The sequence below is a fragment of the Engystomops pustulosus genome, chromosome 3, assembly GCF_040894005.1.
Source record: "Engystomops pustulosus chromosome 3, aEngPut4.maternal, whole genome shotgun sequence".
Taxonomy (NCBI): Eukaryota; Metazoa; Chordata; class Amphibia; order Anura; family Leptodactylidae; genus Engystomops; species Engystomops pustulosus.
This window is the reverse complement of record NC_092413.1, coordinates 154,773,376-155,061,733: the sequence shown is the minus strand read 5'-3', so window position 1 is coordinate 155,061,733 and position 288,358 is coordinate 154,773,376. Positions and strand designations below refer to the sequence as shown.

The following is a 288,358-nucleotide window of genomic DNA, read 5'->3' as shown; positions in this document are numbered from 1 at the left end:
CCCAAACTGCCCTGTATGACACATGTCTGTGGCCACATATATTCTGCCCCTGGTCCAGTTCTCCTGTCACTGTGCCATGCTGCCAGTGACCCTGGGGTGCGCTATACTGCCCTCACTGACAGCATGGCACAGGTGCCCAGAGCTCCAGACCAAGGGCAGTGTATATATATGTATATATGTATGTGTGTGTGGCCACAGACATGTGTCATATGTGGTGATTTGATGGTAAATTCACCTGCCTGATTGCATGTAGATTTGCTGTTCAGGGCACCCACCCTACAACATACACATTACCCTACACACCCCCTGCCGAATTCAAAAATCCTTCATATTGCCACTGGATGGGGGTAGTGATCCTCACTGGATGGGGGTAGTGATCCTCACTGGATGGGGGTAGTGTTCCTCACTGGATGGGGGTAGTGTTCCTCACTGGATGGGGGTAGTGTTCATCACTGGATGGGGGTAGTGTTCCTCACTGGATGGGGGTAGTGATCCTCACTGGATGGGGGTAGTGTCCCTCACTGGGTGGGGGTAGTGTCCCTCCCTGGGTGGGGGTAGTGATCCTCACTGGATGGGGGTAGTGATCCTCACTGGATGGGGGTAGTGATCCTCACTGGATGGGGGTAGTGTTCCTCACTGGATGGGGGTAGTGTTCCTCACTGGGTGGGGGTAGTGTCCCTCACTGGGTGGGGGTAGTGTTCCCCACTGTATGGCAGTAGTGTTCCTCACTGGATGGGGGTAGTGTTCCTCACTGGATGGGGGTAGTGTTCCCTGCTGTACTTGCTCCTGCTTTGTGATATAATTGGTGATGTTGGACTTTCTTTAGTGGTCTGTTCATTATCAGTATGGTGGTATTTATCTTGTTGTGCTGGTAATGGTCATCATGTAGCAGTATTATATGTCCCTTATAGAGTGGTATGGTATGATTTTAGGCTAAATAGACGTGTTGGCACTTTGCGATGATTACATGGACTTTGGTTTGGAGTTTGGGCACTCGGTCTCTAAAAGGTACGCCATCACTGTTCTAGCACAAAAATAAATGTGTGTTCCAATTTTCCCTGATTGAAATTCTGAAATGTAACCTCCAACATGTGTATGACCTAGCCGGATGCATTAGAAAATCCTCAGGATTGAAACTGTTTTATCATCCCTATGTAGGAAATAATATAAGGGTATAATCGCATATATTTGTCACAAGAATTTGCTGCATTTTTTGCATTTTTCTTTGTGTGGTTTTGCCTTCTTTACAAGGTAGCTAAGAGGCAATGTCTTCCTTATCCCATCCTGGGAAACATATTTGCCTATTTCCTAGTATCTTCAATGTCCTGTGAAAATCAATTTGTAACTGTCATCATCACTATACCTTTCCTAATATATCTTATGGATAAATATGGAAGTCTAAAGGTCTGTTTAGTGTATGACAGGACTCATATAAAAATAGCATGCCTGCAGTAAAGTCTCTGCTAAGATGTCACTGAAATGTGAACTCAAAACACTGTGTGACTGAGACTTGCATATATATATATACAGGCAGTCCCCTACTTAAGAACACCCGACTTACAGACGACCCCTAGTTACAAACGGATCTCTGGTAATTGGTAATTTACTTTTATTTAGTCCTAGGCTACAATAATCAACTGTAACAGTTATCAAAGGTGTCTGTAATGAAGCTTTATTGTTAATCCTGATTCTTATGACAACCCAACACTTTAAAAATCCAATTGTCACAGAGACCAAAAAAAATTTGTCTAGGGTTACAATTATAAAATATACAGTTCCAACTTACATACAAATTCAACTTAAGAACAAACCTACAGAACCTATCTTGTATGTAACCCGGGTACTGCCTGTATATATCATAAAGAGCAGGGGTCCCCAAACTTTTTTCATGCCCCTCTCAGACCGCTGGACTAAAGTTTAAAAATGAATAGCGGTACATGTGACCACATCCGTAATACACTGGATCACCCCCTCCTTTAATTATTTAATATACTTCACCCCCTTGTGAAATATTTTATGTATTGGCCCAAATAATTAATTTATGTGCTTGTTGCCTGTCGTTAGCACTGGTTTCCTAGTCTCCCCTTAACAGTTGTTGTAGAGATGTGTCTGCTGCTAGAACTCTGTGTGGCAGTGACCTGGTCTCTAATCTGAGCTGCTGTTTTCCTGCGATTTCCGAGGCTGGTGACTCAGATTAACTTATCCTCCGCAGCAGAGGTGACTCTTGTGCTTCCTTTCTTAGGGCGCTCCTCATGTTAGCCAGTTTCTTTCTAGCGCTTGTTGTTTTTTGCAACTGCAGTTGGGGACACTTTCAAAGTTTCCGGACTGACTGATCTTCATTTCTTAAAGTAATGATGGACACTCTTTTTTTTTTTTTTTTACTTAGCTGCTTTTTTCAAGACAGCAGTCTATTCAGATGGATTAGCAGTTGTGCATCCACTTGACCTCTGCACAACACATCTGATAGTGCCAACCCCATTTATAAGGCTTATTTAACCTGACAGGGCACCTGTGATGTGAAAACCTTTTCTGGTGACTACCTCCTGAAGATCATCAAGAGAATGCAAAACAGTAATCAAAGCAAAAGGTGGCTACTTTGAAGAATGTAGAATATAAAACATATTTTTAGTTGTTCACACTTTTTTGTTAAGTATATAATTCCACATGCGTTAATTCATTTCAGTTTTGATGCCCTTAGTGTGAATCTACTATTTTTATAGTCATGAAAATACTGAAAACTCTTTGAATGAGAAGGTGTGTCCAAACGTTTGGTGTGTACTGTGTATATATTTATTGTATATAAAACTTGAAGCTTTCATAGCTACCACTATGTTCTCACAATAATCTGACACTTCCTTTTCCTGTGACAACCACAGCCATATGCACATGGAAAAAACTCTGTACAGCTGTTATGTCCTTTATAGGACAAGTATGTGGATGCATATGACCTTCAACACGGGTCAGCATTGGTGCAAAATTCCCCCCATCAGCTTTCAAATTGTGCTTTGCAATCTGTGAGTAATAACTGACAAGAAGCGCAACTAACTCATGTAATAATAATAATAATTATTATTACTATAACTCCTTCAGGACTATAAGTGATTATAGTTTTTGACCACTGTAACATATCCAGTGGGTTTTGAGATTGTTTTCTTGTGACTCATTTTGCTTAAAATAAGTTTAAAAATTTGTATGATATCTTTTGTGTTTACTTATGAAAAAAAAATGAAATTTGACAAAAATTTTAAAAGATTCTCTATTTTTCAAGTTCTGAATCCTCTACTCTTCAGGAAGATACTCATACCACCCAAATCAATTCATAACATACATGTCTGCTTTATGTTGGCATTTTTTTAATGAATCCACTCATTTTTCTAGAATGTTATGAGACTTAAAATTTGGGTGCAAGTTTTCACATTTTTTGGAAAATCAGCAAAACATATATGTAGAGGCACCTGCTCAGCTTTCAAGTGATTGAGTGGCCTATATAATAGTAAAAGCCCATAAATATCCCCATTGTAGAAACTAAACCCCTAAACACTGACCGAGGAAGCGGTCTGGCTGCAGTTCTGATCGGGCAGCTCCGTGGCACTTGGCAGACCTCGGGATTGCCCTGAAGAGGATCGAAACCACTGGTTTAACACCTGTGCTCGGAGATAGCTTCGTTCATGGTTGTCAACTGTAACGGTACATCTGTTTGCACGGACGTACTACTACATCCAGATGCGCATAGGGTTTAAAACACATAAAATCCACTTAAAGGAATTGCCCAAACATTAGAAAAAAGTATTAAGAGGCGGGCTGTGGAGAGCTTTTTATAAAAAAAATATAGCTTTAGGGTGCATTCACACATTTAAATTTTCAGATGCAGTTTTTGAAGCTAAAAGCAGGTGTGGATCATAATGGGTGAGAACATATCTTTGAGAGATTTTTCTCTTCCTTGAATGCGTGAACGCACCCTGACTCACCTCCTATGGCGCTTCCCATGTCCCACACTACAGTCTTTTTGTTTACCGGCAACAGCGCCACCCTTCTGAATACTTCTGGCGGCCTGGCAGGCCCACCCGTCTTCTGACCTAGCGTCTGATACAGGAAGGGACGGTGTGCAAAGTGCCTGGAAGATGACGGAGTGAAGCTGCCGTGCTGCTGTAAACGGGGCACGGCTCTGACTGGCATGGGATCTCTGTTGGAGGTATAAATATCTAAACATTAGCATAACAAAGAACCAGTAAATAAACAGCTGCGCATAAACAAAAGGCAAAATAGCATCATATGACTCTAGTGTACACACGAGTACCTACATAATAAAGCACACTTACGTAATAAAGACAGCTTGTCTGGCGTCCACCCCATTGAAAGTTTAAGTCGTACAGATTTCCTCAAGAGTAAAGCTTTTCCAGGAGACAGGGGTAGTGGACTCACTGGACCACCGCGGATGATGAAGAAAGCCGACACCTGGGACCGGAATGTAAGTCCAGGGTTACAACAGGAAATCGCAATATCAGCACAGGGCATAGGTAAGAAGCTTTCTCAAAGGCAATGAGGCACAAAGATCCAGAAGGGGTGAAAGGAAGAAGCAGGACATTTATAGATCAGTGGATGGCCAGAGCCAATTAGCGCCTTAGGAGGCGGGGATACGTGCAGCGGAACACAAGAACCATTGCAGAATCGCGGGAAGGTGTGTCAGCCCACTGTGGCCGTACCAAGGCACAGCGAGGTACACGGGTGAACCTGCGACCTGGGACGTAGGTCCCAGGAGCACCCGTGACAAACTTTATTTTTTAAGCCCTCCCCAGCCTGCCTGCTAAAAGTCGGACAACCCCTTTGAAATGAATGTTCACAAAAAGAAGTTTTTTCCACCAGCAAGCATTTTTGACTGTATTCGCAAAAATTTTTAGTTGAATCCACATGGATTTCATTCTTTATACAGGGCATGTTGCTTCAAGCAGTACTATCCTGCCAGCCTGTAATTTGAATTAGACGCAAATGCGGATAAGTTAGCACAAATAGTATCAAGATTGTTCATGAGTACCATTTATTTTCATATTTAGGCAACATTTCAGTTTTGTCTGTGAGTTTTTAAAATGACTGAATGTATCTATTGACATCTGAGATCCACAATGTTAAATTAAACCAATTCGAAAGCATATGCAACAACCCTGCCAATGCTAATGTGGGTAGTAGTTGCGAATAGCACCCTCTCCATGTTAGGAGCTGTCTAGGGAGACTGATCACCTCTCTAGGAGGTCTCCAAAAGTGGAAACTTTGTAGTTGCAGCTTGGACCACTGCCTGCGAGGGTAAGAGTTAAAATATCTATTGCCTCTAACCAATGATATGTTGTGTTCTTTACTGTAAAGCAAGGTGGAAGCTGGTTCCACAGGTGCTGCCACCTCACTAGGGTAGCATAAAACCCTTTGTAGGTGGGGGCACAGGGTGCAGACTGAGTCAGTCAGTGAGAGGACGTCAGAGTTGGAGAGATGGAGAAAATACAAGTGCACACATGCATGTGCTGTCAGAAGTCAGTGTTCCATACCAGGAAGCAGAGGTGTCTCAGGCCTGCTGTCTGACACCTTGGGCAGTCAGGAAACTCAGCCCCAGAGCAGAGGTCCACCATCAGGACTCGGCTCCATCTTTACCAGCCCAGCCTGACGCAATTAACCAGGCCTTGAGCACATCTTCCTGTAGGCGTGCACTCCCCGCTTTCCAACCTGCTGAATTCGCTGCTGATGTTAGGCCATGCTGCCTGCTGTTGAAATTCCAATAAATGTTCGCTGGATCAGGCTGTTCATCATCACAGGCTCCCCATCCTTCATCACCCAGGGATTGCTATCTACACCTCAGGGGTTGCCCCAGAGACAAACTAATTCCATCAGTTTCTCCCTAGATTTTTTTTGCACACACCACCTGCTAGAAACCTGCCAGGCTGTAGACCAGTTCTCCAGTCCCAATACCCAGCACTGTGACCATAGCGTGCCCAAGGCCACATCAGCCAGCCACTCCGGTATTCTGGAATTCTCACATTTCAAACCCCTAATGATATCTACACAATAATGATAATTTTTAACCCTTTACTTCACAATTTGACTCCATTTTATTTCTGTTTAGCTCCTATAAAAATTGCAAAATTTCAGGGACTCTTTTAGCAGACACATTATGATCCATCTAGTTATGTGAGCTGACAGTGTGGTTAGATAATCAAGGTACAGGGGTTATATACACTTTTATCTGGCTTCTGAACATTGTATTAGTATCTGATACATAGAAAGAGAGATGAGACTGATCAGAGATGATGAGATGCCACACAATGACAGTCATCTCTCCTACATCTCTGCTATTGCTGTCAGGAAGTCAGTGTCTGTGTATCAGTGTGAGCCCTGTCCTGGACTTCAGGGGGCGGGGCTAGAGTGCAGGGAGCAGAGAGAGAGAGAGAGAAACTCAGCTCCATGGCTGTCATGCAGAAATCATAGATGGCTTCCCTGACCCCAAGTCAGAAGTTACAGGGTCGTGTCTTGCGGCAACTGAAATTGTGTACACCAGGGCTGATAGAGACTAGTTGAAATTATATCTATAAAATGCTCTATTTTTGTTAATAACAGTGAATTAGAGAATGTGCTATTTTGTTTTCCTGAGTACATTTAAGAAACTTGCCTTTGTGGGAATACCCCTTTAACTAAAGTCCTATACTTATTAGACAATTTGTTATCTAACAGTTTTCTATACAATATTTACATCTGATAGATCTTCTCTTCTCATTGTCTGAGGCTAACTGCACATGAGCACATGCAGTCTGTGGAAACGGACTGTAAGGCTGCATTCCCACGTCTGAGATAATCCAATACACCATGGAGAAGTAAAATGGAGAAATATTTATCTAAACCTGCTTTGGACTTAAAGGGTTTTTTTCCAGATTTACGAAAGAGACCAAATTTTCCATTATACTTTCTGTAGCAATTCCTCACAGTCTTCTAGATCTCTGCTTGCTGTCATTCTATAGAAAGCTTCTATGTTTACTTCCAGTGGATAGAAATCTGTCCCTGGTCATGTGGTGTCACGCAGGTGCACGGCTCATTATTAACATAGAGAGTAATCGGAGCTGTGTGCACCTGTGTGACATCACATGACTAGGGACAGATTTCTATCCACTGAAAGGAGACTGATATGTAAAATATATTGGAAAATTGTTTAATTTTTTATTATACAAAAAATAAAATTTATTGGACAACCTCTTTAAAATATTATATATCTGAGGCAACGCTGCTCCACATCTGTGTAGTGCAAATACCACTAGACTATTAGACCAATGGCCGCTCCATGTGAGGGGCAGAGATGGCTTGGTACAGTGTATGTGTGAGCAGGACAGGAGCTCCGGTACTAGTGACTCTCTCCTGTGGGAGCTGTACTCCCCGCTGCACCCCGCCCTGTCCTTTCCCAGGCCTCCCGTCCTCCCCTCCCTGGGGTGACTCATCCCACTTTCCTGTTGTACTTGGTAACCAGGCGCGCCCTCTGCTGGACAGCGCTCCGCCCCGGCCGCCTCACCATTAGCTGGCGCAGCTGTCACTCACAGTGAGGTGGGCGGGGAGAAGCGGGGCCGCCGCTGACTGTACTGGGGAGTAGGGAAGCGGCTGTGCGGATTGCAGGGACAGGGGACATGTGCAGCAGCGCCACATAGCGGCCTCCGTTATCTTCTTCCTGTCCGGCTCTGCTTGACTCTGACCGCGGCCCGGGAGCCTCCTCTTACCTCACGTAGACCGTAGAGCGCCAGGCCGGGGACATGAAGGTGACGGTGGATTTCGAGGAGTGTCTGAAGGACTCGCCCCGGTTTAGGTAACATTGTGTGTCTATGTAGCGCTGGGTGCGGATAGGACTCTGAAACTGGCTGAAAGTATCCTGAGGTCACATGCAGGGGCTCCTAGCGGGGTCACCTGACCTGTGTGCCGTGTCCGGGTAGCCTGCCGCTTGTAGTGTCTGTGTGAGGAAGTGTCTGCTGACTGTACAATACACATGGTGTCAGCAGAATGGCCACAGGCTCACTGCTCTCTATGGAGGAGGGGGAGAAGAGCAGGGACTGGGTCCAGGTACAGGCTCACTGCTGTCTATGGAGGAGGGGGAGAAGAGCAGGGACTGGGTCCAGGTACAGGCTCACTGCTGTCTATGGAGGAGGGGGAGAAGAGCGGGGACTGGGACCAGGTACAGGCTCACTGCTGTCTATGGAGGAGGGGGAGAAGAGCGGGGACTGGGTCCAGGTACAGGCTCACTGCTCTCTATGGAGGAGGGGGAGAAGAGCGGGGACTGGGTCCAGGTACAGGCTCACTGCTCTCTATGGAGGAGGGGGAGAAGAGCAGGGACTGGGACCAGGTACAGGCTCACTGCTGTCTATGGAGGAGGGGGAGAAGAGCAGGGACTGGGTCCAGGTACAGGCTCACTGCTCTCTATGGAGGAGGGGGAGAAGAGCAGGGACTGGGTCCAGGTACAGGCTCACTGCTCTCTATGGAGGAGGGGGAGAAGAGCAGGGACTGGGACCAGGTACAGGCTCACTGATCTCTATGGAGGAGGGGGAGAAGAACGGGGACTGGGTGCAGGTACAGGCTCACTGCTCTCTATGGAGGAGGGGAAGAAGAGCGGGGACTGGGTCCAGGTACAGGCTCACTGCTCTCTATGGAGGAGGGGGAGAAGAGCGGGGACTGGGTCCAGGTACAGGCTCACTGCTCTCTATGGAGGAGGGGGAGAAGAGCAGGGACTGGGTCCAGGTACAGGCTCACTGCTCTCTATGGAGGAGGGGGAGAAGAGCAGGGACTGGGTCCAGGTACAGGCTCACTGCTCTCTATGGAGGAGGGGGAGAAGAGCAGGGACTGGGTCCAGGTACAGGCTCACTGCTCTCTATGGAGGAGGGGGAGAAGAGCAGGGACTGGGTCCAGGTACAGGCTCACTGCTCTCTATGGAGGAGGGGGAGAAGAGCAGGGACTGGGTCCAGGTACAGGCTCACTGCTCTCTATGGAGGAGGGGGAGAAGAGCAGTGACTGGGTCCAGGTACAGGCTCACTGCTCTCTATGGAGGAGGGGGAGAAGAGCAGGGACTGGGTCCAGGTACAGGCTCACTGCTCTCTATGGAGGAGGGGGAGAAGAGCAGGGACTGGGTCCAGGTACAGGCTCACTGCTCTCTATGGAGGAGGGGGAGAAGAGCAGGGACTGGGTCCAGGTACAGGCTCACTGCTCTCTATGGAGGAGGGGGAGAAGAGCAGGGACTGGGTCCAGGTACAGGCTCACTGCTCTCTATGGAGGAGGGGGAGAAGAGCAGGGACTGGGTCCAGGTACAGGCTCACTGCTCTCTATGGAGGAGGGGAAGAAGAGCAGGGACTGGGTCCAGGTACAGGCTCACTGCTCTCTATGGAGGAGGGGGAGAAGAGCAGGGACTGGGTCCAGGTACAGGCTCACTGCTCTCTATGGAGGAGGGGGAGAAGAGCAGGGACTGGGTCCAGGTACAGGCTCACTGCTCTCTATGGAGGAGGGGGAGAAGAGCAGGGACTGGGTCCAGGTACAGGCTCACTGCTCTCTATGGAGGAGGGGGAGAAGAGCAGGGACTGGGTCCAGGTACAGGCTCACTGCTCTCTATGGATGAGACAGAATTAAGATCAGGTACAGGTACACTGCTGTCTATGGAATTTGACTTCAGTAATATAACTGGAGTCTTGTGATTGTTCTATGGTCTCATCTGTAGTCTATCACCAGGTCAAGAATTCACTGGGCCCCAATCACAGCAGGTCTGATCCACTGACTTTCTGCAGCAGTGAATGTTATGCTTTTTCTTGTAGAGTTGTTGTCCAGTGGCCTCGGGTTTTTCTCATTGTACCAATTGTATATATTAAAGGTTGAAAACATAAAATGTTACACTGCCTATTTAAGACCAGCACTGCAGCTGAATTTATGGTGCAGTGTAGGGATGCAAGTTTTTCTAAATCTCATACACTTTGCTGCAATTCTGTGGCTGATAATCCACAATCTATCTCACATTTTTTTTCCGTGTTTGCATTTTCATCACTCGCTTTCCATACCCTTTTTTTCTTTTCTGTTTATAGAGCTGTATAAGGGCCTATTATATGCCATATGAATGAATACTTCCTGGTGGCACTACTGGTATTATATTCTGTACAATCTGCTGGGAAGCATAAATTCAAAATGTGGTGCAATTGACCAAATCAAATCCCAGATGCACCTTTTTCTTGCGTGCTTTGTTTTACAGATTTCGTACAGGTAGCCCAGACACCTTTCTTCTACTTTTTTTTGATCAGAAAAATCACAGAAATTTCTATAGATTTGTAGGTATCTTAATACTAAATAAAAATATCACCACGGAGTTGGTGCTGCGATTGCATTACCGTTGGGAGTTCATTCATATAAAATGACAATGTGACATACTAAAACATTAAGGGGTGTGTATATATATCTCATATCATAGTAAAATGTCATGATATTATCAGCTGTCATGTGACGCATCTCATGTAACCAACTCAGCTCTGCAGTGTTTTTTTATGTTACTTTTACTTGTCTTTGTATTTGTTAGTGCTGTATAAAGGAAAAAGGGAAACTCTTCAAAGATGCTTATCTAATAAAGGAAGGAAACAAGTCTGTGTATATGTTTCATAGGTGGTCCAGCCCAGACTGCGTCATAAGGTGACTGTGTATACTAACATGGCTGTGTGTTTTGTAGTATCCTGCACGGTATAGTCCTGGACTTGGACATCTGGTCTGTATGGTGGCTATAAGTTACACTTCCCAGTTTCAGAATAGTTAGTTTTCTTCACCTTTCTAGAAAGTTATACTGACTCTATATTTGCTGATTAGATAATTTTTTTGGAATTGCTGACGGGAAGGGAAGTGTAAAAACTACTGTATTAGAAAAAGTGACACAGTGTTCTTAGGAAAAGCCGTGTTACTTAGTGAAGTGCAGATCTGAGGCTTGTATTTATTTCTCAGCTGTTTTCTTATGATATTGTGTGTGCAAAAGGAAGAATTTGAACCACAGGCCTGAGGTTTCTGTAACAGACTTGTGGCTGTCTGATCTGCTCAGAATTGTGTATCCCACCAAAGTCATCCCGTAAGGAAGTAAAACTTCTCAGTATTCTACAGATACAGGCTGGATCTCATATGTTTTTGTTTCTTTGGGAGTCGGGGTCATCTTGGAGTGATATATAAACTGACCTCACGGTGTATGTAAAGTAACACAGGTGATCATCAAAGCATTGTCAGCACAAAGCAGGGAACAATTTGAGAAAATGATTAGACTGCAGAATGAGTTTGCTATCAGAACTACAACCAAAAAGTAATTTACATAACAATGTTTCATAATTTTTGGCTGTTCAGTTTTACCAAAATCATATGCGTTATCCTGTATTTATTTTTCTCCAGCACAGTCCGCTCATACGGTGGGTCGTGGAATCCACAACCATGTGTGAGACCATAGAATTACATGGGAGCGCATACTGGTTGTGAAAACAACTGCTGGCAAATGTCCATAGTATCAGAAATGTGTTACATGAAGGCCTATTGCCCACGAGCAAGTTTGAACGCTCAGAAACCGGAACTGAACTAAGCTTGTCAATTCGGTCCCGGTTTATGAGTATTCGGGTCGGACTGTCCTGCAAGCACATAATACGAGTTATACGCATCGAACTCACTCTTGGGCTATAGGCCTAAAGGACAAATGCTTACATGACTTGATCCTTTTTTTTTTTCTTGGATGCAGAATTGTATAAACCACTGGTTTTATTTTCACTTCCTGATTGACCTTTAGTTGATATTTACCTTATATACTCGAGTATAAGCCTAGTTTTTCAGCACAAAAAAATGTGCTGAAAACCCAAACTCTGCTTATACTCGAGTAAAAAATATATATGTTTTACCAGGTTTTTGTGGTAAAATTAGGGGCCTCGGCTTATACTTGGGTCGGCTTATACTCGAGTATATACGGTAGTTGTTTTTATATTTATTGCAATGTTTAAAGTAGTCAAAGGAGGCCTTCATAATAATCATCATCATCATAATACTGATGAAGCTATCTGCATCTTTTTAATTATATTTCTTTATGCCATGGCATGTATTTATTTAAATTTAATTTGTGGATAGCTGCTTACACACTTTTGTTTAGTATTTTATTTAACCTTTAAAATGCCTCTAAGGTATGTGAATGTTTAAATGATTCCTGATTTCTAACAGTTCCTGTTGTGAGCATTTGACCTCTGTGGTTTGGTGAATTTTTGAACTTGCTTGAAATATTCAATGTAGCCAATAAGGGCAAATGTCACAATGCAGTACTATAAGGTTTATCCTTTTTATCCTTACAGTATATTCGTATTGAAGGTCTTTTGTGTTGGGTGGTGGTCAAAAGGAAACAAAAAACTGAATAAAAAAGGCTATTTATAGCAGCATAGATGGTGCTTGCGCCGGTACACAAATTAGTTTTTGACACATTGTCCCACATGTATTAACCCCTTCATAACGCAGCCATTTTGTAGCTTAAGGCTCAGCCCCATTTTTTGGTAATCTGACATGCGTTGCTTTATATGGTTATAACTTTTGAACTCTGTTACTTATCAAAGCGATTCTGAGATTTTGTTTGTTTTTTTTCCCTCACATGTTATACTTTATTTTAGTTTGTACATTTTGACTGATAAGTTTTGTGTTTCAAATTTGCCATTTTCAAAATCATCGCTCTTTCAGGGATATAGATTGGCTATCTAAATTAGTTGCTGTAAAACATTTCCCATATGTCCACTTTACATTTTCATCATATTTGAAATGTCTTGATAATTTATTTTGATGTCATGTGACTTACAAATCGAATATCGTTTTTTCTGTATTTTTAGAATCTACTATTTTGTGGATACTTACTGTTTTTAATGAAATTTTTATATATATCACATTAAAACTCCCTATATATCAACCCATTTTTGAATCTGTATCCCTCAGACTATCAGAAACCGCTTTTAGGAAGATGGTTAACCCCTTGAGCCTTTCTTAGTAGGTGAAAGGAGGTGAAATTTAGAATGGTCAAATTGTGTCGATTAAATGTTCAATTAGCTCTAAGAGAAAACCCATCTTAAAAATTTGTTACGCAATTTCTCCCGAGTATTGAAACAACCCTCCACGTGTGGTAGTTACTTGTTTTATGGGCGAAGAGCGTGACGCAGAAGAGAAGGGACCTGCAGCTGCAGGATTTTAGTTTCCTCATTGGCCCCTTTTGTAGGCTATAATTTTTTTTTTTTTAACTTTTTTTTTTTTATTGCAGAATCCGAATAACAAATGGCAGGCTATAAAATTTTAGCTTTTTTGTTATTGGGGCCATACGACAGCATTTTTTTTGAGGGGTGGGGAGGAGAGTTGCATTTTCCAGTGTTACCATTTTGGGGTTGGTATCCACTATTGTTGAAAATTTATGAGGATTCACCATATAACCTATTATATCTTTATTCTATGGGTCAATACGATAACTGGGATACCATACTTAGATATTTTTTCTTACAGTTTACTAAATTTGCCAAATAAAACCCTAATGTGGGGAAAAATCTATCATTTTTGCATTGAAGTCTGGCATAACACTTTTAGTTTCAGCAATATGATTCTGTAGTGCTTATGTTTTTTGATCACTTTTTATTGCATTTTTTTGTGGGATGAAGTTGGTAAAAATCTAAATTTTATTTTCTACAGTGTTCATCAAGCGAGTTCAATAATGGTCTTTTTTAAATCTTTTGATTGTTATGGATGCGGTGATTCTATCTTTATACGTGGGGTTTGTGTTATGATTTAGACTTTTTTTGCGTTATGTCTCTTTATATGTTTATGGGGCTTAATGGCAGTTAAGTTTTTAAATAAAAATAAATATTTTATTAATTTGTTTCACCATGGGACATGAACAAGCAATCACCTTATTGCTTGTTCATAAAAATACCCTGCAATATGATCATGGGGAAAAGACCCCTGTCAGGTGAGTTAAATTCCACGGTTGCTCTGACCACAGCTTTTCACGGGTTAAACATCCGCGATCAGAGCTCACTCTGACCACAGGTGTTACTCTGTGATGTCAGCTGTTAGTTACAGCTGACGCCCAATGTATTCTGATGCTGGCTCAGCTCCGATCTCAAGCTAAGCCGGCATCCGCTCTGTGCCCGATATATCGGACGCTGAGCGCTAAGTCACTGTGCTCGGCGCCTGATATATATCGGACGCAGAGCATGAACCGGTTAATGTAGGCCAATGTGTGCACCTAAAGGGGCATTCCAGTGCGTATTTGCACCAGCCACCACATTTAGGTCAGCACGTTTGACATAATTGTGGAGAACAATTAAACTGTTAAACTGAGTACATTAGTGAGGCTAATTGCACGTATTGTAGTTTGCCTCACTAATGGTAAATGTGGGCCATTGTCTTACCATATGTTTGCAGGATTTGCCAATCCGAACATGGAATTGCTGAACTGAACTCTGCATTAAAGCTCAGATGAGCAATTCTTTGTTCTGTCTGATAACTCCCACCACAATATACACTCTTGTGTGCAACCGCATGTAAACACAACCCATCCAAGTGCTGCATAAATATTTAGGTGCAGATCTGGCTTCCTGAGCTTGGGACATTATTTCCCACTCATCATGTTAATGATACTGATTTGCAGTACAGAGTACATTCATGTGTGGCCCATAGGAATCCATATTTAGAACATAATTATCCACCTTGCTATTCAATGTCTTTGATACACTTAAAGGAAACCTGTTGGCAGAAATGGACCGAAAAAAAAAAAAAACACTGCCAGTATTAGGGTTGCACCAGTTTTGATTCCAATACGATACCCAGAAAAGTATCATGATACTCGATACCGATCTGATACTTTCAAGAAAAAAAAAATAACAAAAAAATTATTATCTCAATGTTTAGGGTGCGGTCACACGGGGCGTTTACATTATGTTTAGAAATGCAATGCAAACGTCTGGGGACGGGGCTCAGTCTGATCTCATACGTATTTCCTTGATCCGCATGCGATCAGTAACGGTCAATCAGTGATGTGCCAGGAGAGTTTGGTTTTGACAGTGTTGGATATGTGATGTAAAGGTTGTCCTAGTAATGTTAATATAAAATACTACTAAATAATATAATTTAGGGTTTATTTAAATGGGCGTTTTTAAAGTGTCCATATGCTATCTATTTTGGGTGGATGGCAAACGGATCGATTGTTTCCTATGTCACATAGAAAAAAATTAGCAGCATGCATTATTTTGTCCTGAACGCGTACATCCATAGAAGTCAATGGATCTGCAAAAAAAAATATGGATGGCACATCTGTCGTGTTGTTAGGCAACCAACGGAGTAGGGCAAGAAGTAGATTAGAATGCATCATTTTTTTTTCCCCCATATGTGAAAAAAACTGATACTGTATGGAGGTGACAAAAACGGATACAAACACAGGCAGCAAGTCGAGAATAAAATTGGCCTCTACATTTTGAGGTTTTTAATATTTCTTGTCAGTAGATTAAACTTGACTTTTAATTTTCCTTACCATGTGATACACATAGATACAGATGAGTAATGTGCTCATAGTGTTGAATGGAGCAGCAAGACTAATGCTATACCTGCCACTCCATCAATGAATGAGACTGGGACCTTCATCCTCTGGATTCCTGGTGTTTGCATGTTGTTCTCCACTATCTCATGGATAGGGGATGACATGCAAACTTAGCACAATACTTAAAACATATCAATCTCTATTCAACCATCCACAGTCTGAATGAATCTGCATCAACAGAGCATAAAATACTCTCTACTGGCAGAATGTCTATTGGGTTCTGTCAGAATGTGATATATGCGCTACCAAGATTTTCACATTAGGGGCTCATGTGGCAATGTAGTTTTCTACATCTGTAACCAATGACCATAAAAGTGTTGTCATCCCCCTGTACCAGTTATTTTTTGTATGAAATGTCATTTTGTTTTACTTGGCAGGATACAGTGGAAAAAGTATTAATGAAAGGATGAAAAAATGTAATATATAAAGCATTTATGAAACATCTGTATTCAATTTTGTGGGGTTCTTTTACTTTCAAATCGGATCATACACTTGAAAAGGTGAACAGTCTTTGTTCACCAGAAAAGAAAACTTAGTGATATAAGAAAGGCTGCATTGTGTTTCAGCAATGTTCTCTCAAAATTCTGATAAAAAAAATACAAAGTACCGAGGACGGTGTGGGATGTATAGCAAAGAAAAAGCCATTATGATGTCTAGGAAAAGCACTTAGACCCCTTTACATTTTTCACTCGTTAACGTACACTCTACACCCCACCTTGACAGATATTTTTGCTTAATTATTAAACAAGAAAAACTGAAATATCACATGGTCATAAGTATTCAGATCCTTTGCTCGGTATTGATTATAGAAGCTCCTTTTGAGCAGGGACACTTGCTCATAGATCCAGGCACTGGGACTGTAATTTTGCTAGCCATGCCTCCTTCCTTTTAAAAATCAACTTGCCAGAAGGGCTCCTGGAGGTTTTACCAGAGCCCCTGCTGCATATTCACAGGCTGTTACACTGTGCAGGAGATCTTGCCCCCTCCTGTGTTTTGAAACTTACTCTGCTACAATGAGATTGCAGCATGCAGATGAAGGGGGAGTACTGTGGGAGCAGGGGGAGCGTGAGACTGTGTAAAAGCCTGTGGATCTGCTTCTTGGAGGGGTTCTGGGAACTGCCCCAGTAGCCTTCCAGGCTTGTTGGCATAATTTTAAAGGTTGATTTTAGAAGGAAAGAGACCATGAATAATATATAGAAGAAGATTTTAGTCACAGTGCCTGGATCTATGAGTGTCACTGGTTTATCATGCTTGATTTTAATGGTAGATTTTCTTTGAATGTGACAACCAGTTAGACTCTACCCTTTTATAATGGTTTGTTCTGGTTTTGTGGAGGGTGGGGGGAACTGCTCCTTTCCAGCCCCTCCCATTTGGCAACTGCCTAGTCACACAGCATATGCTAATGAAAGGTACAATATAACATATCTTTTTTTTCTGTAAAACCAATTTTTAATACAAAAACACTTTGGCAGTGTATGTACTATGCTCTGTTGGGACTGGGGGAGTGCTAAAAATGGGTCTCCTGGTGACAGGTTCCCTTTAAGCTATAAACTGGCTGCGTCCTTAAGGGGTTAACATCTTTTTCAAAACATAATATAACATGCAGACAGATCCATCAGATACGTTACATCCAACAGAGTTAATAGGATTTTTAGTTGTTTGCTTGGAAAACCATGTTTTTTTTCCCTTGTAATTAAAAATAAACTTCACATGAGATGTTAAGAATTCCAAGCCCATTACAACAATAGCAGCCGACCCTCTCTTGTCTTCTCATTATGCAGAGATAATTAACATTTTATAAGCTTTTTACCATATACTACTGTGGTATTTACATAACACTTGTCATTGTATGTAATGTGTATGTATATAAATGTAGTGAAAATAGTGATCTCATGCAGCCTCAATAGATACACCCTGTGCAGACTGGAATATGCATTTTTATGGAAGGGAGTACTGACCGTTCCGCTTCTTATGTCTAACTTGCGTTTTATCTTCAGAGGACCATCACCCTAGAAGGCTAATTTGAAAAAACAAAATTGGATGGTCATTCATTGGAGGTTATATATCAATGGTTATGATTGGGTTTTTTGGTGTAACACAGTTGTTGTTTTCTCATCATCACATCAGCACCCACCTGAGAGAGTGATCCGCCCCCTAGGGACAGGAAACCTGAGACCTCCCTCCTAGCCTCAGTGGTGTCCTGTCCCTGACAAGACTTGAGTGTGCCTAGCAGGCTTGGAGGATTGCTACCTGTCTTAGGGCAGGTACTGTGGTCTGCAGTGCTGTTGAGGCTTGATGCCACAAGATCATTCCCAGCCATTGAGCTGAGGAGCGATCACCCAGTACTCTGGTTTTAGATCTGGTCTAAGGCAGCATGAGTGGGGTTGCTGTGTGTCTTGGCTAATTGTGGTATGTCAACAGTAATGACAGCTGCAGTGCTGTTTAACCAAACCCCTGAAGTATGGGTCGGGGCAGGGAGAGTGCCTTTTCCGGTTCCTGTGACACACGGCCGTCCTCGGTGTGGAAGCAGATGTGCAGGGAGATGGGTCCTGCACGTGCAGCAACGCCTCCTCTCCAGGCGCACCTCGCTAGTTGTAAGTGGTTTGGTGCCGGCAGGATGGAACTTTTGGCGCAGCAGGTCTTCTGGCCATGTTGGCGTCCCTCACAGAACATTTACGCGTCGGCGCACTGGAGAGGAGGAGGGATGATTACTGCTCACCCCTTCCCTCTCCATAGAGCACTGCAGGACCGGCTCCGTAACACGTCTTGTATTCTGTAATATTCTGTCGTGCACGGTCACGGTGTGGTGCTTACCACACAGTGCCCGGGTGCCACAGCAAATGGTGTGGCTGCAGAACGGTTCCCATTATGTTTGTGTGAATGACCCCTTACATTGAGCTCAGGGGGCTAAGAGGTGCTACATAAATTATGTTGGGCGTACTGCACAATTCACTGCACCAGAACATAAAAGCTCTAAGAAAGATATCAGCTAGCGCAGATTTATTTACTGCGACTTTTAAAATTCGCAAAAATCGCCCTAGTCACCTCCTGTTGTATATGAAGCACATGCAACTTTTAATGCTACTTTTTGTCAAAAAGTCACAAAAGCATCCAGCAATGCAGGAGAACCCTGCTGAGAGGCCAAAGCCCTTCATAGCACTGTCCCAAATAGTCGCCTCCCTGCACTGTGTCTATGTGCTTGACATTTAATTAGAATGTGATGTCTGACATCCATACATTATCCTCGTGTAATGTAGACTGATGGCATATTTTTAATTGTACCTTGTAACTATTAAGGATAAGTTTGTTTAGAAATGCACTGTGATATAAAAATATAAGGCTTAGTTCTGCAAATTTTTAAGAGACCTCAGTGATGAGATTCTGCAATAAACCTGTTGGTGGCCAGAGTTTTATCATGGCAGGGTTTTTTTATTTTTGTTTAAGATAGATAAAATAGGATCTGTTTGCAAAAACCATGAAGAGATGCCTGTTATGAGCACCCCTTGGTGTGAGCCTAGACTCTAAATGATTTTAAGGACTAATCAAACCTCAATATATCTATAGTTTGATTGGAGGGTTTACTATTAAACCACATATTTATAGGTTTCCATGAAAATAACATCATAAAAACGTGTTCTTGTGTTGTGGAGCATGGAATTGTCTAATTATGGGCTTAGCTTAGGAGAACAAAAATAGATGCAGTGACTATAGCAAGAACGGCTGTGGAGGAGCAATAAGCAGGCATAAGGATGATCCTCGCCTCTGTGCCAATATGATCTGTGTCATTCTACTTATGGCATTGGTTGTTAAGCGGGCCGTAAATGCACAGATCAACCAATAGCATTAGGCTTCATGTACACGACTGTTTATTTTGGCTATGAGCTAGACAATTTTTCCCGCTGTCTCGGTATGGTACACACAGTCATTTTCAATTGAAATCACTTGTGGCACGCACAATGCTCATGTCTGTAGGAGACCTTAGGGTGCTGTCACACGTTGCGCTTTGAGTTGCAAGCGTTCCTCGGCATGCCCCCTTGAGGCCCCCTTTGGTAACCTGTCTTAAAAATATGAAGAATGCATGCCTTGTTTTCGCAGTTTGTCCTTGGTTTAAAATTTTAATAACATTTTAATAACATTTTTGTCTCATTCCTGCAGAGCAGCCCTTGAAGATGTAGAAGCGGATGTAACAGAACTAGAGCAGAAGCTTGACAAGGTAAAACATTTTACCAAATTTACACATACATTTCTAGATAAACTGTTATGGATATGGTGTTTGGAGGCGTAGTATGCAACTACTTCTGTTCATATCCTATGTCTCCTGTTTATTTCTATGCTGTCCTATTCCAGGATGCCAGTAACATTTATTTCTGTTGAAATCCAAATGAAAGAGGCCATTTACTTCCTCTTGTTGATCTCTTCTATTCAGTGCCTGAAATATGGCACATTAGTGCCAAAACTATGAACCAACTAATAGGTTTGCTCATCAGCACCAAGTAAAGCTACTAAATGCAGCATCTTTTGGCTGACCCCTATGCTTAAGTGAATCAACATCCAGTCACAGCAATTTCTCAAAATTACTTTTCCACTTTACATGGTGAAAAAGTGGAATTAAACAGTTGACTCAGCACATACAGAGTCTTATCTGAACTGATAAACATTGTACTTTCTTCCTCCCAGCTGGTGAAACTCTGCATTGGAATGATCGATGCGGGAAAAGCTTTCTGTGCTGCCAACAAACAATTTATGAATGGAATCCGGGACCTGGCCCAATATTCTAGCAAGGATGAAGTGATTGAAGTAAGCATCGTCTGATCCAAAGAAAGGGAACTGCAGATATCTATGACCTTCAGTGCAGATAGATAACAGACCAATGTAACAGAAGGCTCTCTGTTTGTACAATCTGTATGTGTAATGAGAACAGTGTTATTATCATGCATTTTTTTATATTTACGGTAAAGCATCTTTGTATTCAATGTTCTTGTGGTCTGAGATTATCAAAATTTGTACCCAATTTTTATATCAGAATCCCTAAATATCTCTCATTAGAAATGACGTCTTTCTGTTGCGGCACTGTACCACGTAGTGAAAGTGTGTATAGCTTCCACAGACTTCATGTCTAGTACAATTATTGGATGTGTAATTGTCAACTTAGGCAGTCGTTTCTAAAAAATCAAATACAGGTGGTCCCCTACTTAAGGACACTCTACTTTTAGACGACCCCTAGTTAAAGACGGACCCCTCTGAGCACTGTGACCTCTGGTGAAGCTCTCTGGATGCTTTACTTTAGTCCCAGGCTGCAGTGATCAGCTATAAGGTGTCTGTAATGAAGCTTTATTGATGATCCTTGGTCCCATTACAGCAAAAAAAAATTTAAAATCCAATTGTCGCTGGGACAAAATAATTTGTCAGGAGCTACAATTATAAAATATACAGTTCTAACTTGCATACAAATTCAACTTAAGTACAAACCCTCAGAACTTATCCTGTACGTAACCCGAAGACTGCCTGTAATGAAATGTATTGGTAGTAATATAATTCACTTCAGTGTGTTTTTATGTTTTGAGTATCTTCTATATTGTAACTTAAACAAATTGTTTAGTTCTTATAATATTCTGGATTTTCCTGCCTTCTTCATGCTCTTCTTATTGCAATGATTTCCAGTGGGAAAGCAATAAAGTGCTATAGCTACAATATGGGCTAAGGTAGTTGTACGGAAAAACTGTTTTCGATTGAAGCCCCAAATGGAAATGATCTTCAATGGGCTGTATAAGAATAATAAAATGGCCTTACAAACTTTCAAATAGGAACCTCTGTTAGATAACCGCTGTTATCCAAGTTGAAACTCCTTTTCCTTTCTCAGTTTCCACTTAGCCTATTTGATCTTTAATATGATATAGGCCTTGCCTCTTGGTGAATATAAGTACACATTACCAATGTGTATTTCTGTACAATAAGTTATGTTTTGTTTTCTTACATGTTTGTTCCATTCTACAGCGGAGCTTGACAAAGTTTTCTGAAAGCCTGCAAGAGATGATCAATTATCACAATGTGAGTCAAACTTTTATTTTAGTACTTTTGGACAGTTCCTTTAAATTCCCTTTTTGAAGGCACCAATTAGACAAAATAACTCCAAAGCATTTAACTTGTGTTTTTCTTTTTAAATGTTCACACCATTATTTTTCTTGACTTCAGCACTGTAGACTTTAAAGTACACCTAAAACACTCAGAAAGGAAAATATTCTATTGGGGGACTGCACTAAAATGTTTTAACACCTTTATTTTAGATGATTAATAGTCAGCCTGAAAATGAGTATAAACACCCATTTAGGAGAAGACCAATAAGCAACATACACTAATCCATTAAGCTACTGCAATTAGGCGGGGAGTATGAGAATCTATATGAGGTCTATAGAGGAGAGAAAAATCTGTACTTTTAATAAACACCTATTATGTATTATCCCTGAGGAGTTATACATAGCCTGTAAAGCAGACTTCGTAGAGTTGCCTTACAGTTTTGTACACTTGTTTTTGCATTGTGCATGCAAATATTAGGTTAACGTTAAGCTCAAGATTATTACAATGATTTATTAGATTGTCTGTCTGTCTGTCTGTCTGCTGAGCAAATTCCTGTTTGACTTGATAATGCATAAGGAAAAAGGATATCCTCCTTGAACTTAAGAAAAGGAAACTTGTATCTTATCTGCTTGTATGTAGTAAATTTATGTATCTTGTAAACAGGGGCATAACTAGAAGAGGCTGGGCCCCATAGCAGACTTTGTATCTGTCCCAGTAACTGCAGACCACATGGGGGAAGTAGATGGAAGGAAGCTAGAGATGAGACATTTTTAGTCCTAACATTTTTTTGTGTTCTGTATGCTCATCTGTGTACTGTAGAAGATTTTACTGTTCTATACATATTGATTTACAATGTGCAGCATAATATGTATATAATGGTTTGCATTCGCCATTCTTTAGTGTGTTGGGTCAGATGCCGTGGCCCCCTGAGACTGCGGGCCCCATAGCAGCCTCTATGACTGCTTCCACTATAGTCATGCCCCTGCTTGTACACAGGGACTAGCTACTTAATTTTAAAATGGCAGTATGTATATAAATAAACCAAATCTGTAGTTTTCTATGAAGCCTCATGCACTCTGTTTTTTTTTTTTTTTTGGCCGTTTTAAAAGCTGCATAAAGTACAGCTATTTCATTGCCCCATTGACTTGATTGGGCAGGTTTATGGTGGTGTGGGAGGCATGGTGCATGCGCTGTACCTCAGCACACCGCAAAGGAGCAGATTGAACGCACCTTGAAATATAGAGCAGGTCCTATTCCTTCATGGATTTGAGGCACAGTTGGCCTTATTCAATGGCATAGTGACTTGAGTGGTACAGTAATTACCAAACTTTACTATAGGTCAGTTCCTTCAATGACTATCATAAAAGTACCACATCAAACACAAGTGGCACCCAATGGATTTCCTTGATTTATGAGGTGGTCCATATACCGGTAATTACTGGTATGGCAAAATGTAGCAATCTACAATATTTTCTCTAGCATTTTTTACTGGATTACTGTAGTGATGGAGACTAACACAGCTTAAATGGATATTACTATCAGTGTGTGGGTTGGTGGGAGGAGGGAGTGGGAGTGACAAATAAATTAAAGGGTCTCTTAATAAATCAGAAGCAATAACTTTTTAGAACTTTTTGTCATTTTAGATTCTTTTTGACCAAGCCCAAAGATCTATCAAAACACAGCTCCAGATGTTTGTCAAAGAGTAAGTTGCTTGCATAGTACATATTTTTATCTTGTTGATAAATTTGTGAATAATATGTATCAATATAAGTTTAGTAGAGAATGTGAAAAGTATACTAAACCAGCAAAGACCTACTAAGCATTCTAGAGATGTTGAAGTCAGTTGCTGCCCTCTCATGAAGTAAGGTGATAACTGAACTAGTTGACAAACTGGTTGTTTTTTCATATATAATGCAGTGATTTTGAATTTCTAGTTTTTTTTAATACCATAATTACTATTACAACAGAGGTGCAGTACGTCTTATTTCCAGTCTGACTTTATTATAACAATACAATAGGAATTCCAGTATAATAATAAATTCTTATGCTTTCTTTTATAGCGATCTTAGAAAGTTCAAAGATGCCAAAAAACAATTTGATAAAGTTAGTGAGGAGAAAGAAAATGCCCTTGCAAAAAATGCCCAGGTGCCAAGAACTAAACAACATGAAGTTGAGGAAGCTACAAACATACTGACAGCAACTCGAAAATGCTTCCGGCATATAGCTCTGGACTATGTCTTACAGGTAATGGGCTCAAAGTGATGAGCATTACCCCTTTTCTCTTTGAGTTTTGGTGACAATGTAATAACTAGCCTTGCACTCATGGCTTTTTAAACTTTACTTTATAGATAAATGTGCTTCAGTCAAAAAGAAGGTCTGAAATTTTAAAATCTGTAAGTATTGAAGAAATCAGCATAATTATGTTATGTTGGTGATTACGAGTATGTCAAAAGAAGAGTCCCTCTTTCTCCCCTTATCAGACTCCTTCCCTTTTTGCCCATTGCACTGATCACATACTGTTCACTGGCATAATCTGTCTTTTAGAGATGCAGAGGTTATCATCTTACTGAGAGATGAGGCTGCTGTTCACGTTTATAAGGAAGGGAACTGGAGGAGGGAGCATTGGCAGAGAGAAAAAAGACGAGGCAAATGTACACTGTGCAAAGGCACTGCTGTGTCTAGTGTTTTTATTCTTCTTGCAGTGTCGGATTGACAAATTGGTAGTGCTGTATAATGTCCTCCATGCTGCTGCCTTTTGGTGTGGAATGAGGGAACAGGGTTTTCTCTTCTCTGTATTCTGTATTTGGGTGTCTTCTTTTTACCCTCATTGGTCGGTCAACTTCCTCTCCTCTTAGAAACAGTTAGGGACAGCCCAGCGGCATGGAAGTGCCATACTGCTACAGGGACCTGGATGCAGTGACAGTTGGGCGATGCTTAGCAGATTGAACAGTTGGTGTAAGTAAACTTATAACCAAGGGGGTGTCCTAGACAACCATTTAACCTTTAAATTTAAGAGTCATTGGAGAGCTAAATTGTTACATATAATAGCGACTCTGGTGTGGGAGCAATGACTCCACCATCCTGTAAAAGTTACTGGATGTATTTTAATTGCTTAGACCGTGGAGATAATTTACCACCTTCTTATATAACTTGTCTTATTAATGCATGAGTGACACTGTGTATATCATACACCTTTATCTTCCCAGTGTTTGTACCACCACTTCACTACTTGCAGACAAGAAAAGTAAACAAGATGTGTGAACTGGTGATGTGGAAAGGCATAGGCACACAAAGGCACTGCAGTGTCTAGTGCTTTCAACGTTCTCACAAATGTCGTGTTGACTAATTAGTGGTGCTCTAGAATGTCCTCCATGCTGCTGCATTGCCATAAGGACCTGTGGGTGATTTAGAGTCCCAATTTCCTTGATTTAAGATTTTCACACATATTGCAGAAATAATATTCAATTAAGTTATTTAAAAAAAAAATTAATTGCAGTAATACTTTACCTTTGCAAAGTTCACTGCTAAACTGCATCAGATTCATTTAATAGGACATGAATAGGCTAGCACTGGGGGTGTAACACCTGGCTGCAATGAGAGCAGTGCTTGGTACACTAGAAACAAAGCAATCTGCTTTCTGCTGTGTCTGTAGTGTAGAGACAGCCAATCAATCCCCTATTAGTAACCTGTTCTTTGGTTCAGTCATTAAAGGTTTAATTGCAGCAAATGCCTTTTACGTTTTCCATTCCTTATGAATTTACCTCTAGCTTTATGTACATGAACAGCTTGCCACCGTTGCCCACTAAACAGTGTTAATTTAGGTCTTCCACATGCATTTTATTATTATTCTTCTATTCAGACAGTGTGCCATCCCCTCGTTGTGTTTCGGTAGCTCTGCTAGAGCCCATTAGTTTTACTCCCCTTGGTGACTGTTCTGCTTTATTTATTCTATACCTGATTTGTTAATGCAATGCTTTTTCTTATACAATATTTTATCAGATGATAACCTAAATAGTTGGAAATTCACTAGTAGGAAATAGAATATAGGAATGCATTGCTATTTATCTGTTTCAGATCAGGTGACTTGTATTGACAAGTGCGTCATATTGTTTATAGGATTTTAAATATTGTAGCATAATACTGTTACAAACAGTCTTGTATTGGCCTGCCTTCATTACATCATTGCGTTCATTTCTGACAACATTAATGCCCTTGGATATACAGATGAGTCTGCACAATCTGCACATTTGCTTTTTCTGATTCAGGGGAGGCATATTGATCTCTGGACATTCCTCTTCTATCTGCAGGATAGGTCTGAGCTACTGTGTCTCCGTAGTTTTCCTTTATGAGCTGCTGCAGGGATGATTCAAGCTGCTTGCATTTTCCCCACTTGTAATACATAGATCTATAACTTGTTCTTTGCTGTTGCCCTTTTTATTAAAATATTAGCAGGAAGAAACATCACATGAAGGAAATTATAGATATTGTGAAACGTGTTCTTTTTTAGACGGGAGAATGGGTTTGTACTTGATTTTGCTGACTCACTGAATGCATGGTTCCCATTTCAGCTGTGCAGACCAAGTGCTGCATAACTAGAGGATATCTGAAAATGTGCATGCTTCTTTTACATAAAATAATTCCTGTGGGCGTGTTGCAAAGCAACGCCAAAATCTGTGCAAACAAGTTATGTTTACGTTCTTTTGCACATGTTTTTTCTTGCCTAATATTCCCTTTTGTCTGCTTACAGATGCTGTCTTTTATGTATGCCCATCTGGCTTTCTTCCATCAAGGATATGACCTTTTCAGTGAACTGGAGCCCTACATGAAGGATTTAGGTGCACAGGTATATATACTCGTATTCTTTTTCTTTATTCAGATTTAAAAAAATCCAGAAAGATGGGTGGTCTTGTGTTTCCTGTCCTGAAGGAGTTATATCCTTTTGAACATTTTTATAAAACATGGACATGCTACGGTTTTATTTTATATGGCTGTGTTATGCAACTTAATGGCCTGCGACACTAAGACTTTGGGGGATATTTATTTTCATTCTGGAAATGTGTGTCTAGTTTTTGGGTCTTATTGTAAGATTTTGGGCTTGCCTGATTTATCTTAATGGTTGATAAATGAGGCGTGTTGACTTTTTGAGATCTTTAAACAACATCTTGTCTACACCTGCTGTGGACTGGGTTTTATTTGCAAACATGGCAAACTTTGTGAAATGGCAGAAAAGTTCCAAATAAGGCGCAAAATTCTTTAAAAGCCAAAAAGAAAGAAACAAAACAAAGAAAGTTTGATAAATTTCCACCTCTGCATCCAAATCTAGCCACACTGATGTTTTCTCAAACACTATGCCACCTCCACAGCAAGTGGGCGGGGTGGGGACAGCCCATTAATTACATCCTGGTGCAGGTTACACAGCAAATCTGCACCTGGCAGGACCTTCTATAGTATATCTGGTGCATGATCGCAGTCCAGAAGCTAAGAGGCCGGGACAACGTGCATTGCAGGGGGACACACCATGCACCAGCTGCAAAAAAAAAAAATTTAGCTTACAGAAGTATATAAAAAATGTTTAAGTTGTTGATGCCTGAAGCATGGGAGTGTAGCATACATCACCCTATTGACTCGTGGGTCAAGGGGGAGTAGTGGGTGTTTGTTCAGGTTATCTGACTGGCGTTGTTTTAGTGGGTCCTGTAAGTTATAAAGCCATACAGTGTTATTTTGAAGTAGACTTGCTCTAAGGTGCTAGAACTTTTATTTGGGCTATAGTATATTCCTTTTTCCAACTAATTTCACATCCCAGAGTACACTCCATTGACTTTTTACAATGTAATAGGAAGTAAAGCTGTTTTGGAAGAGGTTCTTTTTTTCACAGCACTTAACCTCCATGGTCACATGTCCATGACCATATGTACTAAAACCTTGCAATTGCATTGTAGGAATTTCGCAAATTGTAGGAGAGCTTGAGGCTTGTTATATGGACTCTGAAGGTAGCTGGAGTATGTTTTATGATAATAATAATCATACTTATATAGTGTCATCATATTCTGTAGTGCTTAACAAATCATGGGGGACGTAACAAAATAAAATAAGACAAAACAATCAAAACATAGTCGCATGGAAACAATAGAATTGAGGCCCCAGCCTTACAGTCTGAGGGGGAAGGAGTTGACACAGAGGTATATATGTGTTATGTTGCACTGCTAAAAAGGACGACCTGTTTTGATGGCATATAGACAACAGGGCTTGTTGTCTGGATACTTAACAGAAGAAATGTAAAACTGTTTACATGCAATACAAAAACCCCCCAGCATTTATTTCCTAACCCCTTGCCCCACCATGAAGTTCCCCAACTTCATGGTGTGGCAGTTGCACCAATCGCAAGTGTAAAGTCTGCAAGGGGTATTGTGATTTGACACATTTAACTCCGTAGGTTTTGCACTTTATCAATAGTAATGGTCCTTCACAGATCACGTTCTATCATATGTGCGAAATGTAACAATGTAGTTGTTTCACTATATATAACATCTTGTCTGTAAGCTGAGGGATTATCTACGTTGGAAATCAACTTGTGGTGGCAGATGTAGTAGATTTGCAGAAAAATCTGTAGTTGAAAATTTGGACACTATTATTTATCCCTTCTACTCCATACAATATATTACTGAAAATATTAGGAGTCACCTCAGAGTTCCTTGACATATCCAAATGCACTCGGACTTCAGTGTCTTTTGCTGTACCTATTTTGATTAAACTTGTAGGCACAGGCAGTGGCTGAGATCACCAGTCACGCTTTGTGTTCAGTTTTTGAAACTCAACGGTAATTGAAGGATGTAATTCTATGCATTTGTTAAAAGCCACTGGTGTATGTCCAGTATAAGTGCACTGAAGTTTAATGTATCCTGGTCTGTTTAGCAGGTGGTCATCAAACGCAATCTTTAGAAGATGATTAGAGTAAATATATATATTATTTTGGAATAAAAGTGTTGCCTCAGCATTGCATACTATGTAACGCTGGGTTCACGTCACGTAAATTTGCTTTATGTAGTAAAGACACATCAGGAGGAATCCGACGTGTCCCTACAACGTATGGCACAGACGTATCCCACTGTATACCTAGGGGAACAGTGTCCATCGACAGCAGCTGGGGATTGGCTGCCGATGAATGGGATGTTCCCCCAATGATGTCACTGTCCTTATATGGACTGGGTCCACCCTCCTGTCTAGTGATGTATGCACTCAGCGAGGCTGTGAGGAGGGATGCAATACAGGCAGTCCCTGGGTTACATACAAGATAGGGTCCGTAGGTTTGTTCTTAAGTCGAATTTGTATGCAAGTGGAACTGTATATTTTATCATTGTAGAGCCACACAAAAATTAGTTTTACTTCAGTGACAATTGGAGTTTAAACATTTTTTTGCTGTAATGGGACCAAGGATTATCAATAAAGCTTCATTACAGACACCTTACAGCTGATCACTGCAGTCTGGGACTATAGTAAAGCATCCAGAGAGTTTCACCAGAGGACACAGTGGGCAGAGGGGTCCCTCTTTTAACTAGGGGTTGTTTGTAAGTCGAGTGTCCTTAAGTAGGGGACCGCCTGTACACTGTATCCGCTCCACATAGCCATCCATTGCCTCCGCTATGGGCATACATTGTTCCGGAGGAGGCTGCAGTATGAAGTATGGAAAGCTTGCTACGTCTTTCCATCCTGAATTTTTTAACGGAGAGAATGTTTAGTGGCCAGACAACGAGGCAACAACTATGCCTCCGGCTTCTACTATTTGTCAATGTATACGCTAAGTATTTCGGATGCTTTCCCCATGTATATGTTTAGCATATAAAAATAACATGATGTGAACCCACCCTAACTAGGTCTTTCACTTTTCCTCTGTTGTTACAGCTAGATAACCTTGTTGTTGATGCCGCTAAAGAAAAAAGAGAAATGGAGCTGAAACATTCAACTATTCAGCAAAAGGTAAGTGGTAAGGACTTAGCAATAAAGTCTATATATTGTCAAGATACAACATACAAGATATGCTGAATATTAGTATGTGAGTAAGCGATTGTCTCTTCTCTGTGTCTGATCTCCAATCAAGGTCACGGCAGCAGTGAAATAGATCCTCCGGTGAATTATTTATCTTGTGCCAGTACCTAGCTCATAGTACTGAATAATTACAATATGCCATTAATTGACCTTCAGGGAAGTATTTATTACGATATATCATATTAATTGTGCATTCACATGAATGTATGTCCGCCAAGCCATAGCCGTGCGGACATACGTCCGGCAACAGGATGAGGAGGAGGGTTACGGCGCCGTAAACCTGGAAAAGATAGGACATGTCCTATCTTTTCCCTGTGTACGTAGCGGTACGGTGCCGCACGTGCACTACACCGTACCGCTCTGTGTGCCCAATGTTGGCCCACGTGGGGGGGGCATATATATGCTTGTGGCTGTATATATACGTCCCCCCAACGGTCGTGTCAATGCAGCCTAAGAAAGTGAAGACCCTATATACTAAACAAATGTAGAAATTAAACAATACATATCCAATATGCAAATAACCGCATGAAAGGATACAGGAGATATTTCAGCGAGACTTCGATGCCATGATTAAATGTGATGAATGTGACAGAGTGTTGTGGCTTCCATTATAAATTTGTATGTGCATCCTAACACACTGATCTTACGAACCATCTCTAACTTCGACTGCTTTCACACAGCACGTATGGGGACGTATATCTGATATGTATGTCCCCATAGACGGCTATGGCATCCCAGTGGCAGTACAGTGTGGCACCGTACCGTGCACAAGGAAAGGATATAGCATGCTCTATCTTTCCACATGTTTACATCCAGGCGCCGTGGATCCCTCTGGAGAGGGGAGGAGTGAGCATGCTCCGGCCATGTTTAATGTAAAAACCCCCAAGATCAATCCTTTTAAATCATACAAAATCCTGTACAAGATTTCACATATGTTTGTGTCTGTGGCTGGGCCGTTGCTCCATATAACCGTGTTATTGCTCTATAATTTTATTTGTATATGTCCCCATGATCTGTAATGTTGGCACTATGTAAATATTTCTTCTATTTCTTTCATATCCATCCTTTTTCTGCCATCCTTTTAGGGTTTATCTGCTGATGACTCCAATTTAGAATGCAATGTTGATGCAGAAAATGGTATTGTTATGGAAGGATACTTGTTTAAGCGGGCCAGCAATGCTTTCAAAACCTGGAACAGGTAATGGCATGAGCACAGGGCGCACTAGGGTGGATTTTCTGTTCAGAGAGAATATACTTGGCTTTGGTGCAGTACAGACACTGGCTGAGAGGAAGCATTAGCACACAATTGTAAAATGCCACATGCTTTGGTTTTTATTTTGTATGGCTGTAGCTGCAATCTTATTTTCTGATTTCATGTCATGCTGCTGCTCTTATTTTGCATTTTCACTCCTTCTCCTCCTTTCTAGTATGTTTTAATCCTGCCCCATTTTTTCACACGACAGGAAAAAGCCAGACCACAACAGGTATCAACCAGCCTCTTGTTCCCCCTTCATGTATTCCATGTGGCACGTACCTTTCACTGTGAACCCTGTACGTAGATTACCTGCAATGGATGGACCTCACATTTAGAAATGCATATTTGGTACTTTGGGAGCGATAATTTACAGCCCATTACCTCATTTTTGTCATTTGAAACTAGGACCCAAACATTAGCTCTACTGAGAATATTGGGTGTATTTCCGTAATGTAGTAGTTGTTTGAGATATCACCACTATTGGACTCTCTTAAGCACACAAGTTTTTTGTATATCTGCATAATTGACCCCTTTTATCCAAATTTGCTACAATTTTGCATGAATAACTTTTTGACGAGTTCACAAAGATGTTCTCTCCGGAAAGCTTGTCTGATAGTCTCCATTGCATGTTGTCTTCCTCACAGGGTTGCATATTCAGCTTGTGCTTGCAGCAAATACTTGTTGTTTTTTGTTTTTTTTTTTTTGCTTTTATTTTTACTAATAAGTTTATCACTTCTTTAAATATTTACTACCAAGTTGCCAACACTTTTTTTTTTTTAAACTCTTGCATGTCTCCAGTTGTACATTATTTTACATGTTTGGTGCAGCAATAATTAAGGCATTTTGCTTATACATTATCCAAAATGATTATGTTTATGCTTTAGCCATAATCTGAATGTAATACATAATAGAGTTTAAGCAAAACCGCTATTCTCAACAGATCTGGGAGGATAAGAATTCTAGATTATCATATTTTTCTGGATGGATAATATTGTCAATCAGAAAAACACCTTCTAGATCATGTTTCTTTCATTGTCAAGCGTAGTGTTATCATCCAGAACATCAGCTTTAGAGTGATATGTAGATTGATTGGATAAATTCACAAAGGCAGAGAGTTTAGCACTGAAGTCAAGCTCCCGCCTCTGCATACCCCCTCTGCTGTGAATGACGACATGACCTAGACTTTAGGAGATGTGGTTAGTGTTTTCTCTGGACACAAGAGAGTCACTTACAGTGAAGGGTATGTTCTGAGACCGGGAGAGCTTGACTTCAGAGCTCCAACTCTCCACCTTTGTGACAACCAAGTTACATCTCACTGCAAAGTATATTCTTTTGGATGATAACACATTGTCGCACCATGAAGTAAACATGTGTTTAGCTACTTGACAATGCACTGGTAGTGGTGTGTTAACTGGTTCCCTTTTATCAGAGCTCAAAGAAATATTTAAACTCCTCGTGTACAATATTGTACTGAATACAATTCTCAAAATGCTCTAGACAAAGGTTTTTGAAGGAACACTAAGCCTAGAAATAAATGAAACCAGCACTATAGTTGCACTCAGTTTGTCAATCTTCATATCTCCAACTGGTGACTAGTTAGACAGGATCCGGGCACAAAAGTGGGCCTGATTTTGTGCTGTTTTATTGTGTCTTTACTGCAGACCAGGTAGAGAGAGAGGATGTTCTGTGGCCTGTTTGTTGCAAGATATATAGTAATATGAAAAAAAAATTGGACCATGCGAAATTTGAAGCTAAAGGGATTTTTTTCAAAGGGGGGGGGGGGGAGATTTTCTCTTTTTACTGTTCCTTCAATTGCTTTGGTATGTAGTATTATGGGTGCTTCCTTATTTGGGGATATTGTCTACTACCTTTGTCTACTATTAATCCATCCACTAACAGAACTCTGTATCTCTGTGCTTGAGTTTGGTTTCCTCTTTTCTCCCATGCCGCTGTTTTCCTACTCGCCTGCTCCTGTGTTCTCTATTTTCCATGTGTGTTGTAGCTTTCCATTTCCTCTATCCTGCTTTAGTATTTCCTCTTTTACTTCTACCAGAGAATTATAGGAATATAACCAGATTGCTGCCTTTTAGTTTTAATGCCAAAACATTGTTCCGATCTATTTTTGAGTTTGTGCATAACAAATAGTTACTCCGTTTCAATTTAAATATTAAAGGGGTATTCTCGTCTGGGCATTCACATTCAGTTTGATTAATCTGCCATATATAAACATTTCTTCAATTAGATGCTATTAAAATTTTTTTTACCTGTGTGAAGATAATTTCTCATAAATGTAGTCGTCTGGTCCCTTAGAAACAAGACTGTGTCCTTGGATATAGCCACCTCTGCTGGAGGGATTGCACAAAGAAACAAAAGGTTTTTGTATATGAAATGTCTTGAAGTTACTGCATGTCCCAAAGCTGTTCTGTGGTGTAATGATTGCTGAAGCCAGGTGGTCAGACAGGGCTCAATAGTGCATGTCTGGCCATCACTGCCAAATGTGAGGTGGTCGTATCCGAGGAATCTATCTTGTTTCTAAGGGACAACATAACTACATTTATGAGAAATTATCTTCACACAGGAACATTTTTTTTTTTTAATATTATCCAATTGAAGAATTGTTTACATATGGCAAATGAATTAAATCAAATGTAAATGCCAATATGGGAATACCCCTTTAAGCATTTTATATACCATGTGTTTTTATGTGTATGGGTAAGCACATGTTTGTTTATGCAACTTCCCCTCCACCACCACCGCTGGACACCTCACTATATTTTTTCTAACTCTCGGACATCCCATTTCATCAGTCAAAACAACTTCTTGTACCAGAGTTCTGGTGTGCAGAGAAAGGTAGATTCTCTTTTAGCAAAAGTTTCTAAGGTGCTTATATCTCTGGCCAGCAAAATGGTTACTCCCATAATCGTATAAAGAACACTCAAGAAATATAAGAAAATGTCTCTTTTATTAGTAAAGACTCATGCACGCAGACAAATTTCTTACTATGGGCCCATACACACGGCTGCTGTTTCTCTGGCCCTGTGTGTGAGCCGACAGCTCAGGGCTCTAATCTCAGAGCAGGTCCTATTCCTGGGTGTGTTTGTGGCTTGGCCATGTGAGTATACCACAGATCTATTTGCCGTCCATGATGTGCACACATTTGTGTGAATGAGGTTTTAGAAATAGAAGGCACAGTTTTACCCTTCATTTTTTCAGAAATGTAACATTTTCACTGAATTGATAATTTTTAATAACATGAGTAGAATGTAAACCACAGTGCACTGTCTCTTCAATGCTATTTTTCAATGATTAGTTAGACCGCTCCTGTTTGTCCACTCTCGGCCATTCCCATTTCTTTGTGTGCAAGTTCTCAAATTACACTGCTGTCGTCCAGTTGATGGTTAACGGTGTACTAATTGTTTGCAATAAATTTTCATGTTATACTGGTGAGGGATATGTAATGAAGATGTATTAAAATATCAATCTGTGCCTTTTAATCTCCTTATATGTAGGCGCTGGTTTTCCATACAAAATAATCAACTTGTATATCAGAAGAAGTTTAAGGTGAGTTATATTTTACTTATTATGCTGATTTGAAGAGATTACACACAGTGTATGGGGGAATTTATGAAAAACAACCTCGGCAAATTTGGTTGTATATGCTGTACTGTTTATACAGGCAGTCCCAGGGTTACATACAAGATCGGTTCTTTTTTTGTATGCAAGTTGGAACTGTATATTTTATAATTGTAACCCCAGGCAAATTTTTTTGGTCTCTGTGATTTTAAAAATGTTGGGTTGCTATAAGAATCAGGATGAACAATAAAACTTAATTGCAGATACCTTTGATAACTGTTACAGCTGTTTTTTTTTTAGCCCAAGGCTAAAGTACAGTAAATTACCAACATCCAGAGGGCCGTTTGCGTTCTTAAGTAGGGCACCGCCTGTATATTTTTTTTTATTTTCCTCCAGGGAATTTTCTAGTAATTTTATACAATTGTTCAACTTCTCTCATTGCAGGATAATCCCACAGTTGTTGTTGAAGACTTGCGTCTCTGCACAGTAAAACACTGTGAAGATATTGAGAGACGCTTCTGTTTTGAAGTGGTTTCTCCCACTAAGTAAGCTTTCGTTATTTAAAAGTATTATTCTATAGATGAGGCTTTATACCAGGGGTCCCCAAACTTTTTACTTAGTTGGCCAATTCACTGTCCCTCAGACCATTGGAGGGCTGGACTATAAAAAAAAAAAAAACTATGAACCAATCCCCATGCGTTGCTGCGTCTTAAAAGAAATCTACAACCAGACTCGGGTGATTTGACCTGAGAACACCTCCCTCTGGGCTTTGTACTACTGATGCCAGCACATAGTTTGGTTAGGGACAAAAATCTTTAGTTTAGTTAAAAAAAAAGGTATTTTTTTATGATATACTGAAATGAGGCTCCACTTACGTCACCAGGCCGATTTCAGTGCATTTAATATACAAAAACTACTACAATACCTCCTTCGAAAAAGGAGTCCCCCGCCACTGAAAAGTCCCAAGATCCTTTAGTTCTCAGTAGCTCCTTCTACATCTTATGTTCTGATCCCAGTGATGATCTAACAGGTTTTGTAGCTCTTTTACCATAGTAATGACCAACTAATTACATATTTACCGTATATACTTGTGTATAAGCCGAGTTTTTCAGCACAAAAAATGTGCTGAAAAACGTCCCCTCGGCTTATACACGAGTCAATACTTGTAAAAAATAATTAAAAATGGACTAAAAAAAAATAAACGTATTTACTCACCCTCCGGTGGCCCCGATGCGCAGCGCTGCTCCCCCGATGTCATCGCGGCTCCTCTTCTGGCTTCCGCGCCGTCTTCTTTAACATCGTGCTGGGCGCCACCATTGTTCTTCTCCAGTGCGGCGCCTAGTATGACGTCAGCAGCGGCGCGTCATACTAGGCGCCGCACGGGAGAGAATATACATTCCTGGAATACCCCTTCAAATAATGCACACTTGTTTTTGCTGACACAAACATAAAATCTGGCCCGACTTCTAGACTAGGGAGGGGAAGAGACCAACCTGCCGAGCGGGAATCTCCCCGGTGGCTTACACAGCCAGTCTGCCCCTGATCACCATCACTCATGAAGCACTCGGGGGCCGGATAATTGGCCCCAGGTGCCCCTGCCGTCTTCCCGTGCTCACTTTGTAGGAGCCCCTGCCGCCTCCCCACGCTCACTTTGTAGGAGCCCCTGCCGCCTCCCCACGCTCACTTTGTAGGAGCCCCTGCCACCTCCCCACGCTCACTTTGTAGGAGCCCCTGCCGCCTCCCCACGCTCACTTTGTAGGAGCCCCTGCCGCCTCCCCACGCTCACTTTGTAGGAGCCCCTGCCGCCTCCCCACGCTCACTTTGTAGGAGCCCCTGCCGCCTCCCCGCGCTCACTTTGTAGGAGCCCCTGCCGCCTCCCCGCGCTCACTTTGTAGGATTATGTAGTCCTAAGCAATGTTAACTGTGCTGAGAACTTGAAATGTATTTTTTAAAAACCCACAAACTGCTAGAAACTGTAAGAAGCTGAGTGTGTGTTTTTTATTCTAACTGAAACTTTTTGCAGGAGCTGTATGCTGCAGGCGGACTCTGAGAAGCTGCGCCAGGCATGGATTAAAGCTGTCCAGACTAGTATTGCTAGTGCGTACAGAGAGGAGGCCGAGGTTAGCTGATATTCATATGTACACACCTTGCATAGGCATGTACTGATTAATGATTAGTTGATTTATTTTTAACAAAATTTTATGTATTATACAGAAAATGGACAAGAAGCCGTCCATGTCTAACTCTAGCCCAGTGTCTGAATCAAAAGAGAAGCTGGTTAAAGGGGAAAGTGCCCTGCAGCGAGTGCTGTGTATCCCTGGTAATACAAAGTGCTGTGATTGTGGCTTAGCAGATCCTCGCTGGGCCAGTATTAACCTTGGCATCACATTATGCATTGAATGCTCAGGAATTCACAGGTATGACATTATTACTCTGCTCACATCCTTTTTTTGGTGGTTGACGTTATTAATAAAATCATGTGTGAATAGTAAAAAAAATACTTATGCCTCATTCACAGGATAGGAGATAAGTTTCAGATCGGAGTCTTCCCTGTGTTCAGCACTGGTGGGCTAATGCATGGCTAATGCTCTAGTCATCTCTTTGTGGCTATGATCAGAGCCTCATACAAGTGAATGGATTGTCAGTCACACATGCACACATGAGAGGATTCTAGGGGGCTTTCAGACCCAGTAATCTGTCACTTATACCTTATCCATAGGGTAGAGTATAGGTCTTTCATGGGACAATCCCTTTAAGCCCTCTCAGTTAAAAATCCACAGTTACACAAAATACACTCACCGGCCACTTTATTAGGTACACCTGTCCAACTGCTCGTTAATACTTAATTTCTAATCAACCAATCACATGGCGGCAACTCAGTGCATTTAGGCATGTAGACATGTCAAGCCAATCTCCTGCAGTTCAAACCGAGCATCAGTATGGGGAAGAAAGGTGATTTGAGTGCATTTGAATGTGGCATGGTTGTTGGTGCCAGAAGGGCTGGTCTGAGTATTTCAGAAACTGCTGATCTACTGGTATTTTCACGCACAACCATCTCTAGGGTTTACTGAGAATGGTCCGAAAAAGAAAAAACATCCAGTGAGCGGCAGTTCTGTGGGCGGAAATGCCTTGTTGATGCCAGAGGTCAGAGGAGAATGGGCAGACTGGTTCGAGCTGATAGAAAGGCAACAGTGACTCAAATCGCCACCCGTTACAACCAAGGTAGGCAGAAGAGCATCTCTGAACGTACAGTAGGTCGAACTTTGAGGCAGATGGGCTACAGCAGCAGAAGACCACACCGGGTGCCACTCCTTTCAGCTAAGAACAGGAAACTGAGGCTACAATTTGCACAAGCTCATCGAAATTGGAGAGTAGAAGATTGGAAAAACGTTGCCTGGTCTGATGAGTCTCGATTTCTGCCGCGACATTCGGATGGTAGGGTCAGAATTTGGCGTCAACAACATGAAAGCATGGATCCATCCTGCCTTGTATCAACGGTTCAGGCTGGTGGTGGTGGTGTCATGGTGTGGGGAATATTTTCTTGGCACTCTTTGGGCCCCTTGGTACCAATTGAGCATCGTTGCAACGCCACAGCCTACCTGAGTATTGTTGCTGACCATGTCCATCCCTTTATGACCACAATGTACCCAACATCTGATGGCTACTTTCAGCAGGATAATGCGCCATGTCATAAAGCTGGAATCATCTCAGACTGGTTTCTTGAACATGACAATGAGTTCACTGTACTCAAATGGCCTCCACAGTCACCAGATCTCAATCCAATAGAGCATCTTTGGGATGTGGTGGAACGGGAGATTCGCATCATGGATGTGCAGCCGACAAATCTGCGGCAACTGTGTGATGCCATCATGTCAATATGGACCAAAATCTCTGAGGAATGCTTCCAGCACCTTGTTGAATCTATGCCACGAAGAATTGAGGCAGTTCTGAAGGCAAAAGGGGGTCCAACCCGTTACTAGCATGGTGTACCTAATAAAGTGGCCAGTGAGTGTATAATAAACATTTAACTGGTTACTTGGTGGAAATTGTCATACACGGCGAAAACCACTTAAATGCTATGTTCGCATTGGGTATTTCTTATATTTTGAAATAACCATTGTTTTTCTGTGTTAGGAGTCTTGGTGTTCATTTTTCCAAAGTTCGATCTTTAACTCTTGACACATGGGAGCCTGAATTGTTGAAGGTACAGATTGACATAAACATATGTTTGTTCGTTCATTCATTCATAACTATACCTTGTATTCTTGTATTTGTATATAGTTATTTAAATATAGATTTTTTTTTTAAAAACTTGTTTTGTGTTTTTTATGTGTTTGAATTCAGCAGCTGTGACCTCTTCACAATAATTTTTAAAGATATATAAACTCAAAAATGTATATCTTTGGATTTTATCACGTGGGCATTCAGATTTGATTTAATTAATCTGCCATATATAAATATTTACGCTATTTCATGTTATTTTAAATAAATGTTCCTCTGTGAAGACCATTTTCCATAAATGTAGCCATTTTGTTCCTTGGAAAAATGAGAGCTGTCCTTGGATTCAACCACCTTCACATTTCCGAAGCGGTAGACACTCATGCCATATTGAGACGCCCAACCCCCTGGATTCTTCATTCATTATCAAAGGTTGGCTGTGGGACATGCAGTAACTCCTGGCCATGTCATATGCGAAAATTATTTGAGTTTTTTTGTGCAAACACTCTGGCATTGGTGGTCGTATTGAAAAACAACAATCTTGTTTTAAGGGAAAACATGGCTACATATGTGGGCAATTATCTTCACATATAGGTATATTTTTTAATAACATCAAATTGAAGAAATGTATGTATATGACAGATAAATTACAATACATGTGAATTTTCAGACAAAATTCCTTACAATATGTAGTGAATATTTATTGTATCAATTTTTCTCTTATTTTAACAGCTGATGTGTGAATTGGGGAATGATGTGATAAATGGTATATATGAAGCACGAGTTGATACCTTAGGCATGAAAAAGCCTCAAAATGGATGTCAGCGGTAAGTTTCAATACAACAATGTGCTCACTGTCTATGACGCTATCTTTATCCAGATCTATACTTTGTTAATATATATTATCTATTTTACCCTTGAGAAAACAGGTAGTTAAAATTTGCAAACGTAATTGTTGGCGGGAATTCTGTTTATAGTGTAACTGTAAAAAAATAGTTCTAGCACAGGTGGAGAGACTTTTACAACAATTCCAATGATAACTATAGATGAACACATGGCAACACTTCAATGTGTGTGTGTAATATATATATTAGACACACACATTGAGGTGTTGCCATGTGTTCATCTATAGTTATCATTGGAATTGTTGTAAAAGTATATATATATATCTAATCTATATCACACATTGAAACCTCTGCAGAATACCACCTCTGAGAGGACTTCTCCCTAAAAGACTGCTTTTTTAATTCAATGTCTGACTGCAGAGGTTTCACTAATATATATACAGGCGGTCCCCTACTTAAGGACACCCGACTTACAGACAACCCATAGTTACAGACGGACCCCTCTGCCCACTGTGACCTCTGGTGAAGCTCTCTGGATGCTTTAAAATAGTCCCAGATTGCAATAATCAGCTTAAAATTGTCTGCAATGAAGCTTTATTGATAATGCTTGGTCCTATTACAGCAAAAAAATTTGAAACTCCAATTGTCACTGGGGCAAAAAAAAAAATTGTCGGGAACTACAATGATAAAATATACAGTTTCGACTTACATACAAATTCAACTTAAGAACAAACCTACAGTCCCTATCTTGTATGTAACCCGGGGACTGCCTGTATATATATATATATATATATATATATATATATATATATATATATATATATATATATAATTCTGCTATGTGTGTGAAGGATCTGATAGCTATTTATTAGAATAGATGGGGAGCCTGAGCTCAGTCTTTATGCATTCAAAATTCCACACATACACAATTGCTCTGCTACATACTAGTTATGTGTCGTTTGTGAATGACAGCCGGTTCTTTTATGCATTATGTTATAATTGGCTTTCTTTCAGTTCGTTTGGCAAAAGTGTGTACTGTTGTTGGTTTTATTATTGCCCTTTACCACTGGAGGTGTATTGGATTTAAAGGAAACCTACCAGTTAAAATGGTGGGTGTAAGCTGTAAATACCGAGCACCAGGTCAGGGTGAGCTGGTGCCGGAGCTTACTTGGTGCGCATGATCGAAGCAGCTTCAGCTATAAACATTAAAAAGTGTTTAAACCGCGGTACAGCGGTTTATAACACTAACGAAAGTAAGCTCCGGCACAGCTCACCCTGACCTGGTGCTCGGTATTTACAGCTTACACCTGCCATTTGAACTGGTAGGTTTCCTTTAATATTATCCTTAAAGGGATATTCCCACAAAGACAAGTTTATTAAATGTACTCAGGATAACAAAATAACACATTCTCTAATTCAACGTTATTAACAAAAATACAACATTTCAAATATATAATTACAACTTGTCTCTATCAGTCCTGGGGAACACAATTTTGGTTGCTCCTGGACCCAACCCTGGTCTGTTGTACCCCCATTGCACATGAGATGACCGTGCATGCGCTGGTTGTTCCTTTCATCACTATGGAGCAGATGTAGATAGACTTGTGCGGGGCACAGCTTTATCAGCCATAAAGATGAACAGAGCAGCTGGCGCATGTCCGTCTGGCTGCAGATCCGCGTCCTCATGTTCCGTGTTCCCATCACTGAGACCGCCACAATCGTTAAGTTAGGCCCTAACCACAGAATAACTTATTATCACCAGAGAACCCCTTTAACTCTCTGGTGAGTGTCACTGTAAGTTCTGGAGACACTGTTGTAACACACATTTATAATGATATCCTTTATTATCACAGGCAAGAGAAAGAGACCTACATCAAAGCAAAGTATGTTGAGAAGAAGTTTGTGGATAAAAGTGGTGAATCCATGCTAATGGCAAGAAAAAGAACATTCTCCAGGAAGGGCAGTGAGAACCGACTAGGCTCTACAGAGAAAAGCCTTGGTGTTGAGGAGCACAGCAGAGCTACATCCAGAGCCTCAGGTAAAAACTAGTGCAATTCAGAAATGGATCACATCATTGGAGCGAATATTATTTTTATATATGATACATGTTATGGATAAGTACTGAACAGATATCTAGAATTGTAACTGGTTTGTTAAAATCAAGAATGGAGGCTTATGCTTTTTAAAGGGGTTGTCCAGTGACAAAAAGTAAGCCATTATCCACTGGATAGGGGCCTACATGCTGATTGGTTGAAGTCTCACTGTTGGAACCTTACAGATCACAAGAACGGGGGCCTTTGTACTCCGATTGTAGTCTAGAAGTCCAGAGCTACTGGTCATGTATGCACACTGCTTTTCTATACTTCTCTATGGTGCTATGCTCGGCTATCTCCATCAGTTCCATAGACAGTGAATGGATTGACAGCATTTATGTGCAAACTGGGTGCTCTATTCTTTTGGGGTGCATTTGGGGTACAAAGGAGTGGATAGTGATTAACTTGTTCTCTCTGCACAACACCTTTAATTTAGTTAAACAGTATGTGAGCTGTTAAAGGTATCATACCAAGTTTACATATTATACCAGGTTATGACCTGAGTGGAGATGAGTGGAACATGATTGTACTTGTGGTAGCCCCAGCAGTTGGACAGCAGGGGATTATAAAGTTGGCACAACTCCTTTATTGGAGAACATGGGAAGAAATGTAGTAATTTAATAATTTACTGATTGTTTTTTTTTCTGAACTTAATTTGTTCCAGTTTAGAAAACACAAATTTTAAGATTTTAACGCACTGATCCACATTTAACCCGTTTACTTCTCCAATCTGTATATCCTAACTAACTATGCTCCACACACCCAGGGAGTAAATCTACACTCCTCCTGTTAATTGATTGCAATATCCAGTCTAGTACACGCACTGCTCTGCTATACCCATTCTCATACATGCAGTGTTCTGCTATATCCAGTCACATACACGCACTGCTCTGCCACATGCAGTCACATACACGCACTGCTCTGCTACATCTAGTCACTCTCTAACACGCGCAAAGCTCTGCCACATCCCGCCGCTCTCTCTCAGGCGCGCAAAGCTCTGCCACATCCCGCCGCGCTCTCTCAGGCGCGCAAAGCTCTGCCACATCCCGCCGCTCTCTCTCAGGCACGCAAAGCTCTGCCACATCCCGCCGCTCTCGCTCAGGCGTGCAAATCTCTGCCACATCCCGCCGCTCTCTCTCAGGCACGCAAAGCTCTGCCACATCCCGCCGCTCTCTCTCAGGCGCGCAAAGCTCTGCCACATCCCGCCGCGCTCTCTCAGGCGCGCAGAGCTCTGCCACATCCCGCCGCGCTCTCTCAGGCGCGCAGAGCTCTGCCACATCCCGACGCGCTCTCTCAGGCGCGCAGAGCTCTGCCACATCCCGCCGCGCTCTCTCAGGCGCGCAGAGCTCTGCCACATCCCGCCGCGCTCTCTCAGGCGCGCAGAGCTCTGCCACATCCCGCCTCGCTCTCTCAGGCGCGCAGAGCTCTGCCACATCCCGCCGCGCTCTCTCAGGCGCGCAGAGTTCTGCCACATCCCGCCGCGCTCTCTCAGGCACGCAAAGCTCTGCCACATCCCGCCGCGCTCTCTGCCACGCAAAGCTCTGCCACATCCCGCCGCATTCTCTCACACACGCAAAGTTCTACCACATCCCGTGGCTCTCTATCACACATGCAAAGCTCTGCCACATCCCTAGTCCCAGTGGCAGTATAAAGAAAACCTTTTCTTCCATCCCCTGGCTCCATCCTGACTGACCGCATGAAAATATTTACAGACCTTACAGTGATGGAGCATGTGATCAAAGTCCTTAAAAGGTACATGTTATGAGGTTGTAGGCCCAAAAGCCTCCACCCACCTGTTATCCAAAACAGCCTCAGGATCACAAGACTGTCCTTCTACATTTGGGAAAGTCAGCATTATGCTGAAAATAAACTTTGCATGCTTCACACAAAGGACCTAAGGGGAAGGCTTACACTAGCCTGAACCCCCCTGGCTTGTCCCGTAATCTAGGTATATCATCACATCAATTAAACCATGAGAGGACATCCTAGCATGACTCTTCTTCATCCCTGTACTCCTTACTGATTGTTCAAAGAGCTACTTCTGTGTAATTCTCAATCTGGAACATAGGACATCATTGTATACTTGACACTGTCCTGGATAACAGGTTGGTTATTGTTAGTGGGACTAAATCCTCATCACAGGTTCCCTTTAACCTCATCAATAGTCAGAACTGACAGGGAGAGGTGGAGGGTGGTACAGGCTGGAGGGTGTGAGTATTGTTCCTATAAGCCTTCACATGTTGTCTGTAAACAGCAGACAGATAAGGACATGAGGCTAAATAAACGCTCTACATGTCAAGAGAATTTTTTGATTCCGCTTTCAAAGTATTTAAGACTATCCAAGGACTGTCTGTAAAGAGTTAAAGGGAAAAGTGTTAGAAGTTTTAACCTGCAGACAGTGTTGGGTATCGGCACTGGATATCTGTATATTCATACCTCTGTGTTATTAGCATTAGCAGGACTGTGAAAAATGCATTTATAACTGGATATGGGACACTCTTGTGACTGAGTAACTGCTGTCGTTTTCAAACAGAAGCCGACTACAGCTATAACAGTGGGTAAAGGCTCTAAGATTTCAGGCACCACAAAGTGTATACCTCAAAGTCTAGCTACAATCATCTATTCACTACATACACCGACTTTGAGGTATACACTTTGTGGTGCCTGAAATCTTCCAGCCGTTACCCACTGTTATAGCTGTAGTCGGCTTCTGTTTGAAAACTCAAAGGTACGCAGCTCTCCAGGACTGCTACCTCAGTGTCTGCATCTTTGTATGGTTAAAACTTTATCGGGCTTCTTATCTTATCAGTTTCTACATTTATCAGGAACATTGTCTATTTTCTTATGAGCTATCACAGTGAGTACTGGAGAAATGCAGATTTACACTTATTGCTAAAAGCAGGTTAAAGGCCAAATAGGACATAAGAACATGTTTCTTTAAAAAATTATATTATAAGATTAACATATTTCCCATCTCTTTATCAGTCTGGATTAGAAATCTACAATCCGATTCATACCTTTTACAAAGCAGTATCACGGACTGAAACCACTTTGCATCCTGATGTAGGATCTGGCCATTTTAATAGTTTTTTATGGTTGTCTTTTTAGTAAAAATGTTTTAAAAATATGCTAATGAGCTGCGGGTGCCCTGGATAGAGCCCCATCTTCAATTTGGTAGATAGATTTGCCATAGCAACACAGAATAAACCTTGTAGTTAGTGGGCACTTTGCAGCCTGTTTTTTTTTTTTTTTTTTTTTTTTTTTTTTTTTTTTATTAAACAACCTTGCACTAGAATGTGAGGGGGACTGATATTCGGCCGCAAATTGTGCCCATAAACGGTCACGGTGCGTTGCACACGATTGCCATCCGCATCCATACAATATCAACAATCTTCTGAAATGACGGGCACTTGTTAAAGCTGTGATTCATCAGCAGTGTTTTTCTGAGTGGAGATCAACTAACAAAGCATGTTTCTTTCTAGCAGGCAGGGACTGGCTAGGAGTTTTTTAAGCATTCGTGTTATAACCATTCTTGAAATGTACCACCGGCTACAACCTTGCCCTTATTTCTGCTGGGCTTTCTGAATCCACACTCGCAGCTATTAATGAAACAACCACCAAAAATCAACTGATGTAACGTTAATGGTGTTAATAACTCTTACAATGATGGGCCAACTAATGTCATGGATTTGTGGCTATTGCATTGTGTAATGGCACTTATCTGCTCTACTGGAGGGCTTCAACAGATTTGTACATTAAATAGGAAATGTTGTGCAGGTGTTATAGCAGTTGTAGCATTTTCATAGCAAATTTTCCATCATTCATTGAAGGCAGATAATTGTTCCTCATACTATACTTGGTGTCGTATAACCATTACATTGTATAATCGTCTTCTGGTAGAGGCTGTCTGTTGGACGTTCTGCATGGAATATTTGATGTTGCATGCTAATTTATGGCATTACAGAATCAATGTGTATTCCACTCTTTGTAGAACATTTTGGTATTGTCTTTTATTGCTAATTAAAAAACCTGGAAGAATCGTGTATACATGAAGATGCTTATAATCTCTCTCTTGCCAGATAGCTGTCTGGTTTATTTGACCCTCTTTCCTCTTTTACTGCCTGCTTAATGCTTTGCTAACCTGCATGTCGCCAGCGGTTGCTGTTAGCAGTGATGAAGCAAGGCGGGAGTCTCTCTTCTGTCCTGATGAGCTAGACTCACTCTTCTCCTACTTTGATACTTCCTCAAAGCTTCGTAGTAGTAAGTAACCTCTCTTATACAGTGTGTAGTCTTGGCTGTGTAGGTCCTGTCTAGTTGTCTCCATTTTCTACATATTGTAAATGTTAACACCTGTCTTCCTCTACTATGAAAATGCTATATTTCCAAATTTTCCTTATGCTGAAGACACATACTATGCAAACGGCTGAGTGCAACTATTAGTCATGATCTAGAGATAAGGTTGAAGTGGGGTTCTCTTTTTCGCTCTTTTTTGGCGCTATAGTTTTTTCAAGAGTTTGTTTTCTTATTAGTTAATAAAAACACTAGAAAAATTGTTGTATCTACAGTGAAATAGTGGGAAAATGTTTTTTTAGATCAGTGATTCTTTTACTGAATTGTTCAACCTTTACATCTTGTTTCTCACGATTCACCCAGTTGTAGCTTTGCCGACATTATCCATAGAGAGAAGCGCTGAATTTAAGCGTAAGGGTGCAGTCACACGTCGGGCATGGCACGGACATCACATATGCTTTTCTATGGAAATGCATGCAATTGGTAACCAGCAGGCTGTGTCTTATATTGTTTAAGTACAAAACACTGGGTGCTGGTCACCGATTGCACGTGTTTCCATAGGAACACATATGCATTCGGCCAATGGCCCCCATGCGCTCTGAATCAATTTCTAAACGAAGTCAAAGCGGTATGTGTCACTGCAACCTAATGGGCTTATGAGTTAACATAATGGGGCACATTTACTTACCTGTCCATGTTGTGATCCCCAATCCGAAATGTCTTGACGAACATGGAATGCGTCCAATATCCTGCATGTGTCGCTCCCCACTCAGGTCCGCCGGAGTTCAGATGCAGACCTGAGCGGGGAGCATGATGCCTAGTGCAGCAAACGTGGCACTTCTTAAATACCTATGCAAGCAGTTTGCACTAAAAAGAATGTGCAAAGTCTGACAGAAAACTGGTGCACAGCCCTGAATAAATGTGACCTATTGTGTTAACATTCTGCTACTATTCTCTTAACACTGCTTTCACGCAGTGTTGAATGTACAAAAATGCAACGTTACAAATTGTCATGCGACTGGGATGCAAACACGATGAAAACGTGAGTGCAGTGTAAACGCAAACACATTGTAAACGCACATACCATGTAAATGTAAACACAAACGTCATGTAAATGCAAACATCACGCAGACTTAAATGCAACATAAATGACCTATGAATGCGAATGCAAATGCCACATAAATGCAAATACAAATGAACACAGATGCCATATAAATACAATAAACACCACATAAAAGTAAACCTGATGCAAATGAAACATAAACGCAGGTGCCATGTAAATGTAAGGGTAACGCAATGCAAACGTGATAAACAAAAACGTCATGTAAACTTAAGTGTAAACGAGACAAAAATACAAACTCCACATAAGTGTAAACAAGATGCAAACGTCACATAAGCACGTCGCAAATTCTGCAGTGTAACGTGTAAATGCTACATAAAAGCAGACACTGTGTAAGTGTAAACGTGATGCAAATACGGTATAAACACAAATGCCACATTAGCGCAGATTTAGCGTAAATGGCACATAACCCCTATGCAAATGCCATGCAAAACACAAATGCAACATAAATGCGATGCAAACACTACACACAGACTGTGTAAACACGACACAAGCGCCACATAAGCACAACACAACCACCACTTAATTGTAAACACAATGTAAATATGATGCAAACGCCTTGTAAACGCAACTGTAACTTATGGCTCTCGAGCCACATGTGGGTCTTTTGATGGCCGCATCTGCCTTGGCCATGGCTCCTGTCCAGGGGGATAATGGTGGAAAAATAAAAAAAACAGGTATTAAACTTTCCGTCGCTTCCCCGGGCAGGCTGGCTGCACACAGGGGGAGGGGCAGGCTGGCTGCACACAGGGGGAGGGGCAGGCTGGCTGCACACAGGGGGAGGGGCAGGCTGGCTATATACTGTGTGAACATATTGTACGGCTCTCGCAGACTTGTATTTTAAAATATGTGGAGCTTATGGCTCTCTCAGCCAAAAAGGTTCCTGACCCCTGCTCTAGATGAACATAAAAAAAAACACTGCTCACTACTGTTCATAGTAGCTTCAGCTACTCCATCCCCAGCTCCTCCTCTCTGACCAAACACAGATTATAATGGTCATGTGCAGGCAGTCCCCCAGATTATATACAAGATAGGGTACATAGGTTTGTTCTTAAGTTAAATTTGTATGCAAGTCGAAACTGTATATTTTATAAATGTAGTTCTAGACAATTTTTTTTGCCCCAGTGACGTTTGGGTTTCATTGCTGTAATGAGGCCGAGGATTATCAATAAACATTCATTACAGACACCTTACAGCTGATTATTGCAATCTAGGACTATAGTAAAGCATCCAGAGAGCTTCACCAGAGGTCATAGGGGGCAGAGGGGTCCGTCTTTTACTAGGGGTCGTCTGTTAGTCGGGTGTCCTTAAGTAGGGGACAGTCTGTACTGGGAATCTCCACAACAGTGGGGGGTGAGAAAGAAAATTCAAAGTTGCCCTGAATCCGTGTAGCAGACACTATAGAATGGTGTGCTAATCTCCTCTTTAAGTAGTTTAGCAGTAAATCCAGTGAGATTCCGACCAGTAAATTCACTGAACACTGGATCTACATAGTGACTAGCCTGGCAGCTTTCATCAAATGGAGGAGCATGCAGCGTGTAATAAGTAGTAGAAACCAGTGTGTAGTCTGTGCTGCGAGTTAGCACTAAGGGATAATAGCTTCTCTGATGTGTAGAAAGTGTGGGAGAGCAGATGGTTGGAGAGTGGACTGCAGAGGAGTGTCTGACCACTTGAGATGGAGAGAAACTACAGGAGAATCGGACTAGGATGGGGGGACGGATGATGAAAAGGGGAGATCTTTTACCTCACTATTCCCTGTAGGAGACTTATTCATCCACAGCGCTAAACATACTCCACTCTCCCGCTCCTCCAATATAATGTTACCTCCCCCCTCCTCCCTTCACAGGGAGCAGCAGATCCTTATCTCTCTGACTGTATCTATAAACAACTCTCCACAGGAGAAATGAGGAGACACCGTGACTGCAGAGCCAGGCTAAATTGAGAATGATCGCAAAGAAACTGCAGCACATAGGTTATCAAGCTAAAAGGCAAAATTGTTTCTTGGGGGGACTCTTCTTTCTATGTCAGGAGACCAGGGCTCCTGCACTGCTCCATCTATCGGTATTTCTCTAAATATTTCAAACAGTTTTTTAAAATATATATTTGCTTAAACCTAGGATTTCTAATGTCATAAGTAGTTACATGCTTATTTCTTAGAAGAGGACATTCACATTAGCAATGTCCATCTTTATTGGTGTAAAGCACTTGCATTTACTGATATATTGCTGAGCACTGACTATTCAAAGACCTAAATGCTATAGAGTTGTGATTGTAGCTATAAAGACTATTATTCAGGCTGAAACTCTAGGATGGTTTGAGATATTTTACAGTATTAATTTGCATAAGGATTCAGTGCATGGGGAAGATAATATCATATGCATGATTGTCATACATGTTTTAATGGTGATATCTTTGCTATTTCTAATGTCCCTGTAGAGAAGTATTTGGATGTCTTGAAATTTAGGGGAGGTTGGGGAGCTGCAGTACAGTGATTACACTGACCCTTGTTAGACTCACATTGCTGAATAAAATATGGTTATACTTGTTCCAGTGTTCTGGCAGAATATTTATTACATACTGGTAGTTACGATTCATAGGGAATTTTGTATTATAATTTTTTTTATCCTTTAAGGTTAACACATACAGTGAATAGAGTTTCTGTGTTTTTAGCTATTAATCTTGATCCATGTCATTTGATTTTATTAGTGAGAAGTAATGACAGTGGAATCCAGTTTAGTGCAGACGGAAGTCGGGAACTATTGGCGTCTACAGCATCTTCCAACAGTTTGTATGATGCAGGTCAGCGGCGTTTTTCATATTTTTCACATTCTGTAGAGTTATATTGATTGTGAGAGGATCATATCTCCTCGTATGAAAATCTTCTTGCAGGTTTTCTCAAACTGATGGTTCTTTGTAGCTTTGAAAATTGTTCCTGTTATAATAATAATTACTGTTCTCAACCTACATTTCACTGATACATACAGGGAAGGGTAGTTTTACAATAACGTGTGCTCCACTTCTGTTGCGTTTTGTCTCCACGTTCACTGCAGGTTTAACATAACATAACACCTAGTTTCGACCTCATCCATGCTTTTAGCAGGCTTAACGTTTCAACAGTTTTTTTTTTTCGTGGACCCATAGACTTCTATTGCCTTATGTGAGCTGCATCCGTAAAAATCAATGGACATGCTTCTAAATATTTTTCCATGGACAATGGATCCCTGAAATTATAAGCCAAACACTAATTGAAAACAATAGATGAATATAGGAATTGCCCACCACTTTACCACTGCCATACACTGTGTTCTCTGTACAGATTGTGTCAATACCGGGCTTTGTTCCAATAAGTTAATTTCTGTTCTTTTTTCAATATCCCAGAGCTGGAAAAGAAGCCTGAAAAAAGGGATTCTGCAGTATTTCAAGACTCTGTAGGCACTAAAAGATTAATCCCTGGACTTCAGCTGTACCAGGCAGCTTTTCAGCAAAACCTCCCTGCAATGGCTGAGGCATTAGCTCATGGGGCGGAAGTCAACTGGGTTAATACAAAAGAAAACAATGCAACTCCTTTAATTCAGGCGGTGCTTGGGGTAGGATCTATTTATATATGTATATACTGTGTTGTTAACAAATTGTTGTGCCTAAACGGGTTACGCTGGAAATGATAAAATATGCATAAAACAGTTATACATAGGGGCATAGCATAAAAAGTTATAATTCCTTTTCTCCAATTTCTAATTTTGGTCTCTGCTTCTTATTGTTTCTTGACCAAGAAAATAAATGCATGTTAATCCTTTCCTGCAGTTGTTCAGTCACTGGGCATCTCAAGACATTTTCCTTGGTTGTTGAGATGCAGGGAAACAGGGCAATGTCAGAAGTGGACTGGTGGGATATTGACGAGTATCACTTTGTTAGATGTAAAAAAAGGAAATTGGACCTTAGACGGTCCCCTACTTAAGAACACCTGATTTAGAGACTACCCCTAGTTACAAACGGACCTCTGGATGTTGGCAATTTACTGTACTATAAACAGCTATAACAGTTATTAAAGCTGTCTGTAATTGAGCTGTATTGTTAATCCTGGTTTTTATGACAATACAACATTTTTAAAATTGTCACAGAGACCAAAAAAAAAATTGTCTTACAGTTACAATTATAAAGTATGTAGTTCCGACTTGCAAAAAAATTCAACAACTGAAGAACAAATCTATAGAACCTATCTTGTACGTAACCCGGGCACTGCTTGTATATTGTATTTTTAACCTTTACATGGCATTCAGTATTACGTTTTTACTGCACATTTTCTATAATTTTAATTTCCTTATAAAATTTTCTTCCAGGGCTCGTTGGTGACCTGTGAGTTTTTACTTCAAAATGGGGCCAATGTTAACCATCGTGATGTCAAAGGAAGGGGACCATTACATCATGCAACTGTGCTAGGGCACACAGGGTAATGTTTACATCTTTTAGATGGAAGGTACATAATATTAGAATTATAAATGAAGAAGCCAAAAAGGCCCCTGGGAACTTCAAACGGATTCAGTTGTGAAATTAACAAAAATAAGGCTCCACTCTACCAGTGCATCAATGTGGATGTCATATCTGTATAGTGTTGCTCTACATTTAAAGGACATCTACCACCACATTTAGGGGTGATAGACTGTCACCAAATGCATGCTCATTACCTTAGGGGTGATGGGGGAGTTCTCCTGGGTGGAGTAGCAATGAGGGGCATGCATAAATTATTCTCCGATGGAGCTAGGAGGCGCTCGGCTATCAGAGAGGTGAGCGTCTCCAGCACCTTTGCATAAAGTTATAAAGTGTATTTTTCAGATTAGCAGCCGTACCAGAACATGGCAGGAGGACTCCCTCTTCACCCCTAAGCGTGCATTTGGTGACAGTCTACCACCACATGTGGTGGTAGATGTCCTTTAATGTTCTGTAACCCCAGGATAAAAAAGTTTCCTCCTTTTTTTCCCTTTGAGTAATATGATGATAGTCTAGCCAAATATATTTATGTCACTATATCTTAAATATAACAATACTAGGGTCATGTACCCATAAAGTGTTAGGCTTTGTTTATGTCTCTGTGGTCATTGTTTTAGTGTTTTGGTCCATAATTAAAAAAAGAGTATTAGAAGGACTCAAGCGGTTACATGACATGCACCACTTTCACCATATAAAGGAGCACATCATGCTGCTCCACTACAGGAATTTATTTAGGGTTTCCATTCGAGAGGTGAACAAAGCCTTATGAACCTTGTATGAATGTATGATAAACTGTTGTAATTAGATTTAGTCTGGACTAACATTGATTTTTTTTTTTTTTTTAGCATCACTGTTTATAATGTTTTTCTTTCAGACAAGTCTGCTTATTTTTGAAGCGTGGGGCCAATCAACATGCCACTGATGAAGATGGAAAAGATCCTCTAAGCATTGCGGTAGAAGCTGCTAATGCTGATATAGTAACACTGTAAGTAGCATGGCATTGTATATGCAGTTTTATTATTATCCTTTATTAGTAGAAGATGTTTTACAACCATCTCTGCCTTACAGAAATATGTTGCTGATTTCTTTCATAAATATTTATGCAACTCTGTTAAAAGGGTTTCTCCAATAAACAAGTTAGGCTTTTATCCACAGGATAGGGCCTAACTTGCTGATCAGTGGGGGGCCTCAATGATGGGACTCCTACCATCATTGGACCTGACAAGTCCTCTTGCAGTCCTTGCATAGTCATAGTCACAGTCAAGTAACTAATACATATTTGCAGTAAACCGCTTACTCAGATTTAATTGCCTTTTCCACCTCTCCTCTGTAGATTGCGTTTGGCACGTATGAATGAAGAGATGCGGGAATCTGAAGGTCTTTACGGACAACCAGGTCAATATTCCACAAACAGCCATACAGAAATGCAATATAGAAAGTGCATGCAGGAGTTTATTAGCTTACAGCTTGGCCATTCTGAGGCTTTATTGAGGAAGATGAAAAACAACTCCTCCAATTAATATGTGAACTGTTGTTTATATGCACAGAACATGTTTGCTGCTATTAGGAAGTACTGTTATTTTTTTTCTTACAAACTGGACTGAAATAATTATTTTGTTTAAGAATTACAAATCGTGTATATATGTCTTCCTTGGGTAACTTTTCTATGATTGTGGGAAGTGTGGACTTACAGGGATGGTCTCTTAGGCTATATACATATTAGATGATTTACATAAAGTTTGATCAACGTTACTTATGCACTTGTTTGCTTTGAATAATTAGGATGAGGTTTTATAGAATTGCTATACAGTTGCAATTGCAATAAGCCCTTCAAAGTTTCAACTCTTTAATCGGTTGTGGTTTTACAGAACGGCAGTGTTTTAGGATCTTCATTTCAGTTTCAGGGCTTCTTCTGTTTCTTCTGGTTGGTTTACTATAACTAGAGTTTCCGTTTACACCTCCATTTACAATTCTGTGGCTAGGCAGACTCATATTTCCCAGTTTTGTGCATTCAATGGGGTTGTTTTATCTATCTGTTTTACAAGAAAATTCTGTCGTGATTTTCACCGCTTTTATTAAGGGTTTTAGGCAGTATTCAGACTCTTTTACAACTAGTATGACAAAAGTCACAAAAATCATACTATTGCGTCCGAATTTTGTTGACCTCAGTTTTCTGATGCAAACTAAGCCAATAGGAATTGCAAAGTATGGCTAGTATGGACTTGTAGAATAACATGGGGGAAATGCTTATGTGAAAAGTAGAGCTTAAAATAAATAATAGTGAACAAGAAAATAAACGCTGTATATGCCAGATTAATCAAATATTGTGAGCCAATTGAACAAATTGGCCCAATTTTTAGTCAGCTGAAACTTATCCTATCACTAGCTACAGGCCATTGTGTATTTTATAGACTGATGCAGAAGTTTTTTGTGCAGGGAATATTGGCTGCTTTTTGTAGCAGTCAGCACAGTAATTACACTGTCTTCACTATAATATAATACTGTAACTTAGAAACCTAAAATGTGAGGTTAGATAACCATTAAGTATGATCTGGCAGCTCTCCTGATACATATTTATAAATACTTGCACTCTCCATGAAACATCTTTTTGTAACACTGCTGTTTGCTGCACCTCTGTTAGCCATTCTGTGAATGCATTAGATTTTACCATGCCATGTGGACATGCCCCTTATCAATGTATCACTTTCACATCTGACATTCAGTGACCTTATTGACAAAGGAAAATGGTTAGTTTATCTAACAAAAACAGGAACATTACAAATGAGAGTCCTAGGAAATAATCATTTTCCATATTTTGTTAAACACAGATGGTAGGAAAACTGACAGGTCCTTCTCTAGGAGAATTCATGTTCCAGTTTACGCAATGGAGAATATTATGGAGATGGGGGAGCAATGCTCTTTATTATTTAAGGGACTTTGACCATAAAAAGCTGTGGACAGTGTAAGATAGCAGCTTGAAGTAAGCTTAGCATCAGGCTGTGAAAAATGCATTTATATCCCAGGATTGTCGCTGGACTTATAATCCCTATACGACACGCCAGATTTACTAAGAGGTACTGGCCTCCCAGTGAATCCTGTGTGAAGCACAAGAGTGTTGGGAGGAAATCAATGCCACGTCTTGCCTGGCATAGATTTCCGCTGTCATCTTCCCTGCAAAGCAGAAAACCATAAAAAAGCGAGTGCTTGACACTGGAACAGGAATTGTGAATTTTCATGCCTTGTACAACAGAAAAATACTGAACAAGGTATGGCAAATGCTATCTGTTGAGTCCTATTCATTATATTACATAACAAACAGTGTCCTGCTAAATGCCTCTGTGTCTAGTCATGGAGGAAAACCATCAGTGGAAGATGCAGACATCTGTTCATTTATCAGAAACCTCAGTGCAAGGTGAAATACCCTGTCATAATGGCCATAAGTCTCGCCCCCAAAAGTTATACCACATGTGTTTCTGCTGGCAGTTTTGTCTTGTTTTGGAGACGAGCCTATTTATAAAATGGAAAGCACATAGCATCAGGGCAAGGCCATGTTAACTGGTGAGCATGAGGGTTTTTGGGGGTCAGAACTACATAGCAATTCATCATCCTTGATTGACAGCGGTGGATCAGATGGAGAGTCACCATTTGGCGTGACAGTGGCTTATTGTCTGTTACTTTAGCATCTGCTTTAATTTACCATCACCCTTTTTTTTTTTTTTTTTTTTTTTGCCTGTTGAGCAAGTAGTTGCACTTGATTCATTTAAATATGGGATCCTCTACTTTTTTTTCTCTCTCCTGTCATCTGTCTGGATTCATGGAGTCTTCATGCAGGTATAGATCTTTGTATGTAATTTCAGCTTCTGCATGCAAAAGGTCTATAAAATAATGTAATATTTACCTTTGTTTTTATAATAATTTGTAATAATGCACATGCAATGTTCAACACATCTTCATATATAAATTGGCCAATAATGTATTAGCATTGTATATTTTTCATTGTTTTAGGTCTTCTTCATAACTATAATTTGCTTTTTGTCTTTTTATATAGGTGATGAAACCTACCAAGATATCTTCAGAGATTTTTCCCATATGGCATCCAACAATCCTGAAAAACTGAATCGTTTTCAGCAGCCAGATTCCCAGAAGTCTTGAATTGCTTAAAATTTGAGCTTTACTTCACCTTTAAAATGGCATAACTTTTTATTAGCTCAGTCTATAAACATGTAAACCAGTGTTTTAGCTGCTCTCGGTGGGAGGATTTAGCATTCCACCAGAGAAGGGATTACAGCTCTGAGCTCTGGGTAAACCACTAGTCTACTGCTTATGTCACATATCATTTAGCAGAATGGTGATTATAGCTTTCTTTCTCAAAATGTTATGGGTGTTTTTCTTTGTGTTGAGCACATGAACAAATGAATTTAGCCTGTTTTATAGTTAATGCTATATAGTTCAAAGGCTGTGCTGACACATTGTCTAGTTTCTATGTGAAGAGGACCAATAGGCACAGCCATACGCTCTAAAGAATTGTGCACCTTCTTAGACAGCATTGCACTAATTTATTGGACCTGTCAGACATGGATGAAGGTTTCTAAATATAGAAATACACATGAAGTCATAATGTATACAAAAAGAAAACATCACTATTATTATGCTCGCCAAAGAGAACCTGCTGTTTCTTTTGGTTAATATCCTTTACCCATGAATACCCATGTTTTGCTAATGGGTAGTATATGACCAACACTATAGGTGCTATAAAGTCACCCTCATTTTTCAACAGTTCATATAGTAAATGAAAAACAATGCTACCATATGACAAAATATTTTTTATCAGTATTTTGCTGATTTTAGTAAACATTTACTTTGTCTTTGCTACCTTTTTAATACTGTCATTGTTGTACAAATCTGCCATCTATCTGAATTCTCCATTGTCTTACAGGGGTTAAGGGGTTGTCCACTCATACAAAACTTTACATGGGTAAGTATAAGACCCTAGTAGAGTCGCCCATATTTTACTTACCCTGGTGAAGTTTGTTGCTATGAGCAGGTCCCCCTCTTTTCCTCTCTGAGAAAGGGCTTCTTGCGGTGCAATATTAGTGGTTGGAGGGGTGTGCCAAGACCATGAGTAATACATGCACAGACCCTTCCATCTTTCGGAAAGCCAGCAGCACACAGGACGTCGCAGAAAGTCCTTCTTATGGGTAAATTTTAAAGCTTTTCAATCTGTGGTAAAGCCATATTGTATATCGTATTTTATATAGATAGTTGAGACAGAAAGTTGTACATAGAATTTTATCTCTCTTTTAAATGTATTGTAAATGTATTCTACAAGGACAGTTAACAAGTAGTCAAAGGGACCTATTGGTAGTGACAGTATTTGATATGATGAAGTGTTTTCTCTGACACATTAGCTGAAGAATCTTCTCCAGATCAGTGGAGATGCTCTTCTCTGGGAGGTAGAAGTTATAAAATGAGGCAAGAGGGATTCTGATGGCTGGTTCTGTATAGCAGATGGATGGCAAATGCTATAAGATTTGGTATGCTAAAAAAGGTGATCCGAATAATAGCTGAATAGTTCACCAATGTATCCCACTGGCCAACAGATTAACAAAACTCAAATCGGACTTTTTTCACCTGAATGAAAGATGAAACTTCTTCTAAAAGGCTGATTTGATAATGGAGGGCACAACAATTTGTTAAAAGGTTAATTTGCTAGAACAGAAGGATAAAGTTGTTTGTGACCGTTCTTTAAAGGGAGTTGTCCATGGAAGAAACTACTCAAATACACAATAAAGATCATTGTAACCCCTTACTTTACAATTTTACTCAGTTTTATTAATGTTTTAGCTCCCATCACTAAGTGATGGTCAGTGTAAGATTCCAGAGTGTGGGCAGGGCCTCTCTAAGCAGACTCTTTATGATCGCGCTGTGCTATGAGATGGTGTGTGCTGACAATGTGCTTAGATTATCAGGGTACAGGTTTATTTACACTTTTATTTAGCTTCTGATCATTCTACTACTATCTGACACACAGAAAAAGAGAGAAGAGAAAGATAAGAGATAATGAGATCCATGAGATGGATATAACACACAGATACTTGAAGCTCTGCTAACTCACCTATGACACACATAGTCAGCTTTGCTATGTGTCTCCCTCATATAAAGACCGTATCTTTCCTTTAGCTAGTAAAGTAAGTCTCCGCACGCTACTTCTTGTGGGAAGGAAGTGCCTGTGTCTGAGCTGGTCTTGTAATGCATGGGGAGAGGGGCAGGAGGCAGAGAGCACTGCAGTGTGCAGACCAGAGAGGCTATTCATGAGAAGCATCCGGCCATGGTTAGAAGATTTATTGTCGTATCCAGGGGCAACCAAAATTGTAAACACCCGGACTGATAGACAGGATGGAATTATATCTGTGAAATGCTGTATCTTTGTTAATAACAGTCAATTAGAGAAATGTGTTATGCTATTTTGTTCTCCTGAGTATATTTAAGAATCTTGTCTTTGTGGGAATACCCCTTTAGTGATCTTTACTATCAATTCTTGCAGGTCACAATATAATAGAAAGCAACAAGGCTAATTACACACTATTATTACAACAAACATTCGTTTTACCACTTCTGCATCATAATTAGAAAAAAACACCCACAATATATGGTGCACTCTAAAAACTGGCGATCAGAGATCTCTCCATACTGCACATTTTTCCCCCATTCTTCTCGAACTTTTGCTCTTAAACTATATTCTCTCATGCGCCTTGATGCCAGTTTGCACAGTTCCCAAATGTATGGAGGGGAGAGAACAATCCCATTTTTTTTTTTTTTATTTAGCACACAGCCATCTGGCCAAAAAACAATAGTTGCAGCAATAATATACATTTTTGTTGAATTAAATCTGGAGGTCCAGATTGGAACCTAGAACAGCATAGAGGGCACTGAGGGAAAACTGAATCATTTCTCCTCTATATCCTGTAAATCCTCCCTCTGGCTGCACCGCCATCACATGTGCCCCCACCTTAGGAACACTGATTGAGTCTTCCTTTTGCTTGATTGTATGTAATAGCTTATATACTGCAAAAGCGTAGACTTCTCCTTTACAGTTCACTTTTGCATGTTAGAAGAAAAATGCCTCACAATGCAGTCAGAATACTAAGACTTCAATGCTTCTTGTAAAGAGTCCAATTCAAGGGGATTTTTAAAAATATATTAATAATATCTGCTGGTGAATTAGCCTTATGTGACATACACTTCTGATAGTAAATAGGATTGCACAAAGTCCTTAAGTTTCCAGGGTATAGCTTTGGTGTGTTTTTGCCCAAATTATTGCATTCGTACTCATTGGCTTGCATTATCCTCTAGAATGTATGTGATCTAAAGCCTCCTACCCACATAACCATAGTGAAAATCAAACAAGTTTGGTCAGTGTGTTCAGCATTCAGTCCAAGTGTATGCAACAATCTTAGTGTGGTCAATTTTTTATTTTCTTGTACCCATAGCATTTTTTCCCCTCAGACTCGCATCAAAGTAGGACATGCTCTACTTTTGACGTAGAAGCACAGTGTTAAAAAAAAAAAAAAAAAAGCATGTCTGAATAAAACAATATACCAGCTATGTGTCAGTTAAACTAGTTGAGTCCATTAAGAAGTATTGTATTCAGTGCAGCCATGTTCTGCTATCCTTTCAAAGAAAGTCACATGGCTGTTTTTCATTGTCGTGTGCAGATGCCTTTAGTATTAGGATTAAGTACAATTTTTTTAATGTAAACATTAAAAAAAAAATCTGGAAATGCATTCCCTTTAAGGGTACATTCAGATGCCCGACTATGAGGACGTATATGCGGCTGCAATACATCCCCATAGACGGCAATGGTGGCCCGGCACCGTTCCGCGCTGTGCATTGGGAAAAGATAGAGCCCGCTTTTTGCAAGTGTGTGGCCGTGCGCTTCTGTTTCTTACCGCCGTGTGAATGCATCCTAGAACAGATTATAATTCCAATTAGAACAATGATAAGAGCTGTAGGCTAATCTGTCTTTTTAATACTGGAATAAAACGTTTGTCTTTCATGGGAAAGTAAGCAGGCTAATAAAGAGAAATGGAGTGTAAATTTTGAACGGACTCTGATTCAAAAACAAATTTATCTAAATCTTTTAAAAAATTAAAACATTAGAACATGTCAAACTATATTCTGCTCTCACAGATAAGGTTTAGTGAAATAATGATTTTCTATTTAGTTCTTGAAGTCACATGGAGAGAGGAGTCACTAATCGGGGGCAGTGCTTGCAGTATACAGTTGATGATAGGTTACCTTTAAATGTAATAATAAAAAGAAAAAAGGTGACAGATGCTTCTAAAGAACTAATCATATGGGACCACAATTCCTGCAATGAATAGTTTGTATAGAATATTATATATGCCCTTATGTGAGTTACAGTCAATTTAAGACAAGTGAATGTCTGTTGTAGATCCAAGAAGCACAAGTTTTAATATCATGTCATATAATTTTTGTTGGTATTGGTGACAATTTTACTTTGAGTGTTGAAAAAGTAGTCACTGGTAGTAGTTGTCATGACAAGGCTGCTATTGTTATGCCCTTTCCATAGGCCATCACCAGCACTCTCATAGGCAGTGACAATTAACACTTCCATAGCTTTGAATGACAGGACACTTGCTCAACCTCCTTCTCTTTTAATTACTGAGAACAGGATCTGAGTTAACGTGATGAGTGGGTGTCCCAGCCATCAGACCCCAGCAATCAGATTGTTATCCTCGATTTTGTGGATAGGAAAAAACAATAGAACTTCATATTTTGAAGAAAGAAATACTAATAACACGCCCAAATAAATACTCATCACTCCCCACCCCCACAAACATATCTGCAAGAGAGAATGGAGCAGGAAGAAGATAGTTTTGTATCCAGGCAGCTTGGCTCTCATTCATTTCAATAGTATCTCCTCTGCAGTCTCCTGATCTGAGAATAGAGCAGTCTTCTTCCTGTTGTATTTAGCTGATGTACGTGGGAAGGTTTTGGTAATTTTGGTTTGGAATTTTACAGTAACTAAAGTACTATTTATATTAAAAATGTTCCTTAGATGAGCCTTTTCATGCTAAACCTGCAGTGTCTGCCCTAAAATAAAACCTAGGATTCACAAGCAGAACCTTCACCATTGACTGTTGATGAGATATGTCCCACCCCCGAGTATGGTTCGGTGCTGTTACTCAGCAGGGACTCCTTGCATCATATATCACTATGATGCTTGGGGGTACCGTCCCCTGTACTGTGGTTGGTCTGTAAAACTGCACTGTCTGTGATTAAGGGACCAACCACAGTCAACAAAAACTGCACTTGGGGTACATTCACACAAACACCAGCGTGCTGCTCACCCCTCCCCTCTCCATAGAGCAGCACAGGGCCGGCGTTGTATCATGGCGAATTATACGACTTATACTATATTTCGCAGTGCATGTTCGCAGTGCGGTGAGACAACCTGTGCTCACTGCATAGTGACCGGGTGCCAATGGGGACTGGTATCTGGCCACAAATGGTACAGCTGGATATTGGTCCCCATTACGTTTGTGTAACTGTACCCTTACTGTGAGTAATGCTAAATATATCCTCCTGGATCAGTAATCCGAACAACCAGAATAAGTAAAGGTTCTACAATGTTTCCTTTTTACTGTTTATCATCACTATTAAATGTGTCCTTCATATATTTACTATGTTTTAAGTGCAATATTTTTCACAAGGATAAATCATGTGCTTTTTGATTGGTGGACATAGTTTTATGCATTGCAATATTTCTTCCAGATAATGTGCTATGATGAATGCCAGACATATCTAGTTTTATGGTAATCATTTTTTCTAAGTTAAACTTGAATGTAGCTTTATTTTTTAAGATACTTAAAATATAGAGAAGTCAATACAATTGTGTAAATGTACATTATGTAACAATTGTAAATACTCAATCAAATAATTTGTACACTGCAAAATCAAAACAATATACAATTTCAATAAAAGAAAAAAGTAAAAGAAACACTTGTGTCTCTCAGTAACATAACATGCAGGATGCTGCATTTAGACCAAAACTGCCATCAAGAAAGTGTGAGAACAAAGATGTAAGTGATTGAATTACAGTAGAAAAAAGTAGGTTCAGTCTTGCACCACTTCCTGCGCATGTGCAGTGTGCCGGTTATCTCAGCTCCGGCCCTGTGTGTACCCAGACTGAGAAATGGGCGCACTGCGTATGCTCCGCTGTTCCCCCACGTTGGGATTGTGTCACAAAGAAGTGCAGATAGCTAGCTCAGACGCGACGGCAATGTGCGGGAATAGGGGCACATGTGCAGTGCCAGACCGGAGATGAGTGGTCCCAAATGCCACCCTTTATTCTTTGGGTTGGTAAATGCCACCCTTTATTCTTTGGGTTGGTACGATCACAGAGATACGCAATTACGTAGGATTTTATTATACAATTTTGCCACATCCTCAAATTTATATGAATATGGGACCTATATGACATTTGAACAAATTCCTGATAGAGAAGATCAGAGATTTGGAATTTATGGTCTAGACCTGTTAAAGATCAATATATTTACTCAATTTGCATTTCTGCAAGCAAAGGTCTTTAGACCAAATTGAAGAAATAGAAAAATTAATAAAATTTAACGTTTATTGTATTCATTTAAAAAAAAAAAACTGAATAAAGTCTGTATCTATCACTTTTCTGGGGTATATGTGCTAAACCGAACAATCTAAAAGTTTTTGTGGTGGTAGTGGGTTAGTTATGATAGGTATTATGACACTTTATGGGGAGGACGTACTGTGCTATACCGATAGAATGTGTGTTAGTGACCACTCTTTTGCCTCTACCAGGGAGGAGAGACGCCTCTCCGACTCTGGTTGTGGGTGCTGCTGGGCTAATATGGACCTCTATAATTGTCCCCAAGGGCTCTAATTGTGGGCACTGCCGGGCTAGTTTGGACCTCCAAGATTGTCCCAAAATTCAATGGTGTCCACAAAAGGGACCACTAGTTGAGACGTATGACTTGTCCTCTCTATAGTTAGCAGTCACGCTGTTGGTGGTACATATTGCTCAAAAGCTCCATGGCTCACAGTCACACGTGCTCAACTGCTGGAGGTGGTTCAGAGTTCACATACACACATTGGTATACTTGCTAGCAATTAGCTAACTTCAATCCTACTACTATTATTATCCCTAATATAGGGATATAGGTCTAGGGATCTAGCACTACGTCTCCTAAAGTGTTCAGCTGACTGTGTAAGTTCTAAGTCATAGACTGGCGTCCTCAGGGGGTATCAGGGCTGAACTGATACCCCCTGAGGACACCAGTCTATGGCGAAACATGTCGGGGGGGCTGATTGAGCGACTTATTTTTTAAGACAATTGTGTTGTTAAGTAGTGGGAAGCCTAATGGTCCAAATGTGTCGGACTGCAGCGACATAGTTTAGGATATGACTTAGAACTTACACAGTCAGCTGAACACTTTAGGAGACGTAGTGCTAGATCCCTAGACCTATATCCCGTACCAATTAGGGATAATAATAGTAGTAGGATTGAAGTTAGCTAATTGCTAGCAAGTATACCAATGTGTGTATGTGAACTCTGAACCACCTCCAGCAGTTGAGCACGTGTGACTGTGAGCCATGGAGCTTTTGAGCAATATGTACCACCAACAGCGTGACTGCTAACTATAGAGAGGACAAGTCATACATCTCAACTAGTGGTCCCTTTTGTGGACACCATTGAATTTTGGGACAATCTTGGAGGTCCAAACTAGCCCGGCAGTGCCCACAATTAGAGCCCTTGGGGACAATTATAGAGGTCCATATTAGCCCAGCAGCACCCACAACCAGAGTCGGAGAGGCGTCTCTCCTCCCTGGTAGAGGCAAAAGTGGTCACTAACACACATTCTATCGGTATAGCACAGTACGTCCTCCCCATAAAGTGTCATAATACCTATCATAACTAACCCACTACCACCACAAAAACTTTTAGATTGTTCGGTTTAGCACATATACCCCAGAAAAGTGATAGATACAGACTTTATTCAGTTTTTTTTTTTTAAAATGAATACAATAAACGTTAAATTTTATTAATTTTTCTATTTCTTCAATTTGGTCTAAAGACCTTTGCTTGCAGAAATGCAAATTGAGTAAATATATGACATTTGAGAACTTCTTCTGAAAGTGAAAGAAACTGATTCTGACATTTGGGCACTATTTTCCATTACAGTATAGGATAATTTGTTTATACACTCACCGGCCACTTTATTAGGTACACCTGTCCAACTGCTCGTTAACACTTAATTTCTAATCAGCCAATCACATGGCGGCAACTCAGTGCATTTAGGCATGTAGACATGGTCAAGACAATCTCCTGCAGTTCAAACCGAGCATCAGTATGGGGAAGAAAGGTGATTTGAGTGCCTTTGAACGTGGCATGGTTGTTGGTGCCAGAAGGGCTGGTCTGAGTATTTCAGAAACTGCTGATCTACTGGGATTTTCACGCACAACCATCTCTAGGGTTTATAGAGAATGGTCCGAAAAAGAAAAAACATCCAGTGAGCAGCATTTCTGTGGGCGGAAATGCCTTGTTGATGCCAGAGGTCAGAGGAGAATGGGCAGACTGGTTCGAGCTGATAGAAAGGCAACAGTGACTCAAATCGCCACCCGTTACAACCAAGGTAGGAAGAAGAGCATCTCTGAACGTCGAACTTTGAGGCAGATGGGCTACAGCAGGAAATTAAGTGATAGATTTGCTTTAACACACTCTAAGATAAGTCAACAAGCCCAACACTATAACCCTGAGCCAGTGGCTCATTGTAATGAATCATATGCAAAAACTCCATATACTGCAATACAGTTGTATTGTAGTATATGGTAGGAATGATCTGACTATCTAGGATTAATGTACCCTAGAGGGTCTAAGAAATTGTGAAAAAAGAAAAAATTACCTCCAACGGATAATGGCGCCCAAATGTCCGAAACGAAACTTTTACACCTTTTATACATGACATAAAAAATTTAATGAAAAGTGATCAAAATGCCGCACAGTCCTCAAAATGGTAGCAATAAAAAGGTCGCCTCATTTTGCAAAAAATACACTGAAGTATGAAAAAGTTATTAGCGTCATTGGCAAATTTTTTTTTTCTTTTTCCGTACACATTCGTATAATTTTTGAAAATGTATTAAAACGCAATAAAACCTGTATAAATTTGGTATCACCGCGATCACACTGTAGAGGTGTTATTTAGAGCGCAGAGTGAAAGTCGTAAAAACTGAGCCCACGAGAACGTGATGCACATGTGGTTTTTTTTTTAAATTTTTCCACGTTTGGAATTTTTTTCCTGCTTCCCAGTACAAGTCATGGAAGAATACATAACATCATGGGAAAGTAAAATTGGTTACGCACAAAATAAGCCCTTACACAGAAAAAAGTTATGAATTTTTGAAGGTGGAGAGTGAGAAATGAGCGAAAAAACCCTGCGTCCTTAAGGGGTTAAAAATACCTTTGTCAGCATTGTCAATCATTCCAGTAGTTTATTTTCTGTTATCTGGCTCCCTGCAAGCAGCATGTGGTGAGTCCTGGGGAAGGAGTCGAGGCGGCAGACTATGTCTCCTCATGTATTCTTCCTCTCCTCCACACCTTCCCCCTCCCTCCCCTGTCTGCTCAATGCACATGTCAGGAAATGGGGAGGAGCATGAGTGTGACAAGAGTAGACACAGGCTGCAGCTGCTCCCCCCAGGACTCAGCACACACTGCTAGCAGGGAGCCAGGTAATGTGAAACCATTCAGAATGCTGCCAAAGGAAATGATAAATCGGCACAGCATTGGCTATTGGAACCTGTCACCAGATAAAAATGACATTCCTGGTGACAGGTTCTCTTTAAAATGACCCCAATGTATTCTTAGTAGTGTATTCCAGAGTAATGGCTTTATATAAGGTCTGTGCAGCTTCCTGCAGTGCCATCTCTGTGGGATAGTTCCTAGCAGACAACTTCCTCCCCTAGAATAGGTTATCACCATTCATCAATAACCGCTGTGTGTGATAGAAGACATGTCCGTCCCATCCCTGCGGAAGAAGCGCGAAGAGAATCTCTCCCCCTCACAGAGGAGCTGTCAGTCCCGGCCCTCACACAGCAGCCAATACAATCCTGTAGCCTCAGCAGGAAGGAGGCGGGCTCGCCGCTGATTGGCCGCTGGTGTTTTCTATCATGTGATGTCCCTGCACATCCAGCATGGCTTCCCCCTGTTGCTCGGTAGTGTTGTGGCGCGCGATGTGATGAGTGACGTCCATCTGGCCGGCAGGATCGTCACTATGAGGTCCTACCAGGCGGTGCTGCTGCTGCTCGCCGCCCTGGCTGTGTTCGCCTTCTATTACCTGGGCTCCGGGAGGGAGAATTTCTCCAGCACCACCCGCAGGATGAAGGAGAGCGGCGCGGTGCACAGTGTGATGCCGGACCTGGACCTGCTGCCGGCTTCTTCTTCAGAGCTGAAGCTCGGGGAGGGGAAGAGCAAGAGCCTGGAGAGCCGGGGCGTGCAGGACTTCCACCTGCTCATGATGTTCACCAAGGTGGACCGCAGCCCGGGGCTCAGGGACAAGTTCCAGCTGGCGCTGCGCTCCATGCTCAGGTACGGCAAGCTGGAGAGTACAGAAGTGCTCAACCTGCACTTTGTCACTGACGAGCCCAGCAAAGAGATCGGCAAGAGCGTGCTCCGGGACCTGCTCCAGGGGGCCAGCTTTAAGTATAAGGTGGGTGCCCTCCATGGCTCTGCTAGGCTGTATATATTGTATACGTACAGGCACTGCTATGTACATGGCGTACAGGTACCATGGTCAGACCCTTATTCACACTTCTATGACGCGACTCATGGTGGTCTGTAGGGGTACGGTCAGTCTTCTCTCCCATACGCCGTGTTTTTTTCCCCTAATATTGTTGGAGTTAAAGGGGGTCTGACTGTATTAAAAACTTGGGCTAGGGAGGGCTGTTAAAAAGAAAAATCCTGTACTCCCCTCCTCATTGCACCCTGTCTCCCACATCGTAGCCGTGCCATTGTTTGTTTACAGGGGCATGGCACCCGCTCTGACAGCTTTCCGGTGGCCTGGCATATCCAGCCTTCCCCTGTCTCTGCACTGTTTCAGGCACTGGGACCGGAGATGGATGGGCGTGCTAAAAATTGCCCTACAAAGGCCATTCTGCCCTAGCTGTATGCATGCACACAGGGTCTCAGTGGCCCAGGCTGGCCACCAGTAGACCTAGTAATCTAGTGAGCCATTCCCACAGTTATCTAACATACTGGCACGGATGGCACCTTCGTTACCTCTCGCTATAAACAGGTGTCTTGGGGGGAGGGTTAGTTATCACTGCTCTTACACCAGTTTTCTGGCATATAAGTAGTATAATAAAAGCAATTCTTTCGCACTGCAAGAAGTTGTGATTACAATAGCGACCAAGCCACCTCCACTTCTGGTCGGACCTGATGCTGTTTTGCTTTGCGGCCGCCGGCTACATCAAGAGGCCTAAGCTGTGGTGCAATTATAGGTTTATGATAAATCTCCTCCTTGATGTCTATTTTACTGAAGGTTCAAGCACTGTTAGAGCCATAATCCAAAAGTGGGAAGAGAATAATTTTGCCATAGACCAGCCTTGACAAGGTGCTACCCACAGAGGAGACGACACAGGAGAACTCCAGAAAGATCTGAATAACCAGGTACATGCCAGTAATGTACTTGACCTCCATGACCTGTATGTCCACTCGCCACACACAAAAAAAAATAACATGCCAGCACTGATATCAAGGGTTACGCCCCTTACGTGCTGTGAGCATGATTTTAAATTTGTGTGTAAGGGGCCTTAGTGAAGTGTCTGATAATGCAGCAGGCAACCACCATGTATGGAGAGGGCTCAGCCCTTTCTGTACACCCCTAACAATGGTGTGAATAACTATTTGTCATTTGTTGTTGAGGGCTTAAATCTTTGGATGCCATTATGTTTACCGGCCAAAAGGCACGGCATCTCAAAAACACAATTTGGAGGTGGGAACATCCTAATGTGTGTCTTTTTTTCAGCATGTGACACTGGGGAACTTTGTAATTGAAGGAAAGGACAGACATACCAAGACATTCTTAAAAGGAAATTCTGCTGTAATCTACCAGGATGGACGGAAGGACATTTCTGTAAGATAATGATCCCAAATACACAACCAAAGCAACTCTATTGGTTTCAGAGAAAGAATATGAAACTGCTAGGATGGCTCCGCCAATTACCTGCCAGAATTCCATAGGGAATCTAGGGACGGAGGTAAAGCTCAGAGTTTAATGAAGGATACTACATAGCATTCAGGATTTGTAAGGGTTTGTTTGGAAGAAAGGGCCAAAATTACACCTCAGCAATGCATACGACTTTTTACTACATACAGAAGGCATCTTGAAGTTGCCATTACCAAATACGAAATTTGTACAAATTATTAACATCTGACCGACATGTGAGGTAATAGTATGTCACGTGTCTGCTACGGTTGTATGGAGAAGGCTCACGGGCTAACTACACTGTAGGGAATATTAAATACTGTCATTATGAATTTGTTTCTGTTACGTAGAAAACAAGCCACACACTGTTCTTTACATGGAAAAATAAAAAAAGTTTTATAGATTTATAAAGGTGGGAAGGAAAAATTGAAAACGAAAAAGGGTCTCGCTGTTAAGGGGTTAAACAAATTTCGGTAAGTGATTAGTACTTGAGTTGTTTCTTATAAGGCTAAGTTCATATCTAGTTTTTACAATCCATTGCAAGTTTATGTTGGGAGGATTGCAACCAAGGAGGTCTGTAATTTTTATTGAAAGTTACCGTATATACTCAAGTATAAGCAGAGACCCCTAATTTCACCACCAAAAACTGGGAAAACCTATTGACTTGAGTATAAGCTGAGGGTGGCAAATGAATTGGTCACAGACCCCCCTGTAGTATACAGCACTGCCCAGCCTGCCTCCAGTAGTATACAGCACTTCCCAGCTTGCCCCCAGTAGTATACAGCCCAGCCCAGCATTAAAAAATATAATAAACTTATATACTCACCCTCCGGTGGCCCCGATCTGCAGCGCTGCTCCCTCGATGTCCGCGCGGGTCCTCTTCTGGCTTCCGCGCCCGTTTTCTGTACATTGCGCTGGGCGCCGCAATTGCTGTCTCCCGGGCGGCGCCCAGCGCGATGTACAGAAGGCAGAAGAGGCGCCATGAATCCAGAAGAGGACATCGGGGGAGCAGCGCTGCAGATCGGGGCCACCGAAGGGTGAGTATATAATTTATTATTTTTTAAGTATTTTTTGACTCGTGTATAAGCCGATGGGACATTTTTCAGCAAGTTTTTTGTGCTGAAAAACTCTGCTTATACACGAGTATATACGGTACATGTCATGTCTTCAATGTATGTAAATGTAAAACAAATCAATAAAATAACATTGTATGATTTTTAAATAATTCACGTGAATTTTATGGCATGATATAAATACCGTATATACTCGAGTATAAGCCGACCCAAGTATAAGCCAAGGCCCCTTATTTTGCCACAAAAACCTGGTAAAACCCATATATTTTTTTACTTGAGTATAAGCAGAGTTTGCGTTTTCAGCACATTTTTTTGGGGCTGAAAAACTAGGCTTATACTCGAGTATATATATGTTCACTTACCAACCAACGAGAATTCTGACTCTAGTAGACCTGTTATTTTTTTTCTTTAAGAAGCTCCCTCTACTCTGCACTCCTAACCTCTGTTAATTGTACCTGTTTGAACTTGTAACATGTATCTAATACACCTGTCCAGACTCAAACGTCTATAGATTAATTTTCCTGGAGCTCCATGCAAGATCTCGCCTTGTGGGGAAAGAGCAATTCAGAGGTTGGGAATCGGGCCTAGAACTACACAAAAGGACCTGAAGTGAGCTGGTATCACACTTTTAAATATTATCATTAGTAACCCACTAAGCCTTAATAGATTAAAATCCTGCAGGGCACACATGGTCCACCTCTTATACCAGCACATGTCTGTTTGAATTTTAAAAATGGCCATCTGGAATATCCAGCTGAGGTGTTGGGAGAAGATCATGTGGTTAGATGAAACCAAAATAGAACTTTTTGGTTTCCACTGCACTTGCTGTATTTAGAGGAAAAGGAACAACCCAAATAACACCCTTGCATATGTGAAGTATGGGGAGGGGGAGCCTCATACTTTGGGGGGGGGTGAATGGATGGGGCCTTGGCTAACAACCTTCTTCCCTTCAGTAAGAACATTTGAAGATGGGTCATGGCTGGACCTTCTATCATGACAATGATCTGAAACATACAGCCTGAGCAACTAAGGAGTGGCTACACAAGAAGCATTTCAAGGTCATGGAGTAGCCTAACCACTCTTCAGACCTGAACCCAAGGAAAACCTTTAGAGGAAGTTGAAATTCAGGTTTGCCCAACAAAAGATGTGGAAGGAGAAGTGGGCCAAAATCCCTGTTGATTACTTCCTTGTCAAAGCCTAGTGGGAAGGGTGGTCTGCAGAGAAGGCTTATGGATGCACCCCAGCAGTTTCCAGTGTAGTTTCAAGTGCTACGGCTGCTTTTACTGCTATTGGGTGGTGGCTGCACATGGGGAGAAGTGTATATTCAGCTACTGTGGGAAGGTGAATTCTGAGAAAGTTGATTGGCAGACTGTAGACAGAAGAGAACAGTCATACATCTCAGCTCATGGCTTCCTATTACTACAGGGAAGAGGCTTGGGAGTGAACACATTGCATAGTCTGGCCTCTTCATCTGCTTACACTGGAGATTGCCCTGTTATCTCCCGTTTCACAGCATAGATTCATCATAACAACCGGAGTGTAGGTTTAAAGAGAGCGGGGCTGAGTCTGGCAGAAAGGAGAGTGTCATCAGGTAAACAATCGCAATAAGTTAAAGGGGTTTTCCCACAAAGGCAAGTTGGGCCCTATCCAGGGGATGGGGCCTAACTTGCTGATCAGTGGGGGTCTCGGTGTTGTAACCCCCGCAGATCGCGAAAATGAGGGGTCCGACCGACTCTTCGCCGCTTCTCAGACTAATGGAGCAGATGGCCGTGCATGACGTTCTTCTCCATTAGTCTGTAGCTGACGGAGATCGGTGAGCGTGGCGCTTTGACAATTTCCGTCAGCTCCATAGAGATTAATGGAGCAGAATGGTCATGCGCGGTTGTCTGCTCCATTAGTCTGAGGAATTCATAACCGGCAACTTGCAGCTGATCATTGACGCAGGGGACTAAACCAAAGCATCTAAAGAGCCTAACCAGAGGTCATAGTGGGGTAAGAGGTCTGTCTGTAAGTCAGGTTTCAAAGTCGGAGTCTGCCTCTAGTCTGCTGCAGGTTCTAGTTGAAATCTATGACATCGATTTCATTCCAGCACACAAGTGCTGCGCCAGAATTACTTAAAGGAAACCTACCACTTGGAAGTGGCAGGTTTCAGATGGAAATACCGGGCACCAGCTCAGGGTGAGCTGGTGCCGGAGCTTATTTTTGTTAGTGTTTTAAATCGCGGTTTAAAACACTTTTTAAACTTTATAGCCGGCGCAGGGAGGTACGCGCTCGGCGCTTACCATGCGCGCGGCTCTCCTTCACTTCCTATGTAGCCGCGCGCACGATAAGCGCTGAGCGCGTACCTGCCTGTGCCGGCTATAAAGTTTAAATAGTGTTTTAAACCGCGATACCGCGGTTTAAAATACTAACAAAAATAAGCTCCATCAGAAACCTGCCACTACAAGTGGTAGGTTTCCTTTAACCGGAAGCTCCAGCATGTCTCGCACCAGTACAGTGATTAATAAGACTGGCACACGATGCATATGAAATGTCGGAAGAGCACTTATGATTATGCTGCACTTTGTTTTTTTTTATAAAAAAAATACATATCTACTTTTTTTTTCAGTCTTGTTTGCTAAAATAATTCTGGAATGAAAGAATAAACTGTGCTGAAGTCTTCAGATGTAAACATGCATCTCTTGCCACTAGATGTCCCCATTGCTCCAAAAAATATTTGGAATTGTTAGTTGATAAAGTGTAAGAAATCATCCGGAGGCCACTTTCAGGCGATAATGTGTGTGTGTGTTAATTATGGCTCACAATACAGCTTTACCACAAGAGAAGACCCAAGTAACTTCAACAGCTATAATCAGCCTGATTGTAGTGAGCAAGTTTAACTGATGGTGTAATACTTTGTTTTTCCCAAGTTTACACATTCATGTCAAAATAATGGATCTCTATTGTCTTAGTCATTTAAAAAATAGATGACATACGTATATTATAGCGCACATTTACTTACCTTGTCCCCGAAGTTCACCGAAAGTGCATTGCCCGATATTATGAATGTGTCGCTTCTTCGATCGGGTCTGACAGAGTTCGCCATCTTTTGAGCAGTGCTGTAAGTGCTTGAGCTTGCGTCACAATTTGAAAGTTAAGTCCCATGATCACGTGCGCCAAAATCCCAGCACAGACATCTGTTAAGTACCTGTGCAAGCCATGTAATCCCCAAAAAAGGCGCACAGTCCGAAAATGAGTGGTCCGACCCTTAGTAAATGGGCCCCTATATGTTTAGTCACAAAATATTCCCCAAAAGGAAAGTTCCTTGTGCCTTCAGGACTGCATACAATGTTACATTTTGCATGTGTTCTTTAATTGCAAAAGCTTCAATTGTTTTGCCAAACAGTGAGATTTATGCAGTGGGGGTTTTTCAGCTAGAAGTACCATATATACTCGAGTATAAGCCTAGTTTTCTGCACAAAAAAATGTGTTGAAAACCTAAACTCTGCTTTTACGTGAGTAAAAATTAAATGTATCAAAACTGACCTTTCCGGCTTCCCCCGCTGCTGGCTATATACTGGGGCAGGGGGCTGGCTATATATTGGTGGATATGGGCTGGCAGGCTATATACTGGGGGGCAGGTGCTGGCTATATACTATGGGGCAGGGTCCGGCAGGCTATATACTGGGGAGACTGTGACCAATACATTTCCCACCCTTGGCTTATACTCGAGTCAATAGGTTTTTTTTTTTCTTTTTAAATCAAAATTTAGACTTTTAAATCAAATTGTAGAATTAAAAACCTATAACATAGGAAGTTTTTTTTTTTTTTGACTGCAACAAAATTTTACCCTAAAACAGATATTCTAGTGTTGATATTTTATCTGTGTTAGGATAACTGGGTGACGATAGTGACTTGAGGGGCAACTAATTTTGGGTACATTTTTTAAAATGTATTATTACCATATATACTAGAGTATAAGCCAACCTGAGTATAAGCTGAGGAAACTGGGAAAACCTAGTTAGCCAGGCCCCTTCCCTCCAGTGTATATCTAGCAGCCCCTGCACTGACGTCGGCTCATTGAGGTCTATGAAGTGTAGATGTTCTGTGCTGTGACCTTCTCTTCTGTCAGTAGTGGTGCATTGATGGTTTTCAAGGTGTACAATGATACGACTGCTGCATGGAAAATCCCAAGGCAATTGGTCTATTGATAAGTGTCAGTCTACTAATAAGTTTGGATACGACTTATCCTATCAGAAGCAGTTTACCTGCAGAATAGCAATAAGTTGGTGCAAACATGCAGTCTGTACCAATAACACACTGCGTTCCCTTCTTACAGATGGCTGTGGAAGGTCAGTCATTTTGTTCAGCAATTAGAAGGTAGGTTCCCTTTTTAAATCTTGATTTCCTACAATAAAGATAAACGGCATTACATGATTCTGAAGCTATCCTACATAACCGGTAGGTGGCGGTTCGTGGGCCTAAATGATCAGGACAAGTCCCTTTTAGACCTATATTTAAATGAGTAAATTATGTTCCAATAGACTGATCATCAGGAGGAACCAGATGTTCTGTTCTAGGAGAGTAAATCTTCAGCGTACAGCTACGTAGCGGTGGCCTGGGAGGGGGCCGGATGTCGGTACAAGCACAGGAGATGAGGAAAGGAAGCCAGTGACACCTTCTCTGGCCACAAATTCTAAAATCACAGTATGATTAAATGTGTTTTGTATTCATTGTATTGTGTTTTCATCAAAGTGGTTCATTTATTTTATCAGAATAGTACGCAGTGCCCAAAATTTGACAGTGCAGGGCATTTTTCCTGTTTGGTTAACTAGTTTCCGATTCCTGCTGATACATACTGTAATGTTGGCAGACTACTGTCTGTGCCTAGGAAGACACAGATGTGCAAAGTGAATAAAGGGGACCGCAGACAGGTGGGTATTTTATTGATCTGGCCCAGATTGCAACAATACATAAACCATTTTGATAATTTAAAATTATTTGTACATAAACAATTTGCCTGTGGGGCCACAGTAGACTCACATGGTACACAGTCCCACAAGGTACAGTTGAAGCAGAATATCAAAATCGAATTTATCAAGATTTGATATACATTACCGCTCCTTTATGTCCTCTGTCCTGTGATTGGCACTTCAACATCAGTGGAGCCCCATGGCGTGTAACTCTCCAGTAAGGCAGGGAATGAAAGTGAGGTCACTTGATGGTCGCAGGGGTGAGGCTTGAGTCTTCAAGCCTGTGATGTGTAAATCTTATAGTCCACTGGATAGCTTTTGAACTCAATTAGTTGTCCACAATCATAAGAAGCTTAAAAAAGAGGGGTTCCTGACATAGGTGGTTACATACCAGTATGTCAGTTTGCTTGGCTTACAATCCTTCATCCTGGCAATATCAGATTTGGGATAAGCACATAAACCGAACTTCTGTTTCTTCCTCAGCAGTTTATGGTACATCTAGTACTCTGGGTTTAAATATCGTCTAGATGGTGACGGATAAACTGGTTATTGTGGTTCCAATATCCTATGTCTGGAACCACAATAACCACATGCAACAAGTGGTGTGTCTTGAGGGAGAGAGGGGCAGCTGCAGCCTGTCTGTGTCAGTCTCCTCTCCTCCACACTATCCCCTTGCATGAGTTTGGAGGAGAGGAAGAATGCCTGAGGAAACACAGGCACATACAAGCTGCCCCCCATCCCCGGGATCCACCACACACCCCTGGCAGGGAGCCAGGTCATGTAAATCAAACTATAATAATGTACTGAAATTATTCAGAATAATGACAAAGATATTTTCAAAATAAGTAACATGTTGCCAGCTAAAAATCACATTCCAGGTGGTGCATTTTATGTAAAGATAGACAATGTTTAGGGCAGCAGAGTGGCTTAGTGGTTAGCATTACTGCTTTGCAGCGCTGGGGACTTGGGTTCAAGTACCAGGGTGAACATCTACAAAGAGTTTGTATGTTCTCTTCGTGTTTGTGTGGGTTTCCTCTGAGTCCTCCAGTTTCCTCCCACTCTCCAAAACGGACTGCTAGGTTGATTAGATTGTGAGCCCCTTTGGGGACAGGGACCGAATTGACAAACTCTGTGCAGCGCTGTGTAATCGGTGTGCTCTATATAAATAAAGGAATTATTATTATGTTTCTCAAAACCACTTATTCTGTATATGTTCCATCATTTTTCTTTTCAAAGGTCTACAAGTTCGACCAATATATTGTTTTTTTGCGAGAACATTAAACAATCTATAAATCACTACTATAGAATAACATGTCAAGGTTTCTTTAACCCCTTAAGGACGCAGGGTTTCTCGGCTCATTTCTCGCTCTCCAACTTCAAAAATCCATAACTTTTTCATTTTTCCGTTTACAGACCTGTGTGAGGGCTTATTTTGTGCGTAACAAATTTTACTTTCCCGTACTGTTATTTATTTTAACATGCCGTGTACTGCGAAGCTGAAAAAAAATTCCAAATGTGGAAAAATTGAAAAAAAACTGCATGTGCGTCATGTTCTTGTGGGCTCAGTTTTTACGACTTTCACTCTGAGCTCCAAATAACACCTCTACTTTATTCTTTGGTTCGGTGCGATCGCGGTGATACCAAATTTATATAGGTTTTATTGTGTTTTAATACATTTTTTTACATTTTTTTACATTTACATACTTTGGCGCACGGAGATGTGTGAGGTGTCATTTTTTGCGAAATGAGGCGACGTTTTCATTGCTACCATTTTGAGGTCTGTGCGACATTTTGATCATTTTTTATTTCATTTTTTAAGTTATGTAAAAAGGTGTAAAAGTCGCATTTCGGACATTTGGGCGCCATTTCCCGTCTCGGAGGTCACCGCCGGCCGTAACCGTTTTTATATTTTGATAGATCGGGCATTTTGGGACACGGCGATACCTAATATGTTTGTGATTTTTACTGTGTATTATGTTTTATATCCGTTCTAGGGAAAGGGGGGTGATTTGAACTTTTAATATTTTATTAATTTTTTTTATTTTTTAAACTTTTTTTTTCTTTTTTTTTTTTTTTTCACTATTTTTTAGACCATCTAGGGTACATTAACCCTAGATAGTCAGATCGCTCCTACCATATACTGCAATACTTCTGTATTGCAATATATGGCATTTTTGCAGCACATTCATTACAATGAGCCACTGGCTCATTGTAACGAATCTGCAGCTGCCAGATAGCCTCGTGTCAAAAGAAGACACAAGGCTACCATGGCAACCGATCGATGGCGATCGAAAAAAAGATGGCGGCGCCCGAGCGCCGCCGTCTTTTAAATGCCGCCGGCGACTTTGCCGGCGGCAACGGGGGGGGGGAATAATAGCCGCGATCGGTGCTAGCACCGACCGCGGTTATTAGCGGTGGGGGTTTTATGCATTATGCAAAAACCCCCACCTTTGTATGAAGAGGACTCAGCCCGTGAGCCCTCTTCATACATCCCTTATACCTCTGCGCCGTAGAGCTACGGCGCAGAGCGTTAAGGGGTTAAAGGGGCATTCCCACTCAGGATAACAAAATAACATATTCTCTAATTCACTGTTAACAAAAATAAATCATTTCACAATTATTATAATTCCAACTTGTCTCCTATCAAGTCTAAGGGTATACAATTTTGGTTGCCCCTAGATATGACCGTAAATCCTCTGACTGCTCTGATTCTTCTTGTGAATAGTTTCTCTTGTGTGCACACTGCAGTTCTCTGTGCCTCCTACCCATGCCCTCTGCATTACAAGACCAGTTCAGACACAAGCACTTCCTGCCTGCTGGCAAGCAGCAGTGTGCAGAGGCATACTCTACTAGCCATAGACAGATAAGATCTTTATCTGGGATGGAGGCATATAGCAGAGCTGGCTCTGTGTGTGTTATAGGTGTACCCTGATAATCTAAGCACCTTGTCAGCACACTGACCATCACTGAGTTAACGGAGCTAAAACGGCAATGAAACTGAGTAAAATTGTAAAGTAAGGGGGTAAAAATGTTTATTGTGAAAACCTCACTAAGGGATTAAAATTTAAGAAGTTTCTTTCATGGACATGCCACTTTTATCTCATGTTGGAATGTATTTGTTCTTAAATGTATATTTACAGGCTCCACATCTGTAAAAGTCAGGCATAGATGGCCAAGAAGCAAAAGTAGAACTATTTGGGAATTTCTTTGATTTATGGGTAGGGGCTATTTGACTACTCAAATTAGGTTCTCTAGTGTATACAATAGGGGGTCTACGGGTTGTTGTTCTCCAATGACTTTTTCTTCCTAAGATCCTTTCTACAAATGTATACTGCTTTGTGGAATGTTCTGTTTTCCAAGTGCCCATCTGTAACTTGAATCTTTAAGTCTTCTTTCACTTTACTAATATTAGGGGGAAATGTTAAGTGATAAACGACTTGTTCAGCTGACATACAAGTTCTTTAAAACTATCCTCTGTACCTTTCCAAACTAGCAATATGTAGTCTATATAATGCCACCATAGCATATAATGTAGTCTCTACTACGTGGGCGCCACAGAAAACTTGTTTATGTATATATTATTCTGAGACAACTCAAATTTTAAATTATTCAATTGCGAAATTGAACTATGCTCAGTCCCCTGCGATTGTTTCAACACATAGGGGCAGATTTACTTACCCGGTCCATTCGCGGTCCAGCGGCGCGCTCTCTGCGGTGGATTCGGGTCTTCCGGCGATTCACTAAGGTAGTTCCTCCGACGTCCACCAGGTGTCGCTGCTGCGTTGAAGAGCATCGGAACGCACTGGAGTTCACCGAGCCATCGTGGGTGAAGGTAAGCGCGAGTCCAGCAACATTTTTTTTTTTTTTTTTTTAAATGCGGTGGTTTTTCCGAATCCTTCGGGTATTCGTTCGGCCACGCCCCCCGATTTCCTTCGCGTGCATGCTGGCGCCGATGTGCCACAATCCAATCGCGTGCACCAAAAATCCGGGCCAATACAGGGAAAATCGTCGCAAATCGGAAATATTCGGGTAACACTTTGGAAAAAAAGGGAATCAGGCCCTTAGTAAATGACCCCCATAATTTTGTTCAGGGGGCCTTAGATTGTAAAAACTTACTAGCAGTATAAATAAATGTTGTTCAGTCTAGCAGTTTGCTTTCCTAGAAAAGGAGAATGGTATATATAGTGAGATAAGTTCTAGCATACTTCAGTGTAAATGCAACCTCCCCAATTCTTGTAGATCCTCGTATGCGGAGGGTTTCCATGCACTGCTCAGCTGCTCCTGCTGCCAAACTATCTATAAGGAATGTGTGGACAATGTTTATACAAGCTTGTAAACTCTACAGTATATACATTTCACGCTTTCCTTCTGTTCTGTTAGCGCTCACATGGCAGAGACTCGGATCTACGGCATTTTTAGAGGACCATTGGCACTGGATGATCCAATAACGCAGTAAAACAGCTGTTTGTTTTTTTTTAACACTTTCTTCATTTATACATGGAATTTTACTGTAATCAAAACCACAATATGACATTGGAGACCAACATTAGGAAAGTAGAATTATTGTCATTGATTTTGCTACCCATTTGAACTAAGGGGAGAATTCTATTGTCATGGGTCACTATTGCACTTTAGTTTTCTATTCCTCCGGTTTTGTTACACCTTCCCCATTGTTTTGTTCCGGTAGGTAATATTGAGTTTCCAGTTGAATAAAATACAAGTGTGGATTATAATGTTATATTACAAGTTACTATAACTAGTTTTGTATCCCATGTTTTGTACTACAATAAATGGGGGTTTGTTGACATGTAGCACACTGTAACTTTTGATTACATTTTGTGTACATAGGTGTGAGCACCAGTGGGTGTCAGTAGAGCTTCATGGTCCCACGATAAGGCAGATGTTATTGGTAGACTCTTCCATGTAACGGGTTGCTCTAGTGACTGAGCAATATCATCCCTCTTCACTTGTTTGGTTGTTCTAGTTCAGGCATTTTCCCCTTAACTTGTTCCACTGCCTGGTCACTATGGTGATGCCCTATTTCTCATGTTCTCTATCCTATTCTCAGATTTATTTTACAGACATTATTTCTAAAAGTGACTGAGGTTCAAGAAAAAAAAAACTGTTCCCAGGACTTCTAGAGTTAAACTCATAAAAACATGAAATGTATTATCGTTAAGATTTCAGCTCCGCTGTTGTTTCCTTGTTAGGAGTCGCATACGTAGTGACTGTGGGCCTGGCGCTGTTGGTTTATAGCTTTTTGAGCTCTATTCACTTTGCACAGAACTTACTTTGCCTGTGAATCATGAGTCTGATACTGCATGAAGCTTTGGGCAGCTTTGATTTGTGCTAAAATTCACGGAATGAGTTAGGTTGTTGAATAAATAATTCAATATTTTCAGATAGCGATGTAAATATAAAAGCTGCTGAGTAATCTCTTGTATAAACAGTGTTGTTGAAATTTAAAGGAACCAATCATACAAACGACTCTGAAACCATTCTTTTCAATGGGCTTTTTCACACTTCAGTTTTTTCCATTGATTTAATAATGTCTGCGCAACACAAAAAGGACGAGGTCTAAATATTTTTCCACTTTCAGTGGAGAAAAACTGAATGTGAACAAGTCTATTAAAAAAAAATGGTTCAGTAAGGCATCAGTGAAAAATCACTGAAGACAGGAAGTGAAATCTGATGTAAAACAAATGTCAGTGTGAAATGGCCTTAAAGGGGTATTCCGGGAATATGAACGTCTGACACAAAAACCCATGATGATATAAATAAATGAATATAATAATACTCAATGTCATTAGTCACAAAATGGAGCTTCAATAGTTTGATTTTCTGATTTAAAAATGTATGGCCTCTCTAAAGTAGGTGGAGTTATCACTAAGATGGCCGCCACTGGAAACTACAAGTTCCATGATCCTTTAGTTCTCAGTAACTCCTCCTCCTCCCTCTTATGCTCTGCTCCCAGTGATGATATAACAGACTTTCTTGCTCTGTTACCATAGTAATGATGTATAACTGCCATCACCACAACACTGACCATACTGGATGCACTGCAACCAACAGACTACAGCCAAACGTAGTGGTGATCACATGAACGGCCCATGCAGGTGCAGGACATGTGATGTGGACATGTGACCAGTGGCCATCTTCTGTTCTGTGTATGCTCTGCAACGGACCGCGCGGAGGAAATCTACGGACTGATTAAAGGGCCAGTAGCATTTTAATTCTTCATTACAGTCTATGTCACCAGCATTTTCTGCTAAGGGGAGCAAAATTTTTAATAACTAATTACATATTAGCTTACATTTTAAGCACCCATTTGTATATGAATTATGCTGATTCCTGGAATGCCCCTTTAATTCACAAATTCACATCTTTTCCTATAAAACTGTATATTGATCAGCTCAGCTTCTCCCACTCTTTACTACTCTCCTTCAGATTCGACCCCATGTTAAATGTCACAGGTTACCTATAAAATGTGTACTAATTCTTTATTATATTCCCTAGTAGTTTTCTACCAAATACATCTTAAAAGTTGAAAGTTGTTGACTTGAATGAAGTAAATTCTCAGAAAGCGATGTTGTTTTTAGAACCCTACTGAGAAAGTCTGTGACATTCAGGCAACAATGAGAGCGCATGGGACAGCAAATAGCTTATACTGGATGTGTTCTACAGAAATAATAGGAAGAATACAATTGGAAAATAAATGTGTGGACTGAGAACTCCAATTTTTATTTTTTTTACTTTAACTTGAGAAGAATTATTTCTGTCCCTGGAAGGAAAATATTTGAGTAGAAAGAGAAGGTGTATGAGGAAAGGGGGAAGTGGATGGAGCTTGCTTGGATTCTGTCTGGATTGGAGTCTGATTTTGTAACTAACCCCCCCCCCCCATTTCCGTTGCATGGAAGACAGCACAGCTGCGCCACAGTCCGATCGCGTGCAACACAATACCTGTCAAAGCTGTGCAAATCCCAAAAACCGTGAACAGTCCGATGAAAGTGCGATCCGCAACCCTTAGTAAATAAGCCCTATTATGTTGGTGTGGACGCAGGCCAGTGTGGTCCCGTTTGCAGGAATGGACTTTCATTATATATGTCTGCACCATATATGCAATGATACAGTACCACATATGTTATTCCATTAGTATTGCTGATGGTGGTCAAGGTAAGAGGTCAGGATTATCAATAATGCATCACTGTCGACTGACATTTACAATTGGTTCTTACCAGTAATTTGGTTTATAGAAATCTGACATCATCCATACAGGAGGTAAAGCAAATGGGCACATGTATCATTTGTTTTCATATGTGACCTTTTATAGTTGACTGAAATCGGAATACTTTAGCAGTGCTATATCTCTTTCTACATTTGCCTTTTTTTTTTTTTTTGTCTCTGATTTGATTGTTCCCCCCCACCCCCCACCCCGACTGTTTAGGTGCATTTAATGGAATTATACTTCGTTTGGCACCTAAAAAGTTGCTATTTTTCCAAAGAAAACCTCTGTCTTGGAAAGATACATTTGGGAACACTGCAATAGACACTAACTTAATACGGGCGCTTACCAGGGAAGGAGGGGGATCCATGGCTCCGATGGCAGCCCCAGGGTTTGCCAGTGCCCCATGTCTGCGCAATGTTTTCTGCGAGCCGGGTCCTCACATTCAAAAATGACAATACAAATCTTCTCTGAAAGGCGCAGCTTCCCTTCAATGCCCTGGCGTGTGTTTATACAGCAGGTTACTACCACATAACTTTGTGGAGTGTTTTGGTATTTTATCCACTGAGAATGTGTACCTTTTTTTTTTTTTTTGAAAAACACATTCATTTATCCAAAAAAAATTTTTACAAGATTTTGACTGGAGTTATAATTATAAAATATACAGGTCCTATTTACATACAAATTCAACTTAAAGATTTTGACCACCCCGAGTAGCAATGTCTGCTGATAAAGGGTTACAAGTCCTCCCCATATCACCTAAAATGAACTGCCAGTGGGGAACTGTACCTTTTTTAATTGCAGATGTTTTCTGAAATGCAAATTAGATTTTGTGTCTCATGTCTGGTATCTGTGACTCTCCTCTCTCTGAGGCTGGCAGTGAGCCACACCCCATTATTGTGACTGACAGCTCTGTGTCTCTTCAAATCACTGCTCTGCCTCATTGTACTTAGGAGCCATCTGCTAATATTCAACTACAGACATCTAAATCTCTATGTACAGATGGGAAATATTGTGTCAATGTTTTTACATGGTGCCTTGTGTTATATTCATGACATGTGACCAGTGACTTCATCGCAGGTCATTTAGACTTCTAAGAATAGCAAACCGTACACTATGTATGTGATTACATGAAATCACAGCGGCCTCCATGGAGGATGGAGAAGTGTAGCCTCCATGGAGGCTGCTGTGATGTGGTCAGATGTATGCATGGGGTATAGTTTGCTATTATCAAGGCTCTAAGGACCTGGGATGATGTCACCTGACATGAACTGTGACCAGTAAGAAGGCATGGGGAGGATTAGATGGGAGGGGCCGGCCGAGCAGGACACCCCCCCCCCCCTCTGATGCCAGGTAATATAAGATAAAAAGTGATTTATGTGGATGTAAGCAAATCAATTTTTAGTTAAATAAGTTGGTCAATTAATATAGTTCTATAGGAACCTGTATATGTGCAAATATGGTGACAGGTTACCTTTTTCTGGCTCTCCCATGTCCCCATAGAGAATAGCGTGCACACTGCCAAAGAGTTTTACTTATTTGTATGCAGATATGTTAGCTAGTCCCCTGAGAGTGGCCAGTGAGGAGTGGTCCCATCCCATCCTTGGGAAACCACTCCTCATGCATGGATTTAAAAAAAAAAAAAACTCTCATGCCCCCAATATCACTTACCCCCTCAGGACGTCATACATATCCCACACTTCTAACTGACCACTCCCATAGGACTAGGGACACAGCACTGTATACAGAAAGGTAAACTTTCATCTAAATTATATTTTTTTTTCAGAAAGACTCTTTTAATAAAAGAACTCTTTAGTAATATGTACAATATTCTCTATGGGGACCTGGGGTAGCCAGAAAGAACAAATCTAAGGAACCTGTCTTGTTCATAACCCAGGGACTACCTATGCACTATTAATGGTAATACACCAATCCTTAAAGGTACTGTCAAGGATGAGCCATAAAAAGTTTATAATTGAGTAATACAATTCACAAATGGTCTATTTTTTGACTCCAGAACTTTTCTACAGACATACAAAAAATTAGATTCTTCTTCTTCCTTCAAATCTGTGTTTTTTTTTTTTTGTTTTTTTTTTGACAAACCTTTGGCAGAATGATTGAAATTGGTTATATATATATATATATATATATATAAAACACAAAATTATTTCCAGACTAGATCCTTTTTTCCTACCACAAAGGTCATTTGTTATTTAGAGTGCAGCACTGCAAGAGGTGAAGGTCCACAACATCTGCGGTCATAAAAGGGTTAAGGGCATTCGAGGTTCAGTGTAAGTTACCAGAAGATGAATTGCCCTGTTATTCATTTTTGACACTACAAAAAAAGCTACAAAAATAAAAGTAGTAGTGCATTGACAGGAAATTCCTGTTTCCCTTTTCCATTCTTTTCATAGTTTTTCAGATTATTGATATCTAGAAGAGTGTCCACAATATATAACCCCTCATGATTGTCAAGATCCAGAGAAGAGAGCTTCAACAATATAACTCCTAGCGATTGTTATACTAATATTAATAAATGAGGGTGTCCACAGTATGATTCTTATACAAAGATCCAGAAATTAAAGTTTCCACAATATATACGGTATCCTAGTTGTTGAGGATATGCAAACGGGATGCAAACCAAGGTCCACAGAACCATTGCCTGCCTCCGGCATACCTGCACTTGATTTTGAAATCTACTGTAAAAATCAAGCATAGGGACTCTGACTGTGATAATCTTATATTTGTTATCGGTGGTTTCTTTCTAAAATAAACTTTTAAAATTATGCTAATAAGCATGAAGGGCTCTGCTGGGTTTTACCAGAGTCCCTGTGCAGTAGCTTCACAGGCTGTTACAACGAGTAGAGCAGGTCTCCCCTCCCTCTGCACTTCTTGCTGTAGCTAGATCACATAGGGGGTTGGGTGAGACATGTTCTCTGATTATAACTTCCTGTGAATCTGCAGCCTGATTGCAGATCGCAGCCTCATTGTAACAGCCTGTGAATCTGCAGCAGTCGTTTGGGCTCATTAGCATAAATGTAAAAGTAAATTTTTTTGAAGGGAGGAAGTCATGAATAACAAATGAGGGTTACCACCTTTACGGTGCCTAGATCTATGAGTAAGATGTAAGTGTCCCTGGTTTATCATCCTGGATTTTGATGGCAGATATTTTTTTTTAATTGATGTGTTTGCATTGTAGTCTTAAGTTTTTGACACTTGCGTACTAGGGGTCTTCAGTGTGACAAGGGTTTTTGGGCGTCTTATTAGGCCCGACCTCTGGCAAGGCCTTATTAGAAACAGTCATAGTGGCTATTTTTGGGCTCTCTGCTGCCATAGCCAGATGTGTATTGAAACCCCATAGATGCCACAATTGCTATTCCCCACAACTTCTTAGGCCAAAATGTGATCATTTATTTTTAGTTGCTGAAGTCACTGCATATGCATAGCCTAATATAGACCACTCCTCATTGAGATACATATAGTAGATTTTATTTGTTGTGTCTGTATTTGGTGAAATAAAGTCAAGTCCATCTTTGCTCACACATTTTTACGTTCCATGGCAGGTAATTTTCCATGATGTCAGCACCCTGACGGAGAAGTTGTTTCCAATAGTAGAAGCCATGCAGAAGCTCTTCAGTGCCGGCACTGGGACTTACTACAGTGATTCAATCTTCTTCCTCTCTGTTGCTCTACACCAGATAATGCCAAAAGGTAATGTGGTTGGGTGGTATACTCATACACTTTACCCTAAAGTCTTTTTTTTTGGGGGGGGGGGCTGTATTAGTTATAGTGACATACTGTATGTACTCAAGTATAAGCCGGCCCGAGTATAAGCTGAGGCCAATAATTTACCACATAAATCCAGGAAAACCTATTGACTCGAGTATAAGCCGAGGGTGGGAAATGCATTGGTCACAGCCTCCCCAGTATATAGCCTGCCAGCCCTTGCCCCAGTGTATATAGTATGCAGCCTACCTTCTCGTCTTCTCGTAGCAACTCTGCTTATTTGTTTGGGCTGAAAAGTTGTACAAAATTCAGTCAAGGAACGGAGTAGATTTGTGCTTAAATTTGTCATAAATCCGGCGTGAACTGGGTTATCCCAACATAAAATATAATCACCCACTTCCCTCCACTCATCTCCAGGTATTTAATTTGAAATGATCTGTTAATTAGAAGGGTAGAACCTTTTTTTATTTCACGGATTACTTGCAAACTTTTAGTTTGAGGATCTCTGAAAAAAGATGCCACTGAATTGGCTATGAAAAACTGATGTTAAGATCCATTCTAGAATGTCACTTTAATATCTCTGGATTCAGGTATCTAAAGTTGTAGCCCTCTGACGTGTGCACATGCTGGGGTTGCACAGAGCAGCTTCCCAAAGCTCGCAGATCAATATTTCTTTTATCTTTTGCAAAATTTTGGAAAGTACACCAAAAGGCTTGGAAAAGATACAAATAGAAAACACTAATAAAATGATATACTTTATTGAAACAGAATATAATAACAAAAAAGAACAATAATGTTGGACCACAATGGACTTAAAGGGGTTATCCGGGACCATAAAAATTCTCCAGATGCTCCCAGTATTCATAGTTCAAGATCCTAATGACCATACCTTACCTTGATTCAAACTTTGAATCCTCCCCGCATATACAGTTACACATCAGCCTGCAAATGTTTACAATCTCAGCTTCCTGTATAGAGGTTTTTGTACTGCAGAAACTACGTTCCCCACAGTGCATTGTGCTGTAAACACAGCAGGGAGTGTATCCACCCATTCCAGCCTACACGGTGCTGGCAACCCCGCCCACTACACCTTCCAGGCTTTGCTGCATCCCGCCTACTACACCTTCCTGTTTCCTGCCTAGTGCACAGATAATGAAAACATTATAAAACCTATATAAATGTGTTATCCCCGTGATCGTACTGACCCAAAGAATAAAGGAGACATGTCATTTGGGGCGTGAAGTGAAAGCTGTAAAATGCAAGCCCACAAGAAAACGTCTCAAATGCAGTTTTTAACAGTTCTCACTGCATTCAGATTTTTTTTTTCCCCGCTTCCCAGTACACGGCATGGAATATTAAATACTCTCACTGTGAAGTGCAATTTGTTACGCAAAACAAGCCCCCACACTGCGGGGCTTGGAGACAAATTTTTTTTTAAGCTCATTTCAAATAAATAAAAGCTGGTTGTTGTGGTGTGTATGTGATTGGGGGATGCTCACATATGTTATGGGGGGTGTCTAAGATGTGATCATATGTGACCACCTCCCTGCAACAACTGCGGACATCCCACAAGCTCATTTGCCATAATAGGGGATCATTATATTTGTCTTAAGCTATGGGTGGTCACATATGTAGTGGAGAGGATGGTCAAATATGAGGACCTCATATGTGACAAACATACCCCCCCACCACCACCACTTATGTGTCAGCACATAGGAAGCTTATTTATGACCATTCCCCCACGACATATGTGAACACAAAGATATATGCATGCACAGTGACTTTCTCGTCCAGGACCAGGGACCTGCAGAGTTTATGCTGGGAAGGCAGGCCTGCGCAGTAGACGGAGCGAAGTGTCGCCCCGACTGCACGTGCGTCATGAAGAATCGACACCGCCGGCCCACAGACTCTGAAGAGGGCCAAAACCCTGCCTATCCGACCCGCAGGAGATGTGAGCGATGTGGTCGTGACGTCGGCGGAAGTGGAGAGAGGAGAAGATGCGGCGTCACGTGACCAACTCCGGAGCCGCGGAAAGAAGACACTTCTGACGAGGTAAGTATATTAGAAAGTTAGTTAGATTGCAGGTAGATGTAGAATAGTTAGGGAAAGTTTAGTCCTGGACAACCCCTTTAAAGCGTGTGTACAATGTGACAGCCTGTGGGTAGAAGGTAGGTGAACAGTCAATTAAAAAGTACAGTCACTTTGGAAATAAATAAGTACATAGCAGCAATGAATCAAATGAGGGGGACCCGATGGGGACACCAATACAGCACCACATCAAAGACTACAATACCATACCAGTAAACAGGACTACACGCAACAAACCCTGACATGTGTTTCGCTGTCTCTTCATCCCCTTGGAAAAAAGAGTAAAGAGTAATGGAAAATGTTTGTTCACTGTTCATTTTCCACATAAGTTTTTATCTGACAATAAGACAAGAATCTTGGTGCCAGGACCGGAATAGCTTGCTATATATTTCACAACCGGGTGTTACACTATGCAGATGTGACCGGCTGCCAATAGTGTCATTCATTTTTTTTTTTTTTTTTAACCTTGTGGTTCCAGCGGGTATTTTTAGGACATAATTGTTATGCATTTTCTTGTGGTATTTAATGAGTATTGTTTTGCTTTCACAGCATAAAAGAAAGTGAACGTAAAGTAGGCTTGCAGATACCACAGTATGATCCATACTTTTATAAGTTTTTTTTATGCTTGACTGACTGCATGGAACATATTTGTGTAACCACACTGTTATTAACTTCCTATTTTAGCTTTAGTTGACATAATAGGAATGGAATATTGAAATTGCACAGAGCATAGTTTTATCATGTTCCTTGTTTTGTCTTTTGACATTATCACTTTAATGCATGCAATGCTATTGGCTGGATCAAGCTATTAGTCCCCTGGCACAGCTGCCACCAATGTCCCTACTGGGGACCTCGCTCTTGTTGTGCGATGTATAAGTTCAGCAGAGGCTGGGGGACGGATGCAATACATGGCAGGAGGGAGCAGGATGAAAAAAGATACTTGCTGCATCTCTCCATCTTGTGTTTTCCACAGTATATCATGTAAACTGAGCAAACAAAGGCAAAAGGAGGCCCCCATCGGCTAGTATATGTCTGTGTATAAGCTGAGCGCTTTTCTGGCACATAGTTGAGTGTATTTATATAAAATGAATAAAGCCTTAAATAAAATGTTTTTCTTTATCAGATTGAGTGAAGAGGTGATCATTGTGACCAAACATCAAGAGATAAATTTACAGGTCAAAGAGTGAGCAGTGTTCATTGTGTGTCCGGGGGTTTATTGAATGAAAGAGGATTAAAGAAACTAATTAATCTACTTGTGTTATATGGAGCTCATGCTCTTTCCTTCATTGCCAGTGCACAAGAAAAGAAGGTCTTTGTATGAACTGACAATATAACTATTAACAGCTCGCTAAAGACACAAAAGGCACTGAGCTGTCGTGTGGGGAAGGGAGGTTACATAAACAGACACTGTAGTACACACTGCGTAGTATTGTTTCCTTAAAGAAGAGACGGTCAAAATTGAGTGATCTAATTAGTCCTCTGTCAACCTGAAATGATTTAGCCTTTATGACTTTTTTACTGTCTAATAATCTCATACAGTTGTAAAACTGTAATAACTGTGGCCAGAGGCCGCATTAATGCCTGTACAAACGTCTGTGATGCCGTGTGCATCTTCTCTGCATGTCTGTATACACATCACTATAAACGGGGATCCTGTGGGATGTTACCTTAAAATCACTGTTATTTTTGAGCTGTATAAAAGAACAGTACATAAAATTACATATAAATTACAAAAATACAACTTTAGTAAAAAAGGAAAAATTTAAAGCATTCTGCTTCCCCTTCCCCATTCACATACAAATATATATTATTTTAAAAAGCAACACGACAACCATCTGGGTTCTGCAGCAATAGTGTGGTCCAGGGCGGTTGCCGACCTCAGCCGCAATCTGGTCTGGAGAGGTCAGGGTTTGTGGAGTCTGTGACAATTTTGATGGAGTACCGTATATACTTGAGTATAAGCCGACCCGAGTATAAGCTGAGACCCCTAATTTTACCACCAAAAACTGGGAAAACCTATTGACTCGAGTATAAGCCGAGGGTGGGAAATGCATTGGTCACAGACCCCCACAGTATATAGCCAGCCCGACCCCAGTAGTATACCTCAGCGTTCCCCCAGTAGCATAAAGCCCGCCCAGCATTAAACAGGTATGACGCGGCCGCTGCTGACGAGAAAAACATGACGCCGCCCGGCACAATGATAGAGAAGAAAGAAGACAGGCGCGGAAGCCAGAAGAGGACCTGCGCAGACATCAGTGGAGCCGCGTTGCACATCGGGGCCACTGGAGGGTGAGTATATAAGTTTATTATTTTTTAAGTGCATTGACATTGTGTATTGACTCGTGTATCATAGTATCATAGTATATAAGGCTGGAAGGAGACGCAAGTCCATCAAGTCCAACCTTCAAGAATTAAATAAATGTTTTATCCACATAACCTGTGATATTTTTTCTCTCCAGAAAGTCATCCAGGCCTCTCTTGAACATGTACATAGAGTCCGCCAAAACAACCTCCTGCGGCAGAGAGTTCCATAGTCTCACTGCTCTTACAGTAAAGAACCTTTGTCTATGGTGATGGTAGAATCGTCTCTCCTCTAGGCGTAGAGGATGCCCCCTTGTCCCTGGTCACAGGCCTAGGTATAAAAAGATCTTTGGAGAGATCCTTGTACTGTCCGTTCAGGTATTTGTACATTGTAATGAGGTCTCCCCTCAGTCGTCTTTTTTCTAAACTGAATAATCCCAAATTTTGTAATCTGTCATTGTATTCTAGTCCCCCCATTCCCCTAATAATCCTGGTTGCTCTCCTCTGCACCCGTTCCAGCTCTACTATATCCTTTTTATATACTGGTGCCCAAAACTGTACACAATATTCCATGTGTGGTCTGACCAGGGATTTGTATAAGGGCAGAACTATGTCTTTAACCCCTAGTAATATTTTATTATTCTTTTTCCCTCCTCTTATCTCCACCCATAGGGACTCCACATTTGCGTTACTGATGTCATCTCGCAGGACGGGCTTGAGGCAAGAATTCACATATAAACAAACCCCTCCCCCTTTTTTATTTATACGATCCTTTCTAAAAAGACTATAACCATCTATAGTAACAGCCCAGTCATAGCTACTGTCCAGCCATGTCTCGCTGATACCCACTATATCATATTTCCGTTCCAACATCAAGAGTTCCAGTTCCTCCATTTTGTTTGTGAGGCTTCTGGCATTTGTGTACATACACTTTATATGGTTTTCCCTGTCCGTATTCCTTTTGTCCTTATTCCCCAATCTCATTCCAGCCCCCCTTCCTCCCCCATGGACTATGGCTCTTCCCAGCTCTCTATGTACACCGTCTATTTGCCCTGCACAAGTGTAGTTGCCCTCCCCCCAGGTCTCTAGTTTAAACACTCCTCCAACCTTCTAGCCATTTTTTCCCCTAAAACAGCAGCCCCCTCCCCATTGAGGTGCAGCCCATCCCTACTGTAGAGCCTGTAGCCCACAGAAAAGTCAGCCCAGTTCTCCATGAACCCAAACCCCTCCTTCCTACACCAACTTTTGAGCCACTTATTTACCTCCTTGATCTCCCGCTGCCTTTCTGGTGTGGCACGTGGTACAGGCAGTATCTCGGAGAAAATTACCTTTGAGGTCCTTGCCCTGAGCTTATGGCCTAAATCTCTGAAATCATTTTTAAGGACCTTCCACCTACCTGTTACTTTGTCATTAGTGCCAATGTGGACCATGACCGCTGGTTCCTCACCAGCCCCTCCCAGTAATCCATCAACCCGATCCGCAACATGCCGAACCCGAGCACCCGGCAAACAACACACTGTTCGGTATGCACGGTCTTTGTGACAGATTGCCCTGTGTGTTCCCCTAATAATCGAATCTCCCACTACCAGCACCTGTCTGACCTTGCCTCTGCTCCCATTACCCTTCTTACTGGAGCACACATTCCCCTGGTTGCTAGCGGCCACATCTTTCTGCAGCATTGCTACCCCAGAGCTGATATCCCCCTCATCCGCCAGCCTGGCAAACTTATTGGGGTGCACCAGATCAGGACTAGACTCTCTACAACTCTTCCCTCTACCCCGCCTTCTACATGTTACCCAACTAGCTGCCCCTTCACTCTGCACCTCCATACTTCCCTCCCCACAACCATCTTCCCCAGAGAGTTTGTGCTCCAGGAGCAGCAAACTTCGTTCCATATTATCAATTGCCCGCAGCCTTGAAACTTGCTCATTTAGATCCAGAATCTGGGCTTCCAGGTGAGCAATTTTCACACACCCCACACAGCAGTATTCCCCCTCGAACGGCTGTTCAAGGAAAGCATACATGGCACAGGATGTACACCGTGTAGCAATGCCACTTATGGAGTCCATTGTTCTAATGGGGATTACAATAGAATTATGCACAGAAAGAAGAATTTACAGTCAAACACAGAACACAGCAGTTACCTGCTAAAGCCCCTCAAACTTAAGTCCCTTAAACGTAAGTCACACTTAAGATCAATGCACACTCGCCGCCAAGCTCATACACTCGCTTTGCTAATGCTTTTTTAAAAGTTATCTGCCACAAAAATCTGCAGAGCTCACTGCACAAGATCTGGCTGCAAACCACCAAACAAACTGACCACAGAAGTATATAAAGGCTGCTAATTAGATAGCCACACCCCACTATTAATTAGGCAGCACCTGTGACTATACTGTCTAGATAAGCAAGGTGACTGCCTCCCTATACCCCCCACACAATATACAGATTATGCAAGTAAAATACCTTCAGATCTACTTGGTTGCAATAAAAATCACACAATGAATATCAGGAAATAAAAAATGTAGATGTATAAGCCGAGGGGACGTTTTTCAGCACGTTTTTTGTGCTGGAAAACTCTGCTTATACACGAGTATATACGGTAGTAGAAATTTCCATTTAAATGTCTGTTCTATTCCTGATCTAAGTTTTTAGACCGCATCAGTAACCGGTAACCTAGATGCACCAACAACCATAGTACAGCATAAAATGCCACCACTAAAATTATTAATACCATAGTAAAGCAATAAATGCCACCTTAGCAACCAAATACAGCATTCAGTGCAGACCCCATGGCTGATAATAATACTGGCAATACCACATGGCAGGCTTAAATTCTGCAGACTTTTTAACATTTCAAATGCACCTCATATTGAAAAAATAAGCCCATATTTGGCCAAATCATGTAGGTTTGGTAATATTGAATTTAGGGGTATTCTATGCCTTTTTTTCTCCATATTCCTTCTTTTGTCATCTGCATAGCAATTTATGGTACTTCATTCTTGCCTGTACCTAAATCATATGTGCTCCGGAGTAAGATGTAAGCTACACCCCTCTTAGGAGGCTTGGGCCTCCTGGTGTATCCAGCGAATGGTAGCGCCGGCACTTAAAACTACGCCAGCTAGTAGTAGTTTCGCACAAAAACCATGCAAATGTTCAAGGTGAGCATTCGCATGGTCTAGGTAGTGTGCAGGCGCCGGTTGTGCCCCTCTGAGATTATCTGCTTTATGCAAGCTCCACATAACTGTCTTTTCTTAAAAGAATTATCTAAGTTTGTCATAATACAGAGTAGCACATAGTATAGGTTGTATGGGTGCAGAAATAGCACCGTATTTTAGCGGAGTGACATTAACTGGGTGTATACCCATACTCTCCTTAAAGGGAACCTGTCCCCAAATTTGCATTTAAAAAGTGATTGACTTGTACCAATAGAGCTCTATTAACTGACTAATACCGTTCTTTTAGCTAAAAATTGTTTTGCTTACATGCACATAAATCACCTTTTATCTTATATTCCCTGGCATCAGAGGGGGCATGTCCTGCTCAACCGGCCCCTCCCATCTACTCCTCCCCATGCCTTATGCTTCCTTACAGGTCACAGTTCATGTCATGTGACCAGAGTGACTTCCTCTCAGGTCTTCTTAAAGAGGACCTGTCACCTAAATTTTCGGCACTAGGAGCTGCTTACTAAAGTAAGCAGCTCCTAGTGCTTGATCAAACGCCGCAGTGTTAGAGTGATAGCGTTACCGGAAACCTCCGGTAACGCTATCAAGCACTGCGGCGGGGTACAGTGTAATCATCGGACAGCTTGCAAAGTTGTCCGATGTATTCATGAGGGGGCGGTCCGAGGTGTTGCCTCTTCCCCGGACTGCCCCGCTCGCTCCATAGGCCGGCAGTGACTGCCGCGCGCTAGCCACGCCCCCTCATGAATATGTCGGACAGCTTTGCGAGCTGTCCGACAATTACATTGTGCCCCGCCGCAGTGTTTGATAGCATTACCGGAGGTTTCCGGTAACGCTATCACTCTAACACTGCGGCGTTTGATAAAGCACTAGGAGCTGCTTACTTTAGTAAGCAGCTCCTAGTGCCGATAAATTAGGTGACAGGTCCTCTTTAATAATAATAATAATATCTAACTGTACCTCATGCATGTATTTGACCGCATAAAGTCACAGCTGCTGCGATTGTATGTAATCACATACATGATGTACAGTTTGATATTGTTAGAATTCTGAGAGACCTGGGATGATGTCACTGGTCTCATGTCATGAATGTAACATAAGGCACTGTGTAAAAAGATTTACACAATGGGGCACATTTAATTACCCGTCCCTGTGTGTTCCCCGAGATGCGTTCCCCAACGAGAATGAACACTACGCCCGATATCCTTATGTTAAATAATTCTATGGCGGGGAGAAGCAAGAGTGAGGTTGGACTCACATTGGTGTTATTTTCAAATCGGTGTTTTTTTTTGTTTTTTTTTGTTTTTTTTTACTAAACCCATTTTGGCTTATGGACACATAGGGGCTTATTTACTAAGGGTTGCACTGCATTTCACAGTGATTCACTTACATGACATGTCTACTTTATTCTTTGGGTCGGTGCGAACACGGGATACCAAATTTACTTTTTCATACTGCTTTTTCATACTGCGGTGTACGGAGTTGTGGGTGGTGTAATTTTTTGCGACTTTTGATGAAGTTTTCAATGATACCATTTTTAGGGTTGTATGACCTTTTGATCACACTTTATTGAATTTTTTATATTCTTCAAAATAGAAAAAAATGCCATTTTGGACTTTGGCTGCTATTTTCCATTACTGGGTTAAACATATTTTTTCATCGGGCATTTTCAGACCTGGCTATACCTAATTAGCTTATGGTTTTTAATGCTTATGTATATTGTTTCTAGGGAAAAGGGAGTGGTTTGATTTTTTGGGGTTTTTTAATAATTTTTTTTAACTTTTTTATTTTTTTTTATTTTTACTTTTTCGAGGTTTTTTTTTTTTTTTCCAGAACCCCTGGGGTACTTGAACACTTGGTATACTACTGTATGGCAGTATATGGGGATTTTCATCCTCATACATTACATTGTGCAATTAGCATGTAGTAATGAATGAGTTAAATCCAGACAGAATCCTCACGGGGAGCAACGATCTCCAACAAGATGGCGGCGCCTCCGGCAGCTTTGCCATTGCTGGTGGGACGCAATGAAAGAGACTCCCCTGAAATCGAGGACAGCTTATCCTTGTCTCTGGGAAACGTGTCCCACATGAGCCACAACATGCTCCAGTGCTTGGCGCAAAAAACGCTAAGTTGCTTCCATTGTCACAATTACCGATTTCTGGTTGGCTTACCTGTTGGATCCACGCTGTAAACAACAGCTGTAGCACAACATCCTTTATTCCACCAGTTGAGCATGGTTTAGAAATTGAAGCGCACTCTGAGGGCAGAAGTGAAGGAGTTCCCATTTGACATTGTGGGCTCTGAGGCTGCACAAGGCTGAGGAGGCGGTGGAAGTCACCAAGCAATATATGACATAACGTACCCCTTAAGCATGTGCAAGGTCAGTTAACTACTAACTACTGAGACCCCTTGAACATAGGGGTTCCGAGAGGCACAGCAAGAGAAAGAGTTGTAATAGGGTCAGGGTTCTGATTTCATTGGATCCAAGACCAGACTTCCTGGCTATATACTACTGGGGGGCGGGCTGGCTATATACTGGGAGGCTATGACCAATGCATTTTTCAGCGTGGACTTATATTTGAGTCAATAGGTTTTGCTGGTAAAATTTGGTGCTTTGGCTTATACTTGGCTTGGCTTGGCTTATACTCGAGTATATACGGTATTTTTTTATGTCATCACAGGTGTATATGTGCTGGATGGAAAGTATTAGCAGATGACAGCATCTTGTGACAGCTGTGTGCTATGACATGCATACATGGCCTCTCTCTATTGTGTCTATACATTCCACCAAACAGCAAACATTAGCGCTGTTCTTTAAGCCTACACTTTGTGTGGAGGGAAATAGTCTAAAGAAATAATGTCTGCATGTACTGGCTGGGTGCTCTCTTGATCTTCAATAATAATAATAAATGTTGTAATACATCATGTGGCTGCACCTGTTCTGCGGGATGTGTGTGTGGTCCGTCTTCTTTATTCCAGGTTTCAGCCATAACCCCCAGCTAGATGTCACCATATAAAAATACTTTTCCAGCTGATACAGGCTTATTGTTGCATTTGTTTTTTCTCTTTCATTTAGTAAATAATTAGCATGGCATAGTTGTTTACCAGCTGTCCTGTATTCCAGTCTACACACTAGTAGTATGAAGATCTCCTGCAGCTCTGTAACTTGGATTTCTCTCTTATTCTCGGAATCATTACTGCTGTGCTAAAGCCAATATTGTGTTTGCCTTGGGGTTGTCATAGTAGTGTCAACAAATTTCCTTTGCGTGGACATCCTGTCATGTGACTTCCACTCTTATTAATGATTTCATGTTGTGAAGGTCACAAAGGGTGAACATTTTTGTGTGGAGAAACCAAACTTTTCAGCTCTGTATAGATAAATATGGCAATTACTTTTTGGAGGTGACCAAAAATGCTATTCTAGTGACCAAGCTGGGGACAGAGCATTGACAGTATGTACTATAAAGAAATGGTAAACCTAATATCCACACTTAATACCCAACACTCTGCAAATAAAAGTGCAGAAAAAAAATGAAGGGGGAATGAAAAGGGATGTATAGGCAGTACCTGGGTTACCTACAAGATAAGTTCCATAGGTTTGTTCTTAAGTTTAATTTGTATGTAAGTCTAAATTGTATATTTTATAATTGTAGCTTCAAACAAATATTTTTTTTCCATCAGTGACAATTGGAGTTTCAAATTTTTTTTACTGTAATTGGACCAAGGATTATCAATAAATCTTCATTACAGACACATTACAGCTGATTATTGCAGCCTGGGACTAAAGTAAAGCATCCAGAGAGTTTCACCAGAGGTCACAGTGGGCAGAGAGGTGTGTCTGTAACTAGGGGTTGCCTGTAAGTAGTGTGTCCTTTAAGTAGGAAACCTCCTGTAGAGGGGACTTTAAGGCGACCCTCTACCACCAAACTAATAGACACCACTCACAGCTATTCTAATAGATTTTTATATCCAGAAGAACATATAAAGATAACCCATTGATGCAAAATGTGGAAGAACCTCTCATCTGTGTCGTATGCTACAGTGAAAGGCTCCTTGTCTATATTGGCTCTGCCCATTGCGGTGGGAAGATCTTTAGTTTCCCACACAGCCCTCACTGCTATATACACCATGCAGTGGACAGCATTTTGGTAAGGACTGGTAGAGGACTTCCTGTTTGCTCAGGCTGAGATATAAAGAGACACTGAGCTGTCAATCATAATAAGGAGGTGTGGTTAACCGACAGCCAGTAGAAATGCTTCAGAATTTGAATCTTTTGTCTACTTATTTGCATATGAGGAAAATGGCCGTAATTAAGGTACAATGCCTTATTGGCAGACACATCTTAGGTAATTTGCTGCAGACTTTTAACCCTTTACCATCAGGTATTACTGGTGTGGTTCAGCAGGTAATTCTGGTGACAGGTCTTCTTTGAGGCCTGGGGATACTGGATGCTGGCAAGGTAATATATTGGTAAAACCTTTACAGCAAGATTTTCAGTGGAGGAGGGCTGTAATCTAAACACAAAGCTTAGAGCGGTGGTATGCAGTGTATTCTATGTTTCATCAGTTTAATGAGGGTTTATTGAGTTCATGTGATCAGGCTAGACAGACGTGTTCCATACTGACGTATACTGGATTTTCATACAGCGGATACCCACAACAATGCACTGTGATTATAGATAGCCAAGGGTTTGTGTCAGCTTCAATTACTTCTATTATACACTCCCCTCTGTGCTATTGATTATGCTGTGTGCCAGATCTGTCAAACACAGGCAAGCAATGTGCACGTATATTGGAACAGCGGGGTGTGGATACTGACCTAGAGGAGGCCTGCTGACACAGTTTCTCTATTTCTTTCTAATACTTCAATAAGCTAGGCTTTTAAAGGAAGCAGATCAACACCTCAATGGCTACTTTGGTCCCCAAGGATGCTGAAATATATATATCATTGCCCGATCCTTGGAGCTGTAACTCCTTGACTCTGTGATGTAGTACAAGATGGCTGCAGATTTCCATTACCGAACTTCAGTGTTATTATTTTTAGTCTCCTTTGGACATAGCGTTACACTGCCCAAAACCCTTTTGGAATCTGTGGCAAAATTTCAAAAGTTGGACAGAAACCATGAAAAACTGGGCTTGCTTGAGCATCCTGTGATTGATTTTGTAGTGGTGCTGATGAGAAACGCAATGCAAATTGTAGTGGGTGGGGCTTGGCTCAGTAGCGCATAGGTTTCCATTGAAATGCATGCGATCAGTAACGAACACTTGCAGAACACCAGGCGCTCGTTACTGATTAAAAGACAACTCATATGTGATCGGGTTGAGCGCCACCCACTTGCATTTGCTTTGCGTTTCTAAAAGCCATGCAAATGGAGCATGCAAATACAGTCCCAAAGAGGGAGCAACAGGCAGGCATTTACAGACCGTGTTTATTAGTTGCACATGGGGATCTGGTAAGTATAGCTTACTGGCAGTCAAATACCCCTTTCAGGGTCACGTCACTTTAAAAGGGTTGTGCAGTTTCTGTAAATCGGTGTTATATTTTGTATTATTAGTTATACGATTTACAATATATTTTCTGTAACCATTCCTCATAGCTTGCTGTCATTCTATAGAAATATATATAGAAACATAGATTTTTATCCAGTGGTAGGAAACATAAAAGCTGTCTCTGGTCCTGTGATGTCACACAGGTCTACATTATATCACACAACTCTAATTGCTCTACAATACTAATGAGCAATGCACTTGTGACCAGCTACTAGTAACCTTATATGAAAAGACTATAGCAAAACCTGCACAAGAGCATGTAAGGACAATTGATGAGGCTAGGCATAAAACATACACAAAAGTAAATCCTTTATTTAACAAAAACAGAACAAAAATGTTAAACTGTTTTTAAAGAGTAAAGAAATTTATATCCTTAAAGCGTAACTGTGACGTTGTAATGACTTTACCAAATTCTCATGTGTGATTCCCCCTTTAAAAACAAACAAATGGGTGCCTACTTTGTGCCTCTTCCCCTTTTCTATCCAAAGTTATGGCATTTTTTGTTCTGAAAGTGATTGACAAAAATCTTTCTCACTAGAGGTGATGTGGGCAGAGACTAAGATCTTCCTGTATATACCCTGAAGCCAAGTCCAATTTTGATTTGCCCACAGGCATCTATGATGCCTTGTGTTTTCTCTCAAAGTCATTTTGCATTAAATCCATTTAGATTCCCACAAGTAAAATACATTGCACAGTACACATACACAATATACTGTATATATGGTGAATCGCCTGGCAGCTTCCATCACATGGCGGAGCTGGGAACATGTAATAAGTGGTAGAAATAAATACTCAGTCTATAGCCTGTGCTGTGTGAGCACTAAGGGTTAATAGCTTCTCTGCACAGAGCTTAAAGTGCTGAGCACAAGGTGGGGAGGGGGTGTAGCATGAGATTGAGAGAGACGGGACTGAATACACAGGGGCACATTTACTTACCTGTCCAAGTCGCGATCCCCGAGGTATGTTCCCTGACGATTCTGCACTGTGCCCCGATCCACGTAGATCCTTCGCCCGATATCCTGCATGTGTCGCTTCCTCGCTCAGGTCCGCCGGAGTTCACCTTCTTCTTCCCAGTGTATGTAAGTGCTTGGCTTGCGACACAAATTTGAATGTTAAACCCCGCACTTAGTTCGACTATGTCGAATTGCCCGACGGCCCGCTCCCCATTTTCTGTTGCATGAAAGCCGGCGCCGATGCACCAATATCCGATTGCCGAAAAAAACCCTTCTAAATGCACCGCCCATCGGAAATTGTCGGATATTCCAACGACCGTGTGATCCGCAGACCCTTGGTAAATGAGCCCCACTGAGCGCTGCTACATACACCGGCTGATTCACAGGGTTTGTCAGCACAGGAAGAGGAAGGAGCTACTTCAGCACTGAGATAATCTGAGGGGTATAGCAAAGAAACTGCTGGATATTGGTTCCAAATATTATGGGCAAAATTGTTGTACATACCAAGACCTATTGATTTGTGTGGGGGGAGGAGGACTTTACAGTTCTTTAAAGAATATGTACCATTTGGTGGCTTACCCGCCTCAACTCTCTCAAAAAATATTTTAATATAAAGACACAAAAATGTTCATAAATAAATAGCAGTTCATTGATAGTCCACAAAACCTCCAATTTGGCTCAGCACTCAACCACAACCATGAACAACAGTCTTTTGCTCTCCTGAAGGGTATCTTCACCTGGTGTTTGCATTGAGTTTACTAAACGCCCTGGGAGTGGGCTTGACCTGTTTGCATGTGAGTTGACCATCTTGTTGGAGATCGTGACATCATTGGGGAGCGGCAATCGGTTGCCATGCATTTAACCCATTCATTACTATGTGCTAAAAGCACATTGTAATGTATGAGGATGAAAATCACCATATACTGCCATATTATAGTATGGCAGTATATGATAGGATCAATCAGACAACCTAGGGAGTCTAAAAATTCAAATCGCCCCTCTTTCTTAAGAACTGATAAATAAATAGAAACCGTAAAAATCACAAAACATTAGGTATCGCCACATGTCAAAATGCCGAATATCAAATATAGTAACTTTTTTTTTCACTGTTAAACCCCATAATGGAAAATGGCGCCCAAAGTTGAAAATTGCACTTTTTTGTCATTTTGAAAAATATAAAAAAAACTATAAAAAGTGATCAAAAGGTCATACAGTCCTAAAAATGATAGCATTGAAAACTTCATCAAAAGTCACAAAAAAGACACCACCCACAGATCTCTACACTGCAGTATAAAAAAAAAAAGTTTAAGCGCCAGAAGATGGAAAAATTAAAAAAAAAAAAAAATTCTACACAAGTTTTTCATTTTTGTAAATGTATGAACATATAAAATCTATACAAATTTTGTATCCCCGTAATTGCACGGACCCAAAGAATAAAGTAGACATGTCATTTGGGGCGCACAGTGAAATCTTTAAATTCCAAGCCCACAAGAAAATGCCATGAATGCGTTTTTTTTTAACAATTTCACTGCATTTGGAATTTTTTTTCCTGCTTCCCAATACATGGCATGGGATATTCAATACCATCACTATGAAGTGCAATTTGCCATCACAGAGCTCTTTATGTGTAAAAAAAAAAAAAAAGTTATAGATTTTCGATTGTAGGGAGTGAAAAATGAAAAAACAAAAAAGGGCGAGGTCCTTAAAAGGTTAACATTGGAACACATGTGATTTGGCAACAAGCATCCACTATTTTGCATGTACTCAACACTGTTGTTCTGCCACCAACTCTCGTTGGATATAAATCTGTCCGGAACTGGATTATATCTGGCCAGAAGTCAGCCCAGGTAGTGTATATATTACCAAGACACACAGACATAGGAATTTGTGGATCGAGATAGAAGAGCAATGCAGGTTAAATTAAATCTTCTTTTTAAATCTAGCATGATAAGAGGCATTTACTAATAGACTCGTGCACTGTGACACTGGTAATCTTTTTATATTTCTGTAAAACAGTCTGTAAATCCGGAGGGTAGCCCCTCGTGCTCATTAGCATAATTTTAAGTATAACTTGAGGTGCAATCACAAGTGGTGTTTGCGAAGCTTTTTTAAACGCATTGCTGAAACGCAAGTGTTTTTACATTTTAAATGCGTTTAGCTGTTTTGAAAGAGTTGCTGGAAGTGTAAGCATCTGTAATAATGTTAACACAGCTGCCTTCGCTTCCAGCAGTGAAGTCAAACCTTTTCAAACCAGCCAAACACATTGTAACATGTAAAACGTGCGTTTCTGTAGTGCATTTTGAAAGGAAGGCAGCCATGTATAACAAATATAAGAAGATTACAGGTTATCATGCTAGATTTTGATGGTAGACCATACAATACGCACAAGAGAATATATATACATCAGATGGTGTACTCCACTTGTAAATTGTACACAAAGTATAAACAATCAAAAGTCCGCTACTGTCTGCTGCTACAATGGGGAAGGCTAGTTAGCAGTTCCAGATTCTTCCTTTTTTTTGATGCTGGAATAATTTCCACAGAAAAAGAACAATGGGGGCCATCCTCATTCCTAGTTGGGCACCAGAACACCTCCGACCTGTGTCCGCTCCAGAACATCAGATGAATTTTATCATCACATGCTCTATATTCATCACTGGTCAACATGGTATGGGGGGATGCAGGGGATGGATTGTAGGTTTTCCCGTACAAGCTCTTACATTATGAAAAGCAACTGAAGAACAAAACCTATTTTCCATTGTACATATACTGTATCAACAACCACAGACAAAACACATTGATTTCTTTCTATAAATAGATGTTTACATGCAAGCTGAATATATTCAACTCCAAGTACATTTTTATATGCTACTTATGGGAAGTCCTTGTAGTCAGTGTCAGTCATTCTAGACAGTGAAGGTCTTTCAAGCTGTAATGCTCAGTTATATATATCAAGGATCCTGTCGTTGTCATCTATCTATATTCCAATAATATATTCAAAAGAAGAAAGAAGTATGCTGTAAGACCCAAATTCAAAATATAAACAAATTTATTTGTACCGTGGTACACCGCAACACAAAAACACATGTAAAAACAATTAAAAAGTGTGAAAAACACACAAACACAATGCAGCAGGAAGACCTAGCATATGGTGATGCTGGTCCTCCTGACAGCCACCAGCTCCCCCTACTCTCAGGGACCTCTCCTAACTACGTGTATATCATAACAGTATAGACTGAAAAAATGATGGCAATACATAAAACCAAGATAGCAAAACCCAAACAAACAATTGTATGAAGGTATGGAGTACTCAATTGATAATAGAGCCAAATCGCTATTATGAAAAAATGATATAAAAAAGTGCTCATAGGTCAATGAGGGTATCTACCTGTCATGTAAAGGATCCAAACCAGGGAGAGGTAAGGGGAAGCTGGGGCACAAAGCCCCACGCGTATCGCCAACCAACTGGCTTCCTCAGGGGTCAGGTAGACAGGTAGATACCCTCATTGACCTATGAGCACTTTTTTATATCATTTACTTTCATAATAGCGATTTGGCTCTATTATCAATTGAGTACTCCATACCTTCATACAATTGTTTGTTTGGGTTTTGCTATCTTGGTTTTATGTATTGCCATCATTTTTTCAGTCTATACTGTTATGATATACACGTAGTTAGGAGAGGTCCCTGAGAGTAGGGGGAGCTGGTGGCTGTCAGGAGGACCAGCATCACCATATGCTAGGTCTTCCTGCTGCATTGTGTTTGTGTGTTTTTCACACTTTTTAATTGTTTTTACATGTGTTTTTGTGTTGCGGTGTACCACGGTACAAATAAATTTGTTTATATTTTGAATTTGGGTCTTACAGCATACTTCTTTCTTCTTTTGAATATATTATTGGTTTGTTTGTGTATGACTTTGACCCTGACCATATACATTTTAGGAGTGCTAGTCCCGCCCCTTTTGTTTCTCGGATATCTATCTATATTCCAACACATTAAAGGGGTTGACCACTCTTTTACACAAGTTTTTCACGTGGATTTACTTTAGTGCTTTCTGCAATCTCTTTGTAGATATTTATTTGCATACCTGAGCTTGGCCGTCATCATGGGGGGGGGCGGGGTCTAGTGGGACTGTGTTCCAGGGCCCCCGAGGGGCTCACAGTACCCACTAAACCCCCCCATTCTTGGGCACTATCTGAGGGAAAAAAAACTATATTCGCTTTTCGACTTCTTCTCCATGGCTACGTCTTCTGTTCTTCCGGCCCGGGTGCATCACTATGGCGCAGCACGGCCTCAACACCACCGCATCATAGTAATGCTCCGGGGCCTGAAGAGCAGAAGACGGAGCCCCAGGATCCGGGAGAGGAAAAGAAGCCGTAGGTGAGTATAGTGTTTTTTTTTTTTTTTTTTTTTTTTTTTTTCCAGAGGAGGGGGTGTCTGACAGGACATATTATTTAGGGGAGGTGTCTGGCAGGACATTTCATTAAAGGGAGTATCTAGGGTGGACATTTCATTAAATGGGAGGCATCTGCTGTGAACTGGGGGGGGACTGAATGTGGACTGGTGGGGCTGTCTATATACGGCGTGGGCAAGTGCTATCTTGTGTATAAGTTGTGTATAATGTTATGTATCAATGTGGGAACGGACACCGGTGGTGGGGAGGGGGGCCCACGAAAATCTTCTTCAAAATTCCTAGTGACAGCCCTGTATCTAAGCACTGATAAATAGGAGGAACCTGCAGAGACTCCTCCTGCTCTCCCTTCTCCCCGTGCCTGTCATTGAGACAGACTTTGAGAAAGAAGCACAGTGGGTGACATATTAGGACAGACTGAAGGAGTGAGAAAAAGGAAGTTGTGTGTGTATGTATGTGTGCGTGTGTGTATGTATGTATATATGTGTATACCGTATACATATATACCATGCTGCCCTCCATGTATGTGTAAATACATACTAGACATATCTAGTGGAACAGATTTATTGAAAAATGGCAAACCCCTTTTAATATGGTTCAATGTATTCCCATTGTCTGTTTCCACACCTGACTATTTTAATCATTTGCATTGGAGTCCAATAAGCGCTTCCATAACTGATGTAATTGTTTATTGGTGCAGGAGCCCGGGTAGGGGTGAGTGCATCTGAGAAATTCTCCACTCTGTGCCTGAGTGGCCCAGGGGACAGGAGAGGACTCATTAGCAAGAAGTACTTGTCACCTGTACTGCTTCCGGGTCTTCTACCTTCCTCGTTCACCTCTGATCAGAAACAGAGCAGAGCAGTACCTGGGGAAAGAAGAAGCTCCACTGTTGTGCAGGGAGATTACCACAGTCATGGTGCCTGGATCTATAGTAAATGTTCCTTGATTTTGATGGTAGATTTCCTTTAAAGGGAACCTGTCATCAGAAATTGGCCTAATAACCCACTAGCATTATGTTGTCGAGCAGCTTCCAGATTATGTTTCTTTCATAACCTGTTGGGGCATTATCCAGAAAATCAACTTTGAAGTGAGATCTGAATTTGTTTTCTAAAGTCAAGTAGGAGGAGAGTTTAACACTGAAGTCAAGCTTTTCCTGCCTTAGAACCACCATAAGGCTGCATTCACACGACTGTAAGGGACATATATATGGCGGTAAACTTGCGGCCATACATATGTCCCCATAGACCGGCAATGGGCACATGTGTGGCACCGGCCGCTCCGTGTTTGGGGAAAAGATAGGACATGTCCATTCTTTCCCCATGTTATGGCGCCATGCATCGCTATATAGAGGGAAGGGGTCACCACTCCTCCTCTCTATTGCGGCAAAAATATGCCTGCCCGGCTACGGCTCTGGGGGCACACTTCATGTGAATGCAGCCGTAATGTAATCAATGGTCCTGTGTCCAGGGACATCATTGACCAGATCTACTGAACTCTAGTGAATTATGCCAATACCATGGGAGGAGGTGTTCAGAGACGGGTAAAGCTTGACTTCCGTGTTAAACTCTATGCCTCCCTGACTTAATACATCTAAGGGTACAATCACACGGCGTTATGCCCGACGGTCGCATACATCCGTGAAAAGCTAGAGCATGCTCTATTTTTTCCCGGTATACAGCGCGGAATGGTGCCTCAGATGTGGGGCACTGTGCCGTTGCTGTCAATAGAGATATATGAGAACGCAAATTTGCGGACGCATATACATCCCCGCAGACGTCCATCTGAATAACTTGCATCTCACTTCAAAGTAGATTTTCTGGATGATGTCACCAAGCTGGGCAATGAAAGAACATGATCTAGAAGTTGTTCAACTGCTTGACAACATACTGGTAGTGGATTATTAGGTAAATTTTTGATGACGGGTTCCCTTTAAAGCTCAAAGTCTCTACTGACTGAAGCAACAAAAAGGATCAATGTCTAGGACCTGAGTTTTTAGATTGGCACGAATACATTTGCCATAAAAAGGTGTATGTAGGAGTTTCAGCCCTTTTAGTAAGGTCTGTAAATAGGTGTATAGTCGCTAAGGAGTTAAGTTGGAATTAGTTTCCTTGGCATACAGCTGATTTGTGACTCTGTTTTGATGGGGGTACAGTCTATGCTCGGGCTTTACATGGAATAATACATAACAGGAAGTGCTTGGGCACAAATGGGAAATGACTGTGTCGTCTCTCAGACTGAGACTGTAACAACAATACATACCATAAAATGTTGGGTCACTTGCCATTATATTGTACAATTGCAACTATACAAAAACACATCAAATAAGGACTGGCTTCTAGTTTATTTTCTGTGATGTTTGTTTGCATGTGCGAAATCTGTTTGAAAGGGTTGTCCACAAAATGAAAGGAGGTTAACTTTTACAAGCAGATAAGGAAATGCATAAAGGGATACAGTTTGCAGAATAGTTTTAAGTGAAAGGAACACCTTCCACTTGATTTTTGTTATTTTGTGCATGTTTTTATGACCTGTAAGAAGGCTCGCTGAACGTATCCATAGACTTTGCTGGCAGACTGAAGAATCCTTCAGTCATATCCTGCAGAAACACTGGATGAAAAGATGCAGCAGGTCACATCTTTCTTTCCTGCTTTCTCCTGCTGAAAAACGTATATCTCAGAGGAAACCATAATATGCTCCAGGGGACAGTTGCAGTGTGGCATCCATCCCTGGCTTCTGCTGAGCGGATGCTCTGAGAAGTACCCAGTGATGTCTCTGTCCATATGAGGAAATACCCTGAACATTACCAGCAGCCAATCACTGTTTGTTCTGGTTTCATGGGACAACATATCCCACTGTGTGAGCCAGAGGTCGCATTAACGCCTCACCACGCGTCATTACCCCCCAAAATAATTGCTATGCGTAAAATTACGCTTGGCAATTATTCCCTGTAGCGCGCAGGCTGAGCTCAGCGGGACACGTGACACAGTGATCCGTGTCAGCAGCGCTCCGGAGCGAGAGCGCAGGCCCCGGGAGACCTGTGGACAGCGGGGCTGCTGCTCCCTGTCCTGCTCCATCTCTACCTGCCCGCAGCTGCCTGCGTTAATGTGATCCCGACGGGACTTAAGAGCAAGGCAGTGCGAGTGTAGTGTGCGCTGTGCGAGTGTAGTGTGCGCTGTGCTTTACCGAAATTTTCATGCTCCTCTTCGGGTAAAAATACTCCTCAAAAATGGTGAGAGGAGCATTTTTACCCCTCTGGAAAAATGTTAGTGCGACCTCTGGTGTGAGCATATAGTGGGATATATCTTGGCCCTCTGTTGGGAATCTGTCTGATAAATCCTTACAAGAGAGGGTATAGTATTACTAGCAAAGTGGTAAAATATGTCTCAAACTGCAGTAGATATTCAAAGTGGCATTTGCGTTATATTTAGAGAAAGTTTTGACTATTTTGATAATTTACAATATGGGGTTAATCATTTTGTTTGTGGCTTTAGAAGGTATTGTTGACTGAAAGGTCCTAAGAGTATGCAGGATCATGAGAACTCATTGCATTTGTGGTTCTGTAATTTTGGAACTGGTGAGATGTGAAGCACTGAGATTAACGGAGTTGTCCCATTTCAGGAAATAAATGTTATTGTTTGTATAATGAAAAGTTATACAATTTTCCAATATACTCTCTGTATCAATTCCTCTTGGTTTTCTAGATCTCTGCTTGCTGTCCTGCTATAGAAAGCTTCTATGGTTACTTCCATTGGATAGAAATCTGACCATGGTCACACAGGTGCATGGCTCATTAGTATCATAGAGAGTAATCAGAGCTGTGTGATATAACGAGCCGTGCACCTGTGTAACCACGGTCAGATTTCTATCCACTGGAAGTAACCATAGATACTTTCTATAGACAGCAAGCAGAGATCTAGAAAACTGTAAGGAATTGATACAGAAAGTATATTGGAAAAATGTATAATTTCATACAAAAAAATAACAGTAATTTCCTGAAATGAGAATACCCCTCTAATTTTTACCAAGTTTGTAAATTATCAAAAGATTTTTATTCTGTCCATTATGAATGAATGAATGTATTTTCCCACTATCTGGTATTCTTCTTCTTTCCTTGAGGGTGTGGGGAGTCATCAGCTGTGAGGTTACCATGACTGTTCTGTGTAATGACGCAATGAGAAGGCTCAGGCACATTAGGCCTTTGCTGACATCCTTTCCCTGAATGATCTTCTCTGATGCTTTTCACTTACTGTGATGGCGCAGAATAAAATTCCTTATTTTTAATGAATCCAGTGGTAATGACCCATCTGTCATCCTGCTATCCTTCACACAGATAATAGAGGCTTTTATCAGCTCCTGTTAAATGTTGAGTGATGGCTGCTATGATCACTAGCTGTATTCCTGCTGCAGGAATCATGGGTTAACAATCTGCTTTTAGGAATATAAAGAAGACCTGTCACCAGAATTTTATCCCCCAAACCAACTATGCCTGCTGCAAAGGACTACAAGTACTCCCCATATCACCTACAATTAGCTGCCAGTGATACATTGTACCTTAATTACATCCGTTTTTCTGATATGCAAATAAGCCTTCTTGACTCCTATCTCCTGGGTATGACTTTTATCCCCTCCCAGGTCGCCAGTGAAGATGTAATGTTGATATTGATCACACTCCTGAAGGCAGGGATCCAAATAGTATAAGAAATGAATCCTGGCACTCCAAGAGTTAATTGCTCAAAAAAACTTGTGTTATAGCTTACAGTCAAAGATCATGTTTAGCGTTAGGGCACATTCACATGGCCGTCTGCGGGGACGTACATGCGTCCCCATAGACTGCAATAGCGGTGCGGCGCAGATACGGTGACACACGTGTGGCACCGATCCGGCCCGCACACCGCAAAAAGATAGAGCATGCCCTATCTTTCAGCGTGCGTGCGGCCGTGCACTGCTATTCTCTATGGAGGGAGGAGGGGCCGCCTCCTCCTCCTCACCAGCGCACGGCGGGCATACCGCTGTGTGAATGTACCCTTAGGGTGATGCCACAAGTTGTGTTTTTGGACCGTTTTAAAGCATGCGTTTTTGAATGTTTACCATGCGTTTGGCTGCTTTGAAACTGTTTATTTTCATTTCCAGACGTGTAGGCAGCTGTGAAACAGATTAACTGGTTCGTAACCGCCCGCCGTGTATTCACGGCAGCGGTCGGGTCGCGCTGCATGGAGAGGGCTCACGGGCTGAGCCCTCTCCATAGCCGGTAAGTCTTTGCTGCATATTGCAGCAAGGGCTTACCGGTAACACCTGGGTGTTATTACAGCGATGGCTGCCGGCAGCCTCAAAAAGATAAGCGGTGCATGGGCGCCGCCATCTTGCCTGGGATCGTCGCTCCCCGTGACGTCATCGGGGAACGGTGATCCGTCTCCATGGTAGCCTCGGGTCTTCCCAAGACTCGAGGCTATTTCGTTTTAACCCCTTCATTACAATGTGCTGAGGAGGAAAATCTGCATATACTGCCATACTGTAGTATGGCAGTATATGATAGGATCGATCAGACAACCTAGGGTTAAAGTACCCTAGGGAGTCTGAAAAATAGTAAAAATAAAAAAAAAAGTAAAAAAAAAAATTATAATAAAAATACATAAAAATTCAAATCACCCCCTTTCCCTAGAACTGACATAAATATAAATAAACAGTAAAAATCATTGTCACATTAGCTATCGACGCGTCCGAAAATACCTGATCTATCAAAATATATTAACGGTTTTTCAATGCGTTTAACCCCGTAACGGAAAATAGCGCCCAAAGTCGAAAATGGCACTTTTTTGCCATCTTGAAAAATATTAAAAAATCTATAAAAAGTGATCAAAAGATCTTGCAGTCCTAAAAATGATATCATTGAAAATATTATCAAATTTCGCAAAAAATGACACAACCCACAGCTTCGTACAACAAAGTATAAAAAAGTTATTAGCGCCAGAAGTTGGCAAAATCAAAAAAATAATTTTTGTACAGGAGGTTTTAATGTTTGTAAATGTATGAAAACATTATAAAACCTATACAAATTTGGTATCCCCTTAATCGTACCGACCCAAAGAATAAAGTAGACTTGTCATTTGGGGCGCTCAGTGAAAGACCTAATATCCAAGCCCACAAGAAGATGGCGCAAATGCGTTTTTTCACCATTTTCACTGCATTTGGAATTTTTTTTCCTGCTTCAGAGTACATGGCATGGAATATTTAATACCATTACTATGAAGTGCAATTTGTTACGCAGAAAACAAGCAGTCACACAGCTCTTTACGTGTAAAAATGGAAAAATGGACATGAAAAACCAGGGAAGGGCCCGGTCCTTAACCGGTTAAAACAAGCCAAACACATGGTGCTCATTCTAAAATGCATGCGTTTTTAAACGGACTGAAAGCCTGTGTGCCGCCATCTTTTTGATGCTGCAGGCAGCTTTGCCGGCGGCAATGAACAGGATAACACCCACGATCAATGCTAGCACCAATCGTGGGTGTTACTGGTAAGTGTTTGCTGCAATATGCAGCATAGACTTACCAGCTATGGAGAGGGCTCAGCACGTGAGCCTTTTCCATCCACCCACACCCGACGCATGCCACTCTATTACGGAGGGCGTCGGGAAGTAGGACTCAGTTCCCTGACTACTGAATGGTTTAATGAACATTGCAGGATTATGAACAAGAAAGTAAAGGCACACAGGCAACTTGAGCAAAGGAATGGCCAACCCCTTTAATAAGGGGTTACTCGAAATGCTATAAGTATATGTAACTTCAAGAGTTAGGAGCAGCATATGTGTTTGTGGTAATGGTACTTTGTTTTTTTCTTTTTTTTTTTCCTCTTATTCACCTTCATGAGTGATGAAGGCACGGCGTTGAAAAGCTGAAACTCCGACTACCTCAGTTTTGTGGAGATGAGTCAGGGCTGTTCAAGTTTCAGATACAATATGGGAATAAACCTTTAATTGCCCTTAAAAGAAATCTACCATTTAAATTACAGCATGACTAAAGCAAAAGCACTCCTGGATTTCAGGCACTGCAACTGAGGTAGTGTTCTTATACTTTGCACCATGACAAAATCCTGCTCTCAATCCCAGGTTTGGTTTGGTTTGCAAAAAAAATACATTTGACTAGTCTGTGCTGCTCATTCACTCCTCAGCACTGAGGAGATAAGGTACATGTATTTTAATGCAACCAAAACAAACCTGGGACTCAGAATATGATTCTATCATGGTGCAAGGTAAGTAAAAACACACAATTATGTTGTAATGCAAATGCTTAGGAAAGGTAGAAAGACATCTTTGCAATGCAGCTGTAATGGGCTTCTGCAACCTGTCTTTAGTGAAAATAATGTTCCTGGTGACAGGTTCCCCTTAACACCAAAAAAATGAAATTTTCGTATCATCAGACGAGAGAATCTTCTCTCACGATTGCTTAGTTTGGCTGGACGGCCAGGTCGAGGAAGAGTTGTTGTCCCAAACGTCTTCCATTTTAGGATTATGGATGCCACTGTGCTCTTAGGAACTTTGAGTGATACAGAAATTCTTTTGTAACGTTGGCCAGATCTGTGCATTGCTACAATTGTCTCTGAACTCCTTAGGCAGTTCCTTACACCTCATGATTCTCATATGCTTTGACATGCACTCTGCCCTGTGAGGTCTTATATTGACAGGTATGTGCCTTTCCTAATCCAGTCCAATAAAGAATTAGAACCATCTCAAGGGGGATCAGAAAGAAATGGGCAGCATGCAAGTTAAATAGGAGTGTCACAGCGAAAGCTCTGAATACTTATGACCATGTGATATTTCAGTTTTTCTTGTTTAATAAATTAGCAAAAATATCTACATTTCTTTTTTCTTTATGTCAAGATGGGGTCCAGAGTGTACATTTCAGTTAACCCAGGGGTCAGGAACCTTTTTGGCTGAGAGAGCCATGAACGCCACATATTTTAAAATGTTATTCCGTAAGAACCGTACCATATGCACATGCCCCCCAATAGATAGGTAGTCCCAGCGATCTACGTCTCGGATCGCAGGCATACACGTGCCCCTCTCCTTGGCGGCGCCCCTTTCTGAGCTCACTCAACTCACCACTTTCCGGCTCCTGTCCCGGCTGGCCAGCGAGCACCAGACGGCACTCACGGATTTAAAGGGCCAGCGCCACTGATTGGTGCTGCTCACTTCCCGGGTTCTTCTCCGCCGGATCTTAATGTTTCCAAAGAGTTGACCTCCCGTTGTGACCCCGGACCTGTTCCTGATTCTGCTCCTTCGCTCCTAGCCCTGACCTCTTGCTCCATCCCCGACCTTGCATCATTGCCGCCTGCCTTAACAGTCTGCCTGTTCCTGACCACGAGACTGCCTAGTGATCTTGTCCCTCGACCTTGGCTGCCACGGTGGATAAGCTGTGCCTGTGGAACGACCTGGTGGTACCTTACCTTGCTGTAGCAAGACCATTCTGCTTTGCGGCAGGCTCTGATGAAAACCAAGTGCCACTTAGATTCCAGTCCCAGGTGTCTGCTTACTTCATTGACCGCGGTGGTCAAGGGGGTTCACTACTCCAAATCCTGACACCCACCACATGCCTCCCAGTAGATAGGTAGTCCCAGCACATACCTCCAGTAGAAAAGTAGCTACAGCACATACTCCCAGTAAATAGGTAGCCACAGCAAATGCCCCCAAGTAAATAGGTAGCCACAGCACATGCCTCCCAGTATATTGGTAGCCCCATTAAAAAAAGAATATTCACTTACCAGCACTCTCTGCAGGCAGCGCCTCATCGCTCCCAAATTCTTCGGTTTGAACCAGGCTTAGACGATGGCCCCGGGGTCGTACAAAGGACATAGGCAGCGGTAACGTCGCTGCCTGTGTCCAGTGATCAGCAGCCATCACTATTTATTAAAGATCTGTCTGAGAGCCAGATGCAGCCAACGAAAGAGCCATATCTGGCTCCCGAGCCATAGGTAGGAAACCGAGGGGAAAATTTAAAGGAGACTGAAATCTTTCTTTACTCATTGTATATTGGAATTATGTTATGTAATGGCTAATTGGGTAAAGAACACTGTGGGGTTAATAAATGTAGGCAAGTGTTATGTTGATAATGAATAAGAGCACTTCTATCTCTAGAGGGGAATTGGATAACACTCTTTTGCATATTATATTGTATAAAATGGAAGAAATGCTTTATATCATTTTATGCAAGTTGATAAAAATCATTGTGTTTTAAGCTCAATTCTATAAAAGAAAATCCTGACCTGTGTGTAACAAGCTGTTTTCATGCTTTAGCTCTGAATATACAGATCTTTTATTTGTGAAGTTCAAGAGTGTGTCCTACATGGATGCTTTGTACACAGTTTTTCATCCTGTTTTAGCTTTTCATATTTATGTTTCATACAAACAACAAAGCAACATTTGAAGTTCTTGCTGTTGGAGTGCTACCGTTTGTCAATCATTGCTTATGCTGTTTGTTAGGATTAAGCTCAAGCGAAGAAGGGAAAGCGTTCTGTTTAGCAATAAATCATGAAGCTGTTGTAGACACTAGCTGGTAATGGGTGATACCAAGACTGTAGGTAGTTTTTTTTCATGGTTTTAAGATATTTATAGCAACAGTCGAAACACGTACAGGTGGTCCCTGGCTTAAGGATGTCCCACATGACTAGTAGCCAAGCAATGACGACATGTTTCGGAGGTGGCCACCTTTTTCATTAGATCTACAGAGCCAGATGTTGAATCTTGGTGTAGACTTATCTTTTTATTGTCTCCTAGCTGCATGACTAGCTGGTAATCATAAGATAAGTTTTAAAATCTGAAAATATACAATAATTAAAGGTTGATCTGGAACAATGTAAATCAAATAACCTGAAGCAGGAAGGAGACCGACAGAAACATTACCAGATATTTTGACCTCTAGAGAGCTTTTGTTACATTACAAGATGAAGAGAAGATTGGATTCCAGTACAAGCCAGAAAAATATCCCATTAAGGTTGCATTCACACTACCGCAAGGGGGACGTATATACGGCCGATATACGTCCCCCATAGACAGCAATGGGCGCGCGGTGCCTTACGGGAGCGTACCGTACTGCTCCGTGCCCCGTGAAAAAATAGGACATGTCCTATTTTTTCAGGGCATACGGCGGCGTGCGCCATATATCCCTATGGAGAGGGGCGGGGGTGAGCAGCGCTCTCCCCCTCCTCCTCTCCCCGCACGCCGTGTGCCCGCCGTGCTATGGTACGGCGGGCACCGGTCGTGTGAATCCAGCCTAAGAGGAGAGAAAAAAACTTTTGTACAAAAACCTTTACAAAGAGATCAAAACTGCTCTATTGGCCCTATTATTTGTGTTTAATTTTTGCATCGGAGGCAGCAAGAATTAGCTGATTGTTCAGACCAAATTTCAAAGTCTTAAGGGACAATTTACCACCAGCATGAAAGATTGTAAACCAAGCACACTAAGATACTGGTGTTTCCTCCTCTGGCAGGATCTGCGCTACTTTAAGCACCCTATGCCCTTGTTTTTAAGAAACAAAAGGCTTTAAAGGGGTTGTCCTAGTTCTTAAAAAAAAAAAAAACTCAGGGAGGCCGGGAGGGCGCTGCTTAAAAAAATAAAGTCCTACTTACCTTCCGGTGCCTGGACTCTGCTTCCGGCCAGACCCAACAACCTTCTGGCCCGCATTCTCAATGCTGTGAATAGGGACGGATAGGCGGCCCCGGCCACGGCCGGCTGGAAGCTGGATACCAGAGGGCACCGTAAGGTAAGTAGGACTTTATTTTTTTAAGCAGCGCCCTCCAGGGCCACCCTGTGTGTTGTTTTTTTTTTTAAGAATTCAGACAACCCTTTTAAAAATTCAATAGATGTTAATGGGGCCTTGAGCCCATCAGGCTCCTTTGCATAACTTTAAAAGCATATTTTTGTTAAAAATAAAACAGGACATTAGAAGCTAAAAGAGCAGATCCTGTCACCTGCATGTAAGTACACTTGGTTTACAATCCTTCATCCTGCTGGTAGATGTCTCTTAAAAGTGCTACCATATTTTTTTCTTCCTATGTCAGGCATTTACAACAGTGTAAGTTGAAATCTCCTAATAGCTGGATGTTGGGCAGCAGATTAGATATGAACCAAAACAAAACAGGAATTGAAATGGTGAATATTGTGTATTACAAAAATAAAAAAAATAAAGAAAACCATTCTGCGGGATCTGCATTGCGGTCTGTAGTACAGCATTCTATTTTACAGCTCGCCACAGCTCACGAGAGAATGGAGGTACTTAAGTGTTTAAACAATCAACTTCACTTATTCGAACTTCGCTGTGAGGCTTTAATTCTGCGACGTGCTGCTCCAGATAATGAACTGTGATCATCAGAATGCACAACACAAGGCCTTGTGGGGATTCAATAAGCACAGTCATTGTTGGAACGGGAGCCAGCCTCCCAGCTCTTTATACATCTATGCATTTTGTCTTTATTTTTATAACTGGAGTAAAATACATTTGCATTTAATTGTGCTGTTACCAAACTTAGCAAGCGAAGGATTTTATAAATTTAACCCCTTAAGGACGCAGGGTATTTTTGCTAATTTCTCGCTCTCCATCTTCAAAAATCCATAACTTTTTCATTTTTCCGTGTACAGAGCTGTGTGAGGGCTTATTTTGTGCGTAACAAATTTTACTTTCCCATGATGTTATTTATTATTCCATGCCATGTAGTGGGAAGCCGCAAAAAAATTCCAAATGTGGAAAAATTGAAAAAAACTGCATGTGCGTCATGTTCTTGTGGGCTCAGTTTTTACGACTTTCACTCTGCGCTCCAAATAACAACTCTACTTTATTCTTTGGTTCGGTACAATCGCGGTGATACCAAATTTATATAGGTTTTATTGCGTTTTAATACATTTTCAAAAATTAAACGAATGTGTACAAAAAAGGAAAAAATTTTTTTGCCATCTTCTGACGCTAATAACTTTTTCATACTTTGGCGCATGGAGCTGTGTGAGGGGTCATTTTTTGCGAAATGAGCCGACGTTCTCATTGCTACCATTTTGAGGACTGTGCGACATTTGGATCATTTTTTATTACATTTTTTATGTCATCTAAAAAGGTGTAAAAGTCGCGTTTTGGACATTTGGGCGCCATTTGCCGTTCCGGAGGTCACCGCCGTCAATAACCGTTTTTATATTTTGATAGATCGGGCATTTTGGGACGCGGCGATACCTAATGTGTCTGTGATTTTTACTATTTATTATATTTTATATCAGTTCTAGGGAAAGGGGGGTGATTTGAACTTTTAATATTTTATTATTTTTTTACATTTTTTAAACTTTTTTTTTTCTTTTTTTTTCCACTATTTCTTAGACCATCTAGTGTAAATTAACCCTAGATGGTCTGATTGCTCCTGCCATATACTGCAATACTACTGTATTGCAGTATATGGCATTTCTGCTCACTATACATTACAATGAGCCACAGGCTCATTGTAATGAATATGCAGAAGCCATGTATCCTCGGGTCAAACGAAGACCCGAGGTTACCATGGCAACCGATCGCCGCCCCCCGATGACGTTCGGGGGAGCGGCGATCGGAGGTAAGATGGCGGCGCCCATGCGCCGCCAAATTTAAAGTGCCGCCGGCGACTTTGCCGGCGGCAAAGAAAAGGTTAACATCCGCGATCGGTGCAAGCACCGACCGCGGGTGATAGCGATGGGTCTTTGCTGCGATATGCAGCAAAGCCCATCTCTGTATGAAGAAGGCTCAGCCCGTGAGCCTTCTTCATACACCCTTCATAGCTCCGTGGCGGATATATCCGTCACGGAGCGTGAAGGGGTTAAAATAACTTTTGCTACTACTTGTTCACATTTAATCTTTTACTGTCGAGGGGTTTTATTTTTACTATTTTTACCTCTGCACAGTGGGATACATTTTCTCTTTTTAGCATACCGGTATATACTTGAATTATAAAATAAATTCAATTTATTCTTCGTTTTTGTTCTTTACATTAATAAAAACTTAAAATGATATTAAATACTAAATTACAGTATATACTGGAGTATAAACCGAGTTTTCAGCACAAAAAAATATGCTGAATAAACCAAACTCTGTTTATACTTGAGTCTATAAAAACCCTCTGTACTCACCTTTCTGACGCCTCCAGCAGGTCCTCTTATTTCCTGCGATGCTCCATGGTGGGAAAGAAGAGGACCAGCTGGGGGCGTCGTTAAGGTTTTTTTTTTTTTTTTTTTTTTCTTCAATAGGCTGGGCATACTTCTGCCAGTGACTGTTGACTGTATATACACTCACCGGCCACTTTATTAGGTACACCATGCTGGTAACGGGTTGGACCCCCTTTTGCCTTCAGAACTGCCTCAATTCTTCGTGGCATAGATTCAACAAGGTGCTGGAAGCATTCCTCAGAGATTTTGGTCCATATTGACATGATGGCATCACACAGTTGCCGCAGATTTGTCGGCTGCACATCCATGATGCGAATCTCCCGTTCCACCACATCCCAAAGATGCTCTATTGGATTGAGATCTGGTGACTGTGGAGGCCATTTGAGTACAGTGAACTCATTGTCATGTTCAAGAAACCAGTCTGAGATGATTCCAGCTTTATGACATGGCGCATTATCCTGCTGAAAGTAGCCATCAGATGTTGGGTACATTGTGGTCATAAAGAGATGGACATGGTCAGCAACAATACTCAGGTAGGCTGTGGCGTTGCAACAATGCTCAATTGGTACCAAGGGGCCCAAAGAGTGCCAAGAAAATATTCCCCACACCATGACACCACCACCACCAGCCTGAACAGGCAGGATGGATCCATGCTTTCATGTTGTTGACTCCAAATTCTGACCCTACCATCCGAATGTCGCAGCAGAAATCGAGACTCATCAGACCAGGCAACATTTTTCCAATCTTCTACTGTCCAATTTCGATGAGTTTGTGCAAATTGTAGCCTCCGTTTCCTGTTCTTAGCTGAAAGGAGTGGTCTTCTGCTGCTGTAGCCCATCTGCCTCAAAGTTCGACGTACTGTGTGTTCAGAGATGCTCTTCTGCCTACCTTGGTTTTAACGGGTGGCGATTTGAGTCACTGTTGCCTTCCTATCAGCTCGAACCAGTCTGCCCATTCTCCTCTGACCTCTGGCATCAACAAGGCATTTCCGCCCACAGAACTGCCGCTCACTGGATGTTTTTTCTTTTTCGGACCATTCTCTGTAAACCCTAGAGATGGTTGTGCGTGAAAATCCCAGTAGATTAGCAGTTTCTGAAATACTCAGACCAGCCCTTCTGGCACCAACAACCATGCCACATTGAAAGGCACTCAAATCACCTTTCTTCCCCATACTGATGCTCGGTTTGAACTGCAGGAGATTGTCTTGACCATGTCTACATGCCTAAATGCACTGAGTTGCCGCCATGTGATTGGCTGATTAGAAATTAAGTGTTAACGAGCAGTTGGACAGGTGTACCTAATAAAGTGGCCGGTGAGTGTAATTAGTTCAAGGGAGTGTCCAGGGACGGGAGGGTTCCTAATCTACTCGCTGCTCTGTAAAATATGGGAGGTTGCCATCTCACATGGTACATTTTATAAAGGGTACAAAAATGTCACAGCTTGGGGGGGAAGCTTTTTTTGTCATAATATTTCTAATCTTTTTTTTTTTAGCAGGGCTGTTGAGTTGGAGTAGTGGATTCTGACTTGGAATAAAATGGACCGACTCTGATTCCATAAATATATAGTAAATTGTTACTATTATTTCATCCGAATTTGGGGAAATAATGCAATGTCCCATAAATGAATGTTTTGTTCCTGCTCTAAGGATGTAGACTTTGTTTATTCTCAGTAGATCAGAGGGGAAGGAATATCTGCACTTCTCTTACAACCAAAAATCTTCTGTGATGTAAATAGTTTTGTGTAAAAACTACAAAAGTGCTTAAGGAATGATACCCTTATTGGCTAACCAGAAAAATTACATTTGTTGCAAGCTTTCAGGACGCACAGGCCCCTTCATCAGGCGAGGATACAAATGAAGTACTGAGACAACAACACAACTTTTGAAAGATGTTACACTAAAATAATTAGTACATACAGAGAAACACAAGTCTCCGTACTTCATTTGTATCTTTGCCTGATGAAGGGGCCTGTGTGCCATGTAAGCTTGCAACACATACCTTTCTTGGCTAACCAGAAAAATTATATCATTCCTTAAGCACTTTTGTAGTTTTTACACAAAACTATTTACATCATAGAAGATTTTTGATTTTTTTTTTTCCTGGCTAAATTGGCACTTCTACACTTTCTCAACATAGATATGCTAGAGTGATCAGGAAAACTGGATTAAGCCAGAATTGTCCAATGTATGTTCTCTCTGTATACTGCTTTATATTTTAGTGTACTTCTCCTCTGAGTTCATGTTTGTAGAGGTTGGTTGATCTGATGGATTCAATACACTATACATAGAATATGAGGGGTAAACTTTTTTCTAACATCTCAAATTCAGTAATACAGAAACGCACACATGAAAAGGGAGAATAGGTATAGAAGCCAAGCCTTCATGTTCTCTAAGTTGCTTGACAAAGGGGGAGGTCCCCAAACATTACACTGCCTGATGGCTTGCTCATACACTAGCTCTTGATCCTAAAACTTCTCTGCCTACTCAGGTTTCATGGACTATTTATATTTCAGAGACTATTGCTTGAAAATGTTTGCCGACTTTGTGCCAGTTGTGCTACTGACCATGTATGTCTCTTCATGAGAAAGTAAAAGAATTTTAAAAGCATTATGCTTGGTCAGCATATTTTTTTTAATAGAATCCAGGCCTTCATATTATTTAGCACTGCTAGACTCTGAGCGAGCTGTTCCCAGAGAAAAGCGTGATATTGAAGGTTCAACCATTTATGAAAACTGTTTGAGGCAGTTCCTCTATACAGGCAGTCCCCAGGTTTCTGAAAAAATATTCATAGACAAACTAAACAAATTTGGTAAATTTTTTTTGTTGATAACCATTTTTTCCACATATTTTGTATAATTAAAATTTATTAAAGCTATAGTTCAGCGTTACAGAGTTTGCCAAATTGGTCCCTGTCCCCAATGGGGCTTACAATCTAATCAACCTACCAGTATGTTTTTGGACTTTTTTTTGTTCTACCTAAATAACTTGGTTATTGCATCATTAAAAAGCGATATTATTATAAATTTATCACTTAAACATGCCCCATGTACCGTATTTTTTGGACTATAAGACGCACTTTTTAGCAAGAAAAAAATCTTGCTAAAAAGTCCCTGCATCTTATAGTCCGGAGATCAGGAGGATCCAGCATCGCCAGACCCTCCTGACCGCTGTAAGGGAGATCGGGTGATGCCCTGACATAGAGCTGCACCCGATCTCCCAGAGAGGAGCCTCCCTACAGCTCTCACTTATGCCGGGTGCCTTACAGGACCTGTGATGATGTCAGAATCATGTGACTGATCACATGCTTCTTACATCATCACAGGTCTGATGATAATGCAGATTTCCAATTTTTAGTAAAACAATCACAGATTTACATTACTTTAGTAAAGATATTCTATTGAATTCCATACAGAAAGTCCAAAAGCAAAATTCCAGACAGAAAATGACTTGGCAACACTCAAGCTTTTTGACACTTTCCCAGACCACTCCATCACTGACCTATTGGATTTCCTAGCATAAAGCTGCAGCTAAAATGTTGGTCAGGCATCTTAGGTTACTTTAGCATTTTAAATAATTCAAATATCTTCTATGCCATATTCCTTTTGGCACAAAGAAAGTTACAGGTCAATGATAAAGGGTTTATCATCCGTAAATTAAATAAAATCAGGAAATTAAGAATTATGGCATTCAGTTACTGTAATGCTACCTAAACACAACTCTGTAGTTTCACCACAGGTCCGATACTGCCATGCTGTGCTGAGAACAGGGTAAGAAGAGGGGAATGGGGAAAGTGTGTGTGTGTGTGTGTGTGTATGTGTGTGTATCTGAATGGATGATGTAGTGCTGAGAGTGTGTGTATCTGAATGGATGATGCTGTGCTGAGTGTGTGTGTATCTGAATGGATGATGCTGTGCTGAGTGTGTGTGTATCTGAATGGATGATTCTGAGCGGAGTGTGTGTGTATCTGAATGGATGATGCAGAGCTGAGTGTGTGTGTATCTGAATGGATGATGCAGAGCTGAGTGTGTGTGTATCTGAATGGATGATGCAGAGCTGTGTGTGTAAATGTATATCTGTGTGTGCCTTGCTTTAGTGCGACCAACAGAGATATTTTAATTGGTGTCAAATATATTTTTCCTTTTTTTGGAAGCCTAAATCTGGGGTGCGTCTTATAGTCCGAAAAATGTCAGTTGGATTTGGGGCCCTGCTTTTTAGTTGTAAAGCATAAAAAAAGTACACAGATTTTTTTTTAAATACCTTGTATAGTATATCTGCAATAGTATTGACATGCAGTAAAAGACATTGGGGGTCATTTACTAAGGGCCCGATTCGCGTTTTCCCGACGTGTTACCCGAATATTTTTCATTTGCGGCGATTTTCCCTGTTTTGCCCTGAGATTTTGGCGCACGCGATCGGATTGTGGCGCATCGGCGCTGGCATGCACGCGATGGAAATCGGGGGACATGGCCGAACGAAAAGCCGACGGATTCTGAAAAAGCGCCGCATTTAAAAAAAAAAAAAAAAAAGTGTAGCTGGACTCACGCTTACCTTCACCCATGATGGCTCGGTGAACTCCAGTGCGTTCCGATGCTCTTCAGCGCAGCCACACCTGGTAGACGTCGGAGGAACTACCTTAGTGAATCCCAGCCGGACCCGAATCCACAGCAGAGAACGCGCCGCTAGATCGCGAATGGACCGGGTAAGTAAATCTGCCCCATTGTATTTTTACCACGGATCAGACGCTGTGAACATAAAAAAATAAACAATGTCCGAATTAAATTTCACCACAGACAAACCCTTTAAAGCCAATAGGCCACACATTATATGCATAAACAGCACCATTGCAAAGTGCAGCTTGTCTTGCAATTAGAAGCCCTGTTATGACCATGTTGAACTATTATTCTTGAAAGGTGGAAAGAATTTTTTTTTAAATGTTCTGTTCGTGAAGGTGTTAAAATGGTTGACAACAGAAATGTATTCATTCTGTAACCATTCAAATCCACAAAGGTCCTTGTTGTTAAATGCGGAGTGTTTGTCAAAAAATTCAATATATAGTAGAAAATTGGAGGACTTTAAAGTGGAAATATGGGAAGTCAAAGTGACCCATCTCACAAATGACTTGCATAAGCACCTAAAGGCTGTTTTAGAGCTGCTGACCTACTTTGGGCCTTCTTAAGAATACAATGATGGTGTGAATCGACCCAGATCTTTTAAGCGACTGTTAAAATGGCGTGAATTACCAGTTTATTTTTTGATTTTTTTTTTTTCATTATTTAACTGTGGAGATGGCATCTTAAGCATCTTAGAATATTGTATCCTACTGAAGTGAGCATATAAATTAGGAGAAACCCCCCATCATGAACTTACCAAATATTTGCTGAGAAAATTGTCCCGGAGCTAAAGCAATGAAAAACGTCCAAGGGCATGAAAAGTAGTTTGAAATACTATATAGAGGTGTTTTCTAGTTAAAGAGAACCCGTCATGCAAAATAACCCCCCTAAACTAAATATATTTTCATAAACTGCCATTAGAAAGCATTGCCTCTATCCCTTCATTGTCCCTCTACATGCCTGTAAACCTAAGCAATGAGGTCCTAAAGCTGTATGCAAATGACCTGTGAAATGTCCAATGAAGCATTAGCATATTCAAGCTGTCCACCTTATTCATGAGTGGGAGGCACAGCCACACCCCCAGTGCATGACTGACAGCCTGTATAATGATGTGCTTGCTGGTGGCCACGCCCCCTGCAGCCTGTGTGTGCATGTGTGTGTGTTTAGGAGAGATACAGCAGAACATGTCAGATTCATATGTAGCTGATGTCTGTGTCTCTCACCTGTATATTAGGAGGATGCAGCATGTCAGCAGATGCAGCACAGACACTAGCAATGCTTTACTTTACATTACACACAGACATGATCAGGGGGAGGAGAGGGGAGGGGTAACAGGGGTGACATCACTGCCTCTGACCATGTGACCAGCCTCATTTACATGATAAAAAATAGATGATTTTACAATGAATAATGTATGAAATAACTAGATAAAGGCTGGGATGGGATTCATGTGAGCTGCTCCAACAGGTAGTAGTGACAGGACAAGTGACACAGACCTCATGACAGGTGTCCTTTAAATTTCAGGATTGCTGTTCTATGTGCTACAGAACCAGAGAAGACAGGAGTTGGATATAGTTAGGAATAAGCACTTTATATACTTCTCCCATTTCCTACTTCCCATATTGTTGTTTCTATGAACCCCAGTTTTGCTGCCATTTCAAAGATGTAGGTGCTAGTGTCTGGTATTACATCCAAAATGCTAATTTATAAATGTACTATACATATAGGTCATTAATTGTTTCTCTAGAATTCCTTAAAAGTGAGACAACCAGCTGCAATTTCTCTAAATGGCCCAAGCTATATTTTCATTTTTTTCATATATATGAATATATAATTATAATATACACTGTATATTTACATTATGTATAAATAGATATAAAACAAGATCTTAAAAATGTAAAATAACAGATTTGGTGTGGGGTCATGGAGATTATGTACAGTATTCTTAAACGCCAAATGTTTAATTGTTGAGAATCAATATTAACAATGTCATTTCAGTTTACAATAAAATGATGATAATACCATGTGGATAAAGCACACTGTGCCTGGATTTTTGAGAGTAGTTATTGACGTTCATAAAATTGCACTGTTTTATATTGGTCTGATTGTAGTGTGACGATGAATTTATTATTTTGGGGTAAATTGTCTGTGATCTCCTGCATGGATGTCCTGGACAATTTCTTTATATGCTACTTGTATGGTATTTGCATCTTCTTCCAATTTGGTTGGATGTGCCATTATATCTTTTTGGTGTGATATGGGACCATGGCTGCTCTTACTTCTGGGTCCTGAAGAATGCTGACCTGTATGTCGCGTGTTCAACAAAGCCCAAACTGGATTGGACTCTTGTATAACAAAATTATTACATTAATTTTAGAAAGCACTTTTAATGTGCAGAAGTATTTAATCATACAAAATCTATATAAATTATGTAGCATTTAAGTAAAGCTGACATGTCCTTTATACCAGTGGCTCCAAACCACTTGACTGTGGCGCAAGACCGGGCCACGGAACACAGGTGTGCGTGGGTGGGGGCTATAGAGAAGGGAGGGGGTTATGGGTAAAAGGGCACTATAAAGTCGGGCTACAGAAAAGGAGGCAGCTGCAGGAAAGCGAGGAATTTTAGATGGGGCTGCATGAAATGAAAACATGAAAAATGAAAACCGCTATTATACAGCAATATATAGATATACTTTATTGTTGTTCCCTATGCCTGAAAAGTTCAGTTCATTTTGTGTGTCTCCAGCTTCCTAATTGATAAGGGCCTTCCTTATCTTTAGCCAACTTCATCATTACCACATGTTTGACAAGCTGACTGTGTGGATCACTGCAGAAAATTCCTGAGTGAGTGGGTTGAGAGAGACACTGGCTGTATGTGATTGACAGAAGAGAAATCGGCTCACCCTCCCTCATGAATTCTCTTCAGCAAGGGGAAGGGGAGGCATGACTGAGCAGCAAGGCCTTAAACATGCTGGATACAGCTCAGACTCACATGGGTTTATTTGCATAGATGGTGAGTTAACTGTACAAATGGACTGTGGAACTTTTCAGGAATGGGGGATAATTTATCTAGGGATGGTTGTACTACTGTATAATAGCAGTTTTCAAATATATGTTTAGTTAGTGTGGGTTAGTTTAAGTGAGACGTTCACTTTTAAATGAGAAATTGAAAAATACAAAATGTTCCTCCTGCAAAAGAAAAATGCTCTCAGAAAAGTTGGGATTTATAAACCAATATAAACAGAGCACCATACAGAATAAAATTGGATGTGTGGTTAATACGAAAACTGTATAATTTAATAATTTTTTTGCTGTAGATAATGGCAGTTATGGATTAAGTACAAGCCTGTTGGTAATATGATTCATTTTTTTAATGAAAATGTCATTGATTTGCTATTAAAAAAAAAAAAAAAAATTATATATATATATATATATTATTTTTTTTTCCCCCATAACTGGGACAGTTTTATAAACACTATAGTAAAGTATCCCATCTATACACTTCCTAAAAATAACTGCTGATCTGTAAAAATGAAAGGGAAGTTATTTTTTTTTCTTGAATTTATTGTGGAATATACAATATATTCTAGGTTGGTAGTAGCCACATTTTGCTTTGAATACTGCTTTGCACACTCTTGGCATTCTCTTGATGATCTTCAGGAGGTAGTCACCAGAAAAGGTTTTCACATCACTGGTTTGCCCTGTCAGGTTTAATAAGGAAAGAAAGCCCAAGAGTCACCTCTACTGCGGAGGATAAGTTCATCCGAGTCACCAGCCTCAGAAATCGCAGGTTAACAGCAGCTCAGATTAGAGACCAGGTCACTGCCACACAGAGTTCTAGCAGCAGACACATCTCTACAACTGTTAAAACGAGATTGTGTGCAGCAGAATTCATGGTAAAATAGCTGCTAGAAAGCACTGCTAAGGACAGGCAACAAGCAGAAGAGATTTTGGGCTAAAGAACACAAGTAATGTACATTAGACCAGGGGAAATCTGTGCTTTGGTCTGATGAGTCCAAATTTAAGATCTTTGATTCCAACCGCTGTGTTTTTGTGCGCCGCAAAAAGGTGAACGAATGGACTCTACATGGTTGGTTGTGTGGGTGCTTTGCTGGTGACACTGTTTTTCAAAATTCATGGTATACTGAACAAGCATGGTTGCTACAGCATCTTGCAGCAGATTGCGTTTTGCGTTTACTTGGACCATTGTTTATTTTTCAAAAGGACAATGACCCCCAAACACATCTCCAGGCTATGTAAGGGCTATTTGACCAAAAAGGAGAGTGTTGGGTGCTGCACCAGATGACCTGGTCTCCACAGTCACCAGACCTGAACCCAATCGAGATGGTTTGGGGTGAGCTGGACTGCAGATTGAAGGCAAAAGGGCCAACAAGTGCTAAGCATCTCTGGGAACTCCTTCAAGACTGTTGGAAAACCATTTCAGGTGACTACCTCTTGAAGCTCATCAAATGCCAAGAGTGTGCAAAGCAGTAATCAAAGCAAAAGGTGGCTCTTTTGAAGAACCTAGAATATGAGATATATTTCCAGTTGTTTCCCACTTTTTTAAGTATAATTCCACATGTGCTAATTCATAGTTTTGATGCCTTCAGTGTGAATCTACAATGTTTATAGTCATGAAAATAGAGAAAACCTTTTGAATGAGAAGGTGTGTTCAAACTTTTGGTCTGTAATGTACATGCATTTATTTATATGTTCTCTCCTAATGACAACTTATCTCCAAATGTATCACAATATCACAGGACTCCTAGTATAGAGGTGCTGGTTAGTAGCTCATGACCTCTACCTTTCGCCTACGATATGATTCTATTTAGAGACATCTGTTTTATTAATATTTATATCTTTGATATGTCCTCTGATAGGAAATCTAAAGTAAACCACAGTTATGAGTCATTTAGGCACAAGTGGCCTACATACAGATTCTAGCAATCACATTTCCGTCTCCTGGAGGGGGATTAAATGCGTTCACCACAGATAGTCTGTTCTCTTCAGTAGCTTCAGTGATTAAAGCTGATTAAATCTGATGCTTCTAGATTACATTTTCTTATATAGGTGGATTTACTAGACTTACACCCAAAGAACAATTAGAAGAAGTCAATTAAGGAGTAATCCTTATTTACCAATCCAGACTTCCCTTTATTCTGCTTCTTCCTAGATGATGATATCCTGCACTGACAAAATGTTACATTCCTTCTTTTACTTTAGTGTAAAATTCTGTGTGTAACAAGCTATAGCAGTTTGGAACCTAAATCTCAGTAATTGGGGTCTTCTTCATAGAAATGGGGCTGTGCATGTGTGTGGCTCTCTAATAAGTGTGTTGTGCTGTAAACATGGACCATATGACACATTTCCTGAACCAACAAGTAATTCTTACCAACCTATGAAACTGCAATCTCCAGTCTTACTTCAGGTCTACTAGGTCATAAAGAAATGATGCTCCAAATATGGGGAGTAGAGTAGAAATTGGGCTGGAACTAAGCCACTATAATACTGAGATCAAAGCTGTGTTACACTATTATATTTCATGGACCGCACACAAACATCTGATTTGGTGCCATCCTCTATGTTGCATATAAAAAAAGCCATGCAATATAAGAACAATTAGACACAAACATCTGTAGGGAAAGACTCATTGCCAAAAAAATAACATTAAAAATGCCCTAAGGTTAAAAAATTGTGCACAAACTCATAGCACATAATTATATCTCCGGTAGATGTGTAAATAATGGTATGTGAAGTCTGGCTCTTGCAGGCTACCTTTTATGTAGTGTGCCTCCTTACTAAGATATGGTTGAGTGCCAGACATGGTTTTTCAATGCACTAGTAAATGGACAGCATAGGGACTCAGTGTTTATAGCACCACAGCCTTGCAGCCCTGGGTCCTGGGTTCTAGTCTCATCCAGGTCAACATCTGCAAAGATTTTGTATGCTCTCTCCGTGTTTGAGTCGGTTTCCTCCCACACTCCAAAACGTACTGGTAGGTTGATTAGATTGTTTGCCCCCTAAGGACAGCGACTGATTTGGTGAGAAGGGGTTCACCATAAGACACACCATAAGACACAGCAAGTCGGGTTTATCACTGGAGCTCCAAACAGTGAGGAGATAGAGCGGCATGCCCGAAACGCCAGTTATTTCCCCGGCCACTGTTCCTGTGGCTACTAACTTGTTTTGTGGGAAAACCCCAGCTGTGTAATGGTAAGCTAATTCTTTATTGGTCCTCAAGCATCTGCCCATATAAGAAATAGGTCAATATTGTAAACAAGTAAATATAACACTTTGATCTTTCTGTACTTCTTATTGTATTCTCATCTCATTTATTCTACCTTTTTGATAGATATATCTCGAATCATTCAGCTGGATTTGGATTTGAAGTTCCAGACCAACATCAGGGAACTGTTTGAGGAATTTGATAACTTTCTACAAAACTCAGTCATTGGAATAGCACATGAAATGCAGCCTGTGTACAGGTACTGGATTGTTTCATTTCAACAAATTCTGTTGTTTTTGGCAAATATTTGTTTTATGTTAATGTTGGTAGTTTCATTGCTCACTCCTTCTGTTTATTGTACATTCATATCTTTTTTTAATATCCATTTATAGTTTACACTTTAGTAATGTTTAAAAAAAATCTATATATTTCACTTACCTGTGATTCTAAACCAAATCATAATGAAGTGCCCCTATCTGTTCTTTGCAATGTAGTCCAAATGTACATGTGACCATAAATCCTATGATGTCTGCATTCTTATGGTTCACATGCATTTTAAAGAGCATCTACGACATCCACACATGTGGGTCCCCTTCACAGATTCAGCAGCAATTGGAATTTTCTTTCTACTCCCCACCTCCCTGTGGTTGCTGAGATATAATTCTCGTTATCTGACCATTTCAATCTTCTACGCTGTCAGTGAAGAGGTGCTGGAGAGGAGGATGAAAAGTGTGCTTTGATAATCTTCTTTAAAACAATCCAATCAGCGGCAGACAGTGTCAGAGAAGCTGCTGTGTATGTGCACAGCCTGATCGCACTCTATACTCCTCTATCACACATCTGCTGCCGCAGTCTGCTCCCAGCTTCTATTTGCGTCACTCAGCACACAGAACACAACTTGAGAGTGCAGCAGCAGACAGTGTGATAGATAAGCATAGCAAGATGACATTGTCCAATCAGTGGCAGAGAAGATTATCATAGCACGCTCTCTCCCCTGCTGGAGCACCTCCTCTATAACAGGGGAGAGTAGTACAATGGTCAGATTCCAGGAGTGATATCTCGGCAACCATGGGGGCTAGAAAAAAAAACATTGTGTGAGGTGGTGAAAAGATTTCTTTTAATGTATAATCCATTTTAGAGAAATATGATCCATGCCGTATATTAGCAAGTTAACAGAATGGAAGTCAACATTTATTAATCATGCATTTGTTACATACACTCACCTTATTTTTAATGTTTTGTTTTGGTTGCATGTATTTGCATTAATAACATGACTTAGTGAATTAGCCCCATAGCATTTTATACTCATACATGGGCACTTTCCTCTGTTTGTACAGTGTTTTTTTTATACATGCACTTAATACATAGCAGCAGTTTGGTTAATATAGAAACTAAATTGGTAAATTCCCAATATTGCAATTTATTGTTTTAATTCATTCTTATATTGCTTTGTAAAAAGACGAATAGAAATTTCCAAGCACTGGGCTATCACATAGACAATCACATAGACAGTGAATGCAAGGGCCAAAGAGTGCTGTGATTGACACTTTCCAACACTCTATTAAAATGAAGCAGCAGGGCACATGCTGGATCTGCCACTTCATTAATTAGTGCCAATGTGAGCCCATTCCCCAGAGTCTGTTCTTATTACAAGAGATAGGGGGTCCCCAGCATTCTGACCCTCTTCGATCAGCTTGTTATCCCCTATGCCGTGGATAATGCATAACATGCAAATTTTGTGTAACCTCTTTAACCTTTTCGTGACCAAGGTCATTGGTACCTGAATATCCAAAATTCTGCAGTTCAGGGCTTAGAATGTTATTAGGAACCTACCATCAGATAGATATTTATAGATAGATAGATTCCTGATGGTAGGTTTCCTTTAACGGTGGATACCTCCAGTTATATGGCACCTAGCACAGTCATGGATTGACACCAAAATTTTAAGATATTTAAGGTGAGATGAACATCTCTAAAATTGCACCAGAACTGTGTGTTGCAGGTTCCATAGTTCAGAAGGTATAGTTTGTTCACAGGTTATGGGTAATTAGTATGTATATAGCTGTATGAAAATCTTAAGGGAGTTAACCTGTTTATCTCCAAGGATGTATCTTAAAGGGAACCTGTCACCACAGATCTCCCCCACTAACCACAAATAGTATCTATTAGTTGCGTGTAATCGCCTTTCAATGATGTCCTTGTGTTTATTACTGTTGGCACCATTCATTAAAAATAACTTTTATTCCACATCATTGCTCTCTGTAGATCCAGTCAAGGAGGTGGGGGAGCTCTGCCTTATACCTATAAAAAATGTTGTATCCCCATGATCGCACTGACCCAAAGAATGTAGAAGACATGTTATTTGGGAGCGCAGTGAAAGACGTAAAATCCAAGCCCACAAGAAAATGGTGCAATGTGGTTTTTCACCAATTTCACTGCATTTCGGATCTTTTCTGGCTTCCCAGTACAGGGCGTGGAATGTTAAATACTGTCACTAAGAAGTGCAATTTGAAAACAAGCCCTCATACAACTCTTTACTCAAAGGTGCGGAGTGAAAAATGAAAATGCAAAACAAGAAAGGGCTTGGTCGTTAAGGGGTTAAAGCCTCAGGATTGTGTAATGGGCTTCAGTGTATGACATCTGTCTTCCAATAATAAGGGAGCTCGTGGCGCTGTGTCTGATATGTCTGAGCCATTCTTGCCATCGATAGTGATGGACGTAGCCTATAATGCAACCATACAATGATGTCCCTGAGCAAACATGTCTACATTTCTATAAGATGATGTGTATACAGAGATGCAGTGTTATCTGTATTGTCATGTTGGCTCAGTTTTCATTAAAGCTGTTTTTTGTGTTAGGAAGTGAGTTTGTTTTTTAGGCTCTAGATCAGTGTATATTTGGACTGTTATCTGTCCTTAAATAGACTCTATTTTTCAGTTTGGAAGGGAATCTTTGTTTATAAATGATAAGGGTATGTTCACTTAGTTTTGGTACAGTTTCTATGCTAGGAAAAGCCTCCCAAAATAGGCTAATAATATATAGCAGTGATGGCTAACCTATGGCACTGGTGCCAGAGGTGGCACTCTGAGCCCTTTCTGTGGGCACTCAGGCCATCACCAGAGATGACTCCAGGTATATACTTGCAGTCCCAGACAGCCCAGGACTTGCTGTGCACAGAGCTATTTTAAAGTGACAGGACTACCTGGGACTATTTTCTGCTTTATTGGTGTCCTCAGGTGCTGGTATCAATGAAAACTGTGACAGAGAAGGGAGTATAAACCACAAATTAAATTTCTGTGTTGGCACTTTGCAATAAATAAGCGGGTCTATGTTGTAGTTTGGGCACTCGGTCTTTAAAAGGTTTGCCATCACTGATATATAGGGTACATCAATTAAAATTCACATCACAAAACCCAACAGCAAATTTTATTTTTAACTGTCTGAACTAACCCAAAAATATCATCTGGAATACCAGCAGTATTCCTGGAGTGCAGTACAGCACAACTGCAGACGTTCTGTGTACTCTGTATCGCTGTATCTATACATCTATTGTAACAACGAAAGGAAAGTTTTTAAGACTGGGGGCATTGTGCGCCAGTCTTCATTAGTATTGCACATGATTGTGTGGTTGAATTCTATACCAGGTCCTGCCTATAAAATTCATGCTACAGTTAATGGTATCATTTTCTGAACACTACACTGGAAACTAACTCCTACAAAAATGACATGGCCTCCAAAGACCAAATTGTCAATCTACGCTTGAAAAGCTAATAGTGCTCTTTTCCTCATCTGCCTTTATGTGTGTATACAGTGTTAAAAAAAAAAAAAAAGGTGCACTTGCCTTGCTCCAGTTTTCACATCACCCAGGTCTTCCTGTCTCGGACACTGAAGGTTTGGCCAGAGAAGCTCAGGTGTCCCAGCAGGGGCAGCACAGTGACTGGGGGACCTGGGTTCAAGTCCCAGGATCAACATCTGCAAAGAGTTTGTATGTTCTCTCCGTGTTTGTGTGGGTTTCCTCCGAATCCTCTGGTTTCCTCCCACTTTCCAAAACATACTGGTAGGTTTATTAGATTGTGAGCCCCATTGGGGATAGGGACCAATTTGGCAATCTCTGTGTAGAGCTGCGTAATCTGTGTGTGAGATAATAAATATATAATAATAATATATCATTAGAGTAGTCTTCCTATCATCTGATGAGGATGAGTTGTCAGTGCTGGAGACTGGAAAACCGGCGTGATAGATTCCTAGAAAACTCCCTTAACCCCCTAATGACCCATGACCCATATATATCCTCCATATATTGAAGATGCCTCTGTCTCTTCTGCATTAGGTGATGTGACCAGATCCTGTACTGAGGATCTCTGGTAACATATTCTTCTATCAGGCCTGGAGCCACAGCAGTGAAGCAACATGAAGAGGCTGCAGCTTCCGGCCCAGACATAGGGAAATGAGATGCAGATTTATCTGCAACAAGCTTTTTTTGAGGGATAAAAGTGCCGAGAGAGTCGGAGACTCTTGTAGAGGCATTAATGCGATCTCTGGCTGAGATAATCGCCCTGCTGAAGTAATTGGGAAGAGGCAATCCATTTGCCATTACAGCCAGGAGTCTCTATAAGACTCCCTGGTCTGTCTCTTAGCAGGATGTGTTAGGTCCTCAGTAAGATGCAGTACAGTATAAAGGGATTTTGGTTGTAGTGATCATTTTTAGCCCCAGGTGTTGTATATATTTTCCAGGAATGAATGGGCAGCAGCTGGTGGAAAGCAAAAATTACAAGTTTTCCAGAAATACACAATTTCAGTATGATGTGCCAAAATACGTATGTGTGTGCGCTGCGGGCAAATGCTGATTACCTAAATTCTCTCAATGGCATCATCCGGGAAACAAAATACTGGACATTGACATGGCATATTTGTAGTTAAAGCGGCAATATTTATTTTGCACCACATATAGCATTATTTTTTAATAGTAACTGTGGGATTAAAATGCGAAGTATCCCCTTTATAAATTCTTGAGCAGTGTAGCTTCCAAATTAGGATTGCTTGTTGATGGATGATAAAGGGGAGTTGGGTTTTTATTCAGTTCCTATGGGTTTCAGTGGTTCTGTACAGCCCCTTAGTCTGTGCTATTTACCATAAGCACCTACTCCAGTCCTTCATATATCGCAGGAATAACATACAACCCTCGCAGATACTTATATACAAAAAGACTTTACTAACAACATACATGTGACAAAGTAACTACATAAAATACATTACAAAATACATAGAGAACACAACTACACACAAACCTTCTTCTCCTGACCCCTCCTGGACACCCAGTAATGTGTATGTATATACAATATATTCTAACACTACAGAAGCTCCTGGATATACCCTGAAGCAGCAGTCACATCAAGTACTTGACCGTATACATGTACATATAGAGACTCATGCACAATAGCATCTATATATCTACTCCAATACACGTGAAGAACACAGATCCACGTGTGGATACGGCTACAGGTTGTACATGTAGTTACACTAATATATATATATATATATACTCACTGTAGACACTTAGTTATGTATATATGGTAAAACACATAACACCTGGAATAACTATAGATACACGTATAAAGTCTACTAAATTATAATAAGTACTATGTTATAATTACTCTTATAAAGTTATATACATACACCGAAAGCACACACACTATATAACCTGTTCCTTAAAGAGAACCCGTCAGGCAAAATAAATCTCCTAAACTAAATATATTTTCATAAACTGCCATTAGAAGGCATTGCCTCTATCCCTTCATTGTCTCTCTACATGCCTGTAAAGCTAAGCAATGAGGTCCTAAAGCTGTATGCAAATGACCTGTGAAATGTCCAATGAGTCATTAGCATATTCAAGCTGTCCAGCTTATTTATGAGTGGGAGGTACAGACACACCCCCAGTGCTTGACTGACAACCTGTGTAATGCTGTAAAGGCTGCTCCATGTGCTTGCTGCTGGCCACGCCCCCTGCAGCCTGTGTGTATAGGAGAGATACAACAGCTCCAGGATGCAGCCATGTTATAGCATAACATGTCAGGTACTTGTGTAGCTGATGTCTGTCTCTGTGTATTAGGAGGATGCAGCATGTCAGCAGATACACTAACTATGCTTTACTATATATTAAACACAGACATGAGGAGAGGGGGGGTTACAGGGTTGACATCACTGCCTTGACCATGTGACCAGGCTCATTTACATAATAAAGAAAAGATGATTTTACAATGATTAATGTATGAAATAACTAGATAAAGGCTGGGATGAGATCCTTGTGAGATGCTCCAACAGGTAGAGGCAACAGAAATAGTGACAGAGACCTGATGACAGGTGTCCTTTAAGTGCTGCTCATCCAGGTGGGGGTCAGGAAGCAAGAGACTGTTTTCTGGTTCTTCCACTTTAAATATCCCTATGTGTAGTCCCTGCCCAGCCCCCTATAACTCCACCCTAAGACCCTCTCAGGATAGCCCCCAATGTGTGTGCAGGGAATCTCACACCTGGTTCATGGTGGCTTCTTACTGTTCAAAGGCTTTTGAAATGTTAATGACCCAATGGCTTCAGTACACACTGACATCTCACCACAGAATATCAGTGACTGTGGTCAGTATATACTGTATCCATTTACACTATATGTAATATATATATATATATATTAATAGAGCAGAGGGTCCAGTTAGGAAGAATGTTCCCCGGTAACAATGGATTATTTTCTTTTTTCACTTTCAAGCCTATGCAATTGCCCACCAATGTGTAAGTCATATAATCTTCCCTAAAAATGCCAATAGTGATTTAGGGGTGAGCCACTTTATGTACATTTTTTTTGTTGGGGACATCATATTAAAGTGGTTGGCTGCTTTTCAATGAATCTCTTCCATTAGATATGTCTCTGCATGTAGATGTACCTGTCTTTCCATGTTCTCTCCATGCTGCCCTCTGCATATATACTAATGGTCCTCAAACATAAGAACACCTGACTACCTCTAAGAACAATCTCTAGTTACAAATCGCCCTCTGGATGTTGGTAATTTACTGTACTTTAGTCCTAGGCTACAATGATCAGGTGTAACAGTTATCAAAGGTGTCTGCAATTTAAATGTATTATTAATTTTGGTTCTTATGACAACTCAAAAGTTTTAAAATCCAATTGTCAAGAGACCAAAAAATTTTTTGGCTGGGGTAACAATTATAACCGAGTGTATTGTCAGATGTCCCTCCCTTCCCTGCCATCTCTAGGCCTTGGGGACGACAAACTTTGACAGCATTGGTTGTTAACACCCCGATCAGTGCTGGTTAGGTGAGTGGGTGTAAGGGGGTCAGTGTTTGCTGTATAATTGTGCTCACACCCGGAGTGTATGGGCTCTCTCCATACATCATTAATGGCAATTTGATGTAATATTATGTCACGTGCCATGAAGGGGTTTAGTATCTACATGTGCAAGTGAATATGTTAAATGTATGATATAGATTTTCTCTACAGTTAAACATGAACATGGATGTTATTTTGTGCGTGGATGATCTGTGATACACTTACACTTCTTCGTACAATACAGCATATTCATTTAACAGGACAAGGTTTTCAGCTCTGCTGTACTCAATGAAGCCAACAATGACACCAGAGCAGAATGTTCTAAGCTTCATGTACAAATAAGATGAGCATTGTCTCTCCATTTGCTACAAAACAGAATGCTTAGTTTTCACTGAAGTGGCTGAATTTTGCTGGGTCAAAGCCATTGAAAATGATTATGCTGATTATACAGAAAACGATTTGGCTTTGATTTACAAAATAAAATCTGTTCTGCTAGTCAAGATGTGATAGTGTGAGTGCCATGTAAGAGAAGAGCAATACATCCATTAGATCTTCATGTACTGAAGGGAAAGTTTCTTCTTCACCAGTGTTGGGACAGAAACCCCCGGTTTTACTATAGTGACAAACAGAGGTCGCATTAACGCCTCACCATGCGTCATAGACGCGTGATGAGGCGCCATTACCCCCCAAAATAATTGCCATGCGTAAAGTGATCCCGACTTAAGAACAAGGCCGGATGTGTGCAGTGTGCTGTGTGTGCGCGCAGTGTGCGTGCGCTGTGTGAGGGTGCGCTGTGCTGTGCATTACCGAAATTTTCGCACTCCTCCTCGGGTAAAAATACTCCTCAAAAATGGTGAGAGGAGTATTTTTACCCTTCCGGAAAAATGTTAGTGCGGCCTCTGGTGACAAACTTTCCTTCCCATCTGTGTTCATTTATTAATGGTGATATGAAGAATGTATTTTTAATAAGAGTTAAACATTTTTTAAAGGGGTAAAACAGAAAAAATCAGTCTAGTTCAATCACAGGTCAGTTTGTATGATAATGTGTCATTTAACTTGCACAATGAAAGCTATAAAATAAAGCTTGTTACAAAATTTTTATATCGCAGAATTTGGATTTTTTTTCCCCATGCTTTCCAGGACTTTGCATGGAATATTAAAAGGTTCCAAATAGGAACGATGTGCATTTGTCACAGCCTCCAGCCAGTATATAGCTTGCCAGTCCTCTTCCCCTGGTATATAGCCTTCCAGCCCATGATCTCTAGTATATAACTAGCCAGCCCCCTGTCCCCCTGTATATAGCCAGCAGGAACTGTTCCCAGTATATAGCCAGCCTGCCCGCAGTACTGTATACGGCAAGTCAGCCAATCCCCCAGTATACAGCCAGCTAGGCCTTGGCCCCAGTATATAGTCAGCAGTCCCTGCCCCCAGTAATGAGCCTGCCAGTTCCCTGGCCAAGGTATGCAAGCGGCTGACATCATATTCTGTGTGACGGCAGCATGCAGGGACAGGGAGCCGGAGCTTTGCTGGAGAAAAACCTTCTTGGGTTGGTGAGTACAGTGTTTTTTTTTATAGACTCTAGTATAAGCTGAGTTAGGTTTTTTTCAGCATATTTTTTGTGCTGAGAACTCCGCTTATACTCGAGTATATATGGTATGCTTTATTATCTGAATTTATTGAATTAATATTGGCAACACGTTCCCTTTAAGGCCGTGGTCACACGTTCCGCTAGTGTTGCGTTCATAACAAAACTGTAGTGCAGGGGGGCAGGCCTCGCCCTGATGGCATGTGTGTTTCCAGGGAAAAGCATGTGATCGGTAACCAGACCCCCTTGTCTTGTATTGTTTTTTTACGCCCTGGTGCTCAAAGGGGTTATAGTACGATCCTGCGGGAAGATACTTCCTACACCAGGACATTCTATGACGCCCAGCTTCTGACACTGGCTCACAAACAGAGCCGGAACCAGAAACAGACGATATAATATGATATAATTTATCTTTATTCTTTGGTTCACTACAATTACGGTGATAGCTCATTTTTTTTCTTTGCCAATTTTACTGAGCAAAACCAATATTGGAGAAAATTAGTGTTTTTTTTTTTTTTTTGTATCTGTAACGTTTTAGAGGCATAGCTTCTGTATTTTTCTGTTGGCAGATGTGGTTTCGGGCTTATTTTTTACAAAAAGAGTTGTTCTTTTCATTCCTATTATTTTAGGGCATGTGACTTTTTTTTTTTTGATCGCTTTTTAGAAAATTTTTATTAGGGTATGTGATGAAAAAAATTATTTTCTTTATGCCGTTCACCATGCAGGTTCATTATTTCTTTAGATTTATTGTGCAGATTGATACAGACAGGTTGATACCAAAGATGTACGTTTTTTTGTGTTTTATATATTGTATTCGATTTTTATATGATACTGGGGTGATTAGGGGCCCTTTTTTTAATTATAATAATTATATTATAATTATATATTTAACTATATTAATTTTTTTCCACCCTTTAGCTTGAACAAGTGTGCGAGCCCAGTGTATAATGTAAGTAAATAAGCATGCTCAGTTACAGCCGGGCACTGCCAGGAGGCAGAACCTAGCGAAGAAAAGTCATGGCAGTCTCGGGGTACACACCGGACCCCGGAGCTGCAGTAGGATGAATGCAGTGGCAATACAGCGGCGTGGTTAAGCACCCGGGATCGGAGCTTTTCCAATTCCGGGTTTTGGTGATAACACAGCCTGCCCATGGCACTAGCAGCTTTCAATGTCCTGCAATATTCTTCTGATGCACCAACGTAGGCATAAAAACCTGATGCGTTATTAAGCGGGTCAATAATCGCATGCGTTTCCCTGGAAACACATATGTGATCGGGCCAAGACCCACCCCTTTGTTCATAACACACGCTAGCAGAATGTGTAACCGTGGCCTAAAGCATAGGAGAAAACTTGCTTCTTGAAGAAGTGTTCAGCTGACTATAATGATGTATTTTGTCTTAATCTGAGATTATGAGCCAATAACTGATGTCTTCGAGGCAAAGGATTCAATCAATGAGATGTATGAATTTAGGTCATGAAAACCTCACAAACCTTGTTTACAAACACCTTGCTCTGTCAATTTCTTAGTGTTACTGAAGGTGTCTTTGTAATGAATCTGCCAAAGATTACTGAACAGAAAATAGGAGTGAACTCTACAACTGTGACACAAAAACAAACACGATAAACCAATTCTCCGTTTTCAGTTTTATGAACTAGGGACATAGGGAAAAGGTTGGCAAAGATTTCATATAAATGGTTAGCTGAACATATTCCTGTTCTGAAATTTAAAGAGGTACAAAAGCCTATTTGTTGCATTATCAGCAAGCAAAAAGAAACTTGGAATTCCTTGCTTTTTCGCCCACTTATTTGTAAATCTAATTTCTATGGGAAGCAACTGTTTATCTCTAGTTCTTGTATAAAGTCACATCTCATTATTTGTACACTTGAACAATTTCCTCACACCTTATCTCCAATCTCACCACTGTACATATCCTAGATCTAATACACCTCTGCTCCAGTCACTGACACTTTTCTTTCTAACTTTAAAGAAAATCTACCATCGAATTCAAGCATGGATAAACCAGGGACACTTACTCATAGATTCAGGCACCGTGACTGTGGTAATCTTCCTATATTTGTTATCCTCCCTTATAAAATACACTTTTAAAATTATGCTAATGGACCTGAGGGGCTTTGGGTTTTTTTTCCAGAGAACCTCAGTGCTGTAGCTTCACAAGCTGTTACAATGAGAAGAGCAGTTCTCTGCTCCACCTACACGTCTTGCTGCTGCTAGATTACACAGACAGAAGTAGGAGGGAGAGCGCGGGGGGCTGGGTGAGATATGTTCTGCTAATTGTAACAACCAGTGAAAAGACCTCAATGAGGGGCTCTGGATACAGCCCCCTGAACTCTTGGGCTCATTAGCATAATTTAAAAGTGTATTTTAGAAGGGAGGATAACAAATATAAGAAGATCAATCATGGTGCCTGAATCTATGAGCAAATGTCCCTGATTTATCCATGCTTGATTTCGATGGTAGGTTTTTTTTTTTTTAAAACATGCAATGATCAAACCCATTGTAAAGAAGCCAGATCTTGACTCCTCTTCCTAGCTGAATTATCTTCCTATTACATTATTACTCTTTGCTTCACAATTCCTTGAACAACATGTCCACCTTCTACTACAGTATACTCCTACTTTTCCTTCAAAACTCTGCTTTCCGACCCGCTCACTCTCTTTGGCTTCCCCAACCAAAGTCTCTAATGATCTACTCTTCATTGAAGGAAATCAGGGACTCTTACTCATAGATGCAGGCACTGTGACTGTGGTAATCTTATATTTGTTATCCTTGGCCTCCGTCCTTCTAAAATCAACTTTTATAAATTATGCTAATGAGCCTGAAAGGCTACTCGGGATGTTACCAGAGCCCCCTCTCATGCTGTATCTTCACGGGCTGCTATGTTGTCTCCTGCTCTTCTCCCTCAGCACATTTCCCTCCCCTACTGATGTAATATAACAATGTGTGCTCCTGCACTCCTGAGTCTTTGTAGCTACAACATGGAAGGGCTCTAGTAACACCCACCAGAGCCTCTAAGCCTCATGAACATAATTTTAATGTAGACATTAGAAGGAAGAGGCCAGGTCACAGTGCCTGGATATGCCAGCAGTTTTTTTTATATGTCTACTTAAATGCCATTAGCATTTATTAAAAAAAAGAGATTCACCACTGGCAATAACAGTTTTTATATTTTGATCGGGCATTTTGTGACGCCGTGATACCTAATGTGTTTGTGATTTTTACTGTTTATTTAGTTTTATATCACTTTTAAGGAAAGGGTGGTGATTTCAATTTTTATTTTATAATTTTTTTTACATTTTTTCAACTTTTATTTAATTTTCTTTCCACTATTTCTTAGACCCTCTAGGGCACTTTAACCCTAGATTGTCTGTTCCTATTTGCAATACTGTATTGCAGTATATGGCGTTTTTACGTATGATTCATTACAATGAGCCACTGGCCATTGTAATGGGCCACCACCCATCAAATGTTATACTCAAAAGGACCTTCATCCTAGAAATCCATGTACAGCTCTTCTGCGCTCAATACATATTTGAGGACATTTAAAGGGTATTGAAAGCAAGCAAAAGGGACACATCCTCCACCCCCCAAGAAGCTTGATTCTAGTACCACATGCAGTTATATGGCTATAATATTCACTCAGCTCAGGGCCCATGGCAGTCTTAATACTCCTATGGATATAGGCGTTTGAAATGTGACCCCCTCCAGTCTGTCAGCTGAAGGTAGGAGAAGAAGCTGCAGGAAAGAATTACCTTTACAGTTTGCAGAATTACCGTACATGCACACACTGCATCTGTAGCTGAACCTGGGAAAGGGTGGTGGAATGAACATATTTTGGGAAAGGTTTGTTCAGTTTTGCTACTTATTAAATAACACCAATCACCAGGATAAAGGATTGTAAACCAAGCACACTAACATGCTGGTATATGGCTCCTCCGTCAGGATCCGCTCTCCTTTTAGCTTTTTTAACCCTTGCTTTTACAAAGAAAAGTTTTAAAATTTTGTAAATTAGCCTGAAGGGCTCCAGACTCAATAGATGTCAATGGAGCCTGGAGCCCTTCAAGTTCATTTGCACATTTTTAAATTTTTTTTTTCTTCATAAAATAAAGGGCTTAAGCAGCTCAAAAATGTGCAGATCCTGCCAGAGGGGGCACACACCCGTATGTCTGTGTGCTTTGTTTACAATCCTTCATACTGGTGGTAGATGTCCTTTAAGACCCTCAGTGCACATAAGAATAGTGGAGTCCGACAAATAAAATAAAATAAGAAAACAAATCCTCCCCTTCCAAGCAACTCCTCTTCTCTTTCCAGATGCACTGCTCAGGGTCCTGACCCTGGTTCTATGTGCTGGTGTTTGGACCTAGGACAGCGCAGCGCCCAGAGCAGGAGAGGAGCCGAGCGGTGTCTATAGAACAGCTGACATGTTCCATCTTGCTACTCGGCCTCCAATGAGCGCTGCCATCATGGGGTTGTGCATCCCTGCTTTAACCCCTTAAGGACGAGGGTATTTTCGCTCATTTCTCGTTCTCCACCTTCAAAAATCCATAACTTTTTTTTAATTTTTACAGTGTACAGAGCTGGGTGAGGGCTTATTTTGTGCGTAACAAATTTTACTTTCCCGTAATGTTATTTATTTTAAGATGCCGTGTACTGCGAAGCTGAAAAAAAATTCCAAATGTGGAAAACATTTAAAAAAACGCACGTGCGTCACGTTCTTGTGGGCTCAGTTTTTACAACTTTGACTGTGCGCTCCAAATAAAACCTCAGCTTTATTCTTTGGTTTGGTACAATTGCGGTGATACCAAATTTATACAGGTTTTATTGTGTTTTAATACATTTTCAAAAATTAAACGAATGTGTACAAAAAAGAATCTTCTGAAGCTAATAACTTTTTCACACCTTAGGGTATGGAGCTGTGTGAGGTGTCATTTTTTGCGAAATGAGCCAACGTTTTCATTGCTACCATTTTGAGGTCTGTGCCACATTTTGATCATTTTTTATTCCATTTTTTATGTAATGTAAAAAGGTGTAAAAGTCGCATTTTGGACATTTAGGCGCCATTTCTGGTCTCAGAGGCCACCGCCGGCCGTAACCGTTATTATATTTTGATAGATCGGGCATTTTGGGACGCGGCGATACCTAATGTGTCTGTGATTTTTACTGTTTATTATGTTTTATATCAGTTCTAGGGAAAGGGGGGTGATTTTAATTTTTAATATTTTATAAAAAAAAAATTTCTTCTTTTCTTTCACTATTTCTTAGAGCATCTAGGGTACATTAACCCTAGATGGTCAGATCGCTCATACCATATACTGCAATACTACTGTAATGCAGTATATGGCATTTTTGCAGCTCATTCATTACAATTGTAACGAATCTGCAGAAGCCATGTAGCCTCGGGTCAAACGAAGACCCGAGGCTACCATGGCAACCGATGCCCGCCCCCCGATGACGTTCGGGGGAGCGACGATCGTAATAAAGATGGCGGCGCCCATGCGCCGCTGTCTTTTAAATGCCGCCGGCGACTTTGCTGGCGGCAATGAAAGGGTTAATAGCTGCGATCAGTGTAAGCACCGACCACGGTTATTAGCGGTGGGGGTTTGCTGCAATATGCAACAACCCCCACCCTTGTATGAAGAGGACTTAGCCCGTGAGCCCTCCTTATACCTTACCTGTACCTCTGCGCCGTAGAGCTACGGCGCAGAGCGTTAAGGGGTTAAAACCTCTTTCTGCAGGGGTTTCTTTTTATTGATGGAGACTCTCACACACTGAGGAGCAGAGCCATTTACTGAAGAAATTTAAAGGACATCTACCACCAGAATGAAAGACTGTATGTAAATTAACACCTATAGAGCCTTGCCTCCCTCACGCTCATTTGCATACAGTAGTAGATACCTTTTAATGCATGTAATACTTTCCTTGTAAACCATATTGCTTTAAGGGGTATACATACATTTTATACTTGTATCCTAAAATAATGTCTTTATTAATTAATAAAAAAATACAAAAAATTAATTGCAGGCCATTCCTGTAAAAACAAACAAGGACATGGTGATATGGGAAATGTCATTACTATATAATGGTCATATAAGGGGGTATGGAGGAAATTCATACAATAAAATTCAATTACACTGGGTAAAAATTGTGCCAACACAAAAAAAGTGCTTAGTGCAAAAAAAAAATGCTTAGTATCAATACAACTATAACCCAGGCTCAAGTAAGGTATACAATGCTTATACTTGTCTAATTGGCAAAGTCCTTCATACTACATAGAGAAATAGACACATTATAGTGTCCACAATAGAAATATATTGCACATACCCATTATCAAAGTCCACCTGCTGCCTATCACAGATTCACATGGTTTTTTTGTATGTTTAGTATTAATGAATAAAGATATTATTTTTTGATACAAATTTGTTAAAATGTCTTTTTTTGTTCTTGAGATAGGTGTAGTATGTATATAAGCCAATTACATTGACTAACCAGGAGATCGTGACACAGGTAGACCTCTACTAAGGGAGGAATGTAGGAATGTGTGCATGTAGCCCTGTTATCAGTGTTATACATTTTATACTATAGATAGAGAATAACTATTCTAGTTTCTAAACAGCAGTTTATAAAATTAATATTCACTATGATTGGTTGCAAAGAGCAAGTAGAACAGTTTTGCTCTGACTGTTTTGATAAATCTCCCCTAAGATTATCATGTCCTGATGTCATGACAGCAGTGCTAGAAGCTGCAGCAAATGAATATTCAAGGACAGATATATATATATCTCAGAATTGTAGCAGCACTATATATATTAGCTGAATAATTAATGGTTTCTATGCAAATACATTTTAAAATTTTAGTATTTAATGTATATGTATAATGTCTACATCTATTGTTACAAATAAACGATACAAATGACACCAGAAATAAACGACGCAAATGACACAAGAAATAAACATCATGACACAGAATAGTAAGTTAAATAATGTGACATTTATTATAAATATATATTTTTTTAATGTAATTGGTTGTTACCTCCCGTCACTCACAGAGAGGGTACAGCGGCGCTCAGGACAGGAAAAACCCCCTGTGGAGGAAACCTGCAGGGAAACCATGGCCGCTGTACTGCCCTTCCTCTGGGCATACTAAGGGAGGTAACGCTATAACATTTCTGTATGGACCTACCTACAGTGACTGCATGTGGCTACCTACAGTGATGTGCTGAATGTTATGTGCTGTGAGGTGGTTTCTGGGCCTTACCAATGGACAGATGGCTTCATCCATGTTGCTTTTCTGGTCTCCTCCTCCATGATGGTCTCGCAGCTGTCATCTCACATCCTGGCAGAGGTAGGTATGGATGATGATTCTGGCTTCCTTGCAGACCTCCTGCTTGCATAGCTGAAGTTGGATGATGACACAGGGGAAGCCATAGCTGGTAGACTCTGTAATCTTCCCTGGGTGCTGGAACAGCTGGGCGCGGGTAGGTTGTTCATGTTGGTCTTTCTCTTCTCCATGCCCAATGTGTGGGGTCCTCGGCCATTATCTGGTGACAGGTGTCCAGGTCTACCCAAGCTTTGAAGCCAATTTTCTTGAGCAGCAGGTTGCGGTAATGAAGAAAATGTTCAATCTCCAGAAACCAGAATCCTTCCAAGGCCCAGAAGAGGATCTCTGTGCGAATGTCTGAGTCTTGCTCTTCAAACTGACTGGCCAGGTAGAGTGCTGGGAAGAAGTAGTTCCTGTAGTGCATAGTGGGAAGTCTTGCTCTTCTGAAATACTCGCAGGCAGTGGCTAGGTGGTACTTGTCTGAAGAGGTCCTGCCGCTGTCACTGGAAAGGAAGTCTGTGATGTATTCATCCTCCAGGAGGCTGAGGAAGGCTGCCATCTCTTTCTGCTGCTGTGCCAGGTCTATCTTCCTCTGTTTGGGGGCAGGCTCCTGGTGTTCTGGTGGTGAAGTCTCCTGCCTCTTCCTCTTCAAGTCTTTTCTTCTGTCTTCATTCGATGTGGCCGCCATCTTTTCGTCCTGCTGTGCCAGGTCCATCTTCCTCCTCTTGGGGGCAGGCTCCAGGGGATCTGCTGGTGAAGTCTCCCGTCTCTTTGTCTTCATGTCTTTACTCAACGTGGGCGGTATATCTTCTGTGTAAATCCGGGTTTTGGCTAAAATAAAGCAATTCCAAGCGGTCTGGGTGCAGTAACGGGAGCCTGTCTTATCACTCTGAGAGCTTTCACTGACTGGCACCAACTGTCATTTTTTTCCCTGCATTGAAGTGATGTCCTGCAATCCTATTGGCTGCTGAGTGTGGCACCTGCCACAGTAACTGACACAGCAGCAAGTCTTACTGGGAAAACACTCTCATTTAATATAATATGTGTGTATGTGTATACATATAAGCAGCATTGATTGGGTTACTTTTTGACACTTTACCATAGAAAAAACTGTTATAATAACACGGCCAAATAATGAATAAGTCTCATTATTATAAAGAGAAACAATGTACATAGTAACCAGTAGGAGCTTTCATCCCTGGCACTCTATATGCAACATTTTACTAGTTGTCCCTGTACATTGTACTATATAGCTCATTCTTCTCTTCTGCTGGGGCAGATACTGGGTATATATAATGAACTCACTGGGGCAGATTTATCGAAAGTGGCTGAGAGCAGAAATGTTCTAGTTGCTAATGGCAACCAATCATAGTTCGGCTTTCAAGTTCCCACAGCAGTTTACCATGTTCAAATAAAACACTTTTGCTCTCATTTCATAATTCTCCCCCACCATTACCATAGACTATGCAGTAGGTCTCATTTATTAAAACTGTGAAAAATCCTGTGACTGTTGCGCCTAGTAAGTAATCAAGTCAAGCTGCTGCAGTAAAGTGAAAGCTGTGCTGTGATTGGTTACTGTGGGCAACAGACAAATTTTCTTTAGGACAGTTTTGATAAATAGTTTCCCTGTGATACGTCTTATAGATAAGAGGCAGAGCCTCAGCAGTCACTTTATGTATAGACAGTGTAAATATTTATTTGTTCATTGAGATTTCATTTAATCTGCATTTTAAGATTTGGATCATCCATGAATGTCCAACAACAAAATAAAACATATTTGTACACAAGGCTGTAGTTGCTTTGTGTCTCCTAGGTGTAGAAGGGTTGTGTTTCAGAGCTCAGTCATTGTGGTATTGCGGGACTATGCAGCCATAGACGGCATAAAGAAGGTGTATAAGGAAACCATTATACGGCCATACAGATCACTACAACAATAATATAATAATTTCTCGCTCTATGATGTCATTCAGACTATTCCTCTTCCACTGCATCTTAAATACTAGCATTAAGCAAGAACAAAATGATGAACCTTGTAAAAGGAGATGGTTGTGATGTACAGTAATTAGGGAATGGCTGGTAACCTTTTGTATGGAAGAGCTAAAAGATGTTAAAGATCCACTTATTAGCCCTACCATCATCTTTCTACTTTATAAGCCTGAAAGCAATATCTTTGGTGCACAAGTTATATGGCAGACCCAGAAATATCTATCTATACCCATCCTTAATGCCTGTGTAGCTGGTAACCCTATAAACCACCATTATTAAGAGGAACAGCAATATAAGGCAATAACAACATGAGGAGCAAATGTACTTTGTTCGTCAGTAAAATTTCTTTAATGTTCCTTCAGTACATTGCGCCTTCTTTTTCTGGAAGAGGGAAGGGCTATTCTGAACCTGTGGGCTTTGCCAGGAGTATTTATGTCCAGACGTGAGTCCTCCATATCACACATCCACTTCCCTCTCTTAATGGGGTTGGCCACTTTACCTCATTTTTTGGAGTGTGTGTGTAAAAGTTGGGGACAGAATATTAGTTAATTTACCAATACAGGCAGACCCCGGGCTACATACAAGATAGGGTCTGTAGGTTTGTTCTTAAGTTGAATCTGTATGTAAGTCGGAACTCTATATTTTTATCATTGTAACCTCAGCCAGAATTTTTTTGGTCTCTGTGACAATTGGATTTTAAAAATGTTGGGTTGTCATAAGAACCAGGATTAACAATAAAGCCTCATTACAGACACCTTTGATAACTGTTATAGCTGATCAATGTAGCCTAGGACTAAAGTACAATAAATTACCAATATCCAGAGGTCCGTTTGTAACTAGGGGATGTATTTAAGTCGAGTGTTCGTAAGGAGGGGACCGCCTGTATACATCTATTATTCTATATATGTAAAGTGAAGCCTCTTGTCTGTTACATCATTAGCCAGTCATTCCTGCCCATTAAATAGCTGCAGATGGAGGGTCATGTGTTCTCCATCTGACCTTGCTCTTGTATTCATGAATACTATCATAAGGTATTGGCAGGGCGATTGTTCATGCACAGATACAATCACATGGCCCTCCATCTGCAGCCATTTTATGGACAGGAATTTCTGGCTGATAAGGTAAAAGACAGGAGGCTTCACTTTATATATTAAGAAAGCGGAGCACAACTTTTAATAGATGTATATTGGTAAATTACCTAATATCCTGCCCCCAAACTTACACACAGATTACAAAATATGAGGTAAAGTGGACAACTCTTTTAATCTCATTCTGTTCAGTCTTTATAAAATTGTATGCGGTTTTTGATGGATAAAAATTACATTTTCCTAAGCTAATATCCAGCGAGTATTTATTTGAAATTTTAGTGCAAGCCTCTGAATTGTAGAAAAAAGGTTTGGAGATGCATATGACCTCATGGGTGGATGGGTTAGTTCTGCTACGCTATAAGTCTATTGTCCCCAATAACTTAAATAATTGCAATGGCTTGCAAACCTCTAGGGTTATTTTCCCTTTAACACAACTAGAAACTCACTTGTTTATTGCAATGTGCCAACACAGTAATTTAAGCAATAGCTTATTTTCTGTAGGACACCAGTATTGTTGAAAGTAGGAGAAATTCAGATTGCCATTGGAGCTCCACTCAAGAGCCACCCAAAACAAGAAGAACTTTGGGGTCCAGAGCAGGAGCACTTATGGCACCAATGATGATCTGACCCTGTCTACTCCTACTCTCTTTTCATACAGTGTCGGGTAGAGCAGGATGCTTCCTTTTAGAATAATGATGAGCCATACACCTTGGATTGCAGGAGGTTCCCCTAAGTCATGTTTGGTGAACTCACCACTGACCTAGATAATGCGAATGTTCACCTTGAACGTTGACATTTGTTTTTGTGCATAAATATTGAAGCTAGAATTGACCTGCCAGATACCCCTGGAGCCTTAAGTATATTGATGTATCTTTCGGCGACTCCATCATACACAGATGCACAAGTTCATATAAATATTTATTTTCTCATTCAAGTATATGGTGACAAGGATGGAAAGAGGCTTTGGTAGAGATAACAAAAAGGACATGTCCCTTTTCTATTATATTTTGTTAGAATCTTGCTGTCCTGGCTATCAAAACGTGCAGGAACTATTAGGACATAGAAGGTGAATAGAGGTTCTGCAAGCAGTTCTGTAGAGCTGTGGGAAGGCCAAAGCAAAGAGGCACCTGCAAAGCATTATGGGCCTCCCAGTATACAGCCAGCAAGCCCAAAGTAGTATACAGCCAGCACCCTTTAGTATACTTCCAGCCAGTTAGCATCGGGGAGAAGACAGAAGAGAAGCTGCGATGAGCATCAGGGGTGCTGGAAGGTGAGTAAGTTGTTTTGTTTTTTTTAATTTGACTTGTCTATAATATATACAGTACACATTTAAGAGTGTAGATAAATAATAAATAAATAACATTATGTTCGGTTGAGTAGGGAATTATGAAACATTTTGGGCATTTGAACACATACCACAGCATGTTCTGGGCATGACTTTTTTTCAGTCATTTAATGCAAAGTTTAAAAAATGTGTTGCTCAAATGGTTAAAGAAGCAAATACTACTAGCCTTGTATCCATCTCCCGGTAGAAGATTCAAATTTAGACATCTGAGAATCGTAGGCTCCGCCTTTTTGTCTATTTGTTTTTTTTTGTCTCTGTGGTAGTATTTACCATTGTGTATTAGTTGTTATTTTATTAAGCTATATGCTGTACTTTTGAAGAACATCTAAGACCACTATGATATAATACATCCTTTATATTCCCTTTATTTACGGCTGTGAGGAATTGTACCGCTCATATTATGTGTGCTTTGATAAAACTATTTGGAAACGAAAGTAGTTATGTATGGGATTAAAGCTGTTTTAGGGGATAAAATCTGATAATTGGTTCTCAGAAAACAATAGACTATTTAGTCAAAACACTATAAAGTGTCTGCATTCCAAAGCCTAGTGTGATTTCTGCAGAGAGTCACAGTCCATGACCTGTTACTGTATCATTAACTAAAAGGCACTAACATCTGTAAAATGGAGCTCAACTTTTGTCACTCTATAGAGAATCCCAAAAATAAGTATCCGTGACCACATTTTACTCCCCTGACAAACTGCTGTGTTATGTAGACCTTTGGCCACATATGTCACCTAAACCTGTTTTTATCATTTAGCTGCTCCTTACATGGCAAAACTTCACTTCATAATCATGAAGAATAGTCAGAAATACTTTGGGGGATTTTATTTGAGCCCAGTAGCGGGAGGTATTTGAGCAGGCAGGGGCCGTGGAGTTGTTATTAGTGGGGAGCTGAAACCCTGAGAGATGCACCTTTTTTTTTTTTAATGCTTTCTATATATATATTCCATTTTTTCTGTGAGTACCAACAAACATGGAACGTGCACACCATAGCACCAGTCATTTGGGGAACCAGGGACTCTCGTTCCCGCCGTCTGAGTGAGTCGCATACTCTTATCCTCTATCTTACCCCCTAAGTGGAGAACACCTTTACAGTTCTTCTGGAGTTCATGCTCCACTTTTGGCTGTGGTAAGTCCTGTTTAGAGGCCACAGGTAACTGTCACTTCAGATGCCCATACAGGGCTTTACAGTACCTAGAAATGTGTATTATACAAAATATAAATCTTATCACATCATGTTTGTGGTTCTGTGAACTCCAGAACTGGAGATACCGACAGTTAACAAATAGGAGGGAACTGGATCTTTATTGGCATCTCACATTTCCAACTATGACTGCCCCTGTCTCTGTCTCTTTAGCTCTCAAGCCATATGCAGTCTGAAAGATGAGATTCTAGGCACTATAGAAGCTAGGTGACTTTCCTCCCTGCAGACTCTAAACTTGACTCCTCTCTGGAGAAAGCAGATTCTTTTCTGTTCAATTTACATGACATGGGAAAAAGTGTCAGCCAGTGGTGAATACTGTATCAGAAAATGGCACCAAAATGACCGAATTTGCAGCAAATAACCAAAAAGGTTGTACGAGTCCCCAAAATGGTAATGAAAACTTTATATCGTTCCACAAAAAAATGACACCAGACACCAATGACACCACATACACTGAAGTATGAAAAAGTGATTGTACAAAAGGTTTTGCATTTTTTTTTAAATTAAAATGTAAATAAATTTGGTATCCTCCTCCTAATACCAACCCAAAGATTAAGGTAAAGGTGTCATTTGGAGTGCACAAGAAAATTGCAAAAAAGCTTTTTTTTTTTTGTCGATTTCATTGCATTTAGAATTTCTTTCCAGCTTGCCAGTACATGGCATGTAATATTAAATTTGTGCACAGAAAAATGAAATAGTTATGGGTTTTTATAGTAGGAGAGCACAAAAATGGGAATCGGCGGGAAATGGGTACAATTCTGCGTCAGGTAATACTTTCGCAATAGTGTCGCCCACTAGGATTTATCAGGAGGCTGGTACAGGGGCACAATCATACGCTGGCACACTTGGCGCACAGGACTGCATACTCAACGTGAACGTTTACCTTTAACATATACATTATATTAACCTGATGTGTTGCGTATCATTGATATTCATCATGTCCTCATTCTCAACATTCATGAAACAACCCTTTATTCTCCTTATTTTAATGGTCAGCCTTTTTGCTCCACATAGAAACTTACATGACCAGCAGCGACAAAATAATGTGATTTTCTTCATTCCTTGCAGCATTAATTATAACTAATAGACTGTTAGAACAAAGTCTTGTCCATGAAGCGAAGTTGCACTTGTTCTGGATCTATTAATAGCCTTTGTACTAGAGGTTGCTATATTTGCTGGATAGGCAAGCAGTGTGATGTGCCATTAATGTGCTAGAACAAGAAACATTCTGAATATACTATTCATTGGGAGCTTATTTTAAGCAATGTGGGTGGGCAGCATGGTTCAGTATGTTCATTTTATGCGCCTTGCATATCTTATTTAGCTTTTACGTACCAGATTGCTCCTACAAATCTATTACTGTTGAAGTACATTCATCCTCTATTCTTGTTTCTAATATTATAATCTTTATAACTTGGAAAGGAATGCATAGATGGTTGGAATAGTATTATTCCTGCTCGGATTGGAAACCAAATAGCTGTATGGTTAAACAAGCAATTTACACTTTACAATTTTGCACTTTATACATCTGATTTAGAGCGCCTGCTTTCTAGATGACATACAGTATAGTATAATGCAGCAATACAGTAACACACATTTAATAATAGTAAGACCCCATTAACCTAAGAGTCAGAGAATGTGTCCCAATGAATTATAGTATCTAGAATTGTATAGGACAATTCACCAGAAATATGGCCCAAATGTTCTGTTGTAATTTCAATTAAGATGAGGCAACTTGGACCAAAACTGTAAACTACCTACCTCCCCCTTTTGTGTAACCAACTGCATGAAGTACAAAGCTGGAAGTGATCTCCATTGTCTGCAAATTTCGATACGCAGCTTTGTGTTGCTTAGCATATCTACAAACATGTCGTGTGATAAAGCAGCAATTTTAAGTTGGTTGATTTGCTTCAAAACTTAGACCATGTGAGGCTTGCCCTGATAGACTTTTCCTTTTAGCATACCCCATGTGTCGCTCCCCCGCTCAGTTCCGCCGGAGTTAACAATCTTCCTCCCGTTGCATGTAAGTGCTTGTCTTGCGACACAATTTTGAAGTTAAATCCCACGGTTTGTCCGAATCCATCAGATTGTCCAGCGGTCTGCCCCTCGATTCGTGTTGCATGAAAGCCGACGCAGTTGCGACAAAATCCGATCGCGTGCGCCGTTTAAATTCCTGTCCCAGCGGCACAAAATTGAAATCTCCGGGATGTTCGATGAAAGTGGGGTCCGCTGGGCCATTAGTAAATGAGCCCCATAATCTACATTTTGCACCCAACTGGATAAGTGATCCATCCACACCAGATATTTTATCTCACATGCAACAAGAGAGCAATCAAGTGAGTGCACTAGTATCTGTAAGAGCACATGATTAAGAGTGCACGCTAGCACAAACATGTCTGTTTTCATATGTGACATGTTTCTGGATACCACATAAAGATGGACTGAAGATTTTTATCGCAAACTCTGGTGATCGTTGGATCGTATATTTATTTTGTCATACAGCACTGACTTGTCCTGCAAAAAAGAGCCCACATAGAGTAACATTGACCGAAAACTTTAAAAAAAAAAAAACCCGCTGGGGCTCCTGGTATGCAGTGATGGAAAAGTGCACGAATGTGTTGGTTGTCCATGGCTAAACTAGGCTGGTCATGAAGTAGTTAAGGTAATGTAAGATGTTAAAAAAGCATGTATACAGAAGTGGTACATATTGTATCCTCTGTTAGTCAGCGATGTTCTTTATTCTATGAAGTCACTTATTCAGTATTGTATCGATTTTCAATTCGATGTACAGCTGTCTCTGCGGGCAGTGACCTACATTACATTTATGGATCTATGCTACTAGGTTATCTGCTCAGACAATCATATAACCTATATTCCTTTTCAGTCCAGAAATCTTTCATCTTCTTTATTTGTTGGGGATTTAAAGCAATCTTCTCTAAAGTTTGACAATCATTTTAAATATGACATTATAAAATATTAAACGCAAAATTAATTATTATTAAATGTAGAACTTCAACATTAATTTCTTGGTTCCATTTATGGAATGGTTTCCTAAAGTAAAATTGTACGACAACACTCAATTTGCAGATTTTTGATTAGATTATTTATTCAGCATTCGGTACTCTACTTTTTGAATACAATTGCCTTAAATGGAAGCTGTCACAGTGATTTGGGACGTTAAACCACCTAGAGATGCTTGTGGACCAGAGGTTTAGTGTCCCAAATAACCCTGTATGATTTATGTCTGTGGTCGTAGTTTAAAATAAAAACAAATGTTTATACTTACTTTTGCCCTGTTGCTCTCTACTCTTGTCATCCAGAGAAGCCAGGGTAGACTATACTGACGACTTTGAAGCATCTTGCAGGCACTGGGAGCTCCAGATATGAGTCTGATCATGTTACATATTTGTTTATACAGGCAGTTTGTTGGTTCTTTAGTTTGTTCTTAAGTTGAATTGGTATGCAAGTCGGAACTTTATATTTTATAATTGTAACCCCAGACAAATTTTATTTTGGTCTCTATGACAATGGTGGATTGTCATCTGAACCAGGATTAACCAAAAAGCTTCATTGCAGACACCTGTGATAACTGTTATAGCTGTTTATTGTAGGCTTAGGCTAAAGTACAGTAAATTACCAATTACTAGAGGTCTGTTTGTAACTAGGGGTCGTATGTAAGTTGGGAATTCTTAAGTAGGGGGCCACCTGTATATACAGTATGTATATATAATATTATACAATGTGCTTGGTAGCTTTGCATAGGATAAAATAAAATTCTAGAGTTTGTGCGGGTCAGATGAAAGGATGAGGCTGAACTTCAGGAAAATTAGTAAAATATGCAAGATAGACATTTGAAGAGGAATGTACATTTAAGTGGGTGTTAGATGTTATAAAGCTGTTTAATTGGTTTTAAAGTGTATATAATGCTGATTTTGTGCAGAAATATCCTGTTTATTACCTTGTAGCTGACCTTGTTATTGAGTGTCTGAATTAGGGTAGGAGGATGCGAATAGATTTATATTTTGACAACATTTCACACATTGTTTAATAAACACAAAATCTATTCTGTGTTTTAAGCTTGGGTTGTCGCTTGTGGGAAAGCAAATAGTTGCTTAGTGGCTTGATATGTGTAAATATCATACAATTGCATCTGCTATTATGACAATAATATTGTACACTGAAATGAGATTTAGGAGGTCCGCTTTTATATCTGTCACATATGAAATGTCCTGATGCTTCATAAATAAAGTATGATAACCTTTTGCTTTTCCAACTTCCCTGTCCGTGTGCCTGTTATTGGACAATATTTAAATGTATACTAAGACAGACAGACAATGCCCAAAAAGGAGTGTATTTCTAATAATACATCATGACTAAACCTATCTCACTCTAGGTCTAGGATCTTTTCATCTCAGCACCAGAGCCGAGACAGCATTGGGTGTCAGTGGTCATCTACTGCTTACATGCTCGAGTAACACCCGCAAACAGAATGAACATCAGTTGTGGGTGTTAAAACTTTAAATGCCACAGTGAGCGCGACCTCTGCAAAGGGCTGCAAGTATATTTTCCATGCTCGATCAGCGCCCCCCACACTGTTTTCGGCGGTTGCCATTTGTTGCTATGGCAACCCCGCGGACGGGGCTGTCTATGTAACAGGACCTTACAGGCATTTACTATGAAGGACCTTTAGGCACAGTGTCAGCCTATGCACGTGAATAAGCTGGCAGAGCTAATACCCTGCAATACATTAGACCTGCTTTGATCAAAGCTACAACATCCACCAAAGCCCTTCAGGTTCATTAGAATTATTATAAAAGTTGATTTTAGACGGAATTGTGACATGGATAACAAATATAAGAAGAGCATCACAGTCACACTGCCTAGATCTATGAGTAAGTGTCCCTGGTTTCTCATGCAGGATTTTGGTGCTAGATTTCCTTTAAGCAAGACCAGCACCCACACTTAAGTAGGTCAAAAACTCTTTATTTTTATATTGTAATACTTCCATAATGATGCTCCAGATATTAGGTATAGTGTATTCCAAATTTTCAGTAAAACTCTCAAAACTGGAGCGTTTATTCAATAAGAGCAATCTAAACCTATGCATAAAATTTTATCAAGTATTGAAGAATAGGATCCACTGATAGCATTGAGAGCTGTGGAAACTCAGGTAGATTAGACTACTAATGATTAACTATTTCTATAGCTAGAGAATATTCCCTTGAGATTAGACTATGCAGAGACTGTAAAGCGTTACGTCATTAGACACTTGATCAAGCTTATTTTATAATGTCTGTGGTGAACGGGAAGAGAAAGCCGATTTACATCAACTTCCTGGATATGAAAAAAAGACCACAGGAATATATTATAAAGCATATTATAAGTCCTTTATTATCATCTGCCGTATTACCTTAAAAAATTTAGTTGGAAGTGCTACAGGTCATTCTGTGACAGCCAATGAAGCCTCAAAGAGATCAACAGCTCACTGCCCCCCTCCAATGAGGTCACATGGGCGATAATCTCATACAGTATTTACGTGGCATTGAAGCCACGTGTTACTGAAACGGTTAACAACGATATTTGGTGACAGCACAGAATCCAGGTGTTAACATTTTTAATTTTTTTAAATGGTGAAGCCAGCATTTAAAGGTTCAAATTACTCCCCTTTTCCTAAAACAGATTAAAAAAATTAAATCAAAAATCATAATCATTTTGGGTATTGCTGCATCCCAAAAGTCCAGATCTATCAATATATAAAGGTAGTTATTCCTGACATGAACCCTGTAACAGAAAATAGTGCACAAATGTCTGAAATGCCACTTATTGAAATAAAAAATGATCAAAAGATCATACGGTCCCACGGATGACATCAATGCAAATGTACTCATATCCTGCAAAAGATGACGCCTTACAAAGCTTCTAGTGCCTTTTTATGGGTGACAGGTCCTCTTAAAAACCTTAGCAGCTTCTCCCTTGACACAAGCTATTGCTTGCCAATCACAGACCCATGTCAATTACTGATACTGTATGCTACTTTCAAAAATGCACTTTATTAAGAGGCAAACTCTACTTTGAATTTTCCAAGTTATAAGCTGTACATCCATATAGTCTGGAAGAAAACCTCTCTTGGTGCTTTTGATTGTAGACATAGTCTTGGCACTGTATTTGCTTGGTGATTTGCAGCAATTTGTTCTTCATTCTTAATATTTTCCTTCTACTTATGGAGATTTCCTCCTGGAGGTACTGTACAATGTATAACTCTACGGAATGTAGAGGAATAATTGTCCGTCTGACTTAACTCATATGTCACCCAGATACATTATGGCACCAGGGGCAGCTTTGGTGAATTGCTGGGATTATTGGATATTATGCTTGGACAGAATTGTTTTCTGTGAATTCCTCTCAACTCCATGTTTCCACAATATTTTCAAATGTTGCAACTTAGGGAAAACTGTTAGCAATTCCTGTGACAGAAAATCTGCCTGCTGACCTGTGCTACTGACAAAATATCTCGGCTCCAAACAAGCATGTCTCTCCAAATTACTGCCTCCAGATGATTCCTTATTTGTATTCTACTAATGTTTTTATTTTTTGGAAATTACACTTGTGTTACCAAATTTTAGATAATAAGCATTGGGGGACATTTATCATACCCCAGCACTTAGTGCAACGACGTATGATCTAAGCTCTGGCCTCCTGATGTATCCAGTGACTGCCTGCGCTGGGCTACAATTCTACAATAGGATTGTGCTTTTGAGGGATGAACAGTCGCAGACTACAATGAGGTGGTGGAAATAATCATAATTCTTGCCTGATATTGCCCCGTTAAATGTCCCCATTATTCAAGAAAATAATTGACCATGTATCTCCAACTGTGTTCATAGGGAAACATACATTGCACTCCATCATACCAAATATTACCCTAAAGTCACAATATGCAATCCCTACTCAAGTTTTTGCCCTCACAGTTTTACTCTTCCTAAAACTACTTTTAACTGGCAATAACTGTTGTGCCTTATGCCAGCGAGCCAATTGCTTACCTCTGCCATTAGGCTCCGTGCTACCCACAGAGCATACTACGAATACTGGTTGTGTTGATCGCATAATCCATGCCGTCTTTATTCTAAAGGGCGTGGAGAGTACCATAACGATTGATTGAAAAGTTTTGGGTTTTTTTTGTTTTGTTTTTTTAATTTAAACTATAATACTACATTGCATTGTGACTCCATAACACTGCATCTTTTTATTTAGGGCTTAAAGCGTAACTAAACTTTCAACAAAATTGTATAAATGAATAGTGCAGATGATAATATACTTTAATAATTAAATCTGTTCCTTGGTGATTTTTTTACCCCTGCCTTTCTTCCTTATTTAAGTAGTTTGTATAAATCGAATTTCTATCCTGTATACACTGACAGCTGAGAGCCAGAGAAACTTGTGCCTATTGACTTAACTTGTTACAGACAGTCCCTGGATAGTCTAATCACATAAGAGCTGAATTATCAAGGGAAGTATGTTCTTGCTATGCAAAGAGTTAATAATTAGTCTAATTTTCTGTATGAACCTCCTGATAGACCTCATAATACGGTACTCACTACAGAAAAAGGCACAGAGAAGCTGCTTTACGTAAAGCACAAATCCGATAGCACTTGTCAGGTAGAAAGACTTTGTCTATTATCTTGATTTCCTATGCGTAGCAGCCAGAAAAACCTTGTGTATGTTTCTTTGTGGATACTGGAGTCCCCTGCAAAGAATAGTGAGGAAGAAGTTCTGTCCTGTTCTCATTCAGTCCCTTCATACACAAATTAATTCTAAAGAACTTTCTCTGTCTCTCTCTGCACCTCAAGCTTGATCATAGACTCCTCTGCAGCAACCCTCTACCACTTCTGCTTTGTGGGTAACTAAGGATGCATTAGCTGAGCTTGCATCCTTAGTAACCCGCGGGTAACCAAAGAAACTCACCAGCTAAATTTATCTTTCATTACCACAATCTGTTCTGGGCGTACAATCCTTGCACAGGGAGTAGAACAAAGCCATATGCATCCTTTATTTCATTCTCCCTCACCGCTGGCCTGGAGTCTTGTACTGTGCTTCTGTGCACATGAAGAAGTACAATCTGCTAGTATCGAAGGTTGCAGGTAGCTAAGAACGATTTTGCCTGATACCAGCGGCTTTTCTCTTCCTGTTTTTGGAAGCACGGGAAGAAGTTCAAGCAACTGGTAGCTTGTGGATACAGGAAACTAAAGAAACCAATACCAGTGATTGGTATTATCCCCGCACATTTGGGGGTCATCCATAACTCGGATTGCTGTAAGTCGGAACTGCCTGTATACACTTTATGGAACTATTCCACTGCTGGTTTATACTACTTATTACATGCTTCATGTTTCTCCATTTGTTGGAAACTGCCAGCCTGGTTACCATATTGATCTTGTATATACAATATGATATGTTCAGTGACTTTACTTGTAGAAATCTTACAGATTTTTATTTCTAAAATAGAAAATTATTTTTGCAAAAGTTTTTAGTTATTCTTTAAAAGGAAAACATACATACATTCCGGTTTAGGAGTTGTCATAATATCCTTTATTTGTGTGGTGCTAGTTCAATATCATCAATTGCTTCCTCCACATGTTAACAAGTAAGATTTTCTGGTGACACCCAAACTATTGTAGTGGGATGAATAGTACAGCTGATACCTGCTGTTGATGGCACAAATAAAAACCAGTTACAATTACATAGAAGTAATACCGCCAGTCACCACTACTTCTGTCCTGCATCCTATCTTCCAGACAAAACATTTTATCATGTGACTAATGCATCACGTTACTTGCTGAAGCTTTGATATTCTGATAAAAATGGAAGCAAGTGGGAACTAGATTTATTGATAATATATCTTTAAAATTCAACAATACCAGGTTAGTGGTATTGTTAGTGACACCATGCAAACATCCCCACTCCTTCCCAAGCTGTTGGTGGTAGCTGATGCATAGAGGATGGTACAGGAAGTGGATAGCACAGTTCTTAGCAGTTTGGTACAACTAGTTTACTGCAGATAAGCTTTACTTCATTTGAATTGGGAACTAATATGCATCTCGGCCATAATCCATTGTTCAGCTGATGATTATTTTCATTATGTCCATAACTTTTCTGTAAAGTTGCTTTAGCTCTCAAATTCCCATCTTCTTTCCTATAACATGTCGATTGGATATTTCCACCTTAGTAGGCAGATGTGCCGCCTGGCTGCACTACATATGCTTTCTAGTTATAAAAATGGGGGGTTTTTTTTAGCCTTTTTATAGTATTTTTAGAAAGTGCAGCAAAGCATCAGACTTGTAGGTATCTGGGTTTTATGAAGCATTGTTCAGGTTTGCTACAAAGTTTTTGTGTATGATGAGTCTTTTCTCCCTATTGTTTGTTATAATGGAGGCTTAAAGAATGAAAATATAGTGTCTAATTTTAGGCTTTTGTTGTCATTCTAGAAATAGCTTGGAGAACAAGAGAGGTGAATTTTGCCTCTCAGTGACTGACTTCCTGTTAGAGGGTTTTAGTCTGGGCTGGTTACGTGTGCCTTTTTTTTTTCATGAATGAGCAAAGTTGCATCAGAAATTTTGTCATTTGTGATATAATCTCTTACATAAGTGGTAAACAGACTTTAGCCTATTTTCCTACATTTTGTAAAGCGCCACACGGACAGATTCATTGAGATAGATTTTAATTAAGTTTACTAGCTGAGACAGAGTGTTTTTGGACAGCGTGACGCTCTTGCTGTATGTGCCCATGCCAGGACCCCTCAGAGTTACACAGTTTATGATGCACAGTGGAGATGTCAGACTTGACCCATTTAGTCAGCTCTCCTTTGAAAGCTCCTGTAATGTCAGAGATTTATGCACTCCAACCAAACGCACAATTCAAGTCCTGTTGGTACCGTAATTGAGTTCACGCTGTTGCCGCCTAATCTGTTTTTAAGCATTTTCATTGTTATTCTTTTGGGGCAAAACTGGCACTATTAGCAAACATAGTAGTCCTGTAGAGCGTAAAGATGAATGAAGTACTTCATGTGTCCTTTCCATATATAGAAACTAAGGTAAAGTTATGATTGCGGTTATATAGAGATATTTTTTATTATAAGTACACACCTACACATGCATGCATATGGATGATCTGACCAAATATATCTGTAATTTATATTCTTTTAAAAGGTAAGGTGTCAATACTTTTTTGCCTTCAAGTGGTTGACACCATTGATGTGGTAAGTAGATTACACTTACCTATGTTACTGGTCTAAGTGGAAACCTATATGAGAAAATAATGTAAAAGTCTGTCAAATACCTAATGTAGATTAAAAGTATCCATCGGTCTCAAGCTCTACCCTACTTGTAAATGACTTGTAGTCGCGAATTGGAATGAAACCAGGTATCAATGTCAATACATACTCTTCATTCCCATCTCAACCTGCCCAAACATTCAAGGAAATGTAAACTTTTGATCTGTACTATCTGTCATCAATTTATTAAACAAGAAAAACTGAAATATCACATGGTCATTAAGTATTCAGACCCTTTGCTCAGTATTGCTTAAAAACAGCTTTTGAGCTAGTACAGCCTTGAGTCGTCTTGGATCCTCTCCAGTTCCCTCAATTTCGATGGTGAACTTTTCAAGTCTCCCCAGATTTGCTCAATCGGGTTTTGGTCAGGGCCATGGCTGGGCGAGTCAGGAATGGTCACAGAGTTGTTCTGAAGCCACTGCTTTGATATTTTAGCTGTGTGTTTAGGGTCATTGTCTTTTTGGAAGGTGAACCTTCGGCCAAGTCTGAGGTCCATAGAACTCTGGAAGAGGCCTCGTTCATCTTTCCTTCAATTGCAACCAGTCGTCCAGTCCATGCAGCTGAAAAACACTGACTCTTAAAAATGTCTGAAACACACTCTTGGCGGGCACTGCTGATGTAGGGTATAAATTCACATATCCAAAGCCAACACAAGTAAAATATAATGACATACAAAATGAGAGGAAAGATACGTGAAAAGCCAGCTAGTTGCAAACAACTTCTCTTTATTAATTATCCAAAATATATAAATCACAAACGACCCAAACCCTTGATAAAATACTTAAAAGTGACCCTCTCCATAGAAAATAGAGCCATACGGCCATTCTTGTGGCCAAATATGGAGCATGCTCATTTTTGTGGGCATAGTACAGTGAGCACACGTTGTACCGAGCCCAGGCACCATAGACGAGTGTGGGGAACATTTATCCGGTCACTGATTTGCTGCCATATGTACGTTCCCATATGTTCGTGTGAATGCAGCGTAAGACCCTAGATAACAATTCACATCACAAACATGGTAACAAATACTACAGGGGATATAAAAATGATAAACCAGTAACAAAAAATTGGGCACACCAATATCCCAGTGCAGTTGGTGTTGTGCAGGGAGCGTCCCACGTATTCCATCCCTAATAGGCAACTTCCCCAGGAGAAGTCTTACACTTAAGTGTTGTGGGAGCTAGTTGGTGGCCCCACCCTACCCCTACTTACAATTGTTTGCTTCTGTTACTTTTTTTGTACTTTTAAGTGTTTATATCAAGGGTTTGGGTTTGTTGGTGATTTATAGATTTTGGATAATTTATAAAGAGAAGTTGCTTACAACTATTTGGCTTTCACACGTCTTTCCTCTCCTTTTGTAAGCTTTTAAAAATGTATGTTTTTATTTCCATATCTGTCATTCCCTTACCAATGTAACATTTATAAAGCATATATTTTAGGTAGGAAATTTCCCTTTTACCATTCCCACTTTTAGAAGATTCTAAACCTCAAGTTTTGACTGAAAAAGTGATCTGAGGGTCCAATTTCAGGCTGTAAATAAATGTTGCTTAGATGGGTGCACACTGGAAAGGACCAGGCCACAGCTTCTCCATAAATCAAAGAAATGGCACACCAGTTTTGTGACTAAAAGCTCACTTGCAATTTTTTCGTCAAGCGTCTGAGCTCAGATTGACATATTTTACACACACCTCACAATTGGGTAAAATGTGCTGTGAAGCTGTTCATGTATTCCACAGAATGCAAAACTTATAAAAAGACATGGTAGATACCACATTGCTCCTTCCCTTCTCAGCCCTGCTGTGTGCCCAGCCTGTCGATTATTGCCATACTCGAGACAACCTGCAGTATGATATTTGGGGTGTTTGTCTAAAATGGCATCAGTTGCGCACAATATATTTGGCACAAAAATGGCATATACTGTATAAGAAAAAATTACAATTTTTACTCTGCGCCATTTCTTTGTATTACATTTTGAAAAGCATGTTGGGGGTTAAAATGCTCACCACAACCCCAGATAAATTCATTGAGGGGTGTAGTTTCCAAAATGATGTCACTTCTCAGCGGTTTCTATTGTACAGACTTGAATAGTTTGGGATGTTGGGTTCATAAAATAGTGTTACTTGCGGGGGTTTATAGTACATAAGCCTTTATAGGGCACTTCCAAACTAAATTGGTGTTAGTGTTTTTCAAATCTCTTGAAGATTTGAGAACTAGCTATTAAAACTATAAACCTCCTAACATTCATATAATAAAGGAAATGTAAAGAATACAAAAGGCAAAAATATTTCTACAAAAAAAATTGTGGTATGACTGTCTAAAAAGTAGAACATTTGAAACTTTTGAAAGTTTTTTTTACATTTTACATTTTTACCCCCCAAAAAAGTAACTGATCAGCGATTACACCATTTGTTTAGATTTACATGCTCTTTTACTAATAGCAAAAAGATGTATAATGAATCATTGGATCCAACCATCACTGCCCATATGAGATACCTAGCAATATTAGATCGACTAGAAACCTTGAGACAAAAAAAAAAAAAGCAGGTGAAAGGGGTTTTTTTTTTTCCCAAAAATGGAAAAAATCACATCACACATGACCAGGGGAGAAATTGTAGATTTAGTTACACCATTCCGTCTCACTGAGTGGTATAACACGTAATTCCTTAAAGGGTCACCGGGAGCCCTACAGCTCAACACTAGGAAATTAGGGGGAATTCCAAGGAGTAATGTCCTTTCTATGATGAAACAAGCAGCGGGTCCTGAGCATGAACATAGTGGCAGTCTCTACCCAGGGCATTCTCATATTATACTATGTACATGTATATATACACTTTGTATATTGTCCCCGAAATGGAATGGTGATTTGTCCCAACAAAACCTCAATATGTGCCTAGCAAAATAGGTTTACTACAACATAAACTACACTGTCTCACCAGAAAACAATGAAAATCACCTGGATATGTTAGTGTTGAAATTTTTTTTAATAAAAATACTGAGCCTTAATGTACAAACAGGCTGCGTCCTTAAGGGGTTACAGCTGAAAGTAACATGGTTTCTCTTGCCCAATTATAAGATGGCCATAAAACATGTCTTGGGCATATGGTCAGTATCGGCACATCAGTGTATGAATGCAGTGTCATGTGTTCACTTGAGATTAAGAGCAATTGTTTCATTTAACAAAGACAGAGCTGTAGATCTTTACACTTGTAATCCTACCCTAAGCAAGTCATGCAAGCTACAAAACTACTGTACAAAAGAATTAAAATAATAAATGAGCTAAGGTTTGGGACATCTGGAAATCACTTGGTGGTACTTTCAGTTACAACAAACAGTATGGAAAAAGCAGAGTGGAAAGATTTTTGTTTTTTATAAAGTTCTCACAATGCTGTGATATACTGCCCTGTATGTAGCACGTGACTCACAACAACTCCCAGTATGTGCTAGGCTCAACTGTGCATGTCATTGCTTAAGAAGGTTAAGTTCAGCTTTTTTTTTTTTAGTAATATCCCCTATTGTGTTCATTGTTTTCTATCCTAATCCTTGGAATCCCACAAATAAAATAGCAACCGTCTGATTACGTTGGCTACAAGTCAATAGTCTGCATCCAAGGTCAAATATGGATCTAATCACATAAGCCCTACAGAATATGCTTTATATGTCATGTCCCATATTGTGTGTGTATGAAAGTCTGGTGCATCCCAAGTGCCGATTATCTAGGGAAGAAAAGCATGATTAGCGATAATGACCTGTAACTTGTTTTCTCCCGTTCCAATCCATAAACCCAGGTCACATTGCTTTAAGAAGTCACTAAGCAAGATGTAAATATATTGTCACTTGTAATAATGGAATAGCTGGGATATGTTCTCCCTCACCAACATGGCAGATTATTCATGTACATCCAGAAATCTGTTTTAAAGCTTAAAATACATTTCATGAATAATAACTAGAAGGATTGGTTGGGGAAACAAGTTAACTTTTTTTTTGGTGTCTCTTCCCAGTAGTCTTGCTTTTAGGGTGAGTATTGAGTCAGTAGTGAAAAGTCTTTGGCTAAAACTGGGTTTGTGTTGTCTGGACTTCAGAATAAGGAGAGAACACAATTCAAATGCAGTTAAATGCAGTCTATGTATATAGAGGTGTATTGCCTTGCCACAACAAATTATACTTGTGTAAGTCTTGGTGTAGACTCAAGTCCATATTCGATCACCAGAGACCTCTATACACATATACTGGGTCAGAAGTGCACTACCCACCTCCATTGGCTGCAACCTGGAGAAGGTTAGGTTGTCTTTTCCTGAGTAGCAGATTAAAGGACATCTACCACCATTATGAAAGATTGTAGACAAAGCACACTGACATACAGGTGTGTGCCCCCTCTGTCAAGATCTGCTCTACTTTAAGTTTCCTATACCCGTGTTTATAAGAAAAAACAAGATTTAAAAGCTTTTTTTTTAAACCAGGGTGTAAGTAGCTAAAAGAAGTATATATCAGACAGGGCTTGGTTTACAATTCTTCATCCTGTGGCTAGATGTCCTTTAAATCAATCAAACTTAGATATTTCATATGCATATACAGGCAGTCCCTGTGTTACATACAAGATAGGGTCTGTAGGTTTGATCTTAAGTTGAATTTGTATGTAAGTCGGAACTGTATATTTTATCATTGTAATCCCAGCCAGAACTTTTTTGGTCTCTGTGACAATTGGATTATAAAAATGTTGGATTGTCATAAGAATCAGGATTAACAATAAATCTTCATTGCAGACACCTGTGATAACTGTTACCAATATCCAGTGGTCCGTTTGTAACTAGGGGTCGTATGTAAGTCGAGTGTTCTTAAGTAGGGGACCGCCTGTAGTACTTTTATATTTTATATAATACATTTTATAGCATATCTTTTTTTTATTATATACTTGCCTATGAATAATTACTTGTTCTCTACTAAGGTTTGTTTATGAGATTTATTTATACTGTTTCTTTTTATATCTCTTAAGAATTACTTATGTATGCATATTTAGACAATCTTTTTTTTGTCCCAGTAACAATTGGATTTTCAAAATTTTTCTGCTGTCACAGGAACAAGGTTTATCAATAAATCTTCATTACAGACACCTTACATCTGATCATTGCAGCCTGGGACTAAAGTAAAGCAATCAGAGAGCTTCACCAGAACTTTCAAATTGTGTCGCAAGCACGAGCACTTACATGCACCACTTAAAAAATGGTGAACACTTTAGGACATGAACAGGGAAGCGACACATGCAGGATATTGGATGCACAATCTTAGTGAATCGCGGCCCAGTGCATTGTCGGACAATGAACTTTCGGTGAACTGTAGGGCGACCCTTAGTAAATGAGCACCTAGGTGTCCATAAGCCAAAGTGGGTTTAGTAAAAAAAAAGCCACTGATTTGAAAAAACACCAATGTGAGTCCAACCTCACTCTTGCTTCTCTCTGCCATAGAATTATTTAATAAGACACCTCAGGGAGCTTTTGTCCGACTTGCTTGAAAGTCAGAATTCAGCAGAGGAATACATTTCATCAGTGTGGAAGTATGAGAGTGGATATTTAAATGGAAAAAATATGACACTTAAAGAGAACCTGTAAGGCCGATTCAGGGTAGTAAACCACTTACAGATCCTTACGAACCAGTGATTAAGTGCCCCGAATCACCCTCAATGAGGTTCCCATGTGGGCACAATTTAAAAAAAAAACTTTTATACTTCCCTTCCCTCCTGAGTTCCATGCAACGTTACCCTGCTGCAAATGAAGCCATAGTAGTACACCCCCGCTTCACTGTGCATGCGCTGAGGTATGGCACTTGCACTATGAAAACAGGGACTTCTCGCCAGGATAAGAGGCGCACGCCCGACACAGCTGCAGGAGAGTCTGTTGTGCCTCATCAGACGCGCTAATAGGGAAGTATAACTTTTCTTCTTTTACATTGGGTCCACGTAGAGACCTGCTACAGGCTGATTTGAGACCCTAAACCGCAGGTCCATACAAACTTGTAGTTGGTTTAGGGTCCCAAATCAGAATGACTTGTTTGCAAAATATAATATGAAAATAATTAGAAAGTGTCTTATATTCACTTTTACTTTTCAGTTATGTAATCATAGTTGCAAAATTAGTGTGTGTTTAAGTATACTATACAAACTATACAAACTATAATGTCCATTCAGGTCATGGTAAACTTTAATTTAAGTAATATTATACAAGACTTCATAGGTTTATGTTTTGTTACTTTAGTTTAATTGAAGTCTAAGTTTTTCTTTTCTTAGAATATGTGATGTGTTAAGTAGCCGTGCAGGTTGTTTCAACAGCTTGTCGAATTTACAGATTTGCATTTACAAACACTGACATATAAGGAGCTCCAGATAAGTGACTCGTATTCACATGTGCAAAGATTGTGACTGTTTTAGGGCACATGCATATAAGAATAGACGCATATGTAGAATCTATATATCTGTAGTGTGCACATCCATCTGATCCTCTGAGGACAATGCATTATTTTTGTGTGACTATGCTTCTCTGAATACTGTCTTCTAGCACTCATTATCAGGCAATTGCTTTTTGGCATTTTTTGGATTTATTTTTTATAGAGAAGACGACCTGGGGGTAGAAATCATCCCCAGGCCACATGCAGCTGCCTAGTAAAACATATTAAAGCACATGAGATACTGAACTATGCGAGTGTGTGCTGAGACAGCAGGGGAAGTACTTGTGGAATGTCCTGCCTAGATCTTTGTGTTTCAATGCTTGGAAGTGCAGTCCTGCAGATGTTTCCTCAGCCTAGAAATGCTGTTTACAAACAGCTCTATCCAGCCAGTGGTCCTCTGGAGAGACTTATCATCCATGATAAAAGGAAAGCACCATGAAGGTCAATAAGAAGCCTATATTTGCTTCAAGTTCATTCTTCCATAAAAGGGATTTAAAGAACCTCTTAGTGACAAATAATCAGGTAGTCACAGTATTTGGAACAAATCTATTTACTGTAGAACATTCATTCTCCCAATAGCTATAACTACAGGGTTAATGTTTAGACTATTTGCTCTGTAGTTTGGTACAAGATGAGTTCTCCATGTGATAAGTAAAGACATTAGAAAAGTATGCCTGCATAAAGTATTCTTTGTCCTAGAGAGTCAGCTGGAAGGAGACTACATACAGCAGGTACCAGGAGGTAGGGATTATCAGCCTGATTTCATTGCAACACTCACATTAACCCAGCAAGAGTCAAGCAAATCCAGCACCATGATTCTCTGCTGACCAATATACACTGTAGAATCAAACCTGTTGGTGGCCACCGAAAATGCTGTGGCCATAAAATCCCAATATCAGTTGTAGGAAGGACGGTCGAGTACCTTCTTCAAAATCATACTGTTGGATGTTCCAGCTAACTGTGAGTGCTCAACTTGTGCAGACAAACTCAGGGGTAATTGGTCTCTCTAGCTTTTATGCTCCATCCACAAGGGAAAGAATTTACACACTATTCGCACCCTCAAGAGTCGTGGTTTTTTATTACTATCATTGGAAAATAACTATGGTAATATTGGACTACAACACCTTTTGTGCTGGATTTTGTTGATGTGAACCGCAAAGGTGCCAAGTTATAAATGGACGTTTCCTTCCCTCTTTACAAAGGATGAGAACTTTGCTGATCTAGTACTAGCATGACAGTTAGAATATAACACTGGGAATAGTTGCCATGCTGCAGACTATTTATTGAGAGGCACTGAAAATAGCTGTAGAATTATGGACCATGTGAATGCTCTAGAACGGACCACTAGAACTCGAAATAAGAGTGCCATTGATGCAGTCCATAAAATATATACCGAATTCTTAAAATCACGACTACAACAGAGGTCTACAGCACGTGGTCACAGTACGGTGAGTGCACTATGTCTCACCGTACCATGAATAAGAAATGCGGTCATGCCGCAAAATATATCTGGCTGGATTTATGGTGTGACCGCTCAGCTTTCTATGCAGAGGGGAGGGATGAGGAGCACTCACTCTACCTTCTTTCTCCACTTCCCTGAGTGCTACGCCAAGTATACGACCCAAGTGAGAACACGGTACTGTGTATATAGCCTTGTTTGTACTTTTTTTTTTTTATGCAGTGTTTTTAATCCTCTTTAGAATGTAAAGCACGATGGAATTAATGGTTATATATATAATATATCAATAGATAAATTCATTCTATGAGATTGAGGTCTTGTATACAATACTGTAAACATTGGATTGAAATGTACCAAAATATCTTAAACATCTTGTTCTATTCCAGTGTTATAAGATGCAGTTCTATTTCTACATGTACAAAAGTACTGTATCTGAAAACAAAATATTGAAGATTCTTATGAAGGTTCTTGATGTTTTGTTAGCATTGTAGGAAATCTCATCAATCACATGCTGTTACCAGAGCATGTACTGAAAAGAGAAGATAGTAAACAAACTGAAACCAGACCTTTGAGCTTTGGCCAACTTCCCGAGCAAGTATTCCTTCAGCTACCAATTCAGATTTTTACTCGTAACCTAATGAAGGATGGAAACAACTTAGATGGCACATTACCAGTACTAGCACATGTACTCACAATTTAAGGACTTGGTGACAGGACCTAAGTGTGGCAGAATGTCATGCAGCCTGCGACTTTATCCAAAAAATAGCTGCTCATTAAATGCCTAATCCCAAAGTATGATTTATATCTGCTCTTAAACCCAACATATCATGTTAAACAAAATTATTGTGTAGGTTAAGTATCATATTTTTTCTCATATTTGTTTTATATTTCATAGTGTTAGAATAATATAACACTCTATTTGCTCAACTTCGCCTTTTTATCTCCCATGAATGAAATATTTACAAATTTCACAATACAATCCAAACCAACTTTGTACAATAAAAGGAGAAAATGGCTATAGCTTCCACTGATTTAGGCTTTTTGAGTGCTCAGGAAGAAGCTTAGCCTCCATTGAAAGCCTGCCTAGAGTTTTTAAAAAGGCACCTTAAAGGGAACCTCTTACCAGTTTTTGCTCCATTATACTACTAGCCCCTCAGGTAGGTTATGAAATGCCCTTTCTAGAATTCCTTCTTTTATGTCTAATCTCATTCATTTACCTATAAAGAATTCCTCCAAACCCATGTGCAAATGAGCAGAGAAGAGATGATTTAAGTTTAATAGTTTCAGGGGAGGGTCACTTAAGACAACCCTAACACAAAAGTTAAATGGTGATATATCTGCCAACTAGGCATGCTGAGAGAGTGTTGCAATCTGATAGAGACTCCTTGCTGTGTGTATGGATGAGCGTTATACAGTGGAAAGCCCTGCAAAGAGAGACACACTACATGTGGAGGCAGGGTGTCTTATAAATAATGCTGTCCTCATAATACTCTGGGTGTTTACAGGCGAGATTGAAGCATTCACCATGAGACCCCATGCCCAATCTTGACTCGTCTGAAACAGGCTTTAGTACAGGTTTCTTCCGAAGACCCGAGGCTATTTCGTTTTAACCCCTTCATTACAATGTGCTGATAGCACATTGTAATGAATGAGTTAGAAAATCCCCATATACTGCCATACTGTAGTATGGCAGTATATGATAGGATCGATCAGACAACCTAGGGTTAAAGTACCCTAGGGAGTCTGAAAAATAGTATAAATAAAAATAAAAAAAAGTTTAAAAAAAAAAAATTATAATAAAAAAACCTAAAATTTCAAATCACCCCCCTTTCCCTAGAACTGACATAAATATAAATAAACAGTAAAAATCATAAACACATCAGGTATCGACGCGTCCGAAAATGCCCGATCTATCAAAATATGATAACGGTTTTTCAATGCGTTTAACCCCGTAACGGAAAATAGCGCCCAAAGTCGCAAATGGCACTTTTTTGCCATTTTGAAAAATTTAAAAAAATCTATAAAAAGTGATCAAAAGGTCGTACAGTCCTAAAAATGATATAATTGAAAATATTATCAAATTTCGCAAAAAATGTATGAAAACATTATAAAACCTATACAAATTTGGTATCCCCTTAATCGTACCGACCCAAAGAATAAAGTAGACATGTCATTTGGGGTGCTCAGTGAAAGACGTAATATCCAAGCCCACAGGAAAATGGCGCAAATGCGTTTTTTCACCATTTTCATTGCATTTGGAATTTTTTTCCCGCTTCCGAGTACATGGCATGGAATATTTAATACCATCATTATGAAGTGCAATTTGTTACGCAGAAAACAAGCCATCACACAGCTCTTTACGTGTAAAAATAAAAAAGTTATAGATTTTTGAAGGTGGGGAGTGAAAAATGGACATGAAAAAACAGGAAAGGGCCCGGTCCTTAACCGGTTAAGGAGAGCGCTACTGGCTTTCAATTGCATGACATGTAATGGATGCTTTTACACATAATTTCTAAGTGTGGTGATAAAGATACCAGGTATCTGGTATCTGTTACTGCTTTAAAAGCCACTTAATTGGACTCCAGCAACAGGGAGCAATAGAATAATTCCCAAATTATTAGTATTGTTATCATCGTGATTAGTATGTATGTGTGTGGGACATGTATTTCGGGAAAAGAGTTATCGATTTTTGAAGGTGGGGAGTGGTTTACATGAAGCTGTCACTAAGGACCTAATTTTCACTAAAGACAGATTGCAGAAGCACATCACACCTGCATTGCAAATGGGCCTTTCTGCTTCCTTAAAGGGGTCTTCTCATGAAAGAAAATTCTCACATCTCAATTCGCTATGTTTACACAATAAAGATAATTTTAACCCCTTCACAATTTTACTCAGTTTTATTGCTGTTTTAGATCCTATAACTCAATGATGGTCAGTGCAAAATTCCAGGGTGTGGGCGGGTACTCTCTAAGCAGTCACATTATAAGATCCATGTAGTGCTGTGAGATAAAGTGAGCTGACAATGTGCTTAGATTATCAGGGTACAGGTTACCGTATTTTCCGTACTATAAGGCGCACATAAAAGCCTTGGATTTCCTTGGAAATCCAAAGTGCGCCTTATAGTCCGGTGCGCCCTATATGAGGACAGCGGACATAGGTCCCCGCTACCGGAGACAGCAGATCTCCAGCGGGAACTGCAGACCACGCGGCACGAACAACTGTAAGTATGGTCCGCTGCCCTCCTCCACCTCCCCCTCACCTTCCCCGCTCACCTTCCCCGCGTCGCCGCGTCTCGTCGGGTCTCGTCTTCGGGTCGCGTCGCTTCTCTTCTCATTGGGTCTCCGCTCCGCCCCCGGACCTCCGCCACGCCCCCAGACCCTGCGCCTTATAGTCCGATGCGCCTTATATATGGAATTATTACATATATAAGGCGCATCGGACTGATGCGCCTTATATTCCGGTGCGCCTAATGGCCCGGAAAATACGGTATATACACTTTCATTTACCTTTTGAACATTGTACTAGTATCTGATACATTGAATGAAAAAGATGAGAGATGAGATCCATGACATGCGTATTAGACACAATGACACACTTTCAGTACTGCTACATATCTGCTCTCACACTATGAGATCTGCTGTACCTCCTTCCCACACCCCAGATAAAGAACTTATCTGCCTATAGCTTGAAGCATTTCTCTCCTTATGATGTGCTTGCCGGAAGGAAGTTAGTTTCTGTGAGCACATTGTGGAATGCTAGGGTGGGGGCTAGAGGGAGAGAGGCAGGAGAGCAAGATGGCTTCCCTTTCTCTAAGTCAGAAGATACAGGGTTGGAAACCAAGGGCAACTGAGATTGTGTACACCAGGACTGATAGAGACTGTGAAATGCTGTATTTTTTGTTAATAACCGTGAATTAGAGAATTTGTTATTTTGTTATCCTGAGTATATTTAAGAAACCTGTGTTCGTGGGAATACCCCTTTAATTTCTGACAGAATCCCCTGTTCATTCCCACGGGTTGGGGATGGGCTTTGGTTTGGATGAATTTAAAAAAAAAAAAACAACACAACTTGTCTGCGCTGCAGAATCCTCAGCACTCAGCTCCCCCTTTTGCTCCATCAAAGAGGATTCTGTCAGGAAGCCAGGTAATTTAAAACAGAAAGGGATATTTGCAATGCATTTGTGATGGAATTAAGCAACCTGTCTTTAGTGAAAATGAGGTCCCTGGTGATAAGTTTCCTTTAAAGGGAACCTACCACCCCGATTCTACCTATAAAGGTAGAAGGGGTGGTAGGTGGATGGATGGGACGTGAGGATAGCCCTTTTTTGGGCTAATCCTCACGTCCCGGGTGTCTTTTAGAAAACTTTATTGCATGTATATGCAAATTTTTTTAATGCGGCTACTGGGGCGTGGAGAAGCCGGACATGAGGCTCTTAGTCTATGCCCCAGTAGCTGCATTACTCCGCCTACCAGGTAATCTTCGACACGCAGCTCCTGGTAGCTGCGCGCCCTAGTCCGGGTCCCCTGCGTTCTGCGCATGCGCAGAACGCAGGCCTTCGGCTGCGCGGCCGCGCCTCCGGGGCCAGAGCTACTGCGCATGCGCAGAAGGCCAAAGATGCCGATGGAATCGGACGAGGGCGCGCAGCTACCAGGAGCTGCGCGCCGAAGATTACCTGGTAGGCGGAGTAACGCGGCTACTGGGCGTAGCTGCGACTAGTAGCCTCATGTCCGGCTACTCCACGCCCCAGTAGCCTCATAAAAAAATTTACATATACATGCAATAGTTTTATAAAAGACACCCGGGACGTGAGGATTAGCCCAAAAAAGGGCTATCCTCACGTCCCATTCATCCACCTACCACCCCTTCTACCTTTTATAGGTAGAATCGGGGTGGTAGGTGCCCTTTAAATTCTGTTTTCTATCCCTTTTTCAAACTGTTTATTTTTGCGTTGTAATTATATGTCTGTTTATTTAGGTTTTTTAAAATTTTTGTATGATAACCCCTTTTGTTTGTAAGCACTGTCCTTTTTTATATTAAAACTTAAGTTTATTAAGAGCTTTCTTGTTACCTAGGCGTTACCCAAATTGATTGCTTAATTATTTTATTTGGGTATTGCATAATACAAAGCGTTTCACCAGCCTTATACATGATGAGTGGAGGCAGATAAAATAGAATTGGTTTTGGAGGAGGGAGAGTTGTCAGAGTACAGTCCATTGTGACCAGGCACGCTCCCCTCCTGAAGGCTGGATTTGCGTTTGGACTGACAACGAACAGCGAAAAGTGTAGTGCCATGGACTGTTCACTCTTCTGGGATCTGAACTACGTGCATAATATTGATAAGTGATACACAGTTCTTGTTACTTATATGTAGCATAGCCAACAGTACAGTGTCAGCTCTGCTACATATCTGGAAACAAGAACTCATATGATGCACAGAGTTCACAAATGGGAATCAGTCTGTGATCTTGATGCTAAACCTCTAGAGATGTTCTGGGTAAAGACACAGTTGTGTAATATAGGTGCCACCTGCCTTTTTTTTTTTTTTTTTAATAACATCATTTCTACAAACAAATCCATTGTATATTAACGCCAGTATCTGCTCACTCTATTATTTGATTAGCTTATATAGCCAGCATTGACATAGTTCACATTTAACACTTTACTTTAGAAATATGTTTAAAATGTTCTTTCCACTGAGCCCTTAGATGAAAGATTACTGCGTAAAACTTGTGGCTGCTGGATGGGCTGCTCAAATCTCTCAATTCCCCTAAGGTTTACTTTATTGGATATTTTGGCACTCAAACACTTGCATATTTTTTGTCTCTCTCTCTCCAACTTTACTGTTCTCATACATCGCAACAGTGATTGAGCAAGGCAGTCCCGAATTTTCCAGTTTGTCCTGCTGTCTTGGGCAGCAAGAGGTATGTCCTGCATGTCACCTCCAGATGTGAATAGAGTTGAGTGCCGAAGCAGTGATTCCACTACTGTGTAACTACTAGTGTTAAAGTAATCATACACCTTGCCGAAGTAGGAATATTTCAAGGGGAAATGTAGTGGTCAGCTAGAAGTAATATTTTAAATGTAACCTTTAAAACGTAACTATTAAAAGAAATCGACCGTCAAAATTATTCATGGGAAACCAGGGACACTTACCAGGCACTGTGACTGTGGTAATCTTCTTATATTTTGCTCCTTCCAGCTAAAATCACCTTTTAAAATGATTCTAATTAGCCTGAAGGGCTATGGGCGTGTTAAAGAAGCCCTCTATGCTCTGGCTTCACAAGCTATTACACTTGACTGAATGTCTCAATCTCACCTCCCCCCCCACCTACACTTCCTGTAATCTTGCAGCAGTGATTGAACAGTAGGAGGAAGAAGAGCTACAACAGAATGTAAGTCTGTTAAGCTGCAACATAGCCCATAGCCTTTCTGACCCATTATGGATCATTTTAAAAGTTCTGCATCTATGAGTAAGTGTTTACCCTGGTTTTACCCTGCTCAATTTTGATGGATTTTTTTTTTTTACATTTAATTGTACACAAAAAAGTAGCCAAAAAGTGCAATACATAGATTTCCAAAAGTTAAAAAGTTAGTTAAAAACTTCTGACACAACCAAGTTCTCTTTATAATCAGAAGGTAAGAACAAGGTAAGAAAAAAGAAACCTGAGTAGTATCCAGTGGGAGTCCATAGCCGAGCAGTTACTAGATAGGAGGTTAGAAGTTTGATTGTGCCAACAGGGATTAGCCGGTGGGCAGGACTTGTGATATTAAGGCAGTGATTTTCAACCTGTGTGCCGTGACACATGGTTGAGTGTGCCGCGGGGAAAGTTCCCCGAACCATGGTGTCCATGTGTAGTGCTGCCACCGTGCCCCTGTATTTCAGCCCCCATACTTACCTACAAGCCCCGCGTCGGCGATCCGCCCATCTTCTGTAGCTCCTGCACCGCGCGGCCCATGTCACGAGACTGACGCGACCTGACGTCAGGTCACGTAAGTCACGTGACCAGAGAAATTGTGTACACCAGGACTGATAGAGACAGGTCGGACTTATATCTGTGAAATGCTGTATTTTTTGTTAATAACCGTGAATTTGAGAATTTGTTATTTTGTTATCCTGAGTATATTTAAGAAACTTGTGTTCATGGGAATACCCCTTTAATTTCTGACCGAATCCCCTGCTTTGGATGCATTTAAAAAAAAAAAACAACACAACTTGTCTGACGTCAGGTCGCGTAAGTCGCATGACCAGAGGCGCGCGGTGCAGGAGCTACAGAAGATGGGTGGATCGCCATTAGGAGTGAAGGTACGCGGAAGAAGACATCAAGGGTAAGTATATAAGGTCATTATTTTTTATAGGGAAGGCAGCTAGGGTCTTTTTTATTATTATTAAAGAGAGGCTGGGGCTTTTTATTAGTTAAGGGGGGGGCTCTAGGGCCTTTTAATTAGTAAAGGAGGGCCTCTAGGGCCTTTTAATTAGTAAAGGGGGGCCTCTAGGGCCTTTTAATTAGTAAAGGGGGGGCCTCTATGGCCTTTTAATTAGTAAAGGGGGGCCTCTAGGGCCTTTTAACCGGTTTGCGACCGCCCGCCGTGTATTCACGGCGGCGGTCGCGCTGCATGGAGAGGGCTCACGGGCTGAGCCCTCTCCATAGCCGGTAAGTCTTTGCTGCATATTGCAGCAAAGGCTTACCGGTAACATCCGCGATCGGTGCTAGCACCGATCGCGGGTGTTTTCACAGCATGGGCTGCCGGCAAAGCTGCCGGCAGCCTCAAACAGATAGCGGCGCCTCAAACAGATAGCGATCTGTCTCCATGGTAGCCTCGGGTCTTCCGAAGACCCGAGGCTATTTCGTTTTAACCCCTTCATTACAATGTGCTGATAGCACATTGTAATGAATGAGGAAGAAAATCCCCATATACTGCCATACTGTAGGGTTGTGCTGATGGGCACAACTCCAATGCACGCTTTGAACAATCGGTATACAGGTTGGCGTCTTCCTGCTGCCTCGCTCCTGGGGGTGTCCTATTTCCAAGTAGAAGACAATTCCCAGTAGAAATCCAAGGTATGGTAGGTGCTTGAGCGGTATTTAGGCGCTGGATACGTAGCCAGGAATAAATAATCTTTTATTTTCTTGAGAAATTAAAATTTAAATAAAATAAATAAAAGAATATAGGGATATAGAACAACGCGTTTCGCGCTCGAACAGAGCGCTTCATCTGGTTCATATCATGGTAGAAAAAACTGTGACATTTGTAGGTGAGTGGAGATAATGAGGAGCATGACAGTTTCCGGTCAGCTGTTTTTTGACAGGTAAGTGCGATATGTCTAGAACTTATTTGAAGATAATGTTTCAAAAGAGAAAAGAGTGAATTCTATTTCAGGATGTAACTATATAGAAATGATGGTAAATGTGATACGTGGAACTATATTATGTACCGTATTTGTTGAACAGATGCCAAATGCTGTGCGGTGTCGGGGTTTGGACTACGGAAGCCGATTGGGGTCATAAAGGTGTAGTGTCTCCGTGGAAAGTTTGCTGACTGGATGGATCTGTCTTCCTGCGGGGACTCCCAGTAATGGTTCCAACGGAGACAGAAGGTACAACGAGGCTTGATCATGTCTAAATAATGGTTTCATTAGCTTCATTTAAACCTAATGGGGATAATGTATTAAGTTTAAAAATCCAGTATACCTCGCGTCTGCAGAGGGTCTGGAAACGGTTAGCTGTGGTTTCGGTGATATGGTCTATGGGCATGATGGAAATAGGAAATGATGATTTTGGATGTTTTAAGGCACAATGTTTTGAGAGACCATGGAGTAGGAATTTTTTCTTTATGTTTTCTCGATGTTTATTAAGTCGGTTGTGTAAAGGTTGGACCGTTCTGCCGACGTATTGCAGGTGGCAGATATTGCATTCTATAAGGTATATTACGTATCTTGTTTGGCAGGACATGTTATGATTGATACTGAATATTTCTTTTGTATTGTTTGATTTGAAATAGGAGCCCGTGTTTATGGATTTACAACATAGGCATCTTTTTCCGTTACATTTTTTAATGTGTCCCTTTCCCTTTTCAGTTTTTATTGTTTTATGTTGTTTTAGGACGCTAGGGGCTAGAATGTTTTTAATACTTGCTGATTTTCTAAAAGTGATTTTTGGTTGTTTGGGTAGATATTTCCCTAAATAGATGTCTTTGGTGAGAATGTGCCAATGATTTTTTAGGACATTCCTGATTTCTTTGTGTTTTGTGTTGTATCGAGTGATGAAATTAGTCTCATGAGAGTTCAGTTTATTATCTTTTGGTGTGTTCTTCTTCATAATACAGTCCATCTGTTGTAGCGGTCTTGTCTTCTGATAGGCACGTTTCAGAAGATGTTTCGGATATCCTTTTTCGCTGAAGCGATCTCTTAGTTGTTTGGCTTGCTGATCAAAGGAATTAGTGCTGGTACAATTTTTTCCATAAATACCTTAATAACAATGAATGGGGCATCTCTTTTACTTTAGTAAAGAACACCTCCGAAATCACTTTCCTTGATCTTAATATTTATCTTGAACAAAATATGTTTAAAACTAAGACCCATTTTAAAACAGTAGATTCCAACAACTACTTAGAGTACTCTAGCTCCCACTATAAAAAATGGATCGATAATATCCCTTTTTCACAGTACAAAAGAATTAGAAAAAATTGTACCAGCACTAATTCCTTTGATCAGCAAGCCAAACAACTAAGAGATCGCTTCAGCGAAAAAGGATATCCGAAACATCTTCTGAAACGTGCCTATCAGAAGACAAGACCGCTACAACAGATGGACTGTATTATGAAGAAGAACACACCAAAAGATAATAAACTGAACTCTCATGAGACTAATTTCATCACTCGATACAACACAAAACACAAAGAAATCAGGAATGTCCTAAAAAATCATTGGCACATTCTCACCAAAGACATCTATTTAGGGAAATATCTACCCAAACAACCAAAAATCACTTTTAGAAAATCAGCAAGTATTAAAAACATTCTAGCCCCTAGCGTCCTAAAACAACATAAAACAATAAAAACTGAAAAGGGAAAGGGACAAATTAAAAAATGTAACGGAAAAAGATGCCTATGTTGTAAATCCATAAACACGGGCTCCTATTTCAAATCAAACAATACAAAAGAAATATTCAGTATCAATCATAACATGTCCTGCCAAACAAGATACGTAATATACCTTATAGAATGCAATATCTGCCACCTGCAATACGTCGGCAGAACGGTCCAACCTTTACACAACCGACTTAATAAACATCGAGAAAACATAGAAAAAATTCCTACTCCATGGTCTCTCAAAACATTGTGCCTTAAAACATCCAAAATCATCATTTCCTATTTCCATCATGCCCATAGACCATATCACCGAAACCACAGCTAACCGTTTCCAGACCCTCTGCAGACGCGAGGTATACTGGATTTTTAAACTTAATACATTATCCCCATTAGGTTTAAATGAAGCTAATGAAACCATTATTTAGACATGATCAAGCCTCGTTGTACCTTCTGTCTCCGTTGGAACCATTACTGGGAGTCCCCGCAGGAAGACAGATCCATCCAGTCAGCAAACTTTCCACGGAGACACTACACCTTTATGACCCCAATCGGCTTCCGTAGTCCAAACCCCGACACCGCACAGCATTTGGCATCTGTTCAACAAATACGGTACATAATATAGTTCCACGTATCACATTTACCATCATTTCTATATAGTTACATCCTGAAATAGAATTCACTCTTTTCTCTTTTGAAACATTATCTTCAAATAAGTTCTAGACATATCGCACTTACCTGTCAAAAAACAGCTGACCGGAAACTGTCATGCTCCTCATTATCTCCACTCACCTACAAATGTCACAGTTTTTTCTACCATGATATGAACCAGATGAAGCGCTCTGTTCGAGCGCGAAACGCGTTGTTCTATATCCCTATATTCTTTTATTTATTTTATTTAAATTTTAATTTCTCAAGAAAATAAAAGATTATTTATTCCTGGCTACGTATCCAGCGCCTAAATACCGCTCAAGCACCTACCATACCTTAAAAGTCGAAAATGGCACTTTTTTGCCATTTTGAAAAATCTAAAAAAATCTATAAAAAGTGATCAAAAGGTCGTACAGTCCTAAAAATGATATCATTGAACATATTATCAAATTTCGCAAAAAATGACACCACCCACAGCTCCGTACACCATAGTATAAAAAAGTTATTAGCGCCAGAAGTTGGCAAAATCAAAAAATTCTTTTTGTACAGGAGGTTTTAATTTTTGTAAATGTATGAAAACATTATAAAACCTATACAAATTTGGTATCCCCTTAATCGTACCGACCCAAAGAATAAAGTAGACATGTCATTTGGGGCGCTCAGTGAAAGACGTAATATCCAAGCCCACAAGAAAATGGCGCAAATGCGTTTTTTCACCATTTTCATTGCATTTGGAATTTTTTTTCCCGCTTCCGAGTACATGGCATGGAATATTTAATACCATCATTATGAAGTGCAATTTGTTACGCAGAAAACAAGCCATCACACAGCTCTTTACGTGTAAAAATAAAAAAGTTATAGATTTTTGAAGGTGGGGAGTGAAAAATGGACATGAAAAAACAGGAAAGGGCCCGGTCCTTAACCGGTTAATTAGTAAAGGGGGGCCGCTAGGGCCTTTTAATTAGTAAAGGGGAGCCGTTAGGGGATCTTAATTAGTAAAGGGAGGCCGCTAGGGGCTCTTAATTAGTAAAGGGAGGCCGCTAGGGGCTCTTAATTAGTAAAGGGAGGCCGCTAGGGGCTCTTAATTAGTAAAGGGAGGCCGCTAGGGGCTCTTAATTAGTAAAGGGAGGCCGCTAGGGGCTCTTAATTAGTAAAGGGAGGCCGCTAGGGGCTCTTAATTAGTAAAGGGAGGCCGCTAGGGGCTCTTAATTAGTAAAGGGAGGCCGCTAGGGGCTCTTAATTAGTAAAGGGAGGCCGCTAGGGGCTCTTAATTAGTAAAGGGAGGCCGCTAGGGGCTCTTAATTAGTAAAGGGAGGCCGCTAGGGGCTCTTAATTAGTAAAGGGAGGCCGCTAGGGGCTCTTAATTAGTAAAGGGAGGCCGCTAGGGGCTCTTAATTAGTAAAGGGAGGCCGCTAGGGGCTCCTAATTAGTAAAGGGAGGCCGCTAGGGGCTCTTAATTAGTAAAGGGAGGCCGCTAGGGGCTCTTAATTAGTAAAGGGAGGCCGCTAGGGGCTCTTAATTAGTAAAGGCCGTGTCCACCTTCCTACCCAATGTGTAACGTTGATGTGAACGTTTTTTGTTTGTTTTTTTAAATTTAACTATATCACAAAGTTAAATCACTTTCTGACAATAAGGTAGTAATGTTGTAATGGGATAGTTTAAGTTATTATTTTGGAGGACAGAGTTTATAACCATGCGTTTTACAGTAAACAATTTGAATTTACGTGTTTAAGATAAAAAGAAAAGCTACAGTATTTAGCTAAGGCTTTTAGTAATCTAAAGGCAACAACATGGTTTTAAAAAATGGTCTTAAAGGAGTTAATTTTTGGGCAAGCCGTAGATTTGCTAGTATTTCCCAGTAGAAACCTGCATTAAAACCAATAAGCATAAAATATCTATACACAAAGTGCAGTGTTTGTGTTATGATATCTGCATTGCAGACTTCCATTCCATTCTCCAATAGGAAGCAGACATGGGATTAAATCACCGAACATAAAAAGCAGCATATGCAGCGTATACACTTACAGTGAGCTCATCTTTCTCCTTCACCCAAATCAATGACCCTTGCAATCATTAAAAAGTGAGCAGATTCATCAGATAATGACATTGTGATGTATATTTTCCTGCAATATTGATACTGTCATTATTATATTCTTTTATGTCTATACCTGCAATATATTTTCTCCTGCTATTTAATTGTGCATGAGACAACTGAGATTCAGACTCTACGGATAGACTGATATCACCCTCTTCAAATCCAGAAGCCTCTTAGTCTTATACGCAGAATATCTTTATAAGAAAGGTTTTTTTTTTTTTAATACTCCCCAAGTGGTATAAAAACAACAAACAACATAGATGGTTATATCACATACCTCTGATTACTGTCTGTGATATAATAAGCTCTGTGGCCATGGTCAGTTTTCTGTCCACTGGTAGTAAACATAGAAGCTTTCTATAGAATGACAGCAAGCAGAGATCTAGAAAACCGTGAGGATTTTATACCATTTTCCAATATACTTTCTTTATCAATTCCTTGTGGATTTCTAGATCTCTGCTTACAGTCATTCTGTATAAAGCTTCTATGTTTACCACTAGTGGACAGGAATCTGACCATGGTCACACAGTTTTTTGGTGGAGATTTCTAATTGAGGTTTTATCAATTTATCAATTTCTACGCCAGTTTTCTGGAAGCACTTAAATAATCCCAGTTTCTTGAGCATTGCAAGAATATGTGATCATGATTGCAACTATGCAGACTCCACAATGGGATGGGGATGCACCACCAGCGGAGTGAGCTTGCGCATGGCGTTCCTGCCCCGTGCCTGCACACTCGCTAAATCCTGCAACCGCTAAATGTTCGTAGGGTTTTTTTATTCAAGCCTCTTGATGTATCTAACAAAGGTAGGGGGGCGTGGCTTGCATCATACGCTTATCATATATTGTGTATATGTATATATATATATATCTCACCGGCCACTTTATTAGGTACACCTGTCCAACTGCTCGTTAACACTTAATTTCTAATCAGCCAATCACATGGCGGCAACTCAGTGCATTTAGGCATGTAGACATGGTCAAGACAATCTCCTGCAGTTCAAACCGAGCATCAGTATGGGGAAGAAAGGTGATTTGAGGGCCTTTTGAAAGTGGCATGGTTGTTGGTGCCAGAAGGGCTGGTCTGAGTATTTCAGAAACTGCTGATCTACTGCGATTTTCACGCACAACCATCTCTAGGGTTTACAGAGAATGGTCCGAAAAAGAAAAAACATCCAGTGAGCGGCAGTTCTGTGGGCGGAAATGCCTTGTTGATGCCAGAGGTCAGAGGAGAATGGGCAGACTGGTTCGAGCTGATAGAAAGGCAACAGTGACTCAAATCGCCACCCGTTACAACCAAGGTAGGCAGATGGGGCAGATGGGCTGATGGGCTACAGCAGCAGAAGACCACACCGGGTGCCACTCCTTTCAGCTAAGAACAGGAAACTGAGGCTACAATTTGCACAAGCTCATCGAAATTGGACAGTAGAAGATTGGAAAAACGTTGCCTGGTCTGATGAGTCTCCATTTCTGCTGCGACATTCGGATGGTAGGGTCAGAATTTGGCGTCAACAACATGAAAGCATGGATCCATCCTGCCATGTATCAACGGTTCAGACTGGTGGTGGTGTTATGGTGTGGGGAATATTTTCTTGGCACTCTTTGGGCCCCTTGGTACCAATTGAGCATCGTTGCAACGCCACAGCCTACCTGAGTATTGTTGCTGACCATGTCCATCCCTTTATGACCGCAATGTACCCAACATCTGATGGCTACTTTCAGCAGGATAATGTGCCATGTCATAAAGCTGGAATCATCTCAGACTGGTTTCTTGAACATGACAATGAGTTCACTGTACTCAAATGGCCTCCACAGTCACCAGATCTCAATCCAATAGAGCATCTTTGGGATGTGGTGGAACAGGAAATTCGCATCATGTATGTGCAGCCGACAAATCTGCGGCAACTGTGTGATGCCATCATGTCAATATGGACCAAAATCTCTGAGGAATGCTTCCAGCACCTTGTTGAATCTATGCCCCGAAGATTTGAGGCAGTTCTGAAGGCAAAAGGGGGTCCAACCCGTCACTAGCGTGGTGTACCTAATAAAGTGGCCGGTGAGTGTAAATATATAACTCCAAGGAAGGAAGCAGCACTCCAAGATAAATAGTGAATGTTTATTCCACCAGTGGTAAGTGCTACGTTTCGGCTGACTCTATGCAGCCATTCTCAAGCATAGTGAAACAGTGATACAGGGCGGGTTTAAATCCCTCCGCAGCATGTGACATCATGATTACAAAAACAGGTGGTGTGATGATGAGTTCTTACATCATGCTCAAAACACATATATAAAAGGTAAATACAGCATATCAATGTGCAATATTATTACGTCATATGATCATAACACAGTGTCAAGTGTACAAAAAACTGTGTAGCCAATCGATGGTCCCCCGTGCAACGTCTAGCCACAGTGTAAACATCATGTTAACACATGTCCTGAACCCGTTGCTAAGCAACATGACACTGCACAGCAAATACGATCAAAAAAAGTAAATAGAGAAGCGCGCTCAGTGCCGGAGTATGACTTACTGCGCCAACAACAAACGTAGGCTCATCCTTACCAGGGTAGAGGAGATCCTGAGGTGACAGGCAAAGGCGGTGTGATCGCTACGCAGGGCTGTGATCAGCTCAGCTGCGATCCACCATATCACATGGCTTTGTCAAACTCTCAGGGATCGGACCTGCTATTGCGAGAACTACCAGTTGGGACGGCCGACATCTTTGAAGTGGGCAAGCGCACATTTAGCTAATGAGCAATAGAGCTGTCACAAAAACTATGGTATGACTGCTTGAGAATGGATGCATAGAGTCATCCGAAACGTAGCACTTACCACTGGTGGAATAAACATTCACTATTTATCTTGGAGTGCTGCTTCCTTCCTTGGAGTTTGTATGCATATGGGATCCTGAGTCAGTTCCTTGAAGCCTGCACCCACATTGGATTTAATCCGGTTATCCACAGTGCTGCTCCTTCTACCTATTTATATATATATTAAATTTCCTACAATCAGAGAATATAAATGGGTTTTAAACAAATTCTGTCATGTACTGCTACATAGTAGATAATTGTATATGCATGATCTGTTATGCACTGTAGGTAACATTGAAGATTTCAAAGTGGAATCTATTTTATTTCTCTGAACTGTGGCTATAACTTAGAGTGAAAAGCCTCTTTGATGCTGTGTTTTTAATGTTTATTTTCAGTCTTCCAGGGAAACCTGCCAGCATTTCCTGCTTATGAGACAATGTCGCCGTAAGGCCGCGTGACCTGATTTCACACTGGCTGACCCTGACTGGTTTCTATCTGTACCTTGCCTTTGCAAAATACTACTGGGTATATTTGTCCTTCTAACTTTATCGATTGGCATAAGAAGGGACACTTGCCAGACAGTCTCGCAGCAAATCACAGACAGCATTTCATTATTTTTCTTTTAGTTGTGCTGGGGGAGTTTGTAAGGACTCATTCAGATGATTGCAGTCCACATTATGTATGACACTCGACGTGAAGCTGATTGGAGGGAGTTGTCTCCCACAACTATCCAGTTTTCTTAGGACTTACAGAATGCACATACATATGATCTTCTGACATGTTTTATATACATTCATATGAAAATCTGTTCTTAATATAGACTATTAAACTTTAAAGAGGACCAGTCACCAGATCCCCCCCCCCCTCCCCAACTTACAATGTCTTCTGATAAAGGGTTACAAGTCTGATATGCAAATTAGCTTTTCTTATTCTCCTGAGAGAGAAGAGTCAGAGATATCAGTGATAACTGTACACCATGTATGTGATTATATGAAAGCAGCCCTCATGGAGGATGGAGAGGAGTAGAAGTCAATGGAGGCTGCTGTGACTTCATGTGGTCAAATTCATGTATGGGGTAGATTGTGCTATTATTAAGAGGCTGAAGGACCTGAGATGATGTTACTCTGGTCACATGACATGAACTGTAACCAGTAAGGAGGCATAAGGCATGGGGGGTATTAGATGGGAGGGGCCGGTTGAGCTGGACACGCCCCCCCCCCCTCTTATGCAAGGTGATTTCTGTAGATGTAAGCGAAACGGCTAAAAGAAGGGGGTCAGTCAGTTAATAGAGCTCTATAGGAACCTGTCACTGGCTGTATATCTGCAAATTTGGGGACAGGTTCCCTTTAACAACAAGAAAGCATATTGGACAGCGTGTTTGTAAACTGTCCAATAACTTAAAATATTATCTACAGAACTGAGGTATTAAACTGGTAGCGACCAGGTGGTTCAGTGATTACATTAGGCTCTATCTAAGGGATTTACCAAATATTTGATATTGATGACTTGTCTTTCCCAATATTCCCAGATTAATGTGTCCGGTAATGAGTCAGTTAGTGCACCAAGGTTCTGTCCTGAGCGATTGAGGTACTGTCCTTCCACCATGACCATTGCCCCCTCCATAAGGTAAACAGGAGATCTGTCTTGTGAGAATCACAGGGCAACACTAGAAGAAGATAAAGTGATTTAGGTGGGAATAGCAGTGCTCTGGGTGCTGAGGATTCCACCTTGGTGCACCAGCTGCCTCTTTGGCATACAGGTTATAATGGGACAGGTTCCCATAGGTTGTTTACTACTAATTACCAATCTTCTTGTATAATAAACATTTTTAATTCCATTCAGTTCAAAAAAATATATAAACGTTAAACTGGCAACCTATCAGCAATGAGGGTCAAGTCATGGTGGCTTCTATGCAAGACTGCTCTCCTAGCACCCCCCCTCCCTCAGGACCCCTCTTTCCCCCTCCCTCATGCAGAAATGAGCTAACCCTGTGCTCCACGCAAATCTCTGTCAGCCCATGTCTACATGATTGGAGGGGCCAAGAGCTAAGAGAGCAGTGATGACACATGGACAAGTGATTTTATACACTAGTATATTTATAGCCTTGCAAACTTTATAGAGTAAAAATACTTACAGGGTGATATGGGACACTAAACCACTGGTCCAAAAGAATCTGTTAGTGGTTTAGTGTCCCAAATCGCCCTCATAGGTTCCCTTTACTCCACTGTGTAAGTAGACCATGCCATCCTCTGATCACACATACTCTCATAACGTATCACATATACCTGTCAGCATAATATTAGTCAGCTATGCTGTAAATACAGGCTGTGTTATCTAAGGGATTAAACGATTCTTATTACTACTGCTGCAGTCTTTGAGCCCATGCATTAGCTATGCTACGCCATACCTGTACAATCTGGTGCTTCTATGGAAAACATACGGAAGGTGCCTACGACCGTTTTCAGATGGCAGTAATTTGGTCAGCATTTTGTTTCAGTATTTTGAAGCCAAAATTGGAGTGGGTCCAAAGCACTGGTGATTTTCCCACCATACCTTTTCTCTGTATGATGACTTACTGGTATTGGTTTATAAATTCCGATGCAAAATACTTAAGTTAAAGTGTAGTTCACTTTAAAAACATTTACAGTAGATAATTGATATTGTTTGGGTAATGAAAATATACTTTCAGTTTCAGTTTTCTAGATCTCTGCTTTCAGCATTTATATAGGAAGCTTCTATAAAAACTGGACCATGGTCATGTGTAGGGCTTGATAGCATCAAACAGCAGGAGCCCTGCACCTGTGTGACATCACATGACCATGGACCGGTGTTTATCTACAGGAAGTAATCAATGAAGCTACCTGTTGCATGACAGCAAGCAGAGATCTTTGAAACAGGAAGGAATTGATACAGAAAGTATATTGGAAAAATGCATACCTTTCTTTTACAATATCACTTCTTAGCTGGAATTGTGCTTAAAGTGGGCATCCCCTTTAAACTAGCCTCTGAGGTTAATGTGTACTGTGGAAGTTACACTATAATAGTTGCGGAACTAAATTTCCCAAATGGCTGCCTGGATGAACTGGGTTTTGTAGTCACTCAACACTTTGACTGCCATAGTTTGTAGCCAACTACTTTTTGGGATATAAAAAGATGTGTGATTCAGAAATACACATTGTTAAGCTATATAACTAATAGCTGGCGCCCCCATTAATACAGAAAAAGTGCAACCCACACTGTGAGGCCAAATACATTTTGTTTAATCAGCAGAAGTTGGTTGTGAATATTAGGATGAATGTTTCATGAGCATTTGTGATTCCCAAATACCTCAATAAATACTTGTCATATAATGGCAAAATCCCCAATACAATTTGACTAGTTCAGTGTGTGACACAAGTTGTGTTTTCACCATCGGTACATTGCTCTGTTCTGTACCAAACATCATGCTGCCTAGACAAACCCTATAAAATTTGTATAATCATTAGTACATTGAAATTTACATTGTGGCATTTTATTCTACATGTTTCCCTCAAATAACCTTGTGATGTAAGTCAATGTGCTGACTGCATAGTAAATGCATGACTCAAAGACAAATGTACATTGTATATCAATGTTTCCAATCACTGTGTCCTTCATTTGGGGTGAACATTGTATAATGTAATGAAAATAAAGACAGAAATATTAGGGCTATATTTATACAACTGATATAATTCTCTGGCATGAAAAATGGACACGTTCAAAAAGATATTCAAGTAAAAAAGGAACTAAAAGTATTCGCCAAACTAGTGAGCTGTGTCCAGCAAGACTTCCACCGCTGGGGGGATTCAGGGATATCGCTAGACGTAGAGCAGGGATAAAATGTGCTCCATAGTTCCTGCTGCAGGACACGGCGAGCTTCAGTAGTGGATTACAATATAGGAGGTTTGGGTGGTAACCCAGGGCTCTTGGACACCCAAACCACCCACCAAATGTTATACTTCACCCATGAAATCCATGTATATTTGTTCCTTCTCACAATACGCATCCTCCATTCTACAAGAAGCCTGATTCTAGTGCCATATGTAGGAAGTGAATTCTGGACTTGTAGGGGCTATAGTGTTCGTGGCAGTCTTAATCCACCCTTGTCTATCTTCATGCTACTTCTGCTATATCTCGGACTGATTCTGGAAGTGTATCCCTGCTCTTTAACAGTGTTTTCTAATCCACGTATCCTTTATATTTAGATATGTTCATGGAAAAGGTATGTTTGACTATATTTCCTGAAATGCCAATTAGATCATTAAGGCTTGGGCAGTTGTGCCCTACTATATTAGGGAGTGAGTGATGAGTCACACTTTTGTTTCATTACTGGAATATACTAAAAGAGTTTGTTCCTGAATATTTAGTACGTTTTGGGAAATGACGGTACAAAATAATATTTTGTATTTATTTACAGGAACACAAGGCACATTCATGCCACCAATGTTCTCTCTCTTTCATATTTTGTTCCTATTTGTTTGTCTTTCATTTTTAAAATGTTATTTTATTTTATTTTTTTCCTTTTATCATTTGTTTCTGGAGTAAAGCAACCGTTTCCTTTTTGGAAAAGTTTCCATCCTTCAGCTTCACAGTGTGACATCCTTATCGAGCACTTTTCTCATGTGGATACTTTTCTTTTCTTTTTCTCATTTTAAAAGTATTGTCTTCAGAATTTCTTTGAAGGGAATTAATGATAGTTTCTTGTAGTGATTGTAGTGCTTTTGTGACATGCTTTTGTCGGTACCATCTACATTTTACAGGAACATTCCCTGCAGATACCCAAAACTTTGTACATTTACATTGTATAGTGCTGGGACAGCATGTGAATACCAAAAAATAGTTAGTATATGTGTCGGCTGACATCCCAGAGCAATACTAACTACTCATTTCTGTATGTAATATAAATATATTCAGAAGACCAAGTAATGCATTTTTACAAACACTAAAGCATTAAGCAAGTATGTCCCATACTCCGCCAGAAGTGATTCCCGGTGGGCCACTCATAATGTGGTCTGCTCCAATAACCTTGTGTATTCTATTCCTGACCTGCACCATACATCAGTTGCTCCCTAAGAAGCCTTGTCAGCCTCATAGGACTACAGCTCTGTTCTCTAATGATGTTTTATATGCAGTGATATATTTCTATCTATTAACCCTAAGCCCCATTTTCATTTACTATGGGAGCAATTGGCATAATATTCAGTGGTGATGGAGGTGGCCGAGTAAACTTCTCATTGCTTTCTTATGTGAACAGAAATATTTTATGTGGGTTGGTGAGGCTTGTTGTCCAGTGTTGCCCAGTCTGACCCTGCTCATAACTGTAATTGCAATATATTCAATTACCCTAAAACAGTAGAAGATCCATTTTAACATTATTTTGTGGTCCCCATGAACAATAAAAAAAAAATTGTTGCAACATTTACCCCTTCTAAAACTATAAAATGAATATTTTTGTTTTTTTTATTTTTATAGTGTAAAAAGAATATTTGAACAGCCAGAAAAAAAGGAAAATATAAGAGCTAAAGTTAAACCATCACATCTGCAAAAAAAAAAACTTTTGTTCTTTATTATTATTATTACTATATAATAAGGGGAAATATATAAGGAGGAGTCTTATATTAAAACTTCCCAATGTATCTGAGGGGTCCACAAAAAAAAATGTTTGTTGCTTTGTAAATTTTGTTGATTGAGCTCAAGATTGTTGTATAAATAACCTAATAAGTAACTTTGCTTTTTGTCATCAACAGACATACTTTTTGGCAGTACCGTCGTGAGAACCCAAACACGAAGGTCGGCAGTCCGCCACCTGATGGGATGCCTGGCTTTAATAGTGGAGTAATGCTGCTGAACCTGGAAGCCATGCGCCAGTCCAGCCTTTACAATCAGATGTTAGAGCCCAATGCAGTGCGTCTACTTGCTGACAAGTACCATTTTAAAGGTCATTTAGGGGATCAAGACTTCTTCTCCATGATTGGGATGGAGCACCCAGAACTGTTTTATGTTCTAGACTGCGGCTGGAATCGGCAGCTATGCACCTGGTGGAAAGATCATGGCTATGCTGACATATTTGACTTGTATTACAAATGTGAAAGCCACATCAAAATTATCCATGGCAACTGTAATACTCCAATCCCAGAAGAATAGGTATCTCCGTTATCTATTTATGGGGGGATTATCATGCAAAGACATATAAAAATCAACACTACAACATGTGTTTCATGGCTTTTTTATACCACTGGTTAAATAGTTCAACCTATATCTTGTTAATAATCGAGAAGCTCACTGGATTTAAGGCAAGAAGAACTGACTAAACAATAGATATTCTTGTAATTTTACAACAATTCCATGGATTTTACAGAAGTTTCTTGACTTTAAAAGTGTAATAACTGTGCCAGCCCCTGGTAGCACATTACTTGAATGAATTCCAGATATAAACTTACAGAACTGTCACGTGGAACATCAAAACCGCACAGGACTGGAAGAACTGGACTAGAACTTTGTATTAAATTATCTAAATGTTATTGTTTTGCCTTTACAAATATGAAAAATAAGGTGAAGCCTGTACCCAGACTTCTTTCGCCTAAGAAATGAATGATTGAAACTTCTGTTCTTAAACTGACTTTGCTTGTCCAAAAATGTAAAACATACCCTCTTTAATATCAAATGAGGTTGAGGGTTATCCAATGTGGATGCAAGTCCATGCTGGTCAAACCCACAGTGATTACCATGGGAATCTCAGTTTGATTCTTGTGTTTACTGCAGCAGCTGCTATGGCTAGGGCGGTGCTAAGTTGTGAAATAAATCTTGACAAAATTCATTATATTGGAATGGGGGGGGAGTTGACACAAGGAACTATGCACTACTACCATTACAAAGTGCCCAAACTGAAACTGGGATCAGACCGCTCCATTCTGTAACTGTAACTGATCAATGGGGGCCAGGTTACAGATTACAACAATTGACATTGATGAGCTATTGTCAAGATCACTTCTTTATTTTTCATGTAATCAAATAGGTTTATCGGGACGATACAATTTAATTAAGCCATTTAAATCGGAGAAAAGATACTTTATTTCTTAGTTATGAGATGGATCTTCACGTGGACATATGTTTACTGGGATGGAAACCTGAAAGTTACTTGCCAATAAATCTGCTCTATGGTACTTGCAAACCCTATCACAGGAACGTGGGGGGGGGGGGGGGGGCATATGGGGCCATACAATTTGCGGCCGGATATCAGTCCTCATAGATCCGAATGGCGTCCGACCATGACCACATGCATGTGCCTCCGTACCATACTGTCCACAGGAAAAAGATAGAGCATGCTCTTTCATTTGCCCTATGTACGGACGCACTATGCCTCGCAATGGAGAGGAGGAGTGAGCAGTGCTCACCCCCCCTCTCCCCAGCACTTGGCAATATGCTCATCTAGGTAGTCGCATACGTTCATGTGAAAGAGGCGTGTATTTCTTCTATTGTTTTACAAACAAATGTGTAAAATGAGTAACCTGTGTCTGCAGAATAATTTGTTTTGTTTGTGGCAGAGATGCATGTGTTACACATGAATTGTGCACATAAAGTTTATGTTCAAATATGTGCGTATTTATTTCTTTTTATATGCATCGGTACTATTAAAAGGGTTTTTACAAAAAGATAATGATATATGTCTGCTTCATTTTCATAATGTCACTAATAGCAAAGTTAAAAAAATAAATAAATGGGTGCACCATCAGGCATGTCTCCACCCCTAGTCCACAAAAATGCTAAACCTTATTTTATCTAAAATTACATGAAAGGTAACAATGTCTGGAAAGCTTAAAGGAAACTACCATCAAAATCAAGCATGATAAACCAGAGACACTTAATCACAGTGCCTGGATATATGAGTATCTTCTTATATTTGTTATCAGTGGCTTCCTTCTTCTAAATCAACTTTTAACCCCTTCCCTCGCGGGCCGAGCCCTCTCCATAGCCAGTAAGTCTTTGCTGCATATTGCAGCAAAGGCTTACCGGTAACTCCCGCGATCGGTGCTAGCCGGCAATGCTGCCGGAGGCTTCAGAAAGATGGCGCCGCAATCTTGCCGCGGATCATCGCTCCCCGATGACGTCATATACTGCCATATTGCAGTATATGGTAGGATCGATCAGACAACCTAGGGTTAAATTACCCTAGGGAGTCTGAAAAATAGTAAAAGTTAAAAAAAAGTTAAAAAAAAAAAAATTATAATAAAAAAGCCTAAAAATTCAAATCACCCCCCTTTCCCTAGAACTGATATTAATATTAATAAACAGTAAAAATCATAAACACATTAGGTATCGCCGCGTCCTAAAATGTCCGATCTATCAAAATATAATAACGTTTTTTTTTTTGCTGCGTTTAACCCCGTAACGGAAAATAGCGTCCAAAGTCAAAAATGAAATTTTTTTTCCATTTTGTAAAATATAAAAAAAATTAATAAAAAATTATCAAAAGGTCGCACAGTCCTAAAAATGATAGCAGTGAAACGCCATCAAAAGTCGCAAAAAATGACACCACCCACAGCTCCGTACACCAAAGTATGAAAAAGTTATTGCCGCCAGAAAATGACAAAATAAAAAAACCATTTTTGTACAGGAGGTTTTAATTTTTTTAAATGTATGAAAACATTATAAAACCTATACAAATTTGGTATCCACGTGATCGTACCGACCCAAAGAATAAATTAGACATGTCATTTGTGGTGCACAGTGAAAGCTGTAAAATCCAAGCCCACAAGAAAACGTCGCAAATGTGTTTTTTCACCATTTTCACTGCATTTGGAATTTTTTTTCCCGCTTCCCAGTACGCACCATGGAATATTAAATACCGTCACTACGAAGTGCAATTTGTTACGCAGAAAATAAGCCATAACCGAGCTCTTTATGTGGAAAAATAAAAAAAGTTATAGATTTTTGAAGGTGGAAGTGAAAAAACTAAAAAAGGCCAAGTCGTTAAGAGGTTAAAGTTCTGCTAACTCCTGGGTGTAAACATAGCTCCTTGGTGCTGTAGCGTCACAGACTTTTACAATTTCTCCTCCCACTGTGCCATGCGGCCTTAAAATTACAGCAGACAGCTGAGGGAGCTTGGGAGACTGTAAAATAGTGTAACTCCCCCAGAGCCCTTCTGGGTCATTTCCATAATTTTAAAAGTTGATTTTAGAAAGGAGACCATGGATAACAAATATAAGATTACTACAATTGCGGTGCCTGGATCTATGAGTAATTGTTCCTGGTTTATCATAATTGATTTTGGTGGTAGTTTTCCTTTTAAAAGGGCGCCCTACACAATGCTGTCTGTTCCTTATGGGATGATGTGGGAGCAGGTAGAATTTGAAGTGACCGAAAGCTTCAATTTCTTGTTTTCAATCATTTAAAAAAAAAAAATTTGATTTTTAGGAGTAAAACAACGCAGCTACATAACAATAATCCACATAACTAAACATATGCTAAATAGCCACAAGCCAAATTTAGGTATGAGAATACCAAAATTTTATAGACAATCATCTTGGCTGTCTCGCCTTCAAAGCTGTAGTGGATGGTGAGTTATGGGGGTCTGAAAGTCAAAAGTTGAAAACATTGACATTTTGCTTATCAGTGTATCATTGTTAATTAACTCAAGATGGACACATTTTTTTTAATGTTGGAAACAAAATGAAAACTAAGCATATTTCAACTCACCGGACAATTAAATGGAGTATCAACATGAGGAGAGAAAAAGAACTGAACCGCACATCCACACATCACACAATGATCTATTGCCTCTAGGCTACATTATATAACGAACTTGAGGTTCTTAGTTACATTTTGATAAAATTGTATAAGCCCACCAACCACTTCAAGGTGACCTCTTTTTGGTGGGTCCCTACACTATTGTGTGCGGCATCACATGGCGTCCACCACCGCCGCAGCACAGCGCCGGCAGGGACCAAGACCCGGTTGCCCCCCAGCCCCCGTACTGGCAGGCATAGCCCCCATGGCTCCAGGCCCGGGTCCCCACCAGCACCGCACCACAGAAGCGGCGGATGCCATGCAATACTGCACCATGTGAACAGGAAAAAGGCTCACCATGTGTGAACAGGTGTTGAATACTCACTGTTCCATGTAGTCTCAGGCACTAGCTGAGAAGAAGTAGGCGGCCCCTATATGTAGTCTCCTGCTAATTTAAAAGCACGTGGGTCGAATGGGGCGGAGTGCTGGTACCAGGCAAAAAACTAAATAAATGAAGGGATAGAATATACTAAACCAACATGAGGAGTATATTCTTTCTAGAAAATTCTTGTGACATTCCGGTAAACATTTAGAATGTTGTGAAGGATAACTGTGTTTCAGCATCTACAGTTTACGCGTTATTCTAAGACCTACTGTTATTTGGCTGTGTGTAATGTGAATGAAAAAACAATGGTTATTTGTAAAAAAAAAAAATATATATATATATATATTCTAAGCATTAATACAAAAATTGCTTGTATCTGCTCTATTGCAATGACCATGTCCTCATGTCAATGCCTCTAAAATGATTTGTTGATCTTTTCAATTTGTTACTTTTTTAAATAAAATCATTAGAAAATGTATATCATATTTTAATGCACCGCCCTTTCCATTTCATCCAAACAGCATACACGTGTCTATGGGGTGTTGTCCAGATTTTTCTCTTCATAATCGGTAGAACACTCTACAACCCCTGTAGAAAGTGGCAATCATGAGGCAATTTTTATATGTACTTTGTATTTCCAATGTCTGATGCATGTTTTTGAAAATGCAATAAAAATGTATTTAATTTAAAAATAAATAAATAAAAACACTCCACAAGGCCAGCCTAAGGCCTTTGTCACAGAGCATTATTCTGGTCAGCATTTCTCATCAGTACTGTATTTGTAGAACATATAAAGAGAGAAAGAACTTTATAATGGAAACAAGAATATGTATTCTGTGTTTTTGTACTCTCTTTTGGTTTATAAATACTGCAGCAAAATACTGGAGCGCGTAATTTGCTTTTAGCGTAATTTGCAGCATTTTTCATTCAACATAGACACACAGTAAGATGAACACTATAAGGTTAATTTACAAAAACACATAAAACTAAATAATAATGTTTTTAGCATGCAGTTGTTGCATAAAGAGGTGTATCATCCTATGCTGGTCTAATATGACCAGGCACAAGCATTATTTTACTATGGTCTCCATGCTTTCTTTACGGCTACTATGAAATAACCAACTTTGCACAAAAAATGTTTGCGTTACTCTTTTCTTTAAAAATGTTTTGCCATCATACCTTATCTTGGAATATCTTGTATCTGTGAATCTGATACAATATGGCCATTATGTGACTTGTATGCTGTATGTATTGGCATCTTTCCCCTATTTTCCTCCTCTCTGTTTGAAGCATTTGTCATTTATAAGTTGCAGTCTTCTCCCAGCTGTTAGATGAAGACCTAGCTACTGTGACTCGCTGGTCATCCTTCCCTCTGCATAAAGCTTCTATGGAATATCATCAAATAGGAAGCTTCAGTATGAATAGTCAGAGAGAAACTAATGGTATCTGGGTGGACAGAGAAGCACTTTACACTGGTGAGAGACATAAAAATCATTTGTATTGTCAGGGAAATATCCCCATATCTTGATGTGATGTGTGGTTCCAAATCATTGTATAGTACGAGCTGCTCGGTGAATCACTCAGACCTTCACATGTTTGAGAGAATTCCAATTTATTTAGGTTGCAGACAGTTTTTATAGGTTCTTGAGACAAAGGAACCTACTGACCATACCCACATTCCAATAGCCCTGAAGAGGAGCTATCAGTGTAAAATGATCTGTGTACTCGGGGGGGGGGGGGGGGGGGTGCTATTCACAGGGATCTTTTCTATCAATAGAGCCAAAGATCTTTGTATAGATACATGATAGAAGAACAGAATATAAAAATGGATTATATTCCCTCACAGTATTATTAATTTATGCAAAGTTTAACATAAAGGCAGATAAAGAATGCATCTCCGGATATGAGAGATCACCACAGATATGCACGCACCTCTGTAAATGTTCTTTTTAATTCTCTTGTTGTCTAGGTCTACAGTTACTGATTTATTGTATACCTGCCAAAAAAAAAAGCACTTTCCTCCCCCAAAAAATGACCCATATAAATTTAGGTTCCATCCTGACAACATAAGCTGCAGAAAACCCTGCACATCAGTATTGTGTACTGTGTACCAGGACTATATGTGATGCTTTGTTTGCATGTTTTATGTCTGTCTGTACATTGAGTTCCCAATGCTGATGTCTGGATGTTCTGCTCTTTTATTTATTTACTGGAGGCCATGTCAGAACTGATTTAGATCTCAATGTACCAAATGTTTGTTTTTAATTATATATAAAACTTTATTGGTTCATGTGAAATTGATCATTTATTTGTGTTAGTCCAGATATTTTATGTATGCAGCATTCACTTTTAGGCTAGTTCTGTATGTTCAATGTACTTTATTATTGACCTCTAAATGTCTTCCTTACTTGAGAGAAAATACAATTTATGTATTCCTTTGCTCTTTTCATTATTCTCTCCCCAGTCTTGGAGTCATTCATCCCCTTTATGTTTCCTTTGGGCTTCCCTTCATCTTTATGCAGAGCTGAACAGAGGGCTGTTTTTTATCCTTAAGTTATTGGTATTACATAGATTTTTTTTCTTCCAAATCTATTATGTTGGCTATATGCTATGGCCTCTTTCTGTACCAAGGGCATATTTCACTTAAAGCTTCACACCATGTTTTTGGAGATTTTGGAGATTGGAGGAGGAGCAGAGCGGCAAGACGTGACGGCATGACGTAGCCATCGTCCGGACAAGCCGTGCAATCCCCACGCCTAACCCCGAGTCATGTTGCCTGTTGGTGCTCCCTCTGACGCTTGGGCTTCCTGCTGCTAACTCGGACGAGCTACCGGGTTATGTGCTTAGCGTCAGCGAAGCAAGACGGAGGATAGAGGCCCCGCACGCCACCTGGAGGCACGCACAGCAAGGCGGGTGAGCGTTCCCTGAAGCGGTCATGGCTCCGACACCCAGCTACAACCTGGCAGGATTGTGTTCGACCGAGGGGTGGTGGTTGATCAGCGTGGAGCGGCCCTGGGATCACGTGGACGACTGCGAGGTGGAGTGACAGGGTTCTAGCAGCGGCTGGCGACACGTGTCTTTTACAGCATATTACACAGGTTGACAATATCGGCTGGCTGACTTATGATTGAATTGTGGCCCCACAGGGAGAAGATCTTATAAGAAGATCTTATAGCCATAACTGAACTGTTGTTTCTTTGGTTCCACTAGTCTGTGCATTCGGACATTTTTTGGACACTGCAGTTGCGGACTTAAGCTAGAGGACAGCTGTGTATGCCCAAACACGGTTTAACAATTCTAAGCCCTAGATAGCCTAAAATTTGTAACTTGTTTAGAGGTAATAATAATAATAATAATCTTTATTTATATAGCGCCATCAAATTCCGTAGCGCTTTACAAATCATAGGGGACATATACAACTATATTACATTACAAAGAACAAACAGTCATATGGAACAATAGGAGTGATGGCCCTGCTCACAAGAGCTTACAGACTATGAGGATGAGGGGGTGACACAAGAGGTTGTAAAATGGTCCAGCCATTCTTTATAAGGGAACAATATAAAATAATTTAATAAATAATTTACTAAACAACGATGTTGCTGCTTGGACCAGCCATCAGCCGCCATCTTATTTACAGGGTCCAAGGTGAAAAAGACTGCAGAGAAGCCGGGAGCTTGGTATATATCAGTTGTTTGCCAGATAACAGATGGGAGATAGGATGGATTAGTAAAGGGAGAGTTGACATTTCATGCAGTTAGCGAGTGTGATAGGCTTGCCTAAAGAGATGGGTTTTAAGAGGTCTGGTATTACACGTCTGTTTGTTTGTGAATGTCATGGGGCCCAAAACAGGCACCAGGAAATCCCTGGGGACATCCCCCCAAAAAGGGAAATTAGACTCTCAAAGTAAAATTGAGAAACTATGGAAATCCCCCCCCCAGGAAAGACCAGAGGGGTGGGAAGAGGTGCCAGTCAGGAGAGTCAACAGAAAAATAAATCAAAGGGTTCAAGATATTCCCCTTTACACTTAGAAGAGGATGAGGAGCAAGGGGGGAGGGTCAGAGATGAAAACGACGACGTGTTAAACGAGATTCTAGCGTCAGTAAAGCTGTGTAATCACTCAATAGAAGGGTGCCAGAACACTATCGAGGATCTGTCCAAGCAAACAGGAAAAATCAAGCAAATGAGGAAAAAATCAGAAAAGTGGAGAAAGATTTTTCATCTATGAAAAAAACAGGATAAAATGAGGTCGGAAAATAAAGAGTTAAAATACAAGATAGCAGAAAAATCGTTTGACGAGGTTAAAAAAACGAATGAGGGAATATGATATATGCATTGATGGTCCCTGTGAAACTAAGGGTCATTTATCAAGGGCACACACATTTTTTTGGGGACCCTGAGTCAGCAGCAGAGTGGTTGGATGCCAAAGGCATTTTAAGACAAACAGGAATGTTGTAGAGTTAAGGGGGTATAGGCGTCGGGGATTATAGGCAGCTCCTTAGTTGAGAGCTCCAGAGAGGCAGGAGCAATCTGGGGGTAGGGAAGGGATGGGGGGGGGGCAGCGGTGGGTCGGTTTTCTTCTTTTTTTTTTTTTTTTCTTCTTTTTTTTCCTCTCTTTTTTGATATATGGGGATCAATGTGATATCATGGAATATCAGAGGATTAAACGACCGTAAAAAAAAAGGTGTATTATCTTTGATTTAATTAAAAGACAGTTGCCAGCAATTGTGGTTCTTTTGGAAATACATTTGACTAGAGATACCGTAACTTGTCTTAAAAAAAAATGGTGTATTCGAACTACGCCAGAGGGGTGTGGGTTCTCATCCATAATGCCATTGACTTTAAAGTTATTGAAAGTGTAATTGATAAAGAGGGGCGATTTATCTTTCTCCATGGAATGTTAATGGGTATTAAGTGCTCTATAGGATTTGTATATATCCCTCCCCCCTTTAAACAAGAGGTCCTTAAAAGATATATGCTATTCTTGGACAAGTATGAGAACTGTCCGGCCTTAATTATGGGGTATTTTAACTCAGTTATGGATCCCAGTATGGACAAATGGAGCCCCAATGGCAAGACAGGTCATCTAGGCCACTTTACTCAACTGTTCCGACTGTGTGGGGAAATGGGGATGCTGGACGTCTGGAGGGAACTGGGAAATGGGACTCTAATGTTTTCTTGCTTCAGTGCAACGTATAAGACAAGGTCTCACATTGATCTTGCACTACCAAATGGTCAGTTTTTTCATTATATTGCAAGAATGAAATATGGGAATAGGGCAGTGTCAGATCATTCTCCAATAGTTCTTCAACTGTGCCTAGGACAAAGACGAGAAAGAATTGTCCACTGGAAACTGAACCCCCATTGGCTATCCTTGCTAGGGGATTTGGAAGAAATAAGAGGAGCTTGAATTTTTTATTAAAACCAATGTGGGCTCAGTTCTGATTGGCATAGTTTGGGAGTCCCTGAAATTACATCTTAAGGATTTCTTGCGCAGGAAAATCTCAGGCCTAAAAAGAAAATTCTATGAGAAAGAGGAGGCACTAAGACAAGAATTGAAAAAATTAGAAGGAGAGGTTATTAAACACAAAACACAAGAAGCATCCCTGAACCTGGAAACGTGTCAGAGAGAATACAACTCCTATTTAAACGATAAAGCGAAAAGTAAATTATTTTTTCTAGGTCAGAGGGCACACCTAGAAGGTGGGAGACCGGGTAGTGGGCTGGCCAGGAGAATTAAAAACCAACAAGAAACCCAGTTATTGACAGTGATCAAAAAAAAAAAAAAAGCTTCACACCATATGGCAAACCAGTTACCACACTACCCGACACACACAAACACACCAAGTGTACAAATAGTTCCTTCTTCTGTAATATGTACATCCCCTGGAGGTGTTTATAGCATATTTCTAGGTTGCAGCATGAATGAAAAATCTATCTGGAGCTCTAGGAGGCAGTTAGTTTGTTGACACGTTCACTTTAAGGACATTAGACTGCCTACAAAAACTAAGTACCGTATATTCCGGCGTATAAGACGACCTGGTGTATAAGACGACCCCCCTACTTTCCTGTTAAAATATAGAGTTTAAGATATATTTGCCGTATAAGACTACCCCTTTTCCAACGCATACAAAACACCGGTAAAAATTTAAAAAAAAACAGATTTGAATTTAACATGGTCCTTTTTTTAATTTAAATTCTTGACATGCAGGTATATAGCAGGAAAACTGTCGCTCATAAACTTAAGGCATACAACAACATTACCATCGTCCATTTTACTGTAAATGTTACCATACTGTACCTTAAATTTTTATTTTATTAAATATTCCATGCCGTGTACTCAGAAGCGGGAAAAAATTCTAAATGCAATGAAAATGGTGAAAAAACGCATTTGCGCCATTTTCTTGTGGGCTTGGATATTACGTCTTTCACTGAGCGCCCCAAATGACATGTCTACTTTATTCTTTGGGTTGGTACGATTAAGGGGATACCAAATTTGTATAGGTTTTATAATGTTTTCATACATTTACAAAAATGAAAACCTCCTGTACGAAAATTATTTTTTTGATTTTGCCAACTTCTAGCGCTAATAAAATTTGATAATATTTTCAATGATATCATTTTTAGGACTGTACGACCTTTTGATCACTTTTTATAGATTTTTTTTATATTTTTCAAAATGGCAAAAAAGTGCAATTTTCGACTTTGGGCGCTATTTCCCGTTATGGGGTTAAACGCATTGAAAAAACGTTATCATATTTTGATAGATCGGGCATTTTCGGACGCGTCGGTACCTGATGTGTTTATGATTTTTACTGTTTATTTATATTTATGTCAGTTCTAGGGAAAGGGGGGTGATTTGAAATTTTAGGTTTTTTTATTATAATTTTTTTGTTTTAACTTTTTTTTATTTTTACTATTTTTCAGACTCCCTAGGGTACTTTAACCCTAGGTTGTTTGATCGATCCTATCATATACTGCCATACTACAGTATGGCAGTATATGGGGATTTTCCTCCTCATTCATTACAATGTGCTATCAGCACATTGTAATGAAGGGGTTAAAACGAAATAGCCTCGGGTCTTCGGAAGACCCGAGGCTACCATGGAGACGGATCGCCGCTATCTTTTTGAGGCTGCCGGCAGCTTTGCTGCAAAGACTTACCGGCTATGGAGAGGGCTCAGCCCGTGAGCCCTCTCCATGCAGCGCGACCCGACCGCCGCCGTGATTACCGGCGTATAAGATGACCCCATACTAGACAGAAGATTTTTCTGTCTTCAAAAGTCGTCTTATACGCCGGAATATACGGTAATTGAAAACATTATCAGCTTATCTCTTTAAGATCAAGAAAAGCACCAAAAAAGGGCAAAAGAAGATAAATTAACATCTTTCTTTAGTAAAGTATGCTACACTATAGATTTATGCTTTTGTGATAAAAGTTTAGTTTACAATGAAAAGAAAGAAAACCACTTATAAAATTCTGACAAATAACAAAATTCCAGACATATTCTGGTTAAACATTTTACAAAACGAATCCTGGTTATCAATGTAGTCCACCAAATTCAACTTGGTTTCCTCAGCATCATAATTTACTGGTGCTGTGCAGCTTCAACTGGACTCCGCTAGCAGATGTGGAGTTCTGTGGACTCCCTTCCGCTACCAAGCTAGGTAGAGGAAGGCACCAGGTGAGTGGGTCTAAATATTAGCAATAAACCTACTTTTATTATATTGCTGGGCACATGTCCACATGTAAAGAACAATTGTTTTATTATGTTTTATATGCAGCACCAGATATATTGAGGTTAGAGAGCTATATTTTTGTACCAAGCCCATACTATTTATAGAAGACCTACAATACCTAAACCATCAGCACAGTGTGTATACATCCAGAGTAATAATCTTTCTGGTCATAGGGCAGAGTTACACTAGACAGTCTTATGCTGCCCCAGATTTATCAAAGTTGCTGAATGAGAAATCTGGTAGATTTAAAGACTGTTAAGTCATACTTGCGATATGTATCTGGTCACTGGCTTGATAATGCGCTAAGGAATCGCGAAACGGCCCGTTGCTAAGCCCCGCTCTGTCACTGTACTTTACCTCAATAAAGAATCTTCGCACATGTTGGTGAGTGCCGTTTACTTCTCTCCTCTCGTTCCTGGTGGTTGACTGCATTTGAATGACATTTAGAAACACAACTCGGGGTGGAGTGTTTCCAGATCGCATGTGTACAATGCACATTCCTGATCGCAAGCTTTTCACTGTAAACGCTGATGTGATCTGGAGAATCTCCTCTGCACTGCGCTGGAATTGCCTTCCTAAATGTAATTCAAGTGCAGAGTGTGAACACAGTCAGAGGCCGCATACTGATGATACATTTGCATTTCAAATGCTTTGGGCTAAATGCATCAAACACATCTGTATTCTGCAAGTAGTAACATCTGCTTTGTCTTTGAATATATAACTCATGGCAACCAATCAGAGCTCAGATTTTTCTGATAAATCTGCCCCAATGTGTTTTATACTGTACAATGTTATCTGCGTGTTTTACACTTCCATTAGTAATTTGGTATTCTTTCTAGCAAAAAGATAGGGTGGGCCCCAAGGTACTGGTGGGCCCAAGGTACTCCAGTCCGACCCTGAATGCATGCCAGCATAACGCAGATATTCGGAAAATGTTTATTAAAGGGGTAGTAACAACAAAAAAAGGCAGGGTAGGATACGTATCATGGACTTAATGGTACACAATCTTTATTGATAAATCAAACATATACCAACAATATTTATAAGACAACATGAAGATAAAAACACTTAAAAAGTACACGCCTCATGGTGTACTTAACCACCCAGGGCCTGGTCTGCCCTGAGCTCCCTATCCCAGTCTGACCGAATAATCAATGCTATCAGCAACACATGAATAGTGTGGTGCTATGTGCAGCTCCGATTTGAACAAAGTGTAGCAGATAAAGTGACCAGGGCAAAAAATAGCAGCCCTGTGATTGTGATGCCTATAAGCCTCGCATATACGATACCCAGAGTGCATCCAAATGGCCATGTACGGGAGGCAGGCAGGCATGATCAGAGAGGTGGGGAGAAAGAGGAGCGAACCCCACACGTATCGCCACCTATCCGGTGACTTCACCACTGAGGAAGTCACCGGATAGGTGACCATAGACTTCATTTATGGGAAATTATCTTCACACTGGTACATTATGTTTTTATTAACATTCAATTTTGTAACTCTGAAAAAGGAGAATTTACAAAAACAATGACCCCTAATTTTTTCATAACTAAACTAAGCAAACCATTTAAACCCAAATTCAAACTAATTTGAGGTACAATGTATCACCAGAAAACAGTCACAAAATTCCCAGAATATATTGAAGAGTTCCAAAAAAACATGGCCTGATCAGTACAGTGAATACTTAGTAGTTCTTGAAAACTGGAGCGGGTAAAGTAGCTGATATAATGGGGCACATTCACTAAGGGTCTGAATTACGTTTTTACGCGGGGTTTTCCGAATGTTACCGTTTTGCGCCAAATTGTCCCGGGTTTTTGGCGCACGCAATCGGATTGTGTCGCATCGACGAAAACGGGGGCCGTGGCTGTCGGAAAACCCTACGGATTCAGAAAAATTGTGCTATTTAAAAAAAAAAAGGGTCGCTTGACACACTAGGAATAGGATGGTGAACTCTGGCGGACCTCGGCGCAGCAGCGACACCTGGTGGACATCGGGCGCACGACCTCAGTGAATCGCCGGAAGACCCGAATCAGAACCGGGTCAGTAAATGTGCCCCATTGTTTCAAATACAATGCACACACAACATAGGCCAGAATCTACAGACAAGCCAGCTCAATTTTCCCTTGTCTTTTCTCCCTAGGTGTCTACATCTACAAAACATCTATGACTGTACTGTGGTATTTGAGGGGGATTTTAAAATGTCTTTTAGTGAGGATGGAAAGTGGCAAAGAGCCAGATGAGTGAAGAAAGAGGCAATTGTTTCTAATAAGGTACCATATACTACAGTGTTTATTATATTTTATTGTACTATTGTTTTAAGTTTAATATTTTAAAAACATGATTAGTGGTTGATATTTAATCCTAGGGAAGACCCGGTAGATTGTGGCTCGTACCAACCGATAGCATTATTAAATACTGACTATAAATTACCAGGATTTTCGCAACTGGGTTAAATGAGGTCATACTCTCCCTCATTTACCCAGATCAGTATGGCTTCATGCCTGGGAAGTCTACATCTGATAGCAGAAACAGGTTACGGGTGGTCACGCAGATAGGCCAATTGTTGGGACGAGACTGGGCGCTGGCTTCCCTAGATACAGCAAAAACCTTTGATTCATTAGAACGGTCCTTTCTTAAATACTGCCTTCTGAGGTATGGATTTGGGCTTTATATTTGTAGGTAGATTCAGATCTCGTACTCTTCTCCCTAGGGCAGATATCTAGGTAATGGCAAACTTTCACCCCTTTTTCTTTCTTCATCAGGCTACCTTTCAAGGATGCCCCTATTAATCGCCCTTGCAATAGAGGCATTGGCTATTAAATTTAGACAGCATCCAATATATGAAGGGATCGCTATTGGGTGATGGGAAAACCAGGTTGACCTACAGACAAGAAGAGGATCATATTGTCGGCATAAAGTATCCATGACCCAACCCATGTTATAACCCCCATTAATGAATTTGGCTCATACTCTGAGCTACATGTTAACTGGTGCATCTTCATCTTACTGGCTCCCATCTATGGAATGGCCCGGGTCATATGGTGGGTCTTAAAGTAGTGTCAGAATTGAAATACCTTTGTTATGATAATGAAGTAACATCAGACCTCGTGTACACACATATTACAGGCCTGTTACTTACCTTTGTAAAAGAGAAGTGCAAAGCTTGGAAAATGCTTCCCCTGTAGGTTGCAGGTAGGATTATTCTGGTTGGTCTGGTTTTTGTATAGGGCACTTTTGTATAGGGCTAAATTAAGTATCTTCATCTTGCAGTGCCTGAAAGAGGAGGCAAGTATGGTTCTGCCTTATTTTTATCATTACTATTTAGCTGGACAGCTCTGATATCTATGCTACTGGCTGCAGGGATACACATTAGCCAATGCTGAACACCACTTAAGATACCGTATGGGCTGGGGGCGTGGCCTGATGCCGGACTGAGAAGGACGTGCGCCGCGGAGCTCCCGGGACCCGACACCCCATCTCCCTCCTAAGGCAGCCATCCCTCACTTGTGCCCGTTCCCCTCCGCCCCGGGGTGCCCCACACACCTGCCACTGTCCTCCGGTGCCGTTTTGGAGGCGGCTACGGACACCGCGCCGCTCCTCCGTGCTCCCCCGCGGCCGACCACGTGACCCGCGCGGCGGCCCGCTCCTAGCCGCCCGGTGCAGCGGTAAACCGATCGCCGGGGACATTTTCCTGCACCTTGCCGCCTGGACATCGCTCCCACCGCCGAGGGCACTGTGACAGCGCTCCAGCCAGCCCTTTATCCTGCTGGAGGCGCCATCCTGTGGACTCCCCTGCGCTGCCTGAGGCCTAGGCGCGCAGGGTTAACCCTGTCACTGCTGGACTGATCCAGGACCAGGTAGGGAAGTAATTCCCCTGCTGCTGCCCACCTCTGCCCTGGGGACCCCAAGCTATACAGCCCAGCACTGAGTCCTCCATATTCCCAGAGATCCCCTGTTCCTGGGTTCTGTTTTATATTAACCCTTGCAGTGCCGCTGCAATACTCCACGTGGGTTTGGACTGTATCTCTGCTAACTACTGGACGCTAGGCTTCCTGATTGTTTATCACTGGCCCCCCCCTGCCCAGACGCCATGGGTAATCGGAGGAAGACGGCTAAAATGCTCAAAGCAGCGTCCGGGGTGTCTGCACCTCCTTCGGATGATGAATCCGTCCATGGGGATCCTCCATTCCAGTCCCTGGAACCCCTGGATGCGCAGGAATGCTCCACATCACAAGCCGTTCTGGAGCAGATACAGTCAAACGCTGCCAAAAAGTTAGGGAGATTCTCCCGCACACAGCCTTGCTCTCCTCAGGGGTCCCCAAACTCCTCTCCCTCCCTCTTTGAAGGCTCCCAGAGCCCGCCACAGCTTGTAAGCTATGAAGAGGGTGCTGATCCGTCTGACGCGGCCACGGAGTTGGATCGGAAATTTGCAGAGGTGCTGGCGGCCATTAACGGATGCCAATCCAAACTGGTCACCAAGGTGGATGAGCTGCGACAGGACTTTGTTCTATTACGACATGATGTCCACAAAGCCAAAGAGCGAATCACCGAAACTGAACGCAGAATATCTGAGGTGGAGGATGTCCAGAGGCCTATGCCGACACAGATCAGAGAGCTTCAGCGCCAAATGTCTGCATCCATCGACAGAGCTGATGACCTCGAAAACCGCCTGCGACGGAACAACGTCAGAGTGGTTGGTCTCCCCGAAAAAGTGGAAGGGTCTGACCCTGTATCCTTTTTTGAAAATTGGCTCAAAAATATGCTTCCTGCAGATACCTTCTCCCCGTTCTTCACAGTGGAAAGGGCCCATCGCGTGCCATCCCGCCCTGGCCCCCCAGGGGGCAATCCGAGACCCTTCCTGGCCCGGCTGCTGCACTTTAGGGACAGGGACTCTATCCTCAGGGCTGTCCGTACCAAGGGAGAAATTCTCTATGCCAACAGCAGAGTGTCCTTCTACCCTGATTTCTCTGCATCCGTCAGGAAACAGCGAGCACAATTCACCGAGGTCCGTGCCCGTCTCCGTGACAAGGGGTATAAATACTCCATGATGTACCCTTCCAAGCTCCGAATTGTGGACGGCCAGAAGACTCGTTTCTTCACCTGCCCAACCGAAGCACTTCACTGGGCTGACGCAGCCCCTCGGGCTCCTGCTGGAAGGCCCGCACCTCCTGAGTGACTGGACTCACATATCCTTTTATCTGATGTGCTATGACAATGCTGGACTTAGTCCTGAATAGTTATCTAGGGGTCCCAAATCACTGTTACAGTTTTCTAATATTTGTTTACACATTACGTGCCTCACAAATGTACCCTGTGATTGATTTGTGTTCTCTGTTTGGTCATATCGACCAGTGCGCCACATATGGCACTTCATTCTTTCCCTATTCCCCCCCCTCCTCCTCTCCCCTCCCCCCTTCCCCCTCCCCTCCCCCTTCCCCCATCCCCTATCTCCTCTTTGGTTTTCTCTAAATATGGCTGCCTAATAACCTCCTGATCATATATACATTAAGGGTTGAAGGTCCCGGGACAAATGGTGTAGGTTTGTCTTGAGTTAGGGACCACTGTTCTACTCTTTGATTGTTATTGGGTATAGGTCTACACTACTGCTGTTAGGGTGTTAGACAGGGGGTTTGTATTCTTGGGATTGTTAGTTCAGTTCTGTTATATTTGTTATGCTCACTGTTGTCTGTCTGTCTATGTCTTTGTGGTATGAAAGGATGAATGCTTGGTTGCTCACGTCTCCTTCCCCACACCCCTTTCCCTTCCGCTAAGATGTCTTCACTTAAGGTAATGAGCTGGAATGTGAGGGGACTTAATTCTAAATTCAAGAGGGCTCTGATGTTAGATGTCATTAAGCGTCAAGCCCCTCACATTGTATGTATCCAAGAGACACACCTTACGGGTCAGAAGGTCCTCTCCCTGAAGCGGGCCTGGGTGGCTAGAGGGTATCATTCCTCCTACTCTGTCTACGCTAGGGGAGTATCCATACTCATATCCAAAGCGCTTCCCATAGAGGTCATACAGGTAGCGCCGGATCACTTTGGCCGTTATGTGATCGTACATTGTGCCTTGTGGGGCTTTACCTTTACTATAGCGTCTATTTATGTCCCCCCTCCCTTTGATCCAGCTGTATTGCACCTAATATCCAGTAAGCTGGCTGCTATGCCTCCCAGTCCGATACTCTGCATTGGTGACTTCAATGCAGTCCCTAATCCCTCCTTAGATCGTACAAGTGGTCTGGACACAGGCTCGGTCCGTCTGAACGAGTGGCTCACTTCTCTAGACCTCGCCGATGTTTGGCGTAGTAAACACCCTCAAGAGAGAGAATATTCATTCTATTCCTCTGTGCACAGGAGCTTCTCTCGGATTGATCTGGCCTTTGTCTCCCCTGATATGTTGCCGCACGTTGACCAGGTATCCTATTGCCCACGCAGTGCATCAGACCACTCCGCCTTGCTCATTAGTCTCCTTATAGGCCCCCCCAGCGACTCCCGCGTATGGCGCCTGCACCCGGCCTGGCTCCAATCCCCAGCGGTCCTGAGTACTGTCAGGGCTGCGCACAGCGAGTTCTGGGATGTACACTCAACCCATCCTGATCCTCTCCTAGTCTGGGACTCGTACAAGTCCTCGGTGCGGGGAGCATTCATGTCAGGTGTAGCTGGCCATAGAAAGTCTCTAAACGCGCAGGAGGAGAGGCTGACCGCTGCACTGGTAAATGCAGAAAAGGAGTATCTAGAGAAACCTACTCCGGGGAATAAAAAGACTTGGGCTCAGGCGCAGAGGAACCATCTAGCTGTAGTGAAGGAGCGCACCAGTAAGCGCCTGCTAGCCAGGGAAGCGTCCATCTTTGAATTCGGAGATAAAAATGGGAAGCTGCTTGCGTATTTATCGCGGGCTGAACGTCCTTGTGCTTCCGTTCCTTCTATCCTTAACAGTAGTGGAACCCTGATCACAGAACCCCGGGCCATAAACATGGTATTTCATGAATTCTATTCCTCTCTTTACAGCTCCAGATTGTCCGCCTCTTCCGTCGAGATTTCCAGATTCCTTGACAGTCTTCCACTTTGGAGACTCACATCGGCACAGTCATCGGAGCTTGATGCTCCGCTCTCGGCGGAGGAGGTGGAACTGGCCATCCAATCGTTGCCCCTCGGTAAGACACCTGGACTTGATGGGCTGGGAGGTGAGTGGTATAGGGATAACTGTGAGACCCTGGTCCCTCATCTACTTAGCCTGTACTCCGATGCGCTCGACAGTGGTTCCCTCCCTGACTCCATGCGAGAGGCCCTTATTGTAGTTCTTCCTAAGCCTGGCAAGGATCCCCTGCTTCCCGACTCGTACCGCCCAATTTCCCTCCTAAACTCAGATGTTAAAATCCTAGCAAAAATTCTGGCAACAAGGCTTAATAAAGTGATATTATCCTTGGTTCACCCGGACCAGACAGGCTTTATGCCTGGGAGGGGAACTGACATAAATATACAAAGACTACACCTGAATATAGCAGAGGCAGAGCGGTCTCCAGACCCTGGGTTTATCTTATCCTTAGACAATTGTAAGGCGTTTGACTCTGTGGAATGGGCATATCTGTGGACCCTTTTGCCTAGAATGGGTCTTGGCCCTCGATTTACAGCATTAGTTAAACTACTGTATAATGATCCCAAGGCTAGGGTACGGACCAACCTTAACATCTCACCTACTCTCCCTATGGCCAGGGGCACTAGGCAGGGCTGCCCGCTATCTCCCCTCCTCTTCGCACTTGCCATTGAGCCCCTTGCTGTGGCGATCCGTCACTCTGATAGCATTAAGGGTATTACTAGAGGTCCTATCATTGAAAAGGTATCTCTCTACGCTGATGATACACTTGTATACCTTGGAGACGTGGGCCCCTCTCTGGAATCCCTTCTGTCCCTGATAGAACGCTACGGGGGGTTCTCAGGTCTCCGGGTTAACTGGGACAAATCGGTCCTTTTCCCCTTATCTGAAGTAGGGGTACACTCCCTCCCCGTCCCAGTCCAGGTGGTGTCCACCTTTAAATATCTGGGAGTTCAGGTGTCACGCAGGGTCCAGGCATATACGGAGTTAAACATTACACCCTTGATAACTGCAACGGAATCACGCCTAAAAGCCTGGTCCACTCTCCCCCTGTCTTTGTACGGGCGTATTAACATATTTAAAATGATTTTTCTCCCAAAATTTCTATACCTTTTCCATGCCTGTCCTATACTCCTTCCTAAGAGTTTGTTTAAACGCTTAGACGGCATTCTCAGGTCCTTTTACTGGCAGAGTAGTGCCCCGCGGTTCAGTTTAGCGCTGCTTCAGGCTCCCAAGTCTAGGGGTGGACTGGCTGCCCCGGATCTGTATCTTTATTACCTGGCTTCCCAGCTTGTATATGCCCAGTGGTGGATAGATATAGACATGGGTAATGCAGCTACTGCACTGGCTGGTGCCCTGGTAGGTTCCTACGAGGCCCTTACAAACCTGCTGTACAGGTATAAGTCCCCATCTGATACCCCACTTCCCCTACGTACGGTAGCGGTGTGCTGGCGTAGGGCACAATCCCTGGTAGAACCGAGCAGCTCTCCCCCTCTCTCGCCTAGGACTCCATTGTGGCTCAATCCATGGCTCTCTCACTTCCTCTCCCTCCCGGGCTGGACAATGTGGGGGGCAGCGGGGGTGAAATTTGTAGGCCAGCTCTTATCCCCGGTAGCAGAGTTACTCAGCTTTAACGAGATAAGGGAGAGACATACTGTACCCAATACGGCCAGCTTCCATTACACGCAACTGCGGCACGCATTCAAAGCCCAATTCGGCTCCTTCAGCCTGACAGTGAAATTCTCCAAACTAGAGACTCTGATGAGTACCCCAGACCTCCCTAAGCCACTCACTCAGTGCTATGCTCTCCTACAAGAGCAAAAGTCCAGACCGTTTGATAGAGCCTGTGAACGCTGGAGACAGGATATCCCTGACCTGTCAGATGATGACTGGAGGGAGGTCGAACTGTCCTACTTCACATCTGTAGTGAGTGCGAGGGACTTCCTGATCCAATCTAAATTCCTCCATCGAGTATACTTCACCCCTGCTAGACTATTCCGCATGGGAGCAATGCCCAATGATCTTTGCTTTCGCTGTCAGGCTGAAGTCGGATCCTTCCTGCATTGTGTCTGGTCCTGCCCTAGGGTCCATGTCTTCTGGTCCGAAGTGCTGGAATTCCTAAATATACACTTTGATTTCCCACGCTTACTGTCTCCCTCTGTGTGTCTCCTCGGCATCATAAATGAAGTTGTCAATGGCCACTATGACAAAATTTTCTTTAGGTTTGTCTTATACTACGCCCGAAAAGTGGTGGTGATGACCTGGAAGGACCAGGAGCCCCCTCCATTAAAAAGATGGATACTACTTATTAACAGCGTCATTCCCCACTACCGGTCCCTGTATACCAACAGGAAGTGTCCCCAGAAGTTTGACCGCATCTGGTCCAGATGGTGCGAGACTCCCCATACAGCCTTATAATCACATGTGATTTATATTCCTCTCCATGATGAAGGAGACTGAGCGTGCTGGTGTGTGTGTGTGTGTGTGTGTGTGTGACTCCCCATACTGCCTTATAATCACATGTGATATATACTCCTCTCCATGATGATGGAGACTGAGCGTGCTGGTATGTGTGTGTGTGTGTGTGTGACTCCCCATACTGCCTTATAATCACATGTGATATATACTCCTCTCCATGATGACGGAGACTGAGCGTGCTGGTGTGTGTGTGTGTGTGTGACTCCCCATACTGCCTTATAATCACATGTGATATATACTCCTCTCCATGATGAAGGAGACTGAGCGTGCTGGTATGTGTGTGTGTGTGTGCGCGACTCCCCATACAGCCTTATAATCACATGTGACATATACTCCTCTCCATGATGAAGGAGACTGAGCGTGCTGGTATGTGTGTGTGTGTGTGCGCGACTCCCCATACAGCCTTATAATCACATGTGACATATACTCCTCTCCATGATGAAGGAGACTGAGCGTGCTGGTATGTGTGTGTGTGTGTGTGTGACTGATTGTCTATGTGTCAATAGTTGTTTGTGTTGTATCAAGATGTCTGGCTGCAGTATCCTGCTGTTATCTATTGTGTAATATCCCTCAGGTAGTTCTGTAACACAGCAAGAACCTGATTGTTACCATGGCTGTTGTATAATAATCCTGTAATGGGGGGAAGGAAATATGTGGCAGACAATCTTGTTTTCTGGTTTTGTTTATTGTAATTGTATAAAATTTCAAAAATTGCAAAAATAAATACTTTTAAAAAAAAAAGATACCGTATGGGCTGTCCACACTATATCCAGTGCTTGAACCTCTTTCTGATGGCTCAACACCTCTCTTCCACATGCTGTGCCGCATGGTGCAGCAAGGGTATCCATGCGTTAGAGGACATATATGATACAGACACCCTTAGATCCTTCCAAGAAAAGGAACAAAAATATGAACTGGACAGGTATCTCCAGTTGAGGCATGCACTGGGACCTCACCCTAGAAAAGCTGATTGGCTCGCCATTGCTGGTCATAGAGAAATGATAGGCTTGTATTCAAACCCTTGATGAAGATGATATTACTGAGATGTGTTCCTCCCATCTAAGAGTGTCTTTTAACAATAGACTGATACAATTATACTTTATGCATCAAGCCAATCGGACGCCTACCCAGCTATTTAGAATAGGCGCACACCCACTACGGCCTGTCCTAGGTGTGCTGAACCTGGAGCGGACTTCTCATCAGATACTACATCAGATACTACAGATACTAACTACTCCCCAGATTTAGAAATGCAATGGACAACTTACAGTTTTCCGGATGACCTATCCTTGCGCTGTGATTCGCCTTTCATAAACACCCGTTGGGTCCCTCTCGTACAACAGGGGTTCTTTGAACATAATAAGCTTATCCCTCTGTAGCTTTGCCTTTGCTAAATATACACTCACCGGCCACTTTATTAGGTACATTATGCTAGTAACGGGTTGGACCCCCTTTTGCCTACAGAACTGCCTCAATTCTTCCTGGCATAGATTCAACAAGGTGCTGGAAGCATTCCTCAGAGATTTTGTTCCATATTGACATGATGGCATCACACAGTTGCCGCAGATTTGTCGGCTGCACATCCATGATGCGAATCTCCCGTTCCACCACATCCCAAAGATGCTCTATTGGATTGAGATCTGGTGACTGTGGAGGCCATTTGAGTACAGTGAACTCATTGTCATGTTCAAGAAACCAGTCTGAGATGATTCCAGCTTTATGACATGGCGCATTATCCTGCTGAAAGTAGCCATCAGATGTTGGGTACATTGTGGTCATAAAGGGATGGACATGGTCAGCAACAATACTCAGGTAGGCTGTGGCGTTGCAACGATGCTCAATTGGTACCAAGGGGCCCAAGAGTGCCAAGAAAATATTCCCCACACCATGACACCACCACCACCAGCCTGAACCGTTGATACAAGGCAGGATGGATCCATGCTTTCATGTTGTTGATGCCAAATTCTGACCCTACCATCCGAATGTCGCAGCAGAAATCGAGACTCATCAGACCAGGCAACATTTTTCCAATCTTCTACTGTCCAATTTCGATGAGCTTATGCAAATTGTAGCCTCAGTTTCCTGTTCTTAGCTGAAAGGAGTGGCACCCGGTGTGGTCTTCTGCTGCTGTAGCCCATCTGCCTCAAAGTTCGACGTACTGTGCGTTCAGAGATGCTCCTCTGCCTACCTTGGTTGTAACGTGTGGCGATTTGAGTCACTGTTGCCTATCAGCTCGAACCATTCTCCTCTGACCTCTGGCATCAACAAGGCATTTCCGCCCACAGAACTGCCGCTCACTGGATGTTTTTTCTTTTTTGGACCATTCTCTGTAAACCCTAGAGATGGTTGTGCGTGAAAATCCCAGTAGATCAGCAGTTTCTGAAATACTCAGACCAGCCCTTCTGGCACCAACAACCATGCCACGTTCAAAGGCACTCAAATCACCTTTCTTCCCCATACTGATGCTCGGTTTGAACTGCAGGAGATTGTCTTGACCATGTCTACATGCCTAAATGCACTGAGTTGCCGCCATGTGATTGGCTGATTAGAAATTAAGTGTTAACGAGCAGTTGGACAGGTGTACCTAATAAATTGGCCAGTGAGTGTAATTCCTTTTAGCTTTTTGTACTGCTACACTGACCCTATATTCAGGTTACTGCTATTGCTGTTCCTTGTCGTGAATGAGTTTCTCATTTTACATGTCATACAATGTTAGTGTTGCACATATTATCTATTGATTAGATAATATTAGAACGTACTTGCAACATTTGTACCTGCCACTTCATTAGAATGATGTATACATATAGGTGTAATATATACCATGTATGATGTACCTGGAATTGTTATGTTTTGTACTGCATATTTTAATAAAACTAGTTAACAAAAAACCTATATAGTGTATGACAGTAAAAGAGTAAAATGCTATAATATAATGTACTGTCCCTTTAACAAGCAGGCAGCATTCCTCTGGTTTCAATGTTCACAGTTCCTTTCCACACATGAACTTGCATCTCAGTTTAATGAAATGCAACACCCACTTGACCCACAGACGTTCCAGGACTTGAGTCCTTTGCATATCACAGTTACAGACACCAAGTACATTTTGTGCCCACGGCTGCTCTGAAGGCTTGCCAGCTATTGTACTGGCCAAACGATATCACAAAAGGCAAGCTTCCTCTTTTCCTATAATACTTTCACTTGGCCCGATGACTGATTCTGGATAGGAGTAGATGAATCCCAGAAAACCTCCATGCCAGCATGCTGGGAGCACATTACTCACTGACCCATTTCTTGTGCAATATTAAGCAGGACATTTGCATTATCATCCTCCCACTTAGAGGAACTTCATCAAACAGTGTGCAATGCATCCTAATGCCAAGAAGCAAAGGCACTTTATGCTGATGAATGTTTTAGCTGTTTTAAGGGAAGCTTTTCATGCTTTGAGCTTTAGACATCTCACAGCAATTACTGCAGCTAAAAGCATTTCTCCTTTTCGGGGCCCATAGTGTTAAGCCTTGAAGTCTTGAAGATTACAAAAAAGTACAATCCCTTTAAACAGGTAGAGCCATTACAGCAAAATGTTAGTCATCTAATGTGCCTAGAGCTTTGATTGCAGAGTTAAATTGCCATTTTCTCCTTACCTCTGGGAATACAGCTGTGTCATTGTTAAAGGGAATGTGGCAGTAGCGTGCTTCCCTCTGAGCGCAGCAGCCGTGTACATTGCACACTATGTACTCTTCATTAATGATCAGAAAGTAGATATGAAGTTCAAGGAAAGCAGGAAACGGTAAGAACGGCCGCGACTTTCTATTGTATGAAAAGAAGCTCATGTGTATATTACAGCCGGAATCCAGGTTTATTGAATCCTTACTACAGAATCATCACTCCCCACTGGCTTTCACATATAAGCAGCCACTTTTATGTACAGGTTTCTATTATTTGCCCACTTAATATTTTAAAAAGTGAAAATGTATTATGTAATTAGAGTAGGGACATGTGGAGATATTGGGGGTCATTTACTAAGGGCCCAATTCACGTTTCCCCGACGTGTTACCCGAATATTTCCGAATTATTCTGAATATCAATATATTCAAAAACAGTCTTTAAGTGTACTTGGAGGAAATGGGACTACCGAGTCTGTGTGTTCAGATACCACCTATGCTCAAAATACAAAATGTGGATCGATCTTACCTCAGACTGGATGTGTAGTCGCAGGGCCAGGGGAGGGTAGAGGTCACTGGGAGGTCACTACTTTCCCTGTCCTAAAAACTGACTCCCCACATCCCCATTGTATCTCCTGCCCTTATAAGGGGAGTACCCAGACACTGTTCCTTTAAAGCGGCTACACTGGCCCTGATACACCAATACCCACATTCGTCCCCCTCCGGGAAATTTTTTTGTATTTAAGTTTCACCCCCTCTACACAAAACGTGCAGGAGGTTGGAGAAAGAAAAAAAATGCTGTGCCACAGTGCTGGAGCAGCATCAAACAAGCCTGACCCACTGAAGATAGAAAGAAGGGGGGGTTGTCTTCATGGTCCACAATTGCTACTAGACTGGATGTCTGCACACTCGTGCCAGGTTTTATATTGTTAGGCCCCTCCTACAAATGATTGCACAGCTCCTGGAGTACATTAACTCCCTGAGACACTCTAACATTCTAAAAGCACTTCAGCCTCATTTGCATATTTCTAACGTAAAGATTTGCCTCAGAAGGAGTAGCTGCAAAATAAAAACAATGGTAAGGGTGGCATGTACAGACAAAGCCCTACATAACATAGCAGTTAGCTTGGGTATTCAAATCACTGTGACAGTTTCCCTTTAAGATACATTTGTGTTATGAGACAATAGAATTTATGACCTGATGCCATTCTATGTGCCTCATGACTGAGATGTCTATTCATCATGAGTGTCCCGGTGATCTCTGACCCTGTGTATGACATGCTCAGTAGGGTTTTCTTCTTCTATATCAGTGCCCTGTCTCCTTGATGCATTCACTGTGAATCTTGCTCAGGCAGTGTCTTTTCTCTCTGATCATGATACTGCCCTATTAATGGAGTATCCTGTCATGTTCTTGTACATCTCCACCAATCAGGGTTGGCCTTTTTCTGGCACCAACAAAAATGAAATCTCTTTGGCCTGAGGAAAAATGCAGAGATGATTTTCTACTAAATCACATTTAGGATTGCTTTATAGAAAATTATTGCTTGTCTGGGTCATTTTACTTACAGTATATTTAGTTTCACATGAGCAGATCAGAAAAGGGGTAAGTTATATAGACATGTAGTAATTGCTATAAAACTGAGTTTTATATAAAATTACACATGTAGAATAGTGCATCTATTTTATGGTGAATCGTAAACCAACTCTGTATTAGGTTTTGATCATAAGCTTGGGTATGCAGTTGTTGAATTTCAATATGCCCGATCCTTTGTTCCCAAGGAAGATAAGTTGCCACGAAAAAACGACAGGCCGTGGCCTTTTCCCCTCTCTCCTTTCACAGTACTCTATTGGTCAAGCTTGTTTTCAAGTACATGGTGAGACAATGAGGAAAAGCTGTCAAACAAGAGTTCACCCAACAGCAATTGTAGTTTCACTTTACATGTCTGTCAAGATGAACCCTTCTGTACATGTTTCATACAACAGAAGCAAAACAAAAGCCAATGGCCAACTGTAACCAAAGTTTCCTCTTATGGAGAAATATATTCCTAACAATAGATTTAGAACAGTTTCAAGTGTAACTGTAAAGCTATAATGATTTTACCAAATTATTACATGTGATTCCCCCTTTAACCCCTTCCCGACATTTGACGTACTATTACTGCATGGCGGGAGGGGGGGTCCGCTGCTCCGATCGCAGCCCCGGGACTGCCGGTGCCCGGGGCTGCGCAATCCTCTTCTGTGAGCCGGGTCCGTGCCTTCTGGCAGGACCCGGCTGTAACACACTGAGCATGCGCAGCATGTAATACATCTGTATTACACTGTGTAATGTGAAGAAGAGCTTGAACAAGTGATCAGTGGATCACTTGTTCAAGCTAACCTGTAAAAGTTAATCAAAAAATGTTAAAAACACTACATAAAATCATTTTTTTATAAAAAGAATTAATTAAATAAAGTTTAAGTCCCCTAAACACAAATATTCCCTATACACATGCAATAAAGTGAAAAAAACACAAAATCGCCAAAAAACCCCACATATTTGGTATCGCCGCATCCATAACAATCCGTACAATAACTCAGAAACATTATTGGACCCGCTCGGTGAACGCCGTAAAAACAAAACCCGTAAAACACGCCAAAAATTTAAATTTTTCATAAAATCTCTACACAAAAATGTTCTAAAAAGTGATCAAAAAAAGTTATGTGCGGCAAAATGGTACCACTGAAAAGAACAACTCAACTCGTAAAAAATAAGCCCAAAACTAGCTCTGTCAACCAAAAACTATTAAAGTTACGTCTCCGAAAAGATGGCGATGCAAAAACAAATGAGATTTCCTCTATATTAGTTTTTATCCAGTAAAATTGTAAAAATAAATGAAAAACTGTATAAATGAGGTATCACCATAATCGTAATCACCTATAGAATAAAGATAATATAGTATTTTTAGTGTACGGTGTACGACCCCCAAAAAATACGAAAAAAAAGTAAACCAAAATTGACAATTTTCTTTTCACCCATACATTCAAGAGTTAATAAAGTCTCATCAATAAGCTAATGACCCACGAAAATGAATTATTTGTAAAGTGCATCTCATGTCGCAAAAAATAAGCCCTTATATGTCCAAATTGCCAAAAAAATAAAGATTGTATAGCCAATAAAAAGTGACAATGCATAATCTGCTCTGAATGGCGCAGCTTCCTTCGATGCCCTGGCGTGTGCCCATACAGCAGGTTACCACCACATATGGGGTATTGTTATACGCGGGAGGGATTGGGTATCAAATTTTGTGGAGCGTTTTGGTATTTTATCCACTGAGAATTTGTAAATTTTTTGAAAAACACATTAATTTAGCCAAAAAAATTTACTTTCAAAATTGTATCCGATTTTGTTTTAACCCCTGTAAAATAATTAAAGGGTTAATAAACTTCATAAAAGTTGTTTTTTACGTACGTTGAGGGGTGTAGTTTCTATAATGGGGTAATTTATGGGGTTTTACTTTTATTTAGGCCTCTCAAAGTGATTTAAAACCTGAGCAGGTCCCTCAATAGCAGGATTTTGCGTTTTTTATGAAAATGTGAAAAATCGCACCTAACGTTCAAAGGCCCATAACATCCTACAAAAATACGAGGATGCCTAAAAAACCATGTCCACATAAATTAGACATTTAGTGAATGTTAGTTATTACATTTTTTTGCGGTTATTACTATGTATGGAAAAAGTAGAACATTTTGAAGTTCGAAAATCAAGAATTTTTCCAAATTTTCACCAAACATCTGATTTTCTCATAAATAAATGCAAAACAAAACACCAAAATTTTTCAACTAACATGAAGTACAAAGCGTCACGAGAAAACAATTTTAAAATCACTTGTATATGTTAAAGCGTTCCGAAGTTATAACCATTTATAGTGACACAGGGCAGATTTGAAAGAATGGGCCATGTCAGGAAGGTGAAAAGTGGCTTCAGCGTTAAGGGGTTAAAAACAGGCAGAACGATGCCTACTTTGTGCTGCTCGTCCTTTTCTTTCCCAAGTTCTGGCATTTTCTGTTCTGAAAGTGACAAAAATCTTTCTCACTAGAGGAGAAGTGGGAAGAGACTAATATCTGTCAGTATATCCCCTCAGGCTGAGGCCAGTTAGCTTGCCCACAGATACCATAATGCCTTGTGTTCTCTCTCAAAGTAATTTAGCCTTAAATCCATTTATGGATTTAAATCCATTAAATCCATAAGATACAGAGACGGACAGATAAAGTTCTGTAGAATCACAGACTGGGATGGAGGGACTGATAGGGAACAGGGGAAATCTTGTACCTCACTATTCTGTGCAGGAGACATCTGCATTCACTGTTCTGTACACTTCCAGCTCTGCTACATTCACTGTCACATCACCTCCTGCTCTGTGAACAGGGAGCAGCTGCTCCTCCCCTCCTATGAAACCGACCCAGAAACAAAGTGTACGGTCTCATAGGGCTTATCAGCACATGGAGAGGAGGCAGCCATTGCAGCTCCGAGGTAATCTGAGGGGGATAGGAAACTGCTGCATATTGGTAACAAATATAATAGGCACAGTTGTTTTACATCCCAAGAGCTATTGATTTGTGAAAAAAAACCTTTACTATTACTCTTTCACTAAATTTGCCATTTCAAATTAGTATTCCTTTTTCTGGATTTAAAGGATTATTTGCTACTTTAATGTATGCAGTGAGGTTCATCCTTAAAATGTCCCGTGCTCCACTTTACCCACTCCCTTGGAATAAAACAAATTAATTACGGTAATGCATATTGTTAATAAAGCATATTGTAAACAATTATCTTAATTATTCATTATTATTTCCGTAGTCTCCTTTATTCTATAAAAGTGCTGTATTTGTTTTCTATAGAATATTCAGTAAAAATGACTGGGATAATATGTTTACGTAATTATTAACATAAAACAACCGCCAACTTTAAGGGGTTGGCCATTTGTAGATCATGTTCATCTAGTGATTAAGCAGTCCTGCTACTTACTTTTTGTAATTGTTGGTAAGTGGAGGAATGATCACTTTGCTATTATGAGATATGTTGCACAGCCCTCTCCATGCATGTCAGGTCATCAGCAGCATTTAAGCTATGTATATCCTCACTTTTAAATGGTCTATACCCTATATATACCCCAACAAAACCAATGTTCAGGCAAAACATGCCTTGAGATGTCCTTGCTTGTCTTGCCCACCCAATAACAACTCAGAGTGTACCTATGCTTATGATCTACTTTATTGATAAAGGTTTCTTTGTTCCATACATGCATATAATACTCTACCTATTATAAGCAGTCTAGTATATGAGAGTTATGCATGTTTTGTTACAATCTGATATATATTGATTATACATTCATGTAGAGCGGTGTGTGGCAACCTGTTTATGTAGCCCCAGATGATTATTGTGTATTGTAGTTATGTCCATTTAATGATGTGTGTATATAACTAAGATATGTGTGTATGTATATACATACATATATATATATATATATATATATATATATACATATACATACATATACATACATATATACATTGTTTTGTAATAAAGTCAATTCATGTTTTAGAGAGCTTGTTTTGTGTCTTTCCTGTTTTGTTATATGTCTGTTCAGTAGTGGGAGGCTGATATATGGTTCGCCCATTTATTGAACATAGCCTCATAAAGGCTTCCTTAAATGGAAAAAACAAGTACTGAAAAAGTTGTTTAACCTATTTACTGCAACATTTTTAAAAAAAGTAAAAAGTGAAAGATATTTTTGAAGTACTTTTACCTGTGTAGGTTAGTTAAAAGACGTCCTGCTGTGTCTGTACTTTGGAAGCTGCATCCCCGTGCATCTGTGACCTATTACTTCCCACTGTGCATGTTCAGGATTCTGTTAACACTGTACTAACATCACTGCTATAGCTGTGATATGAAGCATACACCAGTATTCTATATCTGGAGAACCTACTTTTCGAGGGTAATAAATATTGAATTTAGGGATGTAATCAATGTGAGGTCTGCAAATGAACGTGCTAGGTCTATGAAAACAGAACCTGCATTTTTGCATCATAGTGAATTATCAGGGTAATGGATAATCTGGCATCTACTATGCTCCTGTTTAACTGCAAAAATTACTGTGGTTGATAGAAAGCTAATTAAAATATATGTTCACTTACATATCTAGAATTGATTCCCTTAATAGATGAGTGAATGTAGAATGAAAATATGATATGTTATTAAAATGTAACATCATTTTGTTTGTGATCAATTTGGACATTTGGACCTTTTTATGATGTTCACGGAATGAAATAGTCATTTTTATATTTTGACTGGACATTTTGGGATTCAGGGATGCTTTATGTGTTTATGATTCATTCTGTTATTTTTTTAATATGTGTTCTAGGGAAAGGGGGATGATTTTAAATGTAATTTTTTTTTTTAACTAATAGCTCAGGCCCCTTATGGTATTTTATCCCCGAGGGCAGTGATGGCGAACCTTTTAGTGCCCAAAAAGCAACCCAAAACCCCCCTTATTTATCGCCAGGTGCCAACCAAAAATTAAAGCAGTAACTTATTGCTCCCTGTTCTTCAACAACTGTGAATCATATTGGCCTCCTGAGGACAACAACACAGTATAAATATGGAAAATTTACATTATTTTAACTACTTTCCAGTGTCCCTCTGTACACAGAGAATCATGGGGCCAGCAGGAGGTCCTCCAAAGATAATTCAGCCCTGTCTACTCATTCTCCCTCTTCCTACAGTCCCAAGTAGTGAAGTCAGTATCAAAATATGACTGAAAGCAGCATCTTTTAAGTTGCTTGTAACTGCAGGAAGAATCTTTGAGTCCTGTCTGGTGTGCTGGGGCGATGGCCCGGGTGCCCACAGAAAGGGCTCTGAGTGCCACCTCTTTCACCCGTGCCATAGGTTCGCTATCACTGCCCTAGGGGGTCTGATTTCTCATACAATATACTGCAATACTACTGTATTACTGTACTGTAATATTGTGAATATTCTGCTGATCTGTAACAGCCAGTTACAGTCTATATATGATGCTGTATGACAGGACCGATGCCATGACAACCGATCAACGGTTGTCATGAGTAGAGGGAGTCACTTACTGTCGATGATATCAGTTTTTATTCCTATTACATATAGGCCTCCACTTTATCTTACCAGTGTTTGCACAAAGTTGGTCTGTTATATACTATGCGTTGGATTAGCACTTAACAATTTTGAAAGAAGGATTTGCTTTAAAACGGGAAACCATTTATAGGAATACAATCAGCATTGATGAAACAACCATTGAAGGAACAGTTATTTAGTCTTTCAGAACGATTTGTTGAAGAACAGCTTCTAGAGATGGATGTACTTGGTAGACAAACAGAATAAGAGTTGTGATTTCATTTCTGCATAGTAGAAATTTTTATTTATTTTTTTTAATTTATTTTTTTGGTTTTGTAAAATGACAATAAAACCATTAATATTGTATACAACTATTATGTAATTATTCAGGTTTGATTGCCCATATCTTATTTCATGTTATTAATTAAAGATGATAAAGTTACTAAAGGACTAACCATACCATTGGAATAAAATGTACTCAAGTGGTCTGAATGTGAGGTATGTGGGGCACACTGATAAATTGTGTACTGTCCTTTCTACTTCATTTCTTTAAATTGCAAGGCAAATACATGATTCCTTATTGGACTATGAGCGACATAGACTCTTAGGCTACAATCACACATTGGGGATGAAGCCCTCTAATAATAATGCTTTGCGAATCACCAGGCATTTAGATTACTATCCCCTTTACGCCAGCTCCACATACGGCCTATGGTTGAGGGGCAGGGCTTTCACCATATGCTCGCACACAAGCACCAGTGTATGACAAATTTCCATGTGTGGGTGTTTACAGACCTGTACTAGCTATATTTTTACAACTAGCACGCGTCCCCATATCGGCCTCATGCAGGAACCAACTGCCTGGGTCGCAGAATGATGGGGCCGGGCGTATTCCTGCCTGTATTGTGGGCCTGGACACTCTTTTAGAATTGACATTGGTGTGCAGAATACATCAGCCTAGGCCACACAAGGTGCACACAACAGACCACAGGGCTGTTTGTGCCCCATATAAAACTACATACTGTGTGCATGTAGCCCTAGGGACATGGCATTCAGTTATTGCACAGAGGCCCTCAGTTGACTGTCTCCCTGTAGGAGTGGTGATCATCACATTACTCTTTGACATTTTCAGCGGTATAATATATATCACTGCTATAAAATAAATAATTTTTTAACCAATATTCAATCTCATGAAGTCCCTATATTATTCTAAGCTTTTAGAAGTGATACATATTTCATACTTTCATGGAGCCAGTTACAATAGTTGTTGTTATGGAGTTATGGCTTATAAATAGTGCATTACTCCTACAAAGACTCATCTTTTAGGAGCGGCTCTATAGATTTCCATCAGGTGCTTTAGCTTAGTTTATGCCTTATACACTGCATACACTTTGGATTCCAGTGGATAGATTACTGCTCCTGACATTCTCTGTGTTCCCAGAACACGCAGTAAATCCTCCGATTCTTTGTCTGCAATGTTTTTATGGCATTGTGCTGTGTCCTTTTTATCTGATCATTCTTCCTGCCTGAGGAGACTGTCTCCCTATGAATTCTAATTAAGCTGTGCTTTAAAGAGGCGGTATCTCTACAATTTAAGCTGAACATCAATTCTAAAATATAATCATGTCATTCTGGAAAGTATTTGCCTTCATCTCCAGCTGAGTTTCAGTCATTTAAGTATAATACACTGCACTGAATGCTTGGCGGTACATTACAGATGTATTGATCTAAGCACACATATAAAATATGGGGGCAACCATTATCTAAAACCTACAATGACCACGTTTTTAGAATGTTTATATGAGGTTACATAGAATTTTTACATACACTTAATAATGTACTTTAAAGTTACTTCATCTAGTGTATTTCTAGATTTGTAATCATCTATCACAGGAAATTATCTTATTGACATAAATTCTGTTCAATCTTATGTAGATGAAAAGTAATGTACAACCCTTGAAAATGGATGACACCTACGCCGGGGTGTCAGCGTATGGCTAGCTGTTTGCCCAATTTACGGCTTTTTTTATATCTTCACATCTGGATACTAAACATATATCAGGTGCAACACTGAGAAACTCAAATGCACCAAAAAAGTCACAAAGATAAGAGAAAGAGAAAAGACTAAGATAAATGACCAAAACAGAATATGCTGGCATGGCTTCTGCTTCCAGAGGTCACTAAATATCATATAAATCCTGCTAGAGCTATTTTGGATTATGGACAGGGGCTATTCTCATCAGATGGAGTGGCGCTCAACTCCACAACAATTCAAGTCCTTCAAAAGCACATTTAGAGAAAAGAAAGGCACTGACCCCTTCGTTTCACATCCTTTATTGCTACATCAAAAAGCAAATACAGGGGAGAGGAGAAATTGTGCAATTGTGCACAGCCATTTCATGCCAATAAGATAAATGTCCCCCTATGATTTTTTACTACATATAGGAACAGTATAATAATTACCGATATACTTGTCCTGAGTACGCTTTTTGGGCTCATTCATACAGTTCAGCTCATTCATACACTTGAGCAAAGGGTGCCATATGGATTATAAAATAAAAAAGACATCCACAAAAAAGCTGATAAAAATATTTAAAAGACTTAATAATATTTAAAATTAGATGGTCAAATTCCTGGTTCCCCAGTATATGAGAAAGAAAACAAACTGCGCATAAACATCATGATTTCTCACTAATTAACTTCTATTGAAGTCTGTTGTCTGCAAACATGAAAAAATATTATATGCTCCAAATATTTTTAAGCTGACTGCTGATGTGTTGAAAAAAAAAATGAGACTAGACACTTAAGAATAAAAAGGGTAAGGATGCTAACACTGGAACTCACAGATATGGATAGGGCTCAGCCTGTGACATGTAGGGGTAAAGATAGGGAAAAAATGTAGACGTACTCCCCAATGTCTCTATATCTCTATATTATGCTCTGGATAGTGACGGGGAGTATCACTCAATACAGTTTCCGTGAAAAAAGTTATAGAGCAATCCTTGCTAGAAGCATTACTGTCTGTCTTTGTTTTTTGACAAAACAATAGCCTTATCAGATGATGAATTTGGGAAGCCTTTGTTCTTGTAACATTCAGGAATAATTTTGCTCTATTCCATAAAATCAGAATAATGCCCCTTTCATACGTTTACTTTTTTCAGTCATGTATTTAAGTGATGTATTTGGCCGTACATACATGACATATTTTAACCATATGTTTACCGTATTTTTCCATATCCGATCCGTATCCATATAAACTATGGTGGGTTGTCAAATGATGTTATTAGCTTGTTCGACCTGGATACTACACATATATACTGCAGCCTATGGTTTACAAACACCCAGATGCACCCAGATTTTAGCAACAGCCCTCCACAAAAGTGAAAATATAAGAGACACGCATTTATCTATGGTTTGTATTGAATGCATGACTATCCCACTACGTTAGCGTAGACATTGCCCCCCCTCAAATTAATTCTAATGTATACAGTGCCTCCCCCCTTAAATATAAATGTACATTGTTTTTGAAATTATAATATTGAGCCTGTCATGAATTCTTATAATAGCAATTTACATAACTACTTCACCAGAACAAAAGCTTAGTACATAAATACAGCACCAGTATGGAGGCCAATACATAAGTATAGTACTAGAACCAAGCTGCTTACAGAAACACAGCAGCTGGAATAATTCCCAGTCACTTTATATAGTATCCAGGACCAGGGCCGCTTCCAGCACCAGGCATACCCGGCCAAGTGACAGGGCCCAGAGCTGCTAGGCCGGCCCACAAAGCCAAATCCCAGCTTAATACTTAAATTATGAGGGGGCTATAAAATAATAGTTTTGGAATTTTTAATGCTGCCACATATGTTCACTAATAAGAAGCCCACTGAGGTTCTGTTGCCTAGGGGCCAACTGAAATCTGGAGCTGGCACGGTCAGTATCCTAAATGATTTTACATGTGTACACAACCATCTAATTTATATGTATGCACTACCCCCAATGATGCCACGGGGAGCGACAATCTTTTTAAAGCTGCCGGCAATCGTAGTATGCAAGTGCATCAGGGGTGTGTAGCAGCTGGAAAACCCCAAACCCGGATGTAACACCCTTTTGAGCACTTGTGCTTCATTTACATGAAAATAATACTGATGTTATAACTAAAGTAGCTAAAGTAACTAAAGTAACTAAAAAGCTTCTAACAAACATATGTCTACAATCGCAATGCTGCATTAATAGTGAATACACATTAAATGTAATGATTACTCTGAGATGTATAATCTGACAATGGGGGGGTATGTATATGGTTTAATAACCAGCAAATAATATAGAAAATGCAGTGAGACTTTATAGAGGTTTTTCTGCCGTGCAATTTTGGATAAAAATAGGTAGGATTTTATAAGAGTTTTGGCTCATTTGTTCACCTCCCATCTCCTGGCTGTTTCTGTGCGTACTACCACATCATTTTCTTTTTCTTTTATGTAGGTCAGATCTGTGGGCGCATATTAGAAGCTGCAAGGCAGAGAATTAGGTGAAGCCAGTAAGATGTATATGATGTGCATGCTTTGCTAGAAATGATGCGTCACTAAAACAGTTGCATAACTAGAGGAAACCAATTATCACAGGAATATGTCTCTAAACTTTTTAATCTGCTTTCTGCCCTTGGGAGGTTAGTGTACCGAATGGTAAAGCACTTGCTGCTTTCTTTGACCTACATTTCTCACAGAGGGATATCCACAATAGCCATTGAATGGCATCAAGGGCAGTCCTGTATTGTGCATTACAGGGATAATAAGCAAATAATAGCTATGAATGGAATATGGAGCACAGGCCTACGCATAACTGCTGGAGTCCTGCTTTTTTTCCTTCAGGTATCTTTACAAAAGGCTCATTCCTATCAGGAACGTAATGCTTCTTGTTTAGTCATTACAATTCTGCATGTCAATAGACTAGGAAGATTTTAAGGGGTCTTTATTTCAAAGTAGAAAATGCTAGCTAACGATTGCTGAATAGAAGGGAAATATTAAGATCTTGCATATTCCTAATGCACATTAGTTGATAATTATGTGAGTGTTGGAAGGACAACAGTATATAATCTACATCTTTCCTACTTAATATGAAATGGAGAAAATTACGGATTGAATCCGGGTCGTATAAGTCACCATTTCAGTCAATTTTCTTTAACACCATTTTTGGATTCTTCCCCATATTTCAAAAGTGGCCAGGAGATTCATAGCAGCTCTGCATTCCAAATTTTATCTCTTACATATTTGTATCGCAAAGGCTGGGAAGATGGAGATATATAGGGAAAAACATTTCTGCATTAGGCCTTTGAATAAAATGCTTTATTTTTATTTGCAAACTCATTTGACACTTCCCCTCATAAATGGTGGAAGGCAAACCGAGGGCAATCAAGTTTAGGAAGTATAACACTGGGGAACAAATAAAAGAATTTTCGTGGTGCCTGGAGCTTCTCATCTGATTATGTGTACTTTTGAGCTGCTGATTCCGAAAATACCTTCCATTTTTCTCTATAAGCTCCAGTATATGAGATGTTAATGCAATGACTACTTTGTTCTTATGATTATGGCGCTTATGGTTCTTATGGCTGATGTCCAGAAACACCTCATTGCAGGAAATCACAGAAATGAGGTTTCAGCGACCCGATGGAAAATCTCTAGTCTACACAAAATATGACATTCATTTTCAAAATGTCTTTAGCACAATATTGAGTGACCACTAGTTTGAGCATGAATACGACATGTATTATGTAGTTGACATTCATTTCCAAAATTTCTATATTCCAATATTGAGTGACCACTAGTTTGAGCAGTGTATAAAGAGAGATGAGACAGATCAGAGATGAGAGATGATGAGATCCATGAGATGTTTATTACACAGGACATTCCCAGCTCTACTCTAACAACCATGACATACACATAGCTCTGCTACATGCTTTCCCCCTTGGATAAAGACCTTATCTGTCTATAGCTTGCAGCTTTACTCTCCTCACGATGTGTTGCTTGCGACAGGAAGTCTCTGTGTGTGCTTGTCCTGGAATGCAGGGGTGGGGTCTGGAGGCAGAGAGCAGATCAGTTCTATGTCAGACAGGAGAACAATATGTCCTCCTGACCCTAAAGTCAGAAGATTCAGGGTCATTTCCAGGGGCAACCGGAATTGTGTACACCAGGACTGATAGAGTCAGGTTAGAATTATATCTGTGAAATGCTGTATTTTTGTTAATAACAGTGAATTAGAGTATGTGTTATTTTGTTATCCTTAAAATATTCAAGAACATCGTCTTTGTGGTAATAACCCTTTAAAGAGATACCAAATTTGACTTTGTTTTATTACTTTAGAAGAAAAGGGACTATGTCTAGGAGGGAACCAATCAATACAAAAATGGAGCACATTGGGCAACATGATTTGTTTTATGTTCTTTAAAACATTAGTTTTATTTACTACCATTAAAATAAAAAATAAAATCATTGTACTGAATAAAGTACATTTTAATATAGCAGCATGTGGGTCACTATTCAGATTCAACTGTAGCATACCAACTTCATAATCAAGAGTATGATAATACTAACATGGTATGATGGGTATGAAATGAACCCCTATACTGACACAGATTTTCCTCCATTATTTTACTATTTGTAGCCATAAATTGTGTATCTCGGTCTATGCATTAATTGGTTACAGAATTGTGAAAAGCATTGTAAAATAAAAAGTAAAAGTAAAGTAAAAAGTATTGTAAAATTTTTTCAGTAGCAGGGATGTGGGCTCAAGTCTCAATAAGGACGCCACTCTTCCTTGGTAAAGCAGCACACCTATAGTTAAACCTTTTCACTTTTTTTAACCTTTATTTTATTTTTACTATTTTTAGGCCCCTTGAACACTAGAACTTCTGCTAAAACTCCAGAGATTCTGATCACTTCTAGTATACACTGAAATACAGCAGTACATAATGATTTTGCAGGATCACATGTTACAACAGATCTTACTATGTGACCAGCTGTGGAGTCCCACAGAGACCTCTGGCTGTCATGGCAATGGATATCCGCCACTCTGATGACATCACAGGTTGATGATCTTCCCCAAGATGATGCTGGTGGCATTTAAATGGTTAACACTCATGATTGGTGCCAGCAGGGGTGTTTGTTGCGTTATGCAGCAAACACCCGGTGTGTATAAAGAGGTCTAATGAGTGAGCCCTCTCCATATATCCCTTACCACACCAGGACATTCAGGAAGGTGCTTATACAAATGGTAATTGTACTCTTCAGGAAACAACAGGCTCTATGTAAAGTATCGGCAGAGGCCCCCTGCTTGAAGGGTGCCCTTGCCAATGTAGCTCTATCACTGATTTAAAGGCCTAATCCTATTTGTACCCTCTGTAACCTTTATAGATAATCCACTTTCTCCCTACATTAACATTTGGGAAATGGATCTGGAAATTAATCTGGAAACTGCAGAAATCTTGCTAAAATATGCTCAATCTGTCAAATTTTTAGATAAATATTTGTTATGTCAAGGTACATAAGTGTGCAGACATATGACTATCGGGGAACACGCACAGAATCATGGTACTGGCTTAGGAACAGGGTGCAGGCTCTGATACAGACCCAGGATACGGGGTTCCAGATAAAGGTTCAGGATATGGGATATTAGATACAGGGTCAGGATACGGAGTTCCAGATACTCCGTCAGGATATAGGATTCCAGGTCAGGGTTCTGGATCAGGCAGAATATGGGATCAGGTACTGGCTCCAGCTCAGACCATGATTCCAGCTCAGGCTGAATGCAGGCTTAGATACAGGTTCCAGATCAGGCTGAGGTTAAGGATACTAGGTCAGATACAGGTTCCAGTTCAGGGTACTGGCTCAGGCTGAAAAAAAGGCTGAGCTCCACAATGAACTACCCAACTTTCCAGGTATCAGGTACTGAAAGGCAGCTGTCCATCTGCTCATATCAAGGCAGCCCTGGGTGTGGCTCACAGGTCACAGGGGAAACAAATAACAGCCCTTTATCCAGTTCCTGGATGCCACCTCAGCAGCTGACTGGCTGCTGAGTCTAACACAGAGCTCCACCCAGATTTCCAGGTATCAGGTACTGAAAGGCAGCTGTCCATCCGCTCATTGCAAGGCAGCCCTGACACACTTTTTCTCTATTTCTAGTAGTTTCAGGAATTATATTATAATTAATATTAGCTCATTGGTTCAAAAAACATAAATGTTTTAACAGAATAAAATTGAAATTCTCATCTTCATGCTGGAGATGATCCAATGGTCCTGGGAAATTTAGTCACATTTGGCACCACTGCTTGAAATGAAACTTTTCTAGAATAAATTATAAAGAATACTTTCCAATTGCTTACTTCCCTAGAACTAATATTACTAAACCTTTATTACACAATTGCAGCTTAATAAATCGTCCATCCCTCGTTGATTTAATGCAGCTAAAATATTGATCCCAAAATGCTGGAAGAGTACAGATACTCCCTGCTTACCAGGATGACATATGGGAAGTCAATTTAAAATTCTATTTTGAATTAATGTATTTGAGCACAGAAGGCGGCTGAGCAGGCAGAGAAGAAACGTAATTACATACTCACTTAGGTGACCACTTTACTTCAAGTTCTTTGTAATGTGTAGGGGGCAGGATATTAGGTAATTTACCAATCAAGTTCTGCACGTCTTTCTTCAAATGTAAAGTGAAACCCCTAGTACAGAAATGTATTACCTCATCAGCTGCCAATCATATCGATAAAATGGTCGGAAGATGGAGGGTCACTCGATCCTAACTTTTCATATCCAATCTATCTTTCAAGACCTTAACCCCTACGGGACGCGGTCCCATATTTCAAATCTGCCCTGTGTCACTATAAGTGGTTATAGCTTTGGAACACTATAAGATATCCAGGGGATTTTGAGATTGTTTTCTCGTGACACATTTTACTTCAAATTAGTTTAAAATTTTGGATCATATCTTTTGTGTTTAGTTATGAAAAAAAAAATTTGCCAAAAATTAGGAAAAATTCTTTATTTTCGATGTTCTAAATTCTCTACTTTTGATGCAGATAGTCAAAACACCCAAATAAATGCATAACTTTTTTAAGATTCCACATATTTTACTAGAATGTTATAAGGCTCAGAATTTAGGTGCCAGTTTTAAAATTTTTGGGAAAATCAGGAAAAAAACCCCGTATTTAGATGGACCTGCTCAACTTCTAATTGACCACAATAGGCCTAAATAATAGCTAGACTTGTAAATTACCCTATTATGGAAACTACACTCCTCAACGTATGAAAAAGCACTTTTAAGAAGTTTGTTAACCCTTTAGGGGTTTTATAGGGGTTAAAACAAAATGGAGGTGCTGTATGGATGCACGGACAGGCATAGAAGGGAAGGAGGCGCCATCCAGAGCAGATTTATATTGTCAAATTGTACAGGCTATAATTTTTTTAGTTTTTTTTAATGTGTACCTATAGGGGCTTATTTTTTTTTGCCACATGAGATGCACTTTTCTGGTACATAATTTTAGGGCATCTATAGCTAATTGGTGAGATTTTATTAACTCTTTGTTGGTGGAGGAAATGAAAATCATCAATTTTTAGGAAGATTTTTTGTAGGTTTTTTTGGGGCCGTTAACCAGCCGATCACGGCTGTTACAGCACGGTGTCAGCTGTATTAGAGAGCTGACAGCTGTTGCTCCTGGTGTCGGCTCCATTCATGAGCCGATGCCAGAACCAGGACGTTATAGCCCGTCCCGGTGCGGGAAGTATCTACCCGCAGGGAAGTACTATAACGTCCAAGTGCGCGTAGGGGTTAAGTTTGTATTCATGAATACTATCATAAGGTCCTGGAAGGTTGATTGGTCATGTACAGGTATAAATCGCATGACCCTACATCTACAGCCATTTTATGAACGTGAATGGCAGCTGAAGAATTAAACGACATTTGTGAACTCACCTATCGCTCTCTGTTTGAAAAGAGGTGGGGTTCGTTGTTGAATTTTCCTTTGAGGAAACCTTTACAGAAATTTGCTGTGCAAACATATCTTACTAAGTATTAAGAAAAGTAGATAGTCTGCTTGATAAATGTGTTATGATAAACATATGATTTGCACATGAGCCAGCAAGTGTGTTGAGGTTGGGTCCGATTCGCCTACTTATAGATGCAATTTCTCCCATTTTTCTCTAGAATCATCACTTTATCCATTGTTGACATTTTTTTGCTTTACAGTTGCCTATAGACTCATCAGACCTCTGCACTTACAGACTGATATAAACATCCATAAGAAAGTAATTATGTCTGCAGTGCTTCTTGGTTTGTGGTCTTATCTTAAAGGCCTTGAAAGACTCCAAATGAAATGTAATTAAAGAAATCTGAAATAGAAATAGGAATAACGTGTTCTTGTGTGGCCTGGGGTTTGCTCACCAGAAGATGTTTGTAAACCAAATGATCATTTTCATTTTTTTTCTAGCACATAATAGTTTGATGCTGTCCTGTTGACCATGTATTCTCTGAACTTTATCTGATACATGAAGTCTAAGCTGATTTGTTGTAGTCTATAATGGTATTTTATTACTGCAGTTACAGAGATTATTTACCATTTGTATTTGTTCTGCCACTGTATTTTCTAGCTACAATAGAAATCTGAGCACATTAGTGTTTATTGTCTTCATATATTGTGTTTCTTTGTTCACCAAGTGTTTTTCTATGCAGTCATTGCAGATGCCCATCACACCTGCAGTGTAAATATGCTTTCTGCTTTCTCTAAGCATTGCACTGCAATATAATTGTTTTTTTTAACTTACCTGGTTTCCTGCCAGAATCCTCTGTTTAGTCCCAGGGGTTGGGCTTTGGTTTGGATGCATTTCACAACATGTGACTTGTCTACTTGTCTGGGCTGCAGACTGTTCACTTCTTGGCCCCAACCTTTGTGCTCCTTCACTGGAACAGAGCTCACAGCATGGTGAGCTGACATTAGTGGGGGAGGGAGGAGCTGTACAAGAGCATAAAGGTGGGTGCTAAGGGCTGAGGAGTGAGACCACAGACAAGTCACATGTTTTTTTTTAATGAAAGCTAAAGCCTGATCCCTGGAACTACACAGAGGATTCTGTCAGGGTGCAAGGTAATTTAACTCCTCTTGGACCGGAAGTCTACAGTGACATCTTTAGAGCAGGACTGAGACCCAAGGAGAAGCCAGGAGCATCACGTGAAAGGGGTATAGGGGTTAATCAGAGCTGCTCATCAGCCCTCACGAGGGGTCATTTCCTCCTGTAACTGGGGCTCTTATCGATGCCATATGCTGACTAGATAATTTCTTGTTATGTCACTGCCTTTTATTTCATTCGATCCACGTAGAGCCACTTTTATTGTTAAAATGTGTTCATTCACCAGACAATATGCTATTTACATAGTGTTCATTTTGCTCAAGATATGTTTGATCATCCTGTGTTAAGAATTGATAAGGAGACGTTATTTATCTATGTCACTAAAATTCCAAGCTTTTGACCTGTCAAGGCTTGGGCTGTACAAAACCTTTGAAGTTTTCCTGGCAGAACATTTACCAGAACATGACAACTCTGCTGCCAGCTTCTTGCCATGGTGCACACTGCTAGAAACTTCTCTTGTGAGCAATGCACAAGCATCGGGCTATCCACAAGAAAAAAAGAGAAAACATTATACAGCAGACCAGACCAGGCCACCTTCCCCCATCTCCATATGATTAGTTTGTGGCAGTCATGTGCTCCCATTTGGACTTTTTTAAGGTTGGCATGTGCTTACTGAGGCCACAATCACGTGTGCATTTTAATTGCATTTAGAAACCCAGTTGTAACACGGCTGGGAGAAGCTTCTTCCAAATGCAGATGTTTTGAGATCTAAATACTTGCGTTTGGAAGCGAGCGACAAGTGTTTTCAAGGTAAACAATGCATTGAAACGCATTGTTTACGTGTTTGGGGCTAGCTAAATGCATTCATGAGTGCAATTCAAACGAAATGGGGCACATTTACTTAGGGTCCGCACGGCGCATTTTCGTTGACTTTTTTCGATTTACGCCGCATTTAAGTGGGGTTTTTGGCGCACGTGGTCAGATTTTGGCGCAATCGCACCGACTTGCATTCAACACAAATTGGGGGCATGGCTGACGGACAACCCGACTAATTCGGACTAAGCACTCGATTTACAATTCAAATTGTGCCGCAAGACATGCACTCACATACACCGGGAAGAAGAAGGTGAACTCCAGCGGACCTCAGGGAAGCGACAGATGGAGGAAAATGGACGCATGATCTTAAAGAATCGCGCTGAACTTCATCCTCGTCAGAGAACGCACCTCGGGGATCGCGACAGGATCGGGTAAGTAAATCTGCCCCAATGTGCTGATATGTGAATGTGGCCTCACAGATGTAGGACTACACAGTGTAGCATGCTACAATACACACTGTGCTATCATGTGTTACAGTTGCTCTTCTGTGAGCTCCAAGAATAAAAGAGCACTGTGATTGTCGGTTTACCAGTTGTCCTTCTTTAGACAACTGCTAGCGTATTATAGTGAGAATATTCATTTAACATGTCACTTTTTATTAAAAAGATACCAATTGATGTTTACCACTGAGTGCATTAGGAAAATTATAATGTCATTTAGCTTTACTGTATCTATCTGCAGTAGATATCTAAGCAGGAATGTTTTTGTGTTGCAACAGGACAGGGAGCACCTGCTATGGCTTTTAGGAGTTTCCACATTATTTTGCAAGAGTTCCTGTAAAAGCACATCAAAACAAAGGTGGAGACCAGAAGTGTTGCCACAGAAACAAATGATGCTTACATTCCTGCAAAACCCAAAGTTTAGCACTTTTAGCTCTTAAGTTACAGATAGCACTTGGAGCCAGTGGTGAAAATACACCGTAGCGGCCACAGCAGCTGCTAGTGGGCCCAGACATCAGGCCAAGTGGAAGAGAGTTCAAAGCTGTGAAGAGGCTGACATGCAGCAAATCATAAATGTGAATACCTTTCTGTCTGCATACAGGGAACATGCAGAAAATAAATGGCTGCTCCCAATGTTCACTCCTCCTCCCCCATTCAGAGGAGAGATGCTGAACTGGAGGAGCAAAAATCACTGCTGCAACCATGTGGATTTTACACAGATATCTTCCTATTCACTTCAGCAATAAAAAAGAACTGCTATTTCGGGTATACAGATCCCCCCAAATGGACACCCTGAGATACGAGCGGAAATCACTACAGAAACTATGTGGATTTTACACAGATTTCTTCCTATTCACTTCAGCAACAAAAAAGAACTGCTATATGGGGTATATAGATGCTGAACTGGAGGTTGCTGCCACCTCCAAACTCATTGTCATTGTGCCACTTTGTGGCCTACCATGTTTCCACCACCTCCATAATTTGTCATTGTGCCACTCTGCCGCCTACTCATGCTGCTGCCAACTGACCGATGTCTCCCTGGAACACCCTGTGATTTCCATAATGCTGTTTTCACCCTCCACAACTCTATGAATTTGCCACTATGTTTGGTTTTCCCCTTCATTTCATCTGTCAGAAGGATGAAAAGCTTCAGAATTGATAGCCAAAAGCAGGAGTGGATACAGAACACAGAGGACATGCAAATATCCCATTTACTGGTCATCCCTGTTTTGGATCCACTCCTGTTTGATTTTGGCTTTAGCAATACTGATGGATTATTGACCGATTGAAAACGGACACTGACGGATGAAATGCAGGGCAAAATGATCAGTGACGTCAATGCAGAATTACTGCCGACACTCTCTCGACTCTTAAGGGGGGTTTCTACATGTATCCGTGTTTAACAGAACAGGTTCTGTCGTTATCTACGGAACCATCTGATGTCAGTGTAAAGAGAGTGCACTCTTTGATGTTATAGTGGGATCTTGGCCCTCTGCTCAGTCCTTTCGAGCTGGCACAGACGGGAAGTTGGCCTCTGTAAGTGCACATGGAAGTGAAGAGTGAAGTGATTCTAAGAGCGACAGCTGTCATGTGCGTGTCACACAGCATTGTTTGAAGACCAAACCACGCTCCCTATGCATATTTGAGCCTGGCACAACGTTCTACAACACCCTACAGGCTCTCTGCAGCCAGGAAATGCCTGTTTTTTAACGTGATTCATCATGATTCGATTCGGTCCGAATCAAATTTTTTCAAAAAATTTGGCAAATCGCGTTAAACCGAATTTCAACAAATTCGCCCATCTATAATCAACATCATGATGGCTGTTTGCGATAACCTGCAGGGAGCTGTACAGGTTCTTTTGTAGAGTGAAACCACCACTATCCACATAATCTTGAGTTATATCTAATATTGATTTGGCTACGGTTTTACTGTTAGTAGCTTCTTGTATATTTTAACATTTGGAACACGTTCAAGTCATGAATTTTAAAAGTACGTTCTCTTCAGACACCCATAGGGTTTTGTGCTGTACATGAATATTACTCTGAGCATGGTTTTATATCACATAACTTGTGCTTACATTTGCTTTGCAATAAGGTATGTGTGTAGCTAAGTTACAGCTAATAACATTATTAAATAAAATTGTCATGGCTATAAATCATTATAATGAAGCCATTTCAGCAGCCACTTTTCACACAAAAGTGTTTTATTTATTACGGCTACTAAAGATATACTGACATCTGTAGATGGACACCATGCAGCTTCAATCTTCTATCCAGTTGTTCAGTTGACTACAATCTCAGGCTTACAACACACATACACATCCAGCACATATTTACTAAATTGGGAAAGGGCCGAAAGATACTGCCAAATGACAAAAGATCAGTTACCGTAGCTAAAACCTAGCGCCCTTATCTTTACATATGAAATGCTACAGAGAAAAACATAAGCAGGCAAACCTATAATGGCCAGATGGAAAATCCTATAGGAGTTTCTACAGGGTAGAAATTATTTTGTACGGATCTAAACAAATTAAATGTATGGTAAATTCTTACCATTTGTGCCTGTAATGCTGCAACAAACAGTCATCAATAACAATTTGTTACATTACAATTTTCAACCATTTATCGTTTTCATTTGTAGGTTACAAATATTATGATTAAATACCTTTCACATGCACAGTGAAGTTATGATCCTTCTGAATAGTAATAAACAATAAATCAAGAATTGGAGAGATGGCGGGAAAGGTTATTACTAGTCTTCTCTCCAGGTTCACCCAGTGTAACAGGTTGTTAGTGGTTACTATGGGAAATGTGGATGATAACCTTTGCTAATGTTGGCAATGTAAGTTCTGGATCTTACAAATGTCTTACTAATATTTAGCCAGGCTTGGACTGGGGGACCAATGGCCCACCAGTGAAATTGATTTATTGGGGCCCACCTACTGCTACCGTAAATACTCGAGTATAAGCCGGGTGTTTCAGCACACAAAATGTGCTGAAAAACCTAACTTTGCATAGACCCGAGTCTATAAAAAAACAATGTGTACTCACCTTCCGACACCCCCTGCTCATGACGTCAGCTGCTTGCTGACATAATAGTGTGTGCGCCACCATCGAGCAGCTGACGTCATAGTGCGTGTGGCAGCACCATGTGGGGAATTAGAGCTGAAGCATTGATGGAAAGAAAAGGACCTGCTGGGGTGTTAGAAGGTTAGTACACATTTTTTTCTTTTCTTATAGTTTGGGCATTCCTTGGGGAGGGGCTGCAGGCCATATATTGGGGGGCAGCGGTTGGCTATGTACTGGGGCAGGGGCTGGCCCTATACTGGGGGCAGGAGCTACAGGTTATATACTGGGGGCAGGGACTGCAGGTTATATACTGGGGGAGGGTAGGGGCTGCAAGCTATATACTGGTGGCGGGCAGGGTCTGCAGGCTACATACTGGGGGAGGGCAAGGGCTACAGGCTACATAATGGGGGAGGGCAGAGGCTACAGGCTATATACTGGGGGAGGGCAGGGGCTGCAGGCTATATACTCGGTGGCAGGGGCTGCTGGCTATACACTGGGGGCTAGGGGATGATGGATATATACTGGGGACAAAGGGCTGGCTGTATACTGGGAACATGAGCTTGCTTTCTATATACTGGGGACAAGGGGCTTCTGGCTATACACTGGGGGCATGATATGGCATGCTATACGCCTATTTTATTGTGGGTCCCCTGGTTTCCCCCCTCATCTCCCCCTCTTTTTCTAACCCACTCTAATCTGCCCCTATCCTTTGCCCCCCCCTCTTCTGTTCCCCCTCTCATTTGTGGTTTTCTCATCTCCCTCCTCTTAATGTTGCCCCCTTGTATCTCCTACTCTTTTTATGGGCCCCCTTTCATTTTATAGCCCCCTCATCTCCTCCGTCTTATTTTCCGCCTGCTGGTATCTCTGTACCCCTTTTCTCGACCCCCCATTTATGGTCCCTTCTGACCTCCATCCTCCTAATATTGTCCCCTTGCACCTCCCATTCTTATTGTGCGCCCCCTGGTATCTCCCCCTCTTATTGTGCGACCCCTGGTATCTCCCCCTCTCATTGTGGGCCCCCCTGATCATCTGTACCCTCTTTTACCCCCTCTAACCTCCCTCATTTATGTCCCTCTCACCTCCCTCCTACTATTATTGTCCCATTGTATCTCCCCCTCTTATTTAGAGGCCCCTGGTATCTCCCTCTCTTTCATCTCTCTTTTTCTGACCCACTCTCAACTCCACCTCTCATTGTGCCCCCCCCCTAACTTGTTGACCCCATTCTCTGGACCCCCCCTAATTTTACCCCTTTTTTCCCTCTCATCTCCCCCCTCTTAGTGTGGCCCCCTCTGCTCTTTATAACATAGTTGAAAAAAACAAACAAACACCACATACCTCACCCTTCCACGTTCCCAGGCAGCTCCTATTCTTCTCTGCTGCTGTGTACAACAGGCAGGCAGGAGATGACGTCGTCATATTGCGCCTGCCGACCTGCAGCACAGAGCACAATGATGATGTGGAGAGCTCATAGCTCTCTGAATCATTATTCCTTCCAATCCATGGGGCACAGTTAAAGTCACGAACAGAAAAAGGAGGCGGTGTCTGCGTGGCGAGGGGCATGGTTGGCGCAATGAGGGGGGTATCCACGTAGTGTGGGGGTGGAGCCAGCCGGTGGCGGGGCCCACCGGTGCTTTCACCTGGGTTATTTGGGACAATATTTACTGTTGAAAATTGTTTTAAAAGAAATCTGTTGGGTACTTTTTCCACCAGTGACTGACCCCTTCAGCAACTAATGACCTTTCCATAATCAAATAATCCATAATCAAATAATCTACACTTTGATTAGCATATGCAAATATACCTTAACAAGTTTCAATGAAAAAGTAGTTAAAATGTAGTTAATGGCTTTCACATCTATTCATTCAGCCCCTTTTCCCCATATTAAAGTAAAAAGGCAGAAAACTATAGCAAATGTCAGCAGGAAATCTGCTTCAGGAGCTCCAGTTATACCTACTTGAGTCCTCACTCCTTAAAGTGGTATTCCCATCAGGGCATTTACATTTAATTTAATTCATTTGCCATATGCAAACATTTCTTCAATTGGATATTATTAAGAAAAATGTTCCTGTGTGAAGATAATTTCCCATAAATGTAGTCATGTTGTCCCTTAGAAACAAGATGGCTTCCTCGGTTACGACCACCTGCAACCTGGCAGCGGTGGCCAGACATGTACTATTGAGTCCAGCCTGACCACCTGGATGCAGCAATCATTACTACAGGACGGCTGTGGGACATGCAATAACTCCTGGACATTTCATATATAAACACTAGAGATGAGCGAGTATACTCGTCCGAGCTTAATGCGCGTTCGAGTATTAAGGTACTCGAAACGGCTCGTTGCTCGGACGAGTATTTCCCCTGCTCGAGATCGAGCATTTAATTAAACAAACACAGTGAAGAACAATGAAGAATAGAATAAAAACAGTGAACACAGGATCATTTAAGTGAAAAACACAGTGAAGAACACAGTGAAGAATAGATTACAGATGTTCGGCACATCTGCCTACTTGTCGGAAGATACACGCGGAACGGGGAGACATCGCGCACCAGGGAGACATTGGGCGCAGCAGAGACACATCGGGCGCAGCAGAGACACATCGGGCGCAGCAGGGAGACATCGGGCGCAGCAGGAAGACATCGCACGCAGCAGGGAGACATCGCGCGCAACAGGGAGACATCGTGCGCAGCAGGGAGACATCGCGCGCAGCAGGAAGACATCGGGCACCAGGGAGACATCGGGCAGCAGGGAGACATCGGGGAGACTTCAGTGGAAGAAGAGGAGCGGATCCAGGGGCCGCGTATCTCCTCTCCCGACAAGTAAGCAGATGTGCCGAACATCTGTAATCTATTCTTCACTGTGTTCTTCACTGTGTTTTTCACTTAAATGATCCTGTGTTCACTGTTTTTATTCTATTCTTCACTGTTCTTCACATCTGCTAACTTGTCGGGAGATAATATACGTGCGGAACAGTGAAGAATAGATTGCAGATGTTTGCATACATCTGCTAACTTATCAGAAGACATTCTTTTTCAATTAAATAACACATTTTATTCCCGAACCATGGTCCCTTTAAAAAATGCTCGAGTCTCCCATTGACTTCAATGGGGCTCGTTATTCGAGACGAGCACTCGAGCATCTGGAAAAGTTTGTCTCGAATAACGAGCACCCGAGCATTTTAGTGCTCGCTCATCTCTAATAAACACCTTTTGTTTCTTTGTGCAATCCCTCCAGCAGAGGTGGTCGTATCCAGGGACACAGTCTTGTTACTAAGGGACCACATGGCTACATCTATAAGAAATTATCTTCATGCAGGTACATTTTTAATAACATCTAATTGAAGAAATGTTTATATGTGGAAGATTAATGAAACTGAATGTGAGTGCCCAGACGAGAATACCCCTTTAATGTTGATTGTGTATTTATCTGTCTGTGTGGTGAACAGAAGAGGAGATGTGGTAATGCCGGGACCAATTGAGAAGGTGGAGGACACGTCATTTGCAGCCACTGGATGTAAAAAGTAGGGATTTCTCCTGTGGTTTCTGTAACTGTATATATCATCAGTAAAGTTGTTATTGGCATACCCAAATGTGAAGTGATTATGTACAGGAGGGGGCATTACTAAAAGTGTGATACATATGCATTGGGGCCCATGCCCCGGATCTTTTACCACCCTAGCAACGCCTCTGACCTAGGGAGAAGGAACATATTACAGCTTCTGCCTTCTACTTTCTGCTCTGCATAGCGCTATGCAGTGAATAGTAGAGCCGGCAATACCACCGGCTCTATAGACCTTACAGTTACATGATTGTTGGGTCTGCAAGGGTAAAATGTGAAAATGAGCATTTGGGGAACATTTAAAGTAAATAACATTTTCCAATACAATTTTAAAAAAATCACACCCTAGATAATTAAAAATGGTAATTAATTGGAAAATTTAAAAAAAATATGTAACTATACATAACAAAAATAAAATTCCTACTTTTGGTAACAATACAATAAAAATGAAAATGTCGTCTAACATTTTACAATTTTTAACTAGCGCTATGTGTCAGGAATCAAATGCTGCAAATTTTTTAAGGTAGCGGCCCTTAGACCAATATGTTCAAAAATTCTCTAAAAATACTTTGGTCATTAAAGCCTTTAAAGGCCTTGTCAGTAAGGGGTTAACCCCATAGTAACACCTAGCTGCTGCTGCATGAAGGTGACCTGGCTGTGTTATATTGTAATGCCAATGGTTTGTACTGTTCTGTCTTAAATGAACATCTACCTATTGACTGCATTTTGCACTGTTGCTTTGTATGTACAATAACCTGACATTGGCAGCAACAATTTGTGCCTTTTTCCGGTGAATGTGATCATGTGCTTGAACTTGCTCATTGTTTCCACATTACTTCTAATCGCAGCTCTTTCCAGAATGTTTTCCTGCTGTCTGTCTCTCCTGCTATAACCCCATGACCTTTATTATTCTGTAAGTTTTACTGACATTCATGTAATCAGTTTCTGGATTGTGTTCTATACACCATTGAATTTCTAGATTCCTATTTGTCAGAGCTGCATACATGTGTTTGGGTTTCTCAATAGGGGTTCACTTACTAAGGGTCCGCGGACCGCATTTTTCGTCAGCTTTCCCGACAATTTCCGTTTTGCACTGCATTTAACAGGGTTTTTTGGCGCACACAATCGGATTTTGGCACAATTGCAACGACTTTCATGCGACGCATATCGGGGGGGGGCGTGGCTGTCGGACAACCTGACGGATTCGGACTACGCGAGGGATTTAAAATTCAAATTATGTCGCAAGACACACACTTATAAGCACCGGGAAGAAGAAGGTGAACTCCGGTGGACATCAGCGCGGAAGCGACAGATACAAGAAATCGGGTGCACGAGCTACGTGAATCGCGCCGGACTTCATCTTCGTCGGACCGTCCGACGGGTTTCGCGACAGGACCAAGTAAGTAAATTTGCCCCAATGTGTTTTACCCTTTCTCCTCCTTAGAATACTATAGTGTAATAATGTAAAGCTATAAATACACAGTAGAGGTGGCAGAGTGCCCAGCCCAGTATATATATATGTGTATATATATAGACTAGCTCTTGACATCTGGTGTGCTATAGTTATAGAAAGCTGAATGCATGTTCCAGAGCAATGTAGAATTGTACTGCAAGCAGTAATTGTTAAAATGTCCCCATAGGGAATCAATCCCATGTCAGGTCTGTCCTCAGTACTGACAAAGGCTGTTATTACTTATTCTCTGTTCTATATACAGTATGCCTACACACGTGTACCAGCAATCCCCTGCATCATGTTTTTTCACCACTTACATGATGCTCAATTCAATATTGAGGGATGATTTAATCAAAGCCTGCAGATATCATAAATCCTGCAGGTACCATGTGGCTTTATGGGCTGCAGCCATAGACTCCAACTGAATTACAGCCTGCAAGCTGTAATTGGAAGCAGTAGCTGATATTTATAGAGCATGAAGAGCAAGGAGTGAATTTCACAGTACATGTGCATCCATTTTAGATGTTGTGCTTGTTTATACAGGAAAAAAACAGAAACAAATTGAAGATTTCAAGCACATTCAGACATTTCAGCTATGTGTGTTTTGTATACACAACATTGTATAAAGATACTAGCATGGGTGATGCCATATGGGTATAAAAATGTATAGAGAATGTGGATTTTCACCCAGGAGATTATGCTTCACTTATTATGGATGTAACCTAGTTATGAGGAAAGGTCAAAGGTTCGCCTTTTGGTTGGGAGGTGAGGGATGTTGGGAGGGAGATACAGCCCAGCTTTAACATCACACCAAGAACAGGTCACCAATACAGAACAGGTACAGAGATAGGGACATTTAGGAATAAAAGTTGTTGAGCAGGAGAAGGACCCAGAATGAGCTACAATATTCATATCATGAACAGAGTTAGCAATACTTTCAACTCTATTGCACTGCGATTTATGACACACAGGCCTCCATATGTATGTCACACTTCTTTCATTAGGATTTATTAGGATCATAGAACTTGGACCTGTGTTCTTAAAGCTTTAATGCACTTTCAACAAACCAGTCCGCAGGTCCTGCATCCATAGTCACTTGATGCTTCTGAAGGCTATGGATCAGCTGCAGTTCATGGGAGTCAGGGATAGTCGAGTAAGGGGCTCAAGTTTAACTTAGACTTCTGTCCATTACCATTATATTAAATGGGATTTAGAATGAGTGCAGGGTTTTTTCAAATTTACACCAAAAAGTTTAAAGCCTTTAAATTCCAAAACAGAAGAAAAAAAGTCCAGTCTCAAAGCCCTCATAGCATAAAATTAGACCTTTAAAAATCCAGGTGCACGAAGATAGACTTGGGAACCTCAAGAAGCAATGAAAAATGACTATGACTAAGGCTGTATACCGAATCGCATAGGTTTTTAGAGAGCTGTTCCTGTTTGTTTTATAATCTGATGTCATCACTACCTCTTAAAAGAAAAGCACCTTTTTTCAAACATCCAAAGTTGCTGGTGATCAATCAATTTTTCTTTAAATTCAAAAAACTACATAACATCTTCTACTTTGTTGTGTGTATATTTTAGATTGACCGATTGTCTTCAAAGAACTGTCATCATAAATGTTACCACAGTCTGCCATTTTAGGGACTGTGACAAGGTGCTTTTGGTGATCTGCTCACTTTGTCCATATCCAGGTTCTCTATAGCCCCTTAACCTAATGTGTATGTTACTTAGATTTTTGGTAATGTGCCTGGTTGGACATTAGACAAGGGTTAGATATTACTAAACACCGGTATAACCATCCACATGACAGCCCACGTATTTGCCATTGAAGCGTTAAATGCAAAATGCAACTTCTTTTTATCTAATATTCGATAGAACTTTCATAACCAAAAAAAATAAATAAATAAAGACGTGTTTATGAGTCAAAATATAATTTTAATAGCCTTAGGCACATAGCTATAAAAATTTGAATCATAGAGCTGGAAATAGGTTTTAACTAAAGAATTCTTGAGTAAAATAGCAATAACATTTTTAGCATCCAAATCGAAGACCGAAATTCCATATGGAGACACGCTGTGTTTTATTGACTGCCTCAGTGATTGCTATTGACTGTCTAGTTACAGCGGTGGAGAGGGCAATGGCTTTCTACACAATGTCAATGAGGAGCTGTTTAAGGTTAATACTTTAATGTATAAACAAACACATTTATGTTAAACAAATGTATCTGCTACAAAGCCCTTCATCATTCCCAATTCTTTTTCACGTTCTTCTCCGTGAGAAAGGGTGTATGAAGTGTTCACCTTTGTCAGGGTGTAAATTATAAAGCAGCAGAGAAGAAACGTTCCTATGATAAAACTCAGAGTGTCGGGATTTAGAAAGGTAGAAAATCTCTTCAGAGATTTGTTCTGGCATTGAACAGCCCAACCTTCAGGAAAAAGAAACAGACGCTTTTAGCTGTACATGAAATATTCATAGTGCGCTGCTCGCGAGAGCCAATTACCACAATCCCCGGCTGATACTGAAACATTTTAAGGGGACAGAATAATTTGCCTGGTGACTTGTTTAGTTATGGAGCACGTGCTGCCAGTAAATTAGCACTTTATTGGATTTCATTTGGGGATTTAGTAGTAAGGTTGTTTTTTTCTTTAACCAATTCATTTATAGATCCAGAAGATAGTGTACAGTACAGTACAATCCCATGTATTATGCAGATAGTGTACTGTACAGTATAATCCCAAATATTATGCCGATAGTGTACTGTACAATGCCATATATTATGCAGATAGTGTACTGTACAGTATAATCCCAAATATTATGCCGATAGTGTACTGTACAGCACAGTCCCATGTATTATGCAGATAGTGTACTGTACAATGCCATATATTATGCAGATAGTGTACTGTACAATATAATCCCATATCTTATGCAGATAGTGTACTGTACAGCACAGTCCCATGTATTATGCAGATAGTGTACTGTACAGTACAATCCCATATATTATGCAGATAGTGTACTGTACAGTACAATCCCATATATTATGCAGATAGTGTACTGTACAGTACAATCCCAAATATTATGCAGATAGTGTACTGTACAGTACAACCCCATATATTATGCCGATAGTGTACAGTACAACCCCATATATTATGCAGATAGTGTACTGTACAATCCCATATATTATGCAGATAGTGTAGTGTACAGCACAGTCCCATGTATTATGCAGTTAGTGTACTGTACAGCAAAGTCCCATATATTATGCAGATAGTGTACTCTACAGTACTATCCCATGTATTATGCAGATAGTGTACTGTACAGTACAACCTAATATATTATGCCGTTAGTGTACAGTACAACCCCATATATTATGCCGATAGTGTACTGTACAATCCCATATATTATGCAGATAGTGTACTGTACTGTACAATCCCATATATTATGCAGATAGTGTACTGTACAGTATAATCCCAAATATTATGCAGATAGTGTACAGTACAGTATAATCCCAAATATTATGCAGATAGTGTACTGTACAGTACATTCCCATGTATTATGCAGATATTGTACTGTACAATCCCATGTATTATGCAGATAGTGTACTGTACAGTACAATCCCATACAGGGCCGGCGTCAGCACCCGGCTGACCTGGGCAAGTGCCGGGGCCCCAGAGCTCAAAAGGGGCCCACCACGACGATCCATGAGAAACAACATCCCTATTACGTGCCCCCCGGGCCCGTTCCAATACCTACTACTGATTGCAGGCCGCTTAGGAGGTGGGCGGGGAGGTAGTGGGACGGGCCCGGGGGCAAAGTATAATTCCATCCACTCCCTGAAGAAGCTTGACTGGCCTGCCCTGCCCACTTCACATGAGGACCACCCCACCCTGCCCACCTCACATGTGGCATGGCGCATCCCGCGCCTCTCTTCCGACCCGGCCAGCTGCCTCTCGTCCGGCTTGGCCTGCGCACTTCTCCTCCGACCAGGCCAGAGTCCTCTCGTCCGGCCCAGTCTGAGCGCCTCCCCTCCATGGCATGGCGCATCCCGCGCCTCTTGTCCGGCCCAACCTGCGCGCTTCTCCTCCATCCCGGCCAGCGCACCTCTCTTCCTACCAGGCCAGCGTCCTCTCGTCGAGCCCGGCCTGCGAGCTGCTCCTCCGTCCCGGCCTCCGCGCCGGGCCCGTTATGTCTGCCCTTAACCAGTCCGCATGCCTCACAGGCCTGTCCGCCTTCACCTACGCGGTCTCCTACTGGGGTGAGTATAATTGCTACAAATGTAAATGCATCTATGTGTATTTCTGCTGTATATGTGTTTATGTGTATACATGCTGTGTATGTGTTTATGTGTATACATGCTGTGTATGTGTTTATGTGTATACATGCTGTGTATGTGTTTATGTGTATACATGCTGTGTATGTGTTTATGTGTATACATGCTGTGTATGTGTTTATGTGTATACATGCTGTGTGTATGTGTTGTATATGCTGGATGTGTGTGTATATATGCTGTATATCTGCGTGTATGTGTTGTATATACTGGATGTGTGTGTATGTGTTGTATATACTGGATGTGTGTGTATATATGGTGCATATGTGTGTGTATGTTTTGTATTTATTGGATGTGTGTGTATATCTGCTGTATATCTGTGCGTATGTGTTGTATATACTGGATGTGTGTGTATATCTGAGCGTATATGCTGTGTGTGTATATATTGGATGCGTGTGTATATCTGTGCGTATGCGCTGTGTGTGTATATATTGGATGCGTGTGTATATCTGTGCGTTTGTGTTTTATATACTGGATGCGTGTTTATATCTGTGCGTATGTGCTGTGTGTGTGTGTGTGTGTATACTGGATGCGTGTGTATATATGCTGTACATACTCGATACGTGTGTATGTATGTTGTAAATTTGTGTATATACTGTACGTGTGTAAAAATGATTGTGATTGAGTAAAAACATGCATGTGTTTTTAAGGGAATGGGGGCCCCCTTCAATGGTCTGCTATGGGGCCCAGCCTCTGCTGTTTACGCCCCTGATCAGAAAATTTAATTACATCAGGGACGGCATCCTTGTTGCCTATGTAATTGAAATATATGATTTTGTCTGAGCTCAGGTGGTAAGGCCATGCCGCCACATGAGTTCACTGTTAAGGGGCCCACTGCGGCTCTATCGCCCAGGGGCCCACTGAAACCTGGAGCCGGCCCTGATCCCATATATTATGCAGATAGTGTACTGTACAGTATAATCCCATATATTATGCAGATAGTGTACTGTACAGTATAATCCCATATATTATGCAGATAGTGTACTGTACAGTACAATCCCATATATTATGAAGTGTGTGTGCTGTTACGGTAGTTCTCTACACTGGTGTGCTACACATCCTATACGTTCTTCTCTGAGTGACTGTTGTGATATCCATATATTATGTATATAGTCAACTGTACAGTACAATCCCATGCATTACGCATTTAGCGCACTTTACAGTACAATCCCATGTATTGTGCAGATAGTGTACTGTACAGCCCAGTCCCATGTATTATGCAGATAGTGTACTGTACAGTACAATCCCATTTATTATGCAGATAGTGTATTGTACAGAACAGTCCCATATATTATGCAGATAGTGTACTGTACAGTACAATGCCATATATTATGCAGATAGTGTACTGTACTGTACAATCCCATATATTATGCAGATAGTGTACTGTACTGTACAATCCCATATATTATGCAGATAGTATACTGTGCACTACAATCCCATGTATTATACAGATAGTCTACTGTACAATACAATCCCATATATTATGAAGTGTGTGTGCTGTTATTTTCTGGTAGTTTTGACTGTGCAGTAATACAGACTGTGTTCATGATGTTTATATTCCTGGAGTGTAGCAGTTCTGTGCTCATGGCATTCTGCATTCAAACAGAACCAATCCACTTAGAGCTGTAGCAGGTTGGATATTACAGCAGTCACTCTCAGAGCAGATTGCATAGGTTGTGTAGCACACCAGTGTAGAGAACTAACAGCACAGCAGTGCACTAAGTCCAGCTATAATCCTGGAATATAATTAGCTTTGTTTCACAGAGCTGTTGCTACTAACAAAAAGCAATTATATAATATGTACAATTAGACAGATCTCCATGTATGCTACCTAAACGATATGCACTGTAGAAGACTTTTACTTGTAAGCGCATGAAATGTATATATATATATATATATATATATATATATATATATATTAGTAAGAAATTTAGACTTGTGCTGTGTATATGTGTGTATTTATACACATATATTACATGTGCTTAAGTAAGTATATGTTTTTTTACATATGTTTTTTTAAAGAAAAGCACATTTTCTTTCAATTAAGCTAACAATAAATGAATCATAAATATACTCTATACATTGTTAATATGGTAAATGACTATTGTAGCTGCAAAAGCATGGGTTTAATGCAATGGAACACATTTACTTACCCGGTCCATAGGAGGTCCGGAAAGTACATTGTCCGACGACAATGCACTGTGCCCATTTCAAAGAAGATCCTGAGCCCGATTTCCTGAATGTGTCGCTTCCCCATTCAGGTCAGTCGGAGTTCACCATCTTCCTCCCGGTGTATGTAAGTGCATGAAGGCTGGCACACTTGCGGAAAAATCTGATCGCATCCGACACAATCGCCTGCTAAATACCTGATCCCCCAAAACGTCGGAAAACCCGACAGAAATGCGATCCGCGGACCCTTAGTAAATAAGCCCCAATATCTACATAGCTGTATATAGGCCCATTTCCAACAACCACTCCAGTAGTTTAACCCCTTCTGGCCGAAGCCACTTTTCCAGTCCATTTTTTCAAATCTGACGTGTGTCACTATAAGTGGTTATAACTTTGGAACGCTTTACAATATTCAAGTAATGCTCGGCACGGCCCCTGGTGCTCAGCGCGGCTCCTGGCTGCTCCTCTTCTGTCTTCTCTATGCTGTATTAGCCGGCAGAGACGTGTCCGTACACTATGCGGCGGTGTCTCCGCTGATGACATCATAGCATGCGCCAGCGCCTGAGGCAGACTATTCCACAGATTGACAGTTCTCATAGTAAAAAAGCCCTGTCACCTCTGGTGATTAAACCTTGTTTTCTCCAAACGGAGACAGTGCCCCCTCGTCTTTTGATTTGATTTAATCTGAAACAACTTACCACCATATTTTTTGTATGGACCATTCATATATTTATATAAATTAATCATGTCCCCTCGTAGTCATCTCTTTCCTAGACTAAATAAATCTCCATACCCCTTATCATTTTTGTGGCTCTACGTTGAACCCTCTCCAGCTCCAGGGCATCCTTTTTATGGACCGGTGCCCAGAACTGGACAGCATATTCCAGGTGTGGCCGAACCAGTGCCTTGTATAGTGGTAATATTACATCCCTATCACGACAGTCCATACCACTTTTGATACATGACAAGATCCTACTAGCTTTAGAGGCAGCTGATTGACATTGCATTCTGTTATTCAATTTATGATCTACTAGTACCCAGGTCCTTCTCAACAAGGAACTTTCCCAGATTTACTGCCCCAAGGACATATTTTGCCTTTGGATTATTGGCCCCCAGGTGCATAACATTACATTTATCCACATTAAACCTCATTTGCCAAGTGGATGACCAAACATTCAGTTTGTCCAAGTCACCCTGCAGCCTATGAACATCCTCCAAAGACTGTATTACACTACACAGTTTGGTGTCATCTGCAAAAATAGACACAGTGCTATTAATTCCTACCTCTATATCATTAATAAATATATTAAATAGTAGTGGGCCAAGCACAGAACCCTGAGGTACACCACTCATAACTGGTGACCATTCCGAGTAGGAATCATTGACCACAACTCTGTGGATACGATCCTTCATCCAGTTTTCAATCCAATTGCAAATGATTTCTGCCACACCAATAGCCCTAATTTTACCCATCAGGCGTCTGAGGGACAGTGTCAAATGCCTTTGCAAAGTCCAAGAACACAACATCCACAGCTGCTCCTCCATCCAGGCATCTACTCACCTCTTCATAGAAGCAGATAAGGTTAGTTTGGCAACTTCTATTCTTAGTAAACCCATGCTGGCTGTCACTTATTATTCTATTTGATGTCACATACCCCAGTATATAGTCTTTTACTAACCCTTCCAATACTTTCCCCACAATGGAAGTTAAGCTTACAGGCCTGTAATTGCCTGGCAAAGTTCTAGAGCCCTTTTTATATATTGGCACCACATTTGCCTTGCGCCAGTCACTTGGCACCACACCAGACATTACGGAATCCCTGAAGATTTTAGACAGTGGTACAGCAATAACAGAACTAAGTTCTTAAAGAACTCTGGGGTGTAACCCATCTGGTCCAGGAGCTTTGTACACATTGATTTTAATGAGCTTAGATTGGATAATGTCTACATTTAGCCAGTCTAGTATATTACAGGGTGCATGACCACACTGGCACCACCCACGTCAGAAGTTCTTTCTTCTATCGTATAAACGGAGCTAAAAAACCTATTAAGTATCTCCGACTTTCTTGGTCTCCAGTCACTGATGCCCCATTTTCAGAATAAAGGAGTCCAACCTGTTCTGACCCATTTTTTTTTTGCATTGATATACCTAAGAAATTTCTTGGGTTTTGTGTTTATATTTGTTTTAATTTTTTTATTTTCAGCCAAAATTTTTTATTTTGGTTGATTTTATTTCCTTTTTACAGATTTTGGTAAGTTTTTTGTAAGTATTGAAAGCCTCTGGTGACCCGTCAGATTTATATTTTTTAAATGCCCTCTTTTTCTCATTAATTGCCCTTTTAACTGTAGCTGTAAGCCACGCGGGGTGTAATCTAGCCCGTCTATACTTGTTACCTACTGGAATAAATTTAGAAGTATAAAAACCCAGGATAAATTTGAATTTCTCCCATTTAACATTAGTATCATCATTTGACAGAATCTGATCCCAGTCTAAATCCTGTATTGCAGCCCTGAATTTTTGGAAATTAGCCCTCTTAAAATTCAAAGTTTTCAATTTTTCCACCTGTTTCTGCTTTTTAAAGTTTAAGAGGAAAATAATTATATTATGATCGCTGTTCCCAAGGGGTTCCCGGGTACTGACATTTTGGACAATCTCCTCATTGTTAGAAATCACAAGGTCCAACAATGCGTCACCTCTTGTGGGATCTTCTACAAGCTGCACCATAAAATTATCCTGAAGAATGTTCATAAAATGTCTCCCCTTCACAGATGAAGAAGAGCCTTGACCCCAATTTATATTTGGAAAGTTAAGGTCTCCCATTATCACTACGATCCCCTCCTGTGCAGCCTGCTCCATCTGTTTATATAGGTGACCCTCTATTTCCTCGGAGATGTTAGGGGGTCTATAAATTACACCAAAAATATTTTTTTCAAAGCTCTCTTGGCTTTGAATTTCAACCCAAAAAGTTTCAGCCTCCTCACACTCTTCCACTCATTCACAATCGCTTTTAACCCCTTCACGCTCCGTGGCGGATATATCCGCCACGGAGCTATGAAGGGTGTATGAAGAAGGCTCACGGGCTGAGCCTTCTTCATACAGAGATGGGCTTTGCTGCATATCGCAGCAAAGACCCATCGCTATCACCCGCGGTCGGTGCTTGCACCGATCGCGGGTGTTAACCTTTTCTTTGCCGCCGGCAAAGTCGCCGGCGGCACTTTAAATTTGGCGGCGCATGGGCGCCGCCATCTTACCTCCGATCGCCGCTCCCCCGAACGTCATCGGGGGGCGGCGATCGGTTGCCATGGTAACCTCGGGTCTTCGTTTGACCCGAGGATACATGGCTTCTGCATATTCATTACAATGAGCCTGTGGCTCATTGTAATGTATAGTGAGCAGAAATGCCATATACTGCAATACAGTAGTATTGCAGTATATGGCAGGAGCAATCAGACCATCTAGGGTTAATTTACACTAGATGGTCTAAGAAATAGTGGAAAAAAAAAGAAAAAAAAAAGTTTAAAAAATGTAAAAAAATAATAAAATATTAAAAGTTCAAATCACCCCCCTTTCCCTAGAACTGATATAAAATATAATAAATAGTAAAAATCACAGACACATTAGGTATCGCCGCGTCCCAAAATGCCCGATCTATCAAAATATAAAAACGGTTATTGACGGCGGGGACCTCCGGAACGGCAAATGGCGCCCAAATGTCCAAAACGCGACTTTTACACCTTTTTAGATGACATAAAAAATGTAATAAAAAATGATCCAAATGTCGCACAGTCCTCAAAATGGTAGCAATGAGAACGTCGGCTCATTTTGCAAAAAATGACACCTCACACAGCTCCATGCGCCAAAGTATGAAAAAGTTATTAGCGTCAGAAGATGGCAAAAAATTTTTTTCCTTTTTTGTACACATTCGTTTAATTTTTGAAAATGTATTAAAACGCAATAAAACCTATATAAATTTGGTATCACCGCGATTGTACCGAACCAAAGAATAAAGTAGAGTTGTTATTTGGAGCGCAGAGTGAAAGTCGTAAAAACTGAGCCCACAAGAACATGACGCACATGCAGTTTTTTTCAATTTTTCCACATTTGGAATTTTTTTGCGGCTTCCCACTACATGGCATGGAATAATAAATAACATCATGGGAAAGTAAAATTTGTTACGCACAAAATAAGCCCTCACACAGCTCTGTACACGGAAAAATGAAAAAGTTATGGATTTTTGAAGATGGAGAGCGAGAAATTAGCAAAAATACCCTGCGTCCTTAAGGGGTTAAGTCACTTCTGACATACAGACATACACCACCTCCCCTCCTATTTGCCATGTCTTACCGAAAGAGTGTAAAATCTTGAATATTAACACCCCAATCATGTGATGCATCAAGCTATGTCTCTGCTACACCAACAACATCTAACTGTTCCTCTAATATCAGCGCTTCAAGCTCGCCCATTTTGCCTGTGATACTTCTGGCATTTGTGAACATACAATTTAATTTTCCACAGTTATTTATCTGATTTAAAGTAATTTTACTGGCACATATATCCTCACCACTGTTTTGCAACTTGTGGATCTCCTTATCCACTGCCTTAGGCCCCCATACACCGCCCACCTCACCTACCACATACATAACCTGCCCCCTCTCTGACCTGTCTACCCCTTTAGTGTCTTCCTTTTCCTCCTCCCCCGATCCTATTTTAAATACTCCGCCACCCCTGCTAGGATCTTCTACCCCAGCACAGCAGGTGCAAGTTATCTGCGGAAAACAGCTTGTACCCCAGTGAAAAGTAAGCCCAATGCTCTAGGAACCCAAATCCCTCTGCTCTTCACCAGGATCTGAGCCATGCATTTAACTCCCTGAGCTCCCGCTGTCTGCTCTGTGTAGCGCATGGCACAGGTAGAATTACGGAGAATACTACCTTGGAGGTCCTTTTCTTAAGCTTTGAACCTAGTTCTTTAAAATTATTCTTCAGGCTCCTCCACCTACCATCTATTCTGTCATTGGCACCAACATGGACCACGACAGCTGGGTCAACACCAGCCCCTCCCAGTAATTTATCCACCCTTTCCACCACATGCCGAACCCTGGCACCAGGGAGACAGCAAACCATTCATTTGAGGCGGTCTTGGCGACAAATTATTCTATCCGTCTTCCTGATTATAGAGTCCCCTACAACAACTAGCTGCCTTGGCTTACCTGCACTCCCATCCACCCTACTACTAGCTGGTCTGCTCCCCCGGCTGTGAGGGAGAGCAGGATCCGCTAGGGCTGCCATTTCTGACACTGATGTCCTTACATCATTGCACAATTTTGCTTGGATGTTCAGAGTCAGAGTTGGCCTTCCTTTTCTTTGACCCCTTCCTACCCCCTCTATTTACAGTAACCCAGCTACCCACCTGGCCCTGCTGGCTTTCCTCTCCACCCTCCACTTCTACCCCGCTTATTGCTTGCTCAGTGAGCAGCATACTCCTCTCAAGATTGTCAATTGCTCGCAGTCATGCAATATCTTCCTCCAGATCTCTAACACGAGCTTCCAGTAGAAAAATATGGGCACATCTGTCACAGCGGTATTCACCCTGGAACTCTTGCTCCAGCAGTGTATACAAGCGGCAGTGTGCACTGGAGCATACCACCAATCTTGATAGCCATATCCTAGTAACAAAACTGTGATGAGTATATAAATCAAGAGATATAAAATGTAGATTACTTACAGTTCTGTGTACTTCTCTTTTTCAAACTCCGCTTTTTTCAACTCCATTTAAGCTCGCTAGCCACTTAGAATCACAAGCCAAAACTGAGCGAGCTCAAAAGTGAGTTGCTAGACCTTAATTTATCAAGTGTGAACACTAATCCCTCCTCCCAATTAGCAGACCAGGCAAAGAAAGGAAAAAAAATCTTTTTAAATTGTGACACTAAGAAAAGTGCCTTGCTATTACCTATATAGTCAGTCCACAATCACCCAAACAACAGATTCACTCTTAACACACACAAAACTCCGCTTTTTTCTACTCCACTTAAGCTCACTAGCCACTTAGAATCACAAGCCAAAATTGAGCGAGTTTATTTAATTCTTTTAAAAAAAAATACTTTAACAGGTTGGCATGAACAAGCGATCCTTTGATCACTTGTTCAAGCTCTCATTCATTTAACACAGTATAATATAGATGCTACGCATGCTCAGTGTGTTAGAAACTGATTAGGAAGTGCCGGGGAGCCGGTGACGTCACCGAGCTCTTGGGCACACTCGCGCCTGTGCAACTGCGCGTGCGAAGCCGGCCAGGATAAAAATTTGAAGTTGCACAGATGCGAGTGTTCCCAGGAGCTCGTTGACTTCACTGGTTCTCCGGCACTTCCTAATCAAGCGGCCATGTCGTGGTGAGCCGAAGCATGGTTGGGATATAAAGAATAAAACAGTTTATAAAGGAATACGGCGGTTTCTGAAAATAATGAAGATATGCTCTGGCATCAGCCCACCCTGAGCTGGTGGAAGGTATTTGAGTGTTATAACTGGCATTTTAAAGTGGTAGGTTTCCATTAAATAGTACCCGCCAAACGCCAGTGTCAACCTCTACAGTGAAAAGGTGACTCCACGGTGCTGACCATTAGGGCAGAGTAGCAAAGAAAAACCCATATCCGAGACTGACTAATAAAAGGAAAAAAAAAATATGGGCAAAATAACACATTCATTGGACATGGGAAGATTATTATTGGTGTTATGGACTGACAAATCTAAATTTTAGGTGTTTAGATTGCAGAAGAACATTTGCGAGAAGCAGAATAACAGAAAAGATGCTGGAAGATGCCTGAGGTCATGTGATGGTCTGGGGTTGCCTTGGTGCTGGTAAAGTTGGAAATTTGTACATGGTCAAAGGGATTTTGAATAAGGAAGGTTATGACACCATTTCGCAATGCCAAGCCATACTCTGTGGACAGCACTTGATTGGAGCCAATTTCATCCTACAACAGGACAATGACCCAAAGCACCTCCAAATTATTCATGAACTATTTATGGAGGAAGCAGGCATCTAGTATTCCATCTGTAATGGAGTGGCCAGTCCAGTCACCAGATCTCCAGCAGCTTGACCACGGGGTGAAATTTCTCCAAATTACCTCAGGTCAAAGGCCTGTAATGCTGTAATTCCAGCAAAGGGGGCATTCTAAGTTTGAAGGAGAAAATAATTTCAAATGAAAAAAAAAAGTTTGGACTATATTTTCTATTCATTTTGCAACTCATTTGAAAAAGAAAAGTATGAGTTTTAATGTAAAACATAAAATTATTTGTATGTATATATAAATATTTTTTAAATGTATTTATAAATCATATATAGAGCACAATTGCATGATCCTCTGGCACTTGCTATATATGTATGTATTTTTTGATGCTTGTCCATAAGTATATATGTATGGGGAAATACTTGGCAGCACTTCAAAGTCTTAGTGAAAAAACAGGTGATGTTTATTCCATATTTACTGAGCCTTGGAAGTGCTGCCATTTGTTTTGAAATATTGGATGTGGAGCTTTTTTGGCTGGCACCCATATTTTTGAATAGGATAGAAGTGCTGCTTTGGATTCTTATTGATATATATGATGTATTTATACACATGCCTCTTTGGTTTGTATTGAAGGGGTTACATTAGAAAAAATTGAAAAAAAGGGTTGCCTTAGATAAAATAATTTTTAGGTACTGGCAGAGAAGTTGATAAAATAAAAAAGAATAGCTGCCACAGCTTCTGGGCTACCAATGGCCTTAGCTTAATCCCTTAAGGACGCAGGTTTTTTTTGCTCATTTCTCGCTCTCCACCTTCAAAAATCTATAACTTTTTCATTTTTACGTGTACAGAGCTGTGTGAGGGCTTATTTTGTGCGTAACAAATTTTACTTTCCCGTAATGTTATTTATTTTAACATGCCGTGTACTGCGAAGCTGAAAGAAAAATTTCAAATGTGGAAAAATTTTTAAAAAACGTCACGTGGGCTCAGTTTTTACGACTTTGACTGTGCACTCAAAATAACACCTCAGCTTTATTCTTTGGTTCAGTGCGATCGCGGTGATACCAAATGTATATAGGTTTTATTGTGTTTTAATACATTTTCAAAAATTAAAAGAATGTGTACAAAAAAGAAAAAAATTTTTTTGCCATCTTCTGAAGCTAATAACTTTTTCATAGTTTGGCGCACGGAGCTGCGAGGTGTCATTTTTTGCGAAATGAGCCGACCTTTACATTGCTATCATTTTTATGTCTGTGCGACATTTTGATCATTTTTTATTTCATTTTTTATGTGATGTAAAAAGGTGTAAAGTCGCATTTCGGACATTTCCCGATTCGGACGTCACCGCCGGCCGTAACCGGTTTTATATTTTGATAGATCGGGCATTTTGGGACGCGGCGATACCTAATGTGTCTGTGATTTTTACTGTTTATTATGTTTTATATCAGTTCTAGCGAAAGGGGGGTGATTTGAATTTTTAATATTTTATTAATTTCTTTTTATTTTTTAAACTTTTTTTTTATTTTGTTTCCACTATTTCTTAGACCATCTAGGGTACATTAACCCTAGATGGTCAGATCGCTCCTACCATATACTGCAATACTTCTGTATTGCAATATATGGCATTTTTGCAGCTTATTCATTACAATGAGCCACTGGCTCATTGTAACGAATCTGCAGATGCCAGATAGCCTCGGGTCAAATGAAGACCCGAGGCTACCATGGCAACCGATTGTCGCCCCCCCGATGACGTCTTTTTAATGCCGCCGGCAACTCAGCCCGTGAGCCCTCTTCATACATTCCCTATACCTCTGCGCCATAGAGCTACGGCGCAGAGCGTTATGGGGTTAAGGACCATTTCAGGCTGCATATCGGTCCCTTATTGACGTCCATGGCGTCCGGTCATGGTAGGGCAAGCACACGTTGTCTCACCGCACTGCGAAATATTGGACATGTCGCTGGCCCTGCGCTGCTCTATGGAGAGGGCACACTTCATGTACATGTACCCTAGGCCTACCTGTATACCACACAGCAAGTGGGCATGGAGGAGTTTAAAGGGGGACGGGGGGGATCCCCGGCAGATCAGTGGGCTAGAGCCGGGTATTCCAGCCCGCATCTGTAAACTGTTTCAGGGACAGGCCACTACTCAATTTTATGCCAGGTCAATTTTACTGCCACCCTGCGTATGATAGCGTACTTGTGCCCCTACACGTGTAGTTCATAAGCCTGCAAACAAGGGTTCTGTTGACCATTACTTTCGGTTTGACTATTATAAGAGGGTGAACACCATCATGTGTGAATGAGAATAAAAAAAGCCTTGTACAAAGACCAAAAAGGAAGTGTGACATGTTATAGGTACAAGAATAATACAATCAGTAAGTCAATGGAAAATACAGTTGCGATTTTTATTATGACAAAAAAATACATATAATAATCTTAGCCAGACATTTAAAAACAATTAAAAGCACAGGCATGTGCATAGCTTTCTAAGAAGCTACCAGGAAAATAAGTATATGAATAAGTACTGGTAGCAAATAGCAACCTAACAATATAGTGCAAAAATAAGCAATTAACCCCTCTCCTGCTAAACCTGAGAATGTGAATAAGTTCCTAAATCTTGTGAGGCTATGGTACAATACCTGCAGTCTAAGCAGGATAAAGCAACAATAGCAGAAGTATATAGAAAAAATATCACCATGTATGAGGAGAGGGGACAGGCTCCCCATGCGTTCCATCACTAAACCATGTGGCTTACTCAGGGGTATAACGCTAGGACAATGAATACGCACTATTTATGAAAGCTGGCAAATTGCTCACCTGTGTGGAGTATCGGCGTGTGCTCTCACTGACTGCGCATGCGGCCGCCGCAAGGTCACATGACCAGCCCAATTCTCCTGCCTCCAACTTGGGCCGGCCATGCAACGTCAGGGCCGGGCACACCACCAGCCAGCACAGCCACGAGATGCAAGATAATATATACACAGGGACGAGCCTTGGCCGGCCCAAGCATGGGTGTGCCCGCAATCCGTGACATGTACGTTTTGGAGTGTGGGAGGAAAGAGGAGGACCCAGAGGAAACCCACGCAAACACAGAGAGAACATACAAACTCTTTGCAGAAACATGGGTCAGCCTTCGCCAAATGATTCAACTATGCTCCAAGTATACAATTAGATCCAGGTTCGGATACAACGACCCGGTAAAAAATGCAATATTTATTTTAAAAATGTAAAATATGAAAAATAGGACAATGACATGGAAGAATTGTGCAAAGGTCTGCAGGCAAAGCCTACGCGTTTCAATAAAATATCTTAATCATGGCTTATGAGGAAAATATAGCATTTTTTACTGGATCATTGTTTCAGAAGCTGGATCTAATTGTATACTTGGAGCATAATAAATATTTTCCCCTACATATATATACAGTATATTTAGCCTCTCATAGTAGTAATAATTATATCCCCCATAAATGTATATATATATATATATATATATATATATATATATATACTCCCCATAGTAGTTATAATTATATCCCCTATACATTAATATATATAATGTCTCCCATAGTAGTAATAATAATATTTAATATATTAATTATATATATATATATATATATATATATATATATATATATATATATATATATAGCTTTCCATTGTTTAATGATATACACCCCTACCCCCCATACTTTCAGCAGGTGTAAATTTACAGTAAGAAAATAATAAAAGAAATACTTACTTCTGGTCTCCCTCGTGAGCGAGTAATCCCTAAGATTACACCTCTAGGGCAGCTAAGCGGTTACCAGCCATTATCAGCACTCAATCAATCCTTATCAAAGTCTCCATACATTATAACACAGCCCAGGTAGAAGTGAGTGGGTCAGATTGTGTACGATCACCATATTTAAAAGGGGAATAGTAACACCCAATTATGAATACAGGTGGTCCCCTACTTAAGAACACTCAACTTACATACGACCCCTAGTTACAAACAGACCCCTGGATATTGGTAATTTATTGTACTTTAGTCCTAGGCTACAATAATCAGCTATAACAGTTATCAAATGTGTCTGTAATGAAGCTTAAGTGTTAATATTGATTCTTATGACAACCCAACATTTTTAAAATCCAATTGTCACAGAGACCAAAAAAGTCCTGGCTGGGCTTACAATGATAAAATATACAGTTCCGACTTACATACAAACTCAACTTAAGAACAAACCTACAGACCCTATCTTGTATGTAACGCAGGGACTGCCTGTATATCAATACATTGTCAAAAACAATAATGGAGGAATGGTATAACACAGACTGCTAAGAAAAAGTGTTCCGGGATTAATGTTTCATGGGAAACACAAATAATTATGAAAATAGACTTGAGGTCGTCTTAAGTTACCCACTTGTACCTAGTAGACAAACTGCATAAAGTACTGATCACTTTCCCTGAAACAAAGTAACACATTGTCTGGAAAAATACAGTTTCCAATGCTTAATAAAGCTAGAATTAAGTGCACATAGGGTCGCTTGAGTGCACTTCTGTTCAAGGTAATACATATTGCCTCTGCTTAAAGTGTGTTTCCAAGAATGTTATATTGATTGTGAAATCTCTAGGACATTAATCCCATATATGACTCTATCCTCTAATGAATGTTATTGCTGAACTTCGGTTTTGCTTTGTACATTAGTGGTGCAGTATAAAATAAATTTAAATGGTGGAAATATCTTCTCAGAAAACTATATCATGTCTTCTACATTTTCACTACCAATGGCTTATGTTATAGATTATGACTTTAAAAAGTATATTAGTGTAATCCTAGGAATCCATCTGTTACTGTCAATTTGCCAGCCTTTACAGTGCCCTGTGACCCATTCAGCCGTCTCCACAGCCGGTAAGTCTTTGCTGTATATAATATATATATTTATAAAGGGTAGTATAAAATAATTATAGGACATAATATATTAAAGAGGCTGCGTACAAGATATGTTTATTGTGATGCGTCACATTATTATGCAGGTGACATTATACTGTAAATTATACTGTGTTATTTTTATGGGCGCAGTGTGGGAGATCTGAAGACTGAGCTGAAGACATCTGGTGGCGAAGTCTACAGTGACAGGCCATAACCAGAAGAAGTTGTAATGAAATCTTCTTCCTTATGGAACCGATCATCACATGTAAGGTATTAGATGACATAAATATTTGTGTCCCTGACTGATACTAGTGTGTGAGACGGCGTCAGCATGTAAAGTTTTAGCAGGTTCTGATAAGATCTTAGATGCTTTCTGTCTCTAAATTCAGCGGACTGAATATAGCAGGGGATTTAGGTATACAGACAGCAAGAAGGCTAAAATCGGCCCTGCCCATTGTCTATCTAATAGACCATTAGCATATCTATAACATAATGCAAGACAGAAGTATTGGGATATATTGTATGAGTGATTAAATGATCACAGGTTGAAATTCTATAAGGGAAGTAAGAGTACATATGGAAAAAAAAATAACATTTTGTCATTTTACATATAAAAATACAGTAAGTAAAAAAAGTAAGCAAAACAAGCAGTAAGCAAAAAAACGAAATAAACAGTGACTGCTCTTGGAAAGTGGAAAAACATTTTCATACAGTATTGGGTGTTCAGCTGTATACATCTAAAAGAAAAAACACTGAGAATACAGGCAGTCCCCTACTTAAGAACACCCGACTTACATACGACCCCTAGTTACAAATGGAGCTCTTGATGTTGGTAATTTACTGTACTTTAGCCCTAGACTACAATAAACATCTAAACAGTTATCACAGGTGTCTGTAATGAAGATTTATTGTTAATCCTGGTTCCTATTTGACAACCCAATATTTTTAAAATCCAATTGTCACAGAGACCAAAAATTTTTTGACTGGGGTTACAATTATAAAATATACAGTTCCGACTTACATACAAATTCAACTTAAGAACAAACCTGTAGAACCAATCTTGTACATAACCTGGGGGCTGCTTGTATATCATTTATAAAACAATTACTGTTTCTATACAGGCAGTCCCCGGGTTACGTACAAGATAGGTTCTGTAGGTTTGTTCTTAAGTTGAATTTGTATGTAAGTCGGAATTGTATATTTTATCACTGTAGCTCCAGACAATTTTTTTTTTTTTGCCCAAGTGACAATTGGAGTTAAAATTTTTTTGATGTAATTGGACCAAGGATTATCAATAAAGCTTCATTACAGACATCTTACAGCTGGACATTGCAGTCTGGGACTATAGTAAAGCATTCAGAGAGCTTCACCAGAGGTCACAGTGGGCAGAGGGGTCCGTCTGTAACTATGAGTCGTCTGTAAGTCGGGTGTCCTTAAGTAGGGGACCGCCTGTATTTCCTGTCAGTTGTATATTTAGTATTTGTACCTGTTCATTTTCTTCCACACATTTCTTCAGTTTTATTGACTTGTATAGTTTTGAATGTACTAGATGATAGTCTGGGAGTAATCATGTGCATGTGTATTACCTAAAGGCAGCCATCATTATTTTGGGTTTAGGCATGTAGTACTTCGTACATATGTACCATCTCAATATCAAAAAAGCTTTCCCTGAGATAATTTTTACAATGAAATTCTTTGGATTATGCATCTTCTATGCTGTGCTTAAATGAGGATTTTGATATAGTTTATATCTCTGCTCACCTTTTTGCTATGATTTTAAAGATGTATCATTGAGGATTGGTAAAGGTCAAAAAATCTTCCTTCTGAGAGTTTACACTTCGCTATTTATTGACTATATAGTGACTAATCCTCAGCCATAAGGAGGGCCTATGGAGAATGCTTTCTGGTCTATTTTCTTGAATAATATTAAAGCCCAGAGGGCTTTTGTGTAACCTTGTTAAAATGTAATGTGTTCTTTAGACATTCATTTGAAAGGTTCCTGGATCTGTCCACACATCTGGTACATCACCCATTAGTTGCAAGTGTGTTACAGCATAATGGAATAGGCAAATCATAGATAAGAAGTTTAATTTATTTCTTCACATCTTCCTCTAAGGCAGGAGTCATTGGGTCCCTTTATTGAAAGTGTAAAGATGGACTGTACAGGCAGTCTCCGGGTTACGTACAAGATAGGGTTCAAAGGTTTGATCTTAAGTTGAATTTGTATGTAAGTCGAAACTGTATATTTAATAATTGTAGATCCAGACAAAAAAAATTTTGGCCCCAGTGACAATTGGAGTTAAAACATTTTATGCTGTAATGGGACCAATGATTATCAATAAAGCTTCATTACAGACACCTTACAGCTGATCATTGCAATCTGGGACTATAGTAAAGCATTCAGAAAGCTTCACCAGAGGTCAGAGGGGTCTGTCTGTAACTATGGGTTGTCTGTACGTCAGGTGTCCTGTAGGGAACCGCCTGTATTCACCAGCACCAAATTAAATTACTTAATGCTGTTTGATACATTTTTATGAGATTTTAGCCTAACTTTACAAACAGGAATGAAATATATTCTCAAAGGGGCTAAATACATACTACCTACAGCGCAGCCATTAGACAAAAGTTAACTTTTATTGGCAATAAAGTTTAATAAGGTGCCGAAACTAGACCGTTATTGCGTCACCCTTAAAATCACAAGTAACTAAATAATTAAATGGTCTAAAACTCTTTATAAATGGGGTGCGAGGCATCTGAAACAGTTTTTTGGCTCAAATTAAGACAGAATTTAGGAAATATACCATAAAAATCAGGCATGATAAATCAAAGACACTTATTTATAAATCCAGGCACCGTAACTATGGTAATTGTCAGGTTCCAGGGGCATAGGACCCACTGGACCACAGCGGACAATGACATAAGCCGACACATGGGACCGGATCTAAGTACAACCTGGTCTTCACCAGAGCCCGCCGCAAAGCGGGTTGGACTTGCTGCGGCATGGTACCACCAGGTCGTTCCACAAGTGCGACTTTGTCTGCGGTGGCAGCCAAGGCGAGGCACTCAGACATTAGGCAAGATCATAGTCGGGGACAGGCAGGAGGTCTGAACGGGAAGCACGGGATCAGAGTCGGGGACGTAGCCATAGGTCAAAGCAGGCAGTGGAGGAGCGTGGTCAGGAACGGAACTGGGGTCACAACAAGAAAACACAATAACAGCACAGGGCATGGAACACAGCTTTCTCTAGGGCACAAGGCACAAAGATCCGGCAGGGTGTGGAGGGAGAGGCTGGATAATAAGGGATTCAGGGAAATGGCTAGCGTCAATTAAAGGTGCGCTGGCCCTTTGAATCTTCTGAAGCCGGTGCGTGCGGGGAGATGGGAGCGCATGCGCATGGCTGACGGACCGGAGGCAGGAGCGATGATGGGTAAGTTAGAGCTGCGGGGCGCTTTACTCTACCCTATTATTATTGATTGCTTGTGGGATTGTTTCCTACACTATACCTGTAGCCACACCATGATGTAACTTTATGTTGTGGTTGCCAATCTACATTCAAATCGTGGTTCTTAGACAGGCTGAGAAGTTAATAATAATTAATAATAATTATTTTATTTATATAGCGCACACAGATTACACAGCGCTGCACAAAGCATGTCAAATTGGTCCCTGTCCCCATGGGGCTCACAATCTAAACAGCCTAACAGTATGTTTTTGGAGTGTGGGAGGAAACCGGAGTACCCGTAGGAAACCCACGCAAACACGGAGAGAACATACAAACTCTTTGCAGATGTTGACCTGAGTGTAATTCGAACCCAGGACCCCAGTGCTGCAAGGCAGAAGTGCTACAATGTGATCAGAGCAGTGTTCCCTTTTTTTTTTTTAAAGCGTATATAGTGTTGCCATAAGGATCTGTAAAGCTTTAAATTTAGGGCAGATTAATCAATGTTCACTAATCTAAGATGTATCTTATTACTACCTTATATAGATGATTTCCAGGCCACCTATTCATTAATGAAAAATAATTGGAAAATATTATGTGTTGCTAACTGACCCTGAAAAAAATTCTCCTCTTCAGGCTTCCTTTTTTCCTTGTTTCAACTTTCATAAACAGGAAATCCCACAATAACATTAGAGCAGTAGTGACTGTAGCCAAGGAAAACTGTACCTTGTGAAACAAGAAAGTATTCAGCCCTAATTTCTGCTTGTTACATTTATGATTTAGGTTGGTAAGGAAATCTTGTACTAAATGTGGGGCTTTTCATGAATAAAAAAGCTGAAAAAATAAAACATGTTCTAAATGAGTTTATGATACAGCCCGGAAAGACAGCTTAAAGGAAATCTACCACCAAGATCAAGGATTGTAAACCAACGACCTGTCCAACGACCTGGTAGTGCTGCTTCCACTGTGCACAGCGCACTTCTGTCCCAGCCGGCGTGGTGTTTAGTATAGTAAGCACCTGTACCTGTCTAAGCCGCTCTCCTGCCGATCATGCGCCAAACTTTGAAATTCAAGGAGCAAAGGGAGTGTAAGCGTCCAATAAGAGTTTATTTTTTACAATATACCATTGCTTGTTTTGACAAAAAAAGGCTTTAAAAATATGCAAATGAACCTGAGGGGCTCTGGGCTTAATTAACAGCTATGGAGTCTGATGCTCACAAGGTCATTTGCATACATTTTTAAAGCCTTTTTCTGTAAAAACAAGGGAAAAAGAAGCTAAAGAAAAGCGGATCCTTTCACACTCACCAGTATGTCCGTAGGCTTGGTTTACAATCCTTGATCCTGGTGGTTGATATCCTTTAATACAGCTTAAAGGGAACCCGTCCCCAACTTTAAACCACTAAACTAGCATCATCCCTAGGTAAGGTATGAAATGTATTTTTTTGAAATTCACTTTTTATTAAATATTTGCCAAAAATTGTTTCCAAAGCCATACATAAGTCATTTGCCAAAACATACTTTTTAGAGGCCAAAAAGGGGCAACAATTCATATGCCACTATTTTGGGTTCTATAGTACCTAGAACTCTTTTTTTATCATATTAAAAGATATCTACCACCACGATCAAGTATTGATCTGCCACGATCTCTTTTAGCTTCTTATGCTAAAGGCTTTCAATATTATGCAAACGAGCCCAAGGGGCTCTGGGCTTCATAGGTGTTAATTGATGCCTCATTTGCATAATTTTAAAAGCCTTTTTAAAAAAAAAAAACAAGCACATAAGAAGCTTAAAGAAGAGTTGATCCTGTCAAAGTGGGGCACATCCCAGTATTTCAGTGTGCATGGTTTACAAACTTTCATCCTGGTGGTAGATTTCTGTCCTAAAGACAGGCATATGACTTTGGATATGATTTTATTTTAAATGGTGAGTATGGTAAAATGGTGAAAAAGTGGTTATTCGAATATTTGGCCGCTATATGGAGAATAGGGAAAAGCAGGGGAAAGGAGTGAGCGTAAAACTTAACTTTTATTTATTTAATATTATTAAATTCTAAAGCCTTTGAAGAGATTTATCCCCACATTGCCTGGTTTCTTGTTCTACACTGTGAGACTTGCAGTTTTTGCAGACTTTTTTGTCCCATCGGTCAAGTTGATACTTTTACAAAGTATCAAAAAGTAGTAAAAGAAACCGGGCAATTTGGTGATAAATTCCCCTGCTTTGTGTGTGGATTCTTGTCTATTGCTGTGTTCCTACACTGTTTTATTGAGGGGAAAACAAAAAGGTGAGATGGTGCACCTCGAAAGTAATATTGTTGGGTTAATATAAACCCTCTAGGCCAGTGATGGCTAACCTATGGCACTGGTGCCAGAGGTGACACTCAGAGCCCTTTCTGTGGGCACTCAGGCCATCACCAGAGATGACTTCAGGTATCTTCCTGCAGTCCCATACAGCCCACGACTTGCTGTGCACAGAGCTATATTAAAGTGACAGCTCTACCTGGGACTATTTTCTGCTTTATTGGTGTCCTCAGGGGCAGGTATCTTCCTGCAGTCCCAGACAGCCCAGGACTTGCTGTGCACAGAGATATTTTAAAGTGACAGCTGTACCTAGGACTATTTTCTGCTTTATTGGTGTCCTCAGGGTGCTGGTATCAATGAAAGCTGTGACAGAGAAGGGAGTATAAATCACAAATTAAATTTCTGTGTTGGCACTTTGCGATAAATAAGCGGCTCTTTGTTGTAGTTTGGGCACTCGGTCTCTAAAAGGTTTGCCATCACTGCTCTAGGCCATACTCTGTAGATGGAGGCTTACCTGGGGTACTCTTTTTAGAGAGCCTTGTATTAGTAATTGTTAATCGGGTGCCTAGAATTCTGGACTTGTGTGCTGGATGTTACACCTGATGGATAGCAATGCGCTACCAAAAGGTGGACTGGAACGGCGACAGACTATAAGATCAGGGAAAGGCGTTGGAGTGAGACAGGAATTGTCATTTTTTTAACATTTCATAGATAACATGTTTCAGAGGTGGACTACCTCCTTCATCAGATCTATAATAACAGTATTCATATATCCAATGTACAAATCTTATACAGGTTGTCCCCTACTTAAGAACACCTGACTTACAGACGACCCCTAGTTACAAACAGACCTCTGTATGTTGGTAATTTACTGTACTGTAACAGTTATCAGAGGTGTCTGTAATGAAGCTTTATTGTTAACCCTGGTTCTTATGACAACCCAACATTTTTAAAATCCAATTGTCACAGAGACCAAAAAAATATATGTCTGCGGTTATAATTATAAAATATACAGTTCTGACTTACATACAAATTCAACTTAAGAACAAACCTACAGAATGTACAATTCTCGGATGATAATACAATTCTTCAGATTCTGCAGTCATATGGTTTTAAGTGTAGGAGTGTCATACAGTAATGTGTCAGTTGACTGGGTAATATCATAGGAATTGGTCCTTTTATTGTATTTTGATCCTATGTGATTAATCTTGTTTCTCTGTTCAGGCATATTTCAGGGGAAACAATACTGCATAGACAGGGGAACAATTTGAAATAAGAGAGGAGCTCAAAAGTCAATATACAAACCATATGGCTGCTTTCTCTATGTACAGTAAATGTTTTTGCCAAAGCAGATATATTTGTCAGTGCCCCCTGTACACACACAGTCCCTGGGTCCTGAATTTCTAGGTCTTCATAGTTTTGAAATGTTGTTAGTAGTCAATACTGAATCTTTCCCTATGATTGAATTAATGATGTGCACTGGATATATAGTATTATAAAAATAACCAAGCAATGAATACTGATACCAAGCCCATAGCAGTGCATTTAGAGTGGATTACAATGTCTTTTGTCCAGCTACCATGTACATATGATTATTACATATAAATTAGGCTTTTTCCTGCTTTTTAAACAACTTTTCTGTCCTTAGAAAATTCCATTATACCATGAACAGTATCATACAACACCGGCTTGAGATATCAGTGTCAGGCTTCACAATGATTGACTACTGCATGTATAAGAAATGATTAAATACATGACTTTAATTGATGCAGGCAGTGGTTGTCACACATTAGATTTGATGGATCTCTTTGGTATTACAATCAGTTTACCTTTGAAGGAAATCTACCACTAGGATGAAGCACTCTTACATGCTGCTGATGCCCCCTCAGGCAGGATACACTCTTTTTTTCAGCTTCTTATAACTTGTTTTTTTCACAAAATAAAGCCTTAAAACATTATGCAAATAAAGCTGAGTCCCTCTGGCTCATTTGCATATTATAATTTTTTGTAAAAACAAGTGCATGAGAAGCTAAAAGAAGAGTGGATCCTGTCAGAGGGGACACCCACCAGCATGTAAGTGTTTGGTTTACAATCCTTCATCCTTGTCTTTAAATTTTTATCTGAAGTAGAATAAATACTCGGTTCTGCTGCCTAACCATCTTTTCCTCTGTACTGTACTGTTCTTCGATGGAAGTAAGACATTGCTATGTAATTTTGTTATATATACATTACTTGCCCTGTATTTGTATTATGTGTTTCTTTCTCATGCTTAAAGAGAACTAACATATTCTACAATTTTGTAAACATATAGTCATCAGTCCCTACTATGGCTCACAACCTACTTTCCCTGTAACAAATTCAGCGTTATACTGGAGATTGGTGGGTGGTGGCACCTTTTTGGTCTGAGTTGGACAGTGCCTGATGTGTGCTAGCACCATAGGATATTCTGGTTTTGTGCTGGTGCCATGTCTCCTAAGGAGCCTAGTCAGGTCCTGCAGTCCAGCTGCCATCCATGACTATGTAAGTGCTATAACAGCTCCATACAGAATAAATAATATGGCTTATGTATGAGGCCTAAGTTTATCATTGAAAAATAATACTCTATTCTACATTCTCAATATTTTCCATTCTACCCTTTTGTTTACAAATTGTTCCAATGATAATAACAATGTCCAAATTTATATAATGTACAAAAAAGAAAAATATAGAAGTGTATACAGGACAACAAAGCTTTTTTATTAAGTACTATTACATTTAAAAACACTTTAAAAGCGAGTCTGGACACAAAAGTTCAAAATCCAATCAATATGTATGCATAGGATAATGTAACCATATAGCTCCAAAAAGTAAATACATATAGTAGTCACACCAAAAAACAAATTGTATAGTTGGGAGCAAGGGTTTAACACAATTGATTGTTTAGTACATAGTACAATATAATATGGTACTAGCAAGTATTGGATTACATTACCAAGTTAATGTGAATAGCAGTCATGTGAGATGGAGTGGAGAAACCCCACCATATCAGCTGAATTGCAGGATTCCTCTGGGGATTTGATATCCAAATTTATAGGGGACATCATTGTGTTGTTGTTATTGTTACTATTGTTTGCTATGGTTATAGTAAGTGTATAATTAAGAGATTAAACCACAAAATCAATAAATATATTTTTTTTAATAGTTAAACTTTCCAATAACTTGTAGATATAAGTTTAGTAATTATATCCCCTAAATGTTCCTCAGGATCAGTCATTGAAGATCAAAATTCTGATCTATATAAGAAATATTTATTTTAATTGAACAAATATACCTTACAACGTAAAACTCCACAGTAGAAAGAAGCTATTATTGTGCAATGGAAGTGAAGAAACGCATTTACAGTGCAACCTGATACAAACTCTGCAGAAACTTTAAGCATGTAATCAGCCGCCAAACTGTATTTACTTTAGGAATGATTACAGGCCTGACGCTGAGCACTTTCCTTTCCTCGGCTGCTATTAAATAAAGTATTGTTGTATTTCTAAGATGACTTTTCTGATGCCATGATACATATAGTCTGAGCTGGAATGTAACACTTTTCATTACTTACAGACTTCCTACTTACAGTTCCATACTATCCTTGGCTATATAGCACATAGTTTCATGGCATTCTAGCAGTATTTGATTTTTCTTGCAGCATATCCAGGTTTTGGCACAAAATTGTCATTTTTTTTCCAAATTGTAATAAACTGTGATGATCGTTATCTCACAGGTGCATGGTAATTTAGTAGGGTAGCAGAGAATTTAATGAAAGTCGCTCATGTTTCCTGTTTCATGACCTGTGCCAAGAATCAAAGAGCAAACATCCTGCGTTTGGTAGTGTTTAGCAATCTGAGACTGTTGAGGCAGCTTAGCACAGGCAAATGAAATTACTAACAAATCAAAACAATGTAAGAGGAGACAAGTAGTAACATTGTGCTGCTTTTTTTTTTTAATAAACCATGCTGTAAGCAGCATTCTATATGAGCGATGCAGTACACACTGAAATTATTGCTAATTATTTCTAATAATTATTGCTAATGATTGTTATTAAATTATTTGTGCAATGTTTTGTAGAGGTCAGAGATGGCTAGATATTAGAGATCATCAGTAAAAGAGAGTCTGAAATAATAGCAAAAAAGAAATAAATAAAATAAAAAAAATATATATGCGATTTTTCGGTATAGGATGCCCACCAGATTTAGGCATCCAAAAAAGGAAAAATATATTTTACACCAATTAAAATATCCCTATTGGTCGCACTAAAGCACAGCACACACAGATCTGCTACATCCATATAGTTACACACACAGTTCAGCTTCATCCATATAGTTACACACACAGTTCAGCTTCATCCATACATTTGCACACACAGTCCTGCTTTATCCATACATTTACACTCACAGCTCTGCTTCATCCATACATTTACACGCACAGCTCTGCCAAATCCATACATTTACACACACAGATCAGCTATACACATATAAGGAACACTCTGGGAACTACTCTACACGTGAATACATACACTGCTCTCCTATACACATATAAGGAACACACAGGGAACTGCACTACACATGAAGACACACACAGTGCTGCTATACATATGTAAGGAACACTCTGGGAACTACTCTACACGTGAATACATACACAGTTCGACTAAATAGAAATAAGGAACACATCGGGAACTACTCTACGCACAGAACCCCCCTCCTCTTCCCCTCTCCCCCCCTCTCTTCTTCTTACCCTGTCCCAGCGCAGCATGTCCCCTTTCTCGGCAGTATGTGGTAATGTAAGAAGCATGTGATATGTGATCAGTCACATGATTCTGACATCACCGCAGGTCTTGTACCTGTGGGCAGAGGGTAGAGAGCAGTGCGGAGGCTCCCCTCTGGGAGATCAGATGAAGCGCTATGTCAGGGCATCACCCGATCTCCATTACAGTGGTCAGGAGGGTCTGGCAGTGCTGGATCCTCCTGACCTTCGGTCTATAAGACGAAGGCACTTTTTAGCAAGATTTTTTCTTGCTAAAAAGTGTGTCATCCACGTCGGACAGTTGAGATCGGGGATCGCGCGGGGACCGGGTAAGTAAATGTGCCTCAATGACACCTTGTATAGGTATGTACATGTCTGATTCTAGCTTTTTTGCTGCCTGAGGCAAAAAATGGAATGCTGCTCACCCCAACCCCCCCTCCCCCGCCCGGAAAAAAAAAGCCTAGCCCTGATCTCCTCCTGTATTCAGCCCACTGAATTTAAATACGCAACTTTAAAAAAGCATCTAGAACCTGCTTAAAGTTTGCTAACAACATTATTAATAACATCCTCACAAGGCGCCACAGATCACGGACACCCTATGACTGACGCTACCTCACACACTAGTATCAGTCACAGACAGTAACACAGACATTAGTGACATCTGGTACCTTACAGGTGATGATCTGCTCCATCAGGGACTTCATTACAATTTCTCCCCTCCATGACAATCACTGTTGAATTCATGGCCAGATGTCTGCCATCATGTGCTCCATTCAGAATCTCTGCACTGCACCCATAAAAATATAACAATCACTTACAATATGTCACCTGGATAACAACACTTTTCTCCTAAGTACTATATATCCCAAACTCAGGGCCGGCTCCAGGTTTCAGTAGCCCCTGGGCAACAGCGCCACAGTGGGCCCCTTTGCAGAGAACTCACGTGCCAGCATTAAAAATTCAAAAACTAAAAAACTGTCTCCTGTTCCCTGAAATATTCCCCAGTTTATCATCCCAAACAGCCGTATCACGGTCAGGGCAGTTTTGAGGTCATTTAACCAACAGGGCGGACCTAAAAATGTGTACCCCTCCTCTCTGCCACGTAATAAAACTGAAACTTCAACTCAGCTGCTGCGGAACGTCATAATACACACCTGAGCTGCTGCGGAACCTCATAATACACACCTGAGCTGCTGCGGAACCTCATAATACACACCTGAGCTGCCGCGGAACCTCATAATACACACCAGAGCTGCTGCGGAACCTCATAATACACACATGAGCTGCCGCGGAACCTCATAATACACACCTGAGCTGCCGCGGAACCTCATAATACACACCTGATCTCCTGCGGAACCTCCTTATACATACCTGAGCTGCTGCGGAACCTCATAATACACATCGCTGCTTACACTGAACCCTCTCTGCTTCTCATGTACATTTGAGATGATTAATATCATTCACACATTCACACATACAGCAAGACATATATACAGGCAGATAGATACATGCAGACAGCTACAGAGACATGCATACAGCTACAGAGACATGCATACAGCTACAGGTACATGCATAAAGATAGCCAAGCATGGAGGCAAACAAACACACACTGACAGACAGATACATGCAAACAGATACAGATACACATGCAGGCAAACACATCATCACATATACCATACACTCACTATATACACATCCATACATGTCACATACCATCACACTCCCTGTGGTGCCTGCAGCAGCCCTGGCATGACACAGAGGAGTCCAGGCTTTTCCTTTTCCTCCTCTTCTTCGTCCCGATCTCTGAGCTGCCGGATTTCAGCTGTACTGCAGCTCCATGTGAAGAGGTGATAGGGGGGCGGGAGGGAGGTTAACTCATAATGTGCTGCATCACACAGGCAGCTCTGTAGCCTCTACCTGTGCTGTGTCTGTCCGAGTGGGGGAGGAACAGTGCAGGACACAGCACTGGAAGTGAAGATGTGCACAGCGTGTGTGTGTGGGCCCCTGGGAGCCAGGCCTGCCCAAACTACACAATTTAATATACAGCCCCTAATAATTTAATAAAAAGTGTCACCCTAATGAACTGATATATAAAAAACCACCCTAATGAACTTATATACAGCCCCCAATTAATTTATATACAGAACCCCACAAAAGCCCCCCCCCATACTTAAAATCTGCCCCCCTTAGATGGAACCTCCAACTTTAAAGGGGTTTTCCCACAAAGCAAAGTTAGACGCTATCCACGGATAGGGCCCAACTTGCTGATCAATGTGGGTCGGAGATCCCGCAGATCGTGAAAACGAGGGGTCCATCAGATTAATGGAGCAGACAGCCGCGCATGACTGTTCTGCTCTATCAATCTTTATGGAGCTGACGGAGATCAGTGAGCGCTGCGCTCGGCAATTTCTGTCAGCTCCATAGAGATTAATCGAGCAGAACCGTCATACACATCCATCTGCTTCATTAATCTGACGGAGCCTCAGCACTGATCAGCAAGTTAGGGACTAACTGGTCTCTGTGGGAAAACCCCTTTAATTATATAGAGTATGCTCCTTTTATTTAAGATCTGACTCCCATATACAATATTCCAGTAAAACTATATACAGCAACCCATCAGCCCACCCCTATTTACATTAATATTCATCCCCCCCATAAAAAGTTCCCTCCACCCCAGTTTAGTTTTATATATAGTACTCATTTTACCATAGGGAATTATCCCTCCCCATCCCCCAGGTTTTATTTCCCGCTCTTTTTTTATTATATGCAGTCCCCCACAAATGTTTGTTTCTATATACAATGTGGCCAGTTAAAAAATAATAAGGCTTCTACTTACTTCGTCCCACGCCCACAGCTGTTTTCGCTGCTTCTTTCAGGGCTTCGCATCCGCCGCCTGAGGCAGAATTTTTCTCCCGCCTCATGGCAGATGCAGCCCTGGGTCTGTACACCAAAGCGTGAAAAAGGTCTCAATATGGCAAATATTTGTCAACATGGCAAATATTTTATTTGCACAATAGATACATTTTTTTAAAAAAATGACTAAAGCATTATGAAACCTACATCAATTTGGATTCCTTGCAATCATATCTAGCCAAAGAATAAAAAGGAGGTGTCATTTGGATGAAAGCTGTAAACACAGCACTTGGAATTTGTTTCCAACTTTCCAGTACATTACATGTAATATTGAAAGGTAACACTAAAAAGTACAATTTGTCCCGCAGTTAACAAGCCCTAACACATCTCTGTAAATGTAAAATTAAAAAAGTTATCGCTTTTGAAATGAGGGGAGTCCTGTAAGGGCTAAATCACATACATCTTCTGTATACAATAGATCTGTAGGAATACAACATTCCTACATGCACAATATGAGGACTTGCCAAGAATAAACAACTGCCCACTGAGCTATATAAGGCACTATAGTATCCAGCACTACAGTCAGAGAAAACTCATCACAGTTACTAGTTTGATGGGGTGCACTCACATACAGATGCAGGAACCTTTGGGGGCACAAAACGTGTTTCTTCCCCATAGGAGGAGACTGTCACTAAGTGATATGTTATAGTTGGTGGCTTAACACAGATATCATATTTGGTCCCACAATTCATATTGCAGTACATAAGTATGGATTATATTTAGGAATGGGTAGGAAATCCTGTCAAATATCTATAAAATACATTTCACATAAAATGCGTTTAAGGTCAAAGTAGCACATAATCTTGTTTTTTTGTTGTTTCTTAAATCATGTTTCACCATAAATGTTATTTTGATAATGAGAGTACGAGCATAATGCATCATCTACACTACATGAGGTAAGTGTTATTGATAGTGACAGTGTCTTTGCTTTACTGAAAATTTTCCATGCAGTTCACAGGTCAGGACATCCTTGTGCAGCTCTGCAATGTAGTGTACTGTAACATGTCCTTAGTAAGGGCTGCTCCATAAATCTTAATAACATCTGTTTATTCTTTGCTTCCGTCTGTGTAACCCTGGGAATAACGTTCATTCAGTAAGTAGGTGAAGGTCATCTTGCTTCATTGTGAATGTTGTGCTTTTATGTTATGCTGTTTTCAATGAAAGCAGGTAAGGCCTTCACTACACAACATATTAAGTGCTGGTAAACCTGAAAAGAAGCAACTGAAAGGTTCAAGAGGTTAACATAGAATATATATACAGTATAAATAGGAACATCCAGAGCATTACCAAAATTGTCCACCATAAAAATAAGGGTGACGGGATATGAAGACAACACACAAGATGATAAATTATAAATCTTTATTTATATAGAAAAAATAAGTTCAAATGACCAAAACATATGGGGCCTTAGGTGATGGCAGGGGTGTAACTTGGATGCAGAGGGCCCAAGAGGTTTAGAGGGCCCATAAGGTGTCAATTTCCCATATGAGAAGACTAGTACAATATACCATACATTATAGTTGGGGCCTGGCACACACTTTGCACTGGCGCCCATCAGCTTCAAGTTACGCCACTGGGTGATGGTACACAGAGATAGGGTATCACCTATTGGTACATATGAGCTAGAAACAAAGGTAATTGCATAAAAATGCTGCCTATACAGGACAGTACTAGTAACATGCCATACATATGATGTGGGTGAACAAAGAGTTAAAGCACACACTGCTATAATCTCATAGTAAATAGTTGCTATAACTAAGATGAGAGCTAGATCAATAACACTAGCGAGGTAGAAGCAGGCTTACCCATTTGGACACCACACACAGCTTAAGTACCAAGGATAACGCCATCCCCGACGCGCGTTTCGGCTAAAATCGCCTTAGTCTCGTTGTGTAGCTGAAACGGGCATCGGGACGGCGTTATCCCTGGTATTTGAGTTTTGTCTGGTGTCCAAATGGGTAAGCCTCTTTCTACCTCGCTAGGGCTATTAATCTATTAACCTTAGTTATAGCATCTCTTGACTATGAGATTATAGCAATGTGTGCTTAAACTCTTTGTTCACCCACATCATATGTATGGTATGTCCTGTATATGCAATTACCTTTGTTTCTAGCTCATCTGTACCAATAGGTGATAAACCTATCTCTGTGTACCATTACCTAAGGCCCCATATGTTTTTGTCATTTGAACTTATTTTTTGTTTATAAATAAAGATTCATAATTTATCATCTACGTGTGTTGTCTGGATATCCCGTCACCCATATTTTTATGGTGGACAATTTTGGTAATGCAGTGCATTTGGTATCTTTGACATGTTGATGTCATATATTGTGTTTTCTTGCTTCACAATTATTTCAATCTGAACATCCAGAGCAGCACGGCAGTTGCTCAGAGATGGGTGCACAGTTGTAGGTTCCTAGGCTTGCATAGTGAGACAAGATAAGCGGTGGCGGCCATCTTAGATAAGGGCATGTTCTCTCTACAGATCAGCGTTGGAACGTGTGGAAGTAAGAATAAAAATAATATGTTACCGACAGGTGGATCAACAGAAAGCTCCCCCTATGAATTAGCTGATCACTTTACCTGCGATCTACCAAGTCATTAGGTGCTGATCATCACCATCAACTCGTGATCCTGGATAATCTGACCCCTACACTAAAATCTCACATGAATCTTAATCTCACAATGTAATAAATGATTCACCATTGATTTTTGGATACACTCTGGAGTGCTGCCTATTTTGAACACACATATATATATATATATATATATATATATATATATATATATATATATATTAGAGATGAGCGAACATGCTCGTCCGAGCTTGATGCTCGGTCGAGCATTAGGGTACTCGAAACTGCTCGTTGCTCGGACGAATACTTCGCCCGCTCGAGAAAATGGCAGCTCCCGCCGTTTTGCTTTTTGGCGGCCAGAAACAGAGCCAATCACAAGCCAGGAGACTCTGCACTCCACCCAGCATGACGTGGTACCCTTACACGTCGATAGCAGTGGTTGGCTGGCCAGATCAGGTGACCCTGGGATAGACTAGCCGCTGCCCGCGCTGCTCGGATCATTCTGTGTCTGGATGCCGCTAGGGAGAGAGCTGCTGCTGGTCAGGGAAAGCGTTAGGGTGTTCTATTAGCTTACTGTTAGGCAGGAGTGATTCTCAAAGAACCCAACAGCCCTTCTTAGGGCTACAATAACGTTCTACTTTTTTTATTTTAATTTGCATCTAGTACCATTTTGTGAGGAATTAGCAGGGGGACTTGCTACCGTTGTGTTTAGCTCTTAGTGGCACACATATCCATAGCAAAGACCGAAGTGGGAAAATTTAGTAGGGGTTGGATTTCAATTAGGCACTAACTCAGTGTCATCTCATCTGGCATAGTAGTGTGCTTTGATACTTGGCTAGAAAATAGCCATAGGAGAATACAAAGAGCTTACTTACGCATACAGTAGCGTTCTATATATTTGATTTCTGGTTGATCTGCTGGTGGCTGTACTTTCTGCAGTGCATGTACTAGCCAATTCTGAGCAATTTGTAGTGAGACTTGCGACCGCTGTGTTCTGCGCTTAGTGACGCACATATCCATAGCAAAGACCGAAGTGGGAAAATTTAGTAGGGGTTGGATTTCAATTAGGCACTAACTCAGTGTCATCTCATCTGGCATAGTAGTGTGCTTTGATACTTGGCTAGAAAATAGCCATAGGAGAATACAAAGAGCTTACTTACGCATACAGTAGCGTTCTATATATTTGATTTCTGGTTGATCTGCTGGTGGCTGTACTTTCTGCAGTGCATGTACTAGCCAATTCTGAGCAATTTGTAGTGAGACTTGCGACCGCTGTGTTCTGCGCTTAGTGACGCACATATCCATAGCAAAGACCGAAGTGGGAAAATTTAGTAGGGGTTGGATTTCAATTAGGCACTAACTCAGTGTCATCTCATCTGGCATAGTAGTGTGCTTTGATACTTGGCTAGAAAATAGCCATAGGAGAATACAAAGAGCTTACTTACGCATACAGTAGCGTTCTATATATTTGATTTCTGGTTGATCTGCTGGTGGCTGTACTTTCTGCAGTGCATGTACTAGCCAATTCTGAGCAATTTGTAGTGAGACTTGCGACCGCTGTGTTCTGCGCTTAGTGACGCACATATCCATAGCAAAGACCGAAGTGGGAAAATTTAGTAGGGGTTGGATTTCAATTAGGCACTAACTCAGTGTCATCTCATCTGGCATAGTAGTGTGCTTTGATACTTGGCTAGAAAATAGCCATAGGAGAATACAAAGAGCTTACTTACGCATACAGTAGCGTTCTATATATTTAATTTCTGGTTGATCTGCTGGTGGCTGTACTTTCTGCAGTGCATGTACTAGCCAATTCTGAGCAATTTGTAGTGAGACTTGCGACCGCTGTGTTCTGCGCTTAGTGACGCACATATCCATAGCAAAGACCGAAGTGGGAAAATTTAGTAGGGGTTGGATTTCAATTAGGCACTAACTCAGTGTCATCTCATCTGGCATAGTAGTGTGCTTTGATACTTGGCTAGAAAATAGCCATAGGAGAATACAAAGAGCTTACTTACGCATACAGTAGCGTTCTATATATTTGATTTCTGGTTGATCTGCTGGTGGCTGTACTTTCTGCAGTGCATGTACTAGCCAATTCTGAGCAATTTGTAGTGAGACTTGCGACCGCTGTGTTCTGCGCTTAGTGACGCACATATCCATAGCAAAGACCGAAGTGGGAAAATTTAGTAGGGGTTGGATTTCAATTAGGCACTAACTCAGTGTCATCTCATCTGGCATAGTAGTGTGCTTTGATACTTGGCTAGAAAATAGCCATAGGAGAATACAAAGAGCTTACTTACGCATACAGTAGCGTTCTATATATTTGATTTCTGGTTGATCTGCTGGTGGCTGTACTTTCTGCAGTGCATGTACTAGCCAATTCTGAGCAATTTGTAGTGAGACTTGCGACCGCTGTGTTCTGCGCTTAGTGACGCACATATCCATAGCAAAGACCGAAGTGGGAAAATTTAGTAGGGGTTGGATTTCAATTAGGCACTAACTCAGTGTCATCTCATCTGGCATAGTAGTGTGCTTTGATACTTGGCTAGAAAATAGCCATAGGAGAATACAAAGAGCTTACTTACGCATACAGTAGCGTTCTATATATTTGATTTCTGGTTGATCTGCTGGTGGCTGTACTTTCTGCAGTGCATGTACTAGCCAATTCTGAGCAATTTGTAGTGAGACTTGCGACCGCTGTGTTCTGCGCTTAGTGACGCACATATCCATAGCAAAGACCGAAGTGGGAAAATTTAGTAGGGGTTGGATTTCAATTAGGCACTAACTCAGTGTCATCTCATCTGGCATAGTAGTGTGCTTTGATACTTGGCTAGAAAATAGCCATAGGAGAATACAAAGAGCTTACTTACGCATACAGTAGCGTTCTATATATTTGATTTCTGGTTGATCTGCTGGTGGCTGTACTTTCTGCAGTGCATGTACTAGCCAATTCTGAGCAATTTGTAGTGAGACTTGCGACCGCTGTGTTCTGCGCTTAGTGACGCACATATCCATAGCAAAGACCGAAGTGGGAAAATTTAGTAGGGGTTGGATTTCAATTAGGCACTAACTCAGTGTCATCTCATCTGGCATAGTAGTGTGCTTTGATACTTGGCTAGAAAATAGCCATAGGAGAATACAAAGAGCTTACTTACGCATACAGTAGCGTTCTATATATTTGATTTCTGGTTGATCTGCTGGTGGCTGTACTTTCTGCAGTGCATGTACTAGCCAATTCTGAGCAATTTGTAGTGAGACTTGCGACCGCTGTGTTCTGCGCTTAGTGACGCACATATCCATAGCAAAGACCGAAGTGGGAAAATTTAGTAGGGGTTGGATTTCAATTAGGCACTAACTCAGTGTCATCTCATCTGGCATAGTAGTGTGCTTTGATACTTGGCTAGAAAATAGCCATAGGAGAATACAAAGAGCTTACTTACGCATACAGTAGCGTTCTATATATTTGATTTCTGGTTGATCTGCTGGTGGCTGTACTTTCTGCAGTGCATGTACTAGCCAATTCTGAGCAATTTGTAGTGAGACTTGCGACCGCTGTGTTCTGCGCTTAGTGACGCACATATCCATAGCAAAGACCGAAGTGGGAAAATTTAGTAGGGGTTGGATTTCAATTAGGCACTAACTCAGTGTCATCTCATCTGGCATAGTAGTGTGCTTTGATACTTGGCTAGAAAATAGCCATAGGAGAATACAAAGAGCTTACTTACGCATACAGTAGCGTTCTATATATTTGATTTCTGGTTGATCTGCTGGTGGCTGTACTTTCTGCAGTGCATGTACTAGCCAATTCTGAGCAATTTGTAGTGAGACTTGCGACCGCTGTGTTCTGCGCTTAGTGACGCACATATCCATAGCAAAGACCGAAGTGGGAAAATTTAGTAGGGGTTGGATTTCAATTAGGCACTAACTCAGTGTCATCTCATCTGGCATAGTAGTGTGCTTTGATACTTGGCTAGAAAATAGCCATAGGAGAATACAAAGAGCTTACTTACGCATACAGTAGCGTTCTATATATTTGATTTCTGGTTGATCTGCTGGTGGCTGTACTTTCTGCAGTGCATGTACTAGCCAATTCTGAGCAATTTGTAGTGAGACTTGCGACCGCTGTGTTCTGCGCTTAGTGACGCACATATCCATAGCAAAGACCGAAGTGGGAAAATTTAGTAGGGGTTGGATTTCAATTAGGCACTAACTCAGTGTCATCTCATCTGGCATAGTAGTGTGCTTTGATACTTGGCTAGAAAATAGCCATAGGAGAATACAAAGAGCTTACTTACGCATACAGTAGCGTTCTATATATTTGATTTCTGGTTGATCTGCTGGTGGCTGTACTTTCTGCAGTGCATGTACTAGCCAATTCTGAGCAATTTGTAGTGAGACTTGCGACCGCTGTGTTCTGCGCTTAGTGACGCACATATCCATAGCATAGACCGAAGTGGGAAAATTTAGTAGGGGTTGGATTTCAATTAGGCACTAACTCAGTGTCATCTCATCTGGCATAGTAGTGTGCTTTGATACTTGGCTAGAAAATAGCCATAGGAGAATACAAAGAGCTTACTTACGCATACAGTAGCGTTCTATATATTTGATTTCTGGTTGATCTGCTGGTGGCTGTACTTTCTGCAGTGCATGTACTAGCCAATTCTGAGCAATTTGTAGTGAGACTTGCGACCGCTGTGTTCTGCGCTTAGTGACGCACATATCCATAGCAAAGACCGAAGTGGGAAAATTTAGTAGGGGTTGGATTTCAATTAGGCACTAACTCAGTGTCATCTCATCTGGCATAGTAGTGTGCTTTGATACTTGGCTAGAAAATAGCCATAGGAGAATACAAAGAGCTTACTTACGCATACAGTAGCGTTCTATATATTTGATTTCTGGTTGATCTGCTGGTGGCTGTACTTTCTGCAGTGCATGTACTAGCCAATTCTGAGCAATTTGTAGTGAGACTTGCGACCGCTGTGTTCTGCGCTTAGTGACGCACATATCCATAGCAAAGACCGAAGTGGGAAAATTTAGTAGGGGTTGGATTTCAATTAGGCACTAACTCAGTGTCATCTCATCTGGCATAGTAGTGTGCTTTGATACTTGGCTAGAAAATAGCCATAGCAATAGGATAGCATTGTTTGGTTTTAAAAACTCAAAAAAAAACAAAAAACACAAAAAAAACAAAAAACACAAAAAAAAACAAAAAAAAAGTTAAAAAAAAAATAAAGTTATAACTCTCATTTTAAAAATGTTTAACCCGAGGGCTAGGGGTAGAGGACGAGGGCGGGGACGTGGGCGTCCAACTACTGCAGGGGTCAGAGGCCGTGGTCCTGGGCGGGGTGAGACACCACCCGCTGATGAGGGAGCAGGGGAACGCCGCAGAGCTACACTCCCTAGGTTCATGTCTGAAGTTACTGGGACTCGTGGTAGAGCACTGTTGAGGCCAGAACAGTGCGAACAGGTGATGTCGTGGATTGCTGACAATGCTTCGAGCAATTTGTCCACCGCCAGTCAGTCTTCCACGCAGTCCACCCATGTCACCGAAATCGCCACTCCTCCAGCTCCTGCACCTCAGCCTCCTCCCCCCCAGTCTGCCCCCTCCCAGGAAAATTTGGCATTTGAACCGGCATACTCTGAGGAACTGTTTTCTGGACCCTTCCCACAGTCACAAACCACTTGTCCGGTTGCTGCTGAGCTATTTTCCGATGCCCAGGTTTTCCACCAGTCACAGTCTGTGGGTGATGATGACCTTCTTGACGTAGTGGAAGTGTGTAAAGAGGTGTCCGACGATGAGGAGACACGGTTGTCAGACAGTGGGGAAGTTGTTGTCAGGGCAGGAAGTCCGAGGGGGGAGCAGACTGAGGGATCGGAGGATGATGAGGTGACAGACCCAAGCTGGGTTGAGAGGCCGGGTGAACACAGTGCTTCTGAGACGGAGGAGAGTCCTCGACCAGAACAGGTTGGAAGAGGCAGTGGTGGGGCCAGACGGAGAGGCAGGGCCAGAGCTGGTGCATCAGCGCCAAATGTGTCAACTAGTGAAGCTCCCGTGGCGAGGGCTCTTGCGGCGAGGGCTAGATCTTCAGAAGTCTGGAGGTTCTTTAAGGAAACACCGGATGACCGACGGACTGTGGTGTGCAACATTTGCCAAACCAGGCTCAGCAGGGGTTCCACCACTACTAGCTTAACTACCACCAGTATGCGCAGGCATATGAATGCTAAACACCCCACTCAGTGGCAACAAGCCCGTTCACCTCCGGCCGTGAACACCACTGCTCCTTCCCCTGTGTCAGCTGCTAGTCAGCCCCCTGCCCAGGACCCTGCCACAAAAACCCCATCGTCGCCTCCACGATCCTCCACAGCATCCACCAGCGTTCAGCTCTCCATACCCCAGACGCTGGAGCGGAAACGCAAATATAGTGCAACCCACCCGCACGCCCAAGCCCTTAATGTGCACATTTCCAGATTGCTAAGCCTGGAGATGCTGCCCTATAGGCTAGTAGAGACCGAGGCCTTTCGCAGCCTCATGGCGGCGGCCGCCCCTCGGTATTCGGTCCCCAGCCGCCACTACTTTTCCCGATGTGCCGTCCCAGCCCTGCACCAGCACGTGTCAGACAACATAATCCGTGCCCTGACCAACGCCGTTTCTGACAAGGTCCACCTGACCACGGACACGTGGACGAGTGCTGCCGGGCAGGGCCACTATATATCTCTGACGGCACATTGGGTTAACTTGGTGGAGGCTGGGACCGAGTCTGACCCTGGGGCTGCTCATATACTGCCGACGCCGAGGATTGCGGGGCCTACCTCGGTCCAGGTGTTTCAGGCCTACTATGCCTCCTCCTCCTCCCACCCCTCCTCCACCTCCTCCTCCGAACTACCATCCGTGGGCACGGCGCCATCAGTCGGTAGCTCTAGGCACAGCAGCAGTGCCGTCGCTAAGCGACAGCAGGCGGTGCTCAAACTGCTGAGCCTAGGCGACAAAAGGCACACCGCCCAAGAGCTATTACAGGGCATCACGGCGCAGACTGATCTGTGGCTGGCACCGCTGAACCTCAAGCCGGGAATGGTTGTGTGTGACAACGGCCGTAACCTGGTGGCGGCTCTGCAACTCGGCAGACTGACACATGTGCCATGCCTGGCCCATGTGTTAAATCTGATAGTTCAGCGTTTCCTCAAGACATACCCCAATCTGTCTGATTTGCTCACGAAGGTGCGCCGCATCTGTGCGCATTTCAGGAAGTCCAGCCCAGATGCTGCCACTCTCAGGGCAGCGCAGCGCCGCCTCCAACTGCCCGCTCACCGACTGTTGTGCGACGTGCCCACGAGGTGGAATTCAACACTGACCATGTTATCCAGAGTTTACCAGCAGCGCAGAGCGATTGTAGACTGCCAGATGTCAACTTCCACCAGAACTGGTAGTCAGGTCAGTCAGCTTCCTCAAGTCTACAATGAGGAGTGGACGTGGATGTCTGATATCTGTCAGGTGCTGAGTAACTTTGAGGAGTCAACACAGATGGTCAGTGGCGATGCCGCCATCATCAGCCTCACCATCCCGCTGCTTGGCCTGTTGAAAAACTCTCTGGTCAGCATGAAGTCGGAAGCTTTGCGCTCGTCACAAGAGACAGGGGAAGAATATTCCCTTGTTGATAACCAAAGCACCCTCAGGTCTGTTTCTCAGCGCATATCGGAGGAGGTGGAGGTGGAGGAGGATGAGGAGGAAGAGGAGGAGAATGTTGGCGAGACACAAGAGGGGACCATTGTTGAGTCCTTTACTGTTCAGCGTGTATGGGCAGAAGAAGAGGAGTTGGAGGAGTTGGAGGAGGAGGAAATGGACAGTCAGGCCAGTGAGGGGAGTGAATTCTTACGCGTTGGTACTCTGGCGCATATGGCAGATTTCATGCTAGGCTGCCTATCCCGTGACCCTCGCGTTCAAAGAATTTATTCCAGCACCGATTACTGGGTGTTCACTCTCCTGGACCCACGGTACAAGCAAAATCTTTCCACTCTCATCCCTGCAGAGGAAAGGAGTGTGAGAATGCATGAATACCAGCAGGCCCTGGTGCACAAGCTGAAACAGTATTTCCCTTCTGACAGCGCTAGCGGCAGAGTGCGTAGTTCTGCGGGACAAGTAGCGAGGGAGAGTAGGCGAGCAGGCAGCTTGTCCAGCACTGGCAAGGGTACGCTTTACAAGGCTTTTGCCAGCTTTATGTCACCCCAGCAAGACACTGTCACCTGTCCCCAGTCTCGGCAGAGTAGGGCTGATCTTTACAGAAAGATGGTGAGGGAGTACGTAGCTGACCATACCATCGTCCTAAATGATCACACAGCTCCCTACAACTACTGGGTTTCAAAGCTGGACATGTGGCACGAACTGGCGCTGTACGCCTTGGAGGTTCTTGCCTGCCCTGCCGCTAGCGTCTTGTCCGAGCGGGTTTTCAGTGCAGCTGGTGGCATCATCACCGATAAGCGTACACGCCTGTCGACTGACAGCGCTGACAGGCTGACGCTTATTAAAATGAATAAAGGCTGGATTTCTCAGAATTTCCAATCTCCACCAGGTGAAGGAAGCTCAACCTGAATAATTGATCCACTCCTCCTCCTCCTCATTTTCCTCCTTCTCCTCCTCTTTGTACAGTAAAGCAGAGGAAAATGGCTATTTTTTGACAGGGCCCACTGGCTCTTGCTATAGTACTTCATGCATTTAATTTTTCTGGAGGGCCACCTACCCGGTCCTCTGTTTGAAACAATTTTTGTGAGTGCCACATACAGGCACTCAATCTATTCCATTTTACTGCAGGGCCACCTACCTGCTCCTCTGGTTTGAAAAATTTTTGGGACTGCCACATACAGGCACTCAATCTATTCCATTTTACTGCAGGGCCACCTACCTGCTCCTCTGGTTTGAAACATTTTTGGGACTGCCACATACAGGCACTCAATCTATTCCATTTTACTGGAGGGCCACCTACCTGCTCCTCTGGTTTGAAAAATTTTTGGGACTGCCACATACAGGCACTCAATCTATTCCATTTTACTGCAGGGCCACCTACCTGCTCCTCTGGTTTGAAACATTTTTGGGACTGCCACATACAGGCACTCAATCTATTCCATTTTACTGGAGGGCCACCTACCTGCTCCTCTGGTTTGAAACATTTTTGGGACTGCCACATACAGGCACTCAATCTATTCAATTTTACTGCAGGGCCACCTACCTGCTCCTCTGGTTTGAAACATTTTTGGGACTGCCACATACAGGCACTCAATCTATTCCATTTTACTGGAGGGCCACCTACCTGCTCCTCTGGTTTGAAACATTTTTGGGACTGCCACATACAGGCACTCAATCTATTCCATTTTACTGCAGGGCCACCTACCTGCTCCTCTGGTTTGAAAAATGTTTGGGACTGCCACATACAGGCACTATCCAAATTAAATTGTCTCCATAGCAGCCTCCACACGTTGTCTCCATTGCTACCTCCAAAAGTCGTCCATATAGCTGCCTCCATACATCGTCCCTTTATCAAACGAGGTGTGTCAGGCAGAAATTTGGGTTGTTTCCATGGATTCCACATCAAAGTTGTTAACTTTGTCGCCACCCTGCTGTGTTATCCACAAAATATACTGGCAAACTTTTACCATTTAGGGATATTATTTCAGCGCTTCTTGCGCATCTGTTTACATTCCCCTCACCCGGCATATCCTAAACTTATAAGAACGCTACTACACTTGATCTTATACAAAAGGTTCTTAGTAGAGATGAGCGAACACTAAAATGCTCGGGTACTCGTTATTCGAGACGAACTTTTCCCGATGCTCGAGTGCTCGTCTCGAATAACGAACCCCATTGAAGTCAATGGGAGACTCGAGCATTTTTCAAGGGGACCAAGGCTCTGCACAGGGAAGCTTGGCCAAACACCTGGGAACCTCAGAAAAGGATGGAAACACCACGGAAATGGACAGGAAACAGCAGGGGCAGCATGCATGGATGCCTCTGAGGCTGCTTAAACGCACCATTATGCCAAAATTATGGGCAACAGCATGGCCATGACAGAGTGACAGAATGAAGCTAGATAGCATCTAAAACATGCAATAATTGACCCTGACACTATAGGGGACGGCATGCAGAGGCAGCGGCAGCAGGCTAGAGAGTGTCATGGCGACATACCCTAAATGGACTCAGGCTTCAAACCAATGGGTGGCAGAGAGGAACCAAAGGAGGTAAGCAAGAAGTGCTCAAATAATATCGGTACATGATAAAAGTTTGCCAGTATATTTTGTGGATTACACAGCAGGGTGGCGACAAAGTTAACATGGAAGCCATGAAAACAACCCAAAATTCTGCCTGACACAGCTCGTTTGATAAGGGGACCATGTATGGAGGCAGTGAACTAGTAGTAGATTAAAGGTGCTGCAGTTAAAACTATGTTAGTTGGATCTTGGCATGGAGCTGGCGCTCCGCTGCCAGGCGAGCTTTCGCCAATCCAAGCCCCTGTCTCTAGGCTACTCCCCAAACAGCACTTCTAAGAACCTTTTGTATAAGATCAAGTGTAGTAGCGTTCTTATAAGTTTAGGATATGCCGGGTGAGGGGAATGTAAACAGATGCGCAAGAAGCGCATGATGCGCATGGAGCTGGCGCTCCGCTGCCAGGCGAGCTTTCGCAAATCCAAGCCCCTGTCTCTAGGCTACTCCCCAAACAGCACTTTTGTATAAGATCAAGTGTAGTAGCGTTCTTATAAGTTTAGGATATGGCGGGTGAGGGGAATGTAAACAGATGCGCAAGAAGCGCTGAAATAATATCCCTAAATGGTAAAAGTTTGCAAGTATATTTTGTGGATTACACAGCAGGGTGGCGACAAAGTTAACAACTTTGATGTGGAATCCATGAAAACAACCCAAATTTCTGCCTGACACACCTCGTTTGATAAAGGGACGATGTATGGAGGCAGCTATATGGACGACTTTTGGAGGTAGGAATGGAGACAACGTGTGGAGGCTGCTATGGAGACAATTTAATTTGGATAGTGCCTGTATGTGGCAGTCCCAAACATTTTTCAAACCAGAGGAGCAGGTAGGTGGCCCTCCAGTAAAATGGGATAGATTGAGTGCCTGTATGTGGCAGTCCCAAAAATTGTTCAAACCAGAGGAGCAGGTAGGTGGCCCTCCAGTAAAATGGAATAGATTGAGTGCCTGTATGTGGCAGTCCCAAAAATTGTTCAAACCAGAGGAGCAGGTAGGTGGCCCTGCAGTAAAATGGAATAGATTGAGTGCCTGTATGTGGCAGTCCCAAAAATGTTTCAAACCAGAGGAGCAGGTAGGTGGCCCTCCAGTAAAATGGGATAGATTGAGTGCCTGTATGTGGCAGTCCCAAAAATGTTTCAAACCAGAGGAGCAGGTAGGTGGCCCTCCAGTAAAATGGGATAGATTGAGTGCCTGTATGTGGCAGTCCCAAAAATGTTTCAAACCAGAGGAGCAGGTAGGTGGCCCTCCAGTAAAATGGAATAGATTGAGTGCCTGTATGTGGCAGTCCCAAAAATTGTTCAAACCAGAGGAGCAGGTAGGTGGCCCTCCAGTAAAATGGGATAGATTGAGTGCCTGTATGTGGCAGTCCCAAAAATGTTTCAAACCAGAGGAGCAGGTAGGTGGCCCTCCAGTAAAATGGAATAGATTGAGTGCCTGTATGTGGCAGTCCCAAAAATTCTTCAAACCAGAGGAGCAGGTAGGTGGCCCTCCAGTAAAATGGAATAGATTGAGTGCCTGTATGTGGCAGTCCCAAAAATTGTTCAAACCAGAGGACCGGGTAGGTGGCCCTCCAGAAAAATGGAATAGATTGAGTGCCTGTATGTGGCACTCACAAAAATTGTTTCAAACAGAGGACCGGGTAGGTGGCCCTCCAGAAAAATTAAATGCATGAAGTATAGCAAGAGCCAGTGGGCCCTGTCAAAAAATAGCCATTTTCCTCTGCTTTACTGTACAAAGAGGAGGAGAAGGAGGAAAATGAGGAGGAGGAGGAGGAGTGGATCAATTATTCAGGTTGAGCTTCCTTCACCTGGTGGAGATTGGAAATTCTGAGAAATCCAGCCTTTATTCATTTTAATAAGCGTCAGCCTGTCAGCGCTGTCAGTCGACAGGCGTGTACGCTTATCGGTGATGATGC

General features: G+C 41.0%; 2 protein-coding genes across 5 annotated transcripts; both read left to right on the top strand.

Annotated features, from left to right (window-relative positions):
- The first annotated feature begins 7,544 nt into the window (after positions 1–7,544).
- ACAP2 (ArfGAP with coiled-coil, ankyrin repeat and PH domains 2) lies at positions 7,545–59,205 on the top strand. Of its 4 annotated transcripts, XM_072142649.1 has the most exons (25): positions 7,545–7,825; positions 19,763–19,820; positions 20,285–20,404; positions 21,602–21,655; positions 23,326–23,384; positions 23,743–23,926; positions 24,031–24,075; positions 26,430–26,525; positions 29,582–29,656; positions 30,811–30,923; positions 31,189–31,209; positions 34,490–34,541; positions 34,998–35,098; positions 36,577–36,673; positions 36,768–36,970; positions 38,688–38,757; positions 39,504–39,598; positions 41,470–41,654; positions 45,865–45,969; positions 49,826–49,918; positions 50,498–50,706; positions 51,457–51,566; positions 52,479–52,589; positions 52,938–52,999; positions 55,653–59,205. In XM_072142649.1, the coding sequence occupies exons 1-25, from the start codon at positions 7,773–7,775 to the stop codon at positions 55,754–55,756; spliced, it is 2,475 nt and encodes an 824-aa protein (XP_071998750.1). In that variant the 5' UTR covers positions 7,545–7,772; the 3' UTR covers positions 55,757–59,205. The 4 variants fall into 4 exon arrangements, with proteins under 4 accessions (XP_071998750.1, XP_071998751.1, XP_071998752.1 ...); XM_072142650.1 differs by lacking the exon at positions 31,189–31,209 and having other exon boundaries at positions 7,546–7,825; XM_072142651.1 differs by lacking the exon at positions 45,865–45,969 and having other exon boundaries at positions 7,548–7,825.
- A 6,527-nt stretch (positions 59,206–65,732) lies between these two features.
- XXYLT1 (xyloside xylosyltransferase 1) lies at positions 65,733–190,674 on the top strand. The gene is made up of 4 exons (XM_072142648.1): positions 65,733–66,366; positions 84,674–84,821; positions 127,444–127,576; positions 188,828–190,674. The coding sequence occupies exons 1-4, from the start codon at positions 65,833–65,835 to the stop codon at positions 189,222–189,224; spliced, it is 1,212 nt and encodes a 403-aa protein (XP_071998749.1). The 5' UTR covers positions 65,733–65,832; the 3' UTR covers positions 189,225–190,674.
- The last annotated feature ends 97,684 nt before the right edge of the window (positions 190,675–288,358 follow it).

Coding starts and splice junctions, on each gene's coding strand:
- ACAP2 (XM_072142649.1), top strand. CDS start 7,773: ATGAAGGTGACGGTGGATTTCGAGGAGTGTCTGAAGGACTCGCCCCGG. Junction 24,076..26,429: donor GGTCTGAAATTTTAAAATCT/GTAAGTATTGAA, acceptor GTCTGCTTACAG/ATGCTGTCTTTTATGTATGC. Junction 35,099..36,576: donor GAAGTGGTTTCTCCCACTAA/GTAAGCTTTCGT, acceptor AACTTTTTGCAG/GAGCTGTATGCTGCAGGCGG.
- XXYLT1 (XM_072142648.1), top strand. CDS start 65,833: ATGTCCCTGCACATCCAGCATGGCTTCCCCCTGTTGCTCGGTAGTGTT. Junction 84,822..127,443: donor ACACCAGATAATGCCAAAAG/GTAATGTGGTTG, acceptor CCTTTTTGATAG/ATATATCTCGAATCATTCAG. Junction 127,577..188,827: donor GAAATGCAGCCTGTGTACAG/GTACTGGATTGT, acceptor TGTCATCAACAG/ACATACTTTTTGGCAGTACC.